A 288,358-nucleotide genomic window follows, 5' to 3' on the forward strand; every position below is an offset into this window, starting at 1 on the left:
AAACAGCCCCCAGGCACAGGTGAGGGTGAGGCGGGGTGGAGGACTGCTGGACCATGCCACCTGGGCCCACCTCTGCCCCTTGGTGTTCACCTTACTGCTCTTCCCACCAGCCTCCCCGTGGCCACCTCCACAGTGTCACCATCTTCTGACCATTCTTCCTGCATGCCTGCTGTGTGCTGGGCCCCGCGGTGGCTGCTGGAGCACATGCAGCCCACGTCCAGGTGGTGTGGTGCCTGAGACCCTGTGAGCAGATGAAAAGGAAGCCTGGGAAGACAAGATGGCTGGGTGCAGCTAGTGGCGTGAGTGCTACCAGACAAAGGCATGGATTCTTTAGCCTGTGCATTCAAATGACCAGTTCCTGAGACACCAGCATTTCAAAGAGAAAAAATTTATCGCTAGGTACACAGTAGGAGATCAGATAGCCTATAGACCCAAAGCCTGTCTCCCCGAACTGCAATAATTCTGATAGTTTAATAGCATTAAAAGATGGGTAGGCTTTAGGATAATGCACATAGTGGCCCTAGATGATGAAATTAGAGGTGATCTGATTATTGAGCGTGCACAGATTGATGACATACTTAGGCACAGAATGTATGTAAGAAAATGGCGGCCTTAATATGATGATGGGCAGGATTTTTAGTGTTATAATAAAGTATAGGGGTCTTGTAGGTTAAAGTCTAAGCTACTGTGCATGTCAGGTGAGCCCACTTTGGTTATGGGTTATCAAGATAACTTTGGACTTGGAGTGGTTTAGTTCTGGGCTGACCCTAGACCCTTCATTAATATACATTAAGGCTGTCTTTAGTGCTTACAAAACTCTAAAGTTGAAAAATGGATAAATGGGTATAAGTGAAGGTTAGTCACAAGGTTTTTATAATCACAAGGGCACAAGATAAAGGCTATACAATTATTATCAGAGATCAAAGCAGCTGGATTACAGTTCAAAGATTTTAGGTATTTCCTTCTGTCTACTCTAATCTACAAGAAAGCAAAAACGAATATCTATATAATGATTCAGTAACTAATATCATCCCTTAAATCCTAATTTCTTGGTTACATGAGCCCATGTCAGCCACGCTTTTTCTTCCTAGTACACTTGCCAATGTGGAATTAATTGCTTACTTATTTGTTGTCTGTGCAAAGACCTGAAGTGCAAGAGGGGCTCCAAACACACTGGAGTGAATGAAGGAATGAACGAGTGAATGGATCGATGGATGTCATCTCCCCAGTAAGGTAAAGGAAGAGTCATGGTAACCAGGAGTTGAAGTTTCAGGACACAGGAGTTAAAACCCAAATAGAGCCCACAGATAGAACCTACCTGGATGGAGAAGGCAGTCAGAGCCCCCACCCCATCATTGTGAAAAGGGGTGCAGTCCTGTAGCCTAACCCTTGTCCAAAGAGGGGGAAGGCACCTCCCACCCTCAGTCTGGAGCCGCCAGTTGTGGTTGGGAATTTGCCTCCGCGACTAAAGGTCTCAATGAGGTAGGTTTGGGGAGGTGTGGGGAAGGGAGGCGGGGAGTCTCCCTCCAGCAGTGGTCTGTCCCCACCACCCCAAAACGTCCTTTTTCTCCGTCCCTGTCTGTGAGTAAGAATGGACTGGCTTCCCGGTCCCTACTTCTGTTCCTGGCATGTAAAACATGCTCAATAAATATTTGATGAATGAACAAAACAATGTAATTAAGAATTTGAGAGGGTGGTGGGGGGGAAGCCTTTTCTGTCCTTAGGACTTGTCCCCAAGTTCCCAGAAGGCCACATTTGCATACGAATAATTGATATTCTAATTACAAATCATTCATATTGATTTATTAAGCAGATCCCCTAAGGATCTCTGGAAGATAATTAGATTCTCTGCTCCTGAGGGGTAAGGATGGCGTGTTTACCTGGTTGTCTCCCCAGGCAGCACGAGGCTGAGGAGCTACGTGATGAGTGTTTGATGAGGCAGTGAGTGAGCATGGGCTTCACTGCAGAGAGAGTTTATAGGGTCCTCGCAGATCATTTCCGGTGCGTGGGTGGGTGGGCGTGACTGGGGATGCACACATTTGTGGCTTATGTGTTTGTCCAGTTGGCAAGCCCCTCCCTTCCCCAAGCCCTAGTGATTTTCTGGGCAACGCCTCCCCTCCCACAGCAGGCCATCCTGGAAGGGTGCGTTGGCTCAGTCCTGGGGACTGAGATTTCAAAGAAGGCAGACCCTTGTCCTTCCCTGTCCAGCCAAAAGACGAAGCCAAACAAGACACCCTCCCCAGTGGCCTTGCACCTAGGATGCAACCCCTCCGCCTATCTCTGTCTGCCTCACTTTCTCCCCAAACCACCCCAAATAAATGAAACAACTGTGTAAATAAACGAAAAATGATTCAACAACCTTGAGTATAAGGCTCATTAGACAACTTTGCTATTTTCATTGCTAGGATTAAAAACTGTGCTTGCTCTGCCAAGACAGCTTTGAGGCCCTCCACCTCCATGGTAAGACCTGGGCGCTCCCCCCTCCCCGCCCCAGGCCCTCCTAGAGGAGAAATCCGCAGCAGAAGAGAAGAGGACTCCCCTGAAGTTCTGATCTCAAGAGCAGAGGCTTGGTGCAGGTTTTGGAAGAAGGCAGTGAGGTGGGGAAGAGAAGGGATGGGAGGTGGGGGCAGGGGAGGCTGTGTGGTTTTTGTTGTTGTTTTGCATGGGCAGGCACCAGGAATCTGGGTCTCCACCATGGCAGGTGAGGATTCTACCACTAAGCCACCATCACACCGCCCTGTGTGGGTATTTTTACAGGAGTTTGATTTCTCCATTTCTCCACTTCCATTCTCCTGCCCCCGCCCCCCCCAACTCCCAGGAAACGTTAGGGCCACAAATTTTCAAGTGACCGTCACGACTGTGCTTTGCTATCTGGGGGAAAAACAAAAACAAGCGATTAAAATACGTAAAGTAAATGCAGTGTTCTCAGGAAACCCACGTTGCTGCAGGAGGCCCTATCATTTTATGCTGGGAAAGGGCGCACACGTTTTGTTGTTAGCCCAGCTGGTGCCCGGGGATCTGGGGAGCAGTGTCTCTGCGGACAGAAGACCTGCCTGGTCATAAGCTGCGTGGTCCTGGGCAAGTGACTTTCTCGGTTGCCTTCGCCCTTCAGCCAAACTGCCCAGGAACACACCCATAGTTAACAAGTTTTTTTTTTTTTAACTCATAGCGGCAAGGAAGACTGCACACTTGGGCAAATGTGGGGCAGTAAAAGAGGGTTAGAAAAGACTTATTATACGATTCGGGCTTGTGTTAGGTGATTTGGGAGAGGGTTTAAGGAAGCAGGGCCTTTGCTCTGGTTAAGATGCTGTCAGGGGGTGGGGGGTGGGCTTCTGGGAGCTTAGTTAAAGCTGTACTTGATAAAACAGCGGGAGGCACCCAGATTAGCTAGGGGAGGAGCTGTGTGGTCATCCTGGGGGGTTGGACAATGTTCTTGTTTGAACTTCAGTCTTGAATACTGAGTAGTTTGTATTTTGTTTTGGTCCCTCACCGGTCACATGGTGGCCTTGTCTGATGATGCTTGTGAAATTGTTCATCCTCAACAATAGAGAGGGCATGCAGACCTACCTGGGAGAAGTAGGCCAGTGGCTGGTTGTCAGGGGTGGCTTTTCTTTTTCTGTCTCTGCCTCAGTTTCTGCATCTGTGAGATGGGGGAATAATGAAAGTGTCTACCTTTGGGTTTGGGGAGGACTCCATGAATGAATGCAGGCAAACTTAGAATTCTGTGTCTGACAAACCATCAACAAAATATCAGGTATTATCATAAGGATAAGTATGAAGGGAGTCTCATTACCAAGGGTTTCAAAAAGCTCCCTAAAACTCTTGGGTGTTAGAATCTTGGGGGCTTGGATGCAGTGTGAGCTTGAGAACTGTTATATTAACTGAGATTCCAGTTATTGCAGGCTAGGTTTGTTTGTCTTTTGGTACTTTGTAAAGGAAATGAGTTTACTACCTAAGTTAGGGTTGGTAGATGCCCCTCACCTCAAATATACCTAAACTAGTCCTTCCCCATAAATTTGTGACTGTGAAGACACTTTCCTCTTCTCCCAATCTTTAAATGTTATTAATAAAAGCAAGCACGTAATTCTTTGTTTGTAGCAACTAGAAATAGGAACATATAGGGAATACTTCTATTATTTCTCCCTACTGGGATTCTAATTTATTTGTGTGCAATTTTCATGGGTGTGAGGAGTCCTAAGACTGTGCCCTGGTTTTTCACTTATTTACTTTTCTGCGTCTGACATCTTGAACTCCACAGTGGCAGGAATGTTTTAACGTTTGACATTATGCATAATAAATGGCGATGGATCAGCCGAGAAAGCTGGTACCTAGGAGGGGAGGGAGGTGACATTTGACTCTGCCAGGCAGTCAGCTGCAGTAGCCACCTGCACAGGGCATACTCTCTTCAGTTGTCCTCGTCCAGCTCCATTTTCTCTTTGCGTCCAAAGAGTTGAAGCTTCAGACCCTTCCCCTGCTCCTGTGTCATTCCCCCGCAGCTGGGGCCACCAGGAATCTTTGCCTTTTTCTCACTTTATTTTGCAATTTCAATCATTTGTCTTTTCTTCGTTTTGTGTTTGTGTGTACACACACTCATGTGTTGGTGTTTTGTGTTTTTTTCCTTTCAACTACAGCATTATGAAGAGTAAATAACAAGCTTTGCATAGTTTTTGGGCTGTAATATAGAAACCATAGAGGAAAGAGCAGGCACTGTGTGATTTTGTAACAGGCAGTCATGGGCAAGAGCTAGGAAGGGAATTCATGTTTATTATTGGTGCGATTAATAAGATGGATTTAAATGACTTGACTGTGATCATTTGCTATTGTCGTGTAGCAAATAAAACCGCACTCTGACTCACAAAGAAGGTAGCTGACGCTTAAACACATTCACCGACTCGACAAAATAGTAAGGAATGCCTTTAAGTTGGTCTTGGAGCCTGGAGCATGCATACATCTCAGAAAGTATTCCAGATAAACACAATTTTTTTCCAAGTAAGTACAATTTTATTCCACTTCTTTGAAAAAAATTTCTGGATCACTTAAATCCATGCATCATTTTTACCCAGCTAAAACCAAGACCCTTTCAGGTCGGTAGGCTCTTCCTCCTTTCCAGATAATTGTGTTTTAGGAGGGGAAATTTGATATAGGCAAAAATCATATTCATATATGTTACATTGGAGGTTTTTAAACTTCTTGTCTTTTCAGCATCCACCAGGTCATAAACAAGCTATTTACAAAAATTGCCATCTGGCCCCTAACTCCCCTACCTCCTATTATGTTCTGAAGATTTGTTTAGGGAGAAGTAATTTAAGAATAGGGAAAGAAAGAAAACTCACAGGGATCATACCTCTCTACTGTGGAGCTATGACATTTGAAATATAAAAAGAAATTCATGCAAAACATTCATGGTGGGATATGCTACCATTTGATGGCCTGGATATTAAGAATGGACTGACTGAGAAAGTAAACTGCCCTGCTGGCAAAGAACGTCTGAATCACTGCCATAGTCAGTGTCTGCTCTCATTTTATAAACTGTGATGTGTTACCTATAGGCAAAAAAACCATGCCCTGACCCCATTATGTGAGCAGCTGAGTGAAATTCTAATGTTGATGATAATATACCAGTGGGCACAGGTCCTGTGCCACAATCCTATGCACAAACCTCAAATTTACATTCTCAACCTCATCATTTTCTTCTTAAAAATGCCCTTTTCCTAATGGAATAGGGTCTTTGTAGTGTCTCATTATTTTCCGTAAATTTAACAGAGGCCCAAATGTACATACGACACCGAATTCTTTTTGAACTTTTTTATTGTATAATATAACATATATACAATCAAAGAAAGAAAAAAGCAATAGTTTTCACAGCACTCTTCAACAAGTAGTTACAGGAAAGATCCCAGAGACACTCTCAGATTTTTCCTTCTAGCTGCCCCAGAATATAGGAGGCTAGAAGGCGTAAATTTTTTTTTATCACAATCAACTTTTTTTGTGCGTGTGAAAAATAACATAATATACAAAAAAACAATAAATTTCAAAGCACAGCACCACAATTAGTTGCAGAACATATTTCAGAGTTTGGCATGGGTTACTATTCCACAATTTTAGGTTTTTACTTCTAACTGCTCTAAAATACTGGAGACTAAAAGAGATATCAATTTAATGATTCAGCAGCCATATTCATATGTTAAACCCAACCTTCTCTGTATAACTCCACCATCAGCTTTGATCTTTCTATCCCACTCTTTAGGGGCATTTGGGCTATGGCCACTCTAACTTTTTCATGCTGGAAGGGGCTGTCACTAATATGGGGTAGGGAGATGGAACTAGCTGATGTTCTGCAGAGGCTGAGTCCTCTAGGTTTCAGGACTTATCTGATCCAGGAACCCAGATAGGTGCATGGAGGTTATAGATTTCTGGAAAGCTACTCTAGTGCGTGAAACTCTTGTGGAATCTTACATATTGCCATAGGTGTTCTTTAGGATTGGCTGGAATGATCTTGGCTGGGGTTTGGCAGGTTATGATAGGTAGCTATGTCTAATTGAAGCTTACCTAAGAGCAACCTCCAGAGTTCCTCTCGACTCTATTTGATCTCTCTCTGCCACTGATACTTGGTTACACTTCTTTTCCCCATTTTGGTTAGAATGGAATTGTTGATCTCACAGTGCCACAGCCAGACTCATCCCTGGGAGTCATCTCCCACACCGCCAGGAAGACTTTCACCCCTGGATCTACACTGAATCTTGATAAAGAGACATTGGATCCCCTTGCTTTCCTGTTTCCCACTTCTTCCGCACTGGTATCTGAGGTTGTATAATCTTCACGAGAATTTCTTAGAAGGCTGTCTCAGGATTCTTTCATTGTTTCTGGAAAATGCTCAAAGGTTGTGCTGAAAATAAAGAATCTAAGTGACCAGAAATCTGATAATAATCATAATTAGCAAAGTAATTGATTCATTTTGGCAAGGTCCTACTTATAAAGTTTTTTGTTTTTTTTTTCTCCTGTCTTTTACAACCTCTGCCAGTGGTCCCTCAGAAAAGATAATTTAAGGCTTCTCGTGGATAAGTCCTAGACAGCTGATGATGCTTCACTACCATACAGACATTTTCAGTGCAGAATCATGTTTCGGGCCAGTCTTATTTCAAGTCAATCAGCCAAAACTTTAAAAGGCCCTACATTTTATTTTATATTTTATCATCAACCAATGAAAATTTGGTTCTTAAAATTCTAATGGGGGAAAAAACTGCAGTAAACTTTAAGGTTGCTTAGAAACCTAGGTCCATAATTCAGTTCTTATATGCTCTAAGGCAAACAGCTAGTTGACTGTTGAAAAATAAAATCAAAGTTATTTTGTGTATGCATTTAAAACGTTCTGGTTTGGGTATGCACTAATTATTTCTTCTTTTTGGCATAGAGTTATTCTCTTTTTCTTGGCATCTATAAATGAGAACTGGCTTCTACTAGGTACTATTTTGACTGGATATAGACTAATAGTGACATTTTATCATATACTTATTTATATTCCTACTTTCTTCCAAGAAAATTTAGGGCAGCTTAAAAAGATATATATCAAATATGAGAATAAAATAACATGTGCTATAAAGTTCTAAAATCTTGTCCCAAATTTGACTTTAAGCCTTTTACTGAGCAGAGTGGAAAGGGGATATATTTTAAAAGGGAAGAATAAGACAAATGTAACCTCAGTATGTCTATTGAATCCATTTTTACTAAGACTCTGAAAACAGGATTAGGGTGCAGGAGTTTCTGATTTATTTTTAATGAGAAGCACGCAGGCTCATGGTAAAACAACTGAAAAAATAGAAAGTGAATAAAAAGATGATAGCTGTGTTCCTTAAGTCTCTCTCTTCAGAGATAACTGTTAACAGCTTGGAGTCTGTATTTCCAGACTTAAAAACAGGCATTTAAATATGTGTACGTGCATAATTTGTTCGACATAAATAGTATCATTGCATACCTACACGCTGAAGTGCATTTTCTCATTCAACTCTACACTGTGTACACCTTTCCCCGTGGATCTGTAGATTTCCGTTTGCTTCCTTTTTGTTCTTTTTCTGTCAGCTATAGACAAGAGTGGGATGAATACCCTTACACAAGCTCGACCATGGTTTTCTCCCTAGGGTCATTTCTTTAGATGTGGTTCAAAGGGCAGGTTTGCCCACTAGGAGGCCGTCTGCGTTTACATTCTCCCAAAGGGGGTTTTAGGTAAGAGTTCAGTTTCCAGGTCTCACCAACACCGAGCCAAAGATACTATTTTGTTGTTGTTTTCATGTACATTTGTTTCTATTTGTGTATTTCAGCCCCTTTTATTAATTTATCATGTTTCTTTTTCTTTGAGTTGTCTTTTCATGTATGAGGTCCTTTGTCCCACCCTTGAGGGTTGTTCTTTTCTCTTTGTAGACACTCTCAACAGACAATGACTATTAATCCATTCTGTTATATACATAGCATACATTTTCTCTTCAGTTTTTAGTTCATCCTTCAACTTCATTTGTGGTCTTATCTGACCATGTAGCTAGATAGAGGGGCTGGGAGGTGAACTGGGGTCTGTGGTTTTCCACCATACCTTGTACATCCTCCCTCATCTTCACACACCTGCAGCTCTGTCTGTGAGCATATGGCCCTATAAAAAGAAGTATATCTCCTCTCAGAAACAATTAGAAGGCCATACAAAACAAATATGGAATGGGAGAACACAATTTAAAACCACTGTAAAATATTACTACATACATACCAGAATGGCTAAATGAGAAAGAATATACCAAATGTTGACAAGGATGCTGAGCAACTGGAATTCTCACACATTGCTGGTGGGAGTATATACTGATAAAACCACTTTAGAAAACTGCTTAGTAGTATTTACTAAAGGAGAATATTATAGACCCAGCAATTCCTCTCCTAAGTATATACACCCAACAGAAATCCATGTATATGTACCAAAGACATGCGTGAAGAGGTTCATGGCAGCACATTTGTAATAGCAGAAATCTAGAAACAATCCAATGCTTATAAACATAAAATGAATAAATAAGTCGTGCTTATTCAAACAATGAGACACTATACAGCAGTGAGAATGAATGAAAGGAACCAGATTTAACAGAGTACAAGGCATATGATTCCATGGGGCGTGTATATAAAGCTCAAAACCAGGCAAACTAAACTATGATGTTAAAAATCAGGAAACTTGCCTGGCAGGGTTTAAGGTGGGGCTTCTCAGATGTGGATAATGTTCTGTTTCTTGGTTTTGTGGGTGTGTCCACTTTGTGAAAATTCATTGAGCTGTACATTTAAGATTTATGGCATTTTCTATATATTGAACATAAAAAAATGAAAAAAACAAACAAGCAAAACCAAATATCACAGAGTTAACTGTGTCAGAAAAGGATTATCAAGGAGACTAATGGCTTCTTTTTTTGCACGCTGTGTGGTGGGGGTCACATTTCATTCTTTTTCCATGTGAATATCCCATTATTGCAGGAACCATTTGTTGATTTTTTTTTTTTTTTTTGAGTGCACGGGCAAGGAATCAAACCTGGTCTCTTGCATGGTAGGCGAGAACTCTACCACTGAACTACTGGTGCACCCTGAATAATGGCTTTTAAAAATAGATTGTACATGAGTGCTTACCCTTTGTTAGGCTGTGCTAAATGCCAGTTCTGGAGTACCCACCAAAATGGCTGTGTGTGGTGAGCTCCTACGGTGTGTGCAGCTGTACTTCTATAGACAATGAATGGCAGTGTGGGATTCCACGGTTAACGTTAACAATAAGATGGAAACACTGGCATTTTTGGTGAAATCCCAAAAATAGTCGGTGAAAAAAGTATTTCTCCTTGTAGGGGATGCAGCATTCTCTCTAAAGGTCACTAGGGGCTTTGTAGACCTGCCTCCAGCACGATTTCCCATATTAAAAACTGAATGATACAGAGAGGGAGGAGTCAAGGCATCATATAGACTAAAGATGCAGGAAGTTGGTGATGCTGATTCAACCTACACACAGACCTTGGCTCCTTACCAAATACCATTGCTATCAAATCATTTTCAAATGACTTCAGAACATCTGATTAAGCAGAATGTGATAAATAATTGCACAAAGAGAAACAATTTGAAAGGCAAATCCATGTATTTGTAAACATAGCATTTTATTAATAAAATTTTACACCCCTTCTTACAATCAACAAATTTTGTTGTGATTTAGCATGTTACACTCTATAAAAGTTTAATAGAGAACATTCAAGCTAAAACAGTACATTTTAAACTATGCCAAGTCAACCTTCACTTGCAAATTATCTACTATCAGCATAAGTATAAAAAAAGAAAAGTCTAAAAGCTTACAACAAAAACCAAACGTCTAGTTTTCTTTCGTCAGTATCTAGAACAGTACAGATATCATATGGTTTACATAGACTTAGGTCCAGCCCAAGGTTAAGACTGCAAAAATAAAGTCTTCAAACATCCATACAGGTTGGCAAACCGTCATTACAATATTTCATCACAGGTAATCAGGCGATGTGTCATGCAGGGAAGCCACAGCTATTAATTTGGGCTGCTTATAGTGCTACAAAGCGGCCAAAACTGTGAGCAACTTAATTTTACTTTATTTTATAATAGATGCTATTATTAAAAGGCACAAATATCTTATTCCTTGCATCAGGTCCTGAAAAGGCATAACATTCTTAGGAGAAAAAAGAATTGCTGGTACGACGGCTTAGCTTTTCTTTTTTAATGTCAAGGCTCATCTCCATAGTTGTTTCTCTTCAAGATTCGTGATTGAGATACCACACACTTTAGCAAACGCACTATTAAAAACTAAGCAAAGTTTGGACATTTAAACTAACTATCCTACCACCACCAAGACACCATTTTGTGACTCAGTCGTGTTGCCACTGTAAGCTAGTGCTTCCCATTCCCTCTCTGGAAACAGTGGAATTCTTCACCTAAGATTCGCCTCTGTGTTTTCTGGCATGCTTGTGTCTCAACTCTCTAGTTGGACTCAGTGGGCAAATGGGCGCTAAGGGGTGGTTGGTGCCAGCATCTCTAATGGAGAGTCAATGGCAAAATGAGAAGAGAAATAAGGCAAGAAGTCTGCTTCAGTCACAGAGAAGGCAAGCTGTAAATTCTTAAGAACATCAGAGGAATGACTGACAATTATGTGAAGGACTCAAAGAAATGATGGGAAGACTGAGCTGGGTAAGAAAAACAAAAAAATTTCCCAGGGCAATGAAGCTCTGTCAACACGATACAACAACTGGCTTGGAAACAGAACCACCAGTCAGTTGCTCTGACTAGCCAGCTGCTGGCAACCTCCCACTGAACTGACTGGTCACTCTGGCATCATGGGGATGATCCTCATTAGGACAAAATTTTGTTAGATTATGTTGATAACCTCATACTCAAAGTAAGCAGAGGCCAACATACTCAAGAGCTGTCTTCAACTTTTTTTAGGGGTAAAACTGGACATTCAAGTATACATTAAAGATTAGCAATGGACTGATTATATTAGGGTTAAACCCCAGAGGAAAGTCAGGCACTGCTGCAGGCAGCGTGCTGGCAAAGTCCTCAAGCAGAAACCAAGCATGGTGATTGCCACAGGGCTTGCTCCACCAGGGAGAGGTGCCTTTGCTTCAGATGGGCAGTCAGTTGGGTCTCTGGACTCTCCTAGCAGAAGGTATGACCAGCTTTTATACAACATGACATAAGATGTTGTAGGAGTTCTTTTTAAAATTTTAGTTTTGTGTAAAAGACTATTGGCCCTACATGCACAATGCTATTTAAAAGATGATTTCCTCCAAAGTACTGCACTGAGCAATTTGCTTTACAAAGTACTGAGAAGTTGCTGAATCAAGAAGCGGCATCAGTAAAACTGGCATGTTTTCTGTTGCCTGATTAAGGAAAATGTTAAGGTTTATAGTTTAAAACTGTCAATTAAGAAGCCCCCTTAAAAAAATCAGTACTACCTTAAGACTTTCCATTAATTGGCTAATAAAACTTGGCACTTGAATTCTTGTGAAAAGCTACTCAGAATTAATTATTTGTTTTGATTATGAAGCATTTTGATGAGGTACTGGGCACCATGGAGATCTGAAAATGAACTGGTGACAAATTGAAAATAAAATTTTTTTTTTCATTTAATAGACACTATTAATTTCAGCATCTACTGATAGACATACCCTAATCTTACTAACTAAAATGTTTAATGTAATAAAAGGAATAGATGTAAAGTTTAAGATTTTTGTTTTCATTAAACTTCAGAATCCTTTCGTTTTGAAGCCAAAACTATTCTAGCATATCTATAATTGATTATACTCTAAAAAGAAAAGAACACAGATATTAGTTTTTTTGATGGTGAAATCATCAAATTAAATTTGATCTTTGTTACTGGAAGTCCTTCTACATTGGGAGAGTAAATAATTTTCCTATATAACTAAGAGAAATCTGAAGGACAAACTGGGAAAGATAGAAATTCTTGGTTCTATTTATTCATTTCTTCATTATATCTAATGAAACTTCACAATCCATCTTTCACTTATTCTCTTTGATTAAAAAAATGGAGCCTCCTGGGAAATATAATACCCTTCTAATATTTTTTAGACTTTCATTTGCACATAAAATAGGACAATTGCTCCAGAATTCCATTAATGTTCCTTGTAAATAGGACAATCAAATTGCTTAAATTTCTATTACTGGAAGTCAACACAGGCAACACTGTTGTCAAGAGAAACTGGCAGGCGAAATTCTACCCTCCAGTCCCCTTTTCTAAAACTGCACAGTATAATGTTTATCTCCTGGATAATTCTGTTGCTTAGACTATTCTTTTTTTTTTTTTTATCATAGAACCATGAGAGTTAAAAAAAAATCCCATAAACTTTACCTTGAATCATTTTTTACATTTTGATGAACCAAGCTAATTGAAGGCAGGTATACAGTAACAGCTTGACCCTTCAAGGGACATTCTCTTTCTTCCCTTAAAAGTATTATATGTTAAGAGGTAGAATCTCTCTTGAAGTCAAACAGTACACAGAAGTCCAGTTCACACTGCTAGTCCCTTTTAAACAAATTTAAATAACAAAAGATTTTTACAGTTCCTACAATCTAGTTTATCACTGTCTTCTAACTTTCATTATAGAGTTAAGAGGCACATTTACATTCTAGTGAATAGAACTCTAGTGAATAGGACAGCCAGGTTGAATTTGTGGGCTGTCATCCACAATCCCCCCATCTCCGCACCCCCCCACCCCCTCCACCCCCCCACCACAAATGTTCTAAAGCAGGTACCTAGGATAGACAGGAGTTAAGGGGCTTCTAATAACTTTTCTCCAGAAGGAAAGGATTCTCTCATTATTCACACAGGTACTTGTAAAGACATTTGGATGTTTAGAGGGCTCATCTGTTATATATATAAAACATACTGTGTGCCTGAATTTCCTACTCTAAGGGCCCGTGTATCAAGTTCTCAGTATGCTCTGAAGAAAGTGAAAAAAATGCGAGAAATAATTTACATAATGTCTTTTGCAATTCACTCTCTGAATATAAAAAGTATACATGGCAAAGAACAAATGCCTTTTGAGCTCTGAGACTGACACATCAATTAGTACAGTGTAATCTGAATTAAACCTGCCTAAGGAAGAGTCCATGTTAACACAATGCCAAAATACACAGCTATTCTGATTTGACATTTCCAGAAAGGCCATGGAATAGTTATCTAAAGGACATTTTCATTACTATATTTCTCAGAGTTTAATTTTAGAAGGCCTCCTAGGACCATTTTCCTCCTTGAAAATAGAAAAAGAGACAAATATCACGATTTTAGAAATTAAAATAATGTGGTTTACTTTCCCTTTATTTTAAAAGGATGAAAATTGATAACCTTAAGAAGGATATCAGCCCACTTTAGAAGATCAAGCCTCTAATACGAAAGTCTCCATCCTTTCAGGTATGGGTAGGCATCCATGGGAAGTCATTTCAAAAGGAACTAAATCTTTCAGCTATTCAGAGTAAGAACTCATCATGACCATGGTGGAAAAGCAGTGACGGGTTTCGTTTGGAACCAGAAGAAGGGCTGACAGTGGGTACTTCTCTCCAATCACTTCTTAAAGAGAGTTTAAATTAAGGACACTTAATCATACTTTTACTTTATGTTCATTAAATTACCAAATGATGGTTAATTAGTCATCACAGACTCAGAAAACACTTAGGTGAAAGGAGAGTTCTGGAGACGAAGGGTTTCTAGAGCTGGACACCTACGAAGAGCTCATTTCAATTTCTCTGAAAGGAATCAATAAATACTTGTAGCCAATTAATGCTTTTCCCTTCTTTTCAGTTCTCAAAGTTTGAAAAAATGGTCTTGCGTCATAAGGAAACAAAAAGATTTTTTATAGATGGACTATGTCTTAATTCCTTTGAAACCTAGCCTTTACTCATAACAAAAAATACAATGAGCAGAATATAACTATGCTATGTATTAGATCATTGCTTAGTCAGGTTAGTAATCCAAAGCTCAAAATAAAATACTGTGTCTGACTTTAATGTTCATCTTTGTATTTTAGAAGCAAAGAAAATAAATGAAGAATTTTCCCCGTTTTCAATGCACATGGGTTTATAGATCTCAGATAGCTTTTTCTTTCTTATTAAGCATTAAGAAAGAAAAGGTAATACATGAGAAACAGTGCCCTGTCAGTTTCTTAGACAGACTGAGGAAAACAAAGGGAGAAGAGAAAAGGACCCAGAAACGCATGAGGCATAGCAGTGTGGTACAAACTACAGGCCATTCATTCTGTTAATAAAACGTTGGGCTATAACAAAACAGAATCACTGTATATACTGGAAGGAGTATGAGAAATCCTGAAGAGAAATCAGCTGCAAATGGCTGAAGAGATTTACCCACGCTGGGCTAAATGTCACAATGAGATGAAAGACATTTGGATGCATTACCAACAAGAGAAGACATTGAGGCACCTTGCCCTGCGCCCTGCATGAGACACTGTGAAATGATCAACATCAACTGGTGCATTTGGTGGAAAAAATGTGGGGATCATTGACTTGCATCATTTTTTGGTGAAATAAGACAGAAAAGGCCACACATGCATCACTGCTTTGGTAATGAGCCAAGCAATCTTTGTTTTTATTTTGTTGTCGTGGAGATGGAGGCCCAGCAGTGGGAATACTTAGGACATACCAGGGCGGTAGCCAGATTCCCGGACTCCATCTGTATATAGATAATCAGGACATATACGAAATAAAGTCAAAGCACTCTCAGGTAGAAAGAGTCCAGCCCATGGAATCGCTCCCTTTCCCTTAAAGCATATTAATTTAATGTTAGGAAAGAAACAAAATGCTAGGGGATACAGAAGCCACATGCATTTTAAACATGACAATAACAGAATTTTCAGTAGCTACATTCTTTTCTATATAATTCTATCGGGACAATAAAACAACTTCAAATGCTTAAGATATACAGTAGGGAAAAGGGAATTTTTTTTTTTTACTTATTCTGATTTATAATTTTCCCATTAAAACCTACCCATATCAAGTGGGGACCAAGAAGAGATGATTATTTTTAAAAGTTTCAACTGTTCAGTTTAAGGGATAGCTCTGAAAACACAATTTAGCTTGAAATTCAAGCTGTTTCCTTTCCTATTTAATTTTGTAAATTTCCTTCCCCTACAATACTCAGGTTGGAAGGGTGCCAAATTAGACTAGGAACAAATTTTCACCAACTTCACTTCAGTGCTTTATTTTTAGATTATATTAAAAACTTTATTAGGCTCCCTGAGGGAAAAGAGTGTTAACTACTAACAGAGGTGGGGGAAAATATAGGAAACTGAAAGATAAGCTAAATTGTTAACAAGGAAAGCTCCCTTAAAACAGTTGGTCTGAGGTTGCCGTAAATGCTAAAAGAAACTGATTACCCAAGGCCAGGTAAAAGAGTTTGAGCTTGGAGCCTCTTCTTTCACCCCAGTGCTAGTGAGGGCTGGCCAAGCTTGCCAAGGTGGCATGTGTCTTATTATGATTTCCAGATGGGACTTGGAGGGAAGGAGGGTGGGTGGGAAGGAAGGCCGAGAAATCTTTAAAGACTGTAAGTTAAGTGCTCTGCTTTTGCACAACATGAATCTTGTGCTTCACACAAGAGAGTGTCCCATGGACAGGCTGAAAAAATGGGTGGGCAGACACAAGACTGGCTGCAAGATTAAGTGAGTACTGAATGCAACTTAGAATTTATTAGTGTATTTACATAATTTATAATACTTTAAGCACTGGTCTCATAAATATAGACTACAACTTTACATATGCTAAGCAACAGATAATTGTTTTACCCACCAAAATATTTGGGTTAAATAAAAAATTGACAGCATCTACACCACTTTCTTTTCTTTCTTTGTTCTTTTTTTTTTTAAAAAATCATTGTCAGTCAGTTTAGAACATAGGACATTTAATTTATTCCAGACAGCTTCCTTATCACCACCATCTTGATTGTGTGAGAGCTTACTCAAAAAGGTGCCAATAATGTGTTTGGTAACACATTCATACCACAAACTCAGAATGCAAACCAAGGAGCAGAACTACACATCTGCTGTTTTTGTTGCTAATTTACTGTATGTATCCATGACCAATATTTTCAATGAAAATTGAGTGCTTCAGAGATGGTAGGGGGATGAAATCCTTTCCATCGCTTCTATCAATAACACATTTTTGCTTCAAATAATAATTGTCATCACTCCACTTTCAATATATTACAACATTTTAAATGGTCCACCTCTCTAACAGTGGTAATGTGAAGCCAAGGAAGTCAGAATCTCCACAAAGTTCTTTTCTTTTCCCTTCAAGAACCACAAAAGTGCTAATTTTCCCTTTAAAAATGTTACATACAATCTTGATTACAAAACTAAAATAATCCTACCATCCATACAATTATACATTCCTTTTCAGCAAGGTAAAAAACCAGTGATGCAGTCCCTCTGTACACCAGAGATTCTTTACCCATTAGAAGTCCAAAGACTGAAACATCAGTGCTGCAGTCCTCAAAGAGAAAACGGATCTGGTCAATTTATGTGAATCCTCTTAGCAAAGACAACCCAAAACCGGTGCAAACTGGCGGCAGGGACCTCAACCCCCATTAACTTTCAGGACCATCTACTTCATCAAGTCTGAGAGGCTGAGGCTGGTCAACAGCAGCTTCGCTTTGGCTCTGAAGGCTGTCTTCGGAGTTTAAAGCCCTTACCGCCAGATGGCGGGTTGGTGTCAGTGGATGGAATTCTTCGACCTAAACCAAGTTGAGAGGAAGGAATGGAATGAGTTTTAACTTTCCAAATCTGTTCTCATTCTCAGACACAACAATTTGCGGATTTAATTTGACAGGTTTCGTTAAAATAAAACAAAATTACAACCTTTTTACTTTGGAATAATTTTAGATTTACATTTAGATTTAGATTTATAGCAAAGATATAGCAGGTCTCCTGCCCAGTTTCTCCTGATATTAATATCTAATATTATCATGGGATATTTGCCAAAGTGAAGAATTCAACACTGGCACATTACTATTAACTAACCTCCAGACCTGATTCAATGTCACCAGTCTTGTTTCTGTCCCAATATCCAATCCAGGACATTACATTGCATTTAGTAAAAACACTTTTAATTTAAAAAAAAACCCAAAACCAAAAAACTACATGTTAAAACGTTTCATTTTGCGTAGATAATACATATGCATGTTAAACAAAATTCAACAGTACATGCCTGACCCTCTCATGGTAGAGGCAACTGCGGTGACCTTTCTCTTGTACGGCCTTCTGGAGGTAGCTATGCATAAAGAAGCACATGCGACACATATCCCTACTCCATCCCCTCCCTTATTAAAACCCCAATGGGAGCAAACTGTATACATTATTCTCCATCTTGCTGTTTTCACTTAATATATCTTAGGTGTTTTTCCATGCAAGTACAGGGAGAGTTGCCTCATTCTTTTTAATAGTTTTATAACACTGAACGGTATGGAGGAATCATAATTTATCCAACTGTCCCCCTATAGGTGGATATTTATTTTGTTTCCAGTATTTTTAAGTTATTAAGAATGATGTAAAAGCTATGCCTGGACATATATCTTTGTGAACCTGAGTGTATATGTAAGACAGATCAACACGAATGCAGCAGCTGGGTCATGCTACTCTACTCCTGAGTATTTATCTGACACATACTGTATTCCCAGTATCTATCCAGCACAAATGCAGGGACGTGCAATTTAAATTTTGACAGAAGCTGCCAAATTGCTCTGTGAAGAGGTTGTGCCACTTTACTCTCCTACCAACAATGCAAGAGGATGAACAGGTTTCACTTTACTGCTCTGTGAGGCATAATGCCAATTTCAAGAGAAACCTTAAATCACCTATCCACCTATTTGGCTGATAACTCAAGAGCTGCCTCTTCTACAAAGGCTTTTTGACTCCCTCCCATTTCCTAAACTCTCCAACTGAGGTACTAAAATCAGTCAAGATACCAGAAGTACATTCTTAGACTTTGGTTTATATGACTATCTCCCTTGCATTAGATCATAAATTCTTCAAGGGAAGAGAGTCTGTTTCTTTATCTTTGTGTTTCCAGTATCTTTTAGCACAGTTTCTGGCACAGAGGTATTTCGTAAAGACTGAGTGAATGAACGCATGCATCTTTAAAAAAGATTAGGATGGAAGCTTTGCTAGTTCTCCATATCCTGGCCACAACCTTTAGTTCAAATGATACAAAATTTCTGAAAGGCCATCAATGTTGTCTTTCAAGAATTCATCTGTTACTCCTATTTTACAAACTAGAGGACAAAAAAAATCTTGATTTTTTAATAGTTAGATGGAGTAAAGGTTGCAAACTGGCAGTCTGTCCAGCAGTCATATTAGGCTGGCAGAGAGTTTGTTATGCTTGCCTAGTACTCTGAAAATACATGAATTAGTGGCCAAATCTAAACAATGGGGGCATGTTATACAAAAGTTCAGAATTCTGTTTTTTTCAGAACAAACAAAAACCACACACAAAAAATAATACCAAACAGTTGGGCCAAATGGCTGGAACTGGGTACACACCTGCTACCTGTCAGAGTCCCCACGGCTTTCTGGGACCCCCAAGACCCAGTGATTGTCCCAAGCCAGCTCTACTTGCAGGCAGTCCCTGCCTGGCTCTGGCGGGTATCAGAATTCTTGTTCATTTTCTTCCATGATGGCCAAGAGACTTTCCAGTCAATAATCTCTGTTGTCAACCAAATGGTGGGTCATAATGAATAAGTCCTTCATGCGTTGATGATTTCCTCCCTTCCTACATTTACAAATCTCAAATGTTCAGTTCACGCCAATTCCCAGTCTCTGCCCGGCCAGCTCTGTCAGGTTCTGGCTCAGATACTACCTCCTTACAGAGGCCTTCCTGGACCACCCTGCGGATGCTTTTTCACGTCATCCTACATTATTTTCTTCATATCACTTATTATTATCTGAAATGATCTTATTTATTTTTGTGTTTACTGTCTGTCTCTCTTAGTAGAACGTGTACTCCAAGAGTGCAGGGGCTACGTCTATCTTGCTCACAGCTGTCTCCCTAGAGCTGGGAACAATTCTCAATAAATATTTTGATGAATTTCAATGAAATGAATAAACAAAGATACGATCTGTAGAGGATCCAAAGGTATGCAGCAGCCTTTCTCCTGTCTAGTGCCACCATATTAACACTTTGGGAAAGGGCAGGAGGAGAGGTGTGAAGAGAGGTTACCTTTGCACTTGCCTAGCATCGATTTTTGAGGGGTTTCTTACAGTAGAATTACACCTGCATTTCATTTCCCTTTATTTATTTTATTCATTTCTAATAACCTTGGACAACTATTGAAATACATCTGAAGAGGGAAAGGGGGAGAAATGACAGTTTCCACCTCCACGCCCTGTGCAATATTTATTCAGCAGCAACATTCTTTACAGAATGGCAATGGTTGTCAGGCAGCAGCCCTCCTGCAATTATAACGCGATCCAAAAGCTGCTGTTAATCTTATGTTCACAATTTCATTCCACTGAGAACAATAACAGAGACTAGACTACTCTAAGTAAGGCTGGAATTCTAACCAGCAAGATAATTCTATTTTAAGTTGCTCTGCACAGAGGAAACACATAAGGCCCAGAGATACTCACTAATTTCTATAAAGAGTTCATTTATGTTTATAGCATTTTTCGCACTGGTCTCTACAAAAATTGCATGGATGGAGTCGGCGTAGTCCTTGGCATCTCTTTCCATGACTTCTCTGGAAGGCAACAATTGCAAATCAGATTCTACCTGTCAAGATCTTAAGGTTATCCCCCTTACCCAGTCATTAACCAAATTTATGATGGCAAAAGACATTACGAATGGCTGGTGAATGTATCGCAATAGGAGGCTCCCCACCCCCACCCCTACACCATTCGATGGTTAAACAAAGTAACACAACACTCAGCATGACCAGCTGTTTATCCACTAGGATGGCAGGCTTGTTTTCCTTTCATAAGTAAAGTTCTTGCTTTGGGAATCATGTTAGTGGTCCAGAGAAACTGTCTATAAATGCTCTTTCTTCATTCATGCCCCCTAATGCCACGGGAGCCATGCTGATCTCACATAATGCCCACCACTATGTGACCCTCCTATCTACAGACATAATATGATTTAGCTCCAGATGCTTAAAATTGCCAATTTAGTTGGAAACTTCAGGATTCCAACCATACAACAATAGGGAATTTTTCAATGTCAGAGATAAAATAAAAGCAAGATACTTATATTGGATATTCCCCCGTAAGAAACAGAACATATAATCATCATTGTAATCTCTTGCTCTAATAACTTACCTTACGTCGATAAGATCACACTTATTTCCTGCAATGGCAACTACAATATTAGGTGGGCCATGCTGTCGAAGCTCTTTTACCCAGTTCTTTAATGTTGAAAATGTCTCCTGTGACACAAAAGGAGAAAACAACTGGAAATATAAGCAACCAAAAGAGAGTTTTCAAAATAATCTAAAGAAAACTCCATATGGTCTTGCTTACCTCTTTTGTGATATCATAAACAATTATGGCTGCAGCTGACCCACGGTAGTACATTGGTGCCAATGCACGAAACTGCAGAGGGATACAAACAACAACACGAGAAAACTGGTTACGTATGTTTTTGACTTTTTTTTTAAAGCCCATTATCCCTGCACAAAAGGTAACTTTCTCTTAATCCAAAGATTATATGATGCTTTAAAGTAAATGAACCCATAATCACCAAGGGCAAAAACTTTTCATGTAACATTGAATGTCTCATGAAACACAGAATACAGTTTTACAGGAATTCAATATGGTGCTATAAGAAACTGTTTCAGCTAAAAAAGGCTTTTTAATTGAACTCAATGTTATAATTCGCAAATTCGTTTCTTCAATAGTCCTTTAAACTTTGGCTTCCCAAACTATCAAGGAGATAAAAATAATGGTGTAAATAGTTGTCCAGAGAAGTGGCTGCTGCATTTGGGTGTTGTAAAGATAACCCTGTAATCTAAATGCTGATTGTACTAGAGAAATAAGTACACATTCACATCGTCTACTTGGATGAGTTTGCAACTTGCTCTTCTGATATCTCCTTGCAGTGGTAATTCCCATAATGTTGGGTACAGAGCTCTTGTCATTCATGTGAATTTAACTGTGTATGCACAGCTCTTTCCCAACCAGAAGAGGGGAAAGAAGGAAGGGGAAGAATAATTTAAATAGCATGCGTGATCTTGCAGGCCACTTCTCTTGATGACTGTGTCGGATGGAAAATGTGAAGCTCTTTAACCAGTCAGCCTCAGTTCTTGGGCATCTGGCATGGCATGAGCATCTCAACACTGAATATATGATGCCAACATTTTAACAGTGTTCAGTCTTGGTTTAATACCCAATTGGAAATGTGATCCCTACCTATGATACGACTCAACTGTACTCTCATCCTGCTTTCATTTCCCGCTGGCTTATGCCCAAACACAGGTGGGATCAGAGGTGAGCATCTGGTCCACAGCACAACTGAAATAAAGTTACAGATTCCACAACTTCGTATCCAGTGAACTTAACCCTTTGGCTTTTAAGCTTTCCTGTTAATTGGAGTTTTGCAGAAGAAAGTGAAATTATGACTGTAAGCTCCATGAGAAGAGAGAGGATGCCTATTTAATGCACCATGTTATGTACAGGGCCTAGCACTGTGCTTGGCACACTGCAGGTATTCAATCAGTATCTGGTGTATGAGCGAATAAGAACTGTTTAAGTATGGAGTGATGTCAAATTAAATGCCAGGCAAAGGTCTCCATTATATATAAGGTTTTACTAGTGCTTTTCTTTTACGTTTTCCTTAATTTATTATTTGGAAGGATATTACATGATACAAAATCCAAAAGGTATACAAGAGTTTAGAATGAAAATTTACACCTCTGTTTTACAACCACCCATTTTTACTCCCAGGAGGCAATCACAATCACTAGCCTTAGTTTCTTGGGAATGCTTCAAGAAGCATTCTATCAGTAGATGCCTATGTATATGGGTAGTTTGCTTAGTTTAAAATATAAATTATAGTACAAAATACATACAACTCCACAACTTGCTTTTTTCAGGTAACAATACATCTTGGAGATCTTTCTGTAACACATGAAAAAAGAGCCACTTCCATCTTTTAACAGTGGCACTGTATTTCACAGTATGGATGCACCATAAATTAACCTGTTCTATGGTTGTCATTTAGGCTATTTCCAATATTTTCTTATTACACAATGCTACAAATAATACAATCCTGATCAGTCTTCATTTCTACATGTATTAGTATACCTGTACGTCAAACTCTTAGAAGTGGGTCACACAGGGATTATGTTCAATTGTTCTCAGAAGACTTCTGAGAACCTTGGCCAATACACAATACACAATGGTGGGTTCCCAAACTTTCTGACCTTTGTCCATTTGATAGGTGAAAGCTTATATCTTACTAATTTTTATTAGCTTCTGTTATATTATGAAAAAGGCTGAGTATCTTTTTTTTTAATTATCTGATTGATAAAACATAACATACAAACACGATGGTTCTTAACATATGAACATTTCATTCTTGGTATATCATCAATGACTCACAATGTCATCACACAGTTGTATATTCATCACCATGATCATTTCTTAAAATATCTGCATCATTCCAGAAAAATAAATAAAAAGAAAAAAGAAAAAACTCATACATACCATATCCCTCACCCCTCCCTCTCACTACCTGCTAGTAATTCCATCTACCCAATATATTTTAACCTTTGTTCCCCCTATTTTTTTGTATACTCCTTACCACATCCTTTCATTGATCACTTTTACTAGCGCTTTTGAGAAAAATCTCTACCTGCCAACTTCTAATAAAATGATAGGTTTTAGAGGGCAAAGAAGAAATCAACAAACAAAAATAAAGGTTATAAGCAAGAAAGAACACTACAGAAAAGGAAATCACATTATTAAGAGAAAAGGACTTAAAAATACAGGATTGGATTTCATAGGTTAAGAGGAAATGAGACAGGAGCACATAGATAAAAGTTATGGTTTTAGCTTTCATTTTTGATATACTGGCAATGTCTTCCCCAATTTTTTTTTTTACATTTAAATTTGTAAGATAAAATTCACACAGTGATGGGTGTGTTTACATGGCTGGTTCAGTGGTAGAATGTTTGCCTGCCATGCAGGAGACCCGGGTTCAATTCTCGGACCACGCACCCTGTGCTCTGTCCCCTCCAAAATCAGAATTTATAGAGCAAAATGCAAAGATCATAATTGTATAATTTTTTTGGGGTACATGGTCCAGGAATCAAACCTAGGTCTCCCGCATGAAAGGTGAACATTCTACCACTGTATTACCTGTGTACCCGGTAAGTGTATGATAAGTTGACAAATGTATGCATCCATGTAAAAACCATCCCACCAAGATACAAAACATTTCCATCAACATAGAAAGTTCTCTTATGCCTCCTTTATCATTATATCCCTCTTTATCTTTGATAATGATCCTTAACTTTTTTTTTGGTGCATCTATGTGTGTGTGTGGTTGTGTGTGTGTGCGTGCGCGTGCATGGGCAGGGAATCAAACCTGGGTCTCCCACATGGGAATCTTCAAGTCTTTTTTATATCAATATTAATAAAACCCAAAAGTTTATTTTGCTTACGAATGACATAAAATGTCTTTTTCCATTCGTTCATTTTCAACCTATCTTTGTCTTCTATATTTAAGGTAATTCTTTATAATCAGGATATAGTCGGGCTTGCTTTTTAATCCAATATAATCCCGGCTTTTAATATGGAATGTTCTGTTTATTTACATTTAATATAATTACTGACATATTTGGGCTGAGGTCTATCTACCAGCTTGCTATTTATTTTATATTTGTTTCACCCTTTTCTTTCCTTCACATATCTCTGTTCTTCCATTCCTCCTCTCTTTTGTGTTCAGTATTTTTTAGTATTCAATTTTAATTCCTCTATATTTTTTTCTTATTTATTTATTTTGGGTGCACGGTCTGGGAATCAAATCTGGGTCTCCTGCATGGAAGGCAAGCATTCTACCACTGAACCACCAATGTACCCCTTCTATTTACTATTTTTTTTGATGTAAAATATTTAGATTTAATTTTGGAGATGAAAAACTTTCAAATAAAGGCACATGAAGGAAAAAGTTATATTTATAAGAAGGTAGGTATGCTCTGAGATCTTTTTATTCTTAGAGGTACATACACAAAACATTTTTATTAAGCTATTAAATGTTAACAGGGCTGATATCTAGATGGGGTTTCTCCAATATTTGAGAAGTAGAACCAAAGAGCAGATGATCTCACTTCTTTCTCATTAACAAACTGCAACATTCTGTCCATGTTAAATGTTAACTAAGTTGATATCTTGATTGAGCATTTTTAACATTTTAAATGCAGATTGAAGAACAGATTGTCCATTTGTTCACTTTTTTAAAAGTTTCTATTATTGCTTAAATACCTTCCCTCACCAGTAATGACAAAGGATTGGGTTGATTTGTTCCTGCCTTGAGCTAAGTTTTTACTGGATGGGCAGTTACAACTCTTTCCAGAGTGCCAGATGAAAATACCTCAGATATGACATGTCTGAGTATGTGAGCTGGTACTGGTTCTTTTTCAGGTTCTTCAGCTTATAAAAAAGGCAGCCTGCACATTGCAGTCCTTTGGAGACACTCAGGTTTATTTCTAACTTTGAAAATACAACTTATGCATTTAATTTAGCTAGCAAATACCTTCCCAGCAAGGGTAAAGGGCATTCAGAAACATTCAAAAATTGATGCTGCAAATACTTTTTCCCAAATTTACAATCTAAAGATCATGGAGACCTTAGGTGTATTTTGGACATGTATTTCAACTATCACAATTTGCTCATTTGTTTCAGTGGCCAACTGCTGGCTTATCACAGAGTAATTGAACCTGTATCAATGAGAAAGTCCACTAATTTGTTTCCCACCCTTGTCCTTACCTGAGTTTTTTGGTGGGAAATAGGCATGATGGGGAAAAATTCGTTCACTGCCTTCAGGAAACCCTAATCAAAACTTTCTAGTTCATATCCATGGGCCATTAATGCCATTTCATTACTTTATTTTGCCTTATTTGTCAGTTTGGGACAGGTTTTTTTCCCAGTGCACTTCCCCCCTGCAATAAGAACACTGATCTTTATTAGGGTATTCCTTTCTCTGCTATGCCATATTCATGCTCAGTTTCCTGTAGAACAGCTGCCAGAAGGGTAGACTGCTACTTTAACTATTGTTTTTGCTGAGTTTTGTTTCTGATTGTTAAGTACCTTGAAAGCAACATCTATGAGCATGGTCATGGGCATTCCAAGCCTGCCTTTAACTTCTGTAATTTATGCTGAATGTCCAGGGGACTCTAATAAAATTCATATTAATTATTCCAGTGGACTTTGGAATTTCCAGATCTATATCAGAATACCTATGGTATGCTTCAAAGATTCTAAGAAAATAGAGAGCCTAAATTCTCATTAGGCTCGTTACGTTGTTCAGATTTTTGCTTTGGTTCCCTTGATAAGACCAGCCAAAATGTATATCTTTTAGCGCTCTAAATGAACCCATTCCCCACAGTCATCAGGATCCCAGCTACCATATGCCTCAGGGAGAATGGCACTTAGGTCAGCATATCCAGAGCCCTAGGAACAACTTTCAAAAACATTCTCCTTTTTGTGTCTTATTGTATCTGTCCCCTGTGAAGGCTTTCCTACTTGGATGACATGTATTACATTTTTCTCCAGTGTGAGTTGTTCCATGTTGTCTCTGGTTAAAATATGAATGAAGGTTTTCCCACATAGATGACATTCCTAAAGTTTCCTTCAGTGTGCATTCTCTCATGTCTTCTCAGGTTAGAACTTTGAGTGAAGGCTTTCCCATATAAATGATGTCATAGTCAGGTTCATGTGTCAACTTGGCCAGGTGGTGGTACCTGTTTGTCTGGTTGGGCAAGTGTTGGCCTGACTATTGGTATGAGGACATTTCATAGAATTAAATCATTATCACATCAGCTACACCCACAGTCGATTACATTTGTAATTAGTCAAGGGGAGTGTCTTCTTTAATGAGTGATGCTTAATCTAATTACTGGAAGCCTTTTAAGGAGGATTCAGAAGAGACAGGCTCTCTTCCTGCTTTGGCCGGTGAGCCTCTCCTGTGGAGTTCGTCCAGGCCCTCCATCAGAATCGTCAGCTTCACAGCCTGCCCTATGGATTTTGGACTCTACATTCCCACAGTTATATGAGACATTTTAATAAATTTTATATTTACAAATATTTCCTGTTGATTCTGTTTCTCCAGAGAATGCTAACTAATACAAATGACATTCATGGGGTTTCTCTTTCCAGTATGAGTATTCTCACGTTGTCTAAGATTAGAAGAATGAGTGAAGGCTTTACCACATAGATGACATACATGAGGTTTCTCTCCAGTATGAATTCTCTCATGTTCTCTAAGGGCAGACATTGAGTGAAGGCTTTCCCACACAGATCACATTCGCATGGTTTCTCTCCAGTGTGAACTCTCATGTACTCCAAGATAAGAACAAAACCTAAATGGTTTCCCACATAGATGGCATTTATATGGTTTCTCTTTTATGTGAGTTCTTTCATGTTGTCTCAGTTGAGCACCTTGACTGAAGGTCTTACCACACAGAAGACATTCATATGGTTTCTCTCCAGTATGAATGTTCTCATGTTGTCTAAGTTTAGAATAGTAAGTGAAGGCTTTACCACATAGATGACATGCATAATGTTTCTCCCCAGTGCGAATTCTCTCATGTGCCCTAAGATCAGAACTTTGAGTGAAGGCTTTCCCACATAGATGACATATATATGTTTTCCTTCCAGTGTGAGTTCTCTCCAATGTGAGGTCCATTGTAATGTGTATGGCCAGAGTTTTGAACAAAGGATTTCTCAATTAGATGATATTCATATGACTTACTTCTAGTGTGAAAATGCTTTTGTTGATTAAAAGACGACTGGTCATTGAGGATTTTTCCAAATAGATTGCTGAAGCAGAGTTTCCTTCCCTAATAACATGATGGTAGATATGTCTTTACTGCAGATATGACGCATGGATAGCATTTCTTGTTTTTTAAGACTATTTTCCCTGCCTGAATTCTGGGTTTGGAACAATCCAATTCCTTCTTTCCATAGTTCCTTCCCCTGAAAGAACTTTGAAGCTACATCTGATTTACAGACCTGATATCCCACTGAGAGCAGATGACTGGTATTCTCCAGCATCACATCTCTGAGCTTTCTGTGGGATGTATCCAGCATGGTCCACTCTTCTGGGTGAATTCTATAACAACATCTTTTAAGTTCACTAACACCAGTGAGTGCATTGTCAACAGCTCAGCTGACAAATGTCTTCCTCTGGGGTTACACACACAACAAGATAAGTAGCAGACATGGCCCAAGTACTCCAAGAGCTATGGGCATCTTCTCTGTGGGTCCCATGGGAATTCTATTTACTTTTTAGTTAGATTTCTTGTATTACTACAATCTACATATTTGTCAAACCCTAGAGTTTATATTATACCATTTCATGTAAAAAATTATACTCCTCCAAGTCTAATTCTATCACCTCATCCTCTGTACTACTGCTATCAAATGTTTAAAAGCTACATTCTTTATAAATACCACACACCAATATTATAATTTTTACAGTGTATAGCCAGTTGTCTTTTTTAAAAGTTAAGGTAAAAAAGATACATATTTTTTAATACTGACCATTTCCACTGGTTACTATACCTTCTTATGGATCTGAGATCCCATCTGGTATCATTTCCCTTCAGCCTGAAAAACTTTCTTTGTAATTCCTTGTAAAGTGAGGCTGCTGCTGAATTTTCTTGACTTGTTTTTCTAAAATGACATTACTCATATTTGATGGGTAATTTTGGTGGATTAATAGATCTGACAGTTGCTTGTTTTGACCACTAAAAGCTGTTCTTTCACTTTCTCACATCTCTGCTGTTCCTGTCAGAGGCAGCCACCATTCATATTGCAGTGTCCAGGATACAATGTGCCTTTATTACTGGCTACTTTCGCAACTTTCTCTTTCTCTTTGGTTTTCAGTGGTTTGACCATGATGTACCTAGATGAGGTTTTCTTTATATTTACAGTTTGTGTTTGCTGGGCTTTTTGGATTTGTGAGTTGATCCATTTCCCTAGCTCTCTTTAGTCCTCCTTGGTCTCCAATTCCACATTAGTCTCTGAATTGGTCCTGATGGCTTTGTTCATATTTTTTCATTCTTTTTTTCTCTCTGTTCTGATTGGTTAATTTATTCTGTTAACTACCCAGTAAGTTTTTCATTTTAGATAATGAAGTTTTCAGTATTTAATTCCATTCTTTAATAGTTCCCACTCCTCTGTGAGACTTCCATCTTTATTTAAGACTGATTTTCCTTTACATCTTTGACATATTCAAAATATTTGCTTTAAATTCTTTTGCATCGTTAGTTCCAATATCTGGGTACCCTGTGGTTTATTTCTAGTCACTGGATCACATTTTCCTGTTTTCTTTAATATGTATAGCATATTTGATTACATACTGAACATCGTGGGTGATAGGCTCTAGATGTGGTTTCTGTTAATTTTGTTAAAGAGTGTTAAATTACTAGGTAATAACTCTGAAGACTGGTTTAACCCATTGTTAGGGTGGGTCTATTGTGGTCTGCCCTTAGTTCTAGATCAGTCTCTATTCCTGAGGCATGACCCTTCTGAAGTTCAATGGTATGCCCCAAGTGTTTACCAATCCCTTCAAACAGGCAAGATTCAAACTCCAAACTCCCTCTCTCCTATAGTGAGCAGCAGTTGAAATCTCTGCTCAGCCTTGTCAGCTTTTCAGCTGTTCTGTTGCTTTCTGCCTGATCCCTCCTGTGTTATGCACAATTCAGAGCCACAGCAGCACTGCCCTATACATACATACATATATATATATTTTTTAACATATTTTTAATTAGAGTAATTGTAGGTTTACAGAAACCTCATGCAGAAAGAACCGAATTCCTTATATCCCCCTTTCACATACAGTTTTCCCTATTAACATTTTACATTAATTTGGTACCTCTGTTACAATTCATAAAATATTATAATAAATTATATTATAATTATGTTATTAACTTAAGCTCACAGTTAACAATAGGGTTCACTCTTTGTGATGCACAGGTCTATGTATGAACTTATATACAACCTAAAATTTCCCTTTTGATCTCCTTTTGAATATACAATTCAGTGATGTTAATTATATTCACAAGGCTGTGACTACCATCCCCATCATCCATTGACAAAACTTTTTCATCACCCAAGACAGAAACTCCTTACCAATTAAACATTAATTCCCCAATTCCCTCTCCCACTGGGCCCCTGGTAACTTGTATTTTAGTTTCTGATATTACAAATATGCATATACTGAATTTCATGTAAGTGAGATCAAACAGTTTTGTCCTTTTGTGTCTGGTTTATTTCACTCAACTTGATGTTTTCAAGGTTCATTCATGTTGTAGCATGCATCAGAACTTCATCCCTTTTTACAGCTGAATAATATTCCCTTCTACGTGTGTACCACATTTTGCTTATCTTTTCATCAGTTAATGGACACTTCAAAAGATTGCTTCTACCTTTTGGCAATTGTGAATAAGTGCTATGAACACTGTATACAAACTATCTGTTCAATTTCCTGCTTTCAATTCTTCTGGGTATATACTGAGAAGTGGGATTGCCAGGTCATGTTCTATACTTAACTTTCTAGGAACTGCCAAACTGTTTTCCACAGTAGCTACACCATTTTACATTCCTACCAATTATGTACAAGAGTTCCTATCTCTCCACACCATCTCCAAAACTTGTTTTTTTCTGTTTTTAACAGCAGCCATTCTAGTGGGTGTGAGATGGTATCTTATGTGATTTTGATTTCCAGTTCCCTGATGGCCAACAATCTGGAGCATCTTTTCCAATAGCATTTCCTATAGAAATGCTATTGGCCATTTCTATATCTTCTTTGAAGAAATGTCTATTCAAGTCTCTTTTCCATTTTTTAATTGGGTTGCCTTGTTGCTGTGGATTTGTAAAAGTTCTTTACATATTTTGGACATTAACCCCTTATCAGATATACAGTTTTTAAATATTTTCTCCATTCTGTAGGCTGTCTTTTTACTCTTTTGATAAAGTCCTTTGATGCTTTAAAGTTTGTAATTCTGATGAAGACCCATTTATCTATTTGTTCTTTTGTTGCTTAAACTTTGGGCATAAAGTCTAAGAGACTACTGCCTGACACAAGGTCTTGAAGATGTTTCGTTATGTTCTCTTCTAGGAGTTTTATGGTTTTAGTTTTTATATTTCGGCTTTTGATTTATCTTGAGTTAGTTTTTTGTATATGGTGTGAGATACGTGTCTGTCTTCATTCTTTTGCATATGGCTTTCCAGGTTCTCCCAGTACTGTTTGTCTAAGAGACTATTCTTTTCCCACTGACTGGTCTTGGCACCTTTATCAAAGGTGAGTTGGTCAAACGTGTGAGGGCTTATTTCTGGACTCTGAATTCAATTCCACTGGTCTGTATGTCTGTCTTTGCACCGAACCACACTGTCTTAATTACTGTCACTTTGTAACTAATAAGTTTTAAAATCAGGAAGTGTGAGTCCTTCACTGCTGCTCTTTGTTTTCAAGATGGTTTTGGCTATTCAGGGCTGCTTACCCTTCCACATGAATTTGATGATTGGTTTTCCCATTTCTGTGAGGAAATCTGTTGGAATTTTGATAGAAACTGCACTGAATCTGTTTATTGCTTTGGATAGAACTGACATCTAAACAGTATTGAGTCTTCCATCCATGAATATGGAATATCCTTCCATTTATTTAGGTCTTTTAAAACTTCTTTTAGCAATGCTTTGCAGTTTTCCACGTACAAGTCCTTTATATCCTTGGTTAAATTTATTCCTAGATTCTTCATTCTTTTAGTTGTCATTATAAATGGAATATTTTTCCTGATTTCTTCTTCAGATTGTTCATTGTGACTTTCGGTGTGTTGACTTTGTACTCTGTAATTTCTAACTGAAATCATTTATTAGCTCTGGTAGCTTTGTTGTGGATTTTTCAGGATTTTCCGTGCACAAGATCATGTCATATGCAACGAGGGATTTTACTTCTTCTTTTCCAATTTGGATGCCTTTTATTTCTTTTTCTTGCTTAAGTACTCTGGCTTAAACTTCCAGTACAATGCTGAATAAAAGTGGTGACAGTGGATATCCCTGTCTTATTCCTGATCTCAGGGGGAAAACTTTCACAGACTCTCTCCAGTCTCTCTCCACTGAGCATGATTTTAGCTGTGGGTTTTCATATATGCCCTTTATCATATTAAGGATGTTAACTTCATGTGTTCTTTTTTTCCTTTGTTATGTTAATGTGATATATTACGTTAATTGACTTTCTTATATTGAATTGATCACAGTATATAATTATTTTAAAGTGCTATTGGATTTGGTTTGCTAGCATTTTTTTTTTTTTTTTTTAAAGGAAAGACAGAGAGAAGGAAGGAAGGAAGGAAGAAAGGGAAACATCTTTAAACATTTTCTTGTTTTATTGTATTCTGTTTCTCCGTTTTTTTGTTACATGGGCTGGGGCCGGGAATCGAACCGAGGTCCTCCGGCATAGCAGGCAAGCACTTTGCCCGCTGAGCCACCGCGGCCCGCCCCGGTTTGCTAGCATTTTGTTTTGAGGATTTTTGCATCTACATTCATGAAGGATATCAGTTTATAATTTTCTTTTCTTGTGGTAACTTTATTTGGCTTCAGTATGAGGGTGATGCTGGCCTCACAGAATGAGTTGGGAAGTGTTCCCCACCCCTTCAGTTTTTTGGAAGACTTTGAGCAGGAATGGAATTAATTCTTATTTGAATGTTTGATAAAATTCACCAGTAAAGCTGTCAGGTCCTGGGCTTTTATCTTTACTTGCTATTGGTCTATTGAGATATTCTATTTCTTCCAGAGTCAAGTCAATATAGGTAGTTTGTGTGCTTCTAGGAATTATTTCATTTAGGTTACCTAAATTGTTGGCATACAGCTGTTCATGGTGTGACATTTAATCTGAGACCAAAGGGCTGGCTATGCTAGGAATAGAGGGAAGAGAGAGTTCCAGTGAAAAGAAACAATATTGCAAAGGACAAGGACTATGGAGAGTCTGAGGAACTGAATGAAAGCCAGTGAGCTGGAACTCAGCAGTTAAAGGGGTAGGTGGACCAGGAGGACACTGCAGGGGAGAAGGCTGAGCAGGTCAAACAGGGCAACACTCCTGAAGGACAGAGAAGTGGCGGTTAGCAAAGGTCTGGCTGGCCAGAGTGTTCTATTCTTGAAAAACAACACAACCAAGAAGGAACTGGGGATGGGAGAGGTATCTCTAATGAGTAATGGGGCCTAAGCCACAAAATCAAACATTAAAAAAACAGAAGAGACCAAAATCTAAGAGCCAAAACCTAAGAAACTAAATCTGTTTAAATGTATGATGTCTATGTCTAGGACAACAGTAAAGGCTTGCTTTATTCTTCATTTGTCTGTGATGATTCTTGTCAGATCTTACACCATACACAGTATCTATGCTGTTTTAGATAAGACTGTGATGACAGACTATTTTTCCTTATTACTTCTGGTATATTCTTAAGAGCTGAAGACAGCACTGTGCATCTATCAGACGTTCTGTTTTGATAGCACCTCTTGAAAACAAAATTAAACGGCATCTGAGTAATGGTGTGGCTGCCAAATGTACCTTGACAGGGAAATGATACTCAGTGACCAGATGGAAAATGAGGCAGCAGGCATGTGCTTGGTCCCCTCCATGCTTTCCCACATCCTTTCTCTTTGGGAGGGTGTTACCAAATCCCCTTCTGCCCTAGCCTACTTTCAGTCAGACTCTTCCTTGAGCAGAAAACAATCTTGGACAACCGTATCCTCAGGCATTTATTAAGGACTTCTGCAAGGCACTGTATTAGCTCATCTATTTCACTTAAATCTCAAGCTTTATATGCTGTAAAGTTCCCTCTTTAGCTTTTAAAAGGCAGCTATAAATGAGACGTGCAAAACTTTTTCTATATTAATTCTTTTATATCTTTGCTAGAGGAAGGAGCCCCAAATTAAATACAATACTCTGAGCAGGATTTTATCAGGTCTGTTAGTCAGCATTTACTTTAAGACACTGAAAAGTATAAAAATGCCCTCAGTGCCCATTATCACTTTCTCCCTCAATGGACTTTGTGGCTCTAATTGAAAAGAAAAAGGCTGGCCTACACAAATGGAAATAAATGTGTCTCGGGCACCAAGAGTAGAAGTGAGTAATGTGAAAATGATGGGGACATTGACAGTTTAGTTGGAGCTTTAATTTGGATCCCAGAAAAACACATAGTAAATTAAAGAGTGACTTACTCGTTCTTGTCCAGCTGTATCCCAGATTAGGAATTTATGTAGCTCATTTTGGTACTGGACAGTCTTGGTCATAAAAGATGCCCTATAAAGAAAGACCTATATGGTCAGAACACAATTATTTAAAGCACGTTTCCAGCCCCATTTAGAAACATCATTTAGACTTAACATTCACCCAGCTCCACACTATATCCTAATTGTGCACCCCACTTTGAAGTATTTATCGAATGCTAAGATGCTGGCTGCATATCTGTGCCAAAATAAAGCATTAGGCACATCTGTCCAAGCACAAAGAAGGAAGAATTCTTTGGCTTTTGATGGGATAAGATCCATATAAAAAGAACCAAGAGGTAAATTCGGTAATCCACCCATCACCCTCCCTTATAAAATACAGAAAGTGGTATTTAAACAGATATTATCAACGGGGAAAGTTTCTAAAAAAGCTGTGTCCAAGAAATGTGTGCACTAGTTAGAAAATATCAGGCCATTTGGATCTGTCTCCTCAACCTCTTCCCAGACCACATGCCTGCATAAATAGTCGAATAACTGTTAGTGTAGTGCTAGAGTTAATACAATAAGATGCTAAATGAGGAGCGAGAAGAAATGACAGAAGTACTGAGGTAGCCTGACTTGTCATCCCCTGCACCCTGTGATGCCATCTCTGTTTTTTATGAGTTGAAAAGGCACCTGACTGAGACTCCACAATCGACGTCTGGGTCTCATCAAGCCTACAAGGGAGAAGGAATGATGGTTTGTATCACAATACTCACTATGTTGGAACCACTCAGCCTAGGGGCTCTGAAGGCAGGGGTTCCTACTATTTTTGGGGTCCCCCTATTTGTGAAGAATCTTAAGTGAAATCCTAAATTCTGGGGCTGGGCCTGGCTTTGATACTATCCTCTTACTTCCCACCCCATCTAGAGAGCAGCTGCATGTTTAGTCTATGCTTCTCAGACTCCTCAGCACATCTTGTCTTCTCTACCACTAGGGAATAAGTCTCGTGGGGCCAAAGGCTAAGTTGTATTCTTGGACCCATACCCCAATCAAGACAACAAATTCAATGGTTAGATGTGCTGAATGCTTGGAATCTTTCAGACGAGATTCAATAGATCTATAATCTTCAAGAAAATACAAGTTAAAATCAATAAAACGATTTTCAAAAGAATTCCTAAGCTTAAATAAGTATCAAAACCCTCAGTTTTAACAACTTAAACTCTGATACAATGAATTCCTCGCTATATTTATGTCAATGCATGGCTTGGCAAGCAGCCTTCAAAATAAGTGATTGCAATGAGGAAGGAAAGGTAAGTTGAGAAGCAAGATCATACTTATTGGACAGGTAATAGTTACTGAATATTTATTTACTGGAAATACACCTCTTGATACCTTTAGTAAAGGTGCCCGATGAATGATTATTGTACCAAGAACTTTTGGCAAGTCACTACCATGATTAAATCAGGATGTGTGACATGATTTCTTACTCAGGAAACATCTAAGTATTCAAAAAGCATTGTTTATTGTGAGGATGAAATGAGATGATGTATGTGAAAGTGCTTTGTAAATTGTAAAGCACTATACCTACACAAGGCATTATTATTATTATTATTTAAAGGTAGCCCCAGGAAATATTTCAGTTTAGACTTTGCAATTAGTCCTAAAAGCTTGTAACTCAACTTTCCATCAATTCTGACTGTGATGTACATTTAAGAACGGCAACAGGCATCCAACAGAAACCCATTAACATAGCCAACACAACCATTTTGCCTGCTCAAAGAACAAGAGAAGAAATATGCTTCAAGTAGACAAAAAGCTGAGAGAGGTATATGCAATAATTAAAAAGAAATGTTTCATTAGAGGATTAGAAGTGCAACATATTTGCCAACAATTTCCCGTTTAATAAAAGTGTAGATTCATTACTCAGGAGAAACAAAGACAAGATGGCAGCTGCAATGCAATGTAAGTATCTTAAAGTACTAGACCCACTTTCCATTTCTGACCATAGACCCCATCCTTTCAGCTATTCCACCTCCTCACTCCCCTCTATACCTCCATCCTTTCTACACAGAGGTCTCTTTGTAGCTTAAGCCTTCTTTCTGGGTCTCTGTTGATGTCTACTGGCTTCGTCCTTTTATTACCAGCTTCACTTGCCCACACTACCAGTTCTTTAGGCCTTGTGTGTATTCCTCTGTCTCCATCTCCCAGAACAGACCCCAACAACCCCTCCACCTGCTTCCTCTAACCAATGATGGGGTGGCTGCCTTGCTGGAGGAAGATGCTACACAAAGCTATGTAGATCAGTTTGAAGACTCTATCCTATCTCGGCTGGGCCTGGTTCTTAGGCCTTTTTCCATTCCACACAGCAATTATTCCACACTCTTACTGCTCCTTTCCACTTCTTACCACTTACAACTATCTCCTTTTTGGAGCAACAGCTAGTGCCAGTCTTCTCAGAGAAAAGAGAGGTTAAAGCCCTAAGTCCTTCAATATGACTCTCCCAATTTGAGAAGAGACAGATTTCCATATACCAGCTGCGATTTCCACTTTTCTCACTTTGGCTGAGTCAGATGTTTTTTTTCTTTGAGTTTCCCATCACTGCTACCCTGGTTCATGATCCCAGCACATACTGCATAGACCACTGCAGTAATCAAATTGGTCTCTTACCCCCATTCTCAAACCCTTCCGACTGTTCCTATTTTCGCGTTTATATCTATCATTCCTTTTCTGGAATGCTTTCCCACCGGCTCTCCCAAGGCCAGAGCTCCTCATTCTTCAGGTCTAAGTGCAAAAGTCAACCATCACAGAAACCTGTGCTGTCCACCCAAACTACGCAGCCTCCCAGCCCAATTTCACTCTCCAACATATCATCCCATTTGGTTTTGCGACAATGTCTGATAAGCTTATTTATAGTTTACCTGCTCAATGTCTAACTCATCAGCAAGGAATGTAAGGGACCCTGCTGCACTTTTTCCACCTTTTCCTCTGCGACTTATCTTACTTATCTCCCTCTTCATGCTACTCTGGAATGCTGGCAAAATATTTACCATGTTGACCACAAGCTACTTCTTTTTCTTTTTAATTAAAAAAAAATTTTTAAATTATTTTCCATGGGCAGGCACCATACTTCATTTTCTATTATTCTAACAGTTCCATGGTGTCTTGGCCAAGCACGTTCTGAAGCACAAAGTGAGAAATATTCCTGAAGTGCAGGTCAAGAGCTGAGACTAGAGGAGTCGCTGGCTCTTTAACTGTGGTCAGGTGTGTGACCTCCAGCATGTGGATGTGGACTATCACAGGGCTGACTACCCAGGTAATGTTCTTCCTGCCCTCTTCTGCTCAGCCCCTTACCACCCCCTACTTCCCCTCCCCAGCTAAAAGATCAAGTCCAGGAGATACAGCAAAGAGTCACTGTCTCCAAACACTACTCAGAATTCTGGAATTCTGATAAGAAGTCTGTGACACATCATGGAATCTCTTTTGGCTGTTTGTCATGTGTTGACCAGGAGCTATTTTCCACTAGCAGGTCCTATCTCAGAACACCACAGTGAGAAGACTACCTTCCTCCCCTGGGCATCCTAAGGAAACCTTTTAGTGGCAGGTCGAAAATCAATCTCTGCTCATTTTTCAGAGATCGAAACTTGGCATACTATTTCCTCCTCCTCGGCATTTGGATTCTGATTCTTTCTATGCAGTGGCAGCATCCAAGTCAGTGGGTCTGACTTGGGAGAGGTGCTGCCCATTGCTCTCCTTGATGGGAACTGGCCCTTACTGAGCTCTGGCTTAGTCCCGATGCAGGAGGCTCAAAAATGAAAAATTCCTTTCTATAGCTTCAGGTTTTTAAACATGTGTTGATGATAACACATTTCTAACTCTGACTTCAGTTTAAGTATACTAGCTAGATACTTCATCACCACCTCAAACTTAACATGAAGAAGTCAGAGCTTATTTCCAACTCCTCAAACTTAGCATGATGAGGTCACAGCTTACTCCCACCTCCCAAACAGTCCTTATTTGAGTTCTCAATCATAGCATATTATGTCTGCCTTCCACATAACAGAATCAACCTCCAACTCTTCTTTGTCCTGTTTACTTGCATCCAATTTTGTAGTAAAGCTGTCTGTTCTTCATTTTATATTTAATCAACACTTGAACCTTAACCCCTGAAATAAATTGGTCCCTAATCTTTGAGTAGACCTACTATAGTTTTTCCCTTTCATTGTCATTTGAAGCCCAGGATGACTTCTTTAGCGTCCAAGTTAAATGATGCGGAGGGTGTGATAACTTCAGTATCTTGCTTTCTGAAATACAGGCAATGGCTTTTTGCCATCCAAATGATACATTTTTATTTTCCAGCCTGCCATTTACTTGTCTGATAACCTTATTTTTCACTACTAAACCATCGCTCTTCACTCTGCCTAGGCAGATCTTATTACCTCTTTAATCTAAAATCCCTACAAGCATTATTTCCTAAAGCTAGAATGTCTTTCATATACTTCTCCATTTTTCATGACATTCTAAAAATATGACTTTCATCCAGACCAAGCAGTCACGATCTTTGGTCAGACTACGTGCTTCCAATGAAAATACTTGCCACAAGGTATTTTAAAAATGTTTTTTTCTTTAGCTGCATTGCAATTGTTCAGCTCACTCAGTATGTAGATGTGCCATGACCACAGCCCCTTTCTTTGCATTGCATGTGGGATGCTGTCATCTGCACATGGTGCTTAGTGCCTGCCTGCTGAAGGGTGAACTCCTCAGTGCATTTAAAATTTAATGAAGTACAGACCTATGTGTCCCACTGACTCACACTAGAAATATGAGTGAGTTCTCTTAAGAATTACTTCAAAAATATGATTCTTGTATAAAGAGTGTTTAAGTCCAGGGTACAGGGGGAAAGCTGCTATTGCATGCCACGAGCTATGTTCAAAAGGAAACCATCAGCACTATGACAGTAACAGCAGAGGTAAATAATGGGGTGAAGGACAACAGTTAAAGAGGAGTTAAACCTCTTTAACTTTCCTATTTGGCAAGGGTGTATTTACTGCTTTTTTGTCTCTTGGGATCAGTGAAATAATCTAAAATTGAGAATGTTGATGGACTGTGAACTCTGGGACCTCTACATGATGCCTGATGAATGCAGGTGGCTGAAGGATGCACTGATGGAGAAGCAGACTGGTGAACGATGGTGTATACTTATGAACAAAGGTTGCGCTGCTACAAAAAGGAACAATGCCGTGAGGCATGCAAGATGTGAATGAACATGTGGGACATTTGGTGAGATAAAATAAGTCAGAAACAAACAAACAAAAAAACATGGTATGGTCACCTTTAGAAAATGCTTATAAGAAAACAGGGGCCTAGATTATAAGCTTTTAGAGTAGACACATTAAGTCTGGAGTGGTGATTATTATTTTTGGATTTTGAGAGGCTGTTTTATATACATAACCTGATATTTAGGGATAAGAACGAAGCTGAACAGGTTGGGGTTAAAGTAATTCAGAACACAGGAGTAAGGAAGACAGTGTTCATATTTTAGAATCACTCATACTCTTTGAGACCAATGGAAGAAAGGTTTATTTGGTCTGGAACTGAAATTTTCTGTAGTGCAGAATCTAATTCAATCTATCTGTATAGCTCATTTGAACAACTGAAACAAAAGGAGCACAGAATAAGAAAGAGGTCCTTAAATCCTGTATAGATTATTGTAATGCCTGGAAACATCCTAGAATGTATTAAGCAGATCATCAAAAATTATTGGCAAAAATTATTAAACAGATTAAAGTCCATCAACATTCCCTGAGGAAGGGGAGAAAGACTATGGAACTATTAAACCTTAAAACCAGGGAATCTCCTGATACTGTGCCAAACTTTAGAGATACCCAAATCAATAGTCCATGCCCTCGATCCTGAGGCTTACTCTTGTGAAGCTTATATAGGTAGCGGAGAAGCTTAGACCACCTATAGGCATGCCTAACAGTTACTTTGGGAGGACCTCTGTTGTTGCTCAGATGTGGCCTCAGTCTCTCTAAGCCCAACTCTGCAAGTGAAATCACTGCCTTCCCTCCTCCCTGGGACATAACATTCAGGGGTCAAAGTCTCCCTGGTGACATGGGAGATGACTCCCAGGGATGAATCCAGACCTGGCACCATGGGATCAACAATTATATCCTGACCAAAAAGGGGAGAAAAGAAGTGTAACTAATAAAGAGGGAGTTCAAATAGAGTCAAGAGGCTACTCTGGAGGTTGCTCTTACGCAAGCTTCAGTTAGAGATTGCTACCTAACATAACCTGTCAACCCCCAACCAGGACCATTCCAGCCAACGCTAAAGAACACCTAGGACAATATACAAGATTCCACAAGGGTTCCAGGCACTAGAGTAACTTTCCAGAAACCTACAACCTTCTGATGGGTCCCCGGTCCAGATGAGTCCTGAAACCTAGCCCAGCCTCTCCAGAACATCAGATAATTCCAACTCCCTACCCCATATTAGTGACAGACCCTTCCAACATGAAAAAGAACTGTCACGGCCCAAACAACCCCTAAGAGAGGTATGGAAAGATCAAAGGTAATGGAATTATACAAAGAAGATAGGACTTAACAAGTGAATATGAACGCTGAATCATTAAACTGATATCTTTTTTAGTCTCTAGTATTTTAGAGCGGCTAGAAGTAAAAACCTAAAATTGTGAAATTGTAACCCATGTCAAAGTCTGAAATATGTTCTACAACTAATTGTTGTACTGTACTTTGAAATTTATAGTTTTTTTGTATATATGTTTTATTGTTTACAAAAAAAAGAAGGAAAAAAAGTTGACTGTGATGATAAAAAAAGTTGACTGTGATGATAAAAAAGTATTTAAGCCCTCTGGCCTCCTATATTCTGGAGCAGCTAGAAGGAAAAATCTGAGAGGATCTTATGGTAGCCCATGACAAACTCTGGGATCTGCCCTGTAACCACTTGTTGAAGAGTGCTGTGAAAACTATTGCTTTTTTATTTCCTTGCTTTTTATATATGTTATACTACACAATAAAAAAAAAGTTAAAAAAAATTAATGAAGGACCATAGCTTCTAAACAACTAAATCTCACACAGGCAACACCTGGAACTCTAGGCTGTGTACCCCAAGAGAAACATCTGAATACACCAAGATTTAGACATAAAAAGATCAAAGGTACTATGCAATCTAGTAGTAATTGTAATGGAGGTACCAGGGCCCTTCTGGAGAGTTTAGAATTGCGTGAGACACTTGATAGGTTCTCAGGGAGGGGTGGGTAAATACAAGGTCATACCTAGCTTCTGGTGAAATGGTTTCAGAATGCCAGAGAAATTTGGTTAGTTGTGTGGTTTTCAGAGTCAAGCCTCTCTCCAACGCTTCCTTTAAATTCTACCATCTCTTAGGTTAGTGAGAGCTAAGAGTTAATCGATCACTCTGCAAAATGCTCTCTTTAAAGCAATCATTACCCATTTAAACCAGAGAGGTGCACAATAGACTGTTGGAGTCACCGCTTAATGGTCATCCCACGCAAATCCTTTATGACTTTCTAGATGTTTGCCTCACATTCTAAAAACTTTTCTGGAGAGCATTTAAAATAAAAGGAAACATTCCTTTAAATTTAAAAACAAACATTTTAGCCTCTCCTTTTCTAAGTTTGTCAAGAATAACTTACACAATAGCAACCCCTTCACAACATAAGCAATAAAAACTGAAGTAACTGTGAGCTGCCTTTTGTTCATCATTACTCTCAGGCCTTCTTCTCATCACCTTTATTCATGTGACCCACTTAATCCTTACTGTGAATCCTTGGGTTGGGTATGATTCTTTTTTGAAGCCTCCATCTGTTATTGTAGAGGTGTCTGTTTCCTCCTTCAGTTTTCCTAGTGTTTGCGTTATATATTTTGGGACACCTGGTTATGTGCATAAATATTTATGGTGGTTATTTCTTCTTGGTGGATTGCCCCTTTTATTACTATATATTGTCCTTCTTGGTCTCTTAAAACAGCCTTTGACTGTTTTGTTTCATATTAGTATAGCTACCCCAGCTCTTTTTTGGTTACTGTTTTCATGGATATCTTTTTTCTATCCTTTCATTTTCAACTTGTTTGTGTCTTTGGTTCTAAGGTGAGCCTCTTGTAAACAACATATAGTTAAATCATGCCTTTTTATCCATTCCTCTAATCTGTGTCTTTTGATTGGGGAGTTTAATCTATTAACATTGAATGTTATTACTATAAAGGCAGTAAGTACTTACTTCACCATTTTGTCCTTTGAGTTTCATATGCCATGCTTTTTATTTTTTCACACTCTTTTCCTTTACTGCAACCTCCTTTTCTGTGTATTTGATCTTTTGTGATGTATCTGACTGATTCCTTTCTCATTTCTATTTCTATATATTTTTAAAATACTGTCTTTGGGGTTATCCTGGGTTTTATTACACAATTTACATCTATAATCTACCTATTTGAAAAGATACCAGCTTAACTTCAAGAGCATATACATGATCTGTTTCCATATCCCTCTGCTTCCCCACTTTTTATTGTTTTTGTCCCACTTTTGCACTTTATATTTTGCACATCCGTTATCAGGAAATATGGTTTTTTCTGTTCATTTGTATTCTGATTCTTATTTTTTTTTGAAGGGAGCAATAAACATTTTAATAATAATAGTAGGAGACTTCAATACACCACTCTCCTCCATAGATAGAATAACCAGAGGATCAACAAGGAAACAGAGAATCTAAACAATTTGATAAATGAACTAGACCTAGCATACTTATATAGGTTGTTGTGCCCTAAAACACATGGATACACATTTTTCTCCAGCGCTCATGGAGAATCATGGGTATGATTCTTCACCACCATTTTGCAGATGAGGCACCCAAGGCACAGAGTGAGGAAGTACAGCAGTGAAGATTTGAGGCCAGGCGACCAGGCCCCACAGCCTGTGCTCTGAACCAGAGTGCTGTGGACCATCGTGCACTGGTGGTTTTATTTATTTCCTCAAACACGGGGAATTCAGCTGTATGTTAAGAATACCAGACAAGCGAGAGGAACAAGACACCAGCCCTGCCCACTAGAGTCTCAGAGTGGGAGGAAGGGCTGGGAAAATTATCAAGGAGAACAGAAAATTACAAGGCAAACAGTTCATGAGATTAACAGAAGAATGGACAGAATTGAGGGGGTATCACAGAGACAAAGTCAAATTTAAGTACTCAGGAGAGTCGTGATGCCAGATATGGTAGGCAAGATAACGGCCTCCCAAGACATACACATCCGAATTCCCCAATTTGTGAATATATGGCACAAAAGGGATTTTGCAGACATGATTAAGTTAAGGATCTTGAGATGGGGAGATTATTTCAGATTATCAGGTGAGCCCAATGTATTCATAAGGGTCTCTATAAGACTGACAGGAGGAGTCAGAGCAAGAGGAGAAGGTGATTCAAAGACAGAAGTAGTAACTCGAGCCACACACCTTGAAGATGAAGGAAGGGGCCAAAAGTCAAGGAATGGAGGCAGTCATTAGAGGCTGAAAAAGTTAAGGAAACAGATTTTATTCTTAGAGCCTCTAGAAGGAACCAGATCTGCCAACACCTTGACCTTAGCTTAGTGAAACTGATTTGTGCTTCTAGCCTCCAGAAATGTTAAAAGCAAAAACTGGTATTACTTTAAGCTACCAAGTTTATAGTAATTTATTACCACAACAATAGGAAACTAATACACCAAGGAAAATTTCAAAGAAGAGGTGAAGTCTGTACTGAACCCAAAAGTTACTGGGAGAGTTTACTCAGCATATGGAGATAGGACCCAAGGGGGTCACATTCCATAAAGAGGAACAGGAGGAACAAAAGCACAGCATTTTCAGTATGTGAGAAGAATCCCAATCGTTCTACAGGGTTAGGATGAGAGCAGTTAATCACAGAACAGGCTACAGGCAGTCAGGGGACAGCTGGTGAAGGCTTAGCAAGCCAACATTTCCCCAAAAGTCTGTGCTCCACCACTACCATTTTTGTAGTACCTGTGTTCCATTTGTATTATTTACTACTAGACACTTAAAAAAATTATGCCTCTTTGTTTTTCTAACTTAGCCTTGTTTAAGTAGTGATATTGGTAAAATAAATAATCCACAGGTTTTATGAACTAGTTTTATTTTTTTCCTAACAGAGGATAAGATACTTAATACAAATTTTAAACTGTTCATCTGCATATGATCTAAAATCATTTCCCATGTGACATTTTGGGAATATGGCTTCAAGTAAAGGGAAGTCACAGAGGGGGCGTAAGGCAGTAATATTGGGAACAGTCCTGTTTAGAAGGTGAATTATGGAAGTAGACAACAGATCTGTAGTGGCCTCCACCTGAATGGGTGAAACAGATCTCCATTGTTATGGATCACACAGACTGGAGTGGGAAACAAACATATAACCAAAAAATGAGGAATACTAAGGACTGTAAGAGCACAGCCAAGATGAAGGAATGGGATGAAAAAGGGAAGCAAGGAAGGGAAGCACACTAAAAAGCCCCTAAAATGACCATGGAGAAAGATGGGGCAAGTCAGGAAGACTGTGAGACAGACCCATAGGGAATTAAAGAATATAGATGGGAGCAACTGGGGGTGGGGGGTGGCGGGGGAGAACAGGTCTAGCAAGTCCCAAGAGGCTTCTTCTGTTGGTTCAGATAACTGTGTGTGATGAAATATTTCAGCCATTCCAACCTGTAATTGTAGTAATCAATTCTTTCAAACAGGAAACACACTGGTATGCTTCAATATACAAAACAGGTACACCCTGAATTTGTTTCCCTCTTATTCCTTTTTCCCAGCCAGCCAATTCCTTCCCTGGAAACTCATCTTATCAGTTTCTTCAGTCTCCTTTTGGAAAGGCCTTAGGCTTTTATAAGTACATGTATGTATTGCTCCCCTGCATCCCCCTTATTTTGTTTAACACGCATGGTGCATACACTTTATTCTTCTGCTTTTATCATTCCACACTACGTCTAGGAGATCATCCAATGTAAGTACATCAAGTTTTCTCACGCTAGCTCTTTCTTTATCCTATTATATTGAGTGACTACAGTATAATTTATTTTACCAGACCCCAACTAATCAACAATGCTGCAATTATTAACCTCATACAGTTAACTTTGCTGTGTGGAATTTCAATGAGTTTATCTGAAGGATCAAGCCCTGTTAGAATTACTGGGCCAAAGTTTATGAGACAAGAGCACATTGGCTGAAAGTGCTGACTTTTAAGTCAGATTATGTGGCTTTGGGTTTTTTTTTTTTTTTTTTGCTCTGCCACCAATATTACTGGGTAAGCCACTTAACCTCTCAGTTTTCTCATTTGAAAAACTTCAGTACCTATGGCACTGGGTTTTAAAAAGCATATATATATATTATTAAGGAATAATTAATATATAATAAAATGCAGAGAGTAGGCTTTCAGTCAGTAAATTTTGACTGGCATATTCTCATATAACTACAGCCAAAAATGTGATAAAGAACATTTCCATAATTCTAGAAAGTTCCCTTATGCCCAAGTCCATGTAATTCTTTCTTAACCCACGCAAACATTTTTGACTTCTACTTTGTAGATTACTTAGATTGTTCTTGGATTTCATATAAACGGAATCATCAAACAGGTACTCTACTGTGTCTAGCTTCTTTCATTTAACAATTTAACAATGTTTTCCAAATTTATCTTGGTTGTTTGGTAGTTCATTCTTTGTTGTTTATTTCTGTGTAGCAGTTCCTTGTATGAATACATCACATTTTCTCCATTCTTCTGTTAAAGGCTATTTGGGTTGTTTTAAATTTTTAGCTATTAAGAATAAGGCAGCTATAAACATGTTTGTACAAGTCTTTTTGTATTTTAATTTCTCTTGGGCAAATACCTAAGGGTGGAATTTCTGGGTCATAGAGTAGATGTTTATTTAATTTAATATGAAAATATAAAAGCCCTTCAAAGTAGTCACATCATTTTATACTTCCATCAGAAACGTTCACAGTTAGTTACTCCACATCCCTGCCACCCTCTAAGAGCAAGGGCAGAATGTCTATTCTTACCACTTCATTCAACAATGTCCTGGAGGGACTAGCCAATACAGTAAAGAAAAACATAACTGCAAAAAAGAAGAGCTGTCATAGCCATCATATTCATAGACATCATGATTTTGGACGCAGAAATAGATATACGGAATCTATAAAAATGTAAATGCTAGAATTAATAGGAGATTTTACATCCAATTTAATTATTTATATAGCTAATTTTAAGTTTTTCATTTGACATTTGTTGTTTCTCTGTTCTTCCTTTTCTGTCTACTTTTGGATAAACCACATTTTTTTTTGTATTCCATTTTATCTCTTGTATTGAATTTTTAGCTGTAACTCCAAGAATGTGTCTATTTTTAATGTTTTTTTTTTCAGAGAGTACCAAATGAATCTTTGATTTCCATCTACATCCAAATAATACTATACTACTTCATGAACAACGTAAGAATCTCTGGAAAGCTGATTCCGTTTATTTCCCCCCATCCACTGTGCTCTTGCTGCAGAATGGTGAAACAACAGAGCATTGTACCAGGTGGCAAGCTGGCACAAAAGAGGTTGAAGTTTACTTTCAAGCAGGAGGAAATGACATGACTTACACTTTACAAGATGGGATGGAACTTAATAGGTATATTCTGCAGTAAGTGTGCTAAGGCAGCTGGAAAATATATGAAAAGACAAGAGGATATGAAAACTTTGTAGGGAGGTTAGGGAATTATAAAAACATTATTCAGGTCCAGAGTCCCAGCTTTAGGGTAAAGGCAAGAGGAGGTGGTGGCAGGAACTGCTGGCTACAGTCTTAAACTAATGAGGATTACCTAGATTTTACCCCATAAGTGATGAGGAATCATGGAGTATAGTAGAGACTGGATTTGTGTGTCTGGAGGAAAGTAGAGCAGGGCTGGCAAACTTTTTCTGTAAAGGACCAAATAGTAAATATCTTCAGTTTTGTGGGCTGGATGGTCTCTGCTGCAGCTACTCAACTCTGCCACTGTAGCACGAAAGCAGCAACTGACATTACATCACTGAACTGTTAAAACTGGATTTACTTGTGGTGAGATGGATTTGGCCCATGGGTTGCTGACTCTGATCTAGAGCCTCAAATTATTTATACAACTTAATAAGCAAATTATTTATACAACATAACCATAAAACAAAACAATGTACACAAGGAGACAAGTCAACGGGACCAACATCAAAACGAAAGACAATGAAAAGACAGACACAGATGACCCAGAAAATGGAGTTATCAGAGGCAGACATTATTTTTTATTTTAAACTTCTATTACAAAAATTTTTATGTACACACGAAAGTAGAGAAACAAGGAAAATGGACTACCATGAATTCATCACCCAACTTCAACAGCCATCTAATTTTTGCTGTTTTTGTCATTAGAAATGGATTTTATTTTTTTATCTTTATTTTTCTATTTTGTAAAATTTTTATTAATAAAACCAATCAACATACAATATGAACATTCTTTTTTTCATCACACAGTTGTATATTCATCATCATAATCATTTCTTTAGAACATCTGCATCAATCCAGAAAAAGAAATAAAAAGAAAACAGAAAAAAAATTCATACATACCATTCCCCTTATCCCTCCCTTCCACTGATCACTAGCATTTCAATCCACTAAATTTATTTTAACATTTGTTCTCGCTATTAGTTATTTATTACTAATCCACATTAAAAGTATGGATTTTACTCATCTGTCCATAAGGTAGATAAAAGAAGCATCAGACACAAGGTTTTCACAATCACACAGTCACAATGCAAAAGCTTTATCATTATACAATTATCTTCAAGAAATATGGCTACTGGAACACAGATCTACATTTTTAGGCAGCTCCCTCCAGCCTCTCTGTTACACCTTAACTAAAAAGGTGATATCTTTTTAATGAGTAAGAATAACCTCCAGGATAACCTCCTGACTCTGTCTGGAATCTCTCAGCCACAGACACTGTATTTTGTCTCATTTCGTTCTTCCCCCTTTCAGTCGAGGTTTTCTCAATCCCTTAGTGCTGAAACCCAGCTCATTCTATGGCAAACCCCTGGGAGTCATGTTTCATGTAGAGAGGGGGAGGGCAGTGAGTTTGCTTGTTGGGAGGGCAGGGAGGGGAGAGAGAGAGAGAGAGAGAGAAACAACTGAGCAACAAAAGAGGTTCTCTTGGGGGTGACTCTTAGGCCTAATTTTAAGTAGGCTTAGCCTATCCTTTGTGGGGTTAAGTTTCATATGAACAAACCCCAAGATTTGGGGCTCAGCCTATTGCTTTGGTTCTCTCCACTGCCTGTGAGAATATCAAGAATTCTTCACTTGGGGAAGTTAAAATTTCCTCTTTCTCACCATTCCCCCAAGGGGACTTTGTAAATACTTTTTTATTCACTGTTAAAATCCTTATTGAATTTAAGAAGGCATCACTCTAGACAAACCAACAAAATCTCATGCCTTACTCAAGGTTCCATGTACTTATGGTGTTCAATTAAGCTGTTCACATAAGTTATATTAGGAAATGCCCTAGTCAAAATATAAATTTTGTCCCAAATAAACATTTTTTTTATGTTAGTCTCACACATAAGTTAAAGTTTTAAAATATTAGTTACCATCTATTTTCAACACCCTGCATTATTGACATTCCCTTGTTCTTCCTCATGCAAAACTTTCTTGAATTTGTACATTTAGTCACTATCATTATATACTCTAGGCATTCCTAGATTATACCAACTCAGTCTTTATCATATATCTTTCCTTCTGATTTCATTTGTGCCCCAGCCCTCCTCCCTCTATCATTCTCACATTCAGCTTCATTCAGTGTTGTAACATTACTGTATTACAGTTAGGTAGTGTTGTGCTATCCATTAGAAATGGAGTTTAAAACAACTATACCTAATAATTTTAAGAAAACTAAAAACAAGAGGTACAATTTTAGCAGGGAAAAGGAAACTGAAACAAACAAGACTAAATGAGTATTTCAGAGCAGAAAAATACAGTAACTGAAACCAAGAATTTAGTGGATAGATTTAAAATTAGTTCAGACTTAGGTGAAAAGAAAAAGAATAAAGAACTTGATAACAGGCCAGAAGAAAATACCCAGACTGAAGCATGAAGGAAAAAAAAAAAAAGGATAGAAAATAGAAAAAAAGAGTACAAGACATATAACAGGAAGTAAAAATTTCTAAAATATATGTAATTATAGTCTGAGAATGTGAGGAGAGAAAATGGAGTAAAAGCAATAATGCAATTATAATGGTTGAGAATTTTCTAAATTTGAAAGACATCAAACCACAGGTTCAAGAAATATCCCACCTTAGTATATCAAAGTAAGATTGCTAAAATCCAAACACTACAATTGCATGTAATTGTATGGGACTCCTGAAAGCAGCCAGAGGTAAAAAATGACACATTAATATCCAGGGAGCAACAATAAGATAAAAAGCTGACTTGAATAAAAACAAATGAAACTGTAAGGTGATGGGATAAATATTTTCAAAAGATTGAAAGACAATAACTACAAACCAAGGATTCTATATCCAATGAAACACCTTAAAAATGAATGAAATGCCAAAATAGCTAAAATTAAAAACAACTGTCGGTGACGATATGGAACAAATGGACCTCTGATGCACTGCTGGTGGGAGAGGGAAAATAATACACAAGCACTTTGGAAAACAGCAGTTTCTTTTTTTTTTCCTTTGAAAATTTTTGATGACTGTTTGAATTTCTTTACTTGTGACTGGTCTGTTGAGATCTTCTATTTCTTATTGAGTCAGTGTAGCTTGCTTGTGTGTTTCCAGGAATTTGTCCATTTCATCTACGTTGTCTAGTTTGTTGGTGTATAATTGTTCATAGAATCCTGTTATGATTTTTTTCATTTCTTCAGGGTCTGTGGTAATAACTACCTTCTTATTTCTGATTTTGTTTATTTGCATCCTCTCTCTTTTTTTCTTTGTCAGCTTGCTAGTGGCCCATTAATTTTATTGATTTTCTTGAAGAACCAACTTTTGGTTTTATTGATTCTTTCTATTGTTCTTTTGTTCTCCCATTCATTTAACTCTGCTTTAATCTTTGTTATTTCTCTTCTTCTATTTGCTTTGGGGTTAGTTTGCTGTTCTTTTTCAAGTTCCTCCAGGTGAGTAGTTAAGTTCTCAATTTTTGCTCTTTCTTCTTTTTTTCATATAGGCATTTAGGGCAATAAATTTTCCCCTGAGCACAGTCTTTGCCGCATCCCATAAGTTATGATATGTTGTATTCTTGCTTTCATTTGTCTCCAGATAGCTACTGGTTTCTCTAGAATTTCTTCTTTGACCCACTCATTGTTTAAGAGTATGTTATTTAATCTTCATATAGTTGTGAAAGTTCTTGATCTTTGGTGGTTATTGATTTCCAGCTTCATTCCACTGTGATCAGAGAGAGTGCTTTGAATAACTTCAATGTTTTTAAATTTATAAAGACCTGTTTTGTGCCCCAGAATATAATCTATCCTGAAGAATGTTGCATGAGCACTAGAGAAGAATGTATATACTGGTGTTTTGGGGTGTAATGACCCATATATGTCTGTTAGGTCTAATACATTTATGAAATTGCTTAAGTTCTCTTCTTCCTTGTTGATGCTCTGTCTGGTTGTTCTGTCTATACAGCAGAGTGGTGCACTGAAATCTCATACTATTACTGCTGAAACATCTATTGCTCCTTCAGTTTTGCCAATGTCTGTCTCATGCACTTTGGAGCTCCTTGAGTGGGAGCACAGCCATTTATGACTGTTGTTCCTTCTTGGTGAATTGTCACTTTTATTAATATATAGTGTACTTCTTTGTCTCTTATGATGACTTTACATTTAAATGCTATTTTGTCTGATACTAGTATAGCTACTCCTGCTTTCTTTTGGTTACAGCTTGCATGGAACATCTTTTTCCATCCTTTCACTTTCAATCTATTTGTATCCTTACGTCTAAGATGAATCTCTTGTAAGCAGCATACAGATGGATTATATCTCTCAATCCATTCTGCCAATCTGCATTTTTTTTTTCTTTCTGCATGGGCAGGTACCAGGAATCAAACTCAGGCCTCCAGCATGGCAGGCAAGAATTCTGCTGGCTGAGCCACTGTTGCACCACCCTAATCTGTATCTTTTAATTGGTAGGTTTAGCCATTAACATTCAAAGTTATTACTGTAAAGGCATTTCTTAAATCTACCATTTTATCCTTTGGGCTTTATTAGTCAGAACCATATGTTCTTTACCTTCTTTTTCTTTTTATTCTTTCGATTATACTTACTGATACTTTCAAATTCTGTGTCCTTCTCCAGACCTCCCTCTCCTGAATTTTTTTTTTTTCCAGCTGGCAGAATTCCCTTTAGTATTTCTTATAGAGCTGGTTTCTTGTTGACATATTCTCCCAGCATTTCTTTATCTGTGAAAATTTTAATCTCTCTCTCAGTTTTGAAAGACAATTTGGCTGGAAGTCTTTCTCTTTCAGGATCTTAAAATATATCGTACCACTGCCTTCTCACCTCCATAGTGCCAGTTGAGTAGTCTGAACTCAGTCTCTTTTATGGTTTCCCTTGTATGTAGTTGATTGTTTTTCTCTTGCCGCTTTCAGAATTTTCTGCTTCTCTACAACATTTGACAGACTGATTAGTATGTGTCTTGGGGTAGGCCTATTTGGATTTATTCTATTTGGAATTTGTTGGACCTCTTTGATTTTCATATTTATGTCTTTTATAAAGGTTGGGAAATTTTCCCCCATTACATCCTCCACTGATCTTCCTAGCCCATTACTCTTATCTTCTTCTTCTGGGACACCGATGATCCTTATTTGTATGCTTTGTCTTGTCCACCATTTCCCTGAGAGCCAATTCAAATTCTTCCATCTTTTTTGTCATTTGCTCTTTTGTGTGTTCAAAATCAGTTGTCCTGTCTTCTAGTTTGCTTACTCTTTTTTCTGCCTCTTCAAATTTGTTCCTGTGTGTCTCAAGCACATTTTTTATTTGGTCTACAGCATCTGGTCTACAGCATCTTTAATATCTGCTATTTTCCTATTTATTCTTTCAAATTCCTCTTTATGCTCTTCTAGTGTCTTCTTGATTTCCTTTATGCCATTGGCCATCCCACTGATTTTATTTGGTAAAGTTATACAAACATCTTTGATTAGTTGTTCCCAGGTTTGTGTCTCCTCTGGTGTTTTAATTTGGTCATTAGACTGGACTGTATCTGTCTGCATCTTCAAATGGTTAGTGATCGTCTGTTGTTCATGTGGCATGTAAATATCTAAATAGGGTTACTGCAGATGTTGATTTCCTTCAGTGGTTTAAAGCTTTGTATTTGCAGAAGGGGTATGGAGCAGGATAAGGGACGTGGGGCAGGGTACCACAATCTGGGGCAGGTATATACGAGGGTTGGGGACTCTACGATGGTGTTTCCTTGTCACTATCTCCCTGTCCATGCACTCCTGACAGCTCCAGGCCTTCATCTGGAAAAGGGCATGCTAGGCTATTTGCACTAGTTGGCCAGTCTCCAGTTCTCTGCATCTCAGTTATTCTGCTTTCTCAAGCCAGGCCGCTGTATGTGGTAGAGAAGACTCTCCAGGTCACTTATAATCATTCTCCCAGTCTTTTTTCTGTCCCTTCTCTAGCAGTTAATTATAAAGTAAAAAATGCCCTTAAATTTGTGGTAGCCAGCTTCCAGGGTGGGCCTACACGATCCTCTCTCCTGTTATTCATGTCCTTGTGTAGTCCCCTCTCACAATGGATACGACTGTCCTGTGTAACGAATGGAATACTATGAAAATGACTGAGATTTTTCTTAGGTGAGATCATAAAGAACACTGTGGCTTCCATCTTGGGCTCTTGTGAATTACTTGTTACAAGAGAAGACAGCTGCCACTTTGTAAGGACATTCAGCTAAGTTGTTCCTAAATTCCTGGCCCAAAGAAACTGCATGATATAATAAACCTTCACTTTTGTTTTAAGTTGCTAAATTTTAGGGAGATTTGTTACACAGTAATATGTAACAAATACACCTGTTAACCAGAAAGTCCACCCTTAGGTATATATATCCCAAGTAACAAGTACATATATCCACACATAAAAACTAAACAAATGTTCAAAGCAGCTCTATTCATAATATCTCAAGACTGGAAACTACTCAAATGTCCATCAATAGAAGACCAGATAAATAAATCGTGGTATGTTCATACAACGGAATACTACTCAGCACTAAAAAGGAAGAAATACCTGATATATGCAACAACATGGATGAATCTCAAAAAAACCCAAAACAAAATGGTATATTGAACAAAAGGAGGTAGCACCAAAGAATAAACTTAGTAAGATTATATTTATATGAAATTCAGAAGCACCTATATCTAATCCACAGCAAAAGAAGTCAGAATGGTGGTTAAGTCAGTGAGGTGGGGATGAATAATGACTAGGAAGGTTGGTTTCTGGAGTAATGGAAATGTTCTCTATCTTTATGGTATTTAAATAGGTACAAGGTAAAAAATTCACTGACCTAATAATTTTATTGCATGTAAAAAAAGCTCAATTTTAAAAAGATGAAATTAAGAGACTTCTAGACAGACAAACTGATCATGTTAATAGCAGAGTATACTAAAGGAAATACAAAACGATGTTCTTTGGATTGAAGGAAAATAATTTCAGATGGAGGATCAGCAATGCAGGCAGGAATGTAAAGTAATGGAAAGAGTAAACACATGGAAGGAATCTTCCAGAATGCTGACTATATGAAAACAATCGTAAGTGTCCTATAGGGTCTAAATTATAGAACTAAAATATACTTTAAGGGGGTGGGCCATGGTGGCTCAGCAGGCAGACTTCTTTTTTTTTTTTTTTACATGGGCAGGCACCGGGAATCGAACCTGGGTCCTCGGGCATGGCAGGTAAGCACTCTTACCTGCTGAGCCACCGTGGCCCACCCAGCAGGCAGACTTCTTGCCTGCTATGCCAAAGACCTGGGTTTGATTCCTGGTGCCTATCTGTGGGGGAAAAAAAAAAAAATATATATATATATATATATATATATATATATATATATTTCTTGTTTGTTTATTTTGTTTGTTTGTTTTTTCAGAAGTACATGGAGTGGGAATCAAATGGGATCTCCTGCATGGCAGATGAGAATTCTACCACTGAACTGCCCTTGCACCCAGGTCCACATTCTATTTTAAGGCTGTACATTCGGTCTTCAAGAACTTTTCTTGGAGGTCCAATTATCATCCATCTCATGTCATGTCTTCATCATCTTCTAGATGCCAGCTAACTGCACCATTTCCTACCCCTTTCTAGCCATCGAGTTCTCTCAACAGTTGGAAATATATATATATATATATATATGTATATATATATATATAAAGTATATACATGTATATACTTTAAGGGAATAAAAGGCAAGAAGAAGAGTAACTGGATTTAAGATCCTTACACTGCTGCAAAGTGATAAAAGTAATTTATACTAGCCTTATAAGTTAAGGATGCATGAGATAATCTTCAGGGTAAACACAAACTAAAAGAACATAGAACATAAAAATAGGGTAAATAAGCAAAGTGTAAAATTGTAAATTTAAACACAAATGTTATCAGTAATTTTATTACAAGTAAAATAATTAAGTACTCAACTGAAAAGTCAAAGTTGAGGAGTTGTGATCTGGTAATGGTGGAGTAGTTTATAATGGATTACTCTAACAAAGAGAACAACTATGAACTAGTAAAATATATTTAAAGAACTACCTCAAGGACCTGGAGATAGACCAGAAGCAGGCAGAGACTATTAGGGACTAGACCTTTGGAAGAAGGGACTCTCAAAAAGGAACACACACATTTGTGAGGCTTTTCTCCTGAGGGCATTACCAGTCTGAGAAGCATCGGGTGGCTAGAACATAAGCACTAAACCAGTACTCTTGATGGGAAGAATAAGAGGATGAACTTCAGGGCTGTGACTGTGAGTAGAAAGAGGTAGGGGGAGGAACTACAAAGGAGAGCTATAAATCTGTACATACTCTTCTCATATCCATACAAGACTCCTAAACTGCACATACACAGGGGCGATTCCAAAGAGTCGACAGACAGCAAGAGCTGGAAGCCTGAGAAAAGCAGAGCAGAGATTTTAGCTGCTGCCAACTGCAGGAGAGAAAAAGTTAGGAGCTTAAATTCTGCCAAGTTACAGGGACCTGATGAATCTACCTTGGGTGAATACCTAGGTAGGCTATACCTTAGGGAAAAAGACAATGTCCTAGGACTAAGGATTTGCCATAAGGCTAAAGGTAACACTACAACACACCCAACCTAACAAAGTATAAAACCAAGGTTCTACAAGTTCAAGTTGATAAGTCAGTCATTTAACTTTCTGCTAAAAGGGAACTCAGCTCTTTTCAGCAGGTGATAAAAGGAATCTAAAATTCTACAACATTATCATCTGTAGTATCCAGTATACAATAAAAAGATTCCTAGAAAAACACTATTGTCAAAATGTTAATAGTTGCTGAAGCTAAGTGATGGATATGTTTGAAAATTTCCATATTTTTAAAAATTTAATTTTATAGGATTTTTATATTTTAAGTTCTTTATTACACATCAAAGGTAGTTTAAAAAAGCCATTAAGACAGACAAAAAAAAAAAGTATGCAAATAAATGTTACCCAGGTCAAGAGAAAAAACAGTGAATAGCAACAGAGCCCCAAATGACCTAAATGTTGGAATTAGCAGACATGGAGTTTAAAGTAGCTTATAAATATAATCAGGATTTAAAAAGAAAAGTTATATTGAGTGAACATATGGGGATTCCAACAGAGAAATGTAAAATATAAAAAAGAAGCAAATGCAATTATAGGATTAAGAACTATAGCTGAAATAAGAAAAGAAATTACTAAATGTGTTTAAAGAAGAATGGCAAGAGCAGAAGAAAGGATTTAGTGTAAAGACATATCAATCGTGATTTTGTGACACCAAGAACAGAGAGAAAAAGATGAAAACAAAACAAAACAGAGTCTTAATGTCCTGTGGGATAATATCTAGCAATCTAATATATGTGTAACTGGAACTCCATAAGTAGAGCAAAAGAACGGGGCAGAAAAAAAAATTAAAGAAATAATGCCTGAAAATGTCCCCAATTTTATTAAAGCTGCAGATCAAAGAAGTACAGGGAACCCAGAGTATGTTACATATCTAGAATATTACAATGAATTGCTGAAAATGAAAGATAAGAAAAAGATCTTAAAAGCAGCTGAAGAACACATTATATACAGGGAGACAATGATAAGGATGATGATAGGCTACTCAACAGAAATGACAGAGACCAGAAAACAATATAATACCTTTCAAATGCTGGAAGAAAAAAAGATCAACCAGAAATCTACATCTAGCAAAAATATCCTCCAAAAGTGAGGATGAAATAAATTTGTCAGATATATATAAAATGGAGGGAATCTGTCTCCAGTAGACCTGAATACTTGAAATACTAAAACAAGTTCTTCAGTTTGAAGAGAAATGATGTCAGATGAAAATTTCACTCCAAAGGAAAGAATGAAGAGCTATCGAAATGGTCACACATACATAAAATAAAAACGGATTATTTTTGCTCTTCCTCTTTTCTTTCTGCCCTGAAAAATTATTAAATTCAAAACCTGCCATTAAGTGGGCCAAACAGGTATGTATTCACAGGGGCAGGGGTGTGGTAGGATGAGGAACCATGGGGGCCAAGAGTGGGGTATCAAAGGCTGACTAAAGTAAGGAGAGTCTACATGGGGAAAGTGAGGTGTGGTGTATGGGCTGCTGGAGCTTGTATGAGGTGAAGAGGGCATCAACAGTTAACACGTAAAACTTTTTTGTACTTAAAACCAATTAGGAAAAAAAAAACAAGAATATTTCAGAGTGATAGAGCCATTATCTTTTTTTTTTTATCTCCAACCTACAGAAAATATGCAAGTAAATTAATTACAAAGGGTTTATTTTTCTTCCATAAGTTGAGAAGTTATAAACGCAGTTTTTTTTTTTTCCTTAAACCATTTGATAGTTTCTAAAATGATGTCTCTTCACCCCTGGATGTTAGTGTGTATTTTTTTACAAGCAAAAACATTCTCCTATAGAAACAGAGTAAGACCATCAAAACTGTCAAATTAACACTGGCACATTACCATCTATTACTGAGAATACAAACAAGTTTTGCCACTTGCCCCAGTAATAAATATCATGGCAAAAAATCCAGTGCAAAACCAAACATTGTTTTTAGCTGCTATGTCTCTTTAGTCTCCTTCCATTTGAAACAGCTTCTTAGTTTTTCTTTGACTTTCGAGACCTTGAGATTTTTAAAGATTAAAGGTCAGTTACTGTTTGGCAGCTCTTAGAAAATTAAGTACCAATGCCCTATGACCTGGCAATACCACTACTTGGTTTACATTCAGAAGAGCTGAAAGCAGTGACACAGACATTTGCATTCTGATGTTCATAGCAGCATTATTCACAATTGCCAAAAACTGGAAACAATCCAGGTGCACATCAACAGATGAGTGGTAAAACAAAATGAGGTATACACAAATGATGGAATATTATGCAGCAGTATGTTGAAATGAGGTCCTAAAGCATTTGACAACATGGATGAGTGAACCTTAAGGACATAATGCTGAGTGAAATAAGTTAGACCCAAAAGGATAGGTACTGAATGATTCTGCCTTTATGACCTTGTGTAAAAGTAAACTCAGAGGCTTGTAATATAGAATATAGGGGACAAAGATACACAGAAGCTAGAGATGGTGAATGGTTACCTAATTAGGTTGAACTTAAATGTAAGGAAATGGACAGCAGTGAAGGCAGTTCATTCGTGGGTCTATAAGTAATAGTGCCGTTTTGAAGGTGAGCATGATATATAGATATGTATCTGACTAACATTACAAATATTAATAAGTTCTTGTATGAACTACTTCAAAGGTATGAATCTTGTACAAAGGGTAAATGATATTGGGGTATGGGGGAAAACTATTATTGCATGCTATGGTCTATGTTTAATGGGAGGATATCAATAGTACCACACCAATACCAGGGTTAAATAATTAGGGGGTGGAGGGAAGGACAAGAGTTAAGGGGAGTTTTGGATTTTTTATTTTGTAAGGCTGTGTTTGTCGGTTATTCTTCTCTTGGGAGCAATGAACATTGTCTAAAATTAAGAGTGTTGATGACTATACAGCTAAAGTGAGGATAATTTGAGACATGGATTGTTGACTTTGGACATTACATATGATGCCCAATGGATGGAGGAAGATGAAGGATACACTGACTGAGAAGTAGAATGGTTAACTGTGGTGTATATGTATGACGGAACATTGTGTGGCTACCAAAAGGAACAAAGTCATGTGAGGCATATAACAAGGTGAATGAACCTGGGGGGGGAGTGTGTGTGTGTCACTATGTGATACAAAATAAACCAGAAGCAAAATAGCAAGTATTGTATGGTCTTTTATAGTAAACAATTATAAGAAAACTGGGTCTAGAGTGCAAACTCTTATAGCAGTCACATTTAGTCCAAAGCTGCAATTGCTATTTCTAGATTTTGAGAGGCTATGCTATATATGTATAACCTGGTATTTCCTTGGAATTTTGGGTACCCGTGTGACAACCTAAGAGTAGATGTTCTACAGGTCTGAAAGTCAGCACTGCCACATACAACAACTATTAAAAAAATGGAAAAAGAGATCAGGCTTCAATTAGAGATAAGATAAGAACAAAGAATACAAAGATAAGACAGACACTGTATTAGAACTTCACCTATCCAATAAGATCAAAGGAAAAGAGGTTTATTTTGTCCAAAACCTAAATTTTCTGTACCACATAATCTAACTCAACCTGTCTGGAAAGATCATTTAAATAACCCAAACACATGGGAGCCCAGAATGGGAATGTGGCCATGTAATTCTGTATAGCTTAATGTAATAACTGTATACATCCAAGAATATGTAGAGTAGATAATTAAAAAGTATTGGCAAAGTCTTTTTTTAAAATTATTTTTTATTAATTAAAAAAATTAACTAACACAACATTTAGAAATCATTCAATTCTACACATGCAATCAGTAATTCTTAATATCATCACATAGATGTATGATCATTATTTCTTAGTACATTTGCATCGATTTAGAAAAAGAAATAGCAAGACAACAGAAAAAGAAAGAAAATGATAATATAGAGAAAAAAATAAAAATACAAAATACAAAAAATATATATAAAAAAACAAACAAAAAAACTATAGCTCAGATGCAGCTTCATTCAGTGTTTTAACATAATTACATTACAATTAGGTAGTATTGTGCTGTCCATTTTTGAGTTTTTGTATCTAGTCCTGTTGCACAGTCTGTATCCCTTCAGCTCCAATTACCCATTATCTTACCCTGTTTCTAACTCCTGATGGTCTCTGTTACCAATGACATATTCCAAGTTTATTCTCTAATGTTGGTTCACATCAGTGGGACCATACAGTATTTGTCCTTTAGTTTTTGGCTAGTCTCACTCAGCATAATGTTCTCTAGGTCCATCCATGTTATTATGCTTCATAAGTTTATTCTGTCTTAAAGCTGCATAATATTCCATCGTATGTATATACCACAGTTTGTTTAGCCACTCGTCTGTTGATGGACATTTTGGCTGTTTCCATCTCTTTGCAATTGTAAATAATGCTGCTATAAACATTGGTGTGCAAATGTCCGTTTGTGTCTTTGCCCTTAAGTCCTTTGAGTAGATACCTAGCAATGGTATTGCTGGGTCGTATGGCAATTCTATATTCAGTTTTTTGAGGAACCGCCAAACTGACTTCCACAGTGGTTGCACTGGCAAAGTCTTTTGAGGGACAGGAGGAAAAATACGGAACTATTAAGCTTCACCACTGATACTGCCTCAGACATTAGGGACTCCCAAGTCAAAAGGTTCCCTTGATCTCGACGCTTGCTCTCGTAATGTTTGTTTATGTAGCAGAGAAGCTAAGTCTACCTATAATTATGCCTGAGAGTTACTTCCAGAGGATCTCTTTTGTTGCTCAGATGTGGCCTGCCTCTTTCTCTCTCAGCACAACTCTGCAAGTAAAATCATTACCCATGATATCCATGGGTAAAAGTCTCCCTGGCAACGTGGGATATGAATTCTAGGGATGAGCCTGGTCCTGGCACTGTGAGATCGATTGTGCCTGCCTGACCAAATAGGGGAAAATAATTGTAATAAAACAAGGTATCAGTGGCTAAGAGAGTTGAAATAGAGCTGAGAGGCTATTCTGGAGGCTTCTCTTGAGCAAACTTCAGCTAGATATTGCTGTTTATCATGGTTTGCCAAACCCCAATCAAAATCATTTCTGCCAACCCCAAAGAACACCTAGGGCTCTGAGATTCTACAAAAGTTCCATGCACTACAATTACTTTCCAGAAACCTACAACCTCCAGATGGGTTCCTAGGCCATATAAGTCTTGAAATCCAGAGGAGTCAGACTCTCTAGAACATCAACTAGGTCCATCTCCCTACCCATATTATTGGCAGTCCTTTTCAACATGAAAAAGTTAAAATGGCATAGTAGATTGGGAGAATGATCAAAGGAGAAGGCAGAGTTATAATAGAAAAGATAGGATTTTAAAAAATGAGTATGACTGGTGAATCATATTGATATTTCTTTTAGTCTTTAGTGTCTTGGAGCAGCTAGAAGGAAAAACCTAAAAATGTGGAACAGTACCACATACGAAACTCTGAAATATTTTCTATAACTGCTTGTTACAATGTACTTTGAAATTTATTTCTTTTTTGTATATATGTTGTATTTCACAATTAAAAAAAAGCCAATTATTTTACAAAATGTTTCTCAGTTTTTTTGTCTGATGTCTTCTCGCTGATTAGATACAAGTTATGCAGCAAGGATGGTTAAGCATTTAAAATTCAATTAATATAATCTTGGTGGTTATAAAATATATCCACTTAAAAAAAGTACTCCTCCCTTGAAGAGTGGAGCTTAATTCACCATTCTTTGACTTGGGAATGGGCTTAATTCCCTGATAATGAACAGAACCCACAAACAGGTGACTGGCAAGAGTAGGTTATCAAAGTCACTGCAGGTTTCTCCTTGCTCTTTTTTGAGTAACTTCCTGGAGGAAGGTAGTTGCATGTGAGGCTCACCAGGCACAGAAGGGTGGAGCTGAGGCTCCTGCCTCCAGCCATGTGAGGGCACCATCTTAGATGTGGATCCCTCAGCCTCAGCTAAACCCCAAATAACCCCGTCCCAGGATGATGTCTTTATTTCAATACCATGAGACCCTGAGCCAGAACAATATCAGCTAAGTCACTCTTGAATTCCTGATCTATAGATAATATGAGATAATAAATGTTTGTTGCTTCAAGCTACAAAGAATTTGTTACTCAGGAGTACCTAATTTTACCATATTAACAGAATAAAGGAGAAAAACAATATTATCATGTCAACACATGCATAAACTCATTAGAAAAAATTTAATATTTACTGTTCAATTTTTTTTGGGGGGGGTGCATGGTCCAGGAATCGAACCTGGGTGTCCCACATGGAAGGCGAGCATTCTACCACTGAACCACTCATGCACTCGAATATCTACTGTTGATAAAAAACACTCTCAACAAACCAGAAACAAAAAGAAACTTCCTTAACTTAATAAAGGGCAACCTACAACCAATATCATGTTTAAGAGTAAAATACTTGGCTTTGCTACTGCCATGGGGATGCCCAGCATTGGGGATAGCAAAAAAAAAAAAAGACTAAAATACTGAAGGCTTTTCCCCTAAGAGTGTGAACATGGCAAGGATCTCAGCTCTCACTGAAATTTTATTCAATATGGTAGTGGAGCTCCTAGTGAGTATAGTAAGGCACTGGAAAAAAAACGAAAGGAAAGGAAAAAGTAAAACTATTTTTGTTCTCAGAAAACATGATTGCATAAATAAAAAATCCTAAGGAATCTAAAATAACAACTAGAATTAATAAATGAACTTAATAAGGTTAATGTAATAACATCAATATGCAAAAATCAATGGTATTTCTATATTCAAGTAAACACTTAATAAAAATGAAAAAGTATAATTTCATTTAAATAGCCTAAGAACATTAAATATTTAGGGAAAAAAATTAACAAGAGACTTTTTTAAGACTTCCACATTGATAATTACAGAACAATGCAGTGAGAAATTTAAAAAGGCCTAAGTAAAGATAGATAGATAGATATGTTCATGGATCAGAAGGCTAACGTGTCAATCTGCCCCAAACTGATCTATAGATTCAACATAATCCCTATCAAAATCCCAGTGTACTTTTTTGGGTAGAAATCATCACAATGAATCTAAAATTAACATGGCAAAGCAAAGTACCTAGAACACTGCAAATAATCTAGAATAAAGAAAGAAAAAATTGGAGGTTCTCCAGTATTTGTTTAGGCGACTTACTATAAAGCAACAGCAATCAAGAAGTATGGTGTTGGTGAAAGAAGAAACAGATGAGTGGAACAAAATAGTGAGTTCAAAAACGTATGCGTGCTTATATAATAACTGACAAAAGTTATTCTATAGGCAAAGGAAAGCCTTTTAACAAATGATGCTGGCATAACTTGGATAAACAAATGGGAAAAGAACGAACCTTGATCTCTACCTCACAGCATACAGAAAAATTTGGGATGGATCAAAAAAAATCTAAATATGGAGGTAAAACTATGAAGATTCTGGAAGAAAACATAAAAGAATATCTTTGAGACTTTAAAGTAAGCAGAGATTTCTTAGAGAGGACCAAAAAACATACAAAACAAAACTGATCAAATGGATTTGGGTAAAATTAAAACTCTTCTTCTTCAAAAGATGTCATTTTCATGTTTTTAAAATGAAAAGGCAAGACAGACTGGGAGAAAATTTCCACAATACACATATCTGACAAAAGAGTTATATATAGACTATATAAAGAATTCCCACAATAGGAAATAAATAAAACAAAAAAAGCAATTAAAAATGGGCAAAAGACTTAAATAGCAACCTCATAAAAGACGTATGAACGGCAAATTAGCATGTGCAAAGATGCTTAATATTATCAGTCATCTGGGAAATGCAAATTAAATGCACAACAACAAGTAATTTTATACACACTAAAATGACCAAAGTTTAAATGCTACAGCACCAAATACTGGTGAGAGTGTACAGCAACTGGAACTCTGTACGGTGCCAGTAGGAGGGTAAAATGACATAATCACTTAGGACAACTGTTTGACAACTTTCTGTTAAGATATACGTCTACAGCTATATCTATAGTTATAGCTATATATTTCCCCTATGAGTTAACAATTCTACTCCTAATTATTTACTAAAGGAAATGAAAACACATCCACAAAAAGAACAAGAAAAGAATGTTTTATTCAGAATAGCCCCAAACTGGAAACAAGCAATCTCTACAACCAAGAGAATGGACAAATAAACTGGTACATTCATGTAAGAGAATTTTATTCAGCAATGGGGAAAAAAGAACTAGGATATATATATATATAACATGGTGGGATCTTCAAAACATTATTTTGTGGGGAAGAAATCAGACACGAAAGAATATACTGTTATTATACTTATATGAAATTTAAGACTAGGCAAATTAATCTCTAGTGATCAAAATCACAACAGCGGTTGCTTAAGAGGAATGAGGACTCACAAAAGGGGGCATCAGGGAACTTTCTGAGGTGATGGAAATGTCTGGATCTTGATTAAGATGGTGGGATAGGAATATACAAGCATCTTACAAGAGATTAGTCTTAAATATAAAGATACAGAAAGGTTAAAAAACAAAAGGATGGGAAAAAGATACAACTTATAAATAGTGACCAAAGGTATTAGCCTTGTTTTATTGATAACAGACAAATTAGATTTTAAGGCAAAATCATTCCCAGAGATAATGAGTACATTTCAAAACGTTATAAGGTTTGATTTATTAATAAGATATAAAATTCTAAGTTTGTAGATACCTAAGATAATTGCAAAAGAAAGAAGTCAAAATGGACTGAAAAGAAAGATAAATACAAATTATAATGGGAGAGTTTATCTTGCTTCCCTTGGTAACTGATAGATTCAGACAGACCAAAAGCTCAGCAAGGATAATAGAAAGATTGAAAACTTGATTAATAAACTTGACCTAAAATACCAAATATAGAACACAGAAACTTCACAGTTGAAGAGTACACAATCTTTTCAAATACATATTGAACATCTACCAAGCTTGACCATATGTTGAGCCACACAGTAAACTGTATCAGATTTCAAGGAAACATAAAATATGTTTTCTTACCTCAATAAAATTAATGCCAAAAGTTAACAACAACAACAAAATAACAAGAAAATTTCCCACATACACATCTAAGTGACACTTGGAACAAAGATGAAATTATAATAGAAATTAGAAAATATTTTAAACTGTATGATAATGAAACTATGCTATATAAAAACTTGCTGATTCCAGTAAAAGTGATGACTTGGGTTTTAAAATATAAAAAAAAAGACTGGAAATAAGTGACATAATCATCTGTCTCAAGAAGTCAGGAAAAGAACAGCATATTGAACCCAAAGATGGAAGGGTGGAAATAATAAAGGCAGGACTAGAAACTAATGGAACAAAGAATAAGCATATCATAGTCAATCAAAGGCAAAGCTAGTATAACTAGTATCAGAAATGAAAAACGGGATATTGATATAGGATCTTAACATCTTTATGCCAATACATTTGAAAATGTATATGAAAGAGTCAAAATCGCTTAAAAACAACACAACATACCAAAACTCATACAAGAAATAGAAAACCGAAATATGAATAATCTTACAACTGTGAAAGAAACTGACTTTCCAATTCATTTTATGAGACCAGCACTACCCTGACAGCAAAACTAGACAAAGATATTACAGAAAAGAAAACTTCAGATCAATATTTCTTACGAACATGGAGGCAAAAATCCTTACAAAATTTAAGTAAATCAAATTCATTAATGCACACACACACAAAAATGTATATAATATAAAGTGAAATTTTTCCTAGGAACTCAAGCTAGGTATAATATTTTAGTATCAATCATGGTAATTCACCATTTAAACAGGCTGAAAGGAAAAAATGTAAGAATATCTCAAAAAATGTAAAAAACTGCTTGACAAAATTCAACATAATTCTTGATAAAAAAATCTCATCAATTTAGGAATAGAAAGGCACATTCCCGATCTGAGAGAGGACATCTGTGAAGAACTTAGAACTAGCCTTCATTAATGGGAAAGACGGAATGCTCTAACCACAGGACTGGGAATAAGGCAAAGATGTCTGATGTCACTACCTCCCAACATGTATCAGAGGTCCAAGCTTGTTCAATAAGGCAAGTAAATGCATATAGATTGGAAAGGGAAGAGTAAATTGTCTATTTGCAAATGACATGATTGTGCACAAAAGAAAATTTCAAGGAATCTACAAAAAAGCCATCAGAACTACTTGAATTGAACAAAGTCACAGGACACAAGCTCATTGTGTAAAAATTATCAACTTCATGTGTATGACTAATAACAAATAATTGAATATTTAAATAAAAAATACAATTTACAACATCAAAACCCATCAGATACTTTGGAATAAATTTAGTAAAATTACAAGCAAGTTCTGTAGAATGAAAACCAAAAACCTTTGCTGACAGAAATCAAAGAATATCTAAAGTAATGCAAGATGAAATTTATAAAGTTCAAAGGTCAGAATACTCGATAATGTTAGGGGGTCAATTCTCCCAAAATAGATCTATAGGTTCAATATATTACAAATCAAAAGCTCAGCCGGCTTCTTTGAGGAGTTGGACAATGTAATTCTAAAACCTATAGAGAAATGCAAAGGATCCAGAACAGGCAAAAGAAATCTGAAAAAGAATACAACTGGATGACTTGCACTAACTGATTTCAAGACTTTCTATAAATCTACTGCAATCAAGACAGCATTATACTGGACTAAAGATAGACAATATGATCAATGGAACAGATTGAGGAATCCAAAAATAAATCCACACATATATATCAATTGATTTTGACAAAGGCGCCAAGACAATTTAATGGGGAAAGGAATGTCTTTTCAATAAATGTTGCTGGAGTGATTGCATTGACATAGGGGAAAAATGAACGTCGATTCTTATCTCACATTATACTCAAAAATAGAAATGGATCATAGAGCCCAAAACATAAAATTTTATAAAGCTGTACAAATTCTAGGAGAACACATAGGATGAAATCATTGTGACCTTGGGTGGATAAGACAAAAAACATGAACCTTAAAAAGAATTGATAAGTTAGACTTCATAAAAATTAAAAACCTTTGCTTTTCAAATGGCACTGTTAAGAAAATGAAAAATGATGACAAATGCTGGAGAGGATGTGGAGAAAGAGGCACACTTATCCACTGTTGGTGGGTACATAAAACGGTACAACCACTCTGGAAGGCAGTTTGGCTGTACCTCGGGAAGCTAAGCATAGAACTGCCATATGATCCAGCAATCCCATTACTAGGTATATATTCAGAGGAACTGAAGATAAGGACACAAACAGACATTTGCATACCGATGTTTATAGCAGCAGTATTCACCACTGCAAAGAGATGGAAACAGCCAAAATGTCCATCAATGGACAAGTGGCTAAATAAGCCGTGGTATATACATGATGGAATATTATGTAGTTGTAAGACAGAATAAAGTCATGAAGCATGTAACAATATGGATGAACCTTGAGAACATTACGTTGAGTGAAATTAGCCAGAAACAAAAGGACAAAACCTATATGATATGAACTATCATTAATGAGTGAACTTCAAGAGTTGAAACTAAGAACACAGGTTATCAGAAGATAGAAATAGGGTAGAAATTGGACATTTAGTGCTGAAGGAATATACATTGTACAAAAGGACTGATTGTAAAAATTCAGAAATGGATAGTACAATACTATCTGATTGTAGCACAATAATATAAGTATACTGAATGAAGCTAAATGGGAGTATGATTGAGGGAAAAGGGCTGGGGGCACGTATGAAATCAGAAGGAAAGATAGAGGATAAAGACTGAGAAGGTATAACTTAAGAATGCCTAGAGTGGACAATGATGGTGACTAAATGTATAAATACAAAAATGCTTTTGCATGAGAGAGAATAAATCAATGTCAGTATTGCAAGGTATTGAAAATGGAAGATACACAGGAAAAAGTACAATCAATGCAAGCTAGGGTCTATAGTCAACAATAAGGTTGTAATATTCGACTGAACGTAACAAAGGCAAAACTAAATGTCAAACAGGCAGAGGGGCATGCGGAGATGTATGGTTTCTTTGTGGAAGAAAAGGAAATGTCTTCAAATAGATTATGGTGGTGAAGGCATGTCTATTTACTTAGGTTAGATTGTATGACGTGTGAATAAAAACTTGAAAAATGAACAGAGAGAAACAAGTGTTAAAGAAAATGTGAAGTTAGAGATGTACCTATTCACTGTCAGTAGGGAAACTGAGAGGTGCAGCCCCTTGGAGGGGCAGTGTGGTGGTTTCACAGGAGGCTAGGGATGGGGTTACCATATGATCTGGCAACCCTGTTGCTCAGTATATACCTGGAAGAACTGAGTGTGGGGACATGAATGGACATTTGCACACTGGTGTTTATGGCAGCAGTGTTCACAATCGATGGAGATGGCCTAAGGTGCAACAATTGAGGAATGGACAGGGAACTATGGTGTATACATACAATGGACTACAGAGTCACCACAGAAATGAATGAAGCTGTGAGGCACGCAACCAGGAGAATGAACTTTAAAGACTGTACGTTGAATGAAACGTCAGAAACAAAAAGACAAATATTATCTTGCTTTACACATATGGACTAACTATAAAAACTTGGTGAATTGAAGTCGAGAGAATGGTTTGTCAGCTTGGGGCCTATTGTAAAGGGTCTTAGATTGTAAGCACTTAAAGCAGTCACATCTATTATGGAGTTATAACTGTTACTTCTAAATTCTGAGATGCTGAGCTGTTTGCATATAACCTGGTTGTTCCCCAAAACTTCAGGTATTTATGTGACACCTGAGACTCAGAGTTAGAGCTCTGACACTATGAAAGTCAGCACTACCCCATAAAGGAACTGTTTAAAAAGTTTAAAAAGGGATCAGATTTTGACTAGAGATATGAATGAAGCTGATCTGGATTAGGACTAAGATAGATCAGAATAGGGTAAAGGATGTTATCCATATTTTAAAACTTTAACTTCTGTATGAGATGAAAGAGAGAGATGTTTATTTGGTGCAAAATTTATATTTTACGTAGTACATTACCTAATTTAACCCGTCTGGTCAGTTTAGTTGAACATTGTAAGTACCTGGAATCTGGAATAGGATGTGAGAACTCATTGGTTTGTCCAGGTTAGTGTGATGCCCTGATATATATTCCCAAGTAATTTCAGCAGTGAATAAAGAAGTATTTGCAAAGTCCCCTTGGGGGACTGAGGAGAAAGGAGGATATACTCAACTTCCCCATTTGGAGAATTTCTGATATTCTCGCAAGCAGTAGGGACAACCAAATCAATAGGCTGAGCCCTCAATCTTGGGGTTTGACCCTGTGAAACTTATTCCTACAAAGGATAAGCCATTCCTATTTATAATTATGTCTTAGAGGTACCCCCAGAGAACCTCTTTCGTTGCTCAGATATGGCCTCTCTCTAAGTCAGTTTGGCAGGTGAACTTACTCCCCTTCTCCCTACATGGGACATGACTCCTCAGGGTGTAAATCTCCCTGGCAATGTAGGACCTGACTCCCAGGGATGTGCTGGGATCCAGGTATCATGGGGTTGAGAAAGCCTTCTTGACCAAAAGAGGGAAGAGATAAATGAGACAAAATAAAGCCTTAGTGGCTGAGACATTTTCATACAGAGTTGAGAGGTTATCCTGGAGGTTATTCTTATGCATTATTTAGCTATCCCTTTTTAGCGTCTGGTTTACTGGTGTGGCTGAAGGGAAGTACCTGAAACTGTTGCGCTGTGTTCCAGTAGCCTTGATTTTTGAAGACGATTATATGATACAGTTTTTACAATGTGACTGTATGATTGTGAAAACCTTGTGTCTGATGCTCCTTTTATCCAGGGTATGGACAGATGTGTTAAAAAATATGGATAAAAATTAAAAACAAAAAACAAAGAAACAAAAAGCTGTAGACTGAGAGAAATGATAAGAACTTGATTAATAAATTGACAAAAGATTTGAATAGAAACTTTACCTATTTACCTATAAGAACAGATACAAATAGCAAAAAAGCACATGACAAGTTGCTCAACATCATTACTCACTGAAACTAGTGATATATAAACGATATGCCCAATAGAATGGCTAAAATTAAGTAGACTGACAATACAAAGTGTTGACAAGGATGTGAAGCAACTGTAATTTTCATACACTGCTTGAAGGAACATAGAACGGCAAACTCTTTTGGAAAATAGTTTGAGAATTTTTAATAAAATTAAAAAAAAAACACTTATATGACTAAGAAAATCCACTCCTAGGTCTATATCCAAAAGAAACTACACATTCACACAAAGACACATATGTGAATGCTTATCAAAGTTTTATTCATAATAGCAAAAGCGAAAAACTTAAATTCATCAAATGGTGAAGAAATAAACAAATTAAGATATATTCCATACAATAAAATACTATTTAGAAATAAAAAGAAATGAACTACTGGCATGTGCAATGACACAGGTGAATCACAGAAAAGCACTTTCTGGATACAAAAAAGTACACAACTGGTAGTATCATTTATAAGAAACTCTGTTAGAGCAAATATAATCTGTGGTGACCGAAAGCTTATCAGTGGTTACCTGGAGCCAGGGATGGGGACATGATTAAATGGAATGAGGCAGAACGGAACCTTTCAGAAAGATCGAAATGTTCTGTATCTTGACTGCTGTGGTGGTTTTTATGGATGCGACAATTTGTCAAAATTCATGAAAAAGTACAGTTAAAATGGGCACATTTTATTGCATATAAATTGTACCTCAATACAATGAAATAAAATCAGAACAATTAATCTATAAATAGCCTTATAAATAACCTATAAAGAATCTTATAAATATGGATGGTCTATTTATAATGGCTCAGTATAGAGCAATGGGTTAGGGATAGTCTTTAAAATAATTACAATCAGGACTATTGGCTACTTCTGTTGAAATAAAAACACTTAAAATAACAAACCAATAATCTCTATCTCACACCTCACCCACAAATCAATTCCAGTGAATTTTATATTTAAATCTGAAAAGTAAACCAAAGTTTCTACAGGATAACAAGGGAATATTTCCATGACCTTGGTAGGTCAGTTTCTTAAAAAGAACATAAAAAGCACTAACTATAAAGGAAAAGAAGGCTCAAATGGACTACATTAAAATAAGAATTTCTGTTTATTAAAAGAAATATTTAGAGAGCAAAAAGGCTAGTCACAGAGTGGAAGAAAATAGCTGCAATACACAGAAACAACAAATGACTAGTATCCAGAATATATAAAGAATGCCCATAAAATCAATAAGAAGACTGACAGCCCAATGAAAATAAGTAAGATTCTGAAACAGGTACTTGACTAAAGAGAAACCCAAATGGCCAATAGACATATAAAAAAATGTCAACTTTAGTTATCAGGAAAATGGAAATAAAAACCAAAATGAGATATGATCATATACCCTACAAAATGGCTAAAATTAAAGACTGATAATACCAAATGTTGTAGAGGATATGAAGTAACTGGAACTCTAATATCCTACTGGTAGGAGTGTTAGTTGTTGCAATCTACCAGAGCTGAAAGTTATCTACCAGAGTTAAAGATATATATTTCCTCTGATCTAGCAATTTCATTGTCATATATATATATATATATATATATATATATATATATATATATATATACATGCATGCATTCATATGGGTACAAGAATGTTCAGAGCAGAATTATTGGTAATAGCTCCAAACTGGAAGCAACTAAAAAATTCAGCAGAAGAATGGATAAATAAATTGTGGCATATTCATCCAATGGGATACTTACTACTCAGCGATGAAAATGAATAAACCTACAGTGATGAAATCAATAAACTATTGCTACATGAAACAATACAGATGAATCTCACAATGAATGAAAAAAGATGACACAAAATGAGATGCACTAATTCCATTTGTATAAAGTTCAAAAAAACTAGCCATCTACAGTGTTAGAAGTTTATTAAAAAATAACAACCGCTAAGAAATCATGCATGCTTATCATATGCCAAGCACCATTTTAAGTGATTTTCACATGGTTTAACTCAATTTTCAAAACAACTCCATGATTTAAATGAGACTAATATTCCCAAATAAGCTAATTTATTCATAATGAGGTTAAATAATTTGCTCAAGGCCACAAAGCAACCATGTCCTAGAACTGGGATGTGAAGGTAGGCAGCCTAGCTTGAGAGCGTGCATTCTGTACATTAAGCTATAATGACTCTCAATGATGCAATTTTAATGGAAAGATGGAAGGAGAGCAAATGTGCAGAAGAAGGCAGGGGAAGTAGGCTGTATTCCCACCTTCCAAAGAAAGAAGTCAGCAGATAATGTTTACAATAATAGAGAGGAACAATCAAGAATTAGCAAATAAGTTTGTTATAAAAAGGTCTGGACAAAAGATGGAAAATAACAGCTAAATGCCACTGCAACAGTGGTTGCCTCTAGGGAATAAGAGACAGAGAGGGCGAGGGGATTGCTATACTTAACTTATAAGACCTGGAATACTATTTGATGTTTGAAAAAGCCCAAATACATCTTACTCCGATAAAATTAATTTAAAAGTATTTTTTCAAGGTTTAAATATTTTTAAAAGAAACAACTATTGAGCCCCACTGTCCCAGGCACTGGAGTAGAAACACAGCGACCAACTATTGAGCCCCACTGTCCCAGGCACTGGAGTCACATTAAATGGATTCTCCATTTAATGCGACCAACTATTGAGCCCCACTGTCCCAGGCACTGGAGTCACATTAAATGGATTCTCTCCAGAATTCTTTTAACAACATGAAGTCAGTCTCATTGTTATTTTTATTTTGCTGATGAGGAAATAAGACTCAGAGATTAAACTGCCAAGGGTTAAACAGCGAGTGAGTGGTAGAGCTGTGGGCTGGTGTGATGCCAATTCATGTTTTCATCACAAGGGAAGATGCAGTCCTAGGATTCACATTAACAGCAACAGGGATGGAGGGTCATTTAGGAGGTGGCCTGAAGAGGTGCAAGTGATTCACTGGTTGCTTGGGGAGGTGGATGGCAGGGGTGAGGAGAGGAGTAGACAGGTAAGTCAGGAGGCATATTTTCGAAGGATGCCTAGGTTTCTGGTTTGACCAACTGAGTAAATGGTGGTTCTTTTGTTCACAGTAGAGTTTATGGACAGAGGAGCAGAGGTCCAAGCCTCTGAGGGGAAGTTCCTAAGTTCAGAAACAAACATATAGAGGCCTAGGTGTCTATGGCTGCTTGTGGCTGAGTTCGGGGTAGGTTCAGAACTTTTAGAGAAGCTAACCATTCTTGGGTGTTGTGATTGAATGGAAATTTACCCAGGGGCCAAGGAAGAGATCCTCTCCCCTGCTCCCCCCTGAAGGAACAGCATATGCAAAGCACACAGCTGTGGAAATGGTATGACTTATCGTGGGGTGGGAGACAGAAGTGAGCAATTAGAGAATGGATGAAGTGGATGAGATATAAGGCTGGGTACAGACAGGCCAAGGTCTTTTCTGCCATGGTCCTGGGCAAGGTAATCAGACTTGTCTTTTAAGAAGCCTGCACAGTTGCAATGAGAACTGACTGAAAGTGGCAGAGAGGAGTGGCAGGAACATCAGTTATGAGACTGAGACATGTACAGTGGGATATGAGAGTGGGACCTGAGGGTGTGGAGAGTAGGAAGAGCTTCAATATCTGATTACAAGAAAACTACCAACTGCAACATCAACTGTCTACTTGCTAGCAATTTCCATGTGTAGAGTCTGTGAACTCTCCAAGAACCCTATGAAGTAGACATGACTATGAACTCCTGACCCTCACCAAAGTGGCTAAGACACTTGCCTGGAAGTTATTTCAGTTAGTACATGGTCAAGGCCTGGATTTAAGCTCAGGCAGTGTGGCTGTGCAGGGCCAGGTTCTTTTTTCTCCACTCCACACACAGTTAGGCCATAAGGGAAGAACATAACATGTAAGGAATGAGGGATTTAAGGTTAGGGGAGGGATAGATATTGTGCTCAGAGGGTTAGGTCAAAATCACGGGTTGGAACTATGGGCCTGGACCCAAGAAGAAAGGCTGAAGAATTAGAAGTTGGCATTACACAGAGGAAGTTGAGAAGTGGGAGGGAATGAGAGCAAAAGGGGGAAATGTGGGGAGCCAGGATACAGTCGAGGGGAAGTGCAACATCTATGGGATAAGCAGAAGGAAGAGAGGCCAGGAGAGAACAGAAGCGGAGAATGGGCACAGGTGTAGTGTGAGGAAGATGTAGGAGCTTCATTCCAGGAAGGCATGGCTGTGCCCCTTGTAAGTGACGTGGGAATGTTCCCTAGTCTCCAGATCCATGTGGCCTAGTCTCTATGCTTCACCATCTGCCTTGCCCACCACCCACACTCTTGCCCTCAGTCTTCGGCTATACCTGTCTTATGTTGGCTCCTCCCGTTCACGGTTCCTGCTGGCCCCTATGCCTGTACCAGCTCTCTTCTCACTGCCTGTTCACCATCACCAACTATAGTTACCTCCTGCTCTTAAAAATTTTTTTTCTAAGTAAACTTTGTATTCAAGTATAATCTACTCATCTTTCAAATATTTAAATGTTAAGGCTTCCAATCTTCACCAATTTCCCCCAGCCTAAGTCAGGCCTCTGTTCTATGCTCTCACTACACTCCACAGTTCTCTTTTGTAGCCCACAAAATGGTCAATCAAATCATTTCCTATAAATAAGTTATAGAATATGTTTCATTTTCTTTGTAGGTAAGGTCAATGAGGGCAGAAACTGAGCTTGTCTAAATCAGGAGTCAGCAAACTTTTTTTGAAAAGGGTAAAATAGTAAATATTTTCGGATCACAGGGCTTCTGTCACAACTCAACTTTGCTGTTGTAGTGTGAAAGCAGCCAGAGACAATATGCAAATGAATGGGCCTGTGTTTCAAGAGAACTTTATTTACAAAAACTGACAGAGAGGTCCAAAGGGACCAAAGGGTGATAGATTGCTGATTTGTGGTTTAAATCACTAGTTCCCAATTCTAGCACCTGGCAGGTTGTAAGTGTATATGAATGAACAATGCTAAAAAAATGACATTGGATTTGACAATTAGATGGGAACGCAGTCTGGTAGAGTGGTGGGGGTAGGGAAGTGGTGGGTGGAGTGTTGACAGGGCAGATGGTGAAGCAGCAGAGACCAGTGGAGTGGTAGGGGTAGAACTGAGATGACATAGAATTGAGGAACAAAGTTGAGATAGTAGCTTCTCTTTCAAGAGGCCTACAAATTGAGACTAAGTATTAGGGAGTTGTACTATTTCAATGGAGTGGTCATGAGCACGTGCGCAGGCACTGACAAGAAAGCACAGTTAGGGTAAGAAAGGAGATAATGGACAAAGAGCTAGGGGTGGGGGCAGGAGCTTCAGAGCTCAGGTGTTTGTGTTGTGTGGGTTGCTCATGAAGAAGGAAGTTGCCTTCCAAGTCAGAGGAAAGAGAAACAAGGAAAGTTAGGGGGAGGGAAATGAATGGAAAACACTGTATCTTCTTTCCTGTAAGATGTGAGCCCAAATTATCAGAGAGCAGGACTCAGTATAATCAGGAGGCTTAAGAACAACAAGCATCTGGCAGGATATACACTACTTCCCTCCTCACTTGAGAAAGTACATCTAAATGAGGTGCTGGTTGGGTAAGTGTGTCATTCACTGAGTCACCAGCACTACTTGCTGCTACTTCCTGTCGCGTTACTTTCCCATGCACGTAGTAAAAGGCAGGCCCAGAGGATGAAGTCATGCCTGAAACATGTGGACATACTCATTTCTTTCTTGAAGGATATCAAAAGGCATTTAAATTTCTGAAACAGTGGTGGAGTTCAGCCCTTGCCTTCAAATGTGTAAGAAACCAAGAGTTTAACAAAGCGGAAACCAAAAATACTGAGCACATAAACTAATACCAGGAGCTGGTAATTTTTCAGGGCACACCTTTATGGCCATCTCCTTTGTAGAATATCAAATGTAATCTGTTTTTTATTTCTCTATTATGGAGAGAATGATCTGCAGAGAGCACAAAGGCATACTTTACCCTATTGATGGATAATACAAAATTATTCTTTAAGTGGAAGAAGGCATTTGATTGGAGGTTCAACAATAAAGATATAACAGCCATTTAGTTTTATAAGAATAATACATCATTAAAACCTATGAAATACAACTTCTTATATAAAGAAGGTATTAGTATTGTGCCTTAGTACACACTACTTAAACACTCCGAAAAGTTTTCTCAGAGTCAAAAATCTATATCCAATTTTGTTTATCCAAAGAAACAGGATGTGAAAAAAAACTTACATTTCAACATTAATTTATTAATTCATTACTACTACCAGGGCTGGAATGTATGAGAACATTTTGGACCCCATTCTATTTCTTTTTAGGAAAGACTAAAACCATCTGACAATCTTTTAGTTGACATGTCAGAAAAAATAGTATCAAAACCTGTTTTCCTGTCTTATCAAGGCTGTTGATATTTACAGAATGTAGGTTCTATGTATTTTCTAATAAGTGAAACTCTGATTCATATTTTCAGTTCAAAGTTTTTACTCCTCAGAAGTCAAAAAGCTAACTTACTCAAAATACACCAACCTCTCTGTATTCTTTCAAGTCCTTCCCGTGAAGGTGGGAATCAGCATGGCAAAATTCAATGAGTGTATAAAACGGCAATGAACACACCTGTACCACCTTTTTATTTGGAATAACTTTCAAAGCAGTTTTGGAAGTACAGTAAATAAACTTAATCTCTTACCCTATCGTTGGGTTGATGTTGGGATCAAAACTGTCTTCTACAAATCGCCATACAATACTCGATTTACCCACACCTGTATCCTGAAAGAGAATGAGATGGTCCAGTATGAAAGTTTACCTGTTTGCAGACACTGAAAACTAGCCTTGTGGTATAAATTCAGGACTTTAGAAAAAGCATCCTAAATATGTAAATCTTAGAAATTAAGGGACAGAATGGGGGTTTTCACAAAAAACTTAGTTGAGTAATTAGAGGAGATTTCAAAATGTTTTATAGGAGAGGGGTTTTGCAGTTTTTAAGTGACATTAGGAACTTCTGAAAGAAACAGTTTCTGCCTGGTGTTAAGTGACAAACCCACTTGCTTCTTAACAAGCATAAGCAAACTATGAACTCTAGAAATACTTCTGAATGATCTCTGATCAAAGTCCCAACCCCACTGTATTTGGGAGCAGGGTAGACTAATTATTGGACTCATTTTCAATTTTTAAGGCAGCAATTTAGGAAAGAGAGCATAAACGCAAAAAAAAAAAAAAAAAAGCTTTGATATGGCAAAGCTGTCCCAAAGCAAGATTGTAGGTGAAACTTCAAAGCAGGGTTTCTTGACAACATAGTTTCTTAGATTCAGCTCCCTCCAAACTCTTCTCCCATTACCACATCTTTGCAAAGTAACTGCAAGAAATGTCAGGGGCATTTCAGAAGTTCAAAAACAGCAAACACGCGGGAAAGGAGGCCAACGATGCTTGTAAAACCTAAAGGCCTGTTATTGCTTTTACTTTGGAGGACCAGGCTAACTCCCAACTAGCATCTCGAGAAGTTGGTAGTCGGAAATAATTTAAGAGCCGAGATGCAGTGAAGAGGCAGAGAGGGCTCTTCACACTTTGTAGAGGCGAGAAGAGTCAGGGTTCAAGAACTTTAGAACCTCTCCATGGGCTCCAAGAAGGGAAAAGGGGGATGGTCCCTCGAGGATCTACAGGAGGTGGCAGCAAGGTGAGTAGAGAGGCCCTACAGAAGGAGAGAGGGTCAGTGGGGCGGGTAGGTGGTGTCCCGGACCCAGGCTTGGGGGCAGGGTTGGACGGGACATGGGGACGGCGGGTATGCCTGGGTCCCCGGCCTGCCCGGCCTCGCGTGGCCCTCCCGGCCGGGCCCACCGCCACTCACCCCCAGTAGACACACTTTGAGCTCCCTCAGAGCCATGGCCCGGGAGCCGGGGGCGCGGGCCGGCCGCCGCCCTAAGTTGAGAAGAGAGAGACCGGGCCCAGCACGAGCATCCCCCGGAGCCGCCGCAGCCGCAGGGCCCAGCCCCGGCTGCGGGGCGCGCAGAGGCGGCGGCCGCTGTTCGTCGGTCCTTGGCGCAGCCCGTCCGCCGCCAGCCGCGCGGCACCCGCTTCAGCAGCCAGAACCGTGCCACGGCCTCCGAGGCGCTGCTGCCGCCGCCATCTTGAGACGCCGGCCGGGTCACCTGACCTCCCCGCCCACCTCGGCAGCCACCTTCGCCGCGAGGGAGGGGGCCGGGCCGGAGCGGAAAGGCTCCCAGAGAAGCGCGAGCCGGGGGGCGGGGCCGCGTGGCCCCGCCCCCTAGACCGCAGGCCGGGTCTTTAGAGCTCCGGCCCCGCCTCCAGGCCCATCCCAAGATGGCGGGTAAGTGGGGCTGGGGCTACCCTGACGGCCACCTCCCCCTTCCCAGCCGGGATCCCCCGCGGGGTCCGGGGAGTTCCCCGCCCGCCCGCCCCCGTCCCCGCCTGCCGTGTCCGCCTGGTAATTCCTTGTGTCTCTTGGTTTTCAGAGATCCCCTTGTACTTTGTGGACTTGCGGGATGACTTGGACGACTGTAAGTAACAGTTGGGGCGTCTCCGCCCCTCCCCGGGACTTTCTCACAGAACTCGGGGTGAACGGAACGCGGGGTTGACTACGGACTAGGCCCTCGGTGTTGGGACCAGAACAGCGGGACCCCGAACTGAGTTGATCCACACATGTTGCGGTCCCTCCTCATTGGGAGTGGGGGCCCGGACTGAGGATGGGGAGTCCTCCCCTCTGGGGTAGAGGAGTTTTTGTGGAGGTAATGGGAAGACTTTGACTTCCTGTCACTTTCTTTCTTTTCCTCCTCCTTCAGCTCCCCGGGAAGGGCGGGATGGGGCATCCCAAGTCCTGATCGACGGCGCGGAGGGAGGAAGGTGCCGCCGCCTTAGAGGTGCTAGCATCCCCCGGAGAGACTAGGCGTTTTCCCCGGGACTTTTCCGAGTGCCGGAGCTTAGCAGGTCTCTCTCTTGCCCGCGGCAGAGTGGCACAGACTTCTCAAGCCACCTGGCACTTAATCCGAGGTTGATCCCATAGGTTCTGCATTTCATGAGTGGGTCTCTTCAACTTGTCCCTTTCTGTGCTCTTCTTTCTTTGGAATCACTTTAAGGGCTGACGGCTGGGTGAGAGATTATCCTGGAAATGCAAGTTCCGGTTTTGTGGTGTATGAAACAATTCCTTTCCGTTCAATAAACACTTCTTGAGCACTGACTTGTTATAGGGCAAACCATATGCCGGGCACTGGACATACAAAGATGAACCAGAAGGAATGGCCTCAGAGAACTCATGGGTTGAGGGAAGGGCACACTTGTCAATATAAAATTACCAGACCTTGAGATGCTTCTTAGTGAAAGACACTTGGACAAGTCATCGTGATACTTAATATTAATTGGGAGTACAGATTTCCTCTCATCTTCTTTGCCCCCGTCTGCAAGTTTCCCAATAAAAGTTGGTGTTTGTTGAAACTAGGCCAGGCAGGCATTAAACGCTTTATACACATTTTCTCTTTTAAAGTAGCGTGACACTTGCAGAGGAAATACAGGCCAATGATTACGAACATGGGTTCTGGAGTCAGATACCAGGGGTGAAGCCCAGGGTCACCATTTAGTGGCTGGGTGATCCTCGGCAGGTCTTTCCATCACTCTGAGCATCAGTGAGCCCATCTGTAAAAAGGGTACACTAGTGGCCCACCATAGAAGACTGTTTTGGGAATTAGATGAATAAAGACGTTAGCATATAGCCTAGTACATAATAAACTCTCATAAATAATGGCTGCTGTTATTATCGCTTAATATTATTAATATTAACATCTATTGAACAGCATTGAGCCAGGCTCAGTATAGGCCTCGGGCTTACAGAGCTGAACATTCCAGCTAGTGGGCATTCCAGAATCAAAGGAAATCCACATTGTCAATGGTAAACATCGGTGAGTTGTTCTCAGGATGTCTCATTCCTAAGTTTGATATTTGTCCTGGCTGGGAAAGCCGATTTCTATCTTTCTGGGTTATCTAATAAACTACCCCAAACTTAGTGGCTTAACCAGGTGGTGCTTCTGTTTTAGGTGGTCTCACCTGGGACATTGAGAAGACTGGAAGGCTCAAAATGGCTTCCATCACTTGGGGGCATATGGTCCTGGTCATTGACTGGGAGAACCACTGGGCCTTTTGGCCAGGGCCTGGGTTCTCTTCTGGGTGATTTTTCCACTTGGCTAGTTTGGGCTTTTCTCACAGCATGGCAGCTGCAGGGTAATTGGGCCTCTTTTCTGGCAGCTTACTTCCTGCAGAAAGAAAGTAAGTAGGAAAAAAATTGTCATTTTACTTTGACTCTATTTGAACAAATTTTGGGTGTTTAAGACTTGTAATAAACAAGACTTTAAATATTCTGTAGTAGACAGCTGGAAGGTTGCCCCAATAAGGAAGGAAGCCACTATTATGGCTCTAAATGTACTTATGCCAAGGCTCTTGGGGCTAGGTTGGAGGCTACAGGTGCTACACCTTATGACTTTCCAATATCATTGATCTAATAGCCATCGTATGGGGACCTCCCTGCACTATTTAGGCTGCCCTAGTTCCTGCCCTTACACCTTAACTGTGTTGGTGTTTGGGAGGCATCATCACATCGTGGTGGCAGCAAAAACCCTGAAGTCCTGTCACCCACCTCTTTGCTTTCCTGCATTTTGAGCCTTGTCAGCTTGGGCAGGCCGTTTAACTCACTCTGTTCGATTTCTTCATCTGGAAAGTGGAATAGAATAGCAGCTGCCTCATATGACTGGTGTGAGGATTAGATAGAATAATACGTGCAAGTGTTGAGCGCAGAGTCTGGCACAGTGAGTCTTGTATTCAATGACTTGATCATCAACATCAGCATCATTGTTGCCAGTTTTCATATGACATTTTCTGATTCAATGTTAGCAGCTGATATTCCATGATATAGGTGGCATTATTCCTATTTTACAGATGATGAAACTGAGACTCAGAGAGGTTAAGTAACTTATCAGTGTATTACAGCTTATAAATGGTAGAACTAGCAATCAACCTCTGGTCCTTCTGACTCCTTTTGTTATGCCACACAGAGCAACCTCATAAATAATCTTAACCCTGGGGTAGGGGCATGGGTATAAGTTTGTGTGATATTATGTTTATTATGCTGTTGGGGAGTTTTCGTCTAAATGATGTGATGATCTCTGCATTTAGACTTGTAAGTCTCTTGGGAGGGGATGCAAGTCATCCTGTTTACACCCTGGTGTCCAGCATGATCTAGGTGCTCAATTAATGTTACTGTTACAGTAATGGATTATGAGCTTTGTCTGATTTACTTTGTGATTTTTGATTAAATCTGGTCAATTTAAAAAAGAAGCCAAAATGAATGGTTGCCTTGTTTTTTAAATCATTCAGAGTCTTCGAACCATTGCAGCACAGAAAAGATTTAATTTTCAAGAACTGGCTTATTGAGATGATCTAAGTAATTCCTTCTTTTGCGACCAGAAAGTCTCTGGGATGGCTTGGCATAGTGGTTAGATTGCAGGTGGAAAGAACTGTATTTTATTCCTAAGGAGCTTAGAGGCCTGTGAATGTCTGGGTTTGTTTATATCACGTGGAAACTGAAGAGATGTTACTTTTTGTAAGATTTGCTTGGCCAATAAATAATGCAGATAGATTAAAAAAGAAAAGAAAAAGAAAAAAGGGGAAGGGAATCTATTATAGATACAAAGAGACCTGAAAGACCCATTAGTAAAATACAATATGTGGTCGTATTTGGATTCTTAGTTGAACAGATTAGGTATAAAAAGATGTAATTGAGGCAGTTGGGGAAAAATTGAAAAATTGAGCTTGGACTGGGTATTAGATAATGCTAATAATTATTAATTTTGTCAGATTTGATAAGTGATGTCATGGTTTTGGTCAAAGGGAACAGGCCTTATGTAAGAAGCAAACTGAAATGTTCATGGGTGAAATGATTTGTATTAGGTCTGCCTTCAAATACTGCAACAGACAGTAAAGAGGCAAAAATTTGAGAGGAGGGATAGATGGCAAAAGAACGACTGAATGATGATAATTATCAAAGCCAGATGCTGGGGATGTAGGGTTTATTATACTATTCTCTCTATTTTTGTATATGTTTGAACATTTCCAAAATAAAATATATAAAAAAAAATTAGATGAAAGTTTTACACCAGATCAGATATCTGCAGGAACAGTTGGAAGACTGGATTTCAATCCTGAAGTCAAAAGACTGACTCACAGAATATATTAGTATTTGGGGGATGGTGTGTTTCTTTTCAAATGTTTACTTTTTAAGAGGGATCTATGAAAGTGCTTAGAAGAGGGCATACTTCTATTTATGAGAAATATGAGGTACCAACAAATTCTATCTGTATTTTTGTTGAAAATAGAATTAGTTAAGCCAGTAGAATATAGATAGACTCTTCAGATCTTAAGACTAGCAGCAGCGGTGTATGTTCAAGCTAGAATCAAAGAAATCCTCCAGAGCAAAAATACCTCCATTTACCTGTCCACTTTGTTCCAGATTTGTGAAAATGTTCTGCTCAAGGACCATAGCCAAGCTGCATACCCCTAAAGCAGAGAAACTACATTAATTTGAGCTCTAAACCAAACCATTGAACTTTTCTCCAAACTTAAATCAAAGATTGTCAATTTTTTTATTTTTATAAAACATCAAGTGTAATAGTTTGAACGGGAACTAGTTGAGTATTCTGATTCTTGAGAAGTAGAGTAGAACCCAGACTTCAATTATTTTCTGAATCAGAGATAGGCAGAATTTTTCTGCTAAAGGTCAGATAGTAAATATTTTAGGCTTTGTGAGCCAAAAGGTCGCTGTCACAACTACTCAGCTCTGCTATTGAAACATGAAAGCAGCCATAGACAATAGGTAACTGTATGGATTTGTCTGTGTTCCAGTAAGATCAAGCACAAGGCAGTTGGGCTGGATTTGGCTAGTGGGCCCTAGTTTGCTGACCCTTGCTCTAAATTGAATTTGATTTAATTCAATGAAGAGTCCCTAAATCTGTCGACCAGCTGAGCCGACTTGGTGTGGTTTACTTCCCTCTGGGTTTGGTTAGATGATCTGAGCTTTTTTCTACAACAGTGTATGTTGTGTTGAATAACCCTTGACAAAGCTGCTCAACTTTCGTGTCTCATTTTTCCTCTCTGTGTGTTGGGGATAAAAACCTGTACGTTTTTCCTCCCAGTGGGATGAAGGTGTCAAGGAATAAAAGAGTGGTGGACACAGAATCAACTTTGCTTCCACGCTGATAATTGTAATGTGTTTTCCTTTTGTAACTGTATTTTTCATTTCCTGTGAGATGAATAGATGAACATCAGAAATTCCTTGAAATTGTCTCTGTTCAAAAAAAGAGTTTGGAATGGCTTTTCTCCTCACAAAGTAAGATCTAAACAGAATTTTTGGAACAAAACCAAGCTAATGAAAGAGAAAGTGGTTTGGGCCTTCAAAATACCACTTAGTCTCAGCCCTGATAGGAAAAATAAGAGGCAAGGACAGGAGTTGGTTTCCATGATTGGAAAGTCACCCGTCCATATCCACATAACAAATGTTTCTCCAGCTCCTACAAAGTGCCATCCTGTGTGGAATGGATAAGCCCCGAGTCTACTCTTTTTTTTTTTTTTATCATTTTATTTATTAATTAAAAAAAGAATTAACAAAACAATTAAAAATCATTCCAATCTACATGTACAATCAGTAATTCTTAATAACATCACATAGTTGCATATTCATCATGTCTTAGTACATTTGCATCGATTTAGAAAAAGAAATAAAAAGACAACAGAATAAGAATTAAAACAATAATAGAAAGAAAAAAAAAAAAAACAAAAAACCAAAAACAAAAAACCTATACTTCACATGCAGCTTCATTCACTGTTTTAACATAATTGCATTACACTTGGGTAGTATTGTGCTGTCCATTTCTGAGTTTTTATATCCAGTCCCGTTGTACAGTCTGTATCCCTTCAGCTCCAATTATCCCTTCTCTTTTTTTTTTTTTTTAATTAACGGAAAAAAGAAATTAACCCAACATTTAGAGAGCATACCATTCTACATATGCAATCATTAATTCTTAACATCATCACATAGATGCATGATCATCATTTCTTAGTACATATGCATTGGTTTAGAAGAACTAGCAACATAACCGAAAAAGATATAGAATGTTAATATAGAGAAAAAAATAAAAGTAATAATAGTAAAATCAAAACAAAACAAAACAAAACAAAAACCTCTAGCTCAGATGCAGCTTAATTCAGTGTTTTAACATGATTACTTTACAATTAGGTATTATTGTGCTGTCCATTTTTGAGTTTTTGTATCTAGTCCTGTTACACCATCTGTATCCCTTCAACTCCAATTGGCCATTATCTTACCCTGTTTCTACCTCCTGATGGACTCTGTTATCAAGGACATATTCCAAATTTATTCTCGAATGTCTGTTCACATCAGTGGGACCATACAGTATTTGTCCTTTAGTTTTTGGCTAGACTCGCTCAGCATAATGTTCTCTAGGTCCATCCATGTTAATACATGCTTCATAAGTTTATCCTGTCTTAAAGCTGCATAGTATTCCATCGTATGTATATACCACAGTTTGTTTAGCCCACTCTTCTGTTGATGGAGATTTCGGCTGTTTCCATCTCTTTGCAATTGTAAATAACGCTGCTATAAACATTGGTGTGCAAATGTCCGTTTGTGTCTTTGCCCTTAAGTCCTTTGAGTATATTCCCAGCAATGGTATTGCTGGGTCGTATGGCAATTCTATATTCAGCTTTTTGAGGAACCGCCAAACTGCCTTCCACAGTGGTTGCACCATTTGACATTCCCACCAACAGTGGATAAGTGTGCCTCTTTCTCCGCATCCTCTCCAGCACTTGTCATTTTCTGTTTTGTTGATAATGGCCATTCTGGTGGGTGTGAGATGATATCTCATTGTGGTTTTGATTTGCATTTCTCTAATGGCCAGGGACATTGAGCATCTCTTCATGTGCCTTTTGGCCATTTGTATTTCCTCTTCTGATAGGTGTCTGTTCAAGTCTTTTTCCCATTTTGTAATTGGGTTGGCTGTCTTTTTGTTGTTGAGATGAACAATCTCTTTATAAATTCTGGATACTAGACCTTTATCTGATATATCATTTCCAAATATTGTCTCCCATTGTGAAGGCTGTCTTTCTACTTTCTTGATGAAGTTCTTTGATGCACAAAAGTGTTTAATTTTGAGGAGTTCCCATTTATTTATTTCCTTCTTCAGTGCTCTTGCTTTAGGTTTAAGGTCCATAAAACCGCCTCCAGTTGTCAGATCCATAAGATATCTCCCAACATTTTCCTCTAACTGTTTTATGGTCTTAGACCTAATGTTTAGATCTTTGATCCCTTTTGAGTTAACTTTTGTATAGGGTGTGAGAGATGGGTCTTCTTTCATTCTTTTGCATATGGATATCCAGTTCTCTAGGCACCATTTATTGAAGAGACTGCTCTGTCCCAGGTGAGTTGGCTTGACTGCCTTATCAAAGATCAAATGTCCATAGATGAGAGGGTCTATATCTGAGCACTCTATTCGATTCCATTGGTAGATATATCTATCTTTATGCCAATACCATGCTGTTTTGACCACTGTGGCTTCATAATATGCCTTAAAGTCAGGCAGCGCGAGACCTCCAGCTTCGTTTTTTTTCCTCAAGATGCTTTTAGCAATTCGGGCACCCTGCCCTTCCAGATAAATTTGCTTATTGGTTTTTCTATTTCTGAAAAATAAGTTGTTGGGATTTTGATTGGTATTGCATTGAATCTGTAAATCAATTTAGGTAGGATTGACATCTTAACTATATTTAGTCTTCCAATCCATGAACACGGTATGCCCTTCCATCTATTTAGGTCTTCTGTGATTTCTTTTAGCAGTTTTTTGTAGTTTTCTTTATATAGGTTTTTTGTCTCTTTAGTTAAATTTATTCCTAGGTATTTTATTGTTTTAGTTGCAATTGTAAATGGGATTCGTTTCTTGATTTCCCCCTCAGCTTGTTCATTGGTAGTGTATAGAAATGCTACAGATTTTTGAATGTTGATCTTGTAACCTGCTACTTTGCTGTACTCATTTATTAGCTCTAGTAGTTTTGTTGTGGATTTTTCCGGGTTTTCGACGTATAGTATCATATCGTCTGCAAACAGTGATAGTTTTACTTCTTCCTTTCCAATTTTGATGCCTTGTATTTCTTTTTCTTGTCTAATTGCTCTGGCTAGAACCTCCAACACAATGTTGAATAATAGTGGTGATAGTGGACATCCTTGTCTTGTTCCTGATCTTAGGGGGAAAGTTTTCAATTTTTCCCCATTGAGGATGATATTAGCTGTGGGTTTTTCATATATTCCCTCTATCATTTTAAGGAAGTTCCCTTGTATTCCTATCTTTTGAAGTGTTTTCAACAGGAAAGGATGTTGAATCTTGTCGAATGCCTTCTCTGCATCAATTGAGATGATCATGTGATTTTTCTGCTTTGATTTGTTGATATGGTGTATTACATTAATTGATTTTCTTATGTTGAACCATCCTTGCATACCTGGGATGAATCCTACTTGGTCATGATGTATAATTCTTTTAATGTGTTGTTGGATACGATTTGCTAGAATTTTATTGAGAATTTTTGCATCTGTATTCATTAGAGAGATTGGTCTGTAGTTTTCTTTTTTTGTAATATCTTTGCCTTGTTTTTGGTATGAGGGTGATGTTGGCTTCATAGAATGAATTAGGCAGTTTTCCCTCCACTTCGATTTTTTTGAAGAGTTTGAGGAGAATTGGTACTAATTCTTTCTGGAACGTTTGGTAGAATTCACATGTGAAGCCATCTGGTCCTGGACTTTTCTTTTTAGGAAGCTTTTGAATGACTAATTCAATTTCTTTACTTGTGATTGGTTTGTTGAGGTCATCTATGTCTTCTTGAGTCAAAGTTGGTTGTTCATGTCTTTCCAGGATCCTGTCCATTTCATCTAAATTGTTGTATTTATTAGCGTAAAGTTGTTCATAGTATCCTGTTATTACCTCCTTTATTTCTGTGAGGTCAGTAGTTATGTCTCCTCTTCCATTTCTGATCTTATTTATTTGCATCCTCTCTCTTCTTCTTTTTGTCAATCTTCATAGGGGCCCGTTAATCTTATTGATTTTCTCATAGAACCAACTTCTGGTCTTATTGATTTTCTCTACTGTTTTCATATTTTCAATTTCATTTATTTCTGCTCTGATCTTTGTTATTTCTTTCCTTTTGCTTGCTTTGGGATTAGTTTGCTGTTCTTTCTCCAGTTCTTCCAATTGAACAATTAATTCCTGCATTTTTGCCTTTTCTTCTTTTCTGATATAGGCATTTAGGGCAATAAATTTCCCTCTTAGCACTGCCTTTGCTGCATCCCATAAGTTTTGATATGTTGTGTTTTCATTTTCATTTGCCTCGAGGTATTTACTAATTTCTCTTGCAATTTCTTCTTTGACCCACTCGTTGTTTAAGAGTGTGTTGTTGAGCCTCCACGTATTTGTGAATTTTCTGGCAGTCCGCCTATTATTGATTTCCAACTTCATTCCTTTATGATCCGAGAAAGTGTTGTGTATGATTTCAATCTTTTTAAATTTGTTAAGACTTGCTTTGTGACCCAGCATATGGTCTATCTTTGAGAATGATCCATGAGCACTTGAGAAAAAGGTGTATCCTGCTGTTGTGGGATGTAATGTCCTATAAATGTCTGTTAAGTCTAGCTCCTTTATAGTAATATTCAGATTCTCTATTTCTTTATTGATCCTCTGTCTAGATGTTCTGTCCATTGATGAGAGTGGGGAATTGAAGTCTCCAACTATTATGGTATTAGTGTCTATTTCCCTTTTCAGTGTTTGCAGTGTATTCCTCACGTATTTTGGGGCATTGTGGTTCGGTGCATAAATATTTATGATTGTTATGTCTTCTTGTTTAATTGTTCCTTTTATTAGTATATAGTGTCCATCTTTATCTCTTTTAACTGTTTTACATTTGAAGTCTAACTTGTTGGATATTAGTATAGCCACTCCTGCTATTTTCTGGTTGTTATTTACATGAAATACCTTTTCCCAACCTTTCACTTTCAACCTATGTTTATCTTTGGGTCTAAGATGTGTTTCCTGTAGACAGCAAATAGAAGGATCCTGTTTTTTAATCCATTCTGCCAATCTATGTCTTTTGATTGGGGCATTCAGTCCATTAACATTTAGTGTTATTACTGTTTGGATAATATTTTCCTCTACCATTTTGCCTTTTGTATTATATATATCATATCTGATTTTCCTTCTTTCTACACTCTTCTCCATACCTCTCTCTTCTGTCTTTTTGTATCTGACTCTAGTGCTCCCTTTAGTATTTCTTGCAGAGCTGGTCCCTTGGTCACAAATTCTCTCAGTGACTTTTTGTCTGAGAATGTTTTAATTTCTCCCTCATTTTTGAAGGACAATTTTGCTGGATATAGGAGTCTTGGTTGGCAGTTTTTCTCTTTTAGTAATTTAAATATATCATCCCACTGTCTTCTAGCCTCCATGGTTTCTGCTGAGAAATCTACACATAGTCTTATTGGGTTTCCCTTGTATGTGATGGATTGTTTTTCTCTTGCTGCTTTCAAGATCCTCTCTTTCTCTTTGACCTCTGACATTCTAACTAGTAAGTGTCTTGGAGAACGCCTATTTGGGTCTAATCTCTTTGGGGTACGCTGCACTTCTTGGATCTGTAATTTTAGGTCTTTCATAAGAGTTGGGAAATTTTCAGTGAAAATTTCTTCCATTAGTTTTTCTCCTCCTTTTCCCTTCTCTTCTCCTTCTGGGACACCCACAACACGTATATTTGTGCGGTTCATATTGTCCTTGAGTTCCCTGATACCCTGTTCAAATTTTTCCATTCTTTTCCCGATAGTTTCTGTTTGTTTTTGGAATTCAGATGTTCCATCCTCCAAATCACTAATTCTATCTTCTGTCTCTTTGAATCTATCATTGTAGGTATCCATTGTTTTTTCTATCTTTTCTACTTTGTCCTTCACTTCCATAAGTTCTGTGATTTGTTTTTTCAGTTTTTCTATTTCTTCTTTATGTTCAGCCCATGTCTTCTTCATGTCCTCCCTCAATTTATCGATTTCGTTTTTGAAGAGGTTTTCCATTTCTGTTCGTATATTTAGCATTAGTTGTCTCAGCTCCTGTATCTCATTTGAACTATTGGTTTGTTCCTTTGACTGGGCCATATTTTCAATTATTTGAGCATGATCCGTTATCTTCTGTTGGCGTCTGCGCATTTAGACAGATTTCCCTGGGTATTGGATCCAAAAGTTTGGAAGATTTTCCTGTGAAATCTCTGGGTTCTGTTTTTCTTATCCTGCCCAGTAGGTGGCGCTCGTGGCACACGTTTGTCTGTGGGTCCCACCAGTAAAAGGTGCTGTGGGACCTTAAACTTTGGAAAACTCTCGCCGTCCGGGGGGTTCGCTAGCCGAAGCGGCTTGAGCCGGCCCGGGGTCCGAACGCAGGGAGGGTTGCTGGTCGCCGCAGCCCGGGAAAGAGCCCGTCCGAATTTCCTAGTCGGCCCTGGGCGACAAGCGTGGTGGGAGGGCGCCAGCAGCAGTGGCCCGCCAGGGAGAGTGCACGTTCCCCGGGAGTCACGGGATTGGAAGGGGCCTCCCCCACCCGTCACCGTTCTCTGTGGCCTGGGGGTTTCCGATCCAATTCTCTCAGTTGGTCCGGGGGGCCGCACGTGGTGTGGGCGCCAGCCGCCTTGGTTTCAGGGGACCACCTCTCCAATTCTCCCAGCCGGCCGGGAAGGGGGAAGGGAGTAACTCTGGCCGCTTGCCGCCCCGCCTGGTGAAGCCCGCGCGCCTCGGCGATCTCACCCAAGCTGCTTCTCTTAGCCAGCCAGCTGTTCCAGGATGGGGTACGCTGTCTTTTTTATCTCTGTTGTGGCTTTGGGCGCTTTCTGTATCGTTTCTACTCCCCTAGTAGCTGTCCTGGAGAAGAAACTAAGATCCGCGCGTCTTACTAAGCCGCCATCTTCCAGGAAGTCCCGAGTCTACTCTTGAGAGCTAGGGGAGGTGGATGCGAAAGGATGGCTCAGAACACAGCTTGCCAGCAGCCGAAATGCTAGTAAAGAGCTTGGGCAGTAAGAAGACTGAGTGCTTCAATTTGCCAGGAATGGAAGTGAAAGGCCTCTATGGGAAAGTGCCCTCTGAGTTGGGCCAGGCAAAGAAAGCTATGGGTCTTTCAGGAAGAGAGAGCTGTGTGCAAAGGCAGAGTTATGAGAGGATCTGGTCTGCCTAGGGCCTGGCGGGAGGGTTGGAGAGTTGAGAGTAAGGGGTGTATAACAGGAAGGGATGGGAGATAGGATTTGAACCTATTAGTGAAGAATTTCCTTCACCCCAAAGGGGATAGTGCTTAATACAGGAAGTAGGAAGGAGGCCCTAGAGATTTTGCCCAAACTTCCATCTTAGGAAGATAAAACAGACAGTGGTAGAAAACCTACCATTTGTTAGTAATTTATAATGTGCCAAGCTCTGTGCTAAGTGCTCCTACTATGTGAACTCAATTACAAACACTCTTGAGGCAGATATTTTTAACCCCATTTTCTAGCTGAGCAAGGATCATAGGGCATAGTAAGTAACTTACCCAAAATAACAAAGCTAGCAAATGATAGAGGGGAAATTTTAACCCAGGCAGTCTGGCTGCAGAATGTATGCATTTAGCCACTGTACTTTGGAGGATCCATTCATTCAGGTGACTAATATTTATTAAGGACCTGTAAGTCTCAGGCACTACTAGCACAAGTGAATAAATCAAACCCAGTTTCTGCCATCAGAGAGCTTTCAGTACAGTGGTAGATAAACATTAAACCAGTAAACATAAATAAATGAGGTGCTCATTTCAGGTGCTCTGAAGAACAGGTGCCAGGAGGGTGTGATTGGAAATGCTAGGACAGTGTTGGGTGGGTTGATGGGGGTGCTACTTGACACTAGGGGTCTAGAGAAGGTTTCTTTGAAGCACCAAGAGCTGTTGTTGAGATATGAACGGTAAGGTGGAGGTGGTCACAGGAAGGCCAGAAAAACCATCCCAGATACAGTGAACTGTAGGGTCAGGGTCCTGAGGTAGGAATGAGCGCATGATTGTTTGTCTGAAAATGTTTTAATTTCTCCCTCATTTTTGAAGGACAATTTTGCTGGATATAGAATTCTTGGTTGGCAGTTTTTCTCTTTTAGTAATTTAAATATATCATCCCACTGTCTTCTTGCCTCCATGGTTTCTGCTGAGAAATCTATGCATAGTCTTATTGGGCTTCCCTTGTATGTGATGGATTGCTTTTCTCTTGCTGCTTTCAAGATTCTCTTTTCTCTTTGACTTCTGACATTCTGATTAGTAAGTGTCTTGGAGTATGTCTACTTGAATCTATTCTCTTTGGGATACGCTGCACTTCTTGGATCTGTAACTTTAAGTATTTCATAAGAGTTGGGAAATTTTCAGTGATCATTTCCTCCATTAGTTTTTCTCCTCCTTTTCCCTTCTCTTCTCTAACACATACATTCGTGCGTTTCATACTGTCCTTCAATTCCCTGAGTCCCTGCTCATATTTTTCCATTTTTTCCCTATATTTTCTTTTTCTTGTCAGATTTCAGATGTTCTGTCCTCCAGTTCACTAATCCTATCTTCTGCCTCTTGAAATCTACCATTGTAGGTTTCCATTGTCTTTTTCATCTCTTCTACTGTGCCTTTCATTCCCATAAGTTCTGTGATTTGTTTTTTCAGATTTTCGATTTCTTTTTTTGTTCATTCCTTGCCTTCTTTATATCCTCCCTCAATTCATTGTTTGGTTTTTGATGAGTTTTCCACGTCTGTTTGTATAGTCTGAATTAATTGTTTCAATTCCTGTATCTCATTTGAATTGTTGGTTTGTTCCTTTGACTGGACCCTATCTTCAATTTTCCTGGTGTGATTCGTTATTTTTTGCTGGTGTCTAGGCATGTAATTACCATAATTAGTTTATTCTGGAGATTGTTTTCACTTCTTTTACCTAGGGTTTTCTTGCTGGATGAATTTGTTGTCTATCTGTTCTTTGACATTCAGTTCAGCTTTTTTCTAGACCTCTAGCTTAGGTTTTGTTTAACAGAGGAGAATTTTTCAGCTCTTGTTTCTTGCCTTGCCTGTATGGTGCCTTTTCCCCCTCCACCCTTAGGAGGGTCTACTTAGGTATTATAGACCCCAGCCGGATTTTCCCAGACTAAACTGTCCTCCTATCAGGAGAAAAGAGGCACCTGCACTGGTTTTCCCTGAGGGTGAGACCCAGCAGGTTAAAAGACTTTCCTGTGAAGTCTCTGGACTCTGTTTTTCTTATCCTGCCTGGTGTGTGGCACTTGTCTGCCTGCAGGTCCCACCAGCATAAGGTGATGTGATGCCTTTAACTTTGGTGGACTCTCCCTGCTGGGGTTGTGGTGGAGACGGAGGAGAGGTTGTAGACTGGCTTTAATGGCTTCAAATTACCAAGCCCTGGTGTCTGAATTCCTTGAGGGAGGGATTCCACCTGAGTTGGGCTTCACCCCTCCCCTGGGGAAGGCTCAGTTTCCAGACAAGTCCTCAAATGAGCTTGTTTCTGCCTATGTCTGGGGCAGTTGCAGCCTGAGAAGCCCTGCTGTTGTATCCAAAGGCAGTCAAGCCTTTGTAGAAACACAGCCACAAAAACCTCTGTTTCTTTTTTTTTTTTCTTTTTCCATTAGCCCTGCCCCCTTGGCACTGGGGCAAAAATGTGCAACCTCTACTTTGACCAGGTTCAGCTGAGCTGGGGGCCTATTTTTAGTAGTCAGAATTTGTGAATTAATTCCACACATGAAGCTTAGTTGCGCTCAGCCCCTGCTGCTGGTAAAGTCTCTTTCCTTTCCCCTTTGGGAAGCAGCCTGTGGGGGAGGGGCACCGGCAGCAGCGGCTTGGGGAAGTCACGGTTCTGGGGGCACTCGCAGCCGGTCCAGCTGGTCCAGACGGGTACGCTGTGTGTCCGGTCACTGACTGTTCTGTACTGTTCTGTACTGTTTCTGGTTATTTAGTAGTTGTTCTGGAGGACAAACTAAAACCAGCACATTACTAAGCCACCATCTTGGGCCAGAAGCCCTCCCCTATTTCTTTTTTTTTTTTATTAATTAAAAAAAGAATTAACAAAACAATTAGAAATCATTCCAATCTACATGTACAATCAGTAATTCTTAATAACATCACATAGTTGCATGTTCATCATTTCTTAGTACATTTGCATCAATTTAGAAAAAGAAATAAAAAGACAACAGAATAAGAATTAAAACAATAATAGAAAGAAAAAAAAACAAAAAAAACAAAAACAAAAAACCTATTCCTCACATGCAGCTTCATTCAGTGTTTTAATATAATTGCATTACAATTGGGTAGTATTGTGCTGTCCATTTCTGAGTTTTTATATCCAGTCCCGTTGTACAGTCTGTATCCCTTCATCTCCAATTATCCCTTCTCTTTTTTTTTTTTTAATTAACGGAAAAAAAGAAATTAACCCAACATTTAGAGATCATACCATTCTACACATGCAATCATTAATTCTTAACATCATCACATAGATGCATGATCATCATTTCTTAGTACATTTGCATTGGTTTAGAAGAACTAGCAACATAACCAAAAAAGATATAGAATGTTAATATAGAGAAAAAAATAAAAGTAATAATAGTAAAATCAAAACAAAACAAAACAAAACAAAACAAAAACCTATAGCTCAGATGCAGCTTCATTCAGTGTTTTAACATGATTACTTTACAATTAGGTATTATTGTGCTGTCCATTTTTGAGTTTTTGTATCTAGTCCTGTTGCACAGTCTGTATCCCTTCAGCTTCAATTACCCATTGTCTTACCCTGTTTCTAACTCCTGCTGAACTCTGTTACCAATGACATATTTCAAGTTTATTCTCGAATGTCCGTTCACATCAGTGGGACCATACAGTATTTGTCCTTTAGTTTTTGGCTGGATTCACTCAGCATAATATTCTCTAGGTCCATCCATGTTATTACATGGTTCATAAGTTTATCTTGTCTTAAAGCTGAATCCATTCTGCCATTCTATGTCTTTTGATTGGGAAATTCAGTCCATTAACTTTTAGTGTTATTACTGTTTGGATAATATTTTCCTCTACCATTTTGGCTTTTGTATTATATATATCATATCTGATTTTCCTTCTTTCTACACTTTACTCCATACCTCTCTCTTCTGTCTTTTCGTATCTGACTCTAGTGCTCCCTTTAGTATTTCTTGCAGAGCTGGTCTCTTGGTCACAAATTCTCTCAGTGACTTTTTGTCTATAAATGTTTTAATTTCTCCTTCATTTTTGAAGGACAATTTTGCTGGATATAGGAGTCTTGGTTGGCAGTTTTTCTCTTTTAGTGATTTAAATATATCATCCCACTGTCTTCTAGCTTCCATGGTTTCTGCTGAGAAATCTACACATAGTCTTATTGGGTTTCCCTTGTATGTGATGGATTGTTTTTCTCTTGCTGCTTTCAAGATCCTCTCTTTCTCTTTGACCTCTGACATTCTAACTAGTAAATGTCTTGGAGAACGCCTATTTGGGTCTATTCTCTTTGGGGTGCGCTGCACTTCTTGGATCTGTATATTTAGGTCTTTCATAAGAGTTGGGAAATTTTCAGTGATAATTTCTTCCATTAGTTTTTCTCCTCCTTTTCCCTTCTCTTCTCCTTCTGGGACACCCACAACACGTATATTTGTGCGCTTCATATTGTCATTCAGTTCCCTGATTCCCTGCTCAAGTTTTTCCATTCTTTTCCCTATAGTTTCTGTTTCTTTTTGGAATTCAGTTGTTCCATCCTCCAGTTCACTAATTGTAGCTTCTGTCTCTTTAGATCTACCATTGTAGGTATCCATTGTTTTTTCCATTTTTTCTTCTTTGTCCTTCACTCCCACAAGTTCTGTGATTTGTTTTTTCAGATTTTCTATTTCTTCTTTTTGTTCAGCCCATATCTTCTTCATGTCCTCCCTCAATTTATTGATTTGGTTTTTGAAGAGTTTTTCCATTTCTGTTCGTATATTCAGCATTAGTTGTCTCAGCTCCTGTATCTCATTTGAACTATTGGTTTGTTCCTTTGATTGGGCCATATCTTCAATTTTCCGAGCGTCATCCATTATTTTCTGCTGGTGTCTGGGCATTTGATCAGATCTCCCTGGGTGTGGGACCCAGCTGGTTGAAAGGTTTTTCTGTGGAATCTCTGGGCTCTGTTTTTCTTTTCCTGCCCAGTAGGTGGCGCTCGTGGCGGTCGTTTGTCTGCGGGGCAGTCGGCCCGGGAAACCGCGCGTGGAGGCGGGGGTCGCTGGCCGTGGCTTGGGGGAGTGCCGGTCCAAATTGCCCAGCTGGCCCGAGACGCCAAGCGTGACGGGAGGGCCCCGCTATCCAATGTTCCCAGTCAGACCGGGGAGCCACGTGCGTGGAGGGGACCCCAGACGCCAGCCACCCCAGCCGGGAAAACGTGCACCCCTCGGGTATCTCACAGCAGTGGATTCTCCCTACCCGTTCAGCCGTTCCAGAATGGGGTACGCTGTCTTTTTTGGTCTCTGTCATGACTCCGGGAGCTGTTTTGTATTGTTTCTGTTTCTTTAGTTGCTTTTCTGGAGGAGGAACTAAGACCCGCGCGTCTTACTAAGCCGCCATCTTCTCCGGAAGCCCCTATTTCTTTTTATGCCATATGTTTTACTCATCTGTTGATAAGGTAGATAAAAGGAGCATTAGACACAAGGTTTTCACAATCACACAGTCATATTGTGAAAGCTTTATCAATATATATCATCTTCAAGAAGCATGGCTACTGGAACACAGCTCTACATTTTCAGGCAATTCCCTCCAGCCTCTCCATTACATCTTGACTAACAAGGTGATATCTAGTTAATGCGTAAGAATGACCTCTAGGATATCCTCTTGACTCTGTTTGGAATCTCTGAGCCATTGACACTATTTTGTCTCATTTCCCTCTTCCCCCTTTTGGTCCAGAAGGTTTTCTCAATCCCTTGATGCTGAGTCTCACCTCATTCTGGGATATCTGTCCCATTTTGCCAGGAAAGTCCACACCCCTGTCATGTCCCACATAGACACAGGGAGGGCGGTGAGTTTGCTTGTTGTGTTGGCTGGAGAGAGAGGCCACATCTGAGCAACAAAAGAGGTTCTCTTGCGGGTAACTCTTAGGCCTAATTTTAACTAGGCTTGACCTATCCTTGGTGGGGTTAAGTTTCATATGAACAAACCCCGAGATTGGGGACTCAGCCTATTGCTTTGGTTATCTGCACTGCTTGTGAGAATATCAAGAATTCTCCACTTGAGGAGTTGAATTTTCCAAACCCTTTCGCACCATTCCCTGAAGGGGACTTTGCAAATACTTTTGTATTGAGTGCTCAAATCCCTCTAGAATTTATTGGGGCATCATTCTGGACAAACCAACAAAATCTCATGCTCTGCTCCAGGTTCCGTGTACTTATGATGTTCAATTAAACTATCTACATAAGTTATATTAGAAAATGCACTAGTCAAAATATGAATTTTGTACCAAATAAACATTTGTGACAGTTAATTTTGAGGTGCTTGAAGGAGATCCTGTGATCCTCTCCATCTAGGAGATCATTGAAAGTCTTCTTGTTTCAGAGCACAGTTGGAAATGAAGATTAGATTTGAGAGTTGTTAGTTATCAGTGGGAGCTGGGAACATGGTAATAGTTGAAAGCCTCAGGAGGTAGATGTTGTAGAAGAAGATAGAGGGTAGGATTCCTGGGGAGCAGCAGCTTCTAGTAGTTAGCTGTGGAGATCAAACACCCCATAGACACCATCTTTGTCAGATGCCATGGAAGGGTCAGGTAAAATGGGGACCACAGACAAGCCATGGGCTTTAGTGTTAGAAGGTCTTCAGTGACCTCAGTGAGAGAGTCTTAAAATGTAGCCAGAAAGCAGAAGCTGGGTGGGAGCTAATTGGAAAGGCTTGGGAGTTGAGGCAAAACAGGCTGTAGTCTAGTAGCTCAGTTGTTATTTATTGAAAACCCACTGCATTCCAGGCACTGGCTGGACATTGGGCACTTTAGGGAATAGTCACTGCCCTTGGTGAATTAGAACTTAGCCTGGAATTGCAGACTCTTTCTAGAATCTAGAGGGTTGGAGAGGTTGATGTCACTTGTTTTTCATTCTAGGAAAAGCCCCAAACATGTTTGTGTTATTTGTATCTACTCTGAAAATGTTAAAAAAAAAAAAGGGGGGGTTTGGATGACCCAACAATTCCATTCTTGGTTATATGCCCAACAGAAAAGTGAACATTGTTCTCAAAAAGACATGTTCATAGGAGCACTGTTCAGAATGTACTCAAATGTCCATCACAAGTACAAAGGAAAATAAACTGTGGTATGTTCATGTGATGGAAAACTATGCAGCTATAAGAAAGAATGATCTCCGATTCTACTCAACAATTTGGATGAATTTCTTAAACATAATGAGTACCTTTTGGGGTACCTAGTGCATAATTCTATTTATAGAAAGTGCAAAGTCTTTATAGGAAGTGCTAATCTAAGCTGTTAGAAGACAGGAAATTGTTTCCTTTGTGGGGTGCTAGTAAGTGGAAGGGAGCTTGGGGGGCTTTGGAGATGCTGGTAAAGGTCTCCTTGATCTGTGTGCTGGCTACACAGGTGTGTTCGGTTTGTAAAAATTCATCATGTGTTACACTTATCACTTACAGTTAGGAACTGAAGTATAATATACTTCAGTTAAAAAAATGGATTTGCAACTGTTCAAATGCTGAAAAAATAGATTTTAAAAATCAAGGCAGGGTGGTGCGATGGTGGCTAAGTGGCAGAATTCTCGCCTGCCATGCTGGAGACTTGGGTTGGATACCTGGTGCCTGCCCATGTAAAAAAATAAAAATAATAAAAATCAAGGGTGGTTCAATGGTAGAATGTTCACCTTCCATGTGGGATACCTGAGTTTAATTCCTCAGACCATATAGACACACACACACACCCCAAAAAAAGATCAAGGCATCAAGTAGAGTTGAGAGGCTATTCTGAAGGCTACTCTTATGCAAACTTCAGCTAGATATTGCTAATTGCCATGGTTTGCCAAACCCCAACCAACATCTTTACTATGAACCCTAAAGAACGTCTAGGGTTCTATCTGAGATTGTACAAAAGTTTTGTGCATTAAGTTTACTTTGCAGAAATCTATAACCTCCAGATGGTTCCTAGGCCAGATGAGTCCTGAAACTCAGGGGCCAGCCAGCCTTTCCAAGGACACCAACTAATTCCATCCCCCTATCCCTTTTCAACATGAAAAGTTAGAATAGACATAGCCCTGATATCCCTAAAGATTGGCAGAAAAATCAAAGGAGAAGAAGGGGTTATAATAGAGAAGTTAGGATTTAACAAATAAGTATGACTGCTGAATCATTATGTTGGTATTTCTTTTAGTTTCCAGTGTCTTGGAGCAGCTAGAAGGGAAAACCTGAAATTGTGAAACTGTAACCCATACCAAATTTTGAAGTCTGTTCTATAACTACTTGTCAAAATGTACTTTGAAATTTATTGCTTTTTTGTATATATCTAGATTTCACAATAAAAAATGTTAAAAAAAAATCAAGGCAAAAGGGATACCACACTGTGGACTGAGAGGAAGGAATCAGTACAGAGGAAAATATCGTAGAGAGCAGCATGAGAGGCCAGTGACTACTTCTTGGTGCTACAAAAGCACAATTGAAATTCAGTGTACACAAGAAGAAGTTTGCCTCCTTCCAGAAGAAGGGAGGGAACCTTCCTAGCAGTTTGGCCAATGTGATCTGTAGAAAAATTGTGGTCAGTATTGCTTGATTGTTTCAAACATTTTGGAAGAAAATATAGACCTACATGTACACACACTCACTTCAGTGGCTGGTTGTTTACTTTTTTTTTTTTTTTTTTTTTTTTTTTTTTTTTTTTTTTTTTTTTTTTTTTGTTTTTTTTTTTGTTTTTTTTTTTTTTTAAAGGAAAGACAGAGAGAAGGAAGGAAGGATAGAAGGAAGGAAGGAAGGAAGAAAGGGAAACATCTTTAAACATTTTCTTGTTTTATTGTATTCTGTTTCTCCGTTTTTGTTACATGGGCTGGGGCCGGGAATCGAACCGAGGTCCTCCGGCATAGCAGGCAAGCACTTTGCCCGCTGAGCCACCGCGGCCCGCCCCAGGGTTGTTTACTTTTGCAACCTTTTTTCATTTTGAATCTAACTCAAGTCTTCCTAGAGAAATCATTCCCTTTTTTTTTTCAGTTAAGGAAGTTGTTGGTTTACAGAAAAATTATGCAGGAGTAATGACAAGATGTTCCCATGTCATCATATTTTTAAGTAATATTGTTCCATTCATTATGACTGCTGTCACTCCCACATTTCCCAACCATGTCCTTACCCAGGGGAGTCAGTAGGAAAATTGAGATGTGTAATATCAAAACGGAGCAAATTCAGATGTGGCCTCTCTCTCTAAGCCAACTTGGCAGGTGAACTCACTGCCCTCCCCCCCCGCTACGTGGGACATGACTCCCAGGAGTGTAAATCTCCCTGGCAATGAGGACTCCTGGGGATGAGCCAGGACCTGGCAACATGGGATTGAGAAAACCTTCTTGACTCAAAGGGGAAAGAGAGAAATGAGACAAAATGTTGGTGGCTGAGAGATTTCACACAGAGTTAGAGATTTCACACAGAAGGTTATCCTGGAGGTTATTTATTCTTACGCATTATATGGATATCCCGTTTTAGTTTATGGTGTATTGGAGTGGTTAGAGGGAAGTACTTGAAACTGTTGAATTGTGTTCCAGTAGCTTTGATTCTTGACGAAGACTGAATAACTGTATAACTTTTATAACGTGACTGTGTGATTTTGAAAACCTTGTGTCTGATGCTCCTTTTATCTAGGACTATGGACAGATGAGTTTAAAAATAAGGATAAAAAAAAAAACTAATAGGGGGAGATAAAGGGTAAAAATTGGGCAGATTGAAATACTGTAGGTCATTGAGACAGAGGGGTAAGGGGTATGGGATGTATGAGTTCTTTCTTTTTCTTTTTATTTCTTTTTCTGCAGTGATGCAAATGTTCTAAAAATGATCATGGTGAAGAATGGACAACTATGTGATGATATTATGAGCCATTGATTGTATAGTATGGTGTGTATGATTATTTTGTGATAAATATATTAAAACAAAAACAGAAATGGAGCAAATGAATTTCTTCAAGCTGTGCAGTTCTTTTCTATCAGGTAACCCAAGTAAATGTTTCACATTGACCATCAGAGTAAAAGTCAGAGTCATAAATAATGACAGGTTTTGGAAGCAGTGATTAAAGCTACAAATCACACAGGGATTTCCATGTATGCATGCATGTTATAGGGAGGATGGCTGCTCATGAATTAAGCTTGTCTTTTCAGTCAGCCTGTTGCGAAGTGCTAGTAATAACTATCAGTAGGCCTAAAAGATTTGTGATATAAAACATGCATTGGACTGATCTGCTCATATGAGAGCTAAGCATGAGTCTTGTTAGAGAATGGCATTTATATAGAGAAAGTTTGCCTGTGCAACTTGCTGTGGAAATTTACTAAAGTCAACAAAAACCCAGTGTGTGGAGACCAGTTTTCTCCCCAAAGCCAGTGAAGAATCAAGTGTTCTTTATCTTTTCAGTGGGTCAGGTTTATCTAGTCAAGCTATTAAAATTTAAGAATCGGCCTTGGTACATCTAAGCCCATTAGCAGGGAAGAACAAAATCACTTTAAATAACATTATGGGAATGGTTTACTCTAGTTACCCCCAGATCACTTAGGACATTACAAAGACCTAGTTACTGTCCATGAAAGAGTGGCTAAGTAGAAGCTCTAAAACATTCATTATTAAGTATACGAGTTCTACATTAATACATTTTTCTGTTTTTGTTTTAATTTTTAAGGTTCAGATTTTACAAATAATCCCTCTTGGCCACCATCATCAATCTTATGGCATTTTGAGATAGTGGACCACGTCTATCGTGTTCTCCAGCCAGTGTCCCCTAGTGCTATGTCAGAGACAGAGCATTTGAATAGTATGGATAATTGGTCTGGCCTAGGGCGGCATATCTCACATAGAGTAATAGCAACAGGATGACATGTCAAATGGAGAATATAAATATTGGGAATGCCTGAAGAACAGATTCTTAATGAAAATGCTCTCTGGGATAGACGTGGCATACCATTCTACCTCCGTCTCTAGCTCTGCTCATATCCAGGCCAATAAAGGTATCTCATTGGGGATATCTTATTGTGTTTGTTTTCTCTCCCCTTTCCACTTAAAACTAGTTATAGTGAGACTATGCAACCAGGGCCAGGTAGTGTCATTTGAGAGTTGTGGCTTCTCTGATCCACTCAAAGGCACAGACACTGAGCATACTTTCATTTGCAGTGACTTCCCTATACCTGGACTTTCCTTTTTCCCTTTCCCAGATCTTCGTCTCTTTCCATGTAGTGAACTCCTACTTGATCTTGAAGGACCAATTCCAATATCACTTCTCTTCTAGGGAGGGGTTTCCTGATCTCCATCCTATGAAAGCAGAGCTCCTGGTTTCCTTCCTGCTTGTTTATATCTGTCTCCTCCGTCTCTTTCCACAGCAGCACTGTGTGTGTGTGTGTGTGTGTGTGTGTGTGCGCCCGCGCACGCGTCTCCTCTCAGCAGATTTTATAGCCCAGGGACCATAGCTTCCTCATCTCGGAATCCTCTTTATTTGGTTAAATATTCAATTGTGCTTTGCTGTTGTTACCTAACCCTGGAGGGAAGAGAGTGGGCTCCAGGCAGATTTGCTATTCATTTGCCTTCTGTTTTTGTTATGTTACTGGATCTTTTGATCTTTTTATTGGTGCAAAATGACCTGTTAAGTTTTTTCTTTTAACTTGCATAATTTTTACTGTGCTTTGAACCTGCAAAGCACATTCACCTAACATTATACTTAAAACGTTAATTTAGAGTGGGCATTGATGGCTCAATGGCAGAGTTCTCGCCTGCTGTACTGGAGACCAAGGTTCGATTCCTGGTGCCTGCCCATGCAAAATCAAACAAACAAAAAACATGAATTCATTCTTAGCCTGTTTTAAGACAGATTAGTGTTTTGTAAAACTGACAATACAGCCAAGGAATCAAAGGTCTGTATGAGTTTTCACTAGAGCATCCTCATCTGGTTTATTTATGTCTCAGCCTGTTTTACATGATGAAGACACCAATAGTATTTATTATTTTTGGTGATAACCCTTGATAACTAGTTAAACTTGGCCCGTTCCCTGAGAGGGCAGGTGACGGCCTCATCTGCTCACTGTGATGCAACAGAGGCACAGGGTCATGGGTCCCACAGTTGAGGGAAACATGGTAGTTTGTGTGTGTGTGTGTGTGTGTGTATGTGCACAGCCAGGGAGTGGGGTGTTGAGCATTAGATATGAAGGGGGACTCTACCTACCCTCAAGAATCTAGTTCTTCCAAGCTCTCTGGTGCTGTTTTATGCTGGCTTTTGACTATTAATTATTTTGGATAAGTTAGTCAGTGATGTCCTGTATAAACAGTCCAGGAAACCTAATACATTGCAGAAAGGGAGAAAGTAGCTGCTGCTCAAAAGTCAAATCACTATCAGAATTTTGTTTATTTTGTATTTTGAACTGAGCCAAGAAGGCTTGAAGATATTGTTAGAAACTATATTCGTAAGAAAGCTCTATTTTTCCATATTATATTAAGCTTCCATGAATGGAATAGGTCACTTTTTTTTTTCAGATGTAAAAAAGTACAATGAAAAGAATTTGAACAAGGAATTATTTATGTTAACTTGAATGCTTATGCCTGCTGATGTCTCAGTGTGGCCTTGGTTTGCTGGGACGCAGAAGACGACCCTCTCATTCTATCATTATGCAGAGTCAACCCCTTATTCCTGTGAAGTCTCCAGGCAGCATGCCCTCTTAGAAGTGTCTAAAAATGTAAATTCTAGAAAGATTTTTAAAAATGTGACCTTTTTGGGGCAGGAGCCTTTTTTTTATTGTTTAAATTCTTTGTTTCATATGTTCATTTCAACAGTACAGAAATGTAGATAATCCTACATGTCATCACTCTATACATTTAAAGTATAAAATGAGTAAAAGCTACAAATTATAGCATAATTAAAATTTATAACTAAGTACTATATGAATTAGGCAAAAGACTAATTATTATGCTCAATTTCCAGTGCAATTATGAATAAGTATGAAGAATATTGTTGATGCTAATATTCAAAATAGGTTTTCCCCATTTCTTAATTTCTCTGTTCCTCTCTTTTCTAAAACTCAAATATTCATTATGAATTGGAAGAACAGAATTCTTAACAAAAACCAATTAGATAACGAGTTGTATGATTCTCCTTAGCAACCTATAAGCCATTGTAAAGTTAACTCCATATCCAATAAAAAAAGCCAAAGCTGGATTTGGCTGGGGAAGGGGTATCAAATATACAATTGTATGGTAAGTCCGTGTCCCAACAAAGAGTCTAAAGTGCAGGAGATATGGTCCACTCAAGAAATACAGAAGGCCAGTACCAAGAAATGGCACAATATTTTCAAAGTCATTCAGGTGACCTCTTCGTACACATTCCACTCTGTCATCTGACCTTAGATACTTCTAGGCATTTTCTCTTTTGCCAAAGGATGAACAGTCTTCTGGGTTGGCAAAAATCTTTCTTGTCATTCTATAGAATGCAGTTACAATACTCATAAACATTTTTGAAAGAACAATCGTTACATAGGAGGCAAGGCCATGGATATATATATATAATACTTAGCTGGGTGAGGTCAGTCTTTTTTTTTTTTTCTTTCATTTTTTGGTCTGGAATGTGGAATCTGAGAGGAAGTAAGGCAGCAAACCTGTCCTGGTTTACAAACCTTTGATATTCATTCATTCAACACCTTCTGTTGAGTTCCTACCTACTATGTGCCCGGCATATCAATGAGCCAGTCAGGCAAAGGTTCTTGTTGATAAACAGTAAACCTAGGAAGCACCTTTTGTGTGAGAAAATGATAGGTGCTCTGGAAAATAAATAGATCAGGGTACTAGGGGGTTAGGGGGATTGCAACTTCATGATAAGATGGCCAGGGAAGACCTCACTGAGAAGATGACTATTGAGAGGGTAGTTATCTGAAAGGACATCTTAGGGAGGAGAGTTCTAGGTAGATGGAAGCTGCCACTGCAAGGTTCCTTAACCAGGGAAGTTCCTGGCGGTGTTTGGGGGCTTTAAGAAGACTATGTGTCTGGAGGCAGTGAGGAAGGTAGGAGTGGTGGGAAATGAAGTCACAGATGTAAGGGTGGGGCAGAGGTTCCCATGGCCCAGGCACCCCCCTGTTGCTCAGGCAACAAAAGCTGATATGCCTTTCTTTTTTACAGCAGTTCTTTACCAGGGAGCAGTTTTGGTACCCAAGGGACATCTGGCAATGTCTGGAGATGTTGATTGTCACAACCTGGGGGGGAAGGTGCTCCTGGCAGCTAGTGGGATGCTTCTGAACATCCTTCACTACGCAAGACAGCCCCCACAACAGAGAATTGTCCAGCCCAGAATGTCAATAGTGCCAAGTTGAGAAACTCTTCTTTATTATTATAGTGTTTATTGATTGATTTAGGTTCTTTGAAGACGTAATAAAGAAAAACACCATTAAAATATGATGGGAAGAGGTTATTAATTACTGTATTTGGTCAGGCTGCCTATTTAACAAGTTTAAGTAAAGTGGCTGTTTTCATTTCCTCATTTGAGGAAAAGGGATCTAAATCTTACTTGCCTGTATATTTTAAAGAATAATTAAAAACAATACTGTTAATAGGTAAATAGTAATAATCCCAATTTGGACTCAGGATTTTCTAATTTTGAAAGGAGTTAGGATATTGATCCATACAAAGGAAAATGTTTATATAAAATAAAAACAAACTAATATTCAGTATGTGAAATAAAAGACATGATTCTTGCATATGAATATGCCTTTGTTATTAGTAGGAATAGATTTACTTGATTATACTACTCTACTCTATTTCAGGTATCAGTCATCATGTGTGTTCCATTATATACTACCTGTATTTTTATATCAAATAACTTATTTTAAAGACATTTTTGAACACTTACATTGGTTGTTTTATGTATCCTTAGCCAAAATATCATAAAAATGAAATATTAAGATTAAATTCCAGGTAGACCCATGCCTGCAAAAGGTTCTGAGCATAAGACTTGATCTATGTTCAAAGGGAGATTAATCAGTGCCAGGGAAAGGTTCAAGACACACCGGCACTGTTTCGGTTTGCTAAAGCTGCCTGAATGCAATATACTAGAAATGGATTGGTTTTTATAAAGGGAATTAATTTATTAAATTACAAGTCTACAGTTCTAAGACCATGAAAATGAACAAACTAAGACATCCAGAGAAAGATACCTTGACTCTTATGAATGGCCAATGGTGTCTGGGGTTTCTTTGTCACATAGGAAGGCACATGGTGATGTCTGCTGTCATCTGTCTCCTGGCTTCTGATTTCAAACGGCTCTCAGCTTCTGGCATCTCCTGGGGTGACCTCTTTCTGCATCTCCAAACATCTTTCACTTGTTTTAATATCTCTGCTCTCCGTGTGTGTTCTGGGCTCTCTGTTTTCTGCCTTTTATTCTCTTCCTAGAGGATTCCAGTAAAAAGACTAAGACCCATCTTAAATTGGTGGGTTACATCTCCATGGAAATGACCTAATCAAAAGGTCTTGCCCACAATAGGTCTGCATCCACAAGATTAAATTAGAAGAACATGGCTTTTCTGGGGGTACCTAACGGTTTCAAACTAGCACAAGCACCAAAAGGAAACTTTTCTTTGATTTAATTAGAGAGTTGAGAAGGGAAAAATTTCTCACTTTGTGATTTTATGATATTTAATGAATCTGTCTATGTGGCGCATGTGGGGACATGCTGCCCCAAGTTGTCCATACTCAGAGCCAGATGCTCTTGGTGATCAAGGTGTGCCTCTGCAACGTGGTCGACTTGGATCAAGGCTGCCGTCTTAGTGTGTAGAACCAAGCAATGATATGATGGAGGCCAATTTTCTTTGGCTCTGAACAGCCACCAACAGTCTATTAATGCAGAACTCTCCCAGGGAGGTAGTGATTAGACAGTTTACTTCTTTGTTTTATTGAGGACTAAAATTATAATTCCGTATTTTAAGATAAAACAAAAATGCCTATAATTCGGATTTCTTACAATTTCAGATAGATTTTACACATCTTTCCTCTCCTTGTCCCTCCCTATGTATTTAGTATGAATTTACCCAAATTTAATTCTACAACCTGCATCATTAGAACGATTGAATACTTTCACTTAACTCATATACATAATATTGAATGTTAGAATTAAATAATTTTATTTTAGCCATTAGTTGAAAGCTCTGATGGTTTCATTTTTTTTGAAACTAAGATGCCTCATTTTTGCAAGCAGAAGTGAATTAATTGGTATCTTTGGGTACTTTATACCTTAGGTTGTGGGTATGGGTCTGGGTCGCTCCAGGCTAGGTGCTATACCTCAGGTTTGTTTTTGTGAAATTAGATTTTCTCAGCTTTCTCAATGGCTCTCATAAATTGAAACCTACTGATCACAGGAGACTGATTTCTACAGAAACCAATGTTTATTAAGTGCTTCCTGTGTGCCAGGCATTAAATGACACAATTCCAGCCTTTAAAGGACCTCCAAGTCTAGACGCAGAGACAGAAACTGTCTACTTACAATTTAATATTGGCCCATCCTATGTAAAATGTTTAAACCAGACAGTGGTATAGGTCTATTTATTGTCCCCTTCCATACTTTGTTATGGTTTTCTTATGAGTACACCTACATATGTTGTAAGTCTCACAATACAAGATTATAATTTTTGCTTTAAACCATCATATATACTTTTAAAAAATTAAGAGGAATAATAGTTTTTTATATTTACCATTTTTCCAATGCTTTCAATTCCTTTTGAAGGTACAAGTTTGTACTGTATTATCTTCCTTCAGCCTGCAGAACTTCTTTTAACATTTTTCATAGTGCAGGTTGGTTAGCAATAAATTTTTAGTTGTTTCTGTTGATTTGCTTTTGAATTTGATAGTGTCTTTATATCATCTTCATTCCTGAAACATGTTTTCACTGGCTATAAAGTCCTGAGTTGATTGTTTTTCTTCAGGACTTTAAAGGTGCTGTTTCACTGTCTTCTGCCTCTACTCTTACCGACGAGGAGTCAGAGATTATATAGATGATTACTCCAGGTAAATAATACTGGTTTTTCTCTACTGGTTTCAAGATTATCTTGTTTATCATTAGACTCTGATGTGTCCAGTTGTGTTTTTCTGTGTATTTATCCTCTTGTGGCTCAGTAAGATTCTTGAATTTGTACCTTTATGTTTTTTTTTAACCAAATTTTGGGGAATTTTGGTCATTATTCCACCATTTCCATTCTTTTAAATCCACTTGATGAATTTTTTTCACCTATTGTTCCAATTCCTGAATTCTTATTTGGTGCTTTTTTATAATTTTTTTTTCCTGAGATTCCTTACCTTTTCATTCACTATAGGCATATTTTTCTTTCTGTCCATAAACATTCTTATATTGGTTACTTTAAAATCCTTGTCTGTAATTCTAACATCTGGGGCATGTCAGAGTCAATCTGTTTTAATTATCTTTTCTCTTTATATTAGCTCATATTTTCTTCTTTCTTTGTATGTTGAATAATTTTAAATTGTAGCCTGCATATTATGAATAGTATGTGTTGTAGAGTTTCTGTATTCTGCTATATTCCTCCAAAGGGTGTTGATTTTTTAAAAAAAATTATTTTAGTAGGCATTTTTGGCTATGGTCAAAAAAGCTTTGTTCTCTTAATCCTCATTCAATATTGTTTAGGGCAGAACCCTTTGATTAGATTGTTTTCATGGAGATATAATCCACTCAGTTGTGGAGGTGACCTTCTGATTAGATGAAGTTGTGATTCCATCCATTTAAGGTGTGTCTTGATTAGTTTAGTGGAGTCGTTTAAAACGGGAAACATTTTGGAGAGAGTTCAGAGCCAACAGGAGACCCAGAGACAGAAAGAAAATACCCCCCGGGAAGCTGTTTGAAACCAGAAGCCAAAGGACCAGCAGACACAGATCATATGTCTTTCCAGTTCACAGAGATTCCTCTTTCAAGAATTCCTGTTGCATTTCTATTAAACCTTACCATTCCATTCTTCATGTGTCTTAATTTGTCTCATATTTTAAATCTCTTTACTTCTCTATGCAGATTTCTGGGTGATTTGTCAGGTAAGTCTTCCAGCTCACAAACTCTTTCTTGAGCTATGTCTAAACTGCTATTTAAGCCAGCTACTGAATTTTTAATTATGTGGTCTCGTTTTCATTTCTATTTGATTCTTTTTCAAATGTGCCTGTTTTTTCTCTCCAGTACTTTTCTTTCATCATGATTGCTATTTTTAAAATCTTCTAGTTTTTTAAGCATAGTTATTTGATAGTCTATTTCAGATTTTTTCTAGTATTTCCACCCTTGGGTGCAGATTCTCTTGTTTGCTTTGTATATTAATTCTTCCTCAAGAAGTCTTGTAACCATGTGCAGTTTGAAATTATTTTCTCCTAGATTACCTTCAGCAGGGTTGTTTTAGGAAGTTCCATGTATCTTGGGTTGCAAAAGTATCTCTTTAGAACAGTTCCCTCTTTGCTTCTACCAGGGTGCCTAGTGTTTGAATGAATCCAGATAGTGATCTTATGAGTAACTCAGCTTGGGCTCCTGTACTTTGCAGGTAATATAAGTCTGGACTCTACATTTAAGGTGGCGCAGATCTCAGGAGTGACCATCCCTCTGCCTACTCCTACCTCAACTAGTCCCCTTTCCATAGCTGTCTTACACTGGGGGCTTGGTTTCAAATTCACAACCATATCTTTTATCCCTATGTGGGCATCAGAAATTCACCCTCTTTTGACCTGCATCTAGATCTTAAATATTGGCTATAGAGTGTCAACTTCTGTTAACTACTTTCATTTTGATTTCTATTTTCCTTCTATCTTCCTCCTTCCTTCCCACCCTCCTTCCCTCCCTTCCTTCCATGTTTTTTTGCATGGGCAGGCACCAGGAATTGAAGCTGGGTCTCTGGCATGGCAGGTGAGAACTCTGCCTGTTGAGCCACCGTGGCCTGCCCCCTTCCGTGTATTTTTAAATAGTTCGTTTAAATTTGTGTGTGTTTTGGGGGGGAGAAGATTTCATCATCTTCAGCTCCACCATCACGTTACTGGAAATTCCAGCAACTGGAATTTGAGCCTCATTCATCCAAGATCTAGGCTCCATTTGGTGTACTACACTGAGTTAGGGTGGTGATAATGGGAATGGAAAAAGGGCACTGATGTTGGAATAGAAATCAGGATGTCAATTTATTCTTTGTTATTGTTGACTAGACAGTAAAAGTATTCAGGTTGATAGGTCAGTAGCTACCCACGGGACAAAATCTAGAAAGAGTAAGAAGTTAGCAGAACTTTTTCATCACAATTCAGGGGCAAATAGGACTTTATCAACAAATATTAATGCCTGAAAATTTTAAGATACATACCTTCATAGCTTTAAAATGAAAGTATCCCTGAAGACTACGCCACTCCCTATTGTCTCATTTCACAAATATTGTTTGTTCTCTGGGTCTTAATTCTCCAGGAGATTGAGATCACAAGATCACTTCATAAATATGGAATCAGAACAAAAAGAGTTAAATACTCTTGGGGTTGATTTCATCACAGTGATGCCAGCAACTTGCCAAGTACATAGGCTATTCACTGTAGTCTCCACAAGACAGGGCTTGGGAAGAATAGAAAAATGGGCAGATATCATGTCTTTCAATCATCTTTGTTTCTCTCTCTCTCTCTCTTTTTTTTTTTTTTGTAAAAGGTGAAAGATTTATACCCTCTGAAGAGAAACCAGAGTATGTTTCTCCTTTTTTTAAGGTCACCTTTAGAAGTATAATTCACATACAGTAAAATTCAGCAACTTTAATTGTGCTGTTAGACTTTTGGTGGAGTGCAAGGTGGGGAAGAATATTTATTTGATCCAAGAAAATCTTTTGTTTCTTGTTTCCCAGAAGGCAGCAGGAGAATGTGAGTCTGCTAGCCTGTTTTCCTTTTTTTGGGCTCTTTATAGGCCACCACATACCCTTGGGCCACTTTGAGGGGAGGGGAGTAGCTGTCTGTATAGGAGGTATCTTCATACAGGACCAGATAGTCATTCTGGGGCTGTTGTTGGGGCATATGGATCAGGGCACATAGAAACAGGTGTTCTGGAGATACAGGGCCAGCACAAGCTGCTCCTGTAAGAGGGCTTTGGGGTCTGTCTCAGGGTTGGCCTTCCACTGGGGCAGGAGGGTGATGCACTGCCAGCTCAGGGTGTTGCTCTTTTTGCCTTCTTCGTCAATGTCATCCACTTCATACTTGATGATGTGGCTGTAACTGACCACCTCGGCTAGGATCCACTGCTTGTCCTCATCCACAGCCTTCACATGGGCAGCCACCTTGTCTCTAGGTTTGACCATGTAGTCCCCTGAGACTGGAATGGTCCCACAGAGGGGTGGGGGCTTGTCACTGGGCTTCCCAGTCCACAGGGGCAGGGTCATGTCTGACTGCTGCAGCAAGGTCATCAGAACCCTTCTGTGCATGGTCTTCAGGAGGAAGGGGGTCTCCGAATCATTTTACAGGCCTGCAATCTTGGCTGCAATCTGCCTCTCTTCCAACAGAGATTTGATTTCAGCAATCTTATCTAGGGCTTACTGGAGGATATTGCATCAGTCTTCATCAGCCTTGGCAGCCTTGGCAGTCATATAGAGGCCATGCAGCTTTGTCCAGTAATAGGGAGAGACCCTGTTCTCTGTCTGTATCTCCTCATGGGCCTTCTGGATGTTCACCAAGTTATGTTTGCTCTAGGAATGTTCTTCCTGGGTTTGCTTGATCAGTTGATGGAGCTCTGTGAGAAGTTCTGTAATGCAGGAGTCAGCAGACACGAGGGCCATGGTGTATGAAGAGTGCTAGATGAAACAAGCATGTTGCACTGGAAACTGAGATGGTGGGAGCAGGTGTGCCTCTCTATACCCTTTTTTACAGTCTGCAGAAGGTAACGCACTTGCCTTTGAAGATTCGCTGTACATCCTGTTAGATGAGTTTTTAAGAAATACATAGAGTTGCATGACCACGACCACAATCAAGATATAAAACATCTCCAACACCCCCAAACTCCCCTTGTCCCTCTTTACCATCACCCCTTTCCCTACCCCTGATCCCAGAAGACCACTGATCTATATTATATTTTTATCTTTTCTAGAATTTCATATAAGCAGATTTATACAGTATGAAGTCTTTTGTGTCTGGCTTCTTTTACTTTGCATAATGCTTCTGAGATTCATCTGTGTTGTTTTACATATTAGTAGTTGTTCCCTTTTTTTTTTTGATGAGAAGTATGCTGTTGTATGGGAAGGCAATAATTTATTATCTATCAATTGACAGGTATTTTGGTTATATGCAGTTTTTTTCTATTATTAATAAAGCTCCTATGAACAGATAAGTAGAAATCTTTGTAAAAATATGTAGAAATATGGTTTCATTTCTCCTGGGTAAATACCCATAAGTAGGATTACTGAGTCATGTGGTAAGAGTATGTTTAATTTTTTAAGAAACCGCCTGTGGTAGTTAGATTCAGTTGTCAACTTGGCCAGGTGAAGGTACCTAGTTCTGTTGCTATGGCCATGAGCCAATGATATGTGAACTTCATCTGTTGCTGACTACATCTGCAGTCGGCTAGGAGGCATGCCTGCTGCAATGAATGATGTGTGACTTAATTGGCTGGTGATTAAATGAGAGAGCGCAAGGTAGCACAACCCAAGCAGCTCAGCATACCTCATCTCAGCACTTGCAGCTCAGCCCAGGTCTTTGGAGATGCAGAAAGAAATCACCCCAGGGAAAGTTGTTGGAACCGAGAAGCCTGGAGAGAAGGCCAGCAGAGATCACCCTGAGCCTTCCCACCTAAGAAAGAACCTCAGATGAAAGTTAGCTGCCTTTCCTCTGAAGAACTAACAAAATAAATCCCCTTTTATTAAAAGCCGATCCATCTCTGGTGTGTTACATTCCAGCAGCTAGCAAACTAGAACACCACCAGACTGTCTTAGTGGCTACACCGTTTTGCATTCCCACCAGCAATATATGAGAGAGCCTGTGACTCCACATTCTTGACAACATATTTGGTATAGTCAGTTGAAGAAGAAAATTAGCTGTTCTATAGTGGGTACGTTGTGTTATCTCATGGTATTAATTGGTATTTCCCTAATCACTAATGATGTTGAGTATCTTTACCTGCCTCTTAACTGCCATTTGTATAGCTTCTGTGGAGAAATGTCTATTCAAATCTTCTGCCTGTTTTTAAAATCAAATTATGCTCTTTTTTGAGCTCTAAGAGTTCTCTATATAGTCTGGGTACAAATATTGCAATTTTTTTTTCAAGTTGTGATTCAGTGTTCTAGTTTTTTAATAGTGTCTTTTTTTATTAATTAAAAAAATTAACTAACACAACATTTAGAAATCATTCAATTCTACATAAGCAATCAGTAATTCTTAATATCATCACATAGATGTATGATCATCATTTCTTAGTACATTTGCATCGATTTAGAAAAAGAAATAGCAAGACAACAGAAAAAGAAATAAAATGATAATATAGAGAAAAAAATAAAAATAAAAAATACAATATATATATATAAAAACAAACAAACAAACAAACAAAAAACTATAGCTCAGATGCAGCTTCATTCAGTGTTTTAACATAATTACATTACAATTAGGTAGTATTGTGCTGTCCATTTTTGAGTTTTTGTATCTAGTCCTGTTGCACAGTCTGTATCCCTTCAGCTCCAATTACCCATTATCTTACCCTGTTTCTAACTCCTGATGGTCTCTGTTACCAATGACATATTCCAAGTTTATTCTCTAATGTCGGTTCACATCAGTGGGACCATACAGTATTTGTCCTTTAGTTTTTGGCTAGTCTCACTCAGCATAATGTTCTCTAGGTCCATCCATGTTATTACATGCTTCATAAGTTTATTCTGTCTTAAAGCTGCATAATATTCCATCGTATGTATATACCACAGTTTGTTTAGCCATTCTTCTGTTGATGGACATTTTGGCTGTTTCCATCTCTTTGCAATTGTAAATAATGCTGCTATAAACATTGGTGTGCAAATGTCCGTTTGTGTCTTTGCCCTTAAGTCCTTTGATTAGATACCTAGCAATGGTATTGCTGGGTCGTATGGCAATTCTATATTCAGTTTTTTGAGGAACCGCCAAACTGCCTTCCACAGTGGTTGCACCATTTGGCATTCCCACCAACAGTGGATAAGTGTGCCTCTTTCTCCGCATCCTCTCCAGCACTTGTCATTTTCTGTTTTGTTGATAATGGCCATTCTGGTGGGTGTGAGATGATATTTCATTGTGGTTTTGATTTGCATTTCTCTAATGGCCAGGGACATTGAGCATCTCTTCATGTGCCTTTTGGCCATTTGTATTTCCTCTTCTGGTAGGTGTCTGTTCAAGTCTTTTTCCCATTTTGTAATTGGGTTGGCTGTCTTTTTGTTGTTGAGTTGAACAATTTCTTTATAAATTCTGGATACTAGACCTTTATCTGATATGTCGTTTCCAAATATTGTCTCCCATTGTGTAGGCTGTCTTTCTACTTTCTTGATGAAGTTCTTTGATGCACAAAAGTGTTTAATTTTGAGGAGCTCCCATTTCTTTCTTTCTTTCTTCAGTGCTCTTGCTTTAGGTTTAAGGTCCATAAAACCACCTCCAATTGTAAGATTCATAAGATATCTCCCTACATTTTCCTCTAACTGTTTTATGGTCTTAGACCTAATGTTTAGATCTTTGATCCCTTTTGAGTTAACTTTTGTATAGGGTGTGAGATACGGGTCTTCTTTCATTCTTTTGCGTATGGATATCCAGTTCTCTAGGCACCATTTATTGAAGAGACTGTTCTGTCCCAGGTGAGTTGGCTTGACTGCCTTATCAAAGATCAAATGTCCATAGATGAGAGGGTCTATATCTGAGCACTCTATTCGATTCCATTGGTCGATATATCTATCTTTATGCCAATACCATGCTGTTTTGACCACTGTGGCTTCATAATATGCCTTAAAGTTCGGCAGCTTGAGACTTCCAGCTTCGTTTTTTTTCCTCAAGATACTTTTAGCAATTCGGGGCACCCTGCCCTTCCAGATAAATTTGCTTATTGGTTTTTCTATTTCTGAAAAATAAGTTGCTGGAATTTTGATTGGTATTGCATTGAATCTGTAAATCAATTTAGGTAGGATTGACATCTTAAATATATTTAGTCTTCTAATCCATGAACATGGTATGCCCTTCCATCTATTTAGGTCTTCTGTGATTTCTTTTAACAGTTTCCTGTAGTTTCCTTTGTATAGGTCTTTTGTCTCTTTAGTTAAATTTATTCCTAAATTTAACTAAAAGTATTTTATTCTTTTAGTTGCAATTGTAAATGGATTCGTTTCTTGATTTCCCCCTCAGCTTGTTCATTGGTAGTGTATAGAAATGCTACAGATTTTTGAATGTTGATCTTGTAACCTACTACTTTGCTGTACTCATTTATTAGCTGTAGTAGTTTTGTTGTGGATTTTTCTGGGTTTTCGACGTATAGTATCATATCGTCTGCAAACAGTGATAGTTTTACTTCTTCCTTTCCAATTTTGATGCCTTGTATTTCTTTTTCTTGTCTAATTGCTCTGGCTAGAACCTCCAACACGATGTTGAATAATAGTGGTGATAATGGACATCCTTGTCTTGTTCCTGATGTTAGGGGGAAAGTTTTCAATTTTTCCCCTTTGAGGATGATATTAGCTGTGGGTTTTTCATATATTCCCTCTATCATTTTAAGGAAGTTCCCTTGTATTCCTATCTTTTGAAGTGTTTTCAACAGGAAAGGATGTTGAATCTTGTCAAATGCCTTCTCTGCATCAATTGAGATGATCATGTGATTTTTCTGCTTTGATTTGTTGATATGGTGTATTACATTAATTGATTTTCTTATGTTGAACCATCCTTGCATACCTGGGATGAATCCTACTTGGTGATGATGTATAATTCTTTTAATGTGTTGCTGGATTCGATTTGCTAGAATTTTGTTGAGGATTTTTGCATCTATATTCATTAGAGAGATTGGTCTGTAGTTTTCTTTTTTTGTAATATCTTTGCCTGGTTTTGGTACGAGGGTGATGTTGGCTTCATAGAATGAATTAGGTAGCTTTCCCTCCACTTAGATTTTTTTGAAGAGTTTGAGCAGAGTTGGTACTAATTCTTTCTGGAATGTTTGGTAGAATTCACATGTGAAGCCGTCTCGTCCTGGACTTTTCTTTTTAGGAAGCTTTTGAATGACTGATTCAATTTCTTTACTTGTGATTGGTTTGTTGAGGTCATCTATTTCTTCTTGAGTCAAAGTTGGTTGTTCATACCTTTCTAGGAACTTGTCCATTTCATCTACATTGTTGTATTTATTAGCGTAAAGTAGTTCATAGTATCCTGTTATTACCTCCTTTATTTCTGTGAGGTCAGTGGTTATGTCTCCTCTTCCATTTCTGATCTTATTTATTTGCGTCGCTCTCTTCTTCTTTTTGTCAGTCTTGCTAAGGGCCCATCAGTCTTATTGATTTTCTCATAGAACCAACTTCTGGTCTTATTGATTTTCTCTGTTGTTTTCAATTTCATTTATTTCTGCTCTAATCTTTGTTATTTCTTTCCTTTTGCTTGCTTTGGGATTAGTTTGCTGTTCTTTCTCCAGTTCTTCCAAGTGGACAGTTAATTCCTGCATTTTTGCCTTGTCTTCTTTTCTGATATAGGCATTTAGGACAATAAATTTCCCTCTTAGCCCTGCCTTTGCTGCGTCCCATAAGTTTTGATATGTTGTGTTTTCATTTTCATTCGCCTCGAGGTATTTGCTAATTTCTCTTGCAATTTCTTCTTTGACCCACTCGTTGTTTAAGAGTGTGTTGTTGAGCCTCCACGTATTTGTGAATTTTGTGGCACTCCGCCTATTATTGATTTCCAACTTCATTCCTTTATGATCCGAAAAAGTGTTGTGTATGATTTCAATGTTTTTAAATTTGTTGAGACTTGCTTTGTGACCCAGCATATGGTCTGTCTTTGAGAATGATCCATGAGCACTTGAGAAAAAGGTGTATCCTGCTGTTGTGGGATGTAATGTCCTATAAATGTCTGTTAAGTCTAGCTCATTTATAGTAATATTCAGATTCTCTATTTCTTTATTGATCATCTGTCTAGATGTTCTGTCCATTGATGAGAGTGGTGAATTGAAGTCTCCAACTATTATGGTATATGTGTCTATTTCCCTTCTCAGTGTTTGCAGTGTATTCCTCACGTATTTTGGGGCATTGTGGTTCGGTGTGTAAATATTTATGATTGTTATGTCTTCTTGTTTAATTGTTCCTTTTATTAGTATATAGTGTCCTTCTTTGTCTCTTTTAACTGTTTTACATTTGAAGTCTAATTTGTTGGATATTAGTATAGCCACTCCTGCTCTTTTCTGGTTGTTATTTGCATGAAATATCTTTTCCCAACCTTTCACTTTCCACCTATGTTTATCTTTGGGTCTAAGATGTGTTTCCTGTAGACAGCATATAGAAGGATCCTGTTTTTTAATCCATTCTGCCAGTCTATGTCTTTTGATGGGGGAAATCAGTCCGTTAACATTTAGTGTTATTACTGTTTGGATAATATTTTCCTCTACCATTTTGCCTTTTGTATTATATATATCATATCTGACTTTCCTTCTTTCTACACTCTTCTCCATACCTCTCTCTTCTGTCTTTTTGTATCTGACTCTAGTGCTCCCTTTAGTATTTCTTGCAGAGCTGGTCTCTTGGTCACAAATTCTCTCAGTGACTTTTTGTCTGAAAATGTTTTAATTTCTCCCTCATTTTTGAAGGACAGTTTTGCTGGATATAGGATTCTTGGTTGGCAGTTTTTCTCTTTTAATAATTTTAATATATCATCCCACTGTCTTCTAGCTTCCATGGTTTCTGCTGAGAAATCTACACATAGTCTTATTGGGTTTCCCTTGTATGTGATGGATTGTTTTTCTCTTGCTGCTTTCAAGATCCTCTCTTTCTCTTTGACCTCTGACATTCTAACTAGTAAGACGCCTATTTGGGTCTATTCTCTTTGGGGTGTGCTGCACTTCTTGGATCAGTAATATTAGGTCTTTCATAAGAGTTGGGAAATTTTCAGTGATAATTTCTTCCATTAGTTTTTCTCCTCCTTTTCCCTTCTCTTCTCCTTCTGGGACACCCACAACACGTATATTTGTGCGGTTCATATTGTCCTTGAGTTCCCTGATACCCTGTTCAAATTTTTCCATTCTTTTCCCGATAGTTTCTGTTTCTTTTTGGAATTCAGATGTTCCATCCTCCAAATCACTAATTCTATCTTCTGTCTCTTTAAATCTATCATTGTAGGTATCCATTGTTTTTTCCATCTTTTCTACTTTATCCTTCACTTCCATAAGCTCTGTGATTTGTTTTTTCAGTTTTTCTATTTCTTCTTTTTGTTCAGCCCATGTCTTCTTCATGTCCTCCCTCAATTTATCGATTTCATTTTTGAAGAGGTTTTCCATTTCTGTTCGTATTTTCAGAATTTGTTGTTTCAGCTCCTGTATCTCATTTGAACTATGGTTTGTTCCTTTGACTTGGCCATATTTTCAATTTTCTGAGTGTGATCCATTATCTTCTGCTGGCGTTTGGGCATTTAGTCAGATTTCCCTGGGTGTTGGACCCAACAGGTTGAAAGATTTTTCTGTGAAATCTCTGGGTTCTGTTTTTCTTATCATGCCCAGTAGGTGGCACTCGTGGCACACGTTTGTCTGCGTGTTCCACCAGTAAAAGGTGCTGTGGGTCCTTTGACATTGGAGAACTCTCGCCGTGGGGGAGGTGCGCCAGCCGAAGAGTCTTGGAAGAGTGCCAGCCGGCCCGGGGGTCCGAACGTGGGGAGGGTCGCCGGCCACTGCAGGCTGGGAGAGCGCCCGACCGAATTTCCTAGTCGGTCCGGGGCGCCAAGCGTGGCGGGAGGGCACCAGCCGCCGCATCCCGGGAGAATGCACCGTTCCCAGCCAGACCAGGGAGTCATGTGTTTGGAAGGGACCCCCCCGGTCACCGTTCTCCGCGGTTTGGGGATTTCCGACCCAACTCTTTCAGTTGGTCCGAGGGGCCTCGCGTCGTGGGGGTGCCAGCCGCCGCGGCCCGAGAGGACCGCCTGCCGAATTCTGCCAGCTGGCCTGGGAAGGAGGAAGGGAGGGACTCCGGCCGCTTGCCGTCCCGCCTGGGAAAGCCCGCGCCCCTCGGCGATCTCACCGGAGCTGGTTCTCCCAGACAGTCAGCCGTTCCAGGATGGGGTACGCCGTTCCTTTGATCTCTGTCGTGGCTCCGGGAGCTGCTCTGTATTGTCTCCACTCCACCAGTAGCTGTTCTGGAGGAGGAAAGGTGAGGGTGGCAAGGCTGTCAAGGATGTCAAGGATGGTGGCGGAGGAGCCGGTGAAGGCGGAAGAGGGCACGGTGGTGGTTGGAGAGCCACTGTAGTAGGAGGAGAAAGGGAAGGATAAGATGGCGGATGGAGCACCGCCGGAGCAGGAGGAGAAAGGGAAGGATAATATGGCGGCTGGAGCGCCGAAGGAGCAGAAGAGGAAAGAGAAGGATAAGATGGCGGATGGAGCGCCGCCGGAGCAGAAGGGGAAAGAGCAGGGCAAGATGGCGGCGGGAGCGCTGCTGGCGGAGAAGGGGGAAGAGGAGGGCTGGCTGGTGGCAGGAGCGCTGCCGGCGGAGAAAGAGGGAGAGCGGTAGTGGTGTCATTCTGTCATTTAATCACTTTTATGGGCATTTGCTACTTCTCAGGTACTATGCTGGGTACATAGAACTTGCAGAGTGACTGAGAGGCAGGCATTAAATAATCACTAGACCTTTTGCCAGCACCTTTGTAGCTAGCGTTAGAAAGAAAAGTCCATAGCACCAGGTGAGGCTGATCTCTGGGATCAGACATTCAGCTTGGGGAGGGGTAGAGCAAGAAGTAAGGGTGTCCCAGGAAGTGAGGACAGCATGTACTGAAATGTTAATATGAAAGATTTGGGTGCAGTTGAGGAACTAAGAGAAGGCCAGTATGCCTGCAGCCCAGAAAAGGTGGTGGCAGGTTGTTGTTTTTTTTTAATAAAAATTAAAAATTTAGGTTTCCTCTCTGGCAGTATAACATAACGCAATGTCTGGAGTCTCATGGTTTGATTCTGTCTGCCACTCTCTAGCTGTGTGACTTTAGGCAAATGTCTTAATCTCTCGAAGATCCAGTTTCCTTAACAGAAACATGGGAATAACATGGTTGTTGTAAAGAGTAGATGAATTACTTCTATACCAGAAGCTCTTAGCACAGTTCCTGGCTTATATGAACCAACCAGTAAGCATTAGTTATTATCCAATATTTTATGAGTTGATAGCCTGTATTTTCTTGTATGTAATTAGCATAGTTCTGTTGTTTTTAATCCTTAATATTCTCTAGTGAAACTATTCTTTGGTGGAACTAACTGCTAAATTCTTTAGTTCTCTGATAAACAATTTATTTAGAGTGAGTATTTGCTGTCCTACTTTAAAACAGTAGTTCTCAATCTGTGAAGAACAGGATGGCCTCAGGGGTCTTTTGAAATCCTTGATCCTGCATGAAAAATTTTGAGTGTGTACACTGTGGGCATTTTTAGGTTCCGAAAGCTGTCTGTGATTCCAAAAGTTTATGAACTATTGCTTTAAACATTAATGTTTTTAGGTGGTGCCAAGTCCAGTCAACAGATGCTCTTAAACATTTGTGGGCTGGAAGTGGTGTTCTCCTCCTGGACCCTGAACTGCACCGAGATTCGTGCACACGTAGCAACTGTGCTTGTGGGGCGTGGCTGTGCTGAGTGTACACTGTTCATCCCAGGCACGGGCAAGGCAGGGAACCACATGTGTGTGGAAAATCACGTATATGATTTAAACAAATTTGAAATAAAATTTAAATATTTAAATTTTATTTCTTCAATATTTAAATTTTTATTAAAATTCTCTGAGTGACTATTGTACAGTATAAACTTTTAATAAACTCTAATGACTATCCTAAAAGGATTATTTGAGTTAAAAATGTGGTTGGAGTTTCGTAGGAGAAACTCCATAGAAGAGTAAGCACCTAGGTACAGACTTGTCATTTTATTTTCAACTCATCAATTCCTGCCTTTTTTAACCATAGTTTCCCTACCTGCCATGTAAGAATCCTCTGCTTTTTCTCACCAGTAGTGCTGCTCACCCAGCTATCTCATTTTCAAGACAAAGGATGGTAAGGAAGCATTACACCCCCATTGCAGGTGCCAATTAATATTTCCCAAACTAAATATTGAGGCAGTTTTCTTGTCAAAACTAGTCTCAGAGAAGTCCTTGAGCTGATTTCTTAATCTTTATTCTTCTAGGTCAGAATGGAAGGGTATACATCCCCTTACTAACCTAAAAAAACATATTCATATGCAAGTCTTGTGATCATAGCCAAGGCCTGTCTTGGCATGTAAACCCCTTACTGGGAGGTCTGGGGGTCTGCTGAGCCTTTCTTACCTAGACCATTCCCAGAGGCCTGGTCTAGACTTTCAGGTTCAGTGTCTTATAGGGAGTAAGAAGATTTGTGCTAAGCAATATAAATGTATATATAATTCTTAGGGAATTTTACAATGTATTTACAATATTTTCTACTTGTTTTACCCCCACCCAGTTTTAGTATATTTTAGTAAAATCTTTATGGAATCTTGCTGAAGAATTCAAATTAGGTGTTCAGAAATTTCTTTTTCAGCATAATTTATCAGTTTACATAATATGTTACAAAATTATTTAGTTATAATAAAAAATTGGCCCAAATAGGTTTGGGAACAAGCATATCTGACTCATTGTAAGCATATAACTGCTGTTGAGAGCAGCTGTGCATGAATCTACTTCTGCTTAGGTCAAACTAAATGAGTGACCTAGGGATAGTCTTTACTTGGTTGAGTTGTGAGAATTGAATTTTAATACATGTAAGACATTATAAGTGCTCAAAACACTTAGCCATTATTTTTATTACTGTTATTATCACAACTGTTCTTGCTACTATTGTTCTTAGAAAGTAGCCTCTTCACTGTGAGCTTTTAGTGTGCCATGGGATCAGGCATTGTGATCTATAGAGTGGGTGGAAAGATGAGTTAAATTTGGTGGTTGGTTAAGCATTTCTGCTGTTTGGTTGGGGAGCATCCTTAGTAAAGTATAGAGCTTCAAAATGAATTAACTCATTATGTGTTAACTGAGCAGCTAACATATGCCAGCCATCACACTAGCCTTGGAGACTCTAAGAATAAAGTGGACATGGTCCTGCTCTCAGAAGCTTCTATAGTAGAAGGTGTTATTCCAGATCAACAGCTAGCTGAGACACAGCATGAGGTGAGCACAGGGTGCCACCACCAGGAACAGTTGCGGTGTGTGGAGAGTGGGCCTGGAAGTCACCCTAGATAGTGACACCCTAGCTGAGACCTACAAGCCAAAGAGGAGAATAGATAGGGAGCAACATCTTCAGAGCCCTTGGGAGGATCAGGCAGCTGTGACAGACTAAAGCATGGAGTGCAAAGACATTGATGACCAGTGCCAGTGTCAACAGATCATGAGGAGTTGAACCCCATAGATCTTTACATGCATGAAATCATTTGTCCCAACTTCCTGATGGGGCAAGAGTGCAACCTTATCCCTATCCTACAGATGAGAACATGGAAGCATAGTCAGGTTAAATGATGTACTGCCATCACACAGCTAGTAAGTAATAGCTGTGGGATGCATTGCATCCCAGAAATGTTTGGCTCCAGAGCCTCTGGATACGTGAGACATGTGGTGGTGTCTGGTTGGCAATTGGCAGTTGCCAGGCCAGAGATGTGCATGGATGAGAATTGATATCATAGAATAGATGAAGTTATATGAGCATATTTAAAGCAAACTTTCTGTCAGAGTCTTGCCAATAGGGTGTGCTGGTTTGAAAGTGTTGGGTGCCTCAGAAAAGCCGTACCCTTCAATCCTGACTCAGTATTGTAGGTAGAAATCATTGATTAGATTGTTTTCATAGAGATTGTCCCACTCAGTCATGGCTGTGATCTTTTTTTTTTTTTATTTTTTTTAATAGTGACAACGTTCTGGAGATGGGGCTTTTGGAGTGCTTCAAACTTGTTTTTACTGCTCTAGTAGCTGATAGGATACTGTTTTTTATAGCTACATAGTTGTCATTGTGATTATATTGGTTTTCAAGCCTACTTCAGAGAAGGAATTTGGGCAACTTAAAAAACCACAAATTGTGTTTGCTTTGGCAGCACAACATATACTAAAATTAGAATGATACAGAGAAGATTAGCATGGCCCCTGTGCAAGGATGACATACAAATTTTTGAAGCGTTCCATTTTTTATGGTAATCCCGTATTTTATGCATGATTGTTCTGTAAAGATACAATATAAAACATCTCGCATCTTGTTTTTACTGAGAGTCAGTCATTTTTCTTGAATAAATGCACCTCTGATTGTTGCAAGCCTTTAGTTAATTTCCAGAATGATGGAAAGTTTGATTTTGACAATATTTTGCCAGTGTCTTCATGGCTTTTATGAAGGAAAGGATTTCAAAGGTTCTTATTCTGCCATTCTGGAAGTGCTTCTAATCTTTATACATACATAATATATAGATCTTTGTACATATAGATAGATTTTTGTACATATATATGCATGGCTACTAGAAAGATCTTGCACATTTTTGTTAGATTTATTTCTAAACACATTTTAGATGCCATTGTTATGGAATATATATATATATATATTAACATTTTCTAATACTATGTCTCTGCTATTAAGGACTGCAATTTATTCTTGTATAATGATCTTAAACAAAATGAAAATTTTCCTAGAAAATATAACTTAGCACAGTTTGCTCAAAAATATAATACCTGAAAACGCCTCTAACCTTTGTAAAAGCTGAATCTGGATTTAACAAGTCTATGCTCTCCATGGCTGTGATCTTTTGATTAGATAACTTCCATGGAGACATGACATACCCAATTGTGGGTGTGGCTTTTTTATTAGATAGACATGTGATTCCACCCATTCAAGGTGGGTCTTGATTAATTTAATAATGTCCTTTAAAAGGGGGAGCATTTTAGAGAAACCTCAAATGCAGATGCTTGGAGAACAGTTGCTTCAGTGCTGGCCGAGACACAGACATTTGGAGATACTTAGAGGGCCGACAGAGAGAGCAGATGCCTAGACATCGAGTTGCTTCAGTACCGACAGAGACATAGACATCTGGAGATGCAGAGCCCAGCAGATGTTGTTATGTGCCTTCCCATGAGATGCTAAATAAGCCAGAACCCAGAGTTATTTCCCAGAAGAGCTAAGTGAAGGCCTACAAGGTGTAGAGAGGAAATCACTGGCATCAGAAGCTAGAAGCAACAGAAAAGGGAACAAGGACCAGTAGACACCAGCAGATGCCAACCAGATGCCTTCCCATGTGACAGACATAAACCTTCTTTAAGTCAAGATATGTTTCTCTGGATGTCTTAGTTTGGACATTTTTATGGCTTTAGAACTGTAAACTTGTAACAATAAATTCCCTTTTTAAAAGCTGTTCTATTTCTGGTATATTGCATTCCAGCAGCATTTAGGAAACCAAAAAAGATTTTGTTGCCAAAGAAGTAGGGTACTGTGGTTTGAAAATATCAAACATGTTGGAATGGCTTTTTAAATGGATAAGGAAAAGATTCTAAAAGAATTGTGATATGGTTGATAGAAGAGGCATAGATTGTTTTGAAGAGAATGTTGGTAGAAATATGGACTCTAAAGGTATTTCCAGTGACGCTTTAGACAGAAATGATGAATATGTTGTGGCAAACTGGAAGGAAAGTGATCCTTGTTTTAAAGTGGCAGAGAGTTTGGTAAAATTAAGTGCTGGTATTCGATGGAAGGAAGAATTGGAGAGTGATGAATTTGGAAGTTTAGCAGAAGAAATTTCAAAACTAAATGTGGAAAGCAGCCTGGCTTCTCCTTGCAGTTTGTGGTAAAATAAGAAAGGGATAAGCTCTGAGCTGAACTCTTTGTATAAAGAAGCCAGAAACTGATGGTCTGGAAAATTCTGGGCTTCCAGAAATGAGACCCAAGTGAATAAGGCCCCACGTGAGTACTTAACCAAACACGGAAGCAGTCAGCCATTACAAGACAAGCGAGAATTGGAAATGGAATTATCGAGAAAGGATTTTTGGAAAGTCCTATTGTATGATGGTTATAATCCATGTATATACCAACCAACCAATTTCTTGTGCAATCTGTATAATTGAAACTACTGCCAGTCTGGACTAAAAGAGACCGAAAAGAGACAGTTTGAAGAAAAAATTACTTCAGGGGCAAATCCATGGAAGCTAAAGTCTGAAGCCAAGAAATCTTGGGCAGGAGAGTGGATTCATCCATCCGTGTGGGAAGGGTGAATTTGCCTCAGAAGCAGAGAGTGGGCCCTCTGCCTCAAAGTTCAGGAAGAGTTTTGGTACTCCAAGCCTTAGAAAGAGTAATGCACATAAACTGGGAATTGAGGGGACAATTGGGAAAAGAGTGATGGTCACCTCATTGTCCTGGTGTGTTTGAGTGTGTGCTCTGGAAATGACAGAGATCCTGGGTGCTGCCTCGATGCTTGAAGAAAGTGGAACTGAGAGAAAGGTAGTCCCCTCAATGTACCCCAATATTGCAACCCTCACTTTAGCTTTTGGAGAGAATAGGGTTGCTGCATAAGCCCCTAGAGAAGATGGGATTACCACTCTTTGAAACCCAGAGGATGAAACGTTATTCTATAAATAACTCTCAGACTTTGAAATCCATTGGTATTTGCCCTGCAGATTTGTGGAACTGTTTTCTTCTGGTGACTCCTGTTTACCTTCAGTTTCTCCCTATGGCTATGGGAACATGTGTCCTATGACTGTTCTTCCTTTGCATATTGGAAGCAGGTAACTTGTTTTGAGATTCACAGGACCACATCCAAAGGGAATTTTTCCTTAGGACAGACAATGCCTGTAACTGACTTTGATGAGATTTTGTTCTCTTTTTGACTTTGTATTTTATTTGTATTGTTATTGAAATGTTTCAAGGCTTTGTGATATTGTTATGGAATGAATGGATTTTGTATATGGAAAGAATATGTCTTTTTGGGGTCCAGAGGGTGGAATGTGCTGGTTTGAAAATATTGCATACCCCAGAAAGGCCATGTCCTTTAATCCTGATTTAATATTATAGGGTGGAAACCTTTGATTAATTTATTTCCATGGAAATTGACCCACTCAATTGTGGTTATGGTCTTTTGATTAGATCACTTCTATGGAGATGTGACAGATCCATTTGTGGGTGTGGCTTTTTCATTAGATGGCGATTGATTCCACCTATTCAAGGTGGGTCTTGATTAGTTTACTAGTGTCCTTTAAAAGGGGGAGCATTTTTGAGAAATCTCAGATGCAGATGCTTGGAGAATTGTTGCTTCAGAGCCAACAGAGACAGAGACATTTGGAGATAATTGTAGTGCAAACAGAGAGAGCAGAAGCCTACGTATGGACGTTTAGACATGCAGAGCCCAGCAGATGTCATCATGTGCCTTCCCATGAGACGCTAAGTAAGCCAGAACCCAAAGGAGCGAAGTGAAAGCCCACAAATGCTTAGAGAAGAAACCACTGGCATCAGAAGCTAGAAGCAATGGAAAAGGGAACAAGGACCAGCAGGCATCAGCCATGTGCCTTTCCCTGTGACAGATATTGGCCTTCCTTGAGTCAAGGTATCTTTCTCTTGATGCCTTGGTTGGACATTTTTGTGGCTTTAGAACTGTAAACTTGTAACTTATTAAATCCCCTTTTTAAAAGTCATTCCATTTCTGGTATATTACGTTCTGGTATATTTAGAAAACTAAAACATAGGGCCAAACATTTTTTCTTTTTCCTTTGACCATTTTAAACCTGTTTGAATAGAGCTATACAATAATTACTTCATAGAGGTGAACCTCTCTGTTCATTTGTCCCTGGGTTCCCTAATCGAAAGTTGCTAACTACAGGTGACTTACACATGAGACAGACCATGCATTAAAAAGAAGGGTGTCCAGCTTTTCCTTATAACTCTGATCCTTACCACCCTTCTCTTGCATTATATAATAGCCTGCCTCATCTTACATGAATTCTTGAGGTTGCACTTCTCATAAGCTCCAGTCGGAAAGGGCTGTGAAAGTAGATGCCATCCTGCAAGGCCATGTCTTCCTCTGAGTGTGACTTTTCAGGGTTGATGTACACTTGTGTGTGTGTTTTATAGTTTGTTTTTTTTTTCTCCTCCCCTTAAGATGGGCTTGAAGACTACAGTCCAGATTGTAACAGCATGAGAGTAACTACCTTCTTGAACATTCCGGGCCAGGATAATCTGCCTCCACTCACTCACCTGGAAAAATATGCTTTCAGTGATAATATCTTCAACCGGTAAGTGCTAGGAAACATTCACATGGTTACAGCCTTTTGTGGTGTTTGGTTTAAGTTGACACTGATGGCTTTGGGGTGGGGGAGGGACTCACGTATAAGGTGTGGAATGTGGGCTGTCTCCAGGATGCTGGATTCTGTCTGAATGGGAGCATTTTATTAGGTTTTTCTATGATCTTTATTACTGTTTTGCTGACCACCTTGTAAGAAAGGAGGGAAACAGAGATGAAATTTAATGGGGTTTAAACAATTAGGATTGTTAACTGGATTTCTTTCACACATGCAGTACTCAGAAAAGTAAATTGTATCACTTAATTGAGAAGCATCCACTGGGAGCATTGTCTGCCTGTTTTGTTTCTTGACTGTGCTGTCCTGCAAGGGCTTTTGTGACAATTTGCCATTTTGAGTTCTGAGGTCACTTGTTATGGTTCTCGCCAGATTTGAAGTTTTATTGATAAAGCATCTGTTCAGGCTCAGACTATGGTTCTTACTTCCAGCAGCTGACCTTGGTTGGCTCTTAAGACATGAAAAAAGTAGAAACAAAGGCCTCTCTGTCAGTTTATGATCTTTCCAAATTTACCTGTATCTTTTTTTTTTTTTTAATTTTTTTATTTTTTTATTAACGGAAAGAAAAAAAAAAGAAATTAACACAACATTTAGAAATCATACCATTCTACGTATGCACTCAGTAATTCTTAACATCATCACATAGATGCATGATCATTGTTTCTTAGTACATTTGCATCGGTTTAGAGGAACTAGCAACACAACAGAAAAAGATATAAAATGTTAATATAAGAAAAGAAATAAAAGTAGTAATAATAGTAAAAAACAACAACAACAAACAAACCAACAAGCAAAGAAAAACAAAAAAAACCCTATAGCTCAGATGCAGCTTCATTCAGTATTTTAACATGATTACTTTACAATTAGGTATTATTGTGCTGTCCATTTTTGAGTTTTTGTATCTAGTCCTGTTGCACAGTCTGTATCCCTTCAGCTTCAATTACCCATTGTCTTACCCTGTTTCTAACTCCTGCTGAACTCAGTTACCAATGACATATTTCAAGTTTATTCTCGAATGTCCGTTCACATCAGTGGGACCATACAGTATTTGTCCTTTAGTTTTTGGCTGGATTCACTCAGCATAATATTCTCTAGGTCCATCCATGTTATTACATGGTTCATAAGTTTATCTTGTCTTAAAGCTGCATAATATTCCATCATATGTATATACCACAGTTTGTTTAGCCACTCTTCTGTTGATGGAGATTTTGGCTGTTTCCATCTCTTTGCAATTGTAAATAACGCTGCTATAAACATTGGTGTGCAAATGTCCGTTTGTGTCTTTGCCCTTAAGTCCTTTGAGTAGATACCTAGCAATGGTATTGCTGGGTCGTATGGCAATTCTATATTCAGCTTTTTGAGGAACCGCCAAACTGCCTTCCACAGTGGTTGCACCCTTTGACATTCCCACCAACAGTGGATAAGTGTGCCTCTTTCTCCGCATCCTCTCCAGCACTTGTCATTTTCTGTTTTGTTGATAATGGCCATTCTGGTGGGTGTGAGATGATATCTCATTGTGGTTTTGATTTGCATTTCTCTAATGGCCAGGGACATTGAGCATCTCTTCATGTGCCTCTTGGCCATCCGTATTTCTTCTTCTGGTAGGTGTCTGTTTAAGTCTTTTTCCCATTTTGTAATTGGGTTGGCTGTCTTTTTGTTGTTGAGTTGAACAATTTCTTTATAAATTCTGGATACTAGACCTTTATCTGATATGTCGTTTCCAAATATTGTCTCCCATTGTGTAGGCTGTCTTTCTACTTTCTTGATGAAGTTCTTTGATGCACAAAAGTGTTTAATTTTGAGGAGCTCCCATTTCTTTCTTTCCTTCTTCAGTGTTCTTGCTTTAGGTTTAAGGTCCATAAAACCACCTCCAGTTGTAAGATCCATAAGATATCTCCCAACATTTTCCTCTAACTGTTTTATGGTCTTAGACCTAATGTTTAGATCTTTGATCCATTTTGAGTTAACTTTTGTATAGGGTGTGAGAGATGGGTCTTCTTTCATTCTTTTGCATATGGATATCCAGTTCTCTAGGCACCATTTATTGAAGAGACTGTTCTGTCCCAGGTGAGTTGGCTTGACTGCCTTATCAAAGATCAAATGTCCATAGATGAGAGGGTCTATATCTGAGCACTCTATTCGATTCCATTGGTAGATATATCTATCTTTATGCCAATACCATGCTGTTTTGACCACTGTGGCTTCATAATATGCCTTAAAGTCAGGCAGCACGAGACCTCCAGCTTCGTTTTTTTTCCTCAAGATGTTTTTAGCAATTCGGGGCACCCTGCCCTTCCAGATAAATTTGCTTATTGGTTTTTCTATTTCTGAAAAATAAGTTGTTGGGATTTTGATTGGTATTGCATTGAATCTGTAAATCAATTTAGGTAGGATTGACATCTTGACTATATTTAGTCTTCCAATCCATGAACACGGTATGCCCTTCCATCTATTTAGGTCTTCTGTGATTTCTTTTAACAGTTTTTTGTAGTTTTCTTTATATAGGTTTTTTGTCTCTTTGGTTAAATTTATTTCTAAGTATTTTATTCTTTTAGTTGCGATTGTAAATGGGATTCGTTTCTTTTTACCTGTATCTTAAAGGATTCTTCCTCCCTGTCTCAGAAGCTCTCTTTCTTCATGTTTAGAGCCTTTGGCTGGCTGTTGAACCCCACTCCCTTTTCCTGATGTCTCAGCTCCATCAGAAACCTGTCTTCTGGATCTTCCTTTTCTCCCATTACATGTCCCCCTTCTTTCACTTACAAGCTCTTGCATATCTCTCATTCTAAACAGTGTTCAGAACTTTTTTCTAACTTCGTCCTTCCCTTATACTTTCTTTTAACTACCACTCTTCTAAAATCAAATGATATCCACTGAATCTTTTTCTTTACCTTACATTTTCTCTCTCTTTTTTTAAAAAATTTTCTGTAGTGAAAGATAACATGTATACAAAAAAGCAATAAATTTCAAAGTACATTGCAAGAAGTAGTTATGAACAGATTTCAGAGTTTGGCATGGATTACTGTTCCACAATTTTAGATTTTTACTTCTAGCTGCTCCAAGATGCTGTAGACTAAAAGAAATATCAATATAATGATTCAATCCTATAATTAAAGGATTTGTTAAATCCTATCTTCTTTGTTATAACTCCTCCTCTTATTTTGATCTTTCTCCTAATAGTTAGGGATGTTTGGGCTCTGCCCTTTCTAACTTTTTCATGTTGGAAAAGGGTTTTGCTAATATGGGATAGGGTATGAAACTAGTTGATATTCTTGGAGAGGCTGGCCCTTGTGGGGTTTCAGGACTTATCTGGCCTAGGAACCCATCTGGAGATTGTAGTTTTCTGGAAAGTAATCTTAGTATGTGAAACTTCTGTAGAATCTCAAATAGAACCCTAGGTGTCCTTTAGGGTTAACAGGAATGGTTTTGGCAAACCATGGTAATTAGCAGTATCTAGCTGAAGCTTGCATAAAAGTAGCCTCCAGAATAGCCTCTCAACTCTGTTTGAACTCTCAGCCAGTGATACCTTATTTTGTTGCATTTCTTCTCCCCCTTTTGGTCAGGAAGGCATTGTCCATCCCACGGTGCCAGGGCCAGGTTCATCCCTAGGAGTTATGTTCCACATTGCCAGGGATACTTTCAACCCTAGGTGTCATGTCCCCCTAGTGAGGGGGTAGGGGAGAATTGATTTTCCTTGCAGAGTTGGGTTAAGAGGCCACATCTGAGCCATAAAGATGTTCTCTAGAAGTAATTCTTACATATAGCTATAGGTAGGCTTTAGCTTCTCTGCTATAGAATAAGCTTCACAAGAGTAAGCCTAAAGATCAAGTCTTAATCTATTGACTTGGAAGTTCCTAATGTTTGAGACAGTATCAGGGGCTTCCCTGGTGGTAAACCTTAATAGTTCCATAGGTTTTATTTTATGTCAAGGGACTTTGCCATTAATTTTTGGTTATCTGCCCAACATACTCTGGAATGTATCTGGGTATTACATTGAGCTAAACAGAATTACAAGCCCTCATACCCATTCTGGTCTTCATGTGTTTGGGTTGCCATTCGCTCTTTTCGAAAATTATAATCTATACCAAGCATGGACCGAAGCCCTTTACATCTATTAAATCATGGAGTGTGTACAACATTGCTAATAAATAAGTCTGATTATTATCTCCATTTTACATTTAGGGAAGTGGAGACACTCTGAACTGTGTCTTTTGATGAGCAGTTCTTAATTTAAACATAGTTCACAATTTATAAATTTTTTTCATTTGTGTTTACTGCTTTTCATGTCATGTATAAGAAACATTTGCCTCCCCCAGGGTCACCAAGATGTTCTCTTATGTTACTTTGTGGAAGTTTTATTATTTTACCATTCACATCTGAATCACAGTCCACCTGGGAATGCTTGTTTGTTTGCGTATGGTATAAGGTAGGGGTCAGGTTTCATTTCCCTCCATATGCTGTCCAAGTGACTCAGTGCCATTTATTGAAAACATTGTGTTTTAGCGACTGCTTCACTGTACCACCTTTGTCTTAAATCAAATGTCTATATCTGCTTGGGTCTATTTCTGTACTTTCTAGCCTGTACCTTTGATCTCTTCATTTATCTATCATTGCACCAGTACCTCATTGTCCTAATTACTGTGACTTTATAATTAAAAAATCATCTCATCGGACAGAACAAGTCTTCCCACTTTGCTCTTCAAAATTCTCTTGGCTATTTTTGTCCCTTTGCATTTCCAAATACATTTTAGTACCAGTTCATCAATTTCTAGGAAAAAAGCCTGCTCGGATTGTCATTAGAATTGCATTATATCTAGGAATTCATTAGGAAAGAAGGTGCACCTTTACTATGTGTAGTGTTTCATTCCTTCCTTTTACTTAAATCTTCTTCAGTTTCTCTTAAAAATGTGTATTTGCACACATACACAGATAGCTGTAAAGTGATAATACATAGTTTTCTATCATAGACATCTTCTGTATCTTGTTTGATTTAGTGCCAGTTCTTTGATTTTTATGCTAATAAAAATGGTATAATTTCTTTAAATTTCTATTCTAATTACTGATATATAAAAATGGAATTGACTTTTATATTTTGGCTTTGTTTCTGCTGACCTTTCTGAGTTTGCTTATTAATTTTAATAACTTTTCAGTAGAATCTTTTGTGTTTTCTGTATACTACAATGATAAAAAATTGTAGTTTTATTTCTCTTTCCTGACTTGCTTTATGTTTTTAATAGCTCCATTTATCAGCCAAAGAAACTTTATATTCTTGGTTTATATTCATTTATATTTCTGTTTTGCTAAGAGATTATTTTTTAATTTTCTAATTTAAAATTATTAAATAATTTCACCAAAGTTTGAAGGATAGAAAAAAATTCCTGTATATCCCTTCCTCAAGATACAACTGCTATTAACATTTTGCCATATTAGCTTCATCATTTGCTTTTTCTCTATTTCTACATTGTTTTTTTCTGAAGGGAGTTGCAGATATGTTGCTTTTCTGTTAAGTAGTTGGGTTCAGCATCTATTTTTTAAGAACAAGGACCTTCACCATTGAGTAATATAATCACAGGACAATGACCAAAGCCAGGAAATTAAATTCTGTTGCAGCATTGTTCTCTAATACATAGATTTTAATCAGATTTTGCCAATTTCTCTAATAATGTCCTTTAGGTCAGGGTTTTGTGTTGTTTTGTTTTCTTAGGTGCAGAATTCAATCTAGCATTGCACATCGCATTTAGTTTCTGTCTATCTTTAACCTCCTTTAATCTGTAGCAGTTTCTCAGCCTTTCTTTGGCTCATGTTAACATTTTTGAAGATTATAGTTCATTTATTTTGTCAAATAAACTTGTTTCCCTACAAGTTTTTAAATAATCAATTATGTCTGAATTTTATATAATGCTTTTTTTCTATCTACTGAGATTATCTGATGGTTTTTCAAAACTTTAATATCTTTCTTCTTTTTAATTTTCTTTAAAGCTTCTTTTATTGTACAATAATACACATTCAGAAAATTAGATAGAATATGCATGTAGAGTCTAAGGATTTTTGTGAAGCAGATGCCCACGTGATGATTACTGAAGTTAAACCCCGGAAATCTGTCCCTCATACATAACTGACTACCACTTGCCTCCTTCCAACAGGTAGCCATTATCCTGAATTTTATGTTAATCACTTCCTTAATTTTTTTTTAGTTTTGGCTCCTAAGTATGAACCTCCAAATAATATAGTTTCATGGTTTCCAAACTTGAAATATGTGAAATCATATAGAAAATATTACTCTGTGGTTTTTGCATATAGCTTGAGTTCCTTTTAAAAGAGTGCTCTGTTTGAGTATACTAACAATTATCTATCTACTCTTGTTAGAGTAGTTCAAGCTTTTGACTATTTTGATGATTATGAACAATTTTTTGTATTTATCCTGGTACACATAGTAACCAAATCTATAGGATATATACCCAGGAAAGAAGTGACTATGTAATTGGGTAGGCTTATTTTATACTTTGGTAGGTGAGTTTTCCAAAGTGGTTGTATCAATTTACAGTCCCACCTTTACTCTAGATTTTATCTGAGAAGTGGTAATGCCAGATTTTTATATTTCAACCAATCTGGTAGGGTGGTAGTGTATATAACAATACTGCTTTGTGATTTTAATTTGCGTTTTCTTTATTATGAGTGTGAATACCTTTTCATATTTGTTAGACATCTATTTCTTTTTTGAGAAGAGTCTGTTTAAATCTTTCCCATTTTGTTTGCGAGTAGGGGAAAGCTGAGTATCTGCCTTTTCTTAATGATTTGTAGGAGTATTTTTGTATTCTAGATTTTAAACCTCTGTGAGTTATATATGGTAAATGGCTTCCCTCTGTCTTTCAATTCTCTTTATGGTGTTTTTGTCAGTCAAAAACTATTCATTTAATGTAGTCAAGTTTATCAACATTTTCTTTATAGTTAGCACATTTTGAAGCTTGTTTAAAAAATCTTTCTCTACTGCAATGTCATGAACATATTCTTTTATATTGCTTTAAAGGCTTTAGTTTTTTCATATTTAGATCTATAATCCACCTGAAATAAGATTGTATTTATTGTGTGAAAGAAAGATCCAGTTTCATATCCCTAATTATAATAAACTGTTCATCAAAAATACCTCTTTTCCCCACTACTCTGCAGTGCCACATCTGTTATAATCCATTATCCATATAGAAGAAGGCCTTTGTCTAGACTCTTTCCTCTTTCAGCAATCTTGTTGTCTGCCCCTCACCAATGCCATACTGTCTTGATTGTTATAGATTTATAGTAAGCCTTGATGTTTTAATAGAGCAAGAATTTTCACCTTGTTTTTCTTTGTCTTATTCTTGGTCCTTTGCATTTCCATATAAATTTTAAAATCAGATTGTCAAGATTTAACAAAACAAAAGAAAACAAAACAGAATGCCTGTGAGGATTTTGAATGGATTTGCATGGAATCTTTGGATCAATTTGGAGAAAACTGCCATTTTTACAATATTTAGACTTCCAATCCATAAGCATGGTATATCTTTAAATTTACTTAGATTTTCTTTACCATCCTAATAAAATGCAATCACTTTTTTTCTTTAAAGGTTTTGTGCTTTTTTTGCTAATGTGTTTTAAAGCAAATCCAATATATTACATCATTTTGTCCAGTTAAGGACTTAATACAAAATTAACTGCAGAGTCATAATCACACTCACCAAAATTAACACTAATACCTTTTAGGCTACTGATCTATGTTCAATTTTCCCTGACTGTCTCAAAAAATGCCTCTTTATGGTTGCTTTATTTGAATCATGATCCAGATAAGGTTCAAACAGTTCCATGGGTAGATGTGTCTCAAGTCTCTCTCTTTTTCTCATACCCTTCTATCATTAATTCTTGTAATAATGGCATATATTTATTCTAGTTCATGAAAGAACTTTTAAGCATTTTTTTTCTAATTCTATTTCATCTCCATTATTGGCTTATAAGTTATGCCTCTTTTTAAGTTTGTCTTGGTTGTTTTAGAGTTTACAATAGACTTTTTTAACTTATCACACATACCTTCAAATAAAATTATGCCACTTTGCATGTAGTGTAAAATATAGTGTAAGAACCTTACAACAGTATACTTTCATTTCCTCCCTCCCATCGTTTGTGCTATTTTTGTTCTCTGTTTTACTTCTATGTTATAAAGTTCATAATACATTATAATTAGAGTTGTTTTGGAAAGTCATCTCTCTTTAAAAGCAACTAAATATAATGAAAACATCTTTTATATTTATGCTTATTTACCATTTTTGGTAGTCTTTATTTTTATAAATGCAAATTTCCAACTGATATCATGCTCCTATTTTTCACAGAAACATATTAAATTTGTTTATCTAATAAAATTCCCGTAAAGAAAGAGAAACTCAGATTTGAACAAAACTGTTCCATTAAATCTCTCTATTTCTAGTTGCCTATGATAAATACTATTTTAAACACTAATGGTCATTGATTTATTAATAAATCTTGCTAGTCCTAATTGTTCTGTTATCAGCCTAACAGCCTGTTCTCCTTTGGATTTCTTAAATTTTCAAAAACATGTGTGCTTGTTTTTAAAGCAGACTGTTAGGTCTTAGGAGGAAAAGCAAACATTTCTGTTGATAAAGCTTTGAGGTTTTGTAAAGCCCCCAGTCAGGTTAGCATAGCAACTAATGTGGAGGTAAACCAAATTGTCACTGTAGTTACAAGCTTTCAGTTTATTGATTGTTGGTGGACATTTGGTTTACATATCTGTTTTGGTTTGTTAGGGCTGATAGAATGCAACATACCAAAACTGGAATGGCTTTTAAAAAGGGGAATTTAATAGGTTGCTAGTTTACAGTTCTAAGGCTGAGAAAATGTCCCAGTTAAAGCAAGTCTATAGAAATGTCCAGTCTAAGGCATCCAGGGAAAGATACCTTGATTCAAGAAGGCTGATGAAGTTCAGGGTTTCTCTCTCAAGTGGAAGGGCACAGGATGAACATGGTCAGGGTTCCTCTCTCATCTGGAAGGGCACGTGGCAAACACAGTGTCATCTCTTAGCTTCTTCTCCTGGCTTCCTGTTTCATGAAGCTCCCTGGGAGGCATTTTCCTTCTTCATCTCCAAAGGTCACTGGCTGGTGGACTCTACTTCTAGTTACTATGTTTTTCTCCTCTGCTCTCTCTGAATTGCTCTCTGAATCTCTTTCATTCTCCAAAAATGTTCCCTCTTTTATAGGACTCCAGAAACTAATCAAGACCCATCCAAATGGGTGGAGGCATATTTCCCCCAGTCTGGCTTAACAACCACTCTGGAGATTGGGTTACATCTCCAGGGAGATGATCTAATTACAGATTCAAACATACAGTATTGAATAGGGATTATTCTGCCTCTACAAAATGGGATTTAGATTGAAACATGACTTTTTTAGGGGACATACATCCTTTCAAACCAGCACAGTATCATTCTTTTTTTAGCATTTTTTTATTGTGAAATTCAACAATATATAAAAAAGCAATAAATTTCAAACTGCATTTTAACTAGTAGTTAGAGAACAGATTTCAACGTTCGAGTGGGTTATGGTTCCACAGTATCAGGTTTTTCCTTTTAGCTGCTCCATGACACTGGAGACTAAAAAGATATATCAGTATAATGATTCAGTAGTCATACTCATTTGTTAAATCCTCACTTCTGTTATAACTCCTCCTAACTTCTCTGTTATAACTCCTACTTCTCCTTTGATCCTTTTCCTAATCTTTAGGGTTATTTGGATTATGTCCATTCTAAGTTTGTTCATGTTGAAAAGGGGTATTGACAATATGGGATGGGGAAATGAAACTGGTGATGTTCTCGGAGAGACTGATACCCCTGGGTTACAGGATTTATCTGGTCTAGAAACTATCTGGAGGTTATAGGTTTCTGAAAAGTAAACTTAGTGCATGAGGCTTTAGTAGGATCTCAGAGTCCTTGGGTGTTCTTTAGGGTTAAGAGGAGTAATGTTTGTTGGGGTTCAGTAAACATGGCAATTAGCAGTATCTAGCTGAAGCTTGCATAAGAGTAATCTCCAGAATAGTCTTCATCACTATTTGAACTCTCTTAGCTACTGATACCTTATTTTGTTACATTTCTTTCCCCCCTCTTGGTTAGGATGATATTGTCAAGTCCACGATGCCAAGGCCAGGCTCATCCCTGGGAGTCATGTCCCCCATCATCAGGGAGACTCACACCCCTGGACATCATGTCCCATGTTGGGGGAGGGGAATGATTTTAGTTGTAGAGTTGGGCTTAGAGAGAGGGGCCACATCTGAGCAACTAAAGATGCTCTCTGGAAGCAACTCTTAGGCATAATTATAGTTTGGCTTAACTTCTCTGTTGAAGAATTAAGTTTCATAAGAACAAGCCTCAAGATCAGGGCTTGGCCTATTAACTTGGGAGTCCCTAGTATTTGAGAGAGTATCAGGGGTTTCCCAGCTAGGAAAGTTTAATAGTTCCATATTTTTCCTCCAGTCCCTCAAAGGATTGAAAGTTTGCCAATACGTTTAAATTATCTGCCCAATATACTCTGGGATTTCATACTTCTTTTGCCTGAAGAACTTACTTTAACAATTCTTGTTAGTACAAGACTGCCGTCAAGGAACTCTCAGCTTTTGTTTGTCTGAAGTGGTCTTTATTTCACCCTCATTTGTGAAATGTACTTTTGCTTGGGTATGGAATTGTGGAGTATTAGATTTAGTTTTTAATTTCAAGACTTTAAAGATATTGCCTTTAAACTTTGGCTTGTGTAGTCTCTCATGAAATGTCGGCTGTAATTCTTATTTTTTTTTTTTTTTTTTTTTTTTTTAAGGAAAGACAGAGAGAAGGAAGGAAGGATAGAAGGAAGGAAGGAAGGAAGAAAGGGAAACATCTTTAAACATTTTCTTGTTTTATTGTATTCTGTTTCTCCGTTTTTGTTACATGGGCTGGGGCCGGGAATCGAACCGAGGTCCTCCGGCATAGCAGGCAAGCACTTTGCCCGCTGAGCCACCGCGGCCCGCCCCTGTAATTCTTATTTTATTTTCTCTTTATGTAATATGTCTTCTTTCTCTGACTGCCTTTAAGATTTTCACTTTATTCTTGTTTCTTAATAATTTATCTTTGACATGTTTAGGGATGTGTGTGTGTGTGAGACTTATCCTGTTTGTGGTTGCTGAACTTCTTGGATCTATTTATGGTCTTTCAGTAATTCTGAAAATTTCTGAGCCTTTATCTTTTCAAATAATTCTTTTTTCCTATTCTTTCTTCCTTCTCCTTCTTGGACTTCAGTTATATCTCTCTACTGAATTTCCTTAACTGTTCAAGAATGTCTACCTTTTCCACTAGACCTTTAGTATATACTAATCACACTTATTTAATTAATTTATTTATTTTTAAACATAACATGCAAACATGAACATTTTTACCATATGATCCTTCCATTCTTGGTATATAAACAATAACTCACAATATCATCACATAGTTGTATATTCATCACCACAATCACCTTTCAGAACATTTGCATCAATCCAGAAAAAGAAATAAAAAGAAAAAAGAAAAAAATTCATACATACCATACCCCTCCCCCTCACCAATCACCAGGATTTCAATCTACTAAGTTTATTTTAACATTTGTTCCCCCTGTTATTTATTTTTAATCCATAGTGGTTTTACTCGTATGTTGATAAGGTAGATAAAAGGAGCATCAGACACAAGGTTTTCACAATCACACAGTCACATTGTGAAAGCTATATCATTATACAATCATCTTCAAGAAACATGGCTACTGGAACACAATTCTACATTTTCAGGCAGTTCTCTCCAGCCTCTCCATTACACTTTAACTAAAAAGGTGATATCCGTATAATACATAAGAATAACCTCCATGATAACCTCTCGACTCTATTTGGAATTTCTCAGCCATTGACGCTTTATTTGGTCTCATTTCTCTCTTCCCCCTTTTGGTCGAGAAGGTTTTCTCAATCCCTTAATGCTGAGTCCCAGCTCATTCTAGGATTTCTGTTCCACATTGCCAGGAAGGTGCCAGCAATGTCCACACCCCTGGGAATCATGTCCCATGTAGAGAGGGGGAGGGCAGTGAGTTTGCTTGTCGTAATCACACTTATTTTAAAAACCGTGCCTGAATATTCCCAGTATCTAGGTCTGGTGTTCTCACCCCTCAATGTCTCATGTTTTATGTCTGACTCTCACCTTTTTGTCTAGCTCCTCTTTTGTTTTTCTTCTCTAATCTAATAATACCCTATAGGCACACAGGATCACATCAGTATTAGTCATCACCGATTTTCTTGCCTACCTCGGCCTAGACTATACTAAGCTCCTTTAGGGCAGGGCTAGAGCCTTGTCCACCTCCATATCCCCAAGCTGCTTGTGCTGAGTATAGAGCTAGGTAGCCTCAATACATGATTGTGTAACTGCATGGGTGGGCAAAGGAAAGAAGGAACAATGGAGTGAAGAGTTATGTGAAGAGTTAACCTTACCCAAAGAGAAATCTGGCCTTTTTTACTCTTGACTACTGGGAGTGATGTCTAGGTCTTTGGAATGTCATACCTGATAGGTATTTCTTTGCCTGGGAGCTTTGTTCATCACCAGACAGTCTAACATGATTTGTAATGGGGGCTTTGGACCATGTGTTATCAGTTCTGATTCTGGAAGGGACTAGAAACTGAAGGTATTAGCCTGATTTCTAGGAGGGTTGGAGACTAAAAGGTCAGCCATGAGGACAGTATATGAGCAAGCCCCTATAAAAACTCTGGATACCAAAGGCTTGATTGAATTTCCCTGGTTAGCAATATACTATCACACTTTATGCCAGGAACAGTTAATGTTGTCCTTGATTCCACAGGGAGAGGACAACTGGAAGCTCTGTATTTGAACCTATCTTGGACTCTGACCTATGCATCTTTTCCTTTAATTGATTTTAATCTGTAATCTTTGCCTCCAGTAAACCATTACCATGTGGTGAGTTCTGTGTGTCCTAGTTGAATTTTGAACTGAGAGTGGTTTTGGGAACAATTGCAAGTTCAGTTGCAATTGGTATCAGAAGTAAGGACAGTCTTGTGAGGTCTCTGTTCCTTCTAACTTTGTAGTTGCTGGAACTTCTGTAGGTTACTTCCATGCCTACATTTCCAGGAAACATTGGCTGTATTTTTATCTGAAATTGGCCATCCTGCTTTTCTTTAAAAAAATCACAGACACTCCTTGAAATTTTAGCAATTTCAGGAGTGTAAATATTAAGATATGCCTTCCCTCCCCCACTACAATCTTAATGTATTGCACATGTATACAGAAATATAATTTGTGTTAAGAACTGAACTCCTGTATGTAAAGTTCTTTACCTTTTTTGTTTCACTTACTGTATCCTGGGCATCTTTCTAACTTGCTTTATAGAGGTACCTTTATAAAATGGTTCCATAATATTCCAGCTATAAATATATCAGAATTTATTTAATCTGTTATTTCTTGATTGATATTAAGATTATTTGCAGTTCTTTGCTTCTAATTGCTGACACTGTAGAGGACTTACTGAGTGCCAGATATACTGTGCTTGGAGCTTTTTATGTACTATCTCATTTAATCCTCATAACACCCCTCCAAGGAAGTCTCTGTCATTCTGTCCAAAGGGCTTCTCTCTTCTTTCATGTTATTAACATAGTTGTCAGTGAGAAGCATTGAGGCTAATGCTTCTGGACTCTGCTTAGCCACCATGATCTCTCCGAGTCATTTAGATGTAAAGCAGTTTTCCAAAGTAGTATCACAACAATTTGAGTCTTTAGCTCTCTCCTGTTCTGTATTCATGCTTGCTGTATTCACTGCTATGGATTTGTTCCTGCTTTAGAGCCTTCTCTTATCCCTTTTCTCTCTTGCCATAATACAACAGATCCCTTGTGAGTACTTGAGGCTGGTTACAGATTTGTCTGTCTGTTCTATGGCCCTAGAAACAGATTGGGGATCTTGGTTCCTTGATTTCCTAGGGGAGGCTGACATAAATGTGGTCCAGTGAAATGTAATCAGTGACTTTGTCTCTGGTATCTGTTTCCAATTTCCCAAACCTCTCGGCTGCCAGGTCTCGACCTTTCATCCCAAGGGTAGTATATGTCTCTCCTGGTACAGGCTTGAGTTGATGGATTTCTTCCTGTGTATACTGGACCAAAGGACTGCCTCATTGAAATTCACATTATTTTCCTGCAAATCAAGGTGGATTTTTGATTTTAGCTAATTCTCTTTATGTATGCCAAAAATGACTTGTATTATTCCTGGATTACCAGTGGCTCAGAGGAATAGCGAACCCGGCAAGGCCTCCTTTCCACTCACTGAAAGAACCCAGGCTCCTCTTCTTTCTCACTGAGTCATCCAGACCACCTTGTGTATCTGCTGCTCCCAGTACTCCCATGGACTCCCCCACCAACCATGGGTGTCTTTTAAAAAAACAGCTTCATTGATGTATATTTTACATATAATGAAATGCACTCATTTTATGTGTAAAGTTGGATGAATTTTGGTAAATGCACACAGTTAGGCAGTCACCACCACGAATCAAGTTTTGAACATTTCCACCTAGGAGATTTCAGTCCCTCTCCTCCCGTACCCCCCCACCCCCCGCCCCAGTTCCAGGCGACCATTGATCTGTTTTCTGATGCTAAGATTTGCCTTTTCTAGAATTTCACATAAATGGAATCATATAGTATATAGTCTTTTGTGTCTGGCATCTTGGCAAACCACATTTAAGATTCATCCATGTTGTTATCAGTAGTCCATTCCCTTCTATTGCTGAGTAGTATTCCATCCTATTCCATCCTGTGGATAGTCTGCATTTTGTTTATACGTTCACCAGTTGATGAATATTGAAATTTTTCCATTTTGTGGCTATTAAGAATACTGCTTCTATGGAGATTGGTTTATAAGTCTTTGTGTGGACATATTTTTTCATTTCTTTTGGGTAGATGCCTAAGAGTAGAATTGCTGGATTGAATAATAAGTGTATATTTAACCTTGTAAGAAATTGACAAACTTTTTTTCTAAGTTGCCAGTGCTATTCTTTTGCATTCTTACCAACAATATATGTGAGTTCCTTTTGCTTCTTAGTTTTGTCAACACTTGGTATCGTCATTCTTTCTAATTTTAGTTCTAGTTTGTGTGTAGTAGTATCTCAGTGGAGGATTAGGAGTTTTTTTTGTGGGGGTAGGGAGAGAGGGTTTTTTTTTTTGTTTTGCATTTAGACTTTTTATTTTGAAATAATCTTCGGTTTTTAAAAGATTTGCAAAGTTAGTTGTAGCTGGGTTGAATCTGTTGTGTACTCCAGAGAAGCTATGTCCTTTAATCCTCATTCAGTATTGCTACATGGGATCTTTTTAATGATTTCCATGGAGATGCAACCCAACCAATTGAGGTTGGTAACTTTTGATTAGATGGTTTCCATGGAGATGTATCTCCACTCATTCAAGGAAGAGCCAAGAGACCCCACACAGAGGTGGAGATGAAGAAAGAAAACACCCCAGGGAAGCCTCTGAAGAAGCCTAGAGAGGAAGATAGCCAATGTCGCCATGTGCCTTTCCAGCTGAGAGAGAAAACCTGAACGTTACCAGCTTTCTTTAACCAAGGTATCTTTACCTGGATGCCTTAATTTGGACATTTGTATAGCCTTGCCTTTATTTAGACATTTTCATAGCCTAGAACTGTAAACTTGCAACTTAATAAATTCCACTTTTTAAAATCTGTTCTGTTTCTAGTATATTGCATTCCAGCAGCTTTTGTAAACTAAAGCAATATTATAGAGAGTTCTCTTATCCCTTTTTTTCAACATCTTCTATTGTATTGGTTTTCAATCAGGAATGATTCCTGGTTTGGCAATGTCTGGAGATGCTTTGGGTTGTCACAGCTGGGAAGGAGGGTGCTACTTACATCTAGTGGGTAGAGGCCAGGAATGATGCTAAACATTGCACGTGTACAGGAATGGTCTCAAAATAAAAAGTTAAGTGGCCTCAAATGCCAGTTGTGCTGAGGTTGAGAACCCCTGCTCTACTGTTTATATCTTATATAACTGTGATACATTTATAAAAATTAAGATTAACATTGGTACAATATTATTAATTAAACCCCAGACTTTACTTGGATTTCACAATTTTTTCCACTGATATATTTTTCTATTCCAGGATCCCATCCTGGGTGCCACTACATGTAGTCATGTCTCCTTAGTCTCCTCCAGTCTATGACAGTTTCTTGATTTTCTTTGTCTTTTGTGACTTCTCAGTTTGTCTTTCAATTTGGGTTTGTCTGTTGTTTTCTCCTCAGAGGTTGTGCATTTGGGGGAAGAATACCCAAGAAGTGATGTATCCCTCTTATTGCGTCATGTTCTAGTTTGCTAGCTGCCGGAATGCAATATACCAGAAACAGAGTGGCTTTTAAAAAGGGGAATTTAATAAGTTGCTAGTTTATAGTTCTTAAAGCTGAGAAAATGTCCCAATTAAAGCAAGTCTATAGAAATGTCCAATCTAAGGCATCCAGGGAAAAATACCTTGGTTCAAGAAGGCCGATGAAGTTCAGGGTTTCTCTCTCAGCTGGAAGGGCACATAGCGAACACAGTCAGAGTTTCTCTCTCAGCTGGAAGGGCACATGGTGAACATGACATCATCTGCTAGCTTTCTCTCCTGGCTTCAGATTGCATGAAACTCCGTGGGAGGCGTTTTCCTTCTTCATCTCGAAAGGTCACTGGCTGGTGGACTCTGCTTCTTGTGGCTATGTTGTTCTACTCTGCTCTCTCTGAATCTCTTTCATTCTCCAAAATGTTCCCTCTTTTATAGGACTCCAGAAACTTATCAAGACCCACCTAAATGGGTGAAGACATGTCGTCACCTAATGCAGCTTAACAACCACTCTTGATTAAATCACATCATCCAGGGAGATGATCTGATTACAGTTTCAAACATACAGTATTGAATAGGGATTGTTCTGCCCTTATGAAATGGGATTTAAATTAAAACATGGTTTTTCTAGGGGCATACATCCTTTCAAACCAGCACATATCATATCAGGGATTACAGGGCATCAGCATGATTTATTAGTGGTGACGTTAACCTGGATCACTTGATTAACATGGTGTCTGTCAGGGTCACTGTGACTTGCATTTTCCTCAAGACCTATGATGATCAAGCATTTTTTCTTATGCTTTTTGTCCATTTGTGTATCTTCTTTTGTGACATTTCTGTTAAAATCTTTTGCCTATTTTTATTGGATTATTTGTCTCCTTTTATTGAATCGTAAGAGTTTTTACAAAATATATTCTGGTCATGTCTTTTTCAGATATTCTCTCCATTTTATGGCTTAAATTTCATTTTATTCAGAGTGTGGCTTGCTGAGCAAATGTTTTTAATTTATCAAATTTTTTCTCTCATGGTTTGTTTATTTTAGATCCTGAGAAATTTTATCTAACCTAAGGTCACAATGATTTTCCTCTATTTTTTTTCTATTCTGGAAGTTTTATGTTTTAGCTCTTACATTAAGTTTATGGGCCATTTTGAATTAATTTTTGTGTATGGTGAGAGGTAAGAGTCGAGGTTCATTTTATCCCATATGAATATCTAGTTATTCTAGTACCATTTATTGAAAAGACTATCCTTTCCTACTTATTTTGCCACCTTTGTCAAAAAATCATCTGATGTTTTATGTGTGGGTCTGTTTCTGGTCTCTTACATTGACTCTTTTTTTATAACTTGTTTATCGTATAATATAACATATATATATAAAGCAAAAAAAGAAAAAAGCAATAGTTTTCAAAGCCCTCTTCAATAAATAGTTATAGCACAGATCCCAGAGTTTGTCATGGGCTACCATATGATCCTCTCGGATTTTTCCTTCTAGCTGCACCAGAATATAGGAGGCTAGAAGGAATACATATTTTTTTGTCATCACAATTGTTCTAGTTTGCTAGCTGCTGGAATGCAATATACCAGAAACGGAATGGCTTTTAACAAGGGGAATTTAATGAGTTGCTAGTTTACAGTTCTAAGGCCGAGAAAATGTCCCAATTAAAACAAGTCTATAGAAATGACCAATCAAAGGCATCCAGGGAAAGATACCTTGGTTCAAGAAGGCCGATGAAGTTCAAGGTTTCTCTCTCCAGTGAGAAGGCACATGGCGAACACAGTCAGGGCTTCTCTCTCAGCTGGAAGGGCACATGATGAACACAGCGTCATCTGCTAGCTCTCTCTCCTGGCTTCCGGTTACATGAAGCTCCCTGGGAGGCATTTTCCTTCTTCATCTCCAAAGGTCACTGGCTGGTGGACTCTCTGCTTCATGGTGCTGCAGCATTCTCTGCTCTCTTTGAATCTCTCATTCTCCAAAGTATTTCCTCTTTTATAGGACTCCAATAAACCAATCAAGACCCACCCAAATGGGTGGAGACATGTCGTCCCTTAATCCAGTTTAACAACCACTCTTGACTAAATCACATCATCCAGGGAGATGATCTCATTACAGTTTCAAACATACAGCATTGAATAGAGATTATTCTACCTTTATGAAATGGAATTTATGTTTAAGCATGGCTTTTCTTAGGGGGCATACTTCCTTTCAAGCCAGTATAACAATCAACATTTTTTTTCTTTTTTTGTGAAAAATTACATATATACAAAAAAGCAATAAATTTCAAAGCACAGCACAACAATTAGTTGTAGAACATATTTCAGAGTTTGGCATGCGTCACAATTCTGCAGTTCTAGGTTTTTACCTCTAGCTGCTCTAAGGTACTAGAGACTAAAAGAGATATCAGTTTAATGATTCGCAATCATATTCATTTGTTAAATCCTATCTTCTCTGTATAACTCCACCTCTGATCCTTCTATCCCTCTCTTTAGGGTGTTTGGGCTATGGCCATTCTAACTTTTTCATGTTGGAAAAGTCTGTCAATAATATGGGTTAGGGAGATGAAACTATCTGTTGATCTGGAGAGGTTGGGCCCTCTAGGTTTCAGGACTTATCTGGTCCAGGGACATATCTGAAGATTGTTAAGTTTCTGAAAAGTTACTCCAGTGCGTGGAACTCTTGTAGAATCTTATATATTGTCCTGGGTGTTCTTTAGGATTGGGTGGAATGGCCCTGGTTGGGGTTTGGCAAGTTATGATAGGTAGCAATGTCTAGCTGAAGCTTGAGTAAGAGCAACCTCCAGAGTAGCCTCTTGATACATTGGTTTTTGTCTATTTATCCTTGTAGTTCTATTGGTTTTTGCTTCATGTGTTTTGAAGCTCTGTTATTAGGTAAGTAAACATGTGGTGTTTTTATAATCTCTTGATGAATTTATTCCTTTTCCATTATGAGATAACCTTCTTTATTTTTGATATTCTTTGCTCTAAAATCTATTTTGTCTGATATTAATATAACCATTCTAGCTTTCTTTTGCCTAGTGTTAGTGTGATATGTCTTTTTACATTCTTTTGCTTTTAACCTGTTTGTGTCTTTATATTTAAGTGTGTTTCTTATAAGCAGCATATAGTTTTCATCCCTTTTAAAAGTCTCTGCCCTTTAATTGCACTATTTAGGCCATTTACATTAAAAAATTTTTATTTTGAAATACAACATATACAGAAAAGTGACAATTTTCAAAGTTCAGTTTAACAAGTAGTTTAGAGCAGATTTCAAAGTATAGTATGGGTTCCGGTTCCACAATTTAAGGTATTTCCTTCTGGCTGTTCTAATACACTAGAAACTAAAAAGAAATACATGATGATATGGTGGTCATAATCATTTGTTTTTGTTAAATCCTAACTTTTCTGTTACAACTCCTCCCACTCATTTGATCTTTCTCTCAATCTTCAGGGAAATTTGGGTAATGACCATTCTAACTTCTTCATGTTGAAAAGGCGAGTCAACATTATGGGGTAAGGGAATGCAATTGGTTGATGTTCTGGGAAAGACTGGTATCTGTAAGTTTCAGGGCTTATCTGGCATACAAGCAGTCTGGAGGTTTTAAGTTTCTGAAAAACAAAGGAATAAGTATAACTTTTGTAGATTGTTAGATAGAGCCCTGGGTTTTCTTTAGGGTTTTTAAGAATACTGTTGGTTAGAGCTTAGCGTACTGTGGCAATGTTTAATATTTGGCTGAATTGTGCATAAGAGTAACCTCCAGAATGATCTTCCAACTCTATTTGAAATTTCTTTGCCACTGAACCTTATTTTGTTACACTTCTTTTCCTTTTTACAGTCAAGAAGGTGTTTTCAATCCTACAATGCCAGGGCCAGGCTCAAGTTCCACATTGCCAAGGAGTCTTAGATCCTTGAAGGTCATGTCCCACATAGGGGATAGGGTAATGAGTTTATTTGCTGAGTTGGACTCAGAGAGAGAGGTGACATCTAAGCTTCAAAAGAAGTTCTCTGGGGGTAATTCTGAGGCTTCGTCTGTTTATAAGTAGGCTTCATCATTGTATTACATTAAGCTATTCTGAATGACCAGATCTCATTCCCTACCCTAGGTTCTATGTCCTCACTCTCAATTTCAGACAATTTTCGTTGTTCCAGAGAGAAAAATCACAGATATACACTGCCCACACAAAAAAGAAAACCTCAAACATCCCATATCCCTTATTGCCCCTAAATATTTATCCCTAGAATTGGTGTGATACTGGTAAGGTATTGCTGTTATATGTGGTCCTTAGCAAGGCCATTTACATTAATGTGTTTATTATTATCGTTAGATTTAAATAGACCATCTTGCTATTGTGTTCTATTTGTTTTATGCCCTTTTTGCTCTTTATCTGCCTTCTCTTGGATTAATTGAATGCTTTTTTATGTATTTTTTTAAACTCCTTCCATTGTGAAACACAACAGATAATACAAAAAAAAAAAAAAAGCAATAATTTCAAAGCACATTTTAACAACTAGTAAGACAACAGACTTCACAAAGTTTGGTATGGGTTACCATTCCACATTTTCAGGTTTTTCCTTTTAGTTACTCCAAAGCATTGGAAGCTAAAAGAAATATCATTATAGTGATTCAGTGGTCATACTTGTTTGTTAAATCCTGTCTACACTGTTACAACTCCTTCTCCTTTGATCCTTCTACCAATCTATAGGGGTCTAACCTTTTGATGTTGAAAAGGGGTATCAGCAATATAGAATAGGGGGATGGAATTAGTTGATATTCTTGGAGAGGCTGGCCTCTCTGGATTTCAGGACTTATCTGGCCTAGGAACCCTCTGGAGTTTATAGGTTTCAGGAAAGTAAACTTAGTACATGAAACATTTGTAGAGTCTCAGTTAGAGCCCTCGGTGTTTTCAGGGTTAACGGGAATGATGTTAGTCAGGGTGTGGCAAACCTTGGCAATTAGCAATATCTCCCTGAAGCTTGCATAAAAGTAGCCTCTAGAATAGTCTTTGACTCCATTTGATCTCTCTTAGCCCCTGATACTTTATTTTGTTACATTTCTTTTCCTCCTTTTGGTCAAGAAGGCATTGTTGATCCCATGGTACTAGGGCCAGGCTCAGCCCTGTAAGTCATGTCCCCTGTTGTCAGGAAGACTTTCACTCCTGAATGTCATGTCCCAAAGTAGGGGAGTGGGTTATGATTTTCCTTGCAGAGTTGGGCTTAGAGAGAGAGAGAGAGAGAGGCTACATCTGAGAAACTAAATAGATTTCCTAAAAGCAACCCTTAGGCATAATAGTAGGTAGTTTTAGCTTTTTTATGTTTTCAATTTATCTTCCTTTTAGTTTATTAGCTGTAATTCATTATATTGTTATTTTAGTGGTTTCTTTAGGGTTTATAGTATAGAAATTTAAATTATCACAGCCTGACTTCACATATTTTACCCCTTCACATAAGTATAAGAATTTTCCAGTAGTATACCTTCATTTCACCTCTCTTGGTCTTTATGCTATTTTTTCATGCATTTTGCTTAATCATATGTTATAAATCCACAATACATTGTTATTTTTTTTCTTTAAGCTATCAGTTATTTTTTAAGGAGTTTAAATTATAAGATAAAATCTTACGTATTTACCCATAATTACCTTTTCCAGCACTCTTCATTACTTTTTGTAGCTCCAGATTCCCATCTGGTGTTTTTTCTTCCCTCTGAAGAAATTCCTTTATCATTTCTTCTAGGATAGGTCTGCTGGTGATGTTTATTTTTTCCATGTTTGAAACAATCTATATTTCACCTTCATTTTAGTTTCCTGTCTTCAGGTCACCCAGGGCCAACCACAGTTCATATTGACCTTCAGAGCCTGGGGGTCCGCTGTTGCAGACAGCACCACATCTTCAGGGTGCCTCATCAAATAATCAGAAGAGCCATTTGGCATTTGGGGTTAGGGATTGCCTACATCTGCAGGTCTGCAGTAACTCAGATCATGCTTGCACATGCAATCTGGTCACTTGGTCCTATGGTGACAACTACATTTTCTTCCCTGGTGGCCAGAGATGGCTTCTATTTGCAATGCTCAAAGAGCTTTCAGTTCTTTTGTTGCTTGCTTGCTTGCGGGGAACTACCCTCACCTTTCCTTTGCTAATTCTAGGCCTGGCCTCATCCTCAGCCCCAGGCTAGCTCATTTCTCTGCTCACCTTTGCTCAGGTGGGAACTATGATGGCTTCTCTTTGTACTGCCAACACCAACTCTGCCCCTTGGCGCTCATTTCTCTCAGTCAATCAGGCCTGCATTGTTGGAGGTGGTCTCCTAGCTCCTTCTTTTCTTGCTACCCTCAAAACCAGCAAATAAGCAACTCATTTTATGGGCTTTACAGTTACTTAGCACAGGAAGATGGAAAAATAAAAATAATAAATGTGGAGATATGCCTGAACTTAAAAAAATTCCAAAATTCTAGTAATCTCTCATTGATAGGACCATTGGATTTCTCTTTGGGTCTTTTCATTCTGTACTTATTGGTCACTTAATTTCCTCCTGCTGCCATTGGGCCTCTCTTCCAAGTCTGTCTAGGCCTAAGAATTAGAAAAGTAGGAAAGGGTTTTCCCTTGTCACAAGTGAAACATATGATGATTGCCCAACTGGAGGACAGGGGTCCCTATTCCTATAGGATTTTGACCTACTTTGTAATGACCATCTCTGGATGTTTCTTTATAGTTTCCCTCATTCTTCTAGACAGAGGTTGCTGACTTTCCTTGCTCCATGGTTGTATTATCTGCATTTAGCACAATGCCTGCAGCTTAGCAGACCATCAGTAAAGGTCCAATTAACTTGATGATCATTTGTCATCTCCATAGTCAGATTATTGCCAGAGGACTACTCAGCATCTTCCAGGACTTCAGTCACAGTGAGGAAGGCTTCTTCACGGTAATGGAGGTCATGCTCAGATTGTCAGAAGATGCAGGTTTGTATAATAATTGTAGACTTTCATTTTTCTTACTTGTGCCTTTCCAAGAAATTGTATATAACCCATGGTGGATAATTTTTAAAAAACTGTTTATTAATCGATGAATTTTAAGTGCCATCTAACCACAAATGGATTTTATTATGAAGTATGGGCCTCTTATTTGAATGTGACTCAAATTATCCTTATTTTCAAAAATTAGAATGACTAATGACTGTGAATTATATTTGCCTTGGCAGTTAGGCTTTGTGTTTCATGAGTTTTGCCACACTATTGATTGCTAAGAAATATCAAATCAAAAGAAGTCCTCTGGATTAGAATCATCCCAGTCATTCATTTTCCTCACCTGTGAGCTCTGTACATAATCTTGATTGTCTTTCTCTTTTTACCTCTCCCTGATTGCTCTTCTGGAAGAAAAGCACACTGCCGTGCAGCAGCAGTGTGACATTGCTTTCCCCACACACAGTAGAGAGGAGTAAGATGAGTAAGTGGTGGGCTTGCCAGAACTGACAGCTGCTCTGCAGCTCCCCTCTTCCCCATTATAATGAATGGTGAACAACTTCAGAAAGTTTTGGAAATCTAAAGTCTGCTTAAGAATTTCATCATTTTAACTGAAAACAGAAAATAAGCTTTCCATGTATCTCCCATATTAGTTTAAAATATTCATATGAATGTGAAACAATGCTTTTAAAAAGGCCCAAGTGGATATTTTTGAGTCTTTAAATGGATTCTCTTTGTAAATGAGTCACCGTTTATGGTGTTGCAGCAATTATATATTTGTGTTAAATTTAATGTGTTATATTGGAGCTAGAGACCTCTCGTTTGTTTAATGCTTTGCCTTAGAAATAATTGGGGTGTGTGGATTGTGGGGAGAGTGCATTTATGAAAGAATTATTTATAATGTATACGTTCTGACTGGAATTTAAATAAGCACAACCCATAGGTCTGGCATATATGCCATTAGTTGTAATGGCTTTTGGATACTGGCCCAGCATGCAGACTTCTTGCTCCCTCCTCAATTTATTTATGACTTGTTATAATAGAGTTGTCATTCTCTCTTCTTTTTATGTTTTTATATTGCTGTATTTCTTATTAGCTTTTTAAGCCTGTGTGTAGCATAAATACTCTAAATGGGAAATGATTTTTAAACTGCATTTGTCTAATTTCCTTGATGAAGTATTTTAGCAAGAAAAGCTAGGAGTTATCAATATATACTACATAGGATGCTTGGCTTGTTTGTAATATAATTCTTTTTTTTTTAACTGCTGCAGAGCCCACAGTACGGATGGAGCTGATGGAACAGATTCCTCCTATTGCTACTTTTTTACGAGAAAACAGATCAAATTTTCCAGTGGTGTTCTCTGAATATCTCTTACCTATTGTAGTGACATACCTCACAGATCCAAACATACAGGTTTGAGAAATTGTGACCTCATGATCTCTTTAGCAATTTTTTTTTAGTCTTATTATAGCTGATATTCATAATTCAGATAATGACTTCATAGAGTTAAGTGATTCAGGAACAAAAGGCCATATTGTGCCCAGTTCTACTCTTACTCAGATGAATTCAACCCAGATAAAAATAATTCCTAGATGTATCATTCCAACTCCAAATACTTTAGTATTTTGAATTTTTAGTATTTTTTAAAGACTCTTTAAAAAACAATAACAATACCATTATCACAGCAATAAAAATTGTCAGTGGTTCTTTAATGTCATTTAATTTCTAGTCACTGTTCTGTTTTCCCAGTTTTCTGATCTGTGTGTTTTTGTAGAAAAACACATATTGTTTTGTGGTTTAAATCAGAATCTAAATAAGGGCCACATATTGCGTTTTGTTGATATGGGTCTTAAATTTCTTTTAATTTTAAACAGTCCTCCTTTCCCTTTTCCCCTCGATACTTATTTGTTGAAGAAATCAAGCCATGCGTTCTATGGTTTCCCACATTTTAGATCTGGCTGATTGCATGTCCATGGTGTTGTTTAAGATGTTCCTCTATCCCCAACATTTTCTGAAAATGGTAATTAAGTCTAGAAGCTTGACTAGATTTAGATTTTCTGGTTTAGCAAGAGCACTTTGTAGGTAGTGCTCAAATCAGGAAGCACAAAAGTTCTGGGTTGCTCTTTTCCTGATGCTGAATTTGGTCACTTGGATTTAGATGTTGTCAGCTGATCCTTTCATTATAAAGCTCCCCATCAATCTTTCACCTAATGATATGAACAACCACTGATGATCACTGTCGAGAGTTAATATTTCTTCAGAGGTTTCAAATTGTGATAATCTAATTCTGTTATTTCTTTTGAACTTAATAGCTGAAATCCTTCTATAAAGAACTTCTCCATTCAACTTTTTGGTAATCCTGAAACCCTGTTTATATAGGAAAGCAGAATAAATGCTTTATTTTCTCCCTTTTTTTTAACCAATTTCCAAAATAATTAGTTGATACCCTGATAATCTACAGAGATTACCACCAGTTAGGTTTTAAAATTTTGTTTTAAATATTGCTATGAATTCCTGAATTTTAAGTATTTGATATGTTTCAGTCCGTTGTAGTTATTATTCTTTTTGTTGATCAAATTGTCCCAGCTTTGGTCAGTGGGAGCTCTTTAAATTGCCTCCTGAATATTTTTTACAGGAAGCAATAGCTCACTTCTACCTGGAATCAACCATTTCCCTGAGGCGCCCTTATTTCTATTTGAGAAAAACAGTAATAAGAAACCAGAATCTAGGTGTTGGGGGTGCTATTGCTACGGGACTGGTCAGTGTTCCTTGTAACAGAGCAATTTATTTTTCTGAAAAATAAAAATTCCTCCTGGGTCTGTATTGATATTTCAGATTAAAAATTGTAGGGGCTTACTTTTTTTTGCATCTTTTTTTTTTTTTGATGCCAGTATTGCTTTTTAATGATATTAACATGTATGTGTCATTTCAACATAAAAATAACAGTATTATTACTAACCATATGCTAAGATTACTGAATACAGTTTAGGATTTCTTTGTAATTATCTTTGTCTTTAGGCTATACCCCACTAGAGATGCATAGTCTTATTACTGTTACTTTGTTTTAAACTCACTTGCACTAACCCTTCTCTTGATTTTTATAGCCACTAACTTGGTACACAGGCTCATTGCTTTTCATTTTATTTTATATTTTTGGTTATTGTTATGGTTTTTATATTTTGATTTATAATTATTAAAAATGTTTACACAATTCTAAAGTAAACACTGTAAAACAATACATTCAGAGAAGTCCGACTTTCATCCCTGTCTGCCCCCACACTCCCACCTTCATTCTCTCTCTCTTCCTTGGTAGATTATTTCTAGTGTCTTCCTTGGGTTATTTCTAGTCTTTTACCACTGTAAAATTCCTCTACCAAATAACCTTGCATCATTTCTATTTGTGCAGTGTATTTTGGGGATAGGTTCTCACAAAGGATAAATGCATTTGTAATTTTTGTGATATGCCACGTTTTCATTATCATTATTTTGGAGACATTCTAAAATTTTGGCTGGGAGTGGGCCATGGTGGCTCAATAGGCAGGAACGCTTGCCTGTGATGCCGGAGGACCCGGGTTTGATTCCCGGTTCCTGCTCATGTGAAAAAAAAAAAAAAGAAAGTTTGGGTGGGCCACGATGGCTCAGCAGGTAAGAGTGCTTGCCTGCTATGCCCGAGGACCCGGGTTTGATTCCCGGTGCCTGCCCATGTAAAAAAAAAAAAATTTTGGCTGGTATTTTCCCCTCGATCCAAGCATTTCTAAAATAAAAAACACCCACTTTTAATTATTATACAGGGTGACGGGATTGAAGGGGTTTTCAAATAAGAAAAAATGCCATCCTATTCCCATTCTCCTAACATCTGTATTTGGATTATTTTTGCATCCTCCTCTCTAGGTGCTTAAATTTTTTTCCCACAGAGGTCTAATGATATGATATAATTTCTTCCATTAATTAATTTATTCAGATAGTTTCTGAATGCTCATTTTGAACCAAGCACAATGCTGGGTATTGGGGATAATAAGATGAGCAGGACAGATTTTCCATCTTCAAAAACCTCATGTACGTGTCATAGACATTTTACTGTATTTCAGCATAATCTTCGTATTTTTAATTTTGTTGAATGCTTTGATTTCCTTCTGCTTTTTTATAGTTTAGATGCAGTGAACATGGTAAAGGGTGCAATTTTGCTCTTCTATTGAGTTTTCATTTTCCTTTGGATAAATTCTTGAAAATAAGATTATACTGGGTTAGGGGATGTGACAAAATAACATTTGTCATATGTTATTCCCATATATTTTGTTCCAGAAGGGTAGAGATTAGGATTTACCCTGGGGCCTGCCACTCAGCGCATGTTTGTTGAACAGTTGCCTTCGAGAGCAGGGGCTCTCTACTGTCCTCGGAGTTGCTGTGCCCTTAAATGGTCCCCTCACCCCATGCCCACCGTCAGACCTGCCCCCTGTATCTGTGGAACTGCCTTACCTCTGAAATCCCAAAAATAGGCTTTCTACTCTCTAACCAAAACTTGCCTTCCCTCCTTCTACCACCACTGTGCACTTTCCTGTCCCTGATGGCCTCTGGCTCCCTGATCTCCATGGTTCTCCTGCCTTTCCTTCCTTTTCATCGATTGTTCCCTGTCTCATCCATCTTTAGGGTAATCCCTACCTACACCCTCCATTTCTATGCTTTTGGCAGTGCTTCTGCTACACTGATTTTGCCTCCCCATCTCCAGTCTGCCAGCTTCCTCCAGTCCTAGGATGCTGAGCTGGGGGCAGGGGTGGGTGTGGTTGGGGAGTCACATAGTGCATTGATTGTTTTCCATTGCAAATTTACAGAATCCAGTCGCAGCTGGATTTGCTGCATAGCCTGGCAACACTTTCGCTTGTCCCTCATCAACTGCTTTTCACATTATCCTTGGCAGATCTTTTAGACCTTTGCCACCTTCATCAAGCCTTTTCCTTTCACCCTTCCTTGCACCAAGCTCGTGACCTTGCCTTTCACTTCACAGAGAAAATAGAGGCCTTCAATCTTCATTGCCTATTTCAGTAGATCAGTGAATGGGTCTACCTTCAACTTTGCTCAATTTCCCATAGCTGCAAGCTGAGACCATCAAAATCCTTCTTTTCCTTACCTCCTATATCTAGTTGGAGCCCCTGCCCAATTTCTTTTATTTTCATAATAGAAACATGATCTGATTGTACCCCTGCTTCTCCATCTCCATCATCTTTTTAGTAAGTCACATTTTACTAACATTTTTCAGACTTCTTCATGTATTCAGGTCTGATTCAGAATCTTTAGCAAAGCTTCCTGTACCCTTTCTACCATGGGCCCTACAGGCATCTGCCAGGGCCTCCTTGCTCTTCCCAAATGTCCCCTCCTGCCTTATTCCCATCAGTCTGTGCTCATTTTAATTGAGGCCAACCCTTCCAGACATCCACCTGTGGGCCACTGGAAGTACCCTGAAGGTGCTCTGTAAGTTGGGATTCTTAATTTGGCAGACACAGTCAGATTTTTTTGCATGTGGGAAGTGAAGATGCCAAGTCTCATCCAGCATCTGCATCTCAGGCCAACCTGTTCTCTGCTCATCATCAGGTATTTTTTCCTGGACTTTGAATATGCAGTGACTTGTGGGAGGTGTGGAATTCACAAATTTGGTGTGATATGTTCATTATTCCTACAACTGCTACTAGCCATCCTCTCTTGAGCTCTTCCTGTGTGACAGGCACCCCATTCTCCAGAATTAGTGTGGACGATCTCATGTACCTTTTTAACCACCCTACCAAGTATGAGAACTTTTATTAATTCATCACTCCTTTATCTGTGAGGAGACTAGGGTGGGGAGAAGTGAGGTCATGTGACCATACCTTTGAGGGCTTGAGCAGCTGAGCTGGAGCAGAGGCTTAAGATGTCTGACCCAGTCTCAGGAAGGTCATCAGTTGTGTATTTGCAGATTGTCAGGGCATTGTACACTGTGCTTTGAGTCCCTCGTGGTAGGAACTGGGTCTTATTTTATTTAACTCCATGACCTAGCTCTGGGCCTGGCACTTAGTAGATTTTTAGTAAAGATTTGTAAGATTGATTCAACTCTAAATTCTCAGTTCCCTCTATTTTTAAATAAGCCACATCTCTTCAGTTCTTTTGAGCTACTCCCCTTCTGTCTCAGGTGAAGAGGCATCCCACCCCCTTTTCAAGTCCAATATCTTCATTTCTATCTTTGGTACCACCTTCCTACCTCATGCCTACATCTCTCTCTTCCTGCTGTTCCCTGGCCTTGACCCTACACTAACCACCCACTCCTTCCCCTGCTGCCAGGCTTCCTGAAAGAGTAGTCTCCATGGCTTCCCTATCCTGGCCTCCCAGAGTATCTGCTTACTGAACTATATGACTCTGCTTCTGAAAGCCAGTTGATAGGTATCTTGCCAGGGTTGCATGCAATCTTCTCATCATAAAACCCGGGGTTGCTTTTTTTTTTTTTTATGTTTCAGTTTTTTAAATATCATGAACTATTTAAATCACAGATTAGAATGGCATACTAAACACTCATGTACCTACCGTTCATATGCAATAAATGTTAGCGGTTTGCCATTTTGTTTCAAACCTTTTTATTGAGGAATTACAGATAGGATTAAAACTGCTTTTTTTTTGGCCCCTCCTCTGTCCCATTCTCCATCCTTCCTTTTCATAGGAAACTAGCACCCTGAGCTTGTGTATCTCTTATCCAGGTTTTTGTGTTTACAACTATCTATGTAAGTGGTCCTGAATGATCTAGTAATTTGTGTGGGTGCTTTAAACCTCACATATATAGCACCACACTGTTCATTCCATCCTACTATTTGCTTTCATTCTGTTTTTTAGATCACTCCACATTGGTCTAGATAGCTCTTGATCATTCATTTTTACTGTTTTATCATATTGCATTTATATTTCTTTCCCATAATTTCTGTTCAGTGACATCTTTTCTCCTTTGCTTGATCCATTTGTGCAAGTTGTCACAGTTAACTACTACTTTTAGTTCTTTGAAGAAACCTTTATTGGGTGCCCACTCACATTTCATATTGCCCTATCCTAGACAGTGTGCTGTGGAGGTGATGAGGACATGGTCTTTGATCTTTCTGGAGCTTATTATCTGACAGATTTAGACTGTGGTCCTCTTAACACTTTCCTCCCTAACTTCTAATACTGATTTGAAAAACAATAATAACAATGTTCCTTTAGTATATACCATATGCCAGGCTCTGTTCTAGCCTGTTTATCTATCAAGTCATTTCATCCCCCAACTCTATGAGATATGAACATTATTATCCAGTTTTCACAGAGGAGGAACTGAGGCTCAGAGAAGCTGAGTCATTTGTCCAAGATGACTTAGCTTGTAAATTGTAGAACATGCATTGAGGACAGAGTTCAGATTCCACAGCCAGAGTGTGTAACCTCTACACTGTCACCTCTTGAGATCTTAGCTGTCCTCCTCAGCCTTACTACTTGTTCTTGTCTCCTCACCCTTTTTCCTCAATCTTTGTTGCTAGCCCCTGGTCCTCTGCTTCCTCTCAAGGTTGGAATTCTTCAGGTATTGGTTTTGGTCTTCTTTTCTTCATGGACTGGAACTCTCTGGATGATGTAGTTTGCTATGATGGCCCAGGGAGAACCTCCCTACTGGTGACAACAGACAGTGCTTTCTCCCTCAGGCCTGTAGAGTTCTTCAGTTGCTCCCCTTTGTCTCCACCAGCTTCTGGAGGGCTCTACCTAGAGATCCATTGTATCACATAGAATGCAGAAGTCCAGATCCCAAACCTGCCCCTTTACTCTCAGTCTTGCTTTCCTTCCATTTTCTCCACTTCAGTTACTGGTAGCCTGAGGCAGAGGTACTGGTCATCTCTGGTTCTCTGTGATGGTCCTCAGTAATCTCTCTCAGCTCTCTATGGGATCTCTATCAACTCTACTTTCTCCTTTCTGTTGCCCTCATCACTGGAACCAAATCTGATCTTTTCATTTCTTATTTTTTTAAGCCCATGGTGGCTTCTCATTGCACCCAAGAGTATCTCCAGAGTTCTTAGTGGGATATGGAAAACCTTTTCCAGTCTGCCCTCAGCTTGCCGTTCATCCTTATGTTCTGCCACTCACCAGGGACTCCCTTGTCCCTGCCATCCAGAATCTCTCCTGCTCCTCCAAACGATGTGGCCCTAGATTCTATCTCTCTGTGCCTTTGCATGTGCCCTCTCTACACTTGGGAGATCCTCCCTTTCTTGGCCTTTGACATTGGGCTGGACATTCCCTGCCCAGCCCTCCTACTTGTGCAGCCTCTTGGTCCCTGATGCCCTTTGTTTCCTCGGCACACCCCATTACTGCATTGTTGGGTGATTGTGCTAGCCAGTCTGTAAGCGTCCTTTTGTATTCTCAGCTACCAGGCAGTGCTGACATCTTAAAGAGTTGTTGTGGACTTTTGCTTCTTCCAGTTGCAGACTAGGTCCCGCCAATCCTGCCTGGATAATGTTGACAGGTTATCACCTTTCCTCACCGTTGTCAGCCGGGCCAGGCCTCATCTCCTCCCACCTGCAGTGTGGCAATAACTACTTTGCTGACCTTTCGGCTCCCAGCCTTTCATTGCCTCCAATTTAGTCTGAATGACACTGCCAGAATGATCCTTCTCAAATTCTGTTTTCATCCTGTCACCTGGTTGCCTCCAAAGTGTCAGTCACACAGGCGGGCAATGTCGCCCTGGCCCTCTTTTATAACCTACTATTGATGAATCCTCTATGACTCCATCTACACAGTTTGGACCTCATTACTATCTTCCTGCTTTATCATCACTTGTGATGAGTTGCATGTTTCATTTCTTACTCTGTAGCTGGAAATCTCTTGTGCTTTCATTTCCCCAAAAATGTCTCCTCAGCTTCCGAGGACCCTCTGTATTGGAGTGTTTGCTCACTTCTTGCAAGCTATGCACACTGTGGAAGATAGAGAGTTCAACCATCGTCTTCTCTGGGCTGTGGAGTCTTTGTTTTCTGTGGAAGTGAGTCTTTTGGCCACTTTCCTATAGTATCTGTTACCCCAGACATAATTCTCATTTCAGATAGGGTATGCCAGAGTTTTACAAAGTGGTAGGAGAATGGTGCAGGGTTTTCTGATTCCTGTGCCTATGGAAGGGGAAAAAGACATTTATTTTTGCAACAAATACGAATTGAACACACTCTTTTCTGCCAGATGTAGCCAGGCCCTGAGGGTGCACTGGAAAGCAGATTGGACATGGTCCTGCCCTCTAGAGTCCATTCTCTGTAGTGGGGGAGAAAGCTGGCAATTGAGTAATCATACCAGATGTAAATATATACGTATTTATTTGTCTGGGATAAGAGCTGTGAAGGAAAAGTACAGAGTGCTACTAGAGTGTAGAATGGTGACCTGACCTGCTCAGGCTGGAATGGGGTTCAGGGAAGAAAGAAGGTTTCTGTGAGAGCAGAAAATGGACAGGAGTCAGCTAGGCAAAGGGAACCAGGGCGAAGGCCCCAGGAGGCTGTGTGAGAGGTGGCAGGAAAATCTGCGTGGTTTATATGCACAGGGCCAGCTTGGCTATGCCTGCTTAGGGAGTTTGATCTTGACTCTAGGAGCAATTCCACTTGTTCTGTGTTTCACCTTTTGCCTCTTTTTTTTTTCTAGGTTAGAAAATCAAGTCAAGAAGTACTATTGATTCTACTGGAACAGAATCTGGTTTTTCAGCATGATATTGAAAACAAAGTATGCCCAATCCTGCTGGACCTCTCTGCCCCTGACAGTGATGACGAATATAAAGTAGAAGCCGTGAGTGTAAGTCTGTCCAGGCAATGACTGCCCAACACCTTTTTGGGACTTTCTTATAGATTGGCTCTTGCATGACTTGAAATCTTGCCCACATTAGATTTTTGTCAGCACTGTTTCCATAAACTAGGTAGTTATTTGGCCTAGGTCATAGAAAACTCCCAACTGAGCTCTGAGCTCAATTTTGATCACCAGATGTTTTAAGAAAGTAGAGATTGGGGAATCACGGCAATTTGAGCATAGTTGGTCTAGACTCTGCTGGGTATGATGCTGAGATTAATAGGTAAATCTTTGAGCCTACTTGGACCATAAACCTGATTCCCAAAGGAAGGAACCCCGTGTGGTATGTGAGATGATTTTAGGTAGTACTTGGAGAATTTTTAAAAGAAATTTTAATCAGCACATGTATCTATCTTATAGATTAGGGCAACACTAAAGGAGGTATACAAGCAGACAGGTAAAAGAATCATTTTGAAGAATGCAGCTGTGGCAAAAACGTTTATAACAGTTTGGGAAACACTGTTTTAAACTATTTGTGTTCATATTAGTTAAAGATGGACAATTCAAGGAATAATATAAATATTAAGTTTTTCTACATTTAATAAGTAATGTTCTCCTTGGGTAAGATTCTGTGTTCATTGTGTGAAATAAATTGTACAATCAAGGACTTTCTCCCCTGCTTCTAGAACCCTTGTTCTAAGACTAGTTGTTGCTGCACTGATGCTGGCTTTCATATCCCACCCTTAGACGAAGACTCTCCCAGGCTGTGCTCCAGCTCTTTTCGGCTCCAGGGAAGGTGCTCTGTCATCAGGGCATCTTGTATTCTTTTACCATCTCTCTTCCATCCTCTGAGCATAGATGATGTTGCATGACGTGGCCCTTCCTGTATGTATTAGGAAAACAAATCATTCCAGGATTATTCCAACATTGTAGGAAAAATTTGTACATAAGTTATTTACAAACTCATAAGCCTTAATTATGAGTACAATAAAAGTTATGGAAGATAGTCATTTTCTTGGTTGGAAAAGAACAACTTTAGAGAAAGGAATTTTTTTCTTTTTCCCATTATACACCATGGAGCTGAAAAATTGTATTACAGCATCGAAACATTTGGCAATTATTCTTCATTTATGTAAAAGTTTCCCTCAACTGTGCATTGAAGGTCTGGCTTTTTAAACTAATTTAATTTTTTGCATAGTCCATATATTTATAAGATGAATCACATTGAAGAATAATTGATTATTAAAATTCAAATTCTCCGGGGTTCTTTTATAAATTTCAAGTTTCCCTACAAGAAATTAAATTTAGTTTGCAAAATGAACCTGGATAATATCATTTAGTTGGGGTATTTTGCAGTTAATCAGTGAATTTTGCCAGCTAGATCTTCCTTTTCTGTTTGAAAGTTGGTTAGGCAAGTTTCCAAGGTTACAACTGACAACCAAATATCTTATCCCTGGAGATTGATAATACCACAAAAACTAATGCTAGTGTCATTTTTGTTTGTTTTTTATTTTGTGTTGTTTCCACTCTATTCTTGTGAGCAATAGTCTTCTTTTTTTTTTTTTCGGTAGAAATATTTGAAAAATGTAACAAGCCTTTTAAAAACTATCCACATATCACTTGCAGAACAAATTAGTTCACATAAATTGTATTTTTCATTCAGAGTGAGTTGATATTATTTCTTGAATGTATAAGCTTTGAAATGTGGCTGCAAAGAATAGAAGCAGTCTTGAAACCCTCCCCAGGTTAAACACCCATCTGCAATCCCCGTGGTATCCTTGGAGGAACTCTCTCCTCTTTCCATGGAGCTGTGATGAAAGCTATGTTTGAGTTATCTTGTCTGGACCATGCATACTTTGATTCAGGAACTGTTCTAACTTCTTTCACTGGGAGCCTGGAGTCCAAGGGGCCTCGGGCACTTGGGGGCCATGGAACTGTCTTCATTTTGGGAAGGAAATGAGAATGTGGGTGGAGAGTGGGCTTCAAGAAGGAAGGCCATATATGTGCTACTTAGAGCTTCCCAGAGCTCCCCAAGGAAGTCAGGGTTTAGATTTAGCTGGGCTGGAAGTGATATGCCAGATGTTGGGGGTGCCAGCACTAGGTGCTTTGTTGTAAGTCAGGGAGTTGTAGGCTTGAAGGTTGGTGTCTGCTAACCTCTGTGCTTTCGGGCTCTTTTTGCTGCCATGTGGTGTGAACATTGCTGTCTGCATGTTCCTTTAGTCACACACGCTCAGAACCGTGCCACTTGGAAAGAATTGCTTCTTGCTCCTGACAAAACTGCTTGCCTACATGGACAAAATGTGTGTCTATTCATTAGACTTTCGTTCTCCTTGGAAGTTATGATTAGTAGCTTCTGATGCTAGCAACTCTGGTGTACATATGATTGGGAAAAACAAAGATCACTACCTTCATATGCCCTGGGAATTTAAAAAACTAAATTATGCATCACAATTTTCATTTTCATTGTATAGATTCTTGGTTTCTCACATTAATATACATTTATACATATTTTCCTTTGTGAAGTCCTTCTAGGTATGCCAGTGTTAGTCACTCCCACATTCATGCAGCCAGAAGGCTTGGTTCAGCTCTGTCGTCTATCACTTTGTAATTGAGTTTTAGTTGTGAAGTTCCATTTGTTTATTTCTCTCTCAAGCTAGTGAACTTCTTAAACATGGGGCCATGTCAGCTTCACATCCTCAACACCTAGCACAGTGCCAGGCCCAGAGTCAGTAATAAATAAATATTAGTTGTTGAATGAATGAATTGGTAAAAACTAGAACAACTGTATCTTGTAATTATATCTAGACAGGATAAACAAGTCACTGGAGACCAATTATAATTCCTCTTGCTTGCAGGAAGGCCATTAGCATTCCAAGTTTATAACTAATTGTCAGAAGCCTATTTTTCTCTCCCAAAACGTTTTCACTTTGAAGCTTCCTCATTTTTTGTCATCATTCCTATTATTAAAGTCAATTTTACTTGTGCATTTGTTTTTAAAAAAATATTATAGATAGTTGTATACAATGAAGAATAGTTGGCTACAAGCAACTTAGTGAAGATTGTCATTTTATAGGCATGGTTCCCAGGGTCACAGAAATATCTGTATGCAGACTTTTAATGATTCTGGATTTGTCTTCTTCTGTGTATAATAGAGGTCATGTGGGTGTGGCAGATGGAGAGGGGTGGATGGAGAAACTGGGAACCCTTTAGTTGCTGGTTACCCAGGATACAGAAGCCTTACATCCTTCGTTCTTGGGTCTGCCACTTTGTATCACTGTGCAAAGCATTAGATCAGAAACGTGTGTCCTGTAAGTTTTTTTCCTTATCTGTATTATGGAAATAGTTTCCTTCCCCCTCCACCCACCATTGGTTTTCTTTCTTCTCTTTTCTGTTGGTTTGCAAGTTTCAAATGGAGTAATGGATGGATTGTTAATGCGGGACCTTTTTCTACTGTAAAAAGTCAGTGCTGTGCAGTGGGAAGAGCACAGACTTCAGAGACAGGAAGATAGCTGTGAAAGCACTACCTTTGGCTCTTATCTTCCCTCCCACCCTCCCTCTCTACATCCTTCTCTCCCACCTTCCTTTCCTTCCTTCCTTTACCTTTTTCTGTTTTGGGGAGCTGCAAAATTTCTTTTTATAATTTGGTAACTTAATTTTAACTCCAAACTCATAGATAAGTTGCAAGAATAGTAAAAAGAGCTCCCATATACCTTCATTGAGCATCTCCAGTAGATTATATTGAGATCTATTTGTTTTATCATATTGTCTCTCTTGCCGTGTCACTATATCTGTGTTTTATGTATATAAATATATATACATACACACACATATGTGTATTTTTTTCTGAACCATATGAGGGTAAGAGACATTGTGCTCCTTTAACCCCAAATACTTAAATGCACATTTAACGCAAACAAGGAAATTCTGTCTTACACAGTCAAAATATAATGATCAAAATCAGGAAGTTTAGTGGTGATAGCATACAATATCCACAGCTCATATTCAAATGCAGACAGTTGTCTAAGTAGTGCTCTGTCCAACTGTTTTATCACCCAGTCCAGGATCCAGTTGGGATCATACATTGTATTTAGTTTTTAATCTCTTTAGTCCCTTTAATCTGGAATAGTTCCTCAGTCTTTTTTTTGGGGGGGGGGGGGGTGGTTTGTACCATGGGTATTTTTGAAGAATACTGGCCAATTCTCTGTAGAATTGTCTCCCAAGTCTGATGTTTCCTCATAAGTAGATTTAGGCAGCATATTTCCGACAGGAACATCACAGAAGCAATGTATTGTCAGTCCATCATGTCAAGAGGCACGAGACGTCAGTTTGTCCCAATATTGGTGACATTAACTTTAATGACTGAGGAGAGGTGATGTCTGACAGGTTACTCCAATTTGCTGTTACTATTTTTCCCCTTTGGAAGTAGTAAGAGGAGTTACTTTGAGATATGCTGGTCTTCATCAAAACCTTACTCACTAGATTTAGCATCTGTTGATGGTTCTAGTTGGCATTCTACTGTGAAGAAGGCTGTTCCCTTCTCCATTATTTGCTACCATTTCGTTTAGAACTTTTATATTTATATTTAAGAGGACTACTGTGGGCAATTTTTTTTAGAATTTTTTTTCTTTATTAGAGAAGATGTGGGTTTACAGAACAATCATGCACAAAATAGTGGATTCCCATACACCAGTCCACCATCAACACCTTGTGTTGATATGGAACAGTTGTTACATGATTGGCTCCAAGCACTTGGTGAAGATTATCATGTCATAGGCATGGTTCCCATTTTTATAATTGTACTGTTAACTATAGTCCATGGTTTAATTTAGGGTTCACTGTTTGTGTAACATAGTTCCATGGATTTGTGTATTAAATTTTTATTATGTTAGCATATACGATCTAACATTTTCTCTTTTAATCACATTCATATATATATTTCAATATTGTTAATTACATTTATAATGTTGTGCTACCTTCACCACCATCCAAAACCAAAACAGTTCTATTACTCCAAATAGGAACCCTGTACTTTTTTAAGTCTTAACTTCCCATTCCCTGCCCCCACCCTGTCCCCTGATAACCTGTATTCTAGATTCTGAAAATATTCTAATTCTAATATTCTAATTATTTCAGATCAGTGAGATCACACAATGTTTGTCCTTTTGTGTTTGGCTTGTATCACTCAACATGATATCTTCAGAGTTCATCCATGTTCTCATATGTATCAGGACTTCATTCCTTTTTATAGCTGAATAATATTCTATTTATGTATACACCATATTTTATTTATCCATCAATAGGACACTTGGGGTGCTTCCTCTTTTGGCAATTGTGAATAATGCTGTTCTTTACATCAGAGTGCAACTATTTGTTCAAGTCCCTATTTTCAGTTATTTTGAATTTGAATACCTATAGTAGTGAGATTGCTGGGTCGTCTAGTTCTATACTTTGCTTTCTGAGGAACTGCCACACTGACTTCCATAGTGACTGCCCCATTTTACATTGCCACCAGTAGGGAACAAATGTTCCTTTTTTTCCACATCCTCGCCAACATTTGTTATTTTCTGTTTTTAATAGCAGCTATTCTAATAGGTATGAATTGGTATCTCCTTGTGGTTTTGATTTGCATTTCGATGATGGCGAATGATGTTGAGCAACTTTTCATGTGCTTTTTGGCCATTTGTAGATCTTCTTTGGAGAGCTGTCTACTCAAGTCTCTTGCTTATTTATTTTTTTTGACATGGCCTGCCTCCAGGAATTGAACCCAGGTTTCCAGCATGGCAGGCGAGAATTCTGCTAATGAGCCACTGTTGCCCACCCTATTATGCTTATTTTTTCAATTGGGATGTTTGTCTTTCTGTTGTTATAGTGAAGGATTTCTTTATAAATTCTGAATATTACACCTTTTGGGATATGTGCTTTCCGAACATTTTCTCCATTGTAAAGTGTTATAAGAGACAAAGTTTTTAATTTTGAAGTTTTGTTGTTTTGTTATTGCTTGTGCTGCCTTGGGTATAAAGTCTAAGAAACGATTGCCTCACATAAAATCCTGAAGATGCTTTTCTACATTTTCTTCTAGGAGTTTGATAGTTCTGTCTTTTACATTTAGGTCTTTGATCCATTTGAGTTGATTTCTATAAGGTGTGAGGTATGGAGATCTAGTTTTCCCAGCACCATTTGTTGAAGAGACAATTATTTTCCAATTGAGTGGTCTTTGTTCCCTTGTCAAAAATTAATTGGCCATAAATGTGAGGGTTGATTTCTGAGCTTTCAATTTGATTTCATTGGTCTATATGTTGGTATCAATTTTCTTTTCCTATTATGTCTTTGTTAGGTCTTGTAGTCAGGCATTCTGCCCTCATAAAATGAGTTGGAAAATATTCCTTCCTCTTCTGTTTTCTGAATGATTTTGTTTAAAATTGGTATTATTTTTCCCTTAAATATGTATTACAAATCCTTTAAATAAAAATCAAAACATTCAATCCTACAGTTTTCTTTCTGAAAAAGCCTTTTTTTAATGCATTGTCTGGAAATTGAACCTGGGTCTCCCACATGGAAGTTGAGCATTCTGCCACTGAACTCATGCACCCTGATAAAGTTTTTGACAACAGATTCAATTCAGGTACAGGCTCTTCAGATTGGTTATTTCATCTTTGTCATTTTGATAAGTTGTGTCTTTTTGAGAAATTTATTAACTTCATTGAAGTTATCAAATTTTGAAATATCTATAGGATCTGCAGTGTTAATATCTTCTTTCGTTCTTCATATTGGTAAATTGTGTTTTCTTTTTCTTTCTTGATCAGTTTTGCTAGAGGTATATCAATTTTATTAGTATTTTCAAAGAACCAAGTTTAGGCTTTGCAGATTTTTTCTATTGTTTGTTTTATTTTTCATTGATTACTATTCTTTATTATCTCCTTCCTTCTACTTACTTTAGTTCAATTTCCTTGTAGTTTTATAGTTTCTTAAAGGGGAGACTTAGTAATTTTAAGCCTGTCCTCTTTTCCATTATAAGCATTTAGAAGCAAATTTAATTTTCATGTCTTCATGATGTATTGACTCTTTTAGCATTAAGAGTCTTTTATTAACTCTGGTAGCAGTCTGTTTCTTGAAGTCTACTTTAATATCATTACTATCATAATCAAGATATAGTTATAAAAACAATTGTTGTTTGCATAGTTTGTTTACATCTTTTAACTCTTAACATGTATTTCTTTACATTTAAGTGTTTCTGCTTATGTAAGCATATGCTTACACATATATGCATATGTAAGCATATGCTCAGACTGATTATAAAAGAAATTTATAATTTCTTATAAATTATAAATTAATAAATTATAAATTTCTTATAAATTATAAATTCATTAAATTCATATCCTTACATAAATTTCTTTTATAATCAGTCTGAGTTTCTGCCTTGTAATTGGAGTATTTAGTCCATTTATGTTTAATGTAATTTTTGGTATGTTTGGATTAATTTCTACCATTTTCCTCCTCATTTTCATCTTTTTATTGTAAACGGAGTTACAGAAGATAAATAATATGACTCACTCATTAAAACACAGAATTCAAGACAAATTTAGAAAAGGTTATTTTAGTCATTTTCAATGTAATTGAAATTATAGTTGGGTATCATATCTCTATTAAAAAATTAAGATATGCATATATGAAAATCAACTACACTAACACCACTTTTTTGGGGGGGGGAGTGGGATGCATCGTCTGGAAATTGAACCCTGGTCTCCCACATGAAAGGTGAGCATTCTACCACTGAACCATCCATGCCCCCCACTAATCCTCTGTTTTGTATTCCCTAGTCCTCAAGAGAATATGTGTTAAAAATATCAAATCTATATATTTCATCCACAAAATTTTTAGCAAGTAAATGTTTTGATAAATGTACAATAAAGTATTTATTTGCTATTTATAAATATCATAAGTTTATTACCTAAGTTTAAAAGTTTACTTTGTAGAATCTGCACTAAGAAGTTGAGAGGAAATATTAAGAGTGCATGTCTCTAGGTCCATGTCTTCGAATTTTTACCATTTTGCTGTTTTCCATTTGTCTTACCTGTTTTTGTTCTTCTTTTACTTTTTTCCTGACTTCTTTTGAGCTGAGTATTTTTTAAGTGTTGTATTTTAATTCCACTGTTGAAGATTTCAAATATTTTATAATATTGTTTATAATATTATTTTCCCTTTTAAGTATATACTCTAGATATTATGCAAAACATCACAATGTATTTAGAATCTGTATTGTACTACACATAAAATATATTACCTTGCAACAATATGGTTCCATTCACCACCTCTCATCCTTTGTATCATTGTTTTCATATACCTTATATTACAAACTAGCCAGTATAGTATTATTTTGGACAGTTATATATTTTTTTAAGAAATTAAGAGAAGAGAAAAAGTTATAGCCTTTTATGCTCACATTTTTGCCATTTTTGGTGATCTTCATTCCTCCCTTTTAGATCTGAGTTTTACTGTCTGATTTCATTTTTCTTCAGCCTAAATAACTTCCTTTAGTATTTTTTTTTATAGTTGAGTTCTGCTGGTGATGGAGTCTCTTGGGTTTTTGTTTATCTGAAAATACCTTTATTTTCCCTTCATTTTTGAGTGATAGTTTTTCTGGATTGACAGGTTTATTTTTATTTATTTATTTTATCACTTTTAAGATACCCTCCTACTATCTTCTGGCCTCCTTTGGTTCTCATGAGAAGTCAGCTGTCATTCACATTGTACTCCTGTATATAAAGTATCTTTTTTTGTGGCTTTTGAGATTTTTGTCTTTAGATTTTTTATCCTGCTTTGGATTCATTGAGCTTCTTGGTGTGTTGATGCCCTTCACCTACTTTGGGAAGTTCTCAGTTATTGTTCCTTCAACTGTTGTTTCTCTGCTATACCTTCTTTCCTCTCCATTTGAGACTTAGTTACACAGATGTTGGACCACCTGATGTCCCATAGCTCTGTGAGGTTCTGTTCATTTTTCTTTTTGATGTTCAGAGTTAATAATTTTTATTGATCTATCTTTAAGTTTAATAACTATTTTTCATCTTCAATCTGCTGTAAATTTTTAATTTAAGTTATTGTGGTTTTCAGCTCTAGAATTTACATTTTGATCTTTTTATGGTTTTTGTCTCTCTAGTGCGATTCCTTATCTATTCTTCTTTATGCATATATTTTCCTTTTAATCTTTGAATATTTTTATTTTGGCTCCCTTAAAGTCCTTGTCTGGTAGATGCAGTATCTGGATCATCTTGGCATTGATTTCTGTTGACTCCCTTTTCTTTATTATGTATGAGTCACTTTTTCCTGTTAACACCTGTGCAGTGATTTTTGACTGGACATCAGAAATTATAAATGATACACTGTAGAGACTCTGGCTTCTGTTATATTTCTCTAAAGTGATTTTGTCCTAGCAGGCAGTTACCTTGACTGATACCCAACTCCAAACTTGCTCTCCTGTGGTTAGCAGCAGCCAAAATCTTTGCTCAGTTTGTTTAACCTCTAGCTGCTTTTTTTTTGCTGGGTATTCGGGCATTTCCCCCCATTCATAATGTGATTTAATCATCAGACAAAAATTTGAGCAGATTTTGTAAACAGATTTTGGACCTTACTTGCAAATTTCTTGCGTTGCAGTCCATCTTTGAAGAGTAACCTCCCCTCCAGTTTATGCCTTTTAGTTACTCTCCAGTGCTTTCAAATGGTTACTTTTTATTTTATTAGAGAAGTTGTGAGTTTACAGAACACTCATGCTTAAAATGCAGGATACCCATACACTACCCCACCACCAGTACTTGCATTCGTGTGGAAAATTTTTTACAATTGATGATAACACTATTAACTATTGTTTGATAGCACTATTAACTATTGCCCATAGTTTATATAGGAGTATTTTTTCCCATAGTCCCTACCTATTTTTTTTTTCATGCGTGTCTTTATTTTATTACTCATCTATCCATACATGGATAAAGGGAGATTTGTCACAGGTTTTTACAATCACACAGTCATAACAAAAGCTATATAGTTATACAAGGATTATCAAAGATCAAGACCACTGGATTACAGTTAACAATTTTGGGTATTTCCTTCTGGCTATTCTAATACATTAGAAACTAAAAGGATTGATTCGGTAGTCTAATCAATTGCTAAATCCTAATTTCTCAGTTACACCTTCTCCCTCTCATTTTATCTCTCTCAATCTTCATGGATATCTTGGCAATGATCATTTTAACTTCTTTGTGCTGGAAAGGGGTCTTGACCTTATGGGGTAGAGGAATGAAAGTGGTTGAAGTTCTTGGGCAGACTGGTACCTCTGGGCTTCAGGGCTTATCTGACATAGGAACAATTTAGAGGCCTTAAGTTTCTGAAAAAAATAAACTTCTAAGTAAAACTTTTTTAGGGTCTTAGGGCCCAAGGTGTGCTTTAGGGTTTTGAGAAATACCACGGGTTGGGGCTTGGTATACTGTGGCCATTTGCAGTATCTGACTGAAGCTTGCCTAAGAGTAACCTCCAGAATAACCTCTTGACTCTTGAATTCTCTTAGCCACTGAACCTAATTTTGTTTTATTTCTTTTCCCTCTTTTGGTCAAGAAGGTATTCTCAGTCCCACAATGCCAGCACCAGGCTCATCCCTAGATGTCATGCCCCACGTTGCTAGGGAGACTTATACCCCTGGGAGTCATATCTCAAGTAGGGGGGAAGGGTAGTGAGTTTATTTGTAGTCAAATGGTTACTTTCTTTGTTTTGTCAAAATTTTTTCATTGTTATCTGCAGGAAGATTAGTCTGACCCAGCTACTGTACTGTTTTTGGAAGTCTTGGTTCTTTTTAATAGTTTTCATTTTTTTGATGAAATTCCCCACCTGTTTATATAGTATGAACCTACTAGCCCATGTGTCCTTTTTTATGTATATATTTATATATATATTTTTACTTTTTATTAATAAAATCAATCTACATATAATATGAACATTCTTTTTTCATCACATAGTTGTATATCATGATAATTCCTTAGAACATTTGCATCAATTCAGAAAAAGAATTAAAAAGAAAACAGGGCTAAAAATTCATATATACCATACTCCTTACCCCTCCCTTTCATTGATCACTAGCATTTCAATCTACTAAGTTTACTTTAACATTTCTTTGCCCTATTATTTATTTATTTTTAATCCATATGTATTACTCATCTGTCCATAAGGTAGATAAAAGAAGCATCAGACACAAGATTTTCGCAATCACACAGTCACATTGTGAAAGCTATATCATTATACAAACAATCATCTTCAAGAAACATGGCTTCGGGAACATGGCTCTACATTTTCAGGCAGTTCCCTCCAGCCTCTCTGTTACGCCTTACCTAAAAAGGGTTATATCTATTTAATGTGTAAGAATAACCTCCAGGATAATCTCTCGACTCTGTTTGGAATCTCTCAGCCACTGACACTTTATTTTGTCTCATTTCTCTCTTGACCCTTTTGGTCGAGAAGTTTCTCTCAATCCCTTGGTTCTGAGTCCCAGCTCATTCTAGTATTTCTGTCCTACATTGCCAGGAAGGTCCACACCTTCATGTCATGAGAGTCATGTCACACATAGAGAGGGGGAAGGCAGTGAGTTTGCTTGTCGTGTTGGCTGAGAGAGAGGCCATATCTGAGCAACAAAAGAGGTTCTCTTGGGGGTGGCTCTTAAACCTAATTTTAAGTAGGCTTAGCCTATTCTTTGTGGGGTTAAATTTCATGTGAACAACCCCCCAAGATTGGGGGCTCAGCCTGTTGCTTTGGTTGTCCCCACTGCTTGTGAGAATATCAAGAATTCTCCACTTGGGGAAGTTGAATTTCCCCCCCTGTTCTCACCATTCCCCCAAGGGGACTTTGCAAATACTTTTTTATTCACTGTTCAAATCCTTCTGGGGTTTATTGAGGCATCACTCTGGACAAACCTACTGACTCTCATGCCCTACTCAAGGTTTCATGTACTTATGATGTTCAATTAAGCTGTCCATATAAGTAATATTAGGAAATGCACTAGTCAAAATATAAATTTTTTTTTATTAATTAAAAAAATTAACACAACATTTAGAAATCATTCCATTCTACATATACAATCAGTAATTCTCAATATCATCATATAGATGCATATTCATCGTTTCTTAGTACATTTGCATCGATTTAGAAAAAGAAATAGAAAGATAACAGAAAAAATAATAAAATGATGAGAGAGAGAAAAAAATAAAAAAAAGAAAAAAGAAGAAAAAAAAAACTATACCTCAGATGCAGCTTCATTCAGTGTTTTAACCTAATTACATTACAATTAGGTAGTATTGTGCTGTCCATTTCTGAGTTTTTGTATCCAGTCTTGTTGCACAGTCTGTATCCCTTCAGCTCCAATTACCCATTATCTTACCCTATTTCTATCTCCTGATGGTCTCTGTTACCAATGACATATTCCAAGTTTATTCTCTAATGTCGGTTCACATCAGTGGGACCATACAGTATTTGTCCTTTAGTTTTTGGCTAGTCTCACTCAGCATAATGTTCTCTAGGTCCATCCATGTTATTATATGCTTCATAAGTTTATTCTGTCTTACAGCTGCATAATATTCCATCGTATGTATATACCACAGTTTGTTTAGCCACTCGTCTGTTGATGGACATTTTGGCTGTTTTCATCTCTTTGCAATTGTAAATAATGCCGCTATAAACATTGGTGTGCAAATGTCCGTTTGTGTCTTTGCCCTTAAGTCCTTTGAGTAGATACCTAGCAATGGTATTGCTGGGTCGTATGGCAGTTCTATATTCAGCTTTTTGAGGAACCGCCAAACTGCCTTCCACAGTGGTTGCACCATTTGACATTCCCACCAACAGTGGATAAGTGTGCCTCTTTCTCTGCATCCTCTCCAGCACTTGTCATTTTCTGTTTTGTTGATAATGGCCATTCTGGTGGGTGTGAGATGATATCTCATTGTGGTTTTGATTTGCATTTCTCTAATGGCCAGGGACATTGAGCATCTCTTCATGTGCCTCTTGGCCATCGTATTTCCTCTTCTGGTAGGTGTCTGTTCAAGTCTTTTTCCCATTTTGTAATTGGATTGGCTGTCTGTTTGTTGTTGAGTTGAACAATCTCTTTATAAATTCTGGATACTGGACCTTTATCTGATATGTCATTTCCAAATATTGTCTCCCATTGTGTAGGCTGTCTTTCTACTTTCTTGATGAAGTTCTTTGATGCACAAAAGTGTTTAATTTTGAGGAGCTCCCATTTCTTTCTTTCTTTCTTCAGTGCTCTTGCTTTAGGTTTAAGGTCCATAAAACCACCTCCAATTGTAAGATTCATAAGATATCTCCCTACATTTTCCTCTAACTGTTTTATGGTCTTAGACCTAATGTTTAGATCTTTGATCCCTTTTGAGTTAACTTTTGTATAGGGTGTGAGATACGGGTCCTCTTTCATTCTTTTACATATGGATATCCAGTTCTCTAGGCACCATTTATTGAAGAGACTGTTCTGTCCCAGGTGAGTTGGCTTGACTGCCTTATCAAAGATCAAATGTCCATAGATGAGAGGGTCTATATCTGAGCACTCTATTCGATTCCATTGGTCGATACATCTATCTTTATGCCAATACCATGCTGTTTTGACCACTGTAGCTTCATAATATGCCTTAAAGTCCGGCAGCTTGAGACCTCCAGCTTCGTTTTTTTTCCTCAAGATACTTTTAGCAATTCAGGGCACCCTGCCCTTCCAGATAAATTTGCTTATTGGTTTTTCTGTTTCCGAAAAATAAGTGGTTGGGATTTTGATTGGTATTGCATTGAATCTGTAAATCAATTTAGGTAGGATTGACATCTTAAGTATATTTAGTCTTCCAATCCATGAACACGGTATGCCCTTCCATCTATTTAGGTCTTCTGTGATTTCTTTTAACAGTTTTTTATAGTTTTCTTTGTATAGGTCTTTTGTCTCTTTAGTTAAATTTATTCCTAAGTATTTTATTCTTTTAGTTGCAATTGTAAATGGAATTCGTTTCTTGATTTCCCCCTCAGCTTGTTCATTGGTAGTGTATAGAAATGCTACGGATTTTTGAATGTTGATCTTGTAACCTGCTACTTTGCTGTACTCATTTATTAGCTCTAGTAGTTTTGCTGTGGATTTTTCCGGGTTTTCTACGTATAGTATCATATCATCTGCAAACAGTGATAGTTTTACTTCTTCCTTTCCAATTTTGATGTCTTGTATTTCTTTTTCTTGTCTAATTGCTCTGGGTAGAACCTCCAACACGATGTTGAATAACAGTGGTGATAATGGACATCCTTGTCTTGTTCCTGATCTTAGGGGGAAAGTTTTCAATTTTTCCCCTTTGAGGATGATATTAGCTGTGGGTTTTTCATATATTCCCTCTATCATTTTAAGGAGGTTCCCTTGTATTCCTATCCTTTGAAGTGTTTTCAATAGGAAAGGATGTTGAAGCTTGTCAGATGCCTTCTCTGCATCAATTGAGATGTTCATGTGATTTTTCTGCTTTGATTTGTTGTTATGGTATATTACATTAATTGATTTTCTTATGTTGAACCATCCTTGCATACCTGGGATGAATCCTACTTGGTGATGATGTATAATTCTTTTAATGTGTTGCTGGATTCGATTTGCTAGAATTTTGTTGAGGATTTTTGCATCAATATTCATTAGAGAGATTGGTCTGTAGTTTTCTTTTTTTGTAATATCTTTGCCTGGTTTTGGTATGAGGGTGATGTTGGCTTCATAGAATGAATTAGGTAGCTTTCCCTCCACTTCAATTTTTTTGAAGAGTTTGAGCAGGTTTGGTACTAATTCTTTCTGAAATGTTTGGTAGAATTCACATATGAAGCCGTCTGGTCCTGGACTTTTCTTTTTGGGAAGCTTTTGAATGACTGATTCAGTTTCTTTACTTGTGATTGGTTTGTTGAGGTCATCTATTTCTTCTTGAGTCAAAGTTGGTTGTTCATGCCTTTCTAGGAACTTGTCCATTTCATCTACATTGTTGTATTTATTAGCGTAAAGTTGTTCATAGTATGCTGTTATTACCTCCTTTATTTCTGTGAGGTCAGTGGTTATGCCTCCTCTTCCATTTCTGATCTTATTTATTTGCATCCTCTCTCTTCTTCTTTTTGTCAGTCTTGCTAAGGGCCCATCAATCTTGCTGATTTTCTCATAGAACCAACTTCTGGTCTTATTGATTTTCTCCATTGTTTTCATGTTCTCAATTTCATTTATTTCTGCTCTAATCTTTGTTATTTCCTTCCTTTTGCTTGTTTTGGGGTTAGTTTGCTGTTCTTTCTCCAGTTCTCCCAAGTGGACAGTTAATTCCCGAATTTTTGCCCTTTCTTCTTTTTCGATATAGGCATTTAGGGTAATAAATTTCCCTCTTAGCACTGCCTTTGCTGCATCCCATAGGTTTTGATATGTTGTGTTTTCATTTTCATTTGCCTCGAGATATTTACTAATTTCTCTTGTAATTTCTTCCTTGACCCACTCGTTGTTTAAGAGTGTGTTGTTGATCCTCCACGTATTTGTGAATTTTCTGGCACTCTGCCTATTGTTGATTTCCAACTTCATTCCTTTATAATCTGAGAAAGTGTTTTGTATGATTTCAGTCTTTTAAAATTTGTTGAGACTTGCTTTGTGACCCAGCATATGGTCTATCTTTGAGAATGATCCATGAGCACTTGAGAAAAATGTGTAGCCTGCTGTTGTGGGGTGTAATGTTCTATAACTGTCTGTTAAGTCTAGCTCATTTATTGTATTATTCAAATTCTCTGTTTCTTTATTGATCATCTGTCTAGATGTTCTCTCCATTGATGAGAGTGGCGAATTGAAGTCTCCAACTATTATGGTAGATGTGTCTATTTCTCTTTTTAGTGTTTTCAGTGTTTGCCTCATGTATTTTGGAGCATTCTGGCTTGGTGCATAAATATTTATGATTTTTATGTCTTCTGGTTGAATTTTTCCTTTTATTAATACATAGTGTCCTTCTTTGTCTCTTTTAACTATTTTACATTTGAAGTCTGATTTGTTGGATATTGGTATAGCTACTCTTGCTCTTTTCTGATTGTTATTTGCATGAAATATCTTCTCCCAACCTATCACTTTCAACCTATGTTTATCCTTGGGTCTAAGATACATTTCCTGTAGACAGCATATAGATAGGTCCTGTTTTTTAATCCGTTCTGCCAGTCTATGTCTTTTGATTGAGGAGTTTAATCCATTAACATTTAGTGTTATTACTGTATGGGTCGTACTTTCTTCTACCATTTTGCCTTTTAGATTTTATGTCACATCTAATTTTCCTTCTTTTTACCTTTACTGATAGTCTTCATTTCTACAGTCTTCTCCACACCTCTCTCTCCTGTGTTTTTGTATCTGTCTCTAGTGCTCCCTTTAGTGTTTCTTGCAGAGCCAGTCTCTTGGTCACAAATTCTCCCAGCAGTTTTTTGCCTGAAAATGTTTTAATTTCTCCCTCATTTTTGAAGGATAATTTTGCTAGATATAGAATTCTTGGTTGGTAGTTTTTCTCTTTTTGTAATTTAAATATATCATCCCACTGTCTTCTTGCCTCCATGGTTTCTGCTGAGAAATCTACGCATAGTCTTATTGGGCTTCCCTTGAATGTGATGGATTGCTTTTCTCTTGCTGCTTTCAAGATTCTCTCTTTCTCTTTGACATCTGACATTCTTATTAGTTAAGTGTCTTGGAGTACATCTATTTGGATCTGTTCTCTTTGGGGTATGCTGCACTTCTTGGATCTTTAATTTTAAATCTTTCATAAGAGTTGGGAAATTTTCAGTGATAATTCCGTCCATTAGTTTTTCTCCTCCTTTTCCCTTCTCTTCTCCTTCTGGAACACCCACAACACATATATTCATGTACTTATGTTGTCATTCAATTCTCTGAGTCCCTGCTCATATTTTTCCATTCTTTTCCCTATATTTTCTTTTCCTTGTCGGATTTCAGATGTTCTGTCCTCCAGTTCACTAATCCTGTCTTCTGCCCCTTGAAATCTTTGTTTCCATTGTCTTTTTTTAATCTCTTCTACTGGGCCTTTCATTCCCATAAGTTCTGTGATTTGTTTTTTCATACTTTCAATTTCTTCTTTTTGTTCATCCCTTGCCTTCTTTATATCCTCCCTCAATTCATGGATTTGATTTTTGATGAGGTTTTCCATGTCTGTTCGAACATTCTGAATTAATTGTTTCAGCTCCTCTATCTCAGTTGAATTGTTGGTTTGTTCCTTTGACTGGGCCATATCTTCAATTTTCCTAGCATGATTTGTTATTTTTTTGCTGGTGTCTAGATATTTAATTACCTAAATTAGTTTATTCTGGAGATTGTTTTCACTTTTTTTACCTAGAATTTTCTTGCTGGATGACTGTTGTCTGTCTATTCTTTGACATTCTGTTCAGCTTATTCTGGACCTCTAGCTTAGGTTTTGTTTAACAGATCAGAATTTTTCAGTTCTTATTTTCTTGTTTCTTGCCCTGCCTGTATGGTATGATTTTTTTTTTCATGCTGAATCTTGTTGGTGAACCATTGAAGAAACTCTGGATTCTGTTATTTTCCTTCAGAGAGTGTTGATTTTTGTTCTAGCAAACACTTGAGTTATCTAGAGTCAAACTTCAGACTCTACTTCCCGTTTAGTAGGAAATGGCTGATACTACTCAGCCTTCAGGATATTGCCTTCAGGATATTGATTTCTCAGAGTCTCTGTTGTTCATGTACAGGTCAGAGATCAGCCAAGGCTTAGGTAAGATTTAATCAAAGTTTTGCGGAATCTCCTCTTTGGCAACCTCCATCTTTCCTTTCTGGGATGTCTACCTTCACTTTCTAAGATGCTCCGGAAGTTTCAAGCTCTGTCCTCTGACTTCTCTAGCTAGTAAAACCTTAGCTTTTACTGGAGGTCTATTACTTTGTATAGCCATGCAAAATGGAGAGTGTCCTCAGGCAAAAAGTAACATAAATGTAAATTTTACTCAGCATAGTTCCTATCTTTCAATGGTTTGCTTTCCTTTAGTTTCTTTTTGCTTTTGGTCACTCTTCAGTGCCCACAAATCATTTTTATACTTTGTATAGCATTTATAATTGTTATCTCTTTGAGAGTTAGTGCAACATACCCTTCTCTGCTATTATTGTATATCCCACTTCACCACTATTTATTTTTGGTCACATTGCTTAACCTTCTTAGCCTTAGTTTCCGTATCTAGAAAAATGAGTATAAATAATATCTATGTCATATACATCCTGGGTAGATAAAATGAGCCAGTGCATGTAAATTGTTCTTTTACTTATTGGTAACACAGTAGGTTCCTGGCATATAGTACCTCTTGGGACCTAAGGATAACCCTATCTGAGTCAAACTTGAAAAATATTTGATCGTCTATTGATTATATAACTTCAAAAGAAGGAGTTTTATATTTTTATTTCTTGAATATTTTGGCACTTTTTTGAATATTTACTTTTTGCAAATATGTTGTTAGTGATCCATGTGACTTGTATGCTTTAGTATTTCAAATGATACTAATTTTCTTGCTATTTGTAGGTAATCTGCAAAATGGCTTCAATGCTGAGCAAGAGCACAGTTGAACGGCTGCTGCTCCCTCGATTCTGTGAACTGTGTGGTGATGGAAAGCTCTTTCAAGTTCGAAAGGTTGGAACATATAGTTTCAAAACTCTTAAATAAAAATCCCAAGCTCAATTCCTCTAAAGTTTCTGGATTTCTTTAGTGGAAACAGTCTAGAAGGAAAAATTCAGCTAGCGTGAGCTGCATTAAGAAAATATCTCAATTGTATTGCCAGTCTTTAGTGCGGAAGGGGATGCAAAGAAACCTGGAGATAAGATTTTGTGTGAGTAAACCTGCTGCTATGAGGCACAGGAGGGTGAATTATGGACCCTTTTGGCTTGGGTTAGATGCCTTTGCACCAGACCTGCAATGTCTTTTATTATCTGGAGTGATTTGTTCCCCAGTCCTCTGCTAATCCCTACCCCTTCTTCCATTTTAGTCACTTGTCACTTGGTGGTCAGATTCTTCCTTTTGAAGACTATTGCCATCTCTCTTTAAACAGCCTCATCTTCCACCTCACTGCTTAACTGGCCAGCTCTGCATCTGGTCTCTCATCATGACTCATAGCAAAACAATAGATCTCATTTACTGTGTAAAGAATATTAAGGAACTCTTCTGCCCTATTGCTAACTAAATGCATTATGTATCAAGATCAATTTGGAGTAAAAAAAAAAGTGGTAGAATTTGGTTACCCTTTTGTCAGTCTTCTGTTTTGATGCATGCAGGCACCTAGCATGGTGCCACGTGGGCGATAGGCTCTGGATTTCCTGAGTGCTTGTTAGCTACCTGCCTAGAGCTGTAATTGCCTTCATGGTTCTTGCTTGTTAGCTTTTACAATTTGTTAAGATGAAAAGAAAGCTAAGAATAATGAGTATGCCTTTTGCCTTTTAAGGTGTGTGCTACATATTTTGGTGATATTTGTCATGCTGTTGGACAAGAAGCTGCTGAGAAATTTTTGGTATGTGAAGTTTTATCAGTTGTAATTGCTGATTCACTTCTTAGCGCTCTTTCAAAATCATTTGTAAAGTTATGTGTTTATGATTCAGTTAATTTTGAAGGCTGCTCAATTTTGCATTCATTAATTTTGAATTCCTCAACTTCTAAAGGCAACATTTTTCATAAGCATTAGGCAACTTGTCTCCCTAGCTCCTCTCAACTGCTCTTTCTAGAATATCGCTCCACCACTTCTTCACTCCTCATACAAAACCATTGGGATTTCTCTCAAGACCCTCAGTGGGCCTTCAGGTCCCTTCACAATTATCTTTCCTACTTTAACTCTATTCACCTTTTTCCATTCTGCACACTGCCCTGGCCCAGGTGGGTCTTAACTCTGAATATGTAACTGAATCTTGGGGTGGGAAAGAGAAGGAGGGTTAAAATTCAGATGCTAGAGCCCTATTGCTACTGCTTCTAGCTCAATAATTCACGGGTAGGGCCTTGGTATCTGCATTTTTAATAAGTCCTTTTGTGGTTCTCATGCATACAGGGTAGAGGGCCACCTCTCTTGCCAAACCAGATATTTTTTGCTCCCTGGAGATGCTCTGCTTTTTCATACCTCTGCAGCTCTGCTCATTACTGCCCCTCTCCCTGAGTGTCCTCCCTACCAGGAGGGGCCCTGCTTACACTTAAAACGCAGCTTAAATATGCCTTTGTTGAATTTTTTTTTCTTTGTTAGATGTGCCTACCCACTGTGCCAGAAAGCATTAATTGCTCCCTTTTCAGCATTCCCATAACATTTTGCTAATTTGGGAGTTCTGAAGGGCAGAGGCCTTTTCTTATTCTGTTGTGGTCCCCAGTGCCTAGCCTAGTCACTGGCACTTCTAGAACTTGATTCAGTGAATGTAGACACTTTTATTTGAAGGGATACACTATCTGCATAGGTGGAATTTAGCTTCAAAAAATATAATCCTTAAATTGATTTTTAAATTTAAGTTCTGAATTTATTTTATTTAAAGATTAAGCCACGTCAGTATAATTCTAACCCAAGAATAATTTTAATGGGCTTTTGCTTTGAACATATATCGAATATTGTATTTTACTTAATGCATTTGAATAGAGAATAATAGGAGCCAACATACTAATCTTTCTCTAGATGGATATTTCCATGATCAAAAAATATTCCCATTTATAAAATATCTTAGTCTGATTGCTTTTTGTTAGTATATTAAAAACAAGACTTTTTAAAGGGTAAAATTTAAATATAATCATGACTTTCATGCAGACATAAGATGAATTTCTCTGTATAAATGAAGATTTATTTAATTTATTTACTAATCAGGGAACCAATATGATATCGCAGCATGTTTAACAGAGAACTCAAAGTACTACACACCTATAGTCAGACCAAAAAAATACTAAAATGAATTTACAAATGGATTTGAAAGTCGTCAATATCCAGGGTGATAATCACTTGCATTCCACTAGACACAGTTTGCATTTCTATGGACAAGAATTATTTGCATTACTAACAATTTTTAGCAATTTACCTACTGTCACTAAAAAGTTGTAAAATACCCTAGTCAAAAAGACAGAGATAATCTGAATGTGTCAGCTAGTAGGGACACCTACTAAATTTCCAAGTCTTTCACCATTTTTATCAGTACTTCACATAATGAATATTCTAACTTTTATTTTTTTCTCTTTAATCTTGTTACATTTAACTAGTCATTTACTAAAATTAAGAAGTAAAAGAAATGTTTCTTATTTCCACTTATTATCTGTTTAAATGATTCTTCTAGACCAGTATATTTTCCTCATCTTTGTCATTAATTTATGGGTCTATCTTAACTACATCATTTAAACAGATTCTGACCTCCCTCAGGATAACCGTGTTTGAACAGCACTATTTTATTTGCTTTGTAGATTCCAAAGTTCTTTGAACTCTGCTCAGATAATGTTTGGGGAATGCGGAAAGCCTGTGCCGAGTGCTTCATGGCTGTGTCCTACACCGCTTCCCCAGAAATCCGCAGAGTACAGCTCTCCCCTCTCTTCATCAGACTCATTAGTGATCCCTGTCGATGGGTAAGTACAGGAAGTGTTTTGTCAAACCTTGACCACATACACTTTATTAACTATCAGTAACAGGAAAGCTTACGGGCCTCACGTGGCTTCTGGGCCGGGGACTTTGTGTTTTGTCCCTTTAGTAACTGGATGGTCATCATCAGATTTAGACCTTGTGAGGATCAGGGCACCTAAAATCTCAAAAGCATTGTTGAATATTAAGATCGATACACATCTTAATACTTTTTAGTGAATGAATGTCATAGGAAACAGAATTAAGAAGGAAAAAAACCTATAGTTGTGAATTATATTTTCTGTTACTATCATAAACATGCCTTGGAATTATTAATAAGGCTGTTGAAATTCTTTGTATCAAGTCTGATGTTATTAGATATAGAATTAATATTCTGGAAGAATAAAGGCACATGCACATATGTAATCTATAATGAGAGTAAACTTTTCCTTATGCTCTGTTTAAAAATAGTTTATTTGGAATTTAAGAAACAACTTAAGAGGCAATTAGTGTGCTTAGGCCTCTTTTGGTTGACAGTGATCTGTGTGTTGGCCAGCTGTCCGTTTCCTCCTGCTGCAGGCAGTAACATGACCTCTGCTGCAGGCTGAGGCTGTTTTCACTTCCCCGTTCCCTCTGCTTTCAGGTGCGCCAGGCTGCCTTCCAGTCCCTTGGCCCCTTCATTTCCACCTTTGCAAACCCCTCTAGGGCTGGGCTTTATATTCAAGAAGATGGTACCCTGAGCATCCGATCCCCTGCCCACGACTTAGCCTCCAGTTCTCCCACTCAGGACAGCTGTGGAGCCACCTCTTCAGCCTGGTAAGCTCCAACCAGGATAAATCACCAGGAGCCCCTCTTCACCGCAAGCGTCCACCTAAAATCCTAACAATTATCTTGTCTTGAGTTTTGTAATGGTGACCTTCTGGGCAAGATGGAATATTAGAGCTTTAATTATGTAAAGAAGCAAAAGTAATTGCAATAATGATTTTGAAACATGACTACTGGGCTATAAATAATGAAGCTACTGTGTCTCCTAAATTTAGAAAAATATTCATCGAGAGTAGTGATTAAATAACCTATAAAGCACATTTTCTCTCACTTTTTGATTAATGAAGTTCTTTTGATAATTTACATAGGGAAAAATGTGGTCTCCCAAATGTCCTTTTATGACATAAGATATTTAAACACATATAAAAGTGACGTTCCTGATCCATCATTAGTAGGTCTGAGGTGATTTTCCTGGTATGGTGGTCTGTCTTGGAATTTCCATCTCGTTCCTCTGAGGGTGATGGGTGCACACCACCAAGACCATCTGAGGTAGTTTATAAGCATTTCTCCATTGTCACTGTTATTCAGGAGAATGAGAGTGGATGATTTAGCATCTCAAATAACACACATCCTTTCTGAGACTGGTCCAACCCTCCCTCCTTCCTTTCTCCATCAGAATTAATTGAGCTCTGGCTCTATGTCAGGCCCACTTGCAACATCTTCCTAATCAAGGCTCTCAAAGTGGCTAACAAATTGCCTGCACTTACAAGTTTCAGCACCTTTTATTTTCTAATGCCTGCCCCCTGGTGGAGGTACTAATGAGCAGTAAATGGATAAAGTCTTAGTATGAGCTGAAGATAGGGCTAATTTGCCCTAGCATGTTTGAGGGACTGGCTTAACTCTCTCATGCGGTATTTTCAGTGCAGATAAGACTCCCAGTGGGACGAGGGGAGCTGTTTGAACCTTTTATCCTGTCGGAGGTTTTTACCTTCTGGCCTGAGAAGATACAGGAGGTTGGGTGACCAGGGAGGGGAAGAGGACCAGGGCTTGTGAGAGTATGCATCTTGTGCTTTCTCCATTGTGTGCCCAGTTTAAATGTAGTGCTAAAGGTTGCTTCCCTCCATTTAACCTAGTTCAAGAAAGCCTGGTGCAATAGAGCCAGATCTACCGATGGAAGGTATGTCAGCAGAAGCCAGTGATTTCCTGCATGCCAGTAGTTCATCTAATGGCCTAATGGAAAGCCAAATGGAAGACTCTACCTCAGCTAGAGATGAGTTGACCAGGCTTTCTCCAGAGGCCAGTACCTCTTCAAAGCTTCCTGATACTGATGACTTCTCCATCAGCAACCACTGTGGACCAGATTCCTGGGCCTGCCCAGGGAGTTCTGAGAATGTGTTCAATAATTTTCTCTATTGGCAAATTCCTCTCCCTGACATAAGCCAGGACTTAGAGCTGCTTCTGAGCAAGGAAGAAGGCTGCAGCCAACCTAAGACTGTGCCTAACAGCTGTGTGGCCAATACTGAGATTCAGAAAGTCCTGAATAGTTTGCAGGAGCATATGCTGCATGATCCAGATGTTCAAGGTAAATACTGTGTGTTGTAATGAAAGAGAAAATGGGATATTTCATGTGCACTGCATGTCTCCACTTCCTTCGTCCTTGGGCATGTATAAGGACTGATGCTTATACATGTACATATATTCGTTTATTCTGGGCAGATATTAAGAGGAAAGACTCATTCAGTTTCATCACAGCTAGAATAGAGATATCTCTGTGCAAGGACCTGTGCAAGGTGCTGGTCTCTTTGTGCTGCAGATGTGCACACAGGCTGAAGTCAGTTCTAATATAAAAGTGGATAGTTCTTAGGCATATCTATACCAGTGGGAATTTCACTAGCTCCTTGGACACTGCTACATCATCCTCATGTTATAATGCCCTTTCTGGTTATGAACATATGAGGATGGTGCTCCTTTTGAAGCCTATTAACTCAGTCCTCAGCTGAACTTTAAGGTTTTGTCTTTGTACAGCAAGGAAAAATACAACTTCTTCTATGGGGTATTTGTCATTTTATGACTAGTGCTCCCACTGAGTGTCTGATCTGAGAATCAGACCTTGCAATCCATATCCATTATCACAACTCTTTTCTTTCTCTAAACAGTGCTATATTTGTATTCTTCTTTGAGTTGGAGAAATTGATAAAAACAACACTTGCTGCTGTTGCTGGGCAAAGATTTGTGAAGCTTTCGGGAAAGGAAATGTGAAAATCCAGTTAGCCTTTTGATTATTCTTTGCCCTTAAATTTGTAAAGCAAATTAAGTCAGTGTTGCTGAAGATTCCTTTAGCACATGTAATGTTTCACTTCTAACAGTAACAGTTCTAGACAGATCTGGTTTTGGAAAACACATTTCTAAAATGCATAAGTCCCCAGTACCAGGACCTGGGCAAGGTGCTGGGGCAGAGATGACTGGCACAGTGAGGCCCTTGGGGTCTAGTTGAGGGGACTCTGCCAACAGCTGCCCAGAGCAGAGTGTGGTGAGGGCTGTGAAAGAAGTGGGCATGGCGTGCACAGAGGCTCTGGGCAAGAGGCTGGTCCCTCTTAGGGGCAGAGGAAGTATCCAGGAGAGGACTTCACAACAGAGGATATTTGATGTAGATTCTAAAGGACAGAAAAGAACCTCCATCCAGAGAAGTCAGGGGATGAATCTCAGAGGCTGCTTTCAGTTCCCTGAAACAGTTGTGTATAAAATCTTATATGTTTGTACATACATAATTTCTTTGTAAGAAAGGGCCCACAGCTCATCAGACTCAAAGAGATCTTTAACCCCTCAAAATTCAGAAATAAACACTATCTTGGGTATTTGTGCACTGGTTATGGCTGGAAAGCCTTGTGGACCATTTGCTGTATGCTGTGCTAAGGAGGTGGGGCCTTACCCTGGGTACAGTAGGGAGCCATATACAAGCTCTAAATGTTTTAAAGAATCTGGGGCCTATGGAATTTGACCAGTAGAAAATAGGATGCAGGAAGTTGTGTGTCGGTGTGTGTGTTTTGTGTTTTGAGAGGTTGAGGGCATGGAAACATCCAGTTTATTTTTATAGAAATGTATGTGAAATATGTAATCTTTTCTGTGTAGGAGGATTGCCAAGCAGTGATACTGTGGACAGAAAGAATGAGTTTGCAGTGGGGTGTGGTAGGCAAGCTCATCTCGGCATAAATGGATTCATGTCTCTGCGTGTGTGTTCTGTGTGTGTCTGTTCATGTCTGCATCTACATGTATGTGTCTTTGTAGGTCTGTGTGTGTGTGAGACGGAGAAGGTAACTAGCCTGCCCTACAAAAGGGAGTGTAGGGCATCCCTCATTGAGTGGGCAGACCTCCTACATATCCTTGTTCAGTAACATTGCATTGTCTTTCTGTGAAAGATGATAGAGTTGAACTCTGATTTTCCTAATTGAGGGTTTTTGAGTCCAGATTTGATGCTGTGTGCATAGTGTTTGGTTGAAATGGTTAATTTTAACGGGCATAAATATCAGCACCTTACTGAGAGGTTGTTTTGAGACTCCAGAATGCGATTACTGCATCCTCCAGCTAGAAACAGATATTTGGAGTGTGAGCATCTAGTGCACATACCTTCTAGGACCACATGCATATTGTGCTGTTTTGAAGAAAGACTTCTCTGAAATGAACGTCCCCAAATGAAATAAAGTTATTAAAATTCTTGGAACTTCTCTTCCCACAGTTCAAGTTCAGGTTTTATCAGCTGCACTTAGAGCTGCACAGCTTGACTCCGTGAATGAGTCCGAGAGTAAATCAGCGGAAGACCTGAATGCAGTGTCCGTTTCACATCCTAGCTCTGCCTCTGGAAATCAGATCATTCTGCCTGCTTCATCATCTGAGAATGAGCTATCCGTGGGCAGGATATTGCAAAGCACAGTAAGACTCTGCCCTATTCCTCAGCCATCGAGGATGACAGAAATCACAAAGCTGCATTTTCTTTTATTAATATATCCCGGCAGAGATGATAAATGGCAAATTTAATTTTATTCTTAAGGTCATGTTTTGGATAACTAGGCAACCAATCAATCAGGTGATTGATAACTCTGATTCTCTTCCACAAAAACAAGGGAGGGGGGACCAAAAAGCACATTCCCTCTGTTCCAAAGACGCTGAGGACTGGTTCTTAGGGGTATTAACCATATAAAAGCTCTATATCACTGTTAACAGACATTTACATCTTTTAATAATAGTGGAGGGCAAATGCATGCAATCCACAGAATTTAAAGTTGACAGAGGCCTGAGGATTGCGCATCCTATTCAGCCCCTCATTTTATAGGAGCTCCTTTAATATGTGGCTGCTCCAGTAGTGATACTGCATGACTTTTCTTGGAAGAGAGAGTTTGAAAATCAGTGGTGACCAACAGTTCTCCGACATTTTTCCAGCAGTCTAGAACCAGCTCCTTGTGAGACAGGAGTCCCTGCAGCAGGAGTGAGGAGGGAGCCTGTGACTTGTTTTCTTACTTGGAGTTTCTCTAGAAGCATTCCAGCTCTCTTGTGCTTGGAGGCTTCTGTGCCTGATTCCCTAATTCTTACTAAGCTTCCACTTCAACTTCTTTAAGCTGGGGCCTTTCTTGGGTGGGGCTAAAAATAGAGAATTAAAATTAGAGTGGGGTCAGTGATGATTACGTTACACCTCCTCTGCCCCATCTCCCTGTCATGAGCCATGATGGATCATCTCTTCAAACCCCAGGGTCCCCAGGGCCAGAACACCGCTTGTTACTCCATCCACACAGTTTATAATTTTATTTCCGTGATTGCCTTATCACTTCCCTTGCCCCCAGGCCTTCTCCAGTGAAACAAAACAAAAAAATTAGAAAGCCCAAATAGAAAGTATTTTAAATAAGAGTCTGATATGGTTGTCTCTAGTAAGAAAGACAATGATTGCCTGTTTTCCTTATTTGTTAAAAAGAAAAATAGGAAGGGAAACTCATGTTATTATTACCTGAAGTGAAAAAAATCACATTAGGTAGAAAGTTATGACCATGTTTACCTTAGTAGGAAATGTAGTAAGGTTTTGACCTTCTTATCATATATAGAAGTGAAACAAAAAGAGAGCAGATTCCTCAAAGACAGCTCTTTTGAGTTAAGTATTTTGAAGAGTTTGGATAATTGAGCCTTTCTCTTATAGTATGGAATGTTAGAGCTCTTGACATCACGTTTGACTCCAAGGTTCCAGTGGGATCAGTCAGAATGCTTCCAGTTGCAAAAGAAGGAAAAGGAAACTAAAAAACAAGAAGACTTACAACAGTGAAAAAAATGTTCTCTCACATAAGGAGACAGGAAGAAGTGCTGAGGGTGGGGGCTCTCGGGTGGGTTAGCTCAGCAGCTTAATATTGACTCCTGCTCATCTTTCCATTCTGCCATTTTGTAGTGTGTTAACTTCGTCCTGATGGTCTTCATTGGCTTCAAAATGCCCACTGGAGGAAGAGGGGCTTTCTCTTCCCAGTTGTCTCTTTTGAAGAGCAAGAAAAACCTGTGCCAGAAACACACCTCCCAGCCTCTCCCCAGTTTCCCCTCACTCTCACTGCCCATTTTGTGTCTTGCACTCATGGGATTAGCCTAGGAAGTAGGTGGAGAACATGCTGCCAACGAGGAGGGTGAACCACCAGGACAGACTCTGTGTTCTGTTAGGAAGGTGGAGGCAGGGCGGGGAGTGTGCTTGCGTAGGCGTTTAGCTTGCTGCTGCAGTGGAGGTGCCTCCTGGGATAAATTCAAGATACCTTTTGGGGTTGCTTTGACTTGTTTAGGGTTACTTCAGCCTTAATTTGGCTCCTAGAATAAGTGTTTTACATAATGGCTGCACTGAAGACTGTGGAATAAAATTAATCTCTAAAAGGATAATAATTGATTCCAATGGCATATTTTATTAGTATATGGGAATTTATTAACTTGGAGAAATTGAGTTCTTAGGTTATTAAACCAAAATATTTCTAGTCTATCAGGTCCTCTGTTAAAATAAACAGTACATTTCAGTGTAATCCTTGGGAATTGAAGGTTCTGGTAGCATGCCTCAGAGCAAACGAAGCATCTATCGGTATATTAATCGACTTTCCTGAATCATATATTGAGCTGATTTGTCAGAATCCATTAAGCTGGTAGACAGTATGACATTTCAAGTGCAAGTAGGAAATTCATGTTATGGTTGAAGGAGAAGGTCAGGTCCATCTCAGTTAATGTTAATCAATGATCAGAGACCAATATGTCACTGTGGAATGTTCCCGCTCATTTTAATTGTTAACCTAATGTAAAGGTTCATCAGCAAACATTAAGAGTGTTTATACATGTGAAAAATCGAGAACACTTTTCCAAGTAAATACTCCTTTATCAGCCACATCGACTCACTCAAATTCAATGCCACCCACCGCCCACATCCTCTCAAGTCCAGCATTGCCTCAGTGTTCCCAATAAATGCTGAAGGCACTTGCTCTATCATTTCTTAGAAACCTCATCCTTCCTTTGGGGTTGTCTGTATCCCTAACAGGTGACTATTACTTGGACTTGATTAGCCACACTAGGGACCCTTGGGCTTAAAGAGTAGTAAATGCAGACTGAATGTTGTTGGGTACTCACCAACAGTAGCCTTCATCTTTTTTTAAAGGCCTCTAGCAGCCTTAAAATTAAAATGGATGATATCTGTTTTTCTGGGCACTTAAAATGACTGGTCTATGCAATATCACATATAGCTATGAAAGTGAATTTTTTAGCATGTGGAGAGAGACCACTGACAACTTCTGGAGAAGCTGTGGTCCTGGTTTTCAGACATCATATCTAGCACTGAAAAGAGGTTTCTTTGAAGGGGGAGCAGAACAGAACAGCTTCTTCCTTTGCAGTAATTGGTAATCCTAACCTGCCCCTTCACCCTTCAGGATCCAGATGAGCACCGCTGTGGAGCCAGGGGCCATTTACAAACTGAGCAGAGGCATGACCTAACACCGTTTGAGGACACTAAATCTAAGTTACAGGTTTGTTAAGATATTAGGTATGTTCTTTGAAAAGAAATGCAAACTCACAGCCTAACATTTTCTGAAAGTTAAATTCAAGAATGGCCATTGAAACCAAAGTGTTTTTCTTTACAGCTATATTAAATTAATTGCATATCTTAGTTCATAATCTATGTTGTTAATATTTCCTCTTTTACTCAAAGTAAACTCTCAAGTAGCATTAAAAGTCCTCTGAATAATCTAGAATAGTATTTTAATAAAGTAAACCAAGTAGGAGTTTTGCCATCAAAACAGCTTGAGATCTATGTGTTAATATTTGGTGTCTATTTGTACAAGTCATTTTGCTTTTTTTGTTTGAAGTTTTTGACAGCTTTTTTTGTTCTGAGCATTGATTATGTTCTTACAGGTTGACTTATTGTCCATCTAAGTTCTCTAAAATATTTAAAATTATTGTATCCTGTTGCCGTTACAGAGGTAAACATAAACGAGGTGATGTCTTATGAATCCAGTGTCCCAGCAGTTGGAAAAATGTAGCAGTTGATTCAGCATGTAGAGTTCTTGGGGCAGTTACAAGAAAAGAGAAGTTGTCTCCATTCTCAAGAGCTGTGTGCACTAGACTAACTAAGCATTGCTTCTAGACTTTGTTCTATATTGTACTAACTTTTAAATAATGAGTGGTGGGCTTTGCCTTAGCTTCAGTCAGCATCGAAAGCCCCACTCCCTGGGGAGAAGTTTGCCAATCCGAAGCCCTTTGACTTTAGGAAGGCCTTCTGGTTCCTATCAGATTTCCCTCTTGGTTGTTTTCACCTCTAAAATCCCAGCCACTCGTTTTTCCAGGGTGTTGTTTTTGACCTTCCCTCATGCAAGCATGATGGCCTTCCTTTTTCCCTCCTTCCCAGGATATAATACCTCAGCCCCTGCTAGATCAGTATGTGTCGATGACTGACCCGGCTCGGGCCCAGACCGTCCACACCGACATAGCCAAGCACTGTGCCTACAGCCTCCCAGGGGTGGCACTCACCCTTGGCAGGCAGAACTGGCACTGCCTGAAAGATACATATGAAACTCTGGCTTCCGATGTACAGGTAAAAGAGGCCTTTTCAGAGGCACACTCAGAAATAGGGTGGGCCACCTAATTAGGAAGAAAAGAGAAGCTGCAGCAAGACTTGACCTGCATTTTGTGTGGCTACAGATTGGCATTTTTACTGGCCTCTAATGATATATCATCTTAAGTGACTTATACCTAGCCCTGTTAGCTTTGCTCCAGAAATGCCATTTGAGATCTTGGTAACGTTGAGTTATGCTTGGTTTTTGTGATTTGTATGTCTGCTGTGCGCCACAGTGGAAGGTCCGTCGGACCCTCGCCTTCTCTATCCATGAGTTGGCTGTGATTCTTGGGGATCAATTAACGACAGCTGACCTGGTGCCAGTCTTCAATAGATTTTTAAAAGACCTGGATGAAGTACGCATAGGAGTTCTTAAACACCTGTATGATTTTCTAAAGGTAGGCAGAAGGATTAAAATTAAACAGATCTCGCTTCTCCAAAAATTTTTTTTCCAAGCCTGAATATGTAAACTATCAATGGGAGAAAATAAACAAACAAACCATTTTCTAGGTTTCTTTGGTTGAAACATACCATCCAAAATCTTTACATAAATGTTTTCTCACTGAAAGGTAAATATTTTAATCTTTCCTCCTAATCTTCCTATCCTTCAGAATTTTGATTCTGAGGACACTGGTAGACATATAACCTAGTACACTTTGTGAAAAAGAAGCACCTGAGCCCCTGGGGTAATGATGTGACTTGCCCCGAGGTCACCCAGGGGAAGAACCTGGGCTGAAATCCAATCTCAGTTCTGCACAAAGGGCTTTTTCTGCAAGACTTCGCTGCTTCCCTCCTTGTCTTCCCCCTGCCCTCCTCCTTCTAAAGGAATGATGAGCTTAAAAATAAGAGTTTGAAAATGACCTAGAGAAACTAATTACTCGCAGCCATACAACCACGAGCTGCCCTTGATGGACTCTGGTGCGTCACTGCGCCAGTTCAGATGCTCTCCCCAGTGCTGAAGGAGCAGGCGAGCAGCGTCAGCTCCGGGAAGCCGCAGTGCCCTGTGAGTCGGCAGTATCCACCCGGCAGACGCAGACCTGTCTTTTTTTTTTTTTTTTAAGTAGGAGATTATGAAAGAAGAAAGATCTAGGGGCATTTAGAAATACATAAGCACGTGTACTAACTAGGGGAAAAGGTTGGAAACATTGAAGGGTAGATACATTTGATGTCAGTTATCAGCACCCTTCATTCCCAGCCATGCTGGGTAACAAGCCGAGGAGGCGCTAGGTTTTGGAATACAAAGTTCCTGCAGGTTACAAATGCATAATCTGAAATGTGATAAAAGGGGGTCTTTGGGGTGGGGGGTTGAGGGATTATATCATTTCATTTAAATAGACATTTTTTAAAAATAGTTGCTTCATGCAGACAAGAGGAGAGAATATCTTTACCAGCTTCAAGAATTTATAGTGACTGATAACAGCAGGAACTGGAGGTTTCGATATGAACTAGCAGAGTAAGTAAAACCTGTTTGGGGATATGGGAAGCCAAATTGGGTTGAATAATTCTTAATTTTCCTACCTTATAATAATTGATTTCTAAACTAGCAGTAATAGTGTTTTGGGGGATAAAGAGGTTGTGTTTTTATTAAGGGATAAACTGAATTCCAAAGCTCCAAGTTACAAATAAATACCACAGTCTCTGGGGAGACATTCATTTTCAGATGAAGACAGGCCTAGAGTCACTTTAGAATTAGAGTGTTCTCCTGTTCTATAAGACAATTTATTTGAACCAAATAGGAGATGAATCACCCGCTCTTCAATATTTTCCTATTAATCGGAGCCCTTTTTGCTAAAGCTTTGTGGAACATTCTGAGTGTCATCCTCTCAGTAGGGTACAGTGTGGCTTACGTACTTCAGCTCCTAAGAAAATTATGCTGCAGTGAAAGACATGAAAAGGTCTATTCCCAATGAGACAATGATGGAATAAAACGTCCCCCGAAGTGGTTCATATCCGTACATTGTTCTGTATGTGAGGGTATTATTTAATTCCATTTTGTACCCGCAAAGGGAATGTTAAAGGTTTTACTGATTCTAGAAGAGTGAAAATATCATTTTAAATACTTCCCCTTCCCAATGTGTATAGTGTGCTTTCCATGGTGTTGAGCAGAGTTGTTTGTGGTGGTGATTGTTTGGGCTTTAGTTTTCACCTGATTGAGATTCATTTAGGTATTTTTTTAGTTTTCATTTTTCTTACCTGCAACTAGAAATCTCTCAAATAATTGTCTTCCCCGTGGAAATTCATCAGGCTTTTGCAGCTATTCAGGATATGATAGGGCCAACGCCAGGGGCAAACTGCAAGATTTTCTCTTTGCTGCGATCTTTAATCATTATACTTAATTTGAGAGATGGAGGTTTTAGCCATTATGCCATGTTCCGGCTTACTGTTCTAAAAGAGAGAAAAACAGGACGGTGTTTTTCACGAAAGCATTGCGACCTCTAGCGGCAGCCTGTGGGACCTCTGTGGGATTTGTGTCTCACGGCCAGCAGCCCTGCTGGGTGATGAGCCCGAGCCGGAGCCTAAGCCCTGGCCAGAAGCGGGGACCAGCTCCAATCACCCCGGCAGCCTGATGTCGGAACACTTCCTATCTTCCATCTCTGCTGTGGATATTGAAGCAAAAGCTACTGATATGAAGTCTGTGCTCCCATGCCTATGATATTGGTATCATTTTTCTGAAAACAGTGCTTTTTGATATGAACGTATTCACCGGCACTCCTGGCTTCTGGTTCTGACTTCCTCCCAATATCTTTTTCATTTCCTTTGTTGCCTGTGTGGCAATAATGCCATTTATTTTTATACCCTCCTTCCCCAGCCCCATTTAGAAAACAGTGAAAGCTGTGGTCTCAGGTTTTCTCAGCCAGCTCTCAGATGAGTTGTATTCTGATGGTGTAAAGAGCGAATGCTCCCGGTTCTTTCTATGCGGACCTTGCTGGATTTAAAAAGCTCATGTACCCTGCTTGCCATGAACAGGCAAGCAGAAGCGTACAATTTAATTTGCAGTTTCAGGAACACTCAGGAGGCAGTGAAAGCTCATTTGAGCTCTTCTTTCATGTGTTGATCTTTGAGAACTTCAACATTCTAGCTATTTTGATGTTACCTGATTTTTAAAGTTTTATGTGTTTTTGAACTGAGAACCTCAATTTGAAATATTAGATGTGAATTCATAAATTTCTCAGCCACTATTTTACAAAGTTCAATTCATTTACTTTGGTTGGATTTTTTGTTTTGTTTTCTTTTGTTTTATAATGGAGAATTAAGATTTGTTTTCACATTTCTTTAAGATTCTGTCTCATGTGGACTTATACCAGCTCAGTACTGATAGAAAAATCTCATTTGAAATTATTGATGGACTAGAATACTCTGATGATATTAGAATTTTATGAAAATGACAAAATTTCTTTGCATGGCCATCTTGGCGTTCAGTGACCGGCATTCTCCTGACTGCAGGCCTCATCAGGTCTTCCTTGTCGTTCATTCCCCAGCCCAGCTATTTTTATCTATAAGATGTCATGACAATAATATAAGGTGATTTTGACCAAAAGAATAATTTTCTTTTATGTTTCAGACAGCTGATTCTGATTTTGGAACTCTACAATTCCAATGATGTTTATGATTACTTAATGCATATTGCTTTAAAGTTATGTGCAGATAAGGTTTCTGAAGTTCGGTGGATTTCCCTCAAACTAGTAAGAAATCAGCCTTTTCTGTATGACTTTTTTGGAACTAGAGATGTTTATATATCTTCCATTTTAACTCCTTAATTTTTTGGCTTAGTTTGGCAGCTTTACCTTTGAAGCCAGTTTTTAAATTTTGAAGTTAAGAGTTGTATTATGGTTTTATCAATTTGTAAAATAGCTTTTTTGCTAAGCAGTATGCTTCAGGATGGAAGTTGTAGTTAATCATTTAATATATGAAACCCTTTAAATAATGGTTTAGTGTCTTTGAGAAATATAGATTGGGTTTACTCTATAGCATAGTTTTGTTGAACAGTATTTAGGAACAAAGATTCCAGCACAGAAATGTTGATTCTGTCTCATGTGGACTTATACCAGCTTAGTACTGATGGAAAAATCTCATTTGAAAATATTGATGGACTAGAGTACTCTGATGATATTAGAATTTTATGAAAATGACATGTTCCTAAATATAACGATTTGGTTATTATGCCGGGGACATCTTTTAGAATTTGGAACCTTACGATTAATAACATATTTTTCTAATGCTGGTCCCTTCCTAATTTCATTTTTATGAAGGGTTTTGAGTGAGTGAGTACATGTGGGGGGACAATATATTTAAACATCTTTTTTTCTCTGTGTTCTCATGATTACTTTCTTCCATGCTTATAAATTCATTTTAAAAATGAAAGTGTCCATGAAAATGTCTGGTTCCCATGTAAAGTAGTATTCATAATTCAAATAGAATGGCAGCATTAAAATTTGCTCTTCAAATATTTTTTCACAGGTTGTAGCAATTTTGCAGAAGTTCTATTCAAACAATGAAAGTGCACTGGGGTTAAATTTTATCAATGAACTCATCATACAGTTCCGGCACTGTCCTAAATGGGTTGGAAGGCAAGCTTTTGCTTTCATTTGTCAGGTTAGTGTGGCCTGGGGAAGGATCTGCCGTGGGTATATATTTGATAGGTTCACCCAGAGTGAGAATCCCTGTCCTTGAGTACTGTTTAGGCACTTGGAGATCGGTGGACCCAACCCCCTCATCTTACAGGACTTGGACTGACTTGCCCATGGTTACCCAAGAGGACACTCATCCATTCCATTGATATTAATGGAGCATCTATTATATGCCCAGCATACTTTCTATGCTAGAGACAGAGAGGGAAAAAGCCCCTGCTCTGTTTTACTTTCCATGTCAGGCGAGGGCCAGACCCAGAGTCCTGCTTTTGCCATCCCATACCACGGTTGTGCCAGTCATTGCACTTCCCTTGAGCCTAATGCCTTGGAGGGAAGCGGAGATGCAGAACAGAGCAGTAAGTTAGGGCAGAGATTTTTTAACCTCTTTAACGTAAACTGCAAAATGGCAGATTTCTAGCCAGCTGTTTATAGTAGCATCAGAGACAGATGAGGGGTTCATACCAGCCCATACAACTGCCTCAGATCACCCCGTCTAGATAGCATCTTGGAAATGAGGATGTGATTTATGTTTGCCTAGGGACAATGGCAGTGCTAAATGGCTACCATTTCTTGAACTCCTCTGGAGGGCCAGACATCTTGCCTGACATCTAATCTTCAACAATTAAAGTAGTTGTATACCAAGCATGGCACACAGCTTTCTTAGACCAGTTTTTTTTTTTTAATGAGGTAGTTGAAGCCCAGAGAGGTTAGGTAACTTGGTCGATAACACACAGGAAATATAAAGGCATGGGTTTTTTCTTGCTAAAGTGTTACTTTAAAAGTTTTCTCTTTTTTCATGCTCATCTTCAAGCATGAATGCTTATGAACCCAGCACCCAGCTTTGTCAGTTATACAGTTAAGTCGTGGTTGAGTGCTTGACCCCAGACCTCAAAGCCTGCTTTCTCTCCCTCAAAACCACCCCAGCCAAAAGACTTGCTATGGCTCCCTATTGGGTATGAGGGGCATCACAGGGGCACTTGAGGAGGTAGAGCGTAAATAACACACTTAGGAACTGCAGGCCGGACACTACAGCGTTTTGTAAAGAAAAAGTCAGTGCTCCAGATCATTTTATGAAGAAAACATAAACACAACAATTTTGCTTTTACTTTTAAATTCTTTACCTGAAATTTAGAAAGTCCATGATGAAATAAACAAAAGGAAAGGCACCAACTAATTTTGATAAAAACAAAAATGAGATTTTTTGTCTTTTACCAATTGTTAAAGATTTAGAAAGCCCTCCAACAAAAGAAAGGGGTATTAAGCCAGTATACCTCGTAAGGGCCATATTAATTATCATTTTAATGCAGCTCTAAGGAAGGATCAAAACCTAGAGGTAAAGAGGGCAGACCTTGGAGTTAAAACCATTTGGTTTGAAGTCCAGTTGATTTCACTCCCTTCCTACTCTGTGGCTATGGGCAAACGAGCCTCTCTGCTTCACTTTCTTCATCTGTTACGTGGGTTCATCATCTGTTATGTGGGGTGACAGCACTACAGACCTACTTCCTTGTGTTGCCGTGAGGCTTTAGTGGGGTTATACATAGGAGTTACCTAGAACCGTGCTCAGCACATAGAAAACAGTTGTAAACCTCAGCTGCCATTGCTTCATAACCTTCCACATTAGTGCAGATGACCTTTTAGTGTCATTTAGGGTTTGGAATCCAAATAGCTGGGTTGGAATTTCAGCCCTGCTGCCACTTACCGGTCCTGAGCCCTTTGGGTGTTACCCCCACATGAGACCAGAATGCTCTCACCCATAAAACTAGACCAATTCTGATTCCTGAGGTTGGGTCCGCGAATTAAATGAGATAATGCACCTAAAACTCTTTCAATTGGGGAACATTATGCAAATGCTAGTGTTTATTGCAGGAGTAATATTTATTAGTTATTTGCAGGGGCTGGGCCCTGGGCCAAGGCTTTGGGATTTGGCATAGGTGCAGTCCTGCCCTCAGAGCTCATGGTTGTATGTGATAGAGGTGATGGTTCTTACCTTTCTGGCGGGCCAGATGTAGTGCGGCTCTACTAAACAGTTTGAGTAAACCACCCGCATCTTCACAACATCCTTATTGTACTGATGAGGAAACTGAGGCTCAGAAAGATTAAGCCACTCATCCAAAGCCACATACCTAGTAGTGACCAAGTTAGGTTTTGAACCTAGATCTGTCTGGCCCCAAAGCCTTTACTTTCCTTACCAAAAATAAAATGTTTACTGTGTTTCTTGTTTCTAATCAAATTCAATGGAGATTTTTAAATTTATACACAAAAACACACACACATACACTATTCAAGCTTATAGATCCTGAGATCACTTCTTCCAAATTAGAGAAGTGTGTGTTTTTAGAAAAAACATCCCTATCCCTATTTAAAATGTGACTTTCTGGCTGTGTCTTTCTTTTCATCACAGTCAGTGGTGAGTGAGGAATGTATTCCTGTGGACCAGTTTGTTAAACACTTACTCCCTAGCCTTTTAAGCCTCGCATCGGATCCTGTGCCAAATGTCAGGGTTTTGCTGGCCAAAGCTCTAAGGCAGACACTATTGAAAAAGGGTATGTGGACCACTTTTCTAAATCTATACAATTTAAACTGTATCAGTTGTTAAGGCAGCAACTAGATTTCTTCTTTAGGTATTTTTGTAGCAAATACTTAAGATTTATTAATGTAATTTAATGTATTAATTTTTATGCAGTATTTATATTATTCATGAAATGACTACGGAAGCGAATGTAGTTCAGGTTTCACATTTAATAAGCAAATGCTAAAGTGCAAAATATTACATAGTCTTCTAGAAACGAAAGGATCTTTCGTAGATTTTGAGTTACAAACATAAAGAGAGATTATGAAAGCTAAGAAAAGTAGCAAACTTAGGCCTTAACTATTTGTTAGGTTTTAATGGTATTATTTTGTAGTCTGTGAGAAAACACTGACAGCTCAACCTGTCTGTTATTTTAAACCTGCATAGCTTATTATCAGATTTGTTTGCCTTGGCTAGTTCGTTTCTACACCACATATATAGGAAAACATCTTAACCCCTGCTCTGTTATGCCCTGCACTCTCTGTATCCCTTCCTGTACCACTCCCCCCACCCCATCCCATCCCAGCAATCCATCCCTCCTGCTTGAGTCTACATATTGCCAACTCTTTTGTATAGTAGGGAGGAAAAGACAATATTAACTTTTTTTAGTTCTTGTAATTTTCAAAATATGCATGCCTATGGTTCAAAATGTGAGAAATACTCTTTCATTAAAGCAATTTTATCATTTTAGAGAAGTAGATAATTATTCCATGTGGAAATGTTTTATTGTTCTGAGAGGTGGCTTAAAACAATAGCAACAACAAAGCACACTACAGTATGTTGTAGAACGCCGAGTTCATGGCACATGAGATTCAAACTCCTATTTTATGTCTTTAGCATATTTTAGAAATGCCGGTAACCCTCATCTTGAAGTCGTTGAAGAGACTGTCTTAGCTTTGCAGTCCGACCGGGACCAAGATGTTTCCTTTTTCGCCACCCTGGAGCCCAAACAGCTGAACATTACAGACACTGCTGTGCTAGGAAAACAGAATTAACTGCTCTGTCATCAACAACAATCTGGTCATTTCACACTTGGCACATTTGGTTATCACCTGAAGGGGCACTGATTTTTTCATACCTGCCGAGAAAGAAAAGATTTCTTAAACTTTCATACCATGCACTCAGATGACCCTTTCTCATCTGCGGCCACAGGGACTGCACCCAGGATGGGCACCCACATGCTTGGCGTGTCCGCTCCCTCACGAGTCTGATCAGGAACAGTCTGTTGAAAGATTGCAGAGCCAGCTGGGCTAAATGTGTTTCCAGACCTCCAGAGCCTCTGATTGCCTACTAGTGATTTGTTCCCCCTATTATATACTATATTATTTAAAATCTTCCCCACAATAAAAAAGTTTATCATAAGCTTTAAAGTCTCTAATAGACTTGCACATTTGCCTTCCCTGTAAAATATGGTTTATGGTGTTATATTTTATTTTTAACTGAAATACTGTAAGTAACTCTTGATAGGAAGAAAATATATTAATGTAACATTAGCCTCCTAACAGTGAACAGAACAAATTCATCATTTAAATTTATGCTTCATTTTGAGTTGCTGCAAATATAGCCCAATTTGTTTACTTTTGAAAAATGAGATTATTTAAAAAAAAATCTAAATGATTTACTGCCTTCTTTATATTATACTTTTATTATAAACTGTACTTGGAACTTTTCCTCACGCACTTACCCCCCTACCCTTCTTATAGACACTGTATCCGTAAATATATGTATTGGTCTTTGATGCCAGTATAAAGCTGAAGGTTTGTGCATTTTAGTATGGATAGAATATTGTAGCTTAAGAAATGTTGTGCAGGTATTAGAATCTTAACAAAAATTTAGGAAACCATAGTTCTAACCAGTTTATATACTTATTCCTGCAAATACCTATTGTTTGGGGGGTTAAATTAAGATATTCTTGAAATTGACTTAGTCTTAAAATTTAGACTAAGAGAAAGATACTGTAGAATTTAAACAGGTTTTTCATTAATGACTACTTCATTCTATAAACATTTCATTAAATTCTACGTACATGTATACTTTTTTTTTCTTGTCTCTGTTTTTATGTTCCAAACGCAGGAATAAGGGAAGGAAAGAAGAGCAATTCAATTGAGGTTCAAGAGCTAGCTACATGAAGGCATGTCAGCTATTTCCATCCTTCTCTTGATATATTGAATTTCCTGGTATACAGGATGTTCTTGTTGTTTTCTCCTCAAATTCTATGGAGCTGATTCTTTGAACAGATAGGAAGGAATCCATATTTTGCCAAAGAAAATAAAGTACATGTGTGAGAATTTCAAATTGTAACCCAGGATAGCATTTTGGCAACTTCAGCATAGAGTGAGTTAATCAATTGGAGGCTACATATTAAAAAAAAAAAAATCAATCCATCTTGTGTTCAATATTTGCCTAAAGTAAATAAATGGAGGCAGTATTTTGCTTCAGTAACAAGCAATTTTTATTTTAATTTTTTTTAATGCCTAGAAATTGAGATTGTCATATTGCTAAAATCTGTTGATATAGCAGCAAGTAGAATTATTCAACTGGAATCTTGTTTTCTGTGCAGAGCTTAATTTTCCATTAAGGAAAAAAATTGCCTTCAGTTTGAGTTGTGATATGTAGAATTTGCATGCTGAATAAATAAAAACATGCTCATGGAGATGGTAGGCAAAAACAGGACTCTTCAGTAAATAAATTATCTAACATTTCAGTTTATGCATGAACATTTTTCTATTATTTAGTATGAATCCTGTTCCAATGTAAATTTTTTTTCATGACATTTCTCTGCACAAAGGACTTTTAAAACTTATGTATATATCCTCTTTTGTAACAATTGAGATTTTTCTAAGATTGTTCTGGTTCTTCCTTGCCATCCTCTCTGTGGTCCACCACCTCCGCCCACCCCGTCAGTTTATCTCTTGTGTTTTTAAATTGCTGATAGGTTTGGGTTTTGAGTGTTTGTAATTTGATCATCACGTGTAAACTTCCTGTTTTTTTGAACTCTCTGCCTCCTCTCCGGTGAATTAATGGAAAAGCACAGATGGTTTCTCTCAGATAGAGCTCGCTTGAAAGGTATTGTAACACTAAAACAGTCTGAGCCTTTCCCTAATTGGACATTTCCCTCCCAAGTCACTCTTTTTATCAGTACCTTTCTCACACCAAAAATTCAAAAGCATTTCCAAATTTGAGGGGTTTAATAGAGCTTTCCAAATGTACCTGAGGGTGTATGTCCTCTTTCAGGGGTGACAGGTTGTCGCTGCCAGGGTCTGCTGAAGGGAGCCCTATTTCTGCCATTTTTTTTTTTCATTCATCCTAGGAATATGGCTTTTTTTTTTTTAGCCCAACTAAAGACTGCACGTTATGACTTTCTGTAGAGGAAGCATGCAATGATAATTTAGAGAGTTTATTCGCACATAATTCCTCTAGGTGGTTTGCTCCGTGTAATAAAAAGATTGTATTTGAAAAGGACACGGAGAAAAGGTAACATTTTTCCAACAGCGTCAAGAATTCTGTTTTCTCGGCCAAAGAACTGATACGAACAGCAGCTTGGAAGCTCCCAGAAGGATTTGGGGAGGTGGCTGTGTGTTCGGCCAGCGGTGGGGGCACTGCGGGGGCACCGGGCTGGTGCCCAGCGTGGCCCTTCGGCGGCGGCGTCTGTATTCATCTCAATAAACCTCCCAATTGTTTAAGGAAGCGCCTGTGCCCTTTGCCATTATTTAAGAACCGTTTCCAGTGTCCTCGGGTACGTCCCCTTTGTTCATTGCTGGCTCCTCCCCGGGCGCCGGCCGCCGGGCTGTCCACGTTGGGAGGGGGTCTCGGCCCGTCTTCCGGGAGGGACCTCGCCGTGTCGCGTGGTGGGCGGCCCGCGCTGGGCCTGGGCGTCACAAGCGAGGCGCGGGGGCACCGGCCCCGAGGCCTCCGGGAGGGGGCGCTGCGGGGGTCGGCCGGCGTGGGGACGGTCGTGACGCGCGGCCGCCGCCCCCAGCCGGGATGACTGTGCAGCCGCCTGCGGGGCCATGCGGCGGGCGGCGGCGGGCGCGGCGAGGGCGGGCGGAGCGCGGCCGGCAGGGACACTGCGGGGAGCCCTTAGCTCCGAGGCCCCTGCGGGCCGGCGGGGCGGCGCAAGGACCGGGTCGCCGGGGGGCGGTCGGTCCAGGGCGGGCTCGGTGGGCCCGCAGCCTCCGGCTGGGGCCGGCGACCACAGCCCGCGGTTCGCAGGCCACTCGCGGGCGGCGAGCCTGTCACCCCACTGGATCCCTCATGTCTTCGTTATGCGGGTGCGGCTGGAGGAGACGGGGGAGATGTTCCGAGTGACAAACTGCCGCGGCGACATGACCGTGCGGGAGCTCAAAGAGGAGCTAGACCTCATGGTCGGCATCCCCTTCAACCTCCAGCGGCTCCAGTACTTGGACCAAGGTGCCCTGCCGGGACCCCTTCTCTCTTCCACCCAGGGGACGCCTGGCCCATGGCTGAACCCCAAGCCCCAAAAGGAAGCCTGCCTACGTGAGGTTCCCCAAATTCCTTCATGCCGGGACCCCAGACCTCAAAACCCACTCCACCCCCCTCAAAACCCCAGATAGTAAAGCAAACCCTGGCTACATGGAAACTTCCCAATCCCAAACCTCATGACAAACCCTGTCCAGAGCAGAACCCTAATCCAGGAAACAAACCCTGCCAGTATCAGGACACTGAAGTAAACCGTCTACCTCAGAACTGCCACCCCCAGCAAATCTAGTCCATATTAGGACCCCGAATACCAAAGCAGACTCTGCCCTCGCAGGATTCCCCAGAAGCTCAGATCCTTGGCCTTCCCCACGTCTCAAAGTAACCGTGTCCACATAAGACTTCAACGTCTGAAACAAAGCCTGTCTTCAGTAGGACCCGCGAGCCCAGGCAAGCATGCCTGCGTCAGGACCGCAAACGCAAGTGAAATCCCAGGTCCCCATGCTGGACATGTGAACATCCAAAGTCCAAAACCTCCAGCAGTTCTGTCTATACCAAGACACAAAAACCGGAAACAGACTCTGCCCATTTCAGAATATACCCTGTCCAAACCTAGAATGTATCTGCCCAAGACTGAACCCTAAATCTCCAAGCTAACTATGACTACATTGGAACCCCAAATTTTCTAGCAACTGTGTCCATGCCAAGATGTCAAAGCCTGAAACAAATTGTGCCCACCTCTGGACCCCTAAATCCAGAACAAACCTGCTGAAGACTGAACCCCGTATCTCCAAGCTAATCATGACTACCTTAGGACCCCGAATCCTCCATGGAGTACCCATGTCATGCCAGGGTATCAATGCCTGAAAGAAACCCTGCTCACTGCAGGACCCCATGTCTCTGAGCAAACTGCCCACATCTGAACTACAAGTCCCAGAGCTGACTGTACCCATGCATGACCCTTAATTCCAGGGCAGATGTGCCCAATTCTGAAGCCCAATCTCCAAACTAACTGTTTGTTCATCAGAACCCCAATCCATTAGTCACCTCTGTCCGTGTAAGGACTTCAAATGATCCCTACCCGCATCTGGACCCCAAAACTCAAAGCAAACTCTGCCCACATCTGAAAGCCAGTCCCCAAGCTCACCCGTGACTACACCAGAACCCCAATCCCAGAGCAAAATGACCTTATTAGAACTCCAAACCATAAGACAAACCTTACCCAGATCAGGACCCCCAAATTCATGTTCAGTCTATCCATATCTGACCCTAAATCCCTGTATGAACCCTGACTACATCCGCCCTCCAAAGTTTAAGCCACCTGCAACCATGTGAGGAAACCAAAGTTCAAAACAAATCTTGCCTGTATGAGGACCCCCAAATTAAAAGTAAACTGTGCTCTTATTTACAATCCCAACCCTTCAGCCAACCTTATCCATTCAGAACCCCAATTTCCAAACAAGCCATGCCCATATCAGGATCCAAATCTCAGAGCAGATCCTATCACCATCAGGACCCCCAAATCCCAGGGCAGACCTACCTGATATTCTGAACCTCTACTGTCATGCTAACCATGACTATCTCAGAACCCCAAATCCCCAAACAAACCTTGTCCACAAAAGGACCCCAAAATCCCAGAACAAACCCTTGCCACGCCAGTACCCCCAAACCCAAAGCAAAGCTTGGCTTCATCAGAAACCCCCAAATGAGCAAATTCTGCCATCATCGGGACCCCAAATCTCAAAGCATACTCTATCCACGTTTGAACCTCAAATACTGACACTAACTCGGTCTGTATGAGAACTCCCAAATCCCAAGCTGTGTCCTAGTCCACATTAGAAGCTCAAAACTAACCCAACCGGAATCAGAACCCAGCACCCAAAGCTCCCAGTGACTAAGTCAGGACTGGAAAGCCTCCTGTCCAGACACAGCCTAGGTGGCAGCTACCCGGTGGGAGGGTAAGGACCCGAAAGCCCATCTCTCCCTCATCATCTCCTTCCCTCAATCTGAGGACCATGGCTTTCCCTGTCCCAGTTCCCTACAATATTTAGGATATGAGAACAGGATCGAGCCCATGGGCTCCACCATCTCCCCACCCGGTTGAAACCAAGGCAAAACACTTCAAGAAAACGAAGATATAAAAAAAAATCTCTGGGCTGCCGCACAGAGTGTGAACAGCCGATGTCGCAGAGGACTGCAGTTGTACTGCAGGGGCCGGGAAGCGATGGAGACACACAGAGCTCTGAAAGCAGCCTGCCTCCACAAGCTCCGTCCTCACGGGCGCTGCCCTTCTGGGACTCAGTTTCCTAATCGGAGAGCAGAGCCCTTGAAGCGATAGAATTCTAAGTACTGTCCCCCTCTACTTAGATAGAAATGACTTAGGAATGGCAAAATGTCCACTGCAGGCCAAAATACTCTCCTTAAAAATAGGTTAAGCATTTTAATGATATATTTATTTTCCTATATGAGTATTTGAAAGGTGCATCTGGACTTTTTTTTTTTTTTTCAGGCTTTATTTGGAAAGAAATGTATCTTGAACCCAGTCTGTATTTAATATGTTAAAAAAAAAAAAAAGGTATTGAAGGACTTAGTGACAGTTCCCAAACAAATAATTTGAAAATTATGTATCCTGAACTGCACATGTCTGGCACCCCCTTCTGTTAATCCATTTACACTGATGAACTTAGCTGAGCCATAAATTCAAGGAAGCTAAGAGGGAAGGAGGAAGATGGGGTGACTTAAATGTGATGTCATAATCCCATCACTCAACAAATACTTAGCAACTGTTAGAAGTGTGACCTCCTCTGTAATCTCTACTGCTGATGGCAAATGAGAATGAGAGAAGGTGCTAGTAGTTTGTGAGAAGATACTTTGGATCACTCCCTTTAATAACCTACTCATCTCAAAGGTTGCTGGAGAGGATTTTGGGAGATAATCTAAACAGGTGCAGCAATTCCAAACGTGTATGTGTATTTAAAAAGTTTAACTGAATACAAATGCACATCCTTAGAATGTTCTGTAATTCTCTTTTAATTCTGATGGTTCTTCTCAGAAAGTCTGAATTTATAAAGTGGTAGTAGATTCGCCCATTTATTCCTTTCTATAGAGAAGGCATATGCTGGGTGATGGCCCAAGTCACAGGGTGCTCTAACACCCAATATCAAGTTTTGGTGAATGACAATATGGGTTTCTTACCATAGTTTCTTGACCAGGGCCATTTTTTACCCTAGGGAGCATGTAACAATGTCTGGGGACATTTTTTATTTTCATAACTTGGGGAGGGGTGCTACTGGCATTTAGAAATGATGCTAAACATCCAACAATGCACAGCCCCCGCCATGCTTCCAACAAAAATTATCCAGTTCCAAGTGTCAGTAGAGCCCAGGTTGAGAAACCCTGCCCTAGATTATCATTTGAAAGATCCAACACCTTTTTGTCATTGTTACCCTCTGAGCCAGCTAATGATAGCATTACCCAGAGTTAATATTTTAGTTTAACTTGGGTAATAACATTGCGCTGTAATATATAGTTACTTCAGGCTTAAGTAGTTCTATTTGTGAGTTTGCCTCATAAAATGACTTTACTGACTCATGTGTTTTTTTGCAAGAGGACAAGTTATAATTACAGAATTTTATAAATTGTTACCATTGTCCTTTTTTGGTTGGGTTCTAGTTGAGCTGAGCCAAATTAATTTTCTAAAAAGCATTAACGACAACAAACAGACTCATGCGGAATCACCAAATGCAATTAGTGTTCAGTGTTCTAAAATTATCTTGGCGGTATTCAAGCTCAGATAATCTCTTAACTTAACCAATGTAATAGTTTATCTTTAATACCTTTTCTTTTTTTTTTTAAAGAAAAACATTATTCCCTGTAGGAGTTTTGATGGATGATTCTACATTAAAGTTCCATGATGTTGTTCCTGGTGGGATTATTTCATTATGTATCTGGCATTATGATGGATGGACAGAACTGGTTTTGGCGGCTGTGGACGGGGATCTCAGTAAGGTGTTTTCATGCTCTTTAATGGATATTACACGCTACCAAACAATTGGGGTGGGGGCTGGGAGTGAAATCACTAATCTTTAATGTAAACATTTGAGGAAATCAAAGTTTCAGAGTGGAAAAAAGTAAAATAAGAACTCGTTTCATAATGTTTATAAAAACTATATTCAGTATTTCCAGTCTCTCTTTTGGTTTGTGATTTCTCTGCTTACTTATAATTCATGACCCCCCCTCCCCTCAAGGAATCAAGGTAGTGCATTTTCCATTCCTGTATATATTTTGTAAAATTGAAAACCTAATTTGACACTCAGCAGAGAATTCCAGATAACTTGGAACTGCACAGCCCAAAGCAGAGGCTACGGTAGAACAAAAATCAGAGGGGAAAGACCATTCATTCCTTGCATAAACAGTGGGTGCCTACTCTTTGCCGGGCCTTGTGTTGGCTCTGGGCTGGGCTCTGGGATGGCTGGGGGTGGGGGTGGAACATAAAAACCAGATGTTTACCCAAAAGTGGCGATGAATCACTCTGACCCAAGGTGGCAAGGGCACATTTTTTTCTATAAAAGAGGTTCCCATGTTCCAGTGAAGAGCTATGAGCTTGTAGAGAAAGGCTGGGTCAGGGAAGGCCAAGTGCAGGAGAGATACTGGGATTAGGTCTGGGAAGGACTACGTGGACTATAGGGAAGCAGGGCTGGGCTGCGTCAGGTCTTCTCTCTGCACTCATAGGGCCTTGGAAGGAAGAGGGGAGCTCTCATGCTGGCTGTTTGCACACCTCCCTCCACTTCCTCACCTGTTTTCCCTCCTTTCCACCTGCCTCAACTTCTCTCACCTTCTCTCCACCACCAAGAATCTATCTAGTCCGTGGTGGGTTTTCTGGCTCTTGCTTTCGATGTGGGTTTTTTCCCCTCCTGTCTTAACTCAGTTTTGTCATCCCTCTTGTCCTATCCATTCTCACAGGCTGCTCCCCTCTACCACCCCCACCCCATACACACCCGACCCAACATCAGATGGAACCTGGAGGTCTCCTCCCGTGCTCCAAGACTTAATCCCCCACAAGATGATTACATTAAGGGGGCTGTTATTCGTCTGTGAGTAGAGTTCAGGGTATTCCAACAAAAATTGATTGGAAGGTCAGAAGCCATCAAGTCTCCAAAGAATTTTGTTTCCCTCTGGGGAGGCCATTTCGTGTCACCTGGTGTCTTCCTTCATGGCCATGACCACCTTCCTCTGAACACCGAAAAGCTATTTTCTCTCTTCAGAACATCCACAGGAATAATTTCCTGCCTCCTGAGCCTGGCTCATGGTAAATTAGTATTTCCTGAACATGTAAAGAGCATTAGACAGCGTCCTCCCCAATCCTTCCCTGGGGATTTTCCCATCTTTCGATTTGGTTTTGCACCTATCTGTTTCCATCACGAGCAGTAATTTGGTATTTGAACCAAGCTTTTCCCCCAAATGTCCAGTCATCCGTTTAGCAAAGTGCATCTCTACGTTTGGGGAATGACCTGAACTCATTGCATGGTAATTCCATTTATCTTGCCCAGCTGTCATGTCTAGGTATTACTGAAGATTCTTTCTACCAAACCGCAAATTCGCAACATTTGAAAGGCAAGAAGTGGAAGAAATGGGCATCTCAAAGGGCATTCGTGGCGCTGTACATCGCCTCGCACAGGGGCCACGTGGAGGCTGTGCAATATCTTCTAGAACACGGTAATGCTAACGGATAGCTGAGGGTATTCAAGAGTTGGGGTCTGTTGCAGGCACGGGGACAGAGTGGCTTGTCTTCCTCGTCCCTTCAGTGATGGTTTTCTGGCTCCATTTCTGGTCAGCCACCCACCAGGGTGTCTGTTGTGCCAGGAGAACCTGTTTAGGCATGTTTCTTGGGACATGTTAATCAGATGCTGTGCCCCCCACTCTTAGCCAGTTCCCAAGAAAATTCCTTTCTGCTGCAGTGAGATGGAATGTTAAGGACACCAAGAACTGAGGCTGGTTGAAGGGGCTGGAACATTCATGTTGTCTGCACTATCTCCAGCCCCAACTTCAGTTGGGATTTTGCGTGGGCCAACAGGCTCCAGCCCCAAGCTGGTATCGCTCTGTTGGTGGCTGGCCGATGGGCCAGTCTTCTTTCTCTGAAACTTTTGTTTCCCTCAGCAGATACCCACCCCAAACTCTCGTTGCCCCTCTCGTGCACTGGAGTGCACATTACACTCTCTCTCTGTCAGTAGAAACATAGGCTTTAACCAGCATTGTCTCTAGATGAAGAGGCTTTGTAGGAGAAATTCTGCAGAAGTATACTTTATCCTTCCTTCATGTGGTATATTTTTGGGATATGATGCCTTGTGATTGGGGTATAGATATTCAGGAACAGCAGATAGTTACAGACTGGCCAGCCCACCTGCTCCTTGGTAAAAGGAGAAACCTGTTATGCGTTGTTTGGTCTGTGGTCTGGGGCTCAGAAGGGCTTACTCTCCAAAATAGCCCCCTTTTTCTCCTGCCTCTGGCCTGGACTCCAGCCTCCCTCTATTCAGTCTTTGCTACCTCCTCCATTGTCCTTCCACTAACCAAGATGGGAAACTTCTTGGACAGAGGATATCTTTAGGAGAAGATCGTGTTGCAGTGGTTAACAGGTGCCCCAACTGCACTCTTCTCCTCCAATGCCACTCTCTACTCCCCTGTTATAAGATGAAATATGGGCTTTCCACAGCCCAGCAGTCCTTTAAGCTCATAAAAAGTCATTTTCCCTCTGATGGAACTGTGATGTATTTGAAAGCACCAGTTAAAAAATTGCAGCTAGCTTTGCAAAGTTTTCTGTCCTCGGCGGACAGCCTGCTAAGAGGAGGCACCAGGGCTGACGCCAGCGTTATGAGAGTCTATTTAAAACTTTTACCTCACCACCCAGCCATAGCTCATAAAAACCGTCTGCCGAAATGTCAGCTGAATTTAATTGAATTGCCTTGTTTTCTGTGTCATGATATTTGTTACCCAGAATTTGATTCAATTCAACAAGTCTGTATCGGACACCTGCCATTAGCCTATCCATCTGCAGGAGGCGAAGTGGAATCTGTCCATGAGTCAGCCTGTACGTCGTCTGTCATTTCCCGAGTGCCTGTCTTTTCCAGGCATCGGCCTCCGTGCTGGGGATGAAAACAGCAGTGATGAAAACAAGCATGTGTTCCACCCTCGTGGAGTTTCTCAGGGGCAGTCAGCAAATTATTCCCAATAATTAATTCCAGAGTCACTCGTATTCAAGGGGTTCTGAAAAAGTAGAGAGTCTATGGATGATATACAGGCTCTGTGTCAGGAGAGGGGAGGGGGGTTAGAGAAGGTTTTCCTGAGAAAGTGAATGAAACCTTGCCCAGAAAAAAAAAGGGTGAAAGAATGTGGCTGGCACAGGAATCACATGTGCAAAGGGCCTGGGGCAAGGTACACTGCAGGAATAAAGCGAGACTGTTTGGAGCATGGGGGTGGGTGGATTCTCAGGAGGTGGTGCTGGAGGGGTAAGGGGTTGGTGAAGTGAGATGGAAGGAGCTGGAACATTACCCCACCGGCGGCGGGAAGCCAGTGGGGGTGTTTGAACAGGAGCGTGACGCAGGCATTCTAGCTAGATTGTTGCCTGCCGTAAGCGGAATGGACTGGGGGTGAGGCAGCCTTGGATGTGGGGGTGTGTGGCACGGGCTCCCCACCCATGGCACTCAGGAATTCCCTTCCCAGCCCAGGCCTCCTGCTGGGAGCTTAGACCCACCTGCAGCCAGCTTCCTTCTTTTCTAGGGGCCAGCTGTTTCAGCAAAACTCCGTTGGGCAGGACCGCCCTCCACGTGGCTGTGGCCATGGGCAGGGTGGACTGCATTCGCCTCCTCCTGGACCACGGGGCCTCGATCGGCGAGAGAGACGCCAAGGGGGAGACCCCGATCTCTATTGCTCGGCGGCTGAAATGCAAGCCGAGCGAGCGGCGCATCTCCCTCTCCCAGTGGATGGTGAAGTCGGGGGCGAGGGATCCGACGGACCTGATCATGAAAAAGGTTTTTCAGAGAACAAAACCCACGTTCGGCTCCGAGAAGAAGACCAGAAATTAGTTCCCCGCTGGGAACTTTTGAGGCGAAGTTGACTTCGGTAACTTTTTAGAGTTCAATTCCACAGTGGCCCTTCCTAAGCAGAAAACAGGAAAACACAGCAATTAATTAGAATCAGATCCTAAATTATCTGTCCTGTTCGCAAATGACTGCGGGAGGGCGTTGATGGAGGCAGGTCAGTTTGTGTTCATTTGGTAATCCATTACGGGCCCCCGATGCCAGCCTTTAATTTTCAGCCATTTGTATATTGTATCCAATAACACTGTTTTGGGTGATGGGAACCAATTATCTCCCCTCCCTTCTGGAGAGGGCCCGATGCATCCACATAGCGGGAGTGTAAGGATAACGGTGATAGCACTATTGTTATTGTACAAAACGAGTGCTAGCGGATGTCGGGAGGTCATGCTCAGTGTGGGCTGTGGATTTCAATTTGTAAAATCCCTGGGATGAGATGTCCCAGTAGCTTCTCTGAGTCATCTTGGAGGGGTTTGGGTTGGGGGCAGAAGCAAAGCTAGAGTGGGGCGATGAGGAAGTTGGGGGTGGTGGTGCAGAAACGGTCCTTCTCCAAACACGTCCGCCAGAATGGATGCTCAGTGCTATTGCTCAGAGGTGATGCTTTGGCCTTTGACGTGGAGGAAGCTGTGGAGGAAGATGACAGCCTCCTAGAGAGGGAAGTCAAAGCCAGCACCTTCTTTCCTTTGGTTCCGTCCTCAATAGCCCAAGCACAGTTCACCTCCTCGCTTTCTCCCATTCCTGCTGGAACTGGATAGTTCCATCCTTTCTGTTGGGCAGACCACGCCTAGAACCTCATTTTGGGCTCCCTACATTACAAAAGCCATAGACCAAGGCCTGCAGGGGCCTGGTCTGCTGTGGAGGTGAGCAGGGTATGGGAAACACGAGGGGAAGGTGAGGACTGTCTGAAGGGGTCTCCATGAAACATGAACCTCAGAATGCTAGATCTTTCCAGAGTGGGAAGCCCAATTTTTTCATTTAGTGCCTGGTTGTCAAATGCGGGCCCTTAGAAGGTGGTATGGTACAGAAGGAGTGAGAAGATTGAGACCCACCCGGGGGCTGCTGTCCTTGTCAAACTCTGAATCACCCCACTGAAAAGAGTTGTGGGGACAACCTTAGGCTCACTGGAACGTTCCAGGGATCTGAGGCCACCCTGTGGAACTGCCATGGGTCCTGCTGGGTGATATGTATTGTCCACCTCCCGCCCCCAAGGGCCATCCATGTTTCTCTAATGCCCTATCGCCTAACGCGACTTCCGGCATCAAAATATATGGGGAAGTTCTCTTGACCATTGGCGTTCTGTGGAAGATGACACTGTCTCGGACACCCTTTCCGACTTGTGTCCCAATTACTGGATTTGGTTTTTAAAGTAATTGACTGCATTTCCTACTGTCAAGTAAAATGCTGTGGTTTTACACTCAGTAAAAGTGGCCAGTTCAGCAATCTGGTTGACAAAGAATAGGAGAAAAATAGCTCAGCATCAACTATGTCAAAACTGGGATCTTATTTTTGGCAGGCATTCTCCAAAGCCAATAGGCAGATATTAAATAACCCCAACTGTTGGGTCAATTAATTTAGCTAATGGGGTGTATGGGCGGGCAGGCGGTGCTTGTGCATTCTTTTAACTTAACAAGTGCCATTCATTACTCAACATCATGTGTTTGCCAGAAGCTTTGCTATGCTGTCTTTGTGGTTAGACAAGCCAAGCACCTGACACCCGTCCCCAAAATTTAGGGAGCAAACACTCCATCTTCACTTGCCCTCCAATTCAATTAAATGCTAAGTCGAACATCTGGGCAAATTCATAACTCTTTATGGGTGATATTTTGCCCAGTTGGCAGCCAGGTCATTGGAACACTCTTGTAGGTCCTGGAGACTCTTCATTTGAGGTGTTGCTTTCTTAACATCCTATCTATGATATTAAAACAGTCTGCATCACATACTAAATCAAATATGTCCATAGCCATAGATAAGAGTTGAGTTGCAATTGATTGATATCATGTTACACTTGATATTGCATTAAACGTTTTCTTTATTTTGAAGCTTTTTTCATGCTATGGAGCCAACAGAAAAAAAAAATTGGCAGAAGGGTAGATCTCAGACAGTTTTGTAAGACCCACCAGCCTTTAAGGTACTGGGTGATGGTCCTCAATGGTGAAAAAGCTTGGCCCTGGGATGGCCCAGACAGGCCTCACTTCTGCTTAGAGAGGGGATGAGCTTCTTCTTGGGAGGAGACACCAATCAGTCTTCTGGGTTATCACACCTAGCCCGTATCTGGCTGGCCTTGCACTCACCAGAGCACAAGGGCTGCCTGTCTGTGGTGGTCACACAGGGCTGGGGGTCAGTGTGTAGCCCTCAGGGTGAATCTTGCTGACTTTGCCGCGTGGCTTCTTTGGGTGGGTTGCTGCCTGCTCTGAGCCAGGTTTCTTCTGTGAAGGCAGATGGGTGATCCTCATGAAACCCGGTCCCTACAGAGTGGGCAGGCCTGGAAGGTGGGATGCATTCAATGTGTGCGAGCTCTTGGCGGCTGAGAGCTTGGGCGGGAATGCTTGCTGAATCGTGGGTGAAATTGCTGGCATTTGAGGGAGATGTGCGAATCATTTGGTGCCTTCCCTGGGTTCTCCATTTTCTAACCAGAAAACAACAGTGATCTAACCCTCTGTAGCTCAGTGCCCCATGAATGACATTTCACACTGTTGGGTTTCCTGGAAGCTGCACGAAGGAAGATTCTTCTTTGCCGTCAGGGGTGTTGCCCACCTGGCTACTCGGCATGCCTTTGTCAGCCCCCAAAGCTGTCCTGGGAAACAGGTGGCCTCTCCAGAGAGAGGCACATGCTCACTTGAGGCAGATGATGACAGCTTTGTTGGCAAACCTGCTCCCATTTTCTCTTGGCTGCCAGCAAGTGCAGAGCCAAAGATAGCAAACAGCCAGCCTACACTTTCCTGGCCCTCACGTTTCCTCCTCCCCCAAACGAGTTATAAACTCCTTTTTAAAAACTGTAACTGTCCTGTGTGTTTTATTGGAAGTTGCCTCAAGTCCTTTCTGAAAGCCATTGCAGCATAAATTTTTTAAAAAATCTTACAAATTGGGGATCTCAGTGGGTGGCTTGTATCTCTCAACCAGGACTCACTGGGCTGACTAGCTGCCCGCGATATCCAGCCGCTGCTCCCCTGCCTGTCCCCACCCCCTGGCCGCCACCCTCACCTCAAGAGTGGCTGTAGAGAGATGCCGAGCTTTCCCCGTGTGCTCCCATCTGTTGGCCTGGCCTCCAGCTTCCCCCAAACCTGGCAGCCCCTCCGGACCTGGGCATGTCTCAGTTACTTCTGCCACCTCCTGGGTCTCTTGGGCTCGCCTCTGGACTGGGCATTTTTCTTTCGCTCTCCACAGCATCCTCCATGAGGTTTTTTCAGCTGCTTACTTGGGCTCTTGCTTGTTTCCCTCTCCTCCCTGATGGACCTTTTCTCCCACCTTGATGCTTCCGTGTCTGAAGCAGGCTTACCAACCAAGAGTTTCCTAAAGGGAAAGCCCTCAGGAAGCTAGGTGGTCCTTGGCACAACATTCAGTAAATACTGAGCAGTTATTCCCATTTCAAATAACTTTCAGCCAGCCCTTTAGTTACTGCAAGGAGAAAGTCTTTTTGGTGTTAGTATGTTTTCAATACCACCCTGACTTGCCTTAACCTCTTTTCTAACAAGTACAGACCCAGAGCAGGATTTCTTAGACAATAGCATTTTGTGGGGCTGTTAAGACATGGTCGTGCTTTTGGTATACACACGGGCTAGGGTTCTGTGCCTCTGCCCGCGCTTCGCTAGTCGTGTGAGCCTGGAGCAGACTGTTGACTCCTAAGGGTCTCTGCACCTTCATGTGTCGTGTGGTCCCCTCCATTTCCAGCCCAACCCGGTCATGATGGCGAAAGGCAACGGCAGGTGGGAACTACATTTGGAGGACATGAGTCCCTGGCGCTGTGACCCCCATAGCACAGTGGGGAAGGCTGAGGTTTGGGGTCTGGGGCTGCTGGTTTAGAATTCTCCTCTGTTACTGCCTGTGGGCCAGGCAATTTCACCTCTCAGAACCTCGGTTTCTTCTTCTGTAACATTCGGACAAATAAAACCGGCCCCAAATTATTGTTGAAGGAATCAAATGGCAGCGAGCAGACACCTGTAAAATAGCAGCTATTATTATTATTATTATCAGCACCACTACTTAATTTGCTTAAAATGTTTACTCACAGGGAATCAATATATTCCTGGCTTCCAAAGAGCCTCATAAATTTTCAGCCAACCTTACAGAATAGGAGTCTCCATCCAGAACTGATAATTCCCAAAGTGAGAGATAAATAATTTCCCTTAAACTCGCTGATTTTGGTATGAGGTGGAGGCCTCCCTCAGCAATGCGCAGAAAGTGCATTCTGAACTTAAAACTCCAGGGCTGGTTCTGCAGCAGAGGAAAATAACTGAGAGCGGAAAATTCCAGTTGCCGGGCTCTGCCTCCGCAATGCCGCACTGACTACAGAAGCTTCCAGCAGAGGGCACAGAAACCCATTAACATTTAGAAAGATGCGGGTGTTTGTGTTCGTCGGAAATGTCAGAGGTGCTGCAGTCTGCGCCGCGTGGGAAACTCAAGAGCAGGGCTCGGGCACGCGGCCCGTGGGCAAGCCTTTCTGCCTGGTATCGTGAACCCCTGAGACTGTCTGCAGAATGTGTGTGTCTGCACATGTTTCTGGGGAGAACATTCATTTCTCTCAGCAGACCCTCAAAGTCTCCCCTTGTACCCCAAAAGGCTCATAAATAGGGGCTCATCCTCTTCAGGTGTCAAAGAAGTCAAGTCCACGTGCCAATGCAATGTCATCGCCCACCCGTGTGGTTGGGTGTGTGCTATCAATTTGCATTTGGAAGAATGATAAACACTGATAACCTCTGGTGTGGCTGTGTGTGTGTGTGACAGAGAGAGAGACAGAGAAAGAGAGAGTCGGCTCTCTTAAAATGCCTATACATTTGCATAGTCTTGCAGGATTGTGATCTGACAATATGTTTTCGAAATGCCTGACTTGACCCAGCTACCCCAATTTGTAAATACATCCTACAGAGACCAAACTCTGGTACACCATGAGAAGCATTTGTGAATGTTTATGACAGCTGTTTACGGTGGCAAATGCTTGGAAATACTCCAAATGCCCACTAGTGGGGAAATTGGTGGCACTTAGACAGGTATTAAAAAACGACTAGCTCTGTATGTATAGGTTGAGGGATGGCCAAAGGGGATGTCTGTGATAAGTTATTAACTGAAAAGCAGCAAGTTGCCTAGGAAATGTGTATGAGCCCATGAAGTTGAAATTAACAACAACAAAAAAGACAAACCCAATAAAGGGGTATTATAAGCTTCTTTGAGCATAGAGATACGCCCCTCACTCTTAATATCACCTGTGTCAGGGCAGTGGCCTTGCTTTCTATGCCTCTGAATTGTTACAACCAGTTTGTCTCTTGTAATTATGGAAAAGGAGGAAAAAGAAGACACCACCTGAGTTCTCCAAAGTTTGAGGAGAACTGTAGCGTAATTTACTGGGCATTTTTTCAGGTACCAAGCATTATCTCACTTAATCTTCTTGATTAAAAACCTGGAATTCAGAGGTTCTCTAATTCATGAGAGGGGCTTGCCACCTCTCAGAGATTCTGGATGATTTGGTAGGTTTGGGGCCAAGCCTGAGATTCTGCATTTCTAACAAACTCCAGGGGATGCTGGTGCTGAGTGGCATGGAGCAAGTTCTATTCCAGGCCCAGTTTTCATTGAAGAAACTGAGGCCCAGAGATGGTCAGCAACTTGCCCAGAGTCACACAGCATGTCAATGGCAGAGTGTGGATGCCTGACCATAAGCCGTGGTTTTCACCAGCACCTGAGAGCATGAAGCTTGCCAGCTCACGGAAGGCGCCCCTGCTCTGGAGGTACTCTCAGCTCCCACCTTATGTTGGGGAGGCAGGCTGGGACAAGGAGGCTCTGGGATCAGCTCGCCTGTGTAGACTGCTTGGGGGCTATCACCTTGGTTACTTCTTTAAGTTCCCCTCTCTTCTTGTAAAATACAGAAAAACTTGGCACTCCTTCTCAAAGCACTCTGTGAGGATCAAATGAGTGGTCTGGGAAGTCTTGGTGCAGCTGGGCATCCCCGGCAGTGTGGAGTGCAGGACAGACAAGCAGATAATCAAGCTGCACAGACGCTTCCTCCGTGGAAACCGGACCAGAGCCCCAGTGACCCCAGGAACCGGAGAGTCCTGGACATTTTCTTTCACTCTCAGCCTCAGAGGCACAGAGAAACTCTCCCCGCGCCCCCCCACCCCGCCTCCCAGGGGCCAGGAGACTCCCTTTCCCTGGGCTCGGAGGCTCCCGCCAGGTGGCGCTGCTGTGCGCGGCCGCCTCAGGTGCGCGGGCACCGCCGCCACCAGGTGTCGCAGCGAGACCACAGTTGAACTCAAAGCAACAGCCACGTCCTGTCCAGACTCACACCCGAGGTCCCCGGCCCAAAATAGAAGATCCTGTTGCTTTAATTTTCTTCCCTGCTCTTAGATCCATGTAATCCGAGGGCTTGCCACTCTCCAACCTTCTATGTTGCTTTGATCTGTGTATAGCATAGAATACGTTTAAAAACATGTAACTTCATGTGGATGGTATTTTCCTATAAAATAAATAGTATGAGAATTTAGAAGGGAGCACCGCTCTCCAATTCAAAGATCTCTCCTCCAGGGGCTCAATGAATTATGCTGTTAGGGTTGGAATAAGAGCTAACCAGATTTAGAGATAAATATCTTTCTTGGTTTAAACCCTAGAAAGGGAGGAAAAATCTAAACCATTCCTTCCAACTCTAACGAGCACTTTAACTGATGTCTCAGTCCTCCAGGAGGGGCTGCAGCAAGAAGAGCCAGAAAGACACATACTACTGTAGATATTTGGACACTTAAAATCCTCAACTTTATTTTCCCCAGGATAAGCGCAAAAAGAAGGGCTGTGATTTAAAATGAACATGCATCAGAATTACCATTTTTACCAAATTATATTTCAAAGAAATTGTCTCCACCTTTCAGCAAACTGTGGTTTATTTTATACCTGATTCATCCTACATACCGTTTAAGAATTATTTTTAAATAGTAAAGAAAAAAAGCGATTGGATCTGGTTTTGCCAGCCCTATGAAGTATCTCACTTGATTTCTGTAACAACCCTGTGAGATATCCTTGTCCCCATTCCATGGATGGAGACGGAGGCTCAGGGAGCCAAACAAAGCTCCTTCCCTTAAGGGAGTCTGTATCTTGTGTCAAAATTGAAGGACTTATGTCAAATGAAGGACAGATGGACGGACAGGTGCCCTAGAAATGAGATGAGGCATCTAAGGTGCTACCTACCCATTCATTCAACAAATTAAATTATTGTACCCTCACATGCTAAACGCTCTTCTAGGCCCTGGATACTCCAGTTGGACATGGTCAGGTAGTGGTTTTGTTTGCCACCTCCCACCCTGCCCTGGGCAGAAACCAGATTTTTTTTGGGGGGGGCAATTTATAGGTATTAATAAACATGCCTCTTTTTCAGACCTTAGAAAACCCTGGGGCTCCTAATGTAAAGTGCAATCCCCTCTCACTTAGCATCCGCCCCGCCCTGCGCCCAGCTCAGGGCTGACCCTGGATCTGGCAGAGGGGTGGGCTTACCTTTACTGTCTTGTCCCACAGCTCCCAGGCAATCCCAGGACTGAGGGCATCCAACAGCTGGGGCAAGCCACGGACAGCACTGCCCGGCCCGTCAGTCAGGGCAGGGCCCAGGCCCTTTGTGAGTGTTTGGAGACCCCCAGCAGGGCCTCTCACACTGACCATCCCCAGATAAGGGTGCTACCATCCCGGGCCGACCTCCTAAGACCCTCCTCCTTCCTCTGGCTAGCCTCCCCTCAGCCCCTGTGCGCTGGGTGGCAGCACAGTGCTCTGGGATGGCAGGCAGTGCTCTGGGGTCAGGCGGCAGGGGCCGTCCTTTCCAGAGCCCATCTGCCCCCTGCCCTGCCTTCTGTGCGTCCACTTGGCCCACGGGAAGACAGTCCACATCCCACGTAATTCGTGAAGTACAGTTGTGCCCACGAAACTGCTCTGGAACCGGCAAACATCCCCTTGGGGTTGGGGGTGAGACATCAGGCGCTTTGGGGAAGCCCCGTCCCTGTGAAGCTGTCCCGCTGGCTTTTGGTAGTCCTGGGAAGGGTGGGGAAATGCCTGGGGTTCCCTGCGGGATGACGGCTCTTTCCAGAGAAATCCTCACTCACTGCACTGAACTGCACACCTTCCAGAATAAAGGATGGCTGGGGGGGGGGGGTGCTACAGGTACGGGGTCTCAGAGGCTCTGCCTCTCCCTTAGCGGGTGGGTTGTTACCTGATGATACGGTGCCTCTCTTTAGGAGATGGGGGGTGGTGGTGGTTACCACTTACTGTTCATAAATTCCAATGTGACAGGAGGCCCCCCCGTTCAGTATCCTATTAAACTATGTGGAATAAATCAGCCCCTGCACTTGGGCGGGGGGAGGTGTGGGGGGTGGCTGCAGGTTAGGAGAGGAGTGAAGCTAGCAAGGAAGTCTGCAGTGTAATGTGGCCGAGAGTGGCCGTGGGACCAGGTGCCGATGGGGTGGTGATGACAGCTCTTCCCAGGAGGTCAAATGCCGCCAATACCTAAGGAAATCAAAGGTGAAGTCAGAAAAGTATTTTGAACTGAATGAACATGAATACACACCTCTTCAAAATGTTGGGATGCAGCTAAAGCAGTACTTAGAACGGAACTTACAACACTCTATTCCTGCATTAAAAAAGGAGAAAGGTCTCAAACCGATGACTCAGTTTCTTCTTTAAGAAAGTAGAAAAAGAAGAGCAGATAAAATCCCGAGGAAGTTGTTGACCTGGCCATATGTACTTCCTCTATGGGGCCATTTTGCCAAACCATTTTGAAATAACTGACCCTTCACCCCTGAGCATCTTCGGGCAGCCAGCGTCCTCTCAGAACGACGTGGCTGCGTTATCATTAGCCCGCCTGGACAAATGGCCAGTGAAAGCCAGACAGCGTCTGGCTGAGTTTTGATGGTTGCTGTAACAAATGACCATAAATGCAGGCACTTAAAACAGCGCAGATGTATTATTATCTCGGGGTTCTGGGAGTCAGAATCCCAGATGGGTCCTCAGGGCTGAAATGGAGGGGTCCGGGTGTGGAGGGGCTAGGGGAGAATCCGCGGCCTTGCCTTTTCCATCTTCTGGAGGCCGCCTCCTTCCTTGGCCCCTGACCCCTTCCTGGCCTCTCACTCTGGCCTCTGCTTCTGTCGTCCCATTGCCTTCTCTGGTTCCTGCTCTCCTGCCTCCCTCTCTTTGGGACTCACGAGACGTCATCTGTCCCACCCAGTTAACGCAGGACCATCTCCTCGTGTCGCAGTCCTTACCTGCGTTGTAAGGTGACATATTCACAGTCTCCGGGATCGGACGTGGATGGCTTTGGGAGGGTGTCACTGCTCATCCACCCTACACAGCACCTAACAGCCTGTCTGAATTCAAATCTGCTCCCAGATGTCTGTCTCAGCTAGCTCTTTCAAACGGGCCCCCTTTAAGGCCCTGCATTTGGTGGTTTTGCCTCTTGACTCTCCTTAGATCCAGAATGGTGTTCCCCTCTCCAACCTGGCCATTCCCCTGTTGTAGAGACCAGCCCGGTTGTATGTGGAAGGCCCACATCCTCGTGTGTCCATTGCTTCCATATTGTGTCCCCCTGTCCCCTATATTTCTCAGAAGCAGCAAGCAGGGTCTTGAGGTGAACCAGACGCGGTGGACACTGCCTTCGGGGGCAATGCCATGGGTGCCGCAGGCATCCCCTCGGGGCGCCGGAGGCTGGGGTCCCGCCTTCCAATGCTGGAGCACCGACAGCCACACTTCCCGCTGGGGAGCGAGCTTGTCTCCTGTGAGCTGATCCTTTCGTACCCTGGGAATATCTAGTCCCTGACTTTTTTTTTTTTTTTTAATTTTAAAGAAAAACAGCTTTATTGAGATGTAATTTACGCACCATACATTTCACTCATTTGAAGTGTAAATCTAATAGGTTTTAGCATAGTCACAGCGTTGTGCAACCATCACCAGGATCTTGTTTTAAAACATTTTCGTCATCCTTCAAAGAAACTCTGCACCCCTCAGCACTCAGCCCCCACCCCTTCCCTCTTCCATCCAGCCCCTGGCAACCACTCTTCCTACTTCCTGTCTCTATAGATTTGCCTATGCTGGAAATTTCATATGAAGGGAATCCTATAATAAGTGATCTTTTGGGTCTGGCTGCTTTGACTTGACCAAATGTTTTCAGGGCTCACCCACATTGTAGCATGTTTTGGTACATCATTCCTTTTGATGGAGGAATAATATTCCATTATACAGATAGACTACATTTTGCTTAGCCCACGAACATTTGGGTTGTTTGCATTTTGGGGTGATTTTGAATAATGCTGCTATGAACATTTGTGTACGAGTTCGTGTGGACATGGCTTTTCATTCCCCTTGGATATGTCCAAATACAATAGAAATATGTATAAATACAAAGTTCCTGCTGGTTACAAATGCATAATCTGAAGTGCAATAAAAGGGGGAGTCTTTTGGTGGGGGTAGGGTTGAGGGATTACATAATTTCATTTATATAGACTTTTTATTTCAAGATGTTCTCTCTCTTTTTTAAATATATATTTTTATTATCAAACCAAAACAACATACAGACATGAACATTCTTAACATACAAACTTTCCATGCATGGTGTATAATCAATAGCTCACAGTATCATGACATAGTACTGTATTCATCACCATGATCATTTTTTAGAACATTTGCATCACTCCAGAAAAAGAAAGAAAAAGAAAAGACTTACACATTCTATACTCCTTATCTCTCCCTCTCACTGACCATTAGTATTTCCATCTGCTCAGTAGTATTTAACCTTTGTTCCCCCTATTTTTTTCTACACCCCTTACCACTCCCTTTCATTGTTCACTAGTATTTCAATCTACTCAGTTTATTTTAACGTTTTTTTCCCCATTATTTATTTATTTTTATCCATATTTTTTACTCATCTGTCCATACCATAGATAAAAGGAGCATCAGACACATGGTTTTCACAATCATACAATCACATTGTGAAAGTTATATCATTATACAATCATCTTCAAGAAACATGGCTACTGGAACATGACTCTACAGTTGAGGCCCTTCCCACCAGCCTCTCTGATACAGCTTAAACTAAAAAGGGGATATCTATGTAATGCATAAGAATAATCTCCAGGATAACCTCTCAACTCTGTTTGAAATCTCTCAGCCACTGACACTTTATTTTGTCTCATTTCACTCTTCCCCTTTCGGTTGAGAAGGTTTTCTCAATCCCTTGATGTTGAATCCCAGCTCATTCTAAGATTTCTGTCCCATGTTGCTAGGGAGGTTCACACCCCTGGGAGTCATGCCCCACATAGGAGGGAGGGCAGTGAGTTCACCTGCTGAGTTGGCTTAGAGAGAGAGGTCACATCTGAGCAACAAAAGAGGTTCTCTGGGGGTGACTCATAGGCCTAATTTTAAGTAGACTTAGCCTGTCCTTTGAGGGGATAAGTTTCACAGGAATAAACCCCAAGATTGAGTGCTTAGCCTATTGATTTGGTTGTCCCTACTGCTTGTGAGAATATCAGGAATTCTCCAAATGGGGAAGTTGAATTTTCCCCCTTTCTCACCTTTCTCCCAAGGGGACTTTGCAAATACTTCTTTATTCACTGCTCAAGTCACCCTGGGATTTATCAGGGCATCACACTGTACAAACCTACAAAATCTCCTGCCCTATTCAAGGTTTCATGTACTTATGATGTTCAATTAAGCTGTCCATATAAGTTACATTAGGAAATGCACTAGTCAAAATGTAAATTTTGTACCAAATAGACATTTTTTTTGGTTTAATTTCATACAGAAGTTGGAGTTTTAAAATATGTATGACCATCTATTTTCAACACCCTGAAATACTGACATTCCTTTGTTCTTCCTCATGCAAAAACATTTTTTTTAATTTGTGCATTTAGTCACTATGATTGTACACTCTAGGCATTAGTGGATTATACCATCTCAGTCTTTATTGTCTGTCTTTCCTTCTGGTTTCACATGTGCCCCAGCCCTCCTCCTTCTGTCCTTCTCACATTCAGTTTTCATTCAGTATTCTTACATTATTGTGCTACAGAAAGGTAGTATTGTGTTATCCATTTCTGAATTTTTACTATCAGTCCTATAGTACAATTTGTATCCCTTCAGCTCCAATTACCCAATATCTACCCTATTTCTATCTCCTGATGACCTCTGTTCTTCACTGAAGTTCTCCAAGTGCACTTATTAATGTCAGTTCATATCAGTGAGACCATACAGTATTTGTCCTTTTGTTTCTGGCTAATCTCACTCAGCATGATGTCCTCAAGGTCCATCCATGTTGTTACATGCATCATGACTTTATTCTGTCTTACAGCTGCATAATATTCCATCGTATGTATGTACCACAGCTTGTTTAGCTTGTTTATTAAAGAAGTTGTGATTTACAGAACAATCATGCATACAATACAGGATTCCCGTATGCCATCTTATTATTAACACCTTGCATTGATATGATAAATTTGTTACAAGTGATGAAAGTACATTTTTATAATTGTACTATTAACTAAAATCCATGGTTTGACTTAGCAGTCACTGTTTGGATAGTGGATTTAAAAGTAAATTTTTATTCTCTTACCTTATATACATTTCCCCTTTTAATCACATTCAGATATATATTTCAATGCTATTAATTGTATCCACAATGTTGTGCTCACTTAAAAAATTTTTTTCTTAAACTTAAATTTGGTGACATATATAAAATACAAAATTTGCCATTTTAAGTATACAATTCAATGGCATTAATTATTTTTACAGTGTTATGCTGCCATCACCAGACTCATATATTTTTAAACAGCTTTATTCAGATAAACTTATGTAGCCCTAAATTTAAGCTGTTTCAAGTGTACAATTCAATGACTTTTAGTAAATTCACAGACTAGGGCAAGCAGCACCACAGTTTTAGAACCTGTGCTGTAATTTTAACGTGGTGATTTTGTGCTTTCTCAGTTAACTTTAATCCTCAGGTAGAAACTACACCAGAAGCCCCCACTGAGCCCCATGTGACCTTTTTTAGCCCAGTGTCATGTCTGTGGACTCTGCTGTCATTCCACTGATAAATTCTGGAACTTCCCTTCACCAGCCTCTCAGAGTCTCAGTGCCCGCAGTGGTGTTGCCTGGACCAGCAGCCTCAGCCTCACCTGGAAGCTTGTCAGAAATGTACAATTTCTGGTTTCTCCCCAGCACCTGCATTTTAACAGACTTCCCAAGGGATTTGCAGTTATCCTAGAAGACATCACTCGTGTTTACATAAATGTAGAGTGGCCCTAAGGAACCCTGGCAAGGACTTGGTGTGTGTCTGGTCCAAGTCCGAAGCCATGAGAAGCTGAGGAGCAACTTCATTTTTCATCTCAGTTCCAAGGCATTTGTGGGGCACTGGAGCATCAGGGGAGGGAGCCGCCTTGACTGAGACTTGTGGTCCTGCTTGACCTGCTGATCTTGGTCCATGTGGATGGATAGTAAATCATTCCTTGGGATGCTGGCAAGTGGTCAACTCTTGGCCACTTCACATCTATTCTCAGGGACCCAGGCTCACTGAACTGTTCCCACATTGCTTGGAGCCTTCTGGGGGCTCAGGACACTGCAAGGCCAGACCCTGGCTACCCTGTGTTAACCTTGGGCTATGTCTGGTCAGGTCTCAGCATCCCGTTTTGTATCCTTCCTTTTGCTGGGCCACAGCAGCTCTGGGAGGCTGACTCACATCCTCTGCCTGGGCACTCCAGATGGCCATATCTGCCTGGGGTTCGTTTTCCTTCCCAAGGAACTCTTCTTAGAAGTGAGACCCTTATATGCTTTACTCTCAGATTACACCTACCCATCCGGGTTCTTCAGACACAGAGCTCACCTTCACCGTGGACTAAGACATTGACTCCTTTTGGGTTCCTATCTCTCTTATACTCTACTGGGTCCGCCACCCACTGCCACCTGCCTCCACGTGGGGAAATTTTATCCAATCTCAGGGAGGGATAAGTTCTCTAGAAAGATTTATTCTTGATCAGACCTGTTCTCAGCACTGCCCTCTGTGGCTGGAGTTCTCTCCTCTCCTCTAAGGCTCAGACTTTTGAAATTCAAAAGCCAACAACAGATTCTTGTGTTTTTTTCTGCCTTCTGCCTTCCTTCCCTGCAGAAATGGCAGCAAATGCTCAGTCCTCACACCAGAAGCCACGAGGAAAAATGAAAATGGACAAATTTTACTTTGCTGCAAATTTAAAATTTTGCTTTTACTTGGAGCCTCATTCCTCTGCGCTGATAGACTCAACTTTGGCCAGACTCATGGGCCCTGCCTCTCTGGAGGGGTGCTAGTCATTGATCAGACATCCAGCAGGATGTGTGTGCCTGCTGTGGGGTTACAGGAAGCTTTGGGAAGGCTAAGAACCCTAGTGCCTGGGCTGCTTCTTCCCAGGCATTAGTTGGGGTAGAGAAGCAGCTGCTTCCTTCTGAAGTTTGCCCCAGTCCCTGTCACTCCCTATTGCCTCTTCCACCCACCCTGCCATTCTAAGTGGGTGACTTGCCTAGTTCCTTTGTGTGTGTGTGTGTGTGTGTGTGTGTGTGTATGTTCAACTTTAATAAGTTCAATAGTTTTCTTGCATTGTCTTCCAAAGTAATTGTAAAATTGTTGCTACCAACAGACCTATATGCAAGCTCCCATTGTTTTATATTTTGTGATCATTTGGTATTTGTTAGACTTTTAAATTTTGCCAGTATTAGCTGATATATTCTGACGGTTTTAATTTGTATTTTCCTGATTATTTTATTTAGTTGAGAAATCTTCACACACATACATTCTATACATGGTGTACAATCAATGGCTCACAATATCATCGTATAGTTGTGTATTCACCACCATGATCATTTTTTTAGAATGTTCACATCACCCCAGAATAAGAAATACAAAGAAAACAGAAAAAACTCACACATACCATACCCCTTACCCCTCCCTCTCATTGACCACTACTATTTCTCTGTACCCAATTTATTTTACCCTTTGTCCCCCTTATTATTTATTTGTTTTATCCATTTTTTTACTCATTTGTCCATACACTGGATATAAGGAGCATCGGAGACGAGGTTTTTACAATCACACAGACACATTGTAAAAGTTTTATCTTTATATAAACATCTTCAAGAATCTAGGCTACTGGAACACAGTTCAACAGTTACACGTACTTCCCTCCAGCCACTCCAATACACCATAAGCTAAGAAGGGGAGATCTATACAATGGATACGAATAACCTCCAGGACAACCTCCCAACTCTGTTTGAAATCTCTCAACCATTGAAACTTTATTTTGTCTCATGTCACTCTTCCCCCTGTTGGTCAAGAAGCCTTTTACAACTTTTTATTGTGAGGGCCTGGTTTATCCTGGATTTCTGTCCCATGTTGCCAGGGAGATTTTTATCTCTGGGATTCATGTCCCACATAGGAGGGAGGGCAGTGAGTTCACCTACTGAGTTGGGTTACAGAGAGAGGCCACATCTGAGCAACAAAAGAAGTTCTCTGGGGGTGACCCTTAGGCCTAATTTTAAGTAGGCTTAGCCTATCCTTTGCAGGAATAAGTTTCATAGGGGTGAACCTCAAGATCTAGGGTTCATCCTATTGATTTTGTTGTTCCCATTGCTTGCGGGAATATCAGAAATTCTCCAAATAGGAAATTCAAATATTTCCTCCTTTCTCACCATTCTCCCATGGGGACTTTGCAAATACTTCTTTATTCACTGCCCAGATCACCCTGGGATTTATCAGGGCATCACATTAACCCGGACAATCCAACAAAATCTCATGCCCTATTCAAGATTCCATGTACTTATGGTGTTCAAATAAACTGATCGTACCAGTTAAATTAGGAAATGCACTACCCATAATATAAATGTTGCACCCAATAAACCTCTTTCCCTTTAGCCTCACACAGAAGTTGGAGTTTTAAAATATGGACGATGTCATCCTTTCCCCTGTATTCTGACACACCTCAGTCTTATCCACATCAGCTTCATTCACGTCCCTACTCAATGTCTGCGCACTTTTTCAACTTTTTAAACAGTTCCTGTTTGGGGTCCTGCTGACTTTCACAGCTTCAGAGCTCTCACTCTTGAGTCTCAGGTGCCACATAAATACCCGAAGTTTCTGGGAAAGACCATGTTATATACAAACAGCTCAGAATCTCAGAATTTAGAGTTAAAAGTTGCACTTCCCGAATACACGTGACTGCTGTAAGAATTTACAATTTAAGACTCTTTACAATAAGCCCCAGTCTGCTAACCCATGCTCTTGACACCGAATTTTTTATATTATGGTTAGTCCGTATGATTGAGGCATGATAATATTTGTCTTTTTATTCCTGACTGTGCATTCAGCATACAGCTCTTAAAGTTCATTCACTTAGTTGCAAGCCTCACAACTTCATTCCTTCCTGTAGTCACTCTGTAGTCCATCCTATGTATACACCACACTTCCCCCTTCCTTCCCTCAGTCGTTGAACCCTTAGGCCACCTCCATCCATTGTGAACACTGCCGCCAGAGACACCAGTGTGCAAATGTCCGTTTGTGAGCCCACACTCAGTTCCTCCGGGTATAAACTGAGCAATGGGGTTGCAGCATCATATACTTGCCTAGTGCTTGAATGCATTTCATACTAGTAGAATAGTTTAGGCTTTTGAAAAGGTTTCTTTCCAACTAAATGCATTTCCAAGTCTGCTTAAAGTATGTGCTTGGTGGGGGGGGGGCAGTGAAAAACTTGGAGACACCAAATAACTGCATATTTACAAAACTCCTGCTGCCGTGAGCTGCTGGTGATTTATTTTGAGAAAGTCTATAGATTGAGCAGGCCCCCCTGCTGCCTCTCCCCCAGGAAGTTTAGAATTAGAACCAGAGGATATGGTCCTATTGAACTTGTGCCAGAGAAAGTTCAAGAGGGAAGACTTTGGCCCCTTGCATTCAGCTTCAGACCCATGACCCTACTTTTAGAAGGAAAAAAAAAATCTCTCTGTCATCTTTTTCTATTTTTTTTTTAGCCAAGTTTTGCTAAATCCTTGGGAACTAGAAACCCCAACATCCTGTTTTTATATGTCCAGAGTGAAAGATAAGAATCTAATTCAGACTCTGGCCCTGGAGCACTAGGGCACAATTTGTCCAGGGCCGCGGGTCGTCCCCCTTCCCAGAGCCTGTTTCTGCCGGATTAACGTCGAGCCTTTGTAGCTTGTGAAATTTTCCTTTCCCAGGGAATCCTGAGACCAGGGCCAACCCAGGGCAGGGCAGGATTGGGGCTGCAGCCCCCCTTCGGGAAGGGCCTTAGTGTCTGTGGCCCCCAGAGACCCTGGCACTTCTCAGCTGGTCATTTGGATGCTGGTGCTGGTCTGCCCTGCAGTAAGGCAGACCCATCAATTTGGGGGGTGGAGGTTGGACCAGGTGCAGGAGCGGAATCTCAAATCACCCCGGGAGCGTCTGCCTGCATAAATCAGATGCCTCTGCGGGCTGAATCCCAGCCAATATTGATTGAATCGAGCCCTGGTAATAAATTGGGTAGATAAATCAGTTGGGAATTAAAGTAGGCACAGGGCGCTCTGGTTATAGAAAACATTTAAGTTTAATGCATCGACCGTGAGCAAAGCATAATTTCACTACGGCGCCAGTTTGCTGATGACATGAAATAGCAAGGTGGCAGACGCTGCAAGGAGCGGGTGAGCTGCATTCTAAATTGTCTGGTGAGGTGCAGACGGCCCCCCGGGTGGCCTGGGCAAGTTCATTGCTGAGCTGCATTGGGTAGTAAGGATGGGGCCTGAAAGTCACCAGCTGCTCTGGCCAGACATTGTGCAGATTCTGGTGAGAAGCTGTCAAAACCCCAGCTGCCCCCAGGTGGCTGCTGCTCCCTCCATCCCAACGTGGGGCACTGTCCCCCACCTGCCCATCCTTCTTGGCATCTTGTTCCCTCTTCCCCCTACAGCTAACCCTCCTCCAAGTCCTGTGGCGGATCTTCCCGCCTCTGCCCACCGTCTTTTACCCAACTCTACAGTGTCCCCCCAGATGTCTCCCTGCTGTTATCCATTCTCCATTCCAAGGACAGAGTCGTCTTTCAAGAAAGAGTTACGATCCTGTCACTCTTCTGTTGAAAACCTTCAGTGGCCCCCCATCGTGGGGAGGTCAGAACTCCCCACGGAAGCCTTCGAGGCCTTTACCTGCCCCCGACATCCTAGCCGAATTCATTCTGGACAACATTTCTTTCCTCTGGGCCAGTGTTTACTTCCTTCCTGATTTAGACCCTTTGCACGGGCTCTTCCCACGGCCTCGTTTACTCTTCCAGCCTCTCCTTGTCGGGCTGACTCCCCCTCACCCCCTCATCTGCAGGGTGCACCCCCTCATCTGCAGGGTGCACCCCCTCATCTGCAGGGTGCACTCCCTCACCTGCAGGGCGTACCCCCTCATCTGCAGGGCGCACCCCCTCACCTGCAGGGCACACACTGCTTCCCGGAGCCTGTGTCCCTCCTCGTCCTGGCCTGGGGCCCTAGAGCCCCTGTTCTTATCTCAGTCGTGATTAGCTGGCTGTGTGGTAGAGTGATAGCCACATGCCTGCTTAGTCCGGAGAGGGGCGCCCCAGGAGGGCCAAGGCAGGGGCTTGTCTAGTTTCAGCCTGTACCTTCACACGTAGGTCAGGACCTCAGAACCTGCCACCTACTGTCCGAGTCCATTTAGGTGAAATGCCTGGAATAGGCACATCAGCAGAGACGGAAAGCAGGTTAGTGGTTGCCAGGGATGAGGCAGGGAGGTGGGGGCTATGACCACAAATGGGATTTTTGGGGAGAGTGATGAAAATGTTCTAAAATGAGATTATGGTGATGGGTGCACGACTCTGCAAAATAAAAATGTTAAAAACCATTGAATTGCATACCTTAAATTCTATGGTCTGTGAACTATAGGTCAATGAAGCTGTTTCTTTTTTTTAAAAAAGGCACCCAACAAAGATTTAACAAACAGAGTTTGTGGAGTCCAAGAAGAAGGAAACGTCTCCCCTGCAAAAAGCAGACTAATTGGTACAGAAGTATTTATGACCAGTTGCCTATGGGATGGAACTGGTATACTGGACCAACCTTGTCTCTGGATATGCTGCCCCAACAGTGGAGGAAAGACAGAGAATGATGGCCAGGGAGACCCTGCTTGGCGATGGGGAGAATGGGGTGTGTTGATAAGATGGGGCTGAGGGGTAGGGGTGGGCGGCCCAGGCTGGGGGGCTCCGCTGTGGACATGCAGCGTTTTGGGCCTTCAGGAGGCAGCCCCTAGGCTGGGGACAGGAAACCTAGGTTTGGGCCTCAGGGTCCCATGGGTGATGAGAGCAGCTGAGATCCCACAGGAAAATCTGGTTCTGCAAGGAAGAAGAGGACCAAGGAGGGAAACTGAGGCAGAACATTTGCGAGTTAGGTGGAGAGAGGTGCTGGGTGAGCTGGGTCCTTGGAGAAGCGGATGTCAAGACAAGGTTATCCAGGGGAGAGAGAGGGGCTGGGGATGGGGCTGGGGGGTTGGTGCATGAGACCACCATGCAAATCTGGTTCTCATAAGGAGAGAGGGAAAGAAGGAATGATTGAAGGATGGAGGGGAGGATGGAAAGAAGGAGTGGTGGGGGTGGGGTGGGGAGATGAAGTGTCATGGGCTGTGCTGCAAGATCATGCAGCAACTGGCCTGCCTTAACATCCTGGCTGCACTGAGCTCAGCCACTGGCTGAGGACAGTCTGTGGGGCCTTGGTGTGGAGGGGAGCGTGGCTGTCAGAGCTTGGCAGCAGGGGCTGTCGATCGTCAACTTATGCTCCCAGCTCCTGAGGGCTGCATTTTCATGGCCAACATGTGACATCCAAGACTGAGAAGTAACGAAGAAGGGAGAGCATAACATTTCTTGTGTTCCTTCTTTCCCGCATTCACTAAATGCCATCGAGTGTCCGCTGTGTGCCCACACGACTCTGGACAAAATCAATCAAGTCTCTTCCTTCATGAGGCTTCCAAAATAGAATGTGCACGAAATCCAAGAGAGGAGAGAATTCCAAGGGTTTCAGGCAGAGATGTTCCCAGAATTGGATAAAGGGAGGAGTCAGGTGGGATGAGAGTTGGAAAAATCCTTGGAACCGGGCAACATGGTGGCCAGGGGTTGGTCTCCCTAGGGCGGTGGGGGCGGAGGCTGGGAAACAGTAGGTGACGAGCCTGTGGGGAAAGTTGGAGACTGGGCGGATAAAGCTGATGCAGGTAGTGCTGGAAAGAGGATTGTCAAAGTAATACATATTCATTTGAGAAAACTTTGAATTATACAGACAGCAGGCGTGTAAAAAGTGGAAATTTTTTCTATATGAATATTTTGTCTATCATCTATCTGTCTGTTTGTCTATCCAGCATCCATCAATCTAACATCTCTCTGCAAAAGTGAGATTATACTATTCATTTTGCCCCACAATTTTTAGAGTGGTCATCTTTTAAATGATTAATTTCAAGAATTTTGGATCACATTCATGAACTATAAAACATTTAACCAACTCCTGACTGATTATTTGGGTTGTTTCTAATTTTTTGTTACTGGAATGTACTGAACGCTGGCATCGCTATGTCCTGCAGGAGTCTAGACAGGTGACTCTCGGGTTCAGGAGGGAGGCCTGGGCTGGGGACACAGCTGGGAATCCATGGGCCTGAAGGAGAGGGTTGGAGTTTTCCACCTCTCCATGGTCACACCCTTTGCCAGGTGAGGCTGCAATTCCTCCCACAAAAGGGGTGCCCTGCATTTCACCGCCTCTTGACTTTGGGCTTAGACATGTGGTCAATAGAAGAGGGCGGTAGAGGCAGTGCATCTGTTCCCAGCTTAGGCCTGTACGGCTTTGTGTGTTTCCGTGGCCCCCTTTGTTTCTGCTTTTGCCACGAGGAGCATGTGCCCCACCATTCTGCTAGTCTGAGGAGGATCCAGGCATTTCCTGGAGGTCCTGCTGGTGGCACAGGAGCCTCTTTGAGTGTTGACCATCACTGCCTTCTGCTGGTGGCCCTGGGCACTGCCACCTGCCTGGCGGTCCCCATGGCTGGACTGCCAGGCAGGGGCCACTCTCCAGGCTGGAGCGCCCCCAACCAGAGAAACTGGGGAAGAGGGAACGACTTGGTGCCCCAGTCTACCTGGAGATGGTGCCAATCTAAACACATGTTGGAGGTGGTGTTTGGGAGAAAGGGACGTGTAAAAAGGATTTTCAATAGATGAGCAGCTTATTCTTGCAGAGCTCCAACTATCTACTAAAGCCTTACCACAACCCCAGAGGGTGGTGTTATTATTCAGTTTACAGATGAAGGGATCATGGCACAGAGACGTTAAGCCACTCCTCCAGGGTCTCAGCTTATTAGGGGCAGAACTGGGATTTCTGGTTTAGAAGCCATGCTTGGGGCATGCATGTGTCTCGTCACTGCTTCCTCTGGAGGCTGTTGCTAAAGACCTGCCATTCCTTTTGGGGCTCTTTGGAGGAAGATCTGCGTGTCTTCGGGCTGGTCATCTTGCTGGGTCTGGCCATGATGTGCCGTGGTCACTGTGAGAAGGAGGGGCACCCGTGGCCTTGAGCTCATGTAACAGGGCAGCCAGATCAGATTTGGGGGGGGGGCGGGTTCAGGCCAGGCGTTTCTGGGGAAGGGCCATTTGAGAGGAGGCTGCAAGACAAGCAGGTGCTGGCCTGGGTTAAGGGGGTGGCAGGGTGGCCCAGCAGAAGGGCAGGCCTGTCCCCAGTGGGAAGGACAGGTGCAGGGGGAGACTGATTGGAGCCAAGGGTGGCTGGACGAAGTGGAGGCGAGGCAGGGCCTGCTCCCATGGGGTCCGGTGGGCCGGAGCCTGGTGTCTTTCTGCAGATAATGGGGAACAGGGAAGGGTTCAAGCTAGAGACAAAGGGATTGGCTCTGTGGCCATGTCTGGTCAAGCCTCTGTGGACAGAGGTGACCCCCTGTTTGAGAGATGTCCCCAGGGGTACAAAATAGCCCATCAGGAGTGCTGTGCACCTTGGTCGAGACCCGAGGGCTTGGCTGGTCCTGCCACGCCCCACGGCCACTGCCCATGTCCCAACCCTCAGCTCTGGATGGTCATTCGGAGATGGCGCACCCTGCAGGCTGGCGGAAGCTGACCCCGGCTACAGGGTTTGTAATGGGAAAACCAGGAAGGTATGGGGACATTTTTTTTTTTTTTAGAGAACATTGCAACATCTTTTTAATCTAGCTTTATCAAACATTGACATTATGCCAATTTTTCCCTCCAAATGTTTTCTTGTGTATTTTTTTTTCTTTTTTTGTATGCTCTCTGGCGTGTGTGTGTGTGTCACATTTCATTCCTTTTCCTTGTGACTATCCTGTTATTGCAGCACCATTTGTTGAATTTTTTGTTTGTTGGTTTTGTTTTGGGAAGCTCATGGGCTGGGAATTGAACCCGGGTCTCCCGCATGGCAGGTGAGAATTCTCCCACTGAACTACCCTGCAGCCCTGGAGGATTGTATTCACGCCATGCAATCCACCGTGGGCGTGTGTTTAATTCAGGCCGGTGTATGCACGTCTGCAGACCCAGCCTGCCCTCCGTTTCCCATCTCAGACTCCCAGGCCCGCCGGAACCCCAGCCACAGGCTGGGCGGCTTAAAACCTCAAGAACATGTGTCCTCACAGTGTGGAGGCTACAAGTCCAATGCCGAGGGGCTGGCGGGCCCGCGGGGCCACTGCAGCCCATGGGGGACCCTCCCTTGACCTGTCCAGCTGTTGGTGTCCGCTGGTCATCATCAGGGTTCCATGGCCTGAGGGTGCATCTCTCCATTCTCTGCCTCTCCGGTTCCCCACAGCCTTCCCCTTGGGGTCCGCCTGTCCCTATGCCCAAATGCCTTCCTGTTACAAGGGCACCGGTCACATCAGATCAGGGCCCACCCTAATCCAGCTTGGCCTCGTCTTAACTGGTCATATCTTTCAATGATCTTATTTTCAAATAATGCTGCAGTCACAGTATAGGGAGTTGGACTTGAACGTGTCTTTTTTGGGGGGAATGGTCTCTTTAGGCACTGTCCTGGGCAGTACGTTTGCACCCCCAGGCAGCTAAGGCAGCGTGAGGAGAGGGTTCATCTCTGTTCAGGGGGAAGCAAAGGCTACTCTCAAGAGAGAAGAAGGACAAATAATGTTTTGTTTTGCTTTTTCCTCTCTTAGAATAGCATCAGCAATGACCTTAGAGCTCAAACAAGGCAATCCTACAAAACAAAAGCAGGCAGTTTAGGACCTGTTGTCAGACATCAGGATTGGGGTCCCCTCTGTGCATTACCCGAAGACTCAGCCTTCTCCCTGAGGTGCTGTTACCACCTTTTGACCTGCTGTGTCGTTGTCTCTCTAGTGGCTGCATCCTCTGCTCAGGTGCAAGAAAGACCTGACTTTCAGGGCAGAAAGGAAGGAAGGAAGGAAGGGAGGGAAGAAATTCTTTACTGGTCAAGACACCGTGGGATGTAACTGACAGAAAATCAATTCAAACTGATTTAAGTCCAAAAAGGACCTCATTGGCTCTGAAACTGACCACCGACAGTTGGGGCTTCAGGACCTCCGATGATTTTATTGGGTTCTTCTCTCTTTCTCTTTCTCATCTCCACTGACCTTTGCTTTTCCTTACATGTCACCATTCTCGTTTGCTTTCAGATCGGCCCCTCCACGTGTCAGAGACAGTGGTGGCAGGGAGCTCCAGCTTATGCTGTCTTCATAGTTCAGGACCCAGAGAACTCCAGTAAGGACAGACCTCAGGGCGGTCTCTGATTAGCCAGCTTGGCTTCAGTCCCTGTGGACCAGGAGGATGGAATATTCTAACTGGTCAGCCTGGCTCACGGCCTGCCCCTGTCCTCAGGTATGGTGATTAACACTGGATTGTCAGGTGCACCAGGGTCACTGGTATAGAGGAAGGGCCTTCCCCCCAAAAAAGACCGTTGAGCAGAAAGTATAGTATTTTCTATCTGCTACATTCTTTTGTAATTAAAAAGGCAATATTTTTCTCTTTTCCTGGATTAACTTACTTTGGAAGCTAAATTTGATGTGTAACTCTTATGCAACTTTGAGAACTTTCACCACTCTGACATAGGAAACTTAAAGCAAAACAAAATAAAACAAACAGACAAAAAAAAAAGTACAATTCAACAGTAATTTCCTGGTGGCTGCATCTTAGCTTTTACCTTTTCCATACACTAAATGAGTGTGTTGCTTTAGCTAAAAAGAAATGTGGCCTCCAAATGGGTTTTCTCTGTTAATGTGGTCTGAGAGTTGGGTTTTTGGGACATGTTATCCCAAATATCACTGAGGGCAGTAAATGGATAGGATCCATTCCCCTATGGACTGGGGAATGAGAATATGGCTGATCATTAAAAGTCTTAGTTGAAGGGTATTTTTTTTTCCATTAACAGAACTGAAATTGTGCTGAAAGCTGAGCTGTGACCTTTGGGAGGTGGGGGTGTGGTGGTGGTTTCAGGTATCTGTTGGGCAAGAGGCGTGAGTTTCAGACCCTAAAGTGGGAGGTTTGTGGCACTCTGAGGGGCTCAGCATTGCTGCTTGTGGCCAGCTGCAATTCCAGTGGTGAGATCTTGGCCAGTTCCCCCCAGACTCCATGATGCCCCCTAGCTGCCTCTTGCTGGTTCCAGGGGACCTGGAAACCCTTCTTTCCATGTTTGTCTTGGGCAGTCTCAAGCCTTTGACTTGAGTGTATTTACATTGTGACCTGACTCTCTTACTTTCAAGCTCTGTGACTCTGCCGCTCATCTAGGAAACAGACGTCCATGAATTCACTTACAATAAATACATCTGAGTACATGGGGACCCTAAACAAAAAAAAATCCTCTCCACTTGCCTAATAGCATCTAAAAATGAAGAAAGCATGTTGGCAGATGTGTTGGTTTGAAACTGTCGTGTAACTCAGAAAAGCTATTCTCTTTAATTCTCATTCAATACTGCTAAGTGGGATCTTTTTTATTGTTCCCATGGTGATGTAACCCACCCAACTGTAGGTGGTAACTTATGATTACATGGTTTCCATGGAGATGTGTCTCCACCCATTCAAGGTGGGGCTGCTTAATGGAGCCCTTTAAGAGGGAACCATTTTGGAAAAAGCTTTAGAACAAGCAGAACCCACACAGCCAGAGACCTTTGGAGATGCCTAAAGAAAATGCCCCCAGGGAAGCCTTATGAAATGAGAAAAGAAAGATGTTGCATGTGCCTTCCCAGCTGACAGAGGTGTTCTGGACCCATGGATCCAGGGTGATTTCATGAATCAGGGTATCTTTCCCTGGATGCCTTAGTTTGGACATTTTCACAGCCTTAGAAATGCAACTTGCAACTTAATAAATTCCCCTTTATAAAAGCCATTCTGTTTCTGGTATATTGCGTTACAGCAGCTTTAGCAAACTAAAACAGCAGAAAAATAGATGAAATACTCAAATACGATGTTTGTTTTATTAGTTGCATATATCCCATGGAGCATTAATTTGGAAATGTGGCTTTTCCCCTCTCACATTGCATGAAAGGGTTTCATGCCGACGGCAGGCAGCTCTCCTTCCATGTCTTTCTCATCTCCGGGGCCCTCTGAGAGTCTGAGTAATGTTTTCCAGAGCTCAGCGTCTTCACTCCCACCTGAGCTGCACGAGACTTGCTTGGCACTTTCCGAATCCCTTGTCTGAAGCCATCACTCAACACTCTATTGTAAGTCACGTTTGCATAATATTAGGACAATCTTTCCCACTTGTCCTGTAGGTGTTGCTGATCTTCACAGTGCAGCTCCGCTTTGTTTTATTCTAAAATGATCCTGCTAGGCTTGGGGTGTGAGTTGCCTGTGCCGCCTAACGAATCACCAACTGACTTGGTGGCTCATAACAGCGTTCAACGCGCAGCTCACGGTTTCTGCAGGGCAGGGATCTGGGCACGACTCAGCAGGCTTCTCTGCTCAGGGTCCCAAAGGCTGCACTTGGGGTGTGGTTGGGGCTGCATTGCCACCAGGGATTCAGCTTGGGGAGCATCTGCTCTTGAGCTCCCCCAGGTTGTCAGCAGTGATCATTTCTTCGTGGCTGCAGAATGCACAGCACACTTCAGCATCTGCCTGCCACACCCACTCACGCTGGGGTCCAGCAATCTCCTTGTGAAGGCAGTCCCAGGATGGCGGAATAGCCTCAAGGCAGTCCTCCCTAAGTAGCATTTACTGAGATCCCCCATGCCACCGTGCGCACGCCTCTTAAATAACATGCCTTTCCTAAATGCAGCTTTGTTGTGTAAAAATGGGCATCCCATCATATGAGAAGCACCATAAAGGCTTCCAGGATCAGGTGATTCCCTCTTGCTTGAGCATAATTTGGGGGAAACATGTTCTGCTGTTATTTGAAGGTAATGGTACCCTTGAGCATCTCTTTCTGGAGTGCCAGGTTTGTGAAGCCATCTTGGTGGGTTCTCCTACCCAAAGCAAAAAGAAGCAGCTTAGGAAACACGGGAAGGCTACCTGCAAACACGGGAGCCTGGCTTCTCCTTCCCCAGCTGGATGCTGGCTTAGCCCTGGTGCCTTCCTGAGTCCTGGGGAAGAATGGGCTGGGGCAGTCAGCTGAGAGGAATGGAAGATTCATCCAGAGCTGGGTCATGGAAGGTCACAGAAATTGAGGATGCCACTGTGGGCATAGAGGCGTATGTTAGAGGGACATGGCAAGGTGCTACCAGCTAGGAATTGGACCCCTGGGCGTGCGGAGTAGGTAGGGGCTGCTTCTGTCTTTTTCCTGCCCCAACACCAGAGCGGCAAGAGCAAAGAGGAGAGAGGGGTACTCGGAGCCCACCCTGTGCTGGGTAGCAGGGCTCCAAACGGAATATTCGTGGACTCATATCACCACGGGTCAGACCCTGTTCAAATGACATCGCAGTTTGGAAATGAATGAGACCGAGTCCTATTTTTTAATTTATATTTTAATTTCAGAAGTTACTACACTTGGAGTAAAATATTTCCACAAAGATTGTTAGAAAAAGAGACAAAACCCATCATGCTGGTCACTATTTATTCCTTCTGTTGACTTTGCCTGATTATTTCATGAATTTTTCTCTGTGCCCCTAAATTATATGCTTGGTTTGTTCCTTCTTGATCTGGCAATTTTAGGCATTATTGATTGCTTGATGTTATGGAAATGAGAATATAGCTCTCTTTCCACGCCCCACCCGCCCCTTTGGGTTGTGTCATAAAGTTGCGTAGATCAATATTGAGCATTTCCAGTATTGCGAATTACCTAGAGCCACAGCTGAGCCATGTAGTAAAGGATGACATTTCCCCCTTTCCTGCCCAATTTTCCTTTTCCCCAGGGTTAATAACTACCATTTTTCTTGTTTGCTGAATTTTTAATGTACTTCCGAGTAATTCAACCCTGACTCTTTACCAGTTGCCCAAATCTCCTCTCAATCCAAATATAGTAGTTAGTCAATAGATTTCATCTTCTTGAAGAAGTTCCAGATATTTCTGAGTGGGTTGCCTTCTGCCTCTGCTGTCCAGCCGTCACCCTCGGATCGATCTCCCTTCCCCATGTTCCTGGGTTCCACCCTGTCCTGTGGAGCCAGGGGCGGGGTCCTGGCTGAAGGAGTGTTCCCTGCAGAAGGGGAGGGAAGGAAGGGGGAGGCAATCAGTCGGTCCCCAGGCTGTGACCCCCCTGCCCACTCCACTAGTTGCTCTGGATCCCCTTCCCCGCCCCATGGCTGGCACTTCTGCTGGTCTAGGGGGTTTCTCTGGTGGGGTGGCTCGGATCTCTTTTTGGATGGCACTGAGTCCCAGGTAGCATATCCTGACTGGGCCGTGGTGGCTGCTCTTGACCATTTACAGCCACGATTGGGTATGAGTGCATTGTGGAGCCCCATGGATGGCGGGAGTGCCACATTAACCCCTCCCTGGCACCATTTATGTAGCAGCAACCCCAGCTCTTGGGATGACCCATGCGCAGGAACATAGCGTGGGAGACGTGTGCTCTCCGGCCTCCGATGTGCCAGTCCTGGGTGGCCCTCTCCCCTCCTGCAGGGTGTTGTGCCTGCAGCCATCTGGAGGACGACTTCATGCGTCTGAATTACCCAGCCCAAGATGGACATCATGATCCCTTTGTGTCCCATGCTCATGATAGAGTCTACCTGAGTTCAGCAGCATGCCAAGAGCTGTTTATTTATTTATTTTTTGCGTGGGCAGGCACTGGGAATTGAACCTGGTTCTCAAACATGGCAGGAGGAGCTGCTTTTTAAAGGTTGTTTCTGCTGTAGAAGACATGACTTGTCCCAGACATCATGCATCATTGTTCTCTCCCACAAACTTTCGGGGTACCATGGAACCTGCTGGAACGGCTGCCTGGACCTGCTGCAGAGCCCTTTCCTGCTCTGGGCCCAACTGCACCCTAGCAGCCTTCCACACCACCTGAAGCGTGACTCGGAGCAGTGCTCCCAAGCGCAGAACGTGCTGCCTCCAAAACCCCGGGGGAGCACCAGCCACCCAGTCATCGTGTTTCTTTCTGAGAGGTGGAGGTACAAGGCCCAGGAACTTGACCCTCATGATAACTTTGCATTTCATTTTGGAGGGATGTCCTGGCTTGGTCCATATCCTAGGGCCCTCTAAATGTGTGGCAGGAATCCACAGAATCCTTGTTTAGTTTTCTGCCATCCTCTCTGCTCTGATGTCCTGCTGGGCAACCACACACTTGCCAGTCAGCCTGGCGTCATCCTCATGACGGACTGGCCCCTGTCCCTCAATAGGCACCTGCTTTGCAGACTGTGGAATTAAATAGGGATGTGATGGGGATCTTCGGACCGACCTGCTCTAAGTCTTGGGGGGGTGGCCCTACTTTCTGCCATTTCCCTGAGACTGTGATTTTGCACTCGAGCGACTCCCCTGACGGGTTTATGGGCCCCTATTGGCCTTTCCTTCTGCAGCTGCTCTTATTTCACAGGCCAGGGAACCAACATGGCAGTTCTGCCAACTGCTATGTGTTGCCATTCAGGAAATGGGGGTTGACCCCCAGAACCAGTGTGAGATTGAGGGGGACCGAGCTCCCTTTATCACCAGCCCCCACCTGCCCCTGCTCCCAGGGCAGGCCCAGTGGTGCCTCTGTTCCCAGGTGTCAGCATCGGCTCACACTGAATAAAGCAGCACCCCTTCCCCAGTGCCCCGCGGTGGGAGTCGAGGCTTGCAGGTCTCTGGGGAGGGACCAAGATAACTGGTTCTGGGTGTACTTGCCCTTGGTCACAGGTGGTTCCCACTTTCCCTTGTCAGTGGGTTCTGGGACTGAGAACTGGCTCAGGCCTCCAGAGCAAGGAGCCTTCTTCTCATTCGTTCTCGGTCTTTTTTTTTTTAATTGCAATTACTACTGAGATGATCATAGATTCATATACAGTTGTAAAAATAATATAGAGAGGTCCCAGCCCAATCGCATGCACGCATGCATATATGTTCACACATGTGCATAAACATACACACACGTGCATACACACACACAAGGTGGCAAGCAATTTTGTGACCACAAGCCGAGGCTGTGGGAGGAACAGCCGCTAGCTCGTGCTCACCAACTAGCCTGTCCCAGAAGTGGCTACAATTCCAGGTCCACGTAACACCAAAGCTTGAGCTTCTGCTGAATGGAGCAACTGGCCATGTCTCCTTGTCCCGTGGACTTGTTAGGCGAGATGGAACCAGAAAGGAAGTGAGGCATTTCTCCTCTCCAGAGGCCTGGGTCTTTGCTTGCCCCAGGGGAGAATGAGGCCTGGTTTCCACGGAGCAGGTGGGGGGGGAGGGGCAGGAAGACCGCTGGGGTTTGGAGGCCTGAGGGAGGTCTGGCCTGGGAGAGGGATGGGCAGTGCCTCCATTCTGAGAAGAGCTGGTGTAGGGGGTCAGGGAGGTGGAGAGCTGCAGGCAGGTGCCCTCCAGGTGAGCCGAGCGGGGCAGGAGCAAAGTTCCTGAGGGTCGGGCCCAAAGCATGTTCCTTCCTCCTCTTCCTCACCCTTCCTCCCTCCCTCCCTCTCTTCTCTCTTCCCTCCCTCTCTCATTCTGTCCTCCCCGACTTCTTTTCTCCCTTTCCTCCTTCCTCCCTCTCTCCTCCCTCCCACCCTCCTTTTCTCCTCTCCTCCCTCTCCCTGCCTCTGCCTCCCCACTTCCTTTCACAAGCACAGCGCTGAGCACCTACCTGGATGGAAGGGCCTCCACAGGCCATGCTCCTGCAGTGATTGTCTGCAAAGATGCTGCTGTATGAGGGTCTTCTGGCTACTCTAACAAGTCACAGATTTAGTGCCTTAAACAACGCAGATTTATCTCCTACAGTGCTGGAGGTCAGACGTCCTAAATGGCTCACTGGGATGAACCTAAGTTGTTGGCAGGGCTCTGCCCATTTCCTGGCATTTTCCAGCTCCAGGAGCTGCACGCCTGGGCGTGTTGCCCTTCCTCCATCTTCCAAGCGAACAGCAAAGCGCCTTTGACTCTTTCTTGGCTTCCCTAATCACGTGGCTTCTTCCTTCTGTATCAAAGCTCCCTCGGCCGCTCTCTTGAGAATGCATTTGGGGCCCACCTGGAAATCCGGATCACCTCCCATCTCAAAATCCTGAACTTCATCCCACTTGCAAAGTAAGGCCACACATCTTCGGCTTCCAGGGAGCAGCCTGTGCCGCTGCCAGCTGCTCCTGTCCCTGCATGCTTTTACTGGAGAGCGTTGGCCCAGGCGCTGGGGGCAGGCCACGTCTCCCATCCACTGGCGGAATTTCTTCTTCCTCTGGGAAATCTCAGCTCTGCGCTCATCGCTTTTCAACAGAATGAATCAGGCCCACCCAAATCATCTAGGACAATCTCCCTGACTTCAAGACAAGCCATTATGGCCTTGAATCTCATCTACAAGGCACCTTCCCAGCCAGGCCGAGACCAGGGTTTGCTGGAGCACCCGGGGCCAGGAGCCCAGTCAAGGCCCAGGACACTGACTGTCACAATCTTCCTTCGAAAATATTCCTGAAAATCCTGGAGAGTGGAGACGGTGGGAAGGAAAAAAAATAAATGCAATATATATAGATATTCCCCCTGAGCTGGATGCTCCGTCGATTCTCTTTTCTTTGGAACTCAGCTCTTTGCAAATGATTAAGATATAATTTATATGCTCCCCCAAGTGTCAAGGCTTTGCACATATAATTAGCAGTAATGATAAGTAAAAATAAAATATAGGATTATACACGGCCACTTATACACATACAAATATATAATAAAGCTGTAATTCCTCTGTAAGTGTCATAAACCACCAAGCGTGTGAGAGAGCCCAGTGAGGTTAGCACCTGTCAGCAGGTATCTCTCGAAAGCACAGCTGAGCATGTAAAATCGTGACGTGTCCTGTGGTTGGCTGACGGAGTGACTCCCTGGCCTGCAGGGAGCTCGGGGAGCAGGGCCTCCTGAGGGGGCAGCGGGCTGAACATCGGTTCTGCCACCACCTCCCCCAGATGCCTTCCTCCTGCAGGCAGCGGGACCCTGGGTGGGCATGCGGGCAGCCCTTCACGGGCCGGGCATGGGGCTACATTCTCTGCACACATCATCTCATTTGATCCTTTGGCCATTGCCCCACTTCCCAGACTAGACCCCCAAGACTCAGAATTGTGAAGCCTCAGGGCCAAAGCGCAGAGCTGGCCTCCCATGCCTGACAGCTGCCTGACCCCACGCCCTCACCTAACAGCATCAACTGGGACTCTACTAATAAAAATAGATCAGTGAACATTTGTTGAATGCTTTTCTGGGGCCAGGGATTCTTTGAGCACTTGCTTGCAGAAACTTAAAGGGCAAACCTAGCAAAATTCCTGAAGAAGGGGGGGGAAACGGGCTCAGAGGGGGTCAGGGCGAGTGCAGCTGGAGCCTGCCAGGCCAGGGAACCCTCGACCCCAGGGGTGGGTGGCTGTCTTTGACCTGTCCTGGAGAGCAGCTGGCATGTCATGCTCCTGGGCAGGGCTGGAAATGGACCCCCAGAGAGATCCACATCTCTTCAGGTTGTGAAGCCACAACCCTGGAACCTGAGAATACGGCCTTATTTGGGAAAACGGACTTTGCAGATGGAATTAAGCAAAGGATGATGGTTTGGGGATACCGTCTTGGATTTTCCGTATGGGTTCAGTGCAATCATAGGGGCCTATAAGAGGGTGGCTGAGGGGGATTTGGTTCATGCAGAAGAGGAGGAGGACACGTGAAGACACAGGCAGCAATTGGCATGATGCAATCAAGCCAAGGCCGGGGGGCACCGAAGTCGAAGCAAGGAGGGGTTCTCCCGTAGAGCCTCTGGAGGGAGCGCAGTCCTGCCAGCACCTTGATGTCTAATCCCAGTAATGCTGACCCTGGACTTCTGAGCCCCCGAACTGCAAGGGAATGTCTTTCTGTTGTTTTAACCCACCAAGTTGGTGGCCATTTGTCTGGCAGCCTCAGGAACCTAAGGCAGGGCCCTTGCTGAATGAGGGACTGTTTAAAAAAAGCTGAAAAAGAGATCAGACATCAAGTAGAAATATATCTGAAGCTGATGTGGATAGGACTAAGGTATATCAGAAGACTGGGTAAAGGATAATATCATCCATATTTTAAAACTTCAACGTCTGTGTGAGACTAAAGGGAAAGATGTTTATTTGGTGCAAAATTTATATTTCGGATAGTGCATTTCCTAATTTATCTTATAAGGTCACTTTAGTTAACACCATAAATACATGGAATCTTGAATAAGGTGTGAGATTTTGTTGGCTTGTCCAAGTTAGTTTGATGCTCTGATAAATCCCAGAGTGATTTAGATAGAAGTGTTTGCAAAGTCTCCTTGGCGGAATGGGGAGAAAGGGGGAAATATTCAGCTTCCCCATTTGGAGAATTTCTGTTATTCTAGCAAGCAGTGGGGACAACCAGATCAATAGGCTGAGCCCTTAATCTTGGGGTGTGCCCCTATGAAACTTATTCCTGAAGAGGATTGGCTAAGCCTACTTAAAATTAGGCCTACCAAAAAAAATTAGGCCTAAAAGTCACCCCCAGAGAACCTCTTTTATTGCTCAGATGTGGCCTCTCTCTTTAAGCCAACATGGCAAGTGAACTCACTGCCCTCCCCTCTATGTGGCACATGACTCTCAGGGAGACAGAAATCCTGGGATGACACAGGACCTGGCATCAAGGGATTAAGAAACCTTCTTGACCAAAAGGGGGGAGACAGAAATGAGAAAAAATAAAGTATCAATGATTGAGAGATTTCAAACAGAGTCAAGAGGTTATCCTGGAGGTTATTCTTACACATTATATAAATATCCCCTTTTTAGTTTATGGTATGCTGGAGTGACTAGAGGGAAGAGCCTGAAATTGTAGAGCTGTGTTCCAGTAGCCTTGCTCCTTGAAGATGAATGTATAATGATATAACTTTTACAATGTGACTGTGTAATTGTGAAAACCTTGTGTCTGATGCTCCTTTTACCTAGGGTTTGGACAGATGATTAAAAATATGGATAAATAATAAACAATAGGGGGAACAAGGTTAACATAAATTGGGTAGATGGAAATACAAGCGGTCAATGAGAGGGAGAAGTAAGGGGTATGGTATATGTGAGCTTTTTTTTAAATTTCTTTTTCTGGAGTCATGTAAATGTTCAAAAAAATGATCATGGTGATGAATACACAACTATGTGATGATATTGTGAGCCACTGATTGCACACCATGTATGGAATGTTTGTATGTTAAGAATACTTGTATGTTTGTATGTTGTTTTGCCAATAAAAACACTTTAAAAAATATGGTTCTGGGCAGCTGCTAATGCCCAGTGCCCACTGCACTGTGCTCCTGGGTTGGGTGAATAAAAATACAGGATGCCCAGTTGGTTTTGAATGTCAGGAAAGCTGTGGATAATTGTTTAGCATCTGCGATATTTGGGATATACTTTTTTTTCAGTTTGCTAAGCTGCTCTATCAGTTACCCTGAAATGTGTTGGCATTAACAATGGAAATTTATTAGCTCAAAAGCTTACAATTTTGAGGCCGCATAAACGTACACACCAAGGCATCATCCGGGTGATGCTTTCTTCCCAAAGACTGGCTGCTGGTGATCCTTGGCTTCTCTGCCATATGGCAAGGCACATGGTGACCTCTGCTGGTCTCTCCCTTCTACTCTGGGTTTCATTGCTTTCAGCTTGCAGCTTCGGTGGCTTTTTCTCTCTGTCTGAATTTCATTCTCTGATAAAGGACTCCAGTGAGAGGATTGAGACCCATCCTGGACCATGCCTCATCTGAAGTAACCTCATTAAGAGGTCCTACTTGCAATGGGTTCACACCCATAGGAGTAGATTAGCTTTAAGAACACGATTTTCTGGGGTATATACAGTTTCAAACCACCACATACTTATACTTAAAAAAAATCATTTATTTATCTGAAATTCAAATTTAACTGGGTGTCCTGTATTTTATCTGGCACCCCAGCTGCACTCATGGGGCAATCCCAGGAGACTGTGAGTCTGACAACCTAGGTCTGAAGGAGGCGAGGTGGGTACTGGCCCAGTGGGGAGGGCTCTTAACTGGTGGGGCGGGGCGGGGCGGGGGAGGGGGAGAAGAGGGAAGTAGGAGACAGAGAGTTTAACCCTTGTCCTGGCAAAAGAGGATTTGGAACTGACTGCTCAGTTAGTAGGTGGGAAAGGCAAGGTTCAGCGTTACCCCAGGCTTTGGATTCCGCATGCATACCACCAGTAAGTGATACTTTGGTTTTTCTGCTAATGGGACGTACATGCATATCCTTCCAAACTCATAGCCCCATTCTGAACCCGGCATTATAACAACAATAAAGGCTGTCATTTGCTAAATTTTACAAAGATGTTGCCCAGGGGTGACTGCTTTACGTATACCATTAGCTCATTGACTCCAATAACCTGCGGACAGGAATGGCATGATCTCTATGTAGTAGATGAGGAGACTGAAGGCCAGAGTGGTTGGGTAACTTACCCCAAGTGGCATGGATCATAAGCATCTGGGCTGGGACTCAGCCAGTTCTACCTGCCTGCAGAGCCTGTGACAGTGCAGCAGGATTCAGGGATGAAGGGAAGGGGCATGCAACAAAGTGGGGACTCTGGTGAGGCAAGTGAGGCACTGACCTCCAGCTCCCAATTTAAGGCAATGCCAAAAAAACCCTCAGCAACCAAGATAATATTTTAACGTCATTTTTGAAAGGAATCAAAATTAATGCCAAAAACCAGATCCACAATGAAAAAGATATTACAATTTTAAAGAGAGACAGAATCAGTAGCAGCGTTCTGCCGAGACATCTTGGAGCCGGAGGCAAAAGGAAAAAATTTGTAGTACTGATGCTGTCTTCATTTAAAATTTTGATATTTTGTTCACCATGGATATGTTTGAATTACTTTTGAAATATAAAAATCTGGCATGAAAATATCATTGATCTTGGTTACAGATTTGTTGATGCCCCCTTCAATTGTGGGCTTCACACCCCTGACCCTGGGTGGAAGTGGGGGCTCCCAGGAAGCGTCCAGCCAACCAAGAAGGAAGGGATGCTGGCATTTCCCAGGGCCACCAGTACAGGGCAGTTTGGCCCAGGTGCTGACCTCACAGCTCTGATTTGGGATGATCCCCTGCCAGGGTGTCCCCCGTTATTGCCCCTCTTTCCTCTCCCCTTCAAGGCTGGATGGTCTTCAGCCAGACTTCTGCTGGGTGCTCTGCTCCTGCAACTCCATGTCTGTCCAGGAGGGGGCGGCGTGGGCACGTGCACGTCCCCAGCCTGCAACTCAGGGGCATTTTTCTTCTCAGTTATTTGCTTTCCTTCTTGTCTCAAACAACTTGGACAAAGTGACAAGCTGACAAGTTTGCTTTTCAACTGCTTGTTGCTCAGGCCCTGCCCCTGGAGGGAAGAAAGGAAGGAGCCTCTGAATTCTGGCCTTGGCCAGCATCATTTTTTTCCCTTGGATTCTAATTGAAAATAAAAAATTAAAACACACACATAAAATATGTATAGAGTGTTCACTTATGTGCCAGCTCTTTTGTCTTTTCCCACTGATTCTTCTCGGTCAGTGTAGAGGGGATTGCTCCTATCAGTTTTATTTTGTAGACGCGGCTGCTGAGGCTGGGTCGGGTGGGGTTGTCCCTGGCTCCCAGCTGAACATGCCACTCTGTTTTCTGAACAGCGGCTGGTGTTGACCCAGTACTCAGGGGTTTCCACTGATCTCTGAAGGGAGAGGACAGCGCCCAGAGGGCCTGCTGGGGCGTGCAGCTTCTGGCCAACCCCCCCCCCCCCCCACCCCAGATATCTTTTTTTTTTTTGCATGGGTAGCCTCCAGAAATCGAACCCAGGTCTCCAGTGCAGCAGGCAAGACCTCTGCCACTGAGCCACTGTTGTCTGCCCTCCAGATGCCTTTTCAAAGGGCTGCACCCATATGGGCCTCTCCGCCAGGCTCCACCCTCTGCTCTCTAAGCAGGGGGCTGGGGAGTGGGGTAATTGGGTGAGATGGGGTGGGGGGCTCCTCCAGGCCCCCACTTCTAAGGGCAGATCCAGCACATAGCAGAGTCTGTGTGTGCCCTGCCCCTGTCTTCCGGGCGCTCAGCGTTGCGCGGGAGCTGACAGTGCCCAGGGCAGGCAGGGTGCGAGGGATGGACAGGGGTGGAGGATAAACAGACCAGCTCCTCTGCCTCGCAGGCAGATTCCCTTTTGGGCTTGAGCCTCAGGGGGGCCCCATTCGTCCCTGTTCGCCCCTGTGTCACCTCCCCATTCTCCTACTGATGCCTCCTGGGCCAGCTCCCAAATGAAGCACTTGCCCTCCTCAATCTCTGCCTCAGGGTCTGCTTCTGCAAAGACCAGAATCTTCCTGCCACGACCATCCGTGATGACATTGGCCGGTGTTGCTTGCTGAGCGCTTGCTGGACCCCAGGCACCCCATGGAGGGCTTTGCGGGGCTCACCTCATTGCCTCAGTTCTGTTTCATCAATGAGCATGGTGGCGAGGGTCACAGGGCTGCCAGTGGCAGTGCTGGGTTAAACCGATCAGACGGCTCGCACCCGAGACTCTAGGCTAACAGTGCAGCACGCCTGTGTCACAGGGTCGGGGCTGTCCAGGCACACGTGAGAGGACAAACAGAGGGGTCTGGCTTCCTCCCAGGACAGCCGCTGAAGACAGCTCCAGGAAACGGGGTATCCCCAGCCAATGGCATCAGCTGGGGTGGGGGCACGTCCCAAGGTGCTTGAATCACACCTGGAGAGGGTGGACCCCACTCTGATCTGGGCCAGCCCCTTGGGGATCGCGCTCTCATTGTTGTGCATTTTAGACTCTACTTGTTTTCCACTGTGGCCAACTGTGTTACTTTTCATAATCGGAAAAAACTAAAAAGTTAAGATTTTCAGAGAAAAGCCCATTTAAACTTAAATCGACTGTGAAAATATGTGGATGTGAGCTCTTAGCAGGACGCCTGGTCAAAGGTGGTTTCTGGGGTGAAGACACACAGCTCCCCGGCTGGTGTGACCTGGTTGGTCAGTAGCTGTGGCTGCCCCCGCCTGAAGGTCTGCAGAAGTGCCCCTCCCAGGGGCTCGGCCCCTGCGGAAACGACAATGACTCACATTTATGCTCTGAGACCTGGAACCTGGGCACTTCGTTTCATCTCCACTTGCTCCTGAGCCATAGCGATCATCATTTTCATTAGCCCCTTTTCTCAAATGAGAAAATAGAGGCCTAGAGGGGTTAAGAAATTGCCAAAGGACCTACAGCAAAATAATGGTGGCCCAGGGTTCTAGTCTCAGAGTTTGGCCCCAATGCCTGTGGGATTCTGTCCCTCAGGGCTCCCCGGCAGTGCCCCCTCCTCCACTGTGGCCCCTGCAGACTCTGCATAAAAGCAGGCGGTCCTCGAGCTCGCGAAGGGTCACTTTGACAAGTCACAAGTTTTGATGTCCACAGAGGGAGAGCGGTGCCCTCCGAAGGGCGAGTTTGGGGTCAGACAGAGCTGCCCGCTCCTCACCTGCCTCCACGATCTGGGAAGGGGGACGCGAGGCCCCTGCCCAAGGTCAGCCGACAGGCCTGGGTCCCTCCTTCACCTCCCAGGTGTGGGCGCTGTGCCGCCGGGTCTGCAGATGGCTGGGTCAGGGCCCAGCCTTAGAGCTGCTGGCAGCTCCCCTGAGTGCAGGTGGGAGCCCTAAGGCAGTAAAGGCTCCAGCACCCCCTTCCCTGGGAGAGACCCCCATCCCACCCACCGCCTGCTTGCTCCTCCCATCCCTCCCCCACTGCCTCCCCCGTGCTGTCCCCACCCCTCTCTCCTGACCAACTTCTCAGCTTAACCGTGACTGTCTCAGGGGTGCCCCCACCCCCGGAGATTCGCACCCCCTTGTCCTCTCCCTGCACCCTCTGCCTGGGCTTGCTGGGTGCACTTGTGATTCTGGCTTTGGGTCTGTGGCGGGTGGGGCTGGTGTCTTCCGGGGACCACCTGCTCTGTGGAAAAAGCTGGACGCTCCGCCCTGCTCAGCTCTGCGGAGGGGCTCAGTCAGGTGCTTGGTGAGTGAATGAATGAATGAGTGAATAACCGCAGGTGGACCGTAGCCTTCAGATGCTGTGGAGTGGCTGGGAGGGGGCATATGGTTGTCTCAGCCATGGCAGAGCTAAGTTCTTTCCTTTCCGAAGCTCCTGGAAGCAGCTCTTAGCTTTCGCTCCACAATGAAAGCTGCTGCTTTCTCACATTTCGCCTCTCCCAGCCCCTACCTGGGAGGAGAACTTTCCTTGCTCAGGCGTGACCCCGCACTGGCCCCAGTGGCCCCCAGACGCCCTCCCCCTGCCTCCAGTCCCCGGGGCTGTGTGTGTCACCCGCCTGGGGTCCCGGCCAGCAGGCTGTCATGGGGAAAGAGAGGACGGACGGGGTCTGTGAGAGCAGCTCTGGGGATTTCTGCTGCAGCGAGCAGGGGGTGCTTAGAACTCGGGGTTGGGGAGTCTCAGCTGTGCTCCCAGGAAGGGTCTCTAGAGGGCAGGGAGCCGTTGCCAGGGCCTGGGGGGGGCCCTGGGTCCCTCTGTTCTGAAGCCAGCCTGTCCTGTCTGACCCCAGTCAGCGGGGAGAGGATTTGGGGTCCCCATGGGTGAAGATGGAGCTGTAAGAATCTCCCGCGTGGGGCGCGGAGGGTGGGTGCTGGGGGTCGGGAGGGTGAGGGGCGCGGGCAGGTGGGCTGCTGGCTGCACCATCACGACTGTTTGGGGCTCTCCGAGCCTGGTGGGCGACATGACGGGCAGGGGCCGCGGGGCGGGTGGCGACGGCAGGGTTCCGTGAGTGTCTGTCTGATGGCCTTTTGGAGGAATGGATTCAGCCGTGATTGCTATTTGTGGAGGCTCAGTTCAGAGGCCTCGGCAGGGGTCGCCTGCCTCGCGTTAAATGTCAGGCCCCCCAATCCGGCCGGGAGCTGGGAAGTGCAGCCCTGCGGGGAGCAGCGGGCAGAGGGGGACGGGCTCCTCAGAAAACACACTTGCGGCCCCATGATTTGCTAATGTGTAACTTGTTCTTGCTGTTTTTTCTTCTTTCTCCCCTTCCCAGAAAGCAGCAGGCATCTGTGTTCCTGTCCTCTCCACAGAGCTGTCGTGGTATGGAGTGGAAAGCAGAAATTTGCCTGAGAACAACCCCATTCCTGGTTTTTATTTTCAGATGGGGTCTCCTTGGAGGGGGCACGGCTGAGATGGAGGAAAAGCCACTGAGCTGGGGAGGGGTTCCCAGCTGGAGCCCCACGGCACAGCCTCTGCAGACCCCTGGGGAGGTCACGCTGGGTGTCGAGTCCCCAGCTTCCCAGGAGATCCCTCTATCCCCCCATCTTGTTCACTGCCCCAAGGTACCATGAGTGTCTGTCAGTTAGGGTGCAGGGTCCAAAGTAGGCTCTACCGCTTTCCTGTGCTGCCTGGACAAGCCCCTTTAGCCCTACGTGCCGCACACCCTCCTCTGTAAAGTGGAGGTGGAAACAGGATTTTAAAAACTTGCAAGGCAGCTTGAGCAATGCTTGGTACACAGTAAGTGCTCAATAAATGATTGCCTTTGCCTTGTTGTATAGTAAATCCTGCTTCCAAGTGCTGCTCTTAATTCTGCTTCTGGGGTTCCCAGAGTGTCCCTGTGAGAGACCAGGCCTGAGACACTCAGGGAGGGTGAGCCGCCATGGGCTGGCTATGGGTGGGGCTTGGGGCTGGCCACGCATGGGCTGTGGCGGCCTGTGGGCAGGGCTGGGTCCAAGTGACCTGCGTTGTGCTTCTCCTACCAGGGATGTCTTATTGTGAAGAAGGAACTTAAGAGTGGGCAGGTACACACTAAGTTATAACCTCAGCCTCAGGAGAGAGGTGCAACTGACCATTCCAGGTCCGAGAAGGGGAAGTGTCCAAGTCACATGGGGAGAGTGGGGTGGAGGTGGGACAGGAATCCGAGCCAGCCCCTGCATGCTGAGCACAACCACCGCCCTTGCCCATCCTGCTGCCCATGGCCAGAGGAGGTGACTGCCAAACTGGGCGTGTCTGGCTGGGACAAACACTGAACTGCTCATGATGTCCGCAGGACTGTTCGAGGCAGATGGGGCTGTGGCCTCTTACTAAGAAGTTGTGGCTGGTGTTAGGGGATCGGGGACCCTGTGCAGCTGTCGCCGTGTGCCCTGCTGCATTGGCATTTGATCCACTGATCAGATCACCCATTCAGGTTACAGACCAGGACCTGATGACCAAAAGATAACTCTCCACCAGGGGTCCTGTGGCCCGTGGGTGGCACAGCCGGGTCTCCAGGTCTCCAGCCAGAGCAGTCAGGCTCGACAGCCTGGCCTCAGGGGAGCTGGGCCTGTCCTGGGGAGGCCAGCTCTCCCTTTCCGCCGGGAGTTAAGAAGAAAAGCAAAGAAAAGCCCAGAACAGACCCGATCTCTGTCTTCACCTCCTCTTGCTGTGATTTGCATGTAACTCTTTTTGTCTGACCTTGGCTCTCCCTCCTGCCTCCCCCCTCCTCACCTGCTTCCTTCACCTCCCCACCCTCTGCCTGGGGCAGGGGAGGCAGGTGGGGGCTGTTCCTGTGCCCTGAGCCCCTCACAGGGCCTTGCAGCTTTGTGGAATGGGGAGTCTGGTCTGTATCCCCAGCTGGGCCGAGCCCTTCTGACCCACCGCTGCTGGGGTGCTCGGTCGAAAGGGGGCCGGGTGGGGCCTCTGAAGAGCCGTTCTGGGTTCAGGCACAGACCCTTTCGGGGCCTTTCGTAGCCTTTCCTGGGCCCCTCCCATGTGTCTGAGAGCCCCAGGGGACGTGGGGGCTGCCGGGCCTCTGAGGACTCAATAGAAGTCCCGGGCCATTGTATTCTTTCCAAAAAATTAGTGATTTCTCTCAATAATTGCTTTTCTTTTTCCCTGATTCCAAACCCCAGAACAGTTTCCACCTGGGTAGGGAACAGCCCTCAATTTTCTTCCTCATGGTCTCACAATCCAAGAGAGTGCCTGTGATTTGGGTCTCTGCCTCCCGCTGTCGGGGTCAAACAGGACAGCTTTGAGTAGGCTTGAGGACATTTCCGCTCCTGCAAAGAAGAAATTGTGATAAGCATTTGAAATTCCCTAACTGTGTTCAATTTCCTTAAGCAGCTTCTGAACAATATCCCATGGAGATTCCAATCCCGAACTCACCCATCAGGTGTTTTGCAAGCTGAAGCTTAGGTGTGGGCCTCCATTTCAAAGGCTTGGCAGGAAATTCAGTGTATCTCATCACTTATGTATTTATTACACTTTAAGATTTTTTAGCAGAAGCACAAAATCGGAAGGTAGGTGCATGCATCCTATGTGAACTGCTCGATGGATCATGTCTGTGTAGCCAGGATCTGGATTAAGAAACAGAACCTGCCTAGCGCCGGATGCCCCAGGCCTCCTTGTGCCCCGACCCCCAGCCCCTGCACCCTGCAAAGACCCCACTCTCCTAATTTCTACCAGCACTGATGAGTTTTGTCAGTTTTTGCACTTTATATAAATGGAATCATACTGCTTGTTCTGTTTGTGTCTGGCTTCTTTGGCCCAGTGTTCTGCAGATTTATTTTTATCTCTGATCCTACCAGAGCATCTTTCTGGAGGCCTGGAGAAACTCTGCTGAGCAGGTCCAGGGGGTGGCAATGGCTGACAGAGGGAAGAGACACCAAGCCACCGTGGGCTCTCGGGGTTCCACTTGGCCAGTGGGTGCCTTGATGCCTGTGCTGGTTTGAAAGGATTGTGTACCCTAGAAAAGCCATGTTTTAATCTTGACCCACTCTTGTGGGAGAAACTGCTTCTTCTTAATCCCTACTTAGTAAAGTAGTGCCGTGTGCCAGGGGGATGGGCTCCTCAGAAAACACACTTGCGGCCCCATGATTTGCTGGGACATTAATGTGTAACTTGTTCTTGCTGTTTTTTCTTCTTTCTCCCCTTCCCAGAAAGCAGCAGGCATCTGTGTTCCTGTCCCCTCCGCAGAGCTGCTGTGGCATGGAGTGGGAAGCAGAAATTTGCCTGAGAACAACCCCATTCCTGATTTTTATTTTCAGATGGGGTCTCCTTGGAGGGGGCACGGCTGAGATGGAGGAAAAGCCACTGAGCTGGGGCGGGGTTCCCAGGCTGGAGCCCCAAGGCACAGCCTCTGCAGACCCTGTGGCTCTCCCTCCTGCCTCCCCCCTCCTCAGGAGCTCAGCCATGGCAGAGCTAAGTTCTTTCCTTTCCGAAGCTCCTGGAAGCAGCTCTTAGCTTTCGCTCCACAATGAAAGCTGCTGCTTTCTCACATTTCTCCTCTCCCAGCCCCTACCTGGGAGGAGAACTTTCCTTGCTCAGGCGTGACCCCGCGCTGGCCCCAGTGGCCCCCGGACGCCCTCCCCCTGCCTCCAGTCCCCAGGGCTGTGTGTGTCGCCCACCTGGGGTCCCGGCCAGCAGGCTGTCATGGGGAAAGAGACGGACGGGGCCTGTGAGAGCAGCTCTGGGGATTTCTGCTGCAGCGAGCAGGGGGTGCTTAGAACTCGCGGTTGGGGGGTTCTCAGCTGATTAGATTGATTAGATTATCTCCCTGGAGATGTGATTCGCCCATTTGTGGCTATCGACCTTTCATTAGAAGGAGATGTGACTCCCCCCACTCCAGGTGGGTCTGGGTTAGCTTACTGGAATCCTTTAAGAGAGGAAGCATTTTGGAGAGAGAGCAGAGCCACAAGAGAGGAGAGAGCCACGAGAACCATGAGAGCCCACGCAGCCAGAGACGTTTGGAGATGAAGAAGGAAAATGCTTCCAGGGAGCTTCATGAAATAAGAAGCCTGGAGACATCGCCATGTTTGCCATGTGCCTTTCCAGCTCAGAGAGAAACTCTGAACTTTATCGGCCTTGTTGAACCAAGGTATCTTTCCCTGGATACCTTTAGATTGGACATTTTTATATCCTTGCTTAATTTAGGACATTTTCACAGCTTTAGAACTGTAAACTTGCAGCTTAGTAAATTCCCCCTTTTAAAAGCTGTTCCATTTCTGGTATATCGCATTCGGCAGCTGGCAAACTAGAACAATGCCCACAGATTTAATTTGACCAATACAGCGTCTCTAAATATATGTCAGAAATTGGAAAAACATATACAAAATAATTTACACACATCATTCAGAATGGACATCTGAAAAAACTTTCAATCTTTTTTTGGTTTTTATCGAGATGAAATTCACATAATGTAAAATTAATTACTTTAAAGTATACACTGTAGTGGCATCTTTTAAGTCATGTGCAACTGCCAACTCTTCTATTTATTGATTTATTTTTTGGCATGGACAGGCTCTGGAAATTGAACCAGATCTCCGGCACAGCAGGTAAGAACTCTGCCATTCAGCCACCTTTGCCCACCTACACCGCTTCTTTTTTACCAAAACTTTTCATCACCACAGAAGGAGGCGCTGTACCCATTAAGCTGTCACTCCCCAATCCCCCATCCGCCCCAATCTGGCAACCACTAATCTGCTTTCTGTTTTCAGAACATTTCATGTAAAAGGAATCATACAACATGCGTCCTTTGGTGTCAGGCTTATGTTGCCCAGTGTGTTTCTGAGGTCCCTCCATGTCGTGGCAGGTATTGTACTTCATTCCTTTTCTATGACTTCAGGTCAGGTCATTTTTTTTTGAATAAAGAAATGTTACTGTGAAGGTTGAAGTGTCCCTTTGTCCACAGTTGCCCTTCTATTCCCTGTCCCCCAAGCCCATTCCTTGACAAACACATGCGTCATGAGATTAGTCCTTCACCATGTTTTTTAAAGTGGGAATTGCTTATCAACACGAGACTGTATTTCCAGCTCCTGTTGGCCAGTCAGAAGGTCTGGCTGTGGACGGTACCCAAGGCTGCCTCCAGCTAGGCCCCAGCTGGCCCACGCCACCCTCCATTGCTCCTGCCCCAGCCTCTGAAAGAGTCTGCAGACCAGGGGGTCCCGACTACCTGCCTATGAGCCTCTCTTCTGGGACACTCTCTTCTTTACTTTTCAGTATTAAACTTTTTTTTTAAAACGAGATGATTGTCATAGTAAATAGCTTGGTCCAGAGACGGCAAACTTTTTCTGGAGAGGGCCAGATGGTTAGTATTCTCAGCTTTGCAGGCCTCCAGCCTCTGCAGTAAAGCAGCTGTAGACAATGTTACACACATGAGCATGGCTGTGAGCCAATAAAACTTATTTACAAAATAGGTGGGTTGCATTTCGCCCACAGCAGCAGTTTGTCTACCCCTGATTTAGTAGATGGGGAGGGTGGTCAGATATTTTTTAATATTCTGTACTTGCAAAAATAAAAATTCAGCAATGGAAGAGGTTATTGGTCCCTCCAATATTTAGGAAGATGTCTTGTTCTTTTCACCTTGAGAGCACACATCCCCTTGGAGTTAGAGGTGGTCAGGTGACTTGTTTTTGGACAAAGAAATGTGAGCAAAAGCGACAGGTGTCACCTTGGGGCTGAAGCAGGTATTGGCTGGTGGCCACTGCAACAAGTTTGTCATCCTCCGTGGACCACATGTCTCCCTGCACTTATCCTGGTCTCCATAAAAGGTGCACACAGGCGTTAAAATGTCCCTGCTTTTAAAGAGATGAAGGCGAGGGCAGGAGGGGAAGGGTAGAGGTTCCCTGAATGGATTTGCTGAAGGACTTTTGGGGTGCGGGTGGGGTGGGGGTGGAAGCCAGGACTCCAGGGGCTCTGTCCTGCCCCCCCCGCGCTGACCGGTGCTGCCAGTGACTTGCATGGGGAATAATGGGGAAGGAGGGAGGTGTTTTGGGGAGTGGGGTGGCTGGGGGCACTGCTGGAATCAAGAGTTTAACTTTTGACTTGTCAAGTTTGAAATGCCTTTAAGATATTCACAAGGAGATGTCAGAAAAGCAGTTGGATATATGAATTTGAGAGGTTATAAGCCCAGGGGCTGTTTGATTCAACTTGCATAGTATTTAACAATAATTTAAATATGAAAAACATTAGCAAATTAAACATGGGGAAATTTTACATTTGAAAAATCCAGAGTTTCAGTTTCCTTTAAATAATTGGGAGATCTGGCCACAAGGGGCCCCCAAACACTTGAGGTGGCCATACTGGAGCTGAGGAGCGGCCGCCCCTTTCCACAGGGCATGGTGGGTACAGCCAGCCACCAGCCCAGAGCTTTGTCCCTGGAGCTGCATGCCCATTGTCACTGGAGCTGCCACCCGACCACGCAGCCTGGGATGAGGGTGGCCTCGGTGCCACATTGGTCGCTCCCTTGGCTTTAGTTGGTGCAGGTGTTTGAATGCACCCCTGCATTTCCATCTAATTATTTTATAAAATTGATTGGGGAAACAGGAAAATGTTGGCACCAGGGGTGAGAAGTAAAGGTCTGCCACGCCAATACTTTTGCAACCAGAATGGGTGTTGTTGGGCCACACGGCTGATCTCTCACCCACGTGGGCACGTGTGACTGCAAATCTTATGGCTTGCTGTTGAGTCTTGAAAAAAAAAAAAAAGAAAACCACTGTTAAAGAACAGGTATCAAATTTGAAATATTTGAAGTAAAGAGTTCATCTAAAAAGTTTCAATTTCTCCATCTCTTGAGGGGCTCATAGTGGGCTCTAGCTGCGGTGTGGTGAAGGGGAAACGAGTTCAGCACAGCGTGTGGCTGTTGGGGACACTGCAGTGACAGAATGGATTCCCACCCCAAATTTGATTCAGATGTGGAGATTGACAATGCCACACCCGTAGGTGGGAAAAGGTTACTTACTTGCAGTCGGAGGCTTCCTGGGAAAGCGGGGCAGGCTTCCTGAGCTGGTGCAAAACTGTCTTGGCAGAGCTGGGAAAGGAGGCTGCCTAAGGATGTAATGGTGGTGAGGAACCCGTGGGGTTTGAACCAGCACCAAAGGGAGAGGAGCCTGTTTTTTCATCAGCTTGTGCAAATATGGGGCAAAGGGGTAGAGGGAGGAGTGAGGCTTCAAGGCTGTCAGCAGTCAAACATTTATCAGTTTCACTGGCACTGAGGAAGGGCCCAATAAATGTGAGCCAGTGGGCCGTCCTTGCCCAGCAGCTGTCCAGTTGCCCTTCCCCTAGGAAGCCTGTCAGCCCAGGCTTAGCCCCAACATGCACCCTTCCTGCAGGGCACCCCGTGTTCAGGGCTCAGGCGGGGCTGGCCTTTTCCATGCTCTGTGCCCACCCCAGAGGGTGCACGGGCCCTCCTTTCCCCAATGCACCTGGGCCAACGTTCCCTGTGTACTGCAGTGGAGCCCTAAGAGTCATCCAGCGAGGAGGAAGATTTATTTCCTAATTAAAAGAGAGCTTTCTGCGCAGTAAATCAATCTATCATCCCCACACACAAATACACAGACAGCAGTTGCTTATGCAGGCGTCTGACCTCTCCGGTGGCGGTGACACTATCGGGGTGCCCGGACTCCCAAGGCCGCGGCTCCCCCAGAGTTGCCCTCGGAGTTTAATATAATCAGAATCGCTACCTGCCCAAGCAGAGCACAGCTCGTTACCCCGCCGGCGTCTCCTGAAACAGCTCAGCCAAGTCACCTCACAGTAACGCGATTAAAGACAGCGAATATGAAACTCAGAATTGTTCTGGGCACTATTTTTAAAGTTTAGATGAATGGCCTCAGAAGAATATTATTTTAAAGTTTTTTTGAAATTCCTTTTCTTTTCACGTGGGTGGGTGGAGGAGTTTATTTTGTGTGCCTGCATAGGCGCATCTGACTTTCTGTCGAATCCTAGCAATGTCCAGATCTTCAGCACGGCAGGTGCTGGACGCACGGCCTAACGTTGCAGGAGGTGGAGTCGTTTTCATTAACTGTGACGACAGCGACACAACAGCAGCAGTCAGAGCAGCAAAGGGGCCACCCTTTGCTGGGCCCCTTGCCTGGGCTAAGCACTGTACCTGCTGCTTTAGCATCAGCGGCTCATTTTCTCTTCACCGTCTCTCTGGATGATCTGCTCCTTTGCTGGAAGGGATTGATTGAATCTCCTCTTCACTCGGTTGGACGAGGTCGGGGGGGTCTCCCCTGTCCTGGGGTGACGCGGGTGGGCGGCAGCTGAGAAGTGATGTGGACTCAGGGGCGGGAGGACGCTGCACGCCACACAGGGCCACCGGGGCTGCCCTTGGGAGCAGGGTGACCCCGCAGGAGGGCGGTGGGCTTTCGAGTGATGACCGGGTGGGGTGTCCCCTGGTTCCCGCAGGGGGATGTGACCGACTTGCTTGAGTAATTTCGTGGGCTGAAGCCCCCTCGTCGAGGATAAGCGGGTGCTGTGCTCGACGCCCAGGTCCTTGGCTGGGGGACCTCAGCTGTGGGGAGGGGACTTGGGGTTCGGCCATCTGAGGCTCCCCCAGTTATGCCAGATATGGACCTTAACACTGGGCTTTAGGCCACAGGGACGGAACGAAGATTTTTTTCTATGTATCTCCCTTCTCTCAGGTCCTTTCTGTCTTGATCCCCATAATCCTTTCACTGTATGGGGGGGTGGGTTTTGTGGCCCCATCTCACAGCGGAGGGAGGCAGGGGTCCGAGAAGTCCTGGCGCAGGTCAGCCCTGCCCCCCGGGCCCCCCTCGGGCCCCTGCCCACTCTGCCTGCTGTCTCCACTTTTCCAACCATCGAAGGCCAGATATTCCCACCCTCTGGTGGACTTCTAAGATCAACACTTGAGTGGTATTTGGGGATAACAGGGGTTGTGAAGACTCCAGATAAACAAATAAAAAGGAAAACGAAGAAGAACTCATACATCCCATACCCCTTACCCTTCCCTCTCATTGACCCAGTGTTTCAATTTACCCATTTTTTTTTACCCTTTATCTCCCCCGATCATTTATTTATTTTTAAAAACTTTCTTATCGTATAGTATAACATATACAAAGCAAAGAAATAAAAAAGCAATCGTTTCAAAGCCCTCTTCAACAAGTAGTTACAGGACAGATCCCAGAGTCTGTCATGGGCTACCATACATCCTCTCAGATATTTCCTTCTAGTTGCTCCAGAATACAGGAGGCTAGAGGGCTTAAATATTTTTTTATCATCTCAATCGACTTTTTTTCCCTTCTTTTTTTGTGAAAAATAACATATATACAAAAAAGCTATAAATTTCAAGGCACAGCACCACAATTAGTTTTAAAACATATTTCAGAGTTTGACATGGGTTACAATTCCACAGTTTTAGGTTGTTACTTCTAGCTGTTCTAAAATACTGGAGACTAAAAGAGATATCAATTTAATGATTCAGCATCCATATTCATTTGTTAAATCTTATCTTCTCTCTGTATAATCCACCATCACTTTTGATCTTTCCATCCCTCTCTTTAGGGGTGTTAGGGTTATGACCATTCTAAATTTTTGATATTGGAAGGGTCTGTCACTAATATGGGGTAGGGAGATGGAACTATCTGATGTTCTGGAGAGGCTGAGCCCTCTAGGTTTCAGGACTTATCTGAACCAGGGACGCATCTGGAGGTTGCAGTTTTCTGAAAAGTTACTTTAGTGCATGGAACCTAGCTTTTTAAATTTTAAGCTTTTCCTGGAAGGTGTTTCAGGGTATTTCCCTGCAAAGGCCTCTGCTCCTTCCGGCAATGTTGATGTGGCCTCAGGGAGCTCCTCTGAGTCCCAGAACTCTTCAGAACCTGAGGGAAATTCTCAGACTCTCTTGAAAATCGTGGTGGCAGGGTAGGTTTGCTGTTTGGAAATGGCCTGTATTCATTATCTATTGCTATGTAACAAATGACCCCAAAACTTAGTGACAAAACCCAACATTTATTGTCCCACAGTTCGTGAAGGTCAGGAGCATTAGGGGGACCTCTGGCTCGGGGTCTCTCGAAGCTACTGTCATTTCAGGCACCCCCTGAGAGGCATCTGCTTCCTGGCTCACTGGTCCCGCTGCTTCTCACAGGCTGTGGGTGGAGACCTCGGTTCCTCACTGGTTGTTGTCAGAGGCTCCCCCAGGGCCTTGTCCAGACAGCGGCTCCCCCTGTAGCCGCTGGCTTCAGCCAGCGAGCAGTGAACAAGCAGGCAGGAGAGAGTGAGAGCCAGCGGAAGAGAGAGAGAAGGAGAGAGAGAGAGAAAGAGAGAGAGAGAGAGAGAGAGAGAGAGAGAGAGAGAGAGAGAGAGAGAGAGAGAGAAGAGTGGTGCGGGGAGAGAAGGTGAGGGAGAAGGGGAGAGAGAGAGGGAGGGGGAGAGAGAAAGATGGAGAAAGGGGGAGAGGGAAACCGGGAGAGAAGGAGAGAGAAAGATGGTGGAGAGGAGTGAGGGAGAGGAGGGAAGGCAAGAGGGAATGTCGTCTTTTGTAACCTAATCTCGGAAATGACCTCCCATCACTTCTGCCTAATTTTACTGGCTGGGAGCCAGGCTCTCGGCCCCACTGCTCAAGGGGAGGGTCACACAAGGACGCAGGAGGGGTTACTGGGGGCCATTTCAGAGGCTGCCTGCCACTCAACCCAGGGTATTTTGGAAGCATGTGGGAATCACCACAAGACATGCAGTCCCTAAGACTTCCTTTTCAGGTCAGGTTTTATAGTGGGGACTTGTTTTTTTATTATCATTATTTTGCCACCCAGCCCCTACTCCCCTACTTTGGTAACTATGTTCAGATTTCCTTCTGGGGAACCCGTCTTTCTCCTTGTTGCTTTCTGCCTCCTATGTCTTGTGATCTGCTCCATATCAGGGGCAGGTCAAGGCTAAACCAACCAGTGCCCTTCATTCCTTGAGCTGCAATGATTGACTCAGGAACAGTCCAGTTGCCGAATCAGAGTTGATGAGGCACAAAGTGACTTTTGCTGGGAATCTTGGGGAATAGTCTCTGTCTTCTTCCCATGCTACTGGAAGCTGAAAGCAAGGGCAGTCAGGAGCTGTGGCAGCCTTCCTGTGCCCATGAGGAGTGAGCCTGTCTGAGAATGACATGGTAGAGAAGACTATGGTGACCGCTGCTGCCATTTCACCCCTTCCCTACTCAGTAGTCACAATGCAGTGTGGGGCAAGGTCTGTCTGGTTGGCCTAAGGGAGATAATCCAGTGATTAACTCAGGAAAGGGGGCATCCAGTTTGGGCCAATGAGACTTGGGGAGACGTTTGCTGGAGTTGAGTGGGAAGCCACTCCTTTCTCCTGCCAAAGGTGAACAAGAATGAAGGAGGCCCTCATGGCTGATAGCACCCAACATACATCCACGACAGGAACCAGCCTTTGGGTGGAGCTGACACAGGAGTGCCAGAGCTGAGAGAGGGAAGAACAGGAGTCTCGATTTTTGATCTTGTTAAGATACCAGACTAACCTTGGAGCTCAGACAAACTCTGGGCCTCCTCTTTGTGAATGAAGAAATCTTATTGTTTTTATAAACCACACCAAGCCCTGTTACCTGTGTTAAAGAACAAACCTGAAGGAAATAAGAGCAGAAAGACCCTGGGTCCTGGTGATTGTGTTTGAATCCCTGATCATTCTGTGCCTGAAGCCAGACCTATGCTTGAACTTTACAGTTACATGAGTCAATACATTCTCTTCCTACTTTGGCTAGCTGGGGTTGGGTTTCCTAACGTTTACAACTAAGAGTTTCTTGACACAAATTCATTACTCAAAGCAAAATCAAAAGAACAAGCTTTACAATGTTTTCAGTGATGGTAACATGCTATGTCCAAAAACCTCTCTCAATTCCAAAATCCACAATGCTCCAACATCCAAAACTATTCTTACTAGTTTGGTATGAAAGTTCATTTAGTGGCAAAATTTGAACCAAGCTGATATTTGACTCCTTAGGGTCTTTATTTAGTCAATTTAGTTTGAATATTTGTAAGTTTTGCTACATAAATACTAATTTAATTTTGTAGGCTGCCCCAGAACTTGCCAGAGGAGGTATGCGATATACGCTATACGCACTTTCTAAAATCTACAGAGTTCCAAACACTCAGACACGTCTCTTCCTAGGTTTTGGGTGCTTGGAGCCCAGTGGAACCTATAATGATCACACACTTGTATTTAAACACCTAAGAGACAAGGCTCGTGTTTTCCAGTAGTTCTATTTTTAAATTTATTTTTATTGCATTTTATTTTTTGACATGGACAGGCTCTGAAAATCGAACCCGGGTCCCTGGCATGGCAGGCGAGAACTCTGCCACTGACCTACCATGACCCGCCCAACAGTTCTATTTTTCAATCAATCCTGCCATTTCTTATAATTCAAATATAGGCGTTTCTAATTTGTCTTGGACTGAACTGTGCTCATGACAGAATCCATTCAGAATTTCCAAGCCAATTACAGCTTGCATCATTTCAGAGGCGACTCCTTTCAGCTCATGATTTCGGAGATGAATCTGGAGGTTCATGCTGTGATGTATTTTGGCACCATGTACCCAGGTTCGCTGGCCTTGTCTCGACCTTGGAAATGTTGTGGTATTTTATAGTGCGTGGTGACATTTATGGGCCCATTTGAACACCCACAAAGAGGTTGACTTCCATAGATTAAATGTCAAGTTTGAAACCAGCCAGGGTAATTGAATCTTTGAGAGTTGTCCACTTCGATTCTCAATGGGGCTGTTGACTGGACATGTGCGCCATGTTTCGAGCCCCCAAGTGCAGCCCAAATTGCTCAATGCTGAAAGGTCAGACTGCAGGTCCCAAGAGAATGAGGGAGACTGGCGGGGGGCATGAGGGTGGTGGATCAGGGCAGTGCAATTTGATGCTACAGAAATGTTGCCTCTTTTTTTTCTCTTTAAATAAAAGCACATTATGTGGTTAGTTGGTGAATAAATTATCAGAGGCCAAGCCCCACCAAGTGTGGCTTCCTAGATATTGCCTGGTTTTAAAAATCTAACCATCTATGTATTGGCAAAAGCCAGAAGGAAAAAAAAAAAAAAAAAAAAGAATCCACACTTTAATGTTTTAACTAGAACCGGTTTTAAGGGCCACTAAGCACATGCGCGTAAACTTGGAGTAAGCTTTGCTTAAACAATAAAAGGGCAGTAAAAAAAAAGCATCGTATCGGTTCCTAGATACTTGAGCATATCCATGTGCTCATTGTCTAAGGGACCTGTGCTCCTTTAGGCTTTGATCCGAGTCTCCTGGATTTTTATTCTCAGAAGGAACTGGAGAGAAGGGACGTGAATGTGCCCATTTCCTCCACTGGTATCTGGATGACACAAAGGGGCAGCAGAGCCTCCAAAACCTTTCCAAATGGGGCTTCAGTTCTCTCCAAAGTTTCCAGCTCTCCCCCGCAGTGGGGTCTGCTCGGCTCTACCACTCAGCTGTGCTGCCCAGTCCCTCTGAAAGTCAGGGCCACAGGTCACCACGAGTGGGCCAGTGAAAAGCAGAATTCAAGTCAACCCACGACGAAGTTTCTGAAGGATTAAATTAGGCATGTTGATTTGTTGGTATACATTCAAAAGACCCTGTCTTTTTTTTTTTTTTTTTTAACATGGTCAGGCACCGGAAATCGAACCCGGGTCTCCAGCACAGCAGGCGAGAACTCTGCCACTGAGCCACTGCCGCACTGCCCAAGACCTATCTTTTTTTGCTAGACTCCTTTACTGTCGAATTGTTGTGAGCCGGCAGGCTACATGGAAAAGGACTCCTAGTTTTATGATCACGAACTTGAACTAAAAGTAAAACTTGGAATCAAAAGTTCATCTCTGGCTACAGGTGCCTCTCCTCATACGTGCAAGCAGATGGAAATGCCATCCTGGTGTGGCTGAAGGTGGATGTCAAGGCATCCCTTTTTCTGGGCACTGGAGTGTGGTAGAGGCAGCTGATGGTAGTAAGGAACGTGGGTCTCGAGGGTAGATGCCTTGCCTGCAGCTATGATTGAAATGCCAAAACATTAGGGCTTAAAAGAGGGGAGGTTTGGCCAACCATCAGTTGTTTAGTCTACATCAGGTTGAACATCTGGGTGACTGGAAACATCTTTGGGATGAAATGGGCCACGTGACCCAGTCTCACATACACACAGCCAGGTCAAGACCAATGAAAAACAGATTTTGTCAGGGGAGGTGCTTTCTGAGTAGGGGAGGAGAAGAAGGAGCAATGTGTATTCAATGACTTGTTCCCCTTTTTTCTCAGAACCTAAACAGCCCCAACATTTCTCCAAAAATGTGTAGCCTTGGGTGGGCAAAGGTGGCTCAGCACGCAGTTCTCACCTGCCATACTGGAGACCCGGGTTCGATTCCTGGTGCCTACCCATGAGAAAAAAAAAAAGTGTGGCCTGGGAGTGGTGAGTGGGGTCCCGGCCCTAGTGACTGTGGAATTTCATGGTGGCCGACGCCCGCATGGCATGCCACAAGCTCAGGAGTGTGGAGACTTCTTGGGAGACTCTTTTGCATAATGCCACTTCCAGGCTGGGTGGCCTATGAGAAATTCAGAGTTTCCGTACTCTGGGTGCGAGAAGGCATGTGGGGAGACAGAGAACCTTCTAGGTGGTTGGGAGGGGGTTTCTGCTGTGTAGCTGAATTTTCCGCCCTGAGCAGCTGGCTCTGGAGATGTCTGCAGCCAGCACTCTAGAGATTAGGAGGCTGAGAACTCAAAGCTTCTTTTTACAGGAGACAAAGACTCTGAATCAGGGAGGCTCCTCTGCCAGGGTCTCCTGGAATTTAGAGACTCTAAGCCTAGATCTTGAGGGGGTGCCCCAGACTCAGCCGGAATTCTGCTTCCTGATATGTGGTGCTCCACGAGCCACGGAGTCCATTTAGAAGCTCGCCAGAGCTGTTGAGGCAAGTGTCCAGTGTTGGGTGCAGGCCCCCCAATAACTCTGAACATGACAGCTTCTTGGATGGGCTATAGCACCCAAGCCCGGACAGGAAGTAAGCCAAAAAGGTTTTGGGTGGATGGGCCTTGTCAGTGGGTTCACCAATTAGAACCCCTCAGGCCTCAGTCAGGCCATGCCACACTGCAAGAACCAGGAGGGATTCATCCCATGGAAAGACACTTGACAGGTCAAAGAGAAGAAAGAACACAGCTCCATGTCTCTGTGGAGGACAGAGGGCTCCATCCCCACTTCCAGCCTGAAGTCGCCTCTGCCCTGCTCCTCCACAACAAAAGTGGAGCCAGCTTCACAGGGCTATCTTTAAACTCTTGGCTCTTCTCCCAGCTCGAGGGGCTGAGGCCATGCTGGCTTTTGTTCCTGGCACTCCTGAGCCAGCTGGCTGCCCCCCACTTTCAGGAACAGGAGGAAAGCCATGGGGCTAGGCAGGAGCAACAGATAAAATGGGAACCCAGCCGCGAGGCAACAGGGCATCTTGTTGTCTTCTGGGGAAGGAAAGTACCTGGCTGGGGTGGCCGGGCCAGCAGCAGGGGACATCTTATAGCACGTCCCAGAAATCTACACTCAATGCCAGATCTCAGGCTCATTTCTGCCTTTGAAGTTGCTGACTTGTTGTAAATATCTCATGAAAAGAGAGTCAAGGAATAACCTAAGCATCTGTCTACTTCCTTCGGAAAAGGAGGCTCAGGTATATTCAGATATGGAAACAACCTCATTGGCCAGTGTGTGATTGAAAGCTATGTAAAAGAGCCAGACACATCTAAAAAATCACAACACTTTTCGTTTTTTTTAAAAAGCTATACCTAGAAATCCTCAAGGTATTCAAGAAAGAAAGCCAAGCAGAGAATCTTTTTTAGTCTTTTTCATAATAGCCAAGAACAGGGGTGTCATGCAAATATTCCAGAAGAGGGGTGCTGATGAATCATCTAAGGGATGCCCTGAGTTCTCTGCAACAGTCCAGGAGCAAACCTGGAGGGGAACTGCATTCTGGGAGGGACACGGAGGTGCCTCTTCCAGGCTCATGGGCCAAGGGCCTGGAGGCTCCCGCCCCTGCCCCGCAAGGCGCCGGCCGCTCAGTGGATGCCCTGCGGGGGCCAGCCCAGCTCTCTGGCGTAGGCGCCTTTGCAGCTTCTGATCTCGTAATCGTGCTCCAGGCACTTGTTCAGGCCTGGCACCCCAGATCTCCAGCCGATGAAGCCCTGGGTGGTTTGCGGAACTGGGGGTGACGGCAGGACCTGCCAGAGAAACACAGGGGCGTTAGTCACATTGGGCCGCAGGGGCAGGGGAGGGGCTGCAGAGGCATCAGGATGGGCAGGTGGGGCCTGGTAGGGAAAAGACAGAGCTCCCAGCATGCCCTGGAAGTCAGCAGGTGCCGTTCCTCTGTTCGCTGCAGCTCCCTGCACCTCATTAATATCAAACACTTTTCTTATCTTGTAAAGCTTAACATATTTAATTCATGAACTCCAGCAAAATTTTTAGAGCAAAAAATAAAAAGGTAAGGTACAGCTATATCAAATATGACATTTCACACTGCCCTTTATAAACTATATGGCAATACTGTCAGATGGTTAGTATTCTGGCAATGACCAATCTTCCTGTTTTGATGAAAAAGCTTGACAACACACACACACACACACACACACACACACACACATCCCCACACCTTAGAGACCGCAGGAGTACAAGGTGATTGAACCGAATTAAAAGCCAACAGGAAACCAAAAGGAAAACAAGATTCCATTTGAAATGAAAATGCATGATTTCATTTGTCAGTTCCATGGACAGATTTGAAAATTTTTGGAAAACAAGGGTAAATGTGTTGACAGGTTTCCCCCTTGATATGCGACACCCATGGGTTCTGCTGTTACAAGGTAAGTGGAGCGAAAACCACATCAAGGACTATTTGTTCTAACAGAAGAGTGGTGATAAAGAGGTTTACTATGCCTTGGGGTTATGCGTGCACCCTTGCCTGACGGGACCCGCAAGGTGATGGCTGTTGCTGGTGGACAAAGCCCTTTAAAAGATGATTTTGGTGAAGTACGAAAATTAATCTCTTGAGAGGCCACACCAAAGTTGCCTCCAGCTGCTCTGGACGGAAGTTCAGAAGGCAAGCAATTCTCAAGGCCACTTGTCCAGACAGATGCTTGGGGACACACAGACTAGCTTTGGAGGTTCTGTCCAATTTGAAAGAGCAATGCCATTGAAAACCACTCTGAGATGCCACTTTTCACCCATCATATTGGCAAAGAGATGAAAACACCACCATCAGCAAGGCTGCTGTAGGAACGCAGTCTGGTTCAATCTCTGCCAAGGGCAATTGCACAATATCTGCTAAAATTGGAACTGCAAACACCTTTTGACCCGAAAATCCACCCCTGGACATTTATCCTACGAGGGTTGTGCACATGCACATACTAACGTTAGTGCAGGGGCTTCACTGCAGTCTTATTTTTAAGGGAAAATGATCAGAAACAATCCAAAGATGCATTGACTGGGGACTCATTAAATTATGGCCCACCCATATGGGTATATTTGCAGTGGTTTTAAAAGACGAGGCAGCGTTATATGTTCTGAGATGGAGCCTCCTCCAAGAAAAACTGTTAAGGGGAAAAGGTACAGAAAAATATGTTCAATATGGTACCACTTGTGTAGAAAGGAAACTATAGAGACCCACTATGTGTTTGTATATGTATATTCTGTCTATGGAGGGATGCACAAGAGACAGGTGACAAAAGTACTGGGCATTAGGGGAGGGAAGGAGACTTTTCATAGCAGGGTCTTTGAGTATCAAAGATACCTGTTAAAAACCAAATATATTTTTAAAGCCTGCCTCCACCCCAAGAGGGGATGGGAAGGTGGAAGAAGGAACCCATCTGCCATTTCTTTCCCATGGAAGAAAGTCCAGAGGGAAGCAGAGGCTGGGTGTCTCTCTCACTTGGACTAAGATTCCTGTTCCTGGTCCACTCTGACCATAGGCTTTGTCTGGTGTGGTTGTTTTAACATCTGGCCTTTGTTTCTAAGCATGAGATCACACAAGAGGAAACGTTTCTATTTGTTTTGGTGCCAGGACTGCTCCAGCCAGGAGGGAGGCTGTTCTGACACCTAGGTGGAATTGCTTCTTTGGAAAAGATCATATTCTGGTAGCAGCCGCCAGACACTGATCAGACCGCGGGGCTGGCCAGGCAGGGGTGGTCAGAGAGAAACAGTTGTAGAGACAGCTTTGGGCCGAGAGAGATGGCACTCTCTCCTGCCCACAAATGTGAAATGGGGGCGTAAGTGGAGGTAGGAAGTGAGGGAATTAAAACCCAGCTAAGGAAAAATATCCGACCCACTTCCTGTGCCCCCTTTTCTCCTCGGCCCCCACAGGGTAGCCTGGCCATTTGTTCTCAGGCTCTTACCCCAAGGGAATCAGACAGAGAGCAAAGATGTGTCTGCAAGTGTTTTACCCCTAGTCCCCAAGGGGAAGCTACCTAGACATGCAGGGATAAGAGAGTGGTTAAGTAAATTATAGAAGAGACATGCAGTGAAGAAATAGGCAGCCATTAAAATAATACTGTTTGGAAATGATGTTTCTAACTGCCTGGAAAGAGTTCCTTAAGTGAAAAAGGAGATTACGAAGCAGCATTTCTACTTTGTTTATATATATATTGACAGGAAGAGCAGTGGAGGATAACATTGAATAAAAAGGTGGTTCTGGCATCAGATACTTGCTAGGAGATCTTGGAGGGAATCCAGCCTCCCTCAGCTTCAGTTTTGTCATCTGCAAAATGGGCTTGATGATGAGATCTACCTTCTAAGATTGCTGAGGAAATGAAACGAGATGGCATGTAAAGCACAGCGAGCGACTCAGCACCGCAAGCGACTGGGAGACAATAATAGGAGTTGGCATTTCTTGGTATTTACTCTTATACTAAAACATCTAGAAGGAGTCTCCTCCCTACAGATGGTAGCCATGAGTATATAGGGGTGTTTTAATTACTTTATTATTTATACGTTGCTGAATTTCTAAAAAATATTTTAACAAAATCTGTATTGCTTTAAAATCAACTCAACCTATCGCTGTGATACTCATTCATTCAGGCTATGGATGGGTACCCCCAGCACTCGCCATACGCTGCCAGCTTGTTAGACCCTGAGGGCATGTTAGGAAAAGAAAATTCAGAGCAGATTCCCACCTCTGGCCACCTTCATCTGGGTTTTCATCCCCTCTCCCCCGCGACATTGAACCTTCTCTCCCTAGTTCAGCAGAGAGTAAAACCCAGGGCCAAAATGGGGGGTCCGTGAAAGGAGACTCGGGGACATGCAGAGGCCAAGGATGTCTAGAGGCACCTGACCCAAGACCCCAGCCAGCCAGGTGCTCACGTGGGAACAGCCTTGAAGTCCTCTCCCCTTGGGATTGCCCAAGCCTTCCTGCGCCCAACCCAGCACACAGATGGAGCTTTTAGAGAGGCAGATGTTTCCACGGCACAGCCTGCGTTCAACTCTCTAAGAGCTCCCATTGAACTCAGACTCAAATCCCAGCTCCTCCCTCTGGCCTCTGGGGTCCAGTGGGATCTGGTTCCACTCCCTTTCCTGGCTGCACCCCTCCTTTCCCGCTCCCACCTCAGCTCCCTAAGCTCCAATCCTTTGCAGTCTCTGAAACATAACTGAGCTTTGTTCTGTCTCGGGGCTTCCGTACATGCTGTTCCGGCTGCCTGGGGGGCTTTTCCAGAACTGGCTCCAGACCCCAGCCTAAAGGGCACCTCCTGCCCTGACCTTCTTACCCCAGTGGACTTCCAGGACATCACCGGTGTACTTTCTGCATGGCATCCAGCACAGTGTGGGACTAGTTTGTGATTTTCAGGTTTAATGCTGTTTCCCATTCCCTCCCCCACTCCGAACCCAGACATGTGGGCTGGGATCTTATTTTCTTGTGGTCTTGCTTATCACTGTTTGTCCAGCCAAGTCTCTGACACCTAGAAAAGCGGACAGAAATACTCTCTAAAAATGCCGGGAGCGGTTCTAAGTCCTTTCCGCACATCATCCCTCTGAACCCTGATGCCACCCCCTGAAATATTAAGTCCCACTCTACAAGGGAGGAAATGGAGACACAGAGAGATCAAGCAACTTGCCCAAGGCCACACAGGAAATGAGTGGGACAGCAGGACTTGGACCTCCACCATCTGATTTCAGAGCCCAGGCCATTACCTGCCATGACTTACTGCCCATCCCCTATAGATGTTGGCTGAATAAATGGACTGAACCCCACATTGTCTTGACATATCTCCACTCCTGCAAAGCTGGAGGCAACCAAGCTGGCACATGCAGAGACATGTAACCTGAATTGTTCCCCACATCCGGAGAAGGGTGTGAAGACTGGACTCCACACGTGCAAGGCAATCCTGTGTTCTTACCTTTGGCAATTTGCTTTCACCATCTGGAATAGACAAGATTTCAGTTGGGAAATTCTTATTTCTTACTTATGAAAACAAGTGTGTAAAAAAACACTTTGCAAACCTTGATATATTTCTCCACAGGGGTCACAGGCCGGATGCGGAAACGCTCGGGAAGCTCGATTTTTGGTTTTGGGGTAGGGGGTTCCTCCTGCTCACCTTTGAGCAACTGAAATAGAATCCACAGAGATGGGAGACTTCAGGGTGAGACGGGTGGACATGTTCTCTTTATTGTTTCCCATCGAGAATGCCACAGTTAACAGACAACAAGAGCAGGACTTAAGTTAAGTAACTTGTTCCATTGCACAGTTGGAAAGGAGAATGGGGATTTAACACAGGCCAGCTCCACACAAAGCCGTGATTCAGTGCACCTCCCCCCACCGTCCACCCCCCGCAGCCTGCTAATTTATATTCTTCCAAAGGGTAATCTGAGAAAATTTTGCAGGTTGTGGACTTGAATTAATAAATGTTAACAGGGTTCCAGGACCTCCCTCCCCCCTTTTTAATTTTTAAAGCAATTTTGAACTCTTTGAAAATCCTATTTAATTACATATAAAAATATTAATATAGACTCTTTTATGCATATTATATTAATAAAGACTCATGCATAAAATTTCAAATCGTATAACTCTCTAAGAATTAAAAAAACTCATTAAGAATGGCATAATTTCAAAGCTAGTGGGATGAGGTGAATGACAAATGGGGTTTACACTGCCTTGAATCATGAACATTTTGAATTAGGTAGTTTTTAAATACTGCATCCTTCCAAAACATGTGGCTTCCTCCTGCAATGTTCTGGAGATAATTTGAGAAGTTGCAGTCAGGTGGGCCATCACCCCAATGAGACCCACCCAAGCATTTTGTTTGGTGTTTTATAAAGCTGGCCACCATTCTAAACTCGGAAGATTGCATTTAAACATTTGGGTTTCTGAACCTTCCTACACAATGAGAACATGCTGCTGGAAGCCCCACACGGTCGCTCTTCTGAGCTGATGGTGGCTACCTCTTTGGGCAGGGCCGCTGGTCTCTTTGCTGGGACTCCCATCATGCCTGTTCATTATGCCTGGCTCCTTCTCCCATTTTTGTCACCTGTGTGGTCCCTCCCTGTGGCCTTCTGGATTTGTGGCCCCTGGTTTCAGGGTTATAAAGAGCATTTTAGCAGAAACCCCTTACATGTTCCCTTGGCCTCCCAGGCTAACCAGGCTTCCACGTGGTTCTCACCCACTCTGCATGTCCCCTTCACTCAGTGAGGCAGCTGAGGCCTTCCATCCCATTCTACAGAAGGGAAGGCTGAGGTGGCCCTGTGATACGAGACACCAGCTTCTAATTCAGTGCCTCTCCGGACCAGCTGTGGACTTCGTGTTTCTTTGAGCTCAATCTCATGACTTGCAAAATGGCCGGAAAACAGCACCACCATCCCCACAGGCTGCTGTGAAGATGAACTCAGCTGATTTGTACAAGCTCCTAGAACCTTCCTGGAAGGCAGTAAGTGCTCAATAAATGCGTGAAAAGAAGGAATCTTCTGGTTTCAGATTTATGGATCTTAACCTGCAACACTCTCTTTAATTTTATTTTTGCAAATTATCACACCTCTCTCTTCCAAAAGATTGATTTTGCAACTTATGGGCTCATAAAATGTGTATTTACCTCCTCGAGGGGGGTTGTTAAAAAACCCCAGTTCTTGGCCCAGTTTTGCCTTGCTTCAGTTTCAGCCTTCAGGCGGTATTTCCTGAAAAAAGGAAATCACTAAGTGCTGGGAGATATGTGAGAAAGTTTGAAGTCACAAACCCTAAAAGGTCTACTGGGGAAAAATACTACTTTCTTCATCACCCATCAAATGAACAGTGATTCTTTGCCGGGGATGGTGCTATGTGCAGGGGCTGTGGGGTGGTCCCTATCATTGACAAACGCGTGCTATTTCAGAAGAGACAGATGACTAAAGAATTGAGGATGCTGGGTTAAATGCTACATTGGAAAGAGGTACTCTGGGAGCAGAGAGGGCTGGGTGTTGACTCTACTAAGGGGCCTTCTAGGTACTAGGTTCTCTTACTTTGGAGGCCCTTGTGACCCACAGGAATAGGCACATTTTAACTAATTATGGAGGGACAGATTAAATACCCTTATGCTCAGGGCCGGTATCAGGGTGAGGACATTGCGTAGGTTCCAGTAAGAGTAGGATCTGCTCTCGTATGACCTTGAGAGTGGGCACCAACTCAACTCCGATGCCCAAGGTGGTCACTGCCAACTGCCAGACCTTCTTATGCTCCCCTTCAACACAAGTTTTATAGAACACCTATGAACTGAAGTGAGTTCCAGTTGGAAAGCTGTCATGTCACATTTTGCAAACATCTAATTAAACTTTTTTTTTTTAAATTTTGGTGCTTCTAGTTTCTTTTCTTATTTGGGAATTGATATCTGCATGCACCCCTCCTCTTGCCAGGTCTCCGTCATTTTAGAGGTGCTTTCTGAGCCCTGAGCCAGGGTCTGATTTCAAAAGAAATATAACGTGGCCCACAAAGATGAGCCACATATGTAATTTTAAATTTTCTGGTAGCTATGTTAAAAAAGAAGTAAAAAGAAAAGGTGAAATTTATTTTAATAATACTTTTTTTTTTTTTGCATGGGATCTTTTAAATTTGGTGTGTTTTTTACACTTACAGCTCATAATCTGCACCACTTCTATTTCAAGTGCTCAGTACGATTCTGAACATTGGACAGCACATTCTCAGGGCTTAAATCAACCATCACAGAGGGGGCACCATCTGACTTGGATCTTGAAGGACGAATAAGAGCTCGTCTGCTTGAGAAAGTAAGGAAGGGCATTCTAGGCAGAGGGAATGGCCCTTGCTATGGAAGTATTTTCTATTGAGGGTGCTTGGATAAAGAAAGAGTTTTTTTAAAACTGAATTGTTGTGTATTTTATGGCAAGTGATCTTAGTTTTCCAGTTATTAGAGGGATACAATGTTTCTTATAAAGATAAATGTATTTAAGTGCAATGAAGTCATTTTAAAGAAAAATATTAAGGGACATTAGGTCTCCTAAGAAAATGTGAAAATCATAAAGATGGCAAATGGGATAACTGAAGTCAAGGAAGCAACCAGTTATTGTTTTATTATTATCAAACTTTACATATTTGCATTTACATTAATAATTTAACCTATTTGTTAAAACTTCAAAGAGATGAAATGATATTTAGTCACCCAATAGAATGTCAACTATTTCCATTACAAACATCTGCTGAACACAATTCTTTTATAAAATGGATCGATTTTTAAATTAAAATTTCTTATTATCAAAAAGGAGGAAAATTAAAAGATAAAGTGCACATGTAGCACATAGCCAAATTAGAACAGATATTAATGTTTTTGTTTTTGGTAATTTTGTAAATCTTGAACGTAAGAACACAGGACCTGGTCACCGACAAGCAGGTATTTGCTTACTGTTGGAAAGCTTTATGCAATAGAAGAGAAGAAAGGCTCTCCCCTTTCCGTCCGGTCCCTCAATTTATCCCCTTACCTCCAGGCTCTCGGGCATGCCCCTCACGCCCAGATGTACGCCACCTCCTGGACTGGGGGCGGGGGAGAGGGAACCCTGAGCCGGCCAGGTGTGTACACTTGAGGTGGGAAAGGCCCTGCACACCAGGTGACCGGGCCTGGGCAGGGCGCCCTCTTACCAGATTTCATCTTGGGCCACGAAGTTCATGCGCTCGACCGCGGCGGTGCTGATGGGTTTCTGAGCCATGGGGCCTCGGGCCTCGGTCTGCCCAGCTAGTTCAGGTCCAGGGCTCCGCGTCTCGCGTCGCTCGGGAGACTGGTTGCCGGGCAACTGAAGACGCCGTGCCCCACTTGGCGGGGGCGGGGCCTCAGGATTCTCGGCGGGTCCGGATGCCTCCTCCCAGCCTCACTCCGCATCTGAGCCGTTTGTGCACCTCTCTGCTTACCTGCCAGCAGCCCTCTTCTGCAGAAAACCTTGGAGAAACCTCCAGACCTCTTCCCCTCCTCCAAACCTGTAATGGAAACATGCAATGTGACATCCTAAGTGTACAGCTTAGTGAGCGATGATAGAAAACACACCCTGTCACTACCGCCCAGATTAGGAAATGGAGCATTTCCAACCCAACCCTGCCTTTCCCCAATCACTACTCTCCTCCATATTCTTGATCATTTCTCTCAGAAGAGGTTAGTTTGGCCACGATTTGAACTTTGTGTAGATCGACTCGTTTAGAACACTCTCCCTCATGCCACGCTATGTGTGAGCGGTTCATCTGCATTGCTGAGAGTGGTTGGGGAGTGTTGGAGATATTTCTCTGGTTGAGTAGCCACTGAGACCACAGATGCCCAGAGCCTGACAGGGACAGCATGTCTCAGGGACCTGCGGGTCATCTCCTGGATCACTACCAAACACTACTCTGATCCGGGATGGGTGCTTTTACCCCCCTCCCAACCGGGTGTCTATGACTCCCCCTGGCTGTTTTCCTTTCCATCAAGTACAGATGTGTACTTTGTGGGGGTGTTTGGAGCTGGCACATCTGGTATGTTTGCCTCTCCCCCTCCCCCAAGGATGTTCTCCATGCCCATGGTGCATGTAGCTCTTCTTGATTGTTGGAAACTCCTGGCGAAGTCTCAGGATTGAAACAGTTCAACTGTCTGCTCAGCCAAAATAGAGAGGTGGCAAGTGGGAGCTGGGATTGGCGCTGAATGGATTCGCTAGTGAGCGTGGCTGAGCCAGTGGCAAGCTGGCAGATGCCTCTGGGCGGACGGGTCTCCAGGTGGGCAGGGCTTTCTCCCCGGCCCTGTCCCTGAGGTTGCTATTCCTACAAAAGCAGGAAGGATATTCCAGGGAGGTTTATGATAGTGATGGCTAAGAAGGGAGAAGACTGGCCACACAGTGCAGACAAGTTCTGCTCCCTCTTGGGAAGCTTCTAAGATGAGTTAGGTCAAAATGATTAATTTTGTCAAATGATTAATTAAGAATAAATTCACTGACTGAATGTCTATTATATGCCAGATACTGTCTGGCACTGAGGATTCATTCATTTTACAGATGTTTACTGAGTGCCCACCATGTGCCTGATGCCATTTAGATGTTGAGGATACAGGAAGGGGCAGGACAGAAGAGATCCTTATCCTCTTGGAGCTGAGAGTCCAGTGGGGCAGAGGGAGAATGAAGGACGTAAACAGATACACACATTGTATAGAGCTTGGGGTGTTTGAAGAGCACAAGGAAGCCAGTGCAGCTGTAGGGCTCCCAAGGGAAAATCTAACTAGGGTGGGGATCCCACTTCACCAACGGCAGCTGTGGGTTCACCTGATATAGCTGGGTGCGAGTTTTCAGTCCTTCTCACCTGTGCTGGTTTGAAAGGATGTATGTCCCCTTGAAAAGCCATGTTTTAATCCTAATCCCATTTTGTAAAGGCAGCCGTTTCTTCTAATCCCTATTCAGTACTGTACATTTGAAACTGTAATTAGATCATCTCCCCGGATATGTGATTTAATCAAGTGTGGTTGTTAAGCTGGATTAGGTGGAGGTGTGTCTCCACCCATTTGGGTGGGTCTTGATTAGTTTACTGGAGTCCTACAAAAGAGGAAATATTTTGGAGAAAGCTAGAGATTTAGAGAGAGCAGAGCAGAACAACATAGCCAAGAGAAGCACGGTCCACCAGCCAGAGACCTTTGGAGATGAAGAAGGAAAACGCCTCCCAGGGAGCTTCATGAAACTGGAAGCCAGGAGAAGGAGCTAGCAGATGATGCTGTGCTCGCCATGTGCCCTTCCAGATGAGTAAGAAACCCTGACCGTGTTTGCCATGTGCCTTCTCACTTGAGAGAGAAGCCCTGAACTTCATCAGCCTTCCTGAACCAAGGTATCTTTCCCTGGATACCTTTGACTGGACATTTCTATAGATTTGCCTTGATTGGGACATTTTCTTGGCCTTAGAACTGTAAACTAGCAACTTATTAAATTCCCCTTTTAAAAAGCCATTCTGTTTCTGGTATGTTGCATTCCGGCAGCTAACAAACTAGAACATCACCATGGCCAGAACCCCTTCTGTTTAGCTCTTAAATACCTTCCCTCCTCAATAAGGTTGCTAGATTCAACAAATAAAAATATAGGGTGTCCAGTGAAATTTGAATTTCACGGGGGCATGTTTATGCTATGTTGATCCTTATACTAAGAAATTGTTTGTTGCTGATCTGAATGTCACATTTCACTGGATTCTGCATTTTCTTCACCGACGTGTGTGCCATACCTGGCTAGTTAATAAACTCACATATATGGAATTCTATTTCATGTTTTTAGCCCTAGTGGTCTGTTATTTCTTTGTGTTATATATCTTTCTCCTTCTTTCCTGGTTCTAGGGGTTGAAACCCTCTCCCTCTAAGATCTGAAAGAAAAAATTCATGAGTCTCTGACAGGCACAGTTTCTTCACCTAATACTCTTTCTATTTTATGGGTTTGGGGTGTGTGTGTGAGTGTGTGTGTGTGTTTGTGGGAAATTAGTTATTCAGCATCGATTTCTAACAGGAAGGGCTGAGGGAGAAAAAAAGACTGTCACACTCGCTGATTATACATGGGAAACTAAGAAAATATTTACAGCTTATGGAAAGTTCGCCATGTTCTAGTATATTAATATTTTTGGCCCTCTCTCAGCTCTCTGGGACAGTTTATTTTTTTATTTTTTTCACTTTGCTTTTGCTGTATGAAACATTTCGACAACTGGAGCCAACTGCTTCTTTTTCATTTTTAAGCTTAAACAGTTTTCTTTTCTATTTTACGATTTCTTTTTTTTTTTTAAACCACCAAATGCTTTGTTCCGTGACGGGCCCTGCCAGCCAGCAGGCCTTCCCGCGGCTGCCCGACAAAGGCCTGTGAAGGCTCGAGCTGCAGGAGCCAGTTTGCAGGGCAGGAATTTGGTGGCTTAACTGAGCTGTGACTTAAGGAACTCAAAAGTGCTCTCTTTAGTCGTAGTGAAAAACCTCTTTTCTCCTGCTCCACGCACCCTGAGTAACAATGGACGTCAGTCTCTGGGTCTCGGTGAAGAAAGGAAAAAGCTGTCTGCCTCCCACAGCACCCTGGAAACCTCCTCCCGGTGCTTGGTCTCCACTGGGCCTAATTACCAATTAAGTCTCCAATTAGAGACCTCACATCAGGCGGAGTGTGTGTTCCGTCCTCTTTTCTCTCTGGGTCCTTCCTACCTCCCTGTGCCCGTAGGGACTGAGGGAAACCCAGGCCTGTGTGAAAAGAAACATAAGTTGAAAGTGAGGGACAGGGACCCACTGTGATTTCAAAGTGCACTGTTCTCAGCCATCTTGGCGACTTAAGGTGGCCAGGGCCCAGGCAGGCTCTTCCGGTGGCTTCTGCAACTAGTCAGCCCATTTGCATCTGGAAGGAAAGCCCAGTGTCCAGAGGGACCCTGGCTAGAAACACTTATGCTCTGAGAACGGAGCTGTCATCTCTGAGGGGTTCCGAGGCCACTTTGTCACACATATTGAATGTGAATGCAGCTTAAGCGCAGTATTTCTCTGTTACTCAGGAGGTAAGTTATTTTACTGGAGGGGTATTTGCCTCGTGGAGAGAGGATTGGCAAGCAAAAGAGTGTGTGCCTTTCAGTTTTGAAGGAAACTGGATCATTGGGCAGGCAGTGGGGTAGGGAGACATTTAAAAATATATATCTTTATTGAGATATCTTCACCCACATACTGTCCATTCAAAGTATACAATCAACGGCTCGCAGTATCATCGCATAGTTGTGTATGCATCATTATGACCATTTTTGGAACATTTGCATCACTCCAGAAAGAAATAAAAAGGAAAAAGAAAGAACGCACATATGCCATACTCCTTACCCCTCCCCCTCATTGACCACTAGTATTTCAATCTACCCAATTTTTTTACCCCCTCCCCCGTCCGATTATTTATTTATTCTTTATCCTTATTTTTTTTTACTCATCTGTCCATAGAGGGAGGTGTTTTTCCATTCTGCTTCATACAGTGACAACATGAATTCATTCTTCTCACTCCGTGGCATTTGGTCAATGTCCTTCAGCTTCCTTTGGCTGAGACATGAGGCAGGATATCTTTGGATAACTATTCATCCATTCCTTCACTTATTCAACAAATATTTATTGAGCCCCTTCTCTGGGTCGGGCCTGGCACCTGGCCATGGGGACCCAACAGTGATGAGAGAGCCCTCGTCCCTACCCTCAGGGAGTTTGTAGTTTGGAGAATAAATAAACCGCTGACCTTCCGACAGGGACGAGTGATAGAAAGGAGGGTGTTCTGGGGTTGGGCGTGCCTTTAGCAGGTGGTCAGGGAGGGTGGCGTTTGGGTGGGGACACGGATAGGGCAGAGAGGCCATCCTTGGAGACAGAGGGAGCACCTCCTTCAGCCCAGGTGCAGGGCCAAGCCCTCGACAGGTCAGGACAGAGCCGTCCAGCCCAGCCCACAGCCTGCCGGAACTTGGGTGCATTTCAGGAACCCCCTGCCCCCACTATTCCTGAGTCCAGGTTCTCTGGTATTTGCACTGTTGGTTTCAGGCTTGCCCCAGGGGCATCAAGGAGTTTGGGGTTGAAGGCGAGAGAGAGGAGGACGTTTGCCGCGCCTGAAATCTTTTGGTGGGGGTGGGGGTAGGGGTGTTTGAAGCGGTTCTGGTGTGGTAGCTAATTTCTGTGGCCTCCTCCCTCCCATCCCAGCTAGATCATAGGCCTGGCTGATAATCAGGCTTCACTCTCCTGACGGAGGCGACTGTCCAATAGGAGGAACCGTGACCCAAGCAAGGCCAATCAGAGTCTTCCCTGGGACTTCACCTGCACACACTGGGCGAACAAAGCCCTCGGGCTCTCTTATGGGTCCTAAGTCGGAGCAAGATACTTCCAGCTGTCTGTGGCCAAAGGCTCTCTTTCCCACTCTCTCACCCCCACTTCACAGAATCAGTGAGGCCAACTGGAGGAGAAGGGAGAGCTGGGAGAAGGAAGGGGAGGCGAGCAAAAGAGAGACAGGAGACAGCTAATGATTAGTGGCTCATCTGCAGTCCCCCGAGGTCAGCTCCACCTTGAATTTCCCAGTCTTGAATTTCCCAGTCGCTTGAACCAACAAGTCACTTATTGGTTCCATTAACTTTGTAATGGAACAAAGACACAAAGATTTCAGACCATTTTGCTTTGGAACATCTCCTAACCCTCCTGTCCTCGGGAAGGCTGTGTGTCCAACCAAATCCTTCCTGCCAAAGGTTCTTTGCCGGCCCTGTTTGATTCCTGACCCCGGTGGGCACAGCTGCACAGGGAGCAGGTGTGGTTGAGCCGCAGCTCGTTCGTTCCTTTTACCAACTTCACTGAAGTGTGCTTCAGGCCGGGGCCCACGTGAGAGCCCAGGGATGCCACATGCTCTCGCAGCAGTGGGGAGAAAAAAAGTAAGTGGCTAGGAGTGAAGAAGGAGCACCCAGGAGCCACAGGGGTGGCTCAGGTGCCAGAGATATTATCTTAGAGCTCCAGGAACACCCTCACGCCTTCCCCATGTGTCACCGTAGCACCCAGAGCTACTTTGTGGCTGTTCCTTTAAATGCTTGGGAGTGGGGCTTCCATTTAGCAGTCTGGAAAAGGGGACCCCAATCTGTTAATATGATGAGGATGATGATAGAAATAATAGCTGGAATTCGTTAAGCTCCTACTCTAGTAAGTACTTCTCAAGCATCACAGCACTGCATCCTCACAATAGCCCCTTGATGGAGCAACAATGATCATTTTTATTTTGCCAAACCAGAGAGGTTAAGTGACCTGCCCATGAACACACAACTAGAAAGGGAGAGAGTCAGGATCCAGTGAGGCAGTGATCACACGGAATGTCTGTTTTGGCCTCTTAGCTAACAGGCAGGATATGTTATTTCCCATGTTGTGGCTTGAACAATTGTAATGACTCACTGGCAAGTATAATTGCTCCTTTTTGTGCTCGCTCTCTCTGAGGCTTGAGTGAAAGTGTCTCTCTGTTGGGTATTTAAGGACCTATGATGGGCTCAGCTCCCTGGGTGGACAGCACACTATGTGGGCAGCAGGGTTCTCCCTGCCTGGCCTGGGGTTTGTCTCACTCTTCCATGCAACCCCTGCCCTCTGGCCAGTGCCCGGCTCATAGTGGCCTCAGCAGGGATTTGTTTTGTTAAGTGGAGGCTGTTCCAGCCCTTCTGGGGACAGAAGCCTACTCAGCTGAGGAATCACAGTGTGAGCGACTATGAAATGTGGCCCCAATCTCTGCGGTAAGGAGAGATTTTTCATGTCATGGATGTTGCGATGAGACCTATTGGGATTCTGCGTATTTGATCTAAATGGCAAAACGATTTTTCGGATTGATCTCTTTTAGCATCCTTCACTCTGGGTGTCTGGGGAGACGTCTTTTTGAGGCGCCCATTGTTCATTTTTAGATGGATTCAAATAAAATGGATTTTAAATGAAAGCTGGGGGGGCGCTCTGAGATCAGAAGGCTAAGTGGGGACTGTGCATGATTTCATAGGTTTGCTAGTGCCGTGATTGTGGGGTGCCAGTCACTGGGGGCCAGGCCTGAGGAAGCTGCTTAGTGAGAACAGAGCTGCGATGGCTTCTGGCTCCCGTTGTGATCACGGAGCCGCAGAGGAAGTGCAGGGACGGGAGCTGGGGGTGGGGGTGGGGGGATGGATCAGGCACAAGCCAAAGGGCTGTGGCTTGTAGTTTGCCTTACTGCCGTTCCTTCCTCTCCCCTCCCTCCCTCATTCTCTTCTTTTCCCTTCTTTCCTTCCTTCTTTCTTTTCTCCCTTCCTCCAGTTCTTCTTTGGGCAACCAGGAGAGAGGGAGCACACACTGAGATTCTCGGGCGTATAATATGTTTGTGGCCTCCTGATGCCTTATGTTATGGCAGTGGGATCCTGAGCTCCAAGATATCGGAACCACCCAGACCCATCTGGGGAAGTTACTGGCTCTTCTGGATGGGAGGGAACTTGGAGACTTCGAGAAGTAAGGATGACTGCTGCAGCAGACCTCCAAAGGAAGTTCTTCACTCCATGACAAGCCCAAGAGCCCAGAAAGTCCTGCTGTTCAGTTGGCCTTTGTCCTAGCTGGGGAGCCTGCACGAGTTTCTGATCTGTGGAAGGGCCCCTCTGACCTACTTCATTTGGTGGCTTTGACCTGGAAAGTGGACTATGAAGCAAAACTGGTAGCCAGGAACTATCAAGAGGCTGTTAATATTGTAGACAAGTGTCATGAGGCCTGGGCTCAGAAAAGTAACCCGTGGGTCGGGGAGAAAGAGTCAGATGTGATGAGACCTGGGAGAAAGTAGGAGACTGCATTAGCTAGCTATCTTACTTGCAAGTGTTAGCTCAAACCAGCTTGAATTAAAAACAGGGAATTTTTAGATCTTGTATTTGACAAGTCCAGAGGCTTCAGGTGAGGCTGTATCCAGGGGTTCAAGTGACACCATTAGGGCTTGCTCTTTCCCCGGTGATCCTCTGTGCTGGCTTCACTCCCAGGCAGCTTCTCTCTGGCAGTGGTCATCGGCACCTCTAGGCTCTGGCCTCCTGGCTTCGTGTTGGATGGAGAGCGCCTCTTTCCCCTCTCCTAGAGCACAGGTGCCCATCTCTGCAAGAATCACCCTGGCCGGAAGATACAGGGAGCTGATTGGTTAAGCTGGGACCAGTGTCCACTCAAATCATGTGGACCAAGCGTGAGGCTTGTTGGTTCCTAATGATCGTGGTGTGGGCAGGGAAACCCAGCAAATGTCCTCAGCATGGGTCTTGAGCATGTGACCTGGGTGGAGGCAATGTCACAGGTGAGTCTCTGGGCTGTGACTGGGGGAGCAGGGTGGGTGCCAGCAATAGAGCCTGCAGGGAAGGGGTGGTGAGAAGGGAACACAATAGCATCTGGACCAAATTAAAAAAAAAATTCCCTTTGACTCTACTTGGCTTAGATTTTCCTGCTTTGCAGATTTGTGATGATCTGGCCTTCATTTGCCTCTAAGTCAGCTGTCCTTTCCACTTTATCTCTTATTTAAGATCTTGTCATTCTACTGTGGGTTCCTGATAACTATTCCTTGCTCAAGAAAAAAGAAAGAACCAGCACAATTTTGTTTTTTAATCTTCCAGACAATCAGTTTATCACATTTATGGTAATCTGGGCGGGTTTTATGGGAATTTTTTTTTTTTTTTTTTTTGTCCAACACAAACAATGTTTTGCTGGTAAGTCTCTTGGGCTGGGGTAACTCTTTTAAAAATATACACATATAATTCATTCATGGTGTGTAATCAGTGGCTCACAATATCATCACATAGTTGTGTATTCATCGCCATGATCATTTTAGAACATTTGCATCACTCCAGGAAAATAAATGAAAAGAAAATAGAAAAAAACACATCATTCCATACCCCTCACCCCTCCCTCTAATAGACCACTAGTGTTTCTATTATATGGTTATACAATAATCTTCAAAGATCAAGGCTACTGGAAGCCATGTTTCTTGAAGATGATTGTATAATGATATAGCTTTTGCAATGTGATTGTGTGATTGTGAAAACCTTGTGTCTGATGCTCCTTTTATCTACAGTTTGTATAGATGAGTAAAACACACAGATTAAAAATAAATAAATAATGGGGGAACAAATGTTAAAATAAATTTAGTAGATTGAAACGCTAGTGATCAATGAAAGGGAGTGATAAGGGGTACAGAAAAAAAACAGGGGAGATAAAGGCTAAAATATATTGGGTAGATGGAGATACTGCAGTCAATGAGAGGGAGGGGTAAGGGGTATGGTATATATGAGTTTTTTTCTTTTTTTTTTTATTTCTATTTCTGAATTGTTGCAAATGTTCTAAGAAATGATCCTGGTGATGAATATACAACTATTTGATGATATTGTGAGTTGTTGATTATATACCAAGAATGAAATGATCATATGGTAAGAATGTTCGTGTTTGTATGCTGTAATATTTTTTTAAAAAAAGAAAACTTAAAAAAAATAAGAATCAAGGCTACTGGAAACACAGCTCTGCAGTTTCACCTGCCACTCTAATACACCATAACTAAAAAGGGATATTATATAATGCATAAGAATAACCTCCAGGTTAACCTCTCGACTCTCAAATCTCTCAGCCACTGACGCTTTATTTTGTCTCATTTCTCTCTTCCCCCTTTTGTCCAAGAAAGCTTTCTTAATCCCATGATGCCAGGTCTGTGCTGGGTTAACTCTTGAAGTTGTCCCCAAATACCTTCTAATTCTTGGATTAAATTGCAAGATTCCCCACCTGTGCGCTGACCCAGCTTGGCAGGCTTAAAATTCACCCCTTGACCTTGGCTGGGTCTGCTATGAAAATGATGCTTCCCCACCCACATGCGCCTCCAAAGTTGGCTACTTTGGGGTCACAGGCTCTCCCACTTGTCCTTGAGGCTTGTCCGCTTGACAAGAAATGCTGACCCCCACAGCCCCGTGACTGCGGGCTCTGCCCTCAGTCCTCTCCCAGCCCAAGTGAAGGGCCTGGGCTCTCAGGGGTCCTGTGTCCCACCACCTTTGGGCTCCCCTCTCTGGTAACAATCCCCTAAATAAGCACAAGAGCCTCCGTGTGGGAGCTTCACACGGAGCCAGCCAGGAGTCAAGAGTTTTTGTGCATTATCTGTGCAGGTCTCAACCTCAACCAAGCCAGCACCCTCTTTCCACGACATATTTTCCATCGCCCTGTCTTAGCTTCTCAGGGCTGCTGTAACACAGTGCCACAGACTGGATGTGTTAAGAACAGAAGTGTATTCTCTCACAGTTTTGGAAGCCAGAAGTATCAGCAGGGCCAGGCTCCCTCTGCTCTCTCCTGGCTTCTGGAGGTGGCCCTCAGTCCGCAGCGTTCCTTGGCTTTTGCTGTGACTCAGTCTCTGCCTGTATGCTCGCACAGCTGTCTTCTTTCTGTGTCTGTCTGTGTGACTGGTTCTCCTCTCCTCTTCATCAGTCATCTGGGTTAAGGGTTTGCCCTACTCCAGTAGGACCTCATGTGAACTTAAATATTTCCATTGGCAGAGATCCTATCACCAAATAAGGTCACATTCACTGGTGCTGGGGTGAGGATTTCAATCTATCTTGTGGGGAGACACAACTGAAACTGTCATGATCCCCTTTACCACCCTGCAATGAACTCGAGAGTTAATATAATGCTTTACCTGTGATATCAGGGAAAAAGAAAAGAAAAGTTACACATAACAAGACAATGTGACTCTCAGCATGTGAGACATCCAGGTCCAGCCAAAATACCAGCAGAACAGCGAGGGGTCGGACTCCAGCACCCACGGACCGTCACGGGAATGTGCACATGGACACTGTGGGCCCGGGAGAGGGGGCAGATGAGCCCGTGACACTGCACTGGCGACATGGTCCCATGAAGGAGCTCTCAACCTTCTCTCTCCGGGTCCACTTTGAGTCCTGGAGAACTTTTAGTCCAATGAGACCATGCATAAAAGACCATGTTTATATGGGTGAAAAGATTTTTGTTCAAATGTAAAAGGGAGGAAAGTTCTGGGCTCAGATTCTTCCAAGCAGGCTCTTCACCCACAAGGATGTCGCTGGGGCCTGGGGCCTTCCTTCGTGGTGTGGACTGTCCCACAGGTCATCAGGCTGCCCGTTCCTGAGTCCCTGTCCTTGTAGCAACCAAGACGCCCCCCAGAGCCTGCTGAGGACCCCTGACCCTACCCTCGCAGCAGTCCTGGGCGAGGATGCTTCGCTGTCATTTTATTAACTCTGGGATCAGTGCTGGGACCCCAGAAATGAGTAAGGGGGTCCCTGGATGTGTTAAAGGCAGTCACAGGCTAGCAGTTTCAGAATCTTGTGATGTTTTGTGGTAACAGTAAGCGTCTCCAAGCCCCGTGCACGCTGGCTTTCGTCTGTTTACCCAGCACGTGCTCACACCCTACTTGTAAGGAAACATACGTATTACGCTAGATAGCGCCAGCTCGCTCTCCAAAGGCAGCCGCCTGGGAAGGGAGGAAACCATGGAGATGAAAACCCAGCCACGCTGCGGAGAGCCAGGTGCTGGGACGGAAGGAAGCGCAGAGACCTGTGTGCACAGGTGGAAGGGCACCAACCCAGGTTCACATATCAGCAAGAGCTTCCTGGAGGGGACTCTGCACGAAAACCGAAAAGCAGCCACCTAGCCTCATGGGGTTCTGAGCGCCCGAGAGGGGCTGTCTCTGAGTGTGGACTGCTAAGCAAACCTGGGACTGGCATGCTCCTGGCCTTGGCACACCCAGGCCTGGTCTCTCTGCCACGATTGCCTTCCGCCTCACCCCCTGGTGATAAGGGTGCAGCAGGAGAGAGGACCTGGCCACGGATAGATGCCCCCGGGGCTGGGCCCCACTAGCATGTCCAACCTGGGTCCACAGCCAAGCCTCTGAGCCTCTGTCTCCTCTGTAATGCAGATCTCATGTTGGTCCTAGTGCCGTAGGGCTCAGGCGGCAGTCAGCAATTTAGGGCCTGGGAAGTCTTTAGGACAAGGAGAGTCAGTAATTTAGGGCATGAATGGAAACCTCTGCATCACACAGGGGATGTAGCATCTCCCCTGGCCAGATCCTCACCCAGCTCCTCCTAGATGTGAAACGTATGGGGTATATTTTACAAATAGGCAGTCCTAGAAGGTGCAAAAATTGGCAACAAGGAGGAGGAAGAAAGAAGGGAGATGTGGGTCCTGGGAGAAGCATGCAGCTCTTGCAGAGGTGAAATCTCACAGGACTCTGCCATTTTCATCCAGCCTTGGGATTCCTCAGAAGTGTCCGCCTGGAAGGTTGCTAACATTTCCAGGACCCTGTGCAGCCTGGGGCAGACAACACCTTGATTTGCTCTGGGCTCCATTACATAATTTATTGTACTTGTGGCATGGCAGCACATTTGTTTTCTTTAGAGCTTTCTCAGGAAACAAGGATTTCAGAAACAGTCCTAGGAAAGACAGGAAAGAAGCACTGATTTTTTGTAAATATGACTGCAGACTTTGAGTCTGTCCAAGCTGAAGCAGAAGAGAGCATTCTCAGTCTGGGCTTGCTCGATTTTTGGGTACTGACTGTGTGGCATTATGATCACATGATCCTCTTTGGAGTCTTTGCATTAATCCCACAAGATAGACGCTTTTATCCCATTATGCAGGTGAGAAAACTGAGGCTCAGAGCAGCTCTGCTACCAGCCCAGGCCAGCTGACTACAGTATAGAATGAAATCGAAAATGCCTTGGATTGTTAGATACTTAGTTATTTCATGTCCCGTAAAAATGCTGTGGCATGGAGAAAGGGTGTGTACACAAACACACACACACACACACACACACCTGTCTATACCATGTGGTATAAATATGAAGTAGGATTTGCCAGCGAAGGATATAGCAGAGAAGCAGCTGAGCCCATGTGATCTCTGAGCTCCCACTGTCCATGGGCCAGTGGGCCTGGCTGGCACAGCTGACAGGTCACACCTCAGAAAGGGCCAGGCAGAGGGATCCTGCCCCCCAATATTCTGCCTATGTCTGGGGATGAACATGGGAACATCTCAGCTGCCAGCAGTGGCTTTGTTGGGATGCACAGTTCCCGGAGCCCAGTAGCAGGCACCCATCTGCTCTGGGGTAAGCTAACCCAGACCAGCTCCTTGCTGAGATCTCCGAAGAGAAGATGACGAGCCTCAACGCCACCTGGATGTGTCTCTCCTCACCCTGCCCTTTGCATCCCACTCCCCATGGATGCAAGATCTCCTAATTCCAGAGGTGTTAAATGTAAAATAATGTGCCTCAGAATCATCAACCTCAGGGATTTGAACCCAGGGCTGGTGTGTCCTCACCGCACGAAGCCCAGGCTTCCCTTCTGAAAACCCGCAAGGTCAGCATCCCCGCCTGCAAGCCGCATGCCTGTCACTGAGCACTAGCCCCTGCCTTTTGCATTTTGCTCGTTTGCTGGATCACAGGGCTGCAATTGCACAGCCTATTTCTGGAGTCGCCTCCTGGGACATGCCCGGAGATGGATTTAATCTCTTTCAATGGGGTGGCTGGTGGTGACAGTGATTTCAAGGTCGTGGTGAGAGGGCAGTGGGGAGCAATAGATTCACGTGTCCTTGGTGGGGGGTGTAGGAGATTTGCGGTAAGAGTGGACAGGTGAGGGCGGAGCCATGGAACAACGAGGACCGTGTGGCTGCACCTGGTGTCAAGTGTGCCTTGGTGACTCTGACAACCTGGAAATTTCCCAGAACCTCGACTTTCGACCAGAAAAGTGCCAGAAATCTCTTTTGTGATCAGTTCTGGAAACTTAAAAAGTTCATGTCTCCATACATTGTCTAATTAGTTAATTTCACATTTGGATTCATCCAACCATCCGTCTGTCCATCTGTCCACCCATCTGTCCATCCTTCTATCTGTGAAATCCTTATGAGTGTCTCATGTGACACAGAAGCGAGCAAGACTTGTGTGGTGTCCCCATCAGGGACCTTCCTTTCTGTAGGCCCCTAGTTGCTGGTGGGCTCCGTGGCGGGTTCTGTGGCAGGCTGTGTAGCAGGCAGGGGTGACGGTGGAGAGCAGACCCAGCCCAGGTCTCCAGCAGCTGCCGGCCTGTGGGGTGGCGTGGTGGTGCCCGGCCCCGTGTGGGTGTTGAAGGAGGGAGCTCAGGGTTCGGCAGAGTATGGGTGCCTCAGCTTGTCCTGGCACAGCTGCCTGGACAGGGCAGGATGTCCGGCTGGAGCTACAAGGGATGAGATGGGGTGAGCACGTGGGGCAGGAGGAAGGTGTCCCGAGCAGAGGGGGCACCGGGGAGGGAAGGAGCAGGCCATGCCCACTCCCCACCTGACACATTACCACCCCCTCGCCTGACCAACTTTCAATGGACACTCCCCTGTTTCCCTGGTTCCATCCGTCTGCTCTCCACCTGGCAGCCAGAGGGGGCTGGCATACCACAAACTGGATGGCATCCCTGGCTCTGGTCCCCCCAGGCCCCTCCTTGCTGCTGGGAGTGACAGTCTGGTGCAGGTTTGCACTCCCGCCTCCTTACCTACACTGTGGCCAGAGAAGGTTCTTTCCTCACCTGTGAAACGGGGAGAATGGCAGTGCCCACCTTGCCAGGACTGTGAAGGTTAAACAAATGAACCCCAAGCCTGAATGGTATTGGTGCAGTATCCAGCACATCCTCAGGACAACAAAGGGTTTGCTCTCAGAGCCAGATGGAGGCTTCTCATAGTGGGCCAGGCCCTGCCCGGCCGACCTGTCCATCCTGACCCCACCTCCAACCTTTCACACCCCCTCCTCGCGGGTGGGTGTCCAGCCTCACCAGCCTGGCTTCTCCTTTTGGCAACACTCCAGGCAGATTCTGGCCTCAGGACCTTTGCACTTGCTAATTCCTGTGTCTGGATTTTACCTCTCTTCCTCCTCCCTCAGAGCCGAGCTCCCAGCCCCCACCCTTTCGAAGCATCTTGAACTTGAACTCCTCCCCAGTAATGATCCTGTATTTGCCTGCTGTTCGAGGGGCTGCTGGTCTCTGCTCAGAGCTCAGAGCTGTGTCAGCTGTGCCCACTAATGCACTCTCAGAGTCCAGCATGGTAGCGGCATTTGGTTGGAGCTCTATAAATATTGATTAAATGAATGAATGAGACAGTGAGCGAAGGGAACAGAGTGATGGGAAATGTCAGGCTGCTGTTCCTAGAACACTCTGATGCCAACTAGTTCCGAAGGACCGACCAACTGATGGGAAGTGTTTGCAGAAGGCGAGGCACGTTCAAAATAAGAGTCTTGTTGTGCCTCTTTCTTCTTCTCTCCTTTGGGGTTTTGGAAGGTGGACACTCGACCCAGGGCCTTGCGGGAACCCCCTGAGCTGCTTCCCAGCTCAGTCGCACACACAAAGGCAGAAGCACCAAGAGCCACCTTCAAGTTCTTTGGCTCTTACGGGGTTTAAGTCAAGCTCTTGAAGTTATTGCAAAGTAGCTTTTTTGGTGGGTAGCTTTTATACAGAGCATGTTTCAAATCAAAGTGAGAGCATCCCCCCTTCTTCTCTGTGAAAGCGGGGGGTCTAAGACATTTTAATAGCTCTCATATTTCTTGCTGCAAATATATTATTTCAGCACAATAGTTTCTTTGCGGGAGAATTGCTCAAATGATTCAAAATGGATTTAAAAATATATTTCAAGTTTTAATTTTATGCACAGAACATTAATGAGTGGAGTGCCTTAGAGACTGCCTGTCA

At 41.5% G+C, this 288,358-nt stretch overlaps 5 protein-coding genes, 1 non-coding gene and 2 pseudogenes across 22 annotated transcripts; 3 read left to right on the forward strand and 5 right to left on the reverse strand.

Annotated features, from left to right (window-relative positions):
* Positions 1–10,135: 10,135 nt before the first annotated feature.
* RAB22A (RAB22A, member RAS oncogene family) lies at positions 10,136–105,065 on the reverse strand. Of its 3 annotated transcripts, none has more exons than XM_077113118.1 (9): positions 104,836–105,065; positions 81,853–81,917; positions 79,416–79,621; positions 76,054–76,133; positions 33,969–34,050; positions 21,048–21,119; positions 20,847–20,953; positions 20,163–20,272; positions 10,136–17,272 (listed from the first exon to the last, which is right to left on the reverse strand). In XM_077113118.1, the coding sequence occupies exons 3-9, from the start codon at positions 79,482–79,484 to the stop codon at positions 17,175–17,177; spliced, it is 618 nt and encodes a 205-aa protein (XP_076969233.1). In that variant the 5' UTR covers positions 79,485–79,621; positions 81,853–81,917; positions 104,836–105,065; the 3' UTR covers positions 10,136–17,174. The 3 variants fall into 3 exon arrangements, with proteins under 3 accessions (XP_076969233.1, XP_076969224.1, XP_076969239.1); XM_077113109.1 differs by lacking the exon at positions 104,836–105,065 and adding an exon at positions 103,306–103,690; XM_077113124.1 differs by lacking the exons at positions 79,416–79,621; positions 81,853–81,917; positions 104,836–105,065 and adding an exon at positions 77,209–77,343.
* Positions 77,452–199,282, forward strand: LOC143644265 (serine/threonine-protein phosphatase 4 regulatory subunit 1-like). Of its 8 annotated transcripts, XM_077113067.1 has the most exons (21): positions 77,452–77,688; positions 77,834–77,878; positions 106,597–106,678; positions 125,904–126,036; positions 149,327–149,433; positions 150,705–150,847; positions 159,077–159,223; positions 177,793–177,900; positions 178,706–178,771; positions 180,676–180,834; positions 181,470–181,642; positions 182,725–183,173; positions 185,325–185,518; positions 188,509–188,604; positions 189,483–189,668; positions 189,926–190,087; positions 191,042–191,142; positions 193,252–193,372; positions 194,148–194,282; positions 196,719–196,860; positions 197,724–199,281. In XM_077113067.1, the coding sequence occupies exons 3-21, from the start codon at positions 106,666–106,668 to the stop codon at positions 197,879–197,881; spliced, it is 2,793 nt and encodes a 930-aa protein (XP_076969182.1). In that variant the 5' UTR covers positions 77,452–77,688; positions 77,834–77,878; positions 106,597–106,665; the 3' UTR covers positions 197,882–199,281. The 8 variants fall into 8 exon arrangements, with proteins under 8 accessions (XP_076969182.1, XP_076969204.1, XP_076969212.1 ...); XM_077113097.1 differs by lacking the exon at positions 106,597–106,678 and having other exon boundaries at positions 77,531–77,688; XM_077113089.1 differs by lacking the exons at positions 106,597–106,678; positions 125,904–126,036 and having other exon boundaries at positions 197,724–199,282.
* LOC143678201 (microsomal glutathione S-transferase 1 pseudogene) lies at positions 102,764–103,311 on the reverse strand (annotated as a pseudogene).
* On the reverse strand, positions 109,544–110,439 carry LOC143678208 (SAGA-associated factor 29 pseudogene; annotated as a pseudogene).
* LOC143652890 (U6 spliceosomal RNA) lies at positions 121,861–121,968 on the forward strand. Its single transcript, XR_013160942.1, has one exon. It is a non-coding gene; the product is annotated as a U6 spliceosomal RNA (small nuclear RNA).
* On the reverse strand, positions 159,816–200,785 carry LOC143644312 (uncharacterized). 8 transcript variants are annotated; one of them, XM_077113157.1, is made up of 5 exons: positions 200,097–200,772; positions 198,913–198,936; positions 198,001–198,108; positions 191,883–192,074; positions 185,786–186,223 (listed from the first exon to the last, which is right to left on the reverse strand). In XM_077113157.1, the coding sequence occupies exons 1-4, from the start codon at positions 200,172–200,174 to the stop codon at positions 192,009–192,011; spliced, it is 276 nt and encodes a 91-aa protein (XP_076969272.1). In that variant the 5' UTR covers positions 200,175–200,772; the 3' UTR covers positions 185,786–186,223; positions 191,883–192,008. The 8 variants fall into 8 exon arrangements, 4 of the variants coding, with proteins under 4 accessions (XP_076969253.1, XP_076969262.1, XP_076969272.1 ...); XM_077113138.1 differs by lacking the exons at positions 185,786–186,223; positions 191,883–192,074 and adding an exon at positions 159,816–160,097 and having other exon boundaries at positions 200,097–200,773; XM_077113165.1 differs by lacking the exon at positions 191,883–192,074 and having other exon boundaries at positions 185,787–186,223.
* A 41-nt stretch (positions 200,786–200,826) lies between these two features.
* ANKRD60 (ankyrin repeat domain 60) lies at positions 200,827–209,527 on the forward strand. Its single transcript, XM_077113187.1, has 4 exons — positions 200,827–201,296; positions 205,201–205,331; positions 206,873–207,038; positions 209,097–209,527. Exons 1-4 carry the CDS (start codon positions 200,897–200,899, stop codon positions 209,399–209,401), a joined length of 1,002 nt encoding a protein of 333 aa, XP_076969302.1. The 5' UTR covers positions 200,827–200,896; the 3' UTR covers positions 209,402–209,527.
* Positions 209,528–264,594: 55,067 nt separating this feature from the next.
* On the reverse strand, positions 264,595–272,990 carry CIMIP1 (ciliary microtubule inner protein 1). The gene is made up of 4 exons (XM_077160351.1): positions 272,854–272,990; positions 270,827–270,908; positions 269,244–269,348; positions 264,595–264,982 (listed from the first exon to the last, which is right to left on the reverse strand). Exons 1-4 carry the CDS (start codon positions 272,919–272,921, stop codon positions 264,821–264,823), a joined length of 417 nt encoding a protein of 138 aa, XP_077016466.1. The 5' UTR covers positions 272,922–272,990; the 3' UTR covers positions 264,595–264,820.
* Between the last annotated feature and the right edge of the window lie 15,368 nt (positions 272,991–288,358).

This window comes from Tamandua tetradactyla, chromosome 1 (assembly GCF_023851605.1).
Source record: "Tamandua tetradactyla isolate mTamTet1 chromosome 1, mTamTet1.pri, whole genome shotgun sequence".
In the NCBI taxonomy this organism is placed as follows: Eukaryota; Metazoa; Chordata; class Mammalia; order Pilosa; family Myrmecophagidae; genus Tamandua; species Tamandua tetradactyla.

Excerpts from the sequence above, each read along its gene's own strand:
- CIMIP1 (XM_077160351.1), bottom strand. The coding sequence starts at position 272,921 with ATGGCTCAGAAACCCATCAGCACCGCCGCGGTCGAGCGCATGAACTTC. Across the intron at positions 269,349-270,826 it reads TAACAACCCCCCTCGAGGAG|TTGCTCAAAGGTGAGCAGGA; the intron begins GTAAATACACAT and ends ATTCTATTTCAG. Across the intron at positions 264,983-269,243 it reads CTGTGGAGAAATATATCAAG|GTCCTGCCGTCACCCCCAGT; the intron begins GTTTGCAAAGTG and ends TTTCTCTGGCAG.
- LOC143644265 (XM_077113043.1), top strand. The coding sequence starts at position 103,786 with ATGCCTTTCTTTTTTACAGCAGTTCTTTACCAGGGAGCAGTTTTGGTA. Across the intron at positions 149,434-150,704 it reads CAGATTGTCAGAAGATGCAG|AGCCCACAGTACGGATGGAG; the intron begins GTTTGTATAATA and ends TAACTGCTGCAG. Across the intron at positions 194,283-196,718 it reads CTTTTGCTTTCATTTGTCAG|TCAGTGGTGAGTGAGGAATG; the intron begins GTTAGTGTGGCC and ends TTTTCATCACAG.
- RAB22A (XM_077113118.1), bottom strand. The coding sequence starts at position 79,484 with ATGACCAGGACCATATGCCCCCAAGTGATGGAAGCCATTTTGAGCCTT. Across the intron at positions 76,134-79,415 it reads CAGTCTTCTCAATGTCCCAG|GATACAGGTGTGGGTAAATC; the intron begins GTGAGACCACCT and ends ATTCTCTTTCAG. Across the intron at positions 20,273-20,846 it reads TGTGATCTTATCGACGTAAG|AGAAGTCATGGAAAGAGATG; the intron begins GTAAGTTATTAG and ends GTTGCCTTCCAG.
- ANKRD60 (XM_077113187.1), top strand. The coding sequence starts at position 200,897 with ATGCGGCGGGCGGCGGCGGGCGCGGCGAGGGCGGGCGGAGCGCGGCCG. Across the intron at positions 201,297-205,200 it reads GCTCCAGTACTTGGACCAAG|GAGTTTTGATGGATGATTCT; the intron begins GTGCCCTGCCGG and ends TATTCCCTGTAG. Across the intron at positions 207,039-209,096 it reads GCAATATCTTCTAGAACACG|GGGCCAGCTGTTTCAGCAAA; the intron begins GTAATGCTAACG and ends CTTCTTTTCTAG.
- LOC143644312 (XM_077113138.1), bottom strand. The coding sequence starts at position 200,174 with ATGGCAGAAATAGGGCTCCCTTCAGCAGACCCTGGCAGCGACAACCTG. Across the intron at positions 198,937-200,096 it reads AAGAGGACATACACCCTCAG|AGACAAGAAAAAAAAAGTAT; the intron begins GTACATTTGGAA and ends ACATAAAAACAG. Across the intron at positions 198,109-198,912 it reads AAGAAAAAAAAAGTATACAT|ACTGTTCCTGATCAGACTCG; the intron begins GTACGTAGAATT and ends ATCTTTCAACAG.